The sequence below is a fragment of the Sphaerodactylus townsendi genome, linkage group LG05 (genome assembly GCF_021028975.2).
Source record: "Sphaerodactylus townsendi isolate TG3544 linkage group LG05, MPM_Stown_v2.3, whole genome shotgun sequence".
NCBI classification, from domain to species: Eukaryota; Metazoa; Chordata; class Lepidosauria; order Squamata; family Sphaerodactylidae; genus Sphaerodactylus; species Sphaerodactylus townsendi.
Window position 1 is genome coordinate 115228864 of NC_059429.1, and position 263755 is coordinate 115492618.

General features: G+C 44.2%; 2 protein-coding genes across 6 annotated transcripts; one reads left to right on the forward strand and one right to left on the reverse strand.

Annotated features, from left to right (window-relative positions):
- Nucleotides 1–4724: 4724 nt before the first annotated feature.
- Nucleotides 4725–83342, forward strand: PTPN1 (protein tyrosine phosphatase non-receptor type 1). 2 transcript variants are annotated; one of them, XM_048497156.1, is made up of 9 exons: nt 4725–5052; nt 58938–59028; nt 61498–61598; nt 64140–64238; nt 69445–69582; nt 70799–71008; nt 73012–73173; nt 74754–74974; nt 79079–83342. In XM_048497156.1, the coding sequence occupies exons 1-9, from the start codon at nt 4990–4992 to the stop codon at nt 79275–79277; spliced, it is 1284 nt and encodes a 427-aa protein (XP_048353113.1). In that variant the 5' UTR covers nt 4725–4989; the 3' UTR covers nt 79278–83342. The 2 variants fall into 2 exon arrangements, with proteins under 2 accessions (XP_048353113.1, XP_048353114.1); XM_048497157.1 differs by having other exon boundaries at nt 4748–5052; nt 74757–74974.
- Nucleotides 83343–83675: 333 nt separating this feature from the next.
- On the reverse strand, nt 83676–236778 carry RIPOR3 (RIPOR family member 3). 4 transcript variants are annotated; one of them, XM_048498871.1, is made up of 22 exons: nt 236574–236778; nt 165222–165349; nt 153623–153769; nt 145867–145945; nt 145080–145103; nt 144024–144077; nt 138119–138268; nt 134648–134711; nt 132258–132301; nt 128334–128459; nt 124511–124656; nt 109470–109599; nt 106811–107419; nt 105288–105427; nt 101291–101429; nt 100567–100702; nt 97136–97297; nt 95676–95834; nt 94398–94600; nt 91451–91534; nt 87654–87744; nt 83676–85192 (listed from the first exon to the last, which is right to left on the reverse strand). In XM_048498871.1, the coding sequence occupies exons 2-22, from the start codon at nt 165320–165322 to the stop codon at nt 85092–85094; spliced, it is 2889 nt and encodes a 962-aa protein (XP_048354828.1). In that variant the 5' UTR covers nt 165323–165349; nt 236574–236778; the 3' UTR covers nt 83676–85091. The 4 variants fall into 4 exon arrangements, with proteins under 4 accessions (XP_048354828.1, XP_048354829.1, XP_048354830.1 ...); XM_048498872.1 differs by lacking the exon at nt 236574–236778 and adding an exon at nt 174271–174330; XM_048498873.1 differs by lacking the exons at nt 165222–165349; nt 236574–236778 and adding exons at nt 157891–157932; nt 158370–158437.
- Nucleotides 236779–263755: the final 26977 nt, after the last annotated feature.

The following is a 263755-nucleotide window of genomic DNA, read 5'->3' on the forward strand; positions in this document are numbered from 1 at the left end:
TTTTTTAAAAAAGGACCTAAATCTGCTTCCAGATTTAAAATCATGTACATCTAGCCTTTAAGCGTGAAAAGTGGGAGGGAAAGTATAACAAGCTTCCTCAATTCTCAGATTGGATGATGGAAAGGAATCAAAGCAGTGCATAGTCTTCCAAGCCCACTGATTTGATGGACTTAGATCAGTGTAACTTTGCCCAGGACTGCCTTATAAGATACACATGATTTCATATTAACTGCTACTAGTTTCATGCTTGCTTTTCACTGTAAAACCCCTGAATCTCTCCTTCCTGCCCTAAGTATCAAGTGCTGTTGGTCTGTGCTTTTAAATGTCTTTTAGTTTTGGTTTTAATTGTTCACATGCGCTTTAACAATGTTTCTTTTAGCTGCCAGAAGGGGAAGGGACAAATGTTGCATGTATGTATGTATGTATGTATGTATGTATGTATGTATGTATGTATGTATGTATGTATGTATGTATGTATGTATGTATGTATGTATGTATGTATGTATGTATGTGTACGTACGTTCATACGTATGAATGAATGAATGAATGAATGAATGAATGAATGAATGAATGAATGAATAAATAAATAAATAAATAAATAACCCAGATCCAGGATCCCTTGGAACAGTAGTCTTAAATCTGTTCAGATCAAAGGCCTACTTTTAACTACAATCTGCAGCATAAGACCAGAGATTCTAAATCCTGCTTGAGTCTCTAGAAGTGCAATCCCAAGCAGAGGTAGGCCCCTGAGCAATTATATCCCATTGAATTAATGGATATAGAAAGCTGTTAACTCTACTTAGGATGGCACTGTAGGCTGGCCAGGTGACTGAGTAGAATGGCTCCTTAAAAGAGGAATGAATGGCTCTTTCAGAGTGGCCATAGCTCAGGGAAAGACCACAAGCCTTGAAAAGACAGGGTTCCTGCATTTTTCTTGGGGCTTTTGACAGGTATATACAACTTCTCATGCTGAGTGAGAAACACCTAATGACATTTTCTTTTCTATACAGCTGCTACAGGGACAGGAAACATCTCTTGCTTTGCTGTTTTTCGACTTGTGGCTTTCTCTTTTGCCCTGACCTGGAAAGCCCAAGCTAGCCTGATCTCGTCAGATCTCAGAACCTAAGCAGGGTTGGTCTTGGTCCATACTTGAATGTGAGACTACCAAGGGTTGCTATGCAGAGGCAGCCAATAGAAAACCACCTCTGACATCTCTTGGCTTAAAAATCCTATGAAGTCACCATAGATTGGCTGTGACTTGACAGCCCTTTCCAATGTTACCATCTTTCTCTTTAAAAATACTTAAAATAAATCTGTGGACACACAAATGCTGCAATTTCCCTTAAATCAGAGTGCATCTACCTGAAGTCCCCAACTGAACACATTAAATTAGAGAGTATTCTCCCCATTGTCGGACAGATCAAGTTTCCTCATATGAATTTGACCCACCCAAATGACATCAATGAAACAGGCCAATTGATTAGAAGTAGACTAGGAAGTGAAAAACCGGGAGCAAGTGAAGGTGAGTGGCCCCTGCTGTGCTATAAGCCAGTCCTGTAGCGCTGCTCAGCTCAGAGTGGTCAGCTATGACCCCAACCACTGTCTTATCCCCAGTGGTGGGATCCAAAAATTTTAGTAACAGGTTCCCTCGCCAGCCCCCCCTCACCAAAGGGGAAGAGGCATACCTAGGCAAAGCTGGGCTCCCTGGGCAAAACCTGAGTTGGATGCCCTTCCCCACCCCCCATGGGCAGCCACCCCACCACGACCCCCCAAAAATTTTTTGCACCAGGTCATTTCTAAATCATCATCACATTATAGAAAATGCCCCAATTCACAAATCTGAACACAGCAATGGTGAAACACACAGGTTCTTTGATAGAGACTGGTGAGATAAAAGGTACGAAAGGCTGAGAATCCATGAATTGCAGTACCTGAAAGGGATTAACCCAGTTCAGGGAGTTACAGTATTAGTCGCAATTGCTATATGGAACCTTCAAATTCAAAGGCAGTCTGCCTCTCAGGGAGGCGAAGGCGTGGAGATGGAAAAGCGGACCCAATTAGTAACCCCCTCTCGGCACACACAAATAATTAGTAACCCACTCTCGGGAACTGGTGAGAACCTGCTGGATCCCACCTCTGCTTATCCCCCCAAATTGGAATGTGTGGAGGACACAATTGGTCAGCTGACAGAAACTGCCATAGTTTATGAGAGGTTTGGGCCAAGCAGCCTCTGAGTTCCTGATGCTTGGCTCCACTTTCTGCTGGCCACCAGCAGCCCACTAGAGCAATGGCCCACCGAGAAATTTCCCTCTAAGTTAAATGGCCAGTCTACCCCACCAAGCACCACAAGAAACAAGACTAGTCAGTAGCAACAGTGCTTCCTTGTTTGAGGCCTCTGTTCTGCAGAATTCACTCTTCAGGTACACCTGCCCAGGAACGTTTTAGGAAACCAAGAATGTTTTATATGTTGCTGCTTTTCTAACCATCTGATTTTTAATCACGTTTTCTAGCTGTTTGCTTTTGATCAAGTTAAAAATGTACTTCACCATTTCAGACTTTTATGGTTGTAGCTATTACCAGCTAAATTACCTCAGAAGGCCTTTGCAGGCCAAAAGGTGGGATGTACATTTAAAAAGAAGGATGTGTTCGATACAAGGGCCCTCAAACCTGCATCATATCTTTGTACCCTGGTCTGGCTGGTTGGTATTTGGATGGGAGACCGCCAAGAGAGTCCAGGGTTATGACACAGAGGCAAACAATGGCAAACTACCTTTGAACCTCTTGTCTTGAAAACCCTGTGGGATCCACATAAGTCAGCTGACAGCCCTTTCCACCACCACCACCTGGGTGATGTTTTTCTTTGCCTTAAACAAGGTTTCCAGGTGTGCTACTTTTTAAAGGGCACCCCCTCCTCGGCACAGTGACTTCACAGTGGCACACAATCACTTCTTTTAGAGCACCCCTTTGTATGAAAAATGCACACATATACCACTGGTGGGTGTGATTATGAAGGGAGAGAAATAGTAATTTTTCTCTTAATATATGGACACAATTATTATCTTGCCAATATACAACCTGTTGTTTTCTGCTGTTCGTCAATCTGCTCCATTTTCAGGACTGATCTCACTACAAGGTAACACAAGCCAGCTGCTTTAGGTGGTACACGCTGGGTTGCTAAAGGACAGATTTATTTACAACTGGGTGCTACAACAGTCTGCTTTATTTACCACTAAGTTTCAAAAGTGTTTCCATACACATGCTCTTACGCTGTGTACTGTAAAACGTTAATAATTCCAAGTTGTAAAATTGATTTCCCTGCCCCTCCAAGCCAGCAGAACTCTTACACAGTACTGTACTTTGGATAGCACCTTTCAATTGATACCCATCTTTGGCACGACTTTAGTGATTTTAAAAAATCACTTGGCCAATTATGCCAGTTGTCCACTACGGAGATTCAGTCTGCATCATCTTCTCCCCATGCTAAAAAAAATCACTGCAAGAATAAAGAAGAGAAGAGTTTGGATTTATATCCCCCCTTTCTCTCCTGCAGGAGACTCAAAGGGGCTTGCAATCTCCTTGCCCTTCCTCCCTCACAACAAACACCCTGTGAGGTAGGTGGGGCTGAGAGAGCTCCGAGAAGCTGTGACTAGCCCAAGGTCACCCAGCTGGCGTGTGTGGGAGTGCACAGGCTAATCTGAATTCCCCAGATAAGCCTCCACAGCTCAGGCGGCAGAGCAGGGAATCAAACCCGGTTCCTCCAGATTAGATACACGAGCTCTTAACCTCCTACGCAACTGCTGCTCCAATACATGATGAGGGGTTTTTTTTCCAGTGTTTCTAACCTAATCTTTCAAGTGCTTTGCTAGTTTTCCATGTACAGGAATTTTTTTAAAAAAAATTTTCCTTCACCTGCGATCTGAAGCGAAACAGTTCATTGTATCACCAATGTACTGTTTGACTCCCTTATTCTGCTACTAGGCCTGTGTATGAAATTGACACTGCTCCCATTTTTAAAGAGGCTTTGGGTATCCCAAAGCAAAAGCACCATAGTACATTTTATTGGACGCAAGGACATTTTATTTATTTGCTTCATTTACATCTTGCCTTTCACTTCAGTGCAGACCCAAAGCGGGTTAAATCATTCTGCCCTCCTCTGTTTTATCTTCACAAAAACTCTGGTGGGTTAGGCCCAAGGTCTGTTGTGGGTTTTCCAGGCTCTGAAGATGCCAGCCATAGCAAAGACTACCAGAACGCAGCCACACAGCCCAGCAAACCCTCAACAGCCAGTTGATTCCAGCCATGAAAGCCTTCGACAAACTCTTCGCTATCTTCTCTGGCTGAAGGGGCATTCAAACCCGAATCTCCCAGATCTCTGTCCAGCACTAACCATTACACCACACTGCTGTACAAACCAAACTTTTTTGCCATTTGTCTTATATCCCTTTTAGCTGATCCTAATAGAAAATATAATGCGGCTTTTTTTTCTTGGACTCTGATTAATGAAACATGGCACGACTATTTCCTTCCCCGGCGCAAATGTGCTGGCATGATTACAAATTCCAAAATATAAAGCGAGGCTGCTGCTACGGGGGTGGGGGGAACTCAAGAAATACTCTGCACATGCTCAGAGACGCGACTGCACTCGTCATTTCGATGATGTCAAGCGGGCCTCCACACCCGACTCTCTCCTCATAGGAAACCAAGCGCCCATTTTTCCTCAGAGGAGACTTGCTCAGCCCGCGGGTCTCTCTCCGCAGAGGCCGGGCTTCCCTCCCCGCCTCAGCTCGGAGGCCGTCCCGGAAGGCGTGTGGGCCGGGCGGCCTGCGTCGCTTCCCGTGGGCTGGGGAAGGGGAAGGCGAAAGGCGAGGGGAGGCGCCGTCGGTGCTCAGAGCAGGCAGCCGGAGCCGCGGTGGCGAAGCGGCCAAGGAGGTGGCAGTGGCCGAGGCGAGGGACGGGGGCGGCCAGGCCCGGCCTTGGGCCCCCGTCGCCATGGAGATAGAACAGGAGTTCCACCGGCTCGACCAGGCCAGCAGCTGGGCCGCCATCTACCAGGTGAGCCGAGCCGAGGGGGCCGAGAAGGCGAGCCTTGCGGGCGGCCGTTCCCTCCATTGTCCAGCCTGGGGAAGAGACCCTTCCCTTTTGGAAGCGTCGCCCCCTCCCCCCCCCAAAAAAAACCGGGGTCTTAACACTGGTCTCCCTTTGTGCTTGTCCCTCCCCACCCGTGGGCCCTCCATCTCCAAAGCAGCTGCAGCCCGGGGTGGCTGCAAGGAGACCTCCCCTCGCTGCATGGTGCATTTCTTCCCCCCTCTCTTGTGTACAAAGCTGTGTGGCGTGCTGGCCTGCGCTTTCGGTTTGAGGAGGATGCATCGTGTCAAAAATAGCCGTGTGTGCGTGTATCTTTTCATCCAGGCAGGAAAGGTGTCCTGTGTTATGGGTTCTTTTTTGCAGGTCGCCTCTCGGCAGAGAGAAAGAGTCTCTTTGGAGTGTGCATCTGTTCGGAGGAAAGAGGGCACTTTGGAAATCAAGCTAGGGTGCAGCACCTGGAGAAACGGGTCCTTTCAGTCACACCTGCATCTAGTGTAGCTTCAGAATTGCCCAGGGTGCCTGCAAAGGAGAAAAGGACATCTGTACACTGTCCACGAGATTGTACACACGTTCGCTTTCGTGTACAGGGCTCCAGTTCTTTTTGCTTTATCCGCCCGCACTGGGTGAAATTCTACCTCAGTTCTCTCCAGACCTTGCCTTTCTACGGGAATCATAATAATAGCTGAGCCTTGGATAGCTCCCCCTCCCACCCGTGGGTGCAGTTTTGCTTGGGGTAACTGTGTGCTTCTGCTTCCCTAATTAACAGCCTTCTTCGCGGAGCCCTGGAGCTGGATTGTAATGATCAGTGTGCTTATCCCTTCACTCCTCTTAGGGAAGCAATAATCCTCCTAATATAATCCCTTTCTGGCTCTTTTTTACCCCCTGCTGATGATAGGCAAGAGACGCTCCTCATTTGGTCTTTTTCTGCGCGGTGCCTTTCTCCGGTGAATAAGATTTTCGGCGTCTTTTTTTTACAGCTGTCTCTCCGTCTTTTCTCAACTTGCTAAAAGATCTGTTGGGGATTGCTAGGTAGGGTTTCCAAGCACTTCCACTCCACTGGCATCTTTATGCCGTGTATCTTCCAACTTCTTTAAGGGGGTAGAAAATTTCATCTGACATCTAAGTAATCGTAATATTTTGAAAACTTATTTGTGATCGATGTGGGTGTAATTCTGTTATTGGATCTTCTTTTTCAGTAGGGATTCTGTCAATCATTATAATGTTGCCCTCTTTTTTTGAAGAGATTGTTTCTCTGAAGATGCTGGCGTTGGAGAAAAGTGCATTTTTTTGTATTTTTTAATAAGCTTCCTGGTCTGCATTGTCCTCAAAATAAGCTACCTACTCAGATTAGGTGGGTTGGTTCTGAGGTTTAGTTTTATATCGTTAAGCATTTATGTCGTTAACCATATTAACGTTCTGCTGCCTCAGGCTTTTTTGTGAATAGACACCATTATAGAGTGGGGGGCAGGGTTGGAACTTACCCCAATCCTCTAATGGTCTCTCTTTTGGCCTGGAGTTTCATAAGCTCTGTTTTAATGGATATTGATGGGGTTTTAGTTCATATGCTGCCAGGCTAAATCAATATTCGAGATTGGGCTTTGCTAGTATTCTCTCTGTAGGGAAGCTGAATGAATTCATCCCTTGCCACGGGGATTTTGGAGAATGGAAAAGTTGCAGAATCAATTTTTTCACCTTCAGTTGTGTTATGAAGGACTGAGAACAACCGTTTGCAAAACTTAAGCTGGTTCAATAGGGATGTGTTTGCCTGATTCAAATTAAGGCTGCAAAAAGCCTGAAACACTGTTTTCAGTGGGTTTGGTAGCCTAACTGTATAGGATTGGACTGCTGAATGGAGCAGGAATTGAGGATTTCAGAGGGATAGGGGAAGTTCAGCTCCTCTCACTCTTTTTTCTGGCTTTCACTTAACCTCAGAATTTGGTGTTAAGACATATTAGTGGAGAAGTGGTTTGTTTTGTGCTAATTCTTGAAACAGAGTATGCGGGCAAAAATACTCCGAATGTGACTTTGCATAATATACCCGGCTGGCATGTGGCTGAGCTGTATAGTAATGTTCAGATGGTGAATCAAGTCAGCGAAACTAAGGGAACAGGGAAAGGTCATCTGCTTTCCTTTTGATATTTTTATTCCTTGCCTTTGTGCAATATTGATCCTTCGTGCATTGTGTGAGGTCTTGCGTTATTAAAGGCGCAATAGGTGACTTTTAGGAACTTGGTGCAGGCCTTAAATTTTCTTTAAAACATATGTATTTTGTAACACTGCAGCCTCTGGTTTGACTGTGGACACACACGGATGTCTTTAACCCTTGAATGTTTGGGGTATTTTAGTACAACTTGGACCTGGAGACTATTTAAACGCCTACTATTGCCAGATGCAGAAGACAAAGTTTAGCTTCACCCTCCCTTTAGAATGGTCTAGTACTTAATTTTTAATCCAAGGTTAATCAACAAACATCAAAACTGATTTACCTAGCCCTTCAGTTGGGCAGTGAACAGATTATGCTCATTGTATTGTTTTTGGGGTGCATCGTGGTGTACTTGGGACAGTTGCCCCTGCCTGATTTCTCTTCCGTGTGCATTCTGTCGTAAAGTCAGTTTTCTTCTTCCCCTTCCTACAGCTCCTGAAGAAACTGCTTCATTTGCTAAGTGTTTTGTTGATCGCTCTAGCCTCCTTTTTTCTGTGTCCTGTCAAGCAGTAGGTCACCTCATACCTTTTTTTTCCTCATCAAGTCTCTATCAACCTTGTCCTGCCCATCTTACAGTGTTCCAAATGGATTTTTTGGCTTGTTCAGTTCTAATCCGTGTGAATTGCTGTGCTGCCCCCTGCTAGTTCAAACATGGCAGCATGAAGACTACCGTGACATGACGCCGTTCTCCGAACACAAAAATCCACTTCAGTTACTGCCTCTCTTTCCCTGTTCCTGGTACCAAAGCATGAACTGGCACTAGAGAGAAGCTGCCGTCTGGATAAGATTTTTATCCAACCTGTAAATGATCTTGACTGGAATCGTTTTGCTGTTGTTTTTTGTACATCTCCTACCATGCTGCTGGCACTAAATAAATATTAATAAGTAAAGGGGAGGGGGGGGGTTATAGCATCTTATATGATGACAGAGAGAGTGGCTTCATTACAGCTTTTTTGGCCATTGTCATAAAATTGGATTAAAGTAATATGTTTTGGGTCCTGTAGATGAGTTCTGTGCATGCTAAATAGTCTGTGCTGTGGAACATGTTTCCTTTTGCGCTCTGACTTTTCCTTGTGCAAGAGCCCCACTGGAAACCCTTGACCTTGCACGGGCAGCATGCTGCGCTACAGGCAACAGACGAAGAATAATTGGTTTTTATACCCTGCTTTTCTCTACCCTAAGGAGTCTCAAAGCGGCTTACAATCACAATCCCTCCCCACAATAGGCACCTTGTGAGGTAAGTGGATCTGAGAGAGTGAAAGAACTGTGACCAGCCCAAGGTCACCCAGCAGGCTTCATGTGGAGGATTGGGGAATGAAATCGGTTTATCCAAATCAGAATCTACTGCCCTTAACCATTACTCTACCCTAGAAGGTTATGAAAGGTTATCTAGTGCACGCAGAACATGTTCATAGGATGCAAGACACGTGACTTTAATCAATTGTCTCTCTACACAAAGACCTTGTTGCGCAAACATGACATCTATAGGGATGTGCACATTGTTTGCTCTTCCGTGCCGTATATTAGACACTGATGTTTTCTGGAGCATTTTTGTTGGAAATCATTACTGGTCTGACATGGGTTTCCATAGTCAAAGGCCACCAATTATAATTGTTCAGATGTATTATAAGCCTTACTCCCCTGCATATTTCACGTTGAGCTTTTCATGGTTAGCTAGTCAAGTCATTGGCGGTCCTTGAGTTGACGCATATATCCTTTGAAGGTCAAGCCAGGAGTTCTTAGACTTTCAAGCAAGTGTACAAAACTTTCAAGCCTCCACCAACCTTTAGTAGCTCACCTTCCCACACATTTGTCAGTGGTGTGTGACATATCAAAGGTTAGAAAAGAACAAGCTTGTCTCCCAGCTTACAGAAGCCTTTCTGCCTTGTTGCATGTTTGATGATTCTTATTTGGCATAGGATAGAAGATGAGCAGCTGCTCACAAGCGTGGCATAAAGTTTCCAACTGCTTTTAGTGAGGCCATCACGTTCCCATCATGCCTGGATCCAACGGAGCCTCCTCCTAGCTTTTAGCTGCCACTGATTTTGCCCATAGAAAGAAAATAAGCAGCACCCTTCTCATACACCTGAGTTCTGCTCAGCTGAGACTTTTCTCCCATGGAACACTTGTGTTTAATCTTAATGTCCTTTCTGTTCCCTTTTTTTTTCATTTTGGAGACCTGCTTTGACAACTTGTTTTGTTGCAAAGAGAGAATTTAAATACAAATAAGGGTAAGTTACAGCTGCCTGTGGTGGTGCCTTGGGGTCATTTCCATTGCCAATGGAGACAGCTAGTCTGTGACATCCAATTCTTACTTAGATTTGCGATTGGCAGAGATAGCACCAATATCTTATCATATTTTATTTTTTTTTATATCCCACCTTTCTCCATTTATACTCTGGAGCTGCTTGTGAAGAAGAGCTTCCGGTTTCAGCGTAGGTGAATTGCTCTCGACCGATAAGAGTAGTGATTTTGCAAAACAATGAAAACTTGAGTATTTTGATTGAACCATGCAAAGAACAAAAATGAACCGCCGATTTCTTTTTCTGAACAGGATAACATATTCATTTTGTGTTCCTATTACACAGTGTGACAGGAATGAATATGACATAGAGTTCTCAGTGGAAGTACTTTGGCATTTGGGTGCCAGATGGTTTGCCACAAATTCTCCAGGGCATCAGAGTTTGGGAAGGATGCCCAGGACAAAAGCAAAGAAGCCAATCTGTTTTGCAGCCTGTACCAGTGTCTTAGAAAATGCTCAAGTAGCATACCACTTTTCTTGAAGCAGATGGGGTCTTGTTCTTAGAAACTGCGGATTAGCTAGTAAACTTGTGTTTTACAGGAAAAGATGCATGGGATGAAATACTGCCCATGTGTTGGGCAGGGGGGGTGGGGGGGCTTATGGATTGCTGGCATGCCAGAATGAAGGCTAACCTAAGAACTTTCTCCCTGATATTTCATTTTGGGTGTGTAGCAATAAGGATAGTGCACAGATTAAGTGGGAACACTGGTACGTGATGCAAGCAGTGCTAATGGCGCATGCAGTTTAGACATTTAGAGTGGATGAATGACATATCCAGTGCATAAATATCTCTAGTATTTCATTAGGAATGAGGAGAATTCACTCAAGGTGGAAGGATATTGTGAAATAGCTGGCAGACAGGGGAAGCTGAAAATTTGGCCTGGCCTTTTATGTAGGTATTTAAATATGTTTGTCCTAGGAAAAAACTGGAAATAGGTCATGAAGACAGTTTCCAACCGTAGTAGCATATAGAGTGGTGAAATATTTCTGATGCTTATAAAAGGAAATATTGGGATATAATGTATAGAAGCAGGGAATGTGATCTGTGTGCAACCAACCAGGCTGCTAGAATCCCGAGCCATTGTTTTGTCTTTCAAGCATCACAAAGGCAAAGATAATTTTGAATTTATAAGTCCTATGAAATGTGCAGTTCAGTAATACTATTTAAAGTTGTAATCATCACCTAAAACACTTCTTTGAAAGAGCTAGTAGTGATCTTTACAGGGGTGTTATGTTGAAGTTCTCTGGTGTGAAAAGTGTGTCTGGCACCTTATAATGTTGGTAGCCTTGATTGCGGTTTTTAAATGCTGAAAGGCTGGTACTATGCTAACTTCTCCTCTTGATTCAGGTGTTGAAATATACCAAAAAACCCATTAAAGTTTACGGAAATAATAAAGTATACACAACGCTTTTCTCTTCTGGTGTAGATCTGACAGCAATTCTAACATGACTTAACCATACATACATCATAATAAGAGTAGGCCTTTCTGAAAATAAGAGTTTGGATTCGGTAGGAGATTAAAGGCACAAATTGTACTACTGTAATTTGGTTTCCCATGGCCACAATTTACTATTGGCCTACAGTGTTGGGACCTGGAATGGGTATATTTTTTCAGTTGCAAACTAGCATTTTACCGAATGTGTTTTTTGGAAACTTGTATTCCAAAAATCTTTGTGTGACTCTAGTGAAGGAGAGGGAGGTTTGGGACCCATTAATTTTGAAAGAAACCCTCTAATCTGCCTTTAACTTTTCCAGTGTGTTAATTTTAATGGGTTCTTATTTTTAAAATGAATTCATCATTTTTTACTCCAAGCTAGGGGTGATTCATTCTCTCCAAACTGAAATGCCACATGCAAATTTGCTCCTTAAAAATACAAAATGTTGAGAAGTATACTTAAGCCCAGTACTTTAGCCAAATCCTTCTAGGGCGACAGAAGCGCTTCCTGAATTGTGTCTCTCTGTGTATAAACAAACTCTCTTCCTTTTTGGCATCACTGAGACAAAGAAATATACATTTGCATTGTTTGTCTATTAAACATATTGCCTGACATGCTTGGGTTCTTTAATCAGTCCTGTAAAATCTGAGCTTTATATGTCCTTTGGGAGGCTAAGCAGGGTCAACCCTGGCCATTTTTTTGGGATGTGGATACTACCGAGGAATTCCAGGGTTGCTACACAGAGGCAGGCAGTGGCAAACCACTTCTGAATATCTCTTGCCTTGAAAATCCTATGGCAGTGGTGGCGAACCTATGGCACAGGTGCCAGAGGTGGCACTCAGAGTGCAAACAGTGTGCCCCCCCCCCACATCTAGGCTGGCCTGGGCCGTTGGGCTTGATTATTAGCATTAAACCTAAGACCTAGTTTTGGGGAAGCAGTGTAGCTAACCCTGTTAATCACTGTTAAACCCCACTGATTTTCATGCGAAGAACTAAAGCGTGATCCTTTACCTGGGAGTAAGCTCAGTTGCTGGCAATGGGTCTTGCTTCTGAGTAAATCCTTCTAGGGTCGTGATTCACCCATTGGAAGAGTTGCACGGTTGCTTCAAAGCAAAGCCACCGACTACCACCAAGGTTAGTCCTGAGTAACGCACGCCTCGGAGCCAACCATTTTTTTCTAAACTAAAACCTCAGTATTCAGGTTAAATTGCCATGTTGGCACTTGGCGATAAATAAGTGGGTTTTGGGTTGCAATTTGGGCACTCGGTCTCGAAAAGGTTCGCTATCACTGTCCTATGGGGTCCTACGAAGTATTCTGCAAGTTATTTGTGGTGTGGTGACTGACAACTGTGTAATTTAAGAAACGAAGAAAAGCCCTCCTGGATTGGAGCAAAAATCCATATAGTTCTGCAGGCTATCTCTGAGTGGATGTTTCTGGGAAGGGAAAAAAGCACCGCATGGAGGCTGTAGACTTCCCCTTTTGTCTGCCTCCAGGATCTGGAATGGCTCTGAATATCGATATCCCATTTTTAACTCTTGATAAATCCCTGAATTTTGTCTTCGTTTAAGTGGCTTTTTAAAATATTGTCGGTCATTGTTACAAGTTGATGTTACATTTGTGTGAAGAAGCTCTTTCTTTTTGACTGTCTTGAACACACAAATTGATTTCATTGAGTAATTCCGACTTCTAAGATGGAGAAAGGAAGGGAAAAAAATCTCTACTCGCTTTATTGATAATTTTAGTTTATTCTTCGGTAAAAATAGCAGTATCTCAAACAGCTTGGCCTTTTTCTCACAATGTTCCAATTCTTTGGTGTCTTCACTTGGTCTTATTCTGCACCTTTTCCAGAATTACATCTTTTTTTGAGGTGTGATGGTGGGAAAACATACCGAGTGTAGATTGCGACAGGTTTTTAAAATAACATTATTATCCTTTACATTTGAGTCCCTTTCCTATAATTTTTAAACACTATATTTGCTTGTTGCAGAGCTTTTGAAATAGTTAAGCTAGGGGAACATAGCTGGCTCAAACTCATCCAGTGATGCTTATTGACAAGTGGAATATGCTTAGCTTTGTTTCTTGCTCTTTGAAATTCTACTTTATTAAGTTCCTTTGGGCCCTTCGTACAGTATAACTTTTGTAAGTGTATTGATTTTATCCAGTGCTTACTGTAATTAGCACTGGGTAAGCCGAAGGTCGCTGTTTATTGTCAAGTAAATTCTGTGTTAGATTTCTGGGCATAGACACTGGGAGTTGGGTCTTTTTCCCTTTAAGTCTGGAAAAATACTGGTGGTGGGAAGCAGCGTTACTGTATTTTTTTTCTCAGTCTCTACACTGATCAGGGGAAGGTAAGAAAGTGTAGTTCTTGTTGGCAGATTGTATACATAACTGTAGAGATTAGTCAATCAAGTTCATTCATGCCGTGGTATTCCCTATTGCTATGTATGGATATGAAAGTTAAAGATGACAGGGAGAAAGTTGATTCATTCGAAATGTGTGAAGGAGAGGTTTATGAATACCGTGGACTACCAAAAAGACAAATATGTGGGTTCTAGACAAAATCAGGCCTGAACTAGACGCTCAAGTGACTAAATTGAGGCTGCCTTGTTTTTGGTAGCATTATGAGAAGACAAGAATCACTGAAAAAGACAATAATGCTAGGAAAAGTGGAAGGTAGCAAGAAAAGAGAAAGAACTAATGTGAGATGAATTGACTCAAAAAAGGAAGCCATGGCCTTCAGTTTGCAAGACTTGAGCAAGGCCGTTAATTATGCAGTGTTTTGGAGGCCATTGATTGTTAGGGTCACCATAAATTGGAAGCAACTTGATGGTGCAACACGTGGACAGAGTTTTATTTTGTTTATGTGAGTTTCATATTCTTCTGAGAGTCTACATTTGAATGATGACAGTCCATTGTCCTTTTGATTGAGGGGAGGTCTGTTCTTCGGTGCACTGGCTCTTTTTTCCACAGAAGATCTGAATGACAAAAAAAAGCAGCTTAATATCTGCAAAGCCCTGAAATATTTCAAAACAATATTAAATTACTTGCTTAGGATGTAGCCAGTTGTGATAATCTTGAACTTATCACGAATGGTATGGCAAAAAGTACATCTGGGTCTTAGGTAGAGGTCTTTCACACCACTTGCTACCTAACCCTTTTTAATGACGGTGTCAGGGATTAAATCTGGGACCTTCTGCATTCCAGGCAGCCTCAAGCCCCATGAATGGAGAAAGGTGGGATTGCATTCCACAATGTCTTCAGTTGGCTCAAAAATACATGTAGGGGTGCTGCCAACATTGACTCTTGGAAGAGGAATCCCACAATTCCAGGAGAAAGAGCTGAACAAGTCTTCTAAGGGTCTCAGTCTGATAACAGATCCTGTGGATTGCTGTTCACTGACCCTTCAATCTAGGGAGATTGATATGATGGTGGACATGATCTTTCAGGTAATCTATACTCAAGAGATCTAGACATTTAAATGTTCAAGCCAGCATCTTGTTCAAGCCAGCATCTAGGTTATAGTGCAGGACTGTGAGCATCTACATTTGTCACTAGTTGTAGATTCTGAGTGGCAGTTGTACATGAAGCATGTTCTACTAGTCTAGTCTGGATGTTACCAGGCTGGGTGTGACTGTGGCTAGGTCAGCTTTCGTGTAGACTGGAGTCAGTACCGACTGTGGTCCAGGATGTCCTGGATTTGAATCCTTAAAAGTGAAGGTAGCCCCCCTGTACAAGCACAAGGTCGTTACTGACCCATGGGGTGACATCGCATCACAGTGTTTACTAGGCAGACTGTGTTTTATGGGGTAGTTTGTCATTGCCTCTCTCAGTCATCTACACTTTACTCCCAACAAATGAGGCGCTCACTTTACCAATCTCGGAAGGATGTAAGACTGAGTCAGTCTTGATCCAGCTACCTGAAACCATCTTCCTTACATGGCTGCAAAATTCACTAGGTGACCTTGACCAAGTTATATAACCTTTCTGCATAACAAAACATGTGGGGTTTGTTAGAATAGCTTGGGATGAACCTGACTGCTCCTTGCAAGTAAGCAAAGGATGCAACTGAAATATAACAAAAGCAAAAGACATTAGTACAGTTGGATTAATGTGCCTGATCTAGACTCATTAGTATAACTGAGCTTTTCTTGGCATATATTTGTAATATCTAGGGTGATAACTTTTTTCCCCTAGCATACTATATATACAGCTTTGAGTGCATTTGCTCCGTTAATTATATTAAGTTGTGTGTCTTCCACCTGCCTTCTGTGTTGAAACAGTTGCCTGGGATTTGTAACTATGATTAAAATATACAGGCATTTATCCATCAGCTGTGGCATGTATACAATAGGTGCATTGTAGTGTATGTCAAAATATAGAAAAAGTTTTCTCCACCCCATCTAAAGATGAATGAAAGCCATAATGCTGCAAATGTTTAGGTTTTAAAGTTGGTAAGCATTAGAAGAGGACATTTGCACACTGCAAGGGACAGGAGAGAGCTACTTTTTTCTTTTTCTTTTTTAAAGCTGCTCTCACCATTTCAGCTGTTTATGAGGTCTCTCTTTTTTTGTTTGATGCACAAAGCTTAATCTGGAGAAGAAGAGACTGAGGGAGGACAGGATTGTTCTCTTTAAGTATTTGAAAGGCTGTCACTTAGAGGAGGGCAGGCAGCTGTACCTGTTGGCAGCAGAGACTCTGCAGTAATGGGTTTAAATTATGGGCAGAAAGTTTCCAACTGGATATCAGGAAAGAAAATTACAGTAAGAGTTGTGCAGAAGTGGAATCAGTTCTCCTTCACTGGCAGGTGGTGTGCTCCCACTCACTGACTGCCTTTAAACAGCAGCTGGACTAATGCTTCTCAGGGATACTCTAGGCCGATCCTGCCTTGAGCAGGGGGTTGGACTAGATGGCCTGTCTGGCCCCTTCCAACTCTATGATTCTGAGTCATATTTCTGCCTACCTAAGGTAGGCATCTCTTCTCCACACACATACACATGTCTTATCTGTGGGCTGGACAGGCTTTCATTATCCGTACAAAGACTCTCCATTTTTCTGCCAAAAAATGGCCAAGAATTGAATGGCCAAGAATTGCTTATGATTTTTAGCATTGTTTCCAAATTAAATAAACTCACTATTAAGGTAGCATTCTAACTTATTTGACCTTGGTCCCTACCTAAAAAACCTTGAGACAATTGACTCCTGCAAAAGAACCCCATAGTGAAATTGTACACAAGGAAATATGTCATTCTGTAAACATTTAGCGTGTGGTTAAATAAATGAGTGGTTGTACTCTGTGATGCTGTAGATGCCAGCCATAGAAAACAGCTTAGGTTAAAAAAAAACAGTTTTCAATGCATGTAGGAGTATTTCTTTAAATCAATTCCTCGGGGATAGGGCGGTATAAAAATCTAATAAATAAATAAATATTAGCATCACACTAAATTGGAATCAGTACTACACACACTTCCGACTGCTAGTCATATTAACAGCACTTGAATAGGTGATAACTTGTGCCATGAAAAAAGTTGCAGCTTTGTCCATTGAACAGAAAAGAGATTTTTAGGGCAGTTGGTGTACATGCAACTATAGTCATATAGTCTAATAATCCCTAAGAAATCTATGCTGAACAAGGAAAATAGTGCTTCAGTGACTAAGGAAAAAATTATGAAAGGTCTATTCAGAAGTCAGACTCATTTTATCTGATGAGGTTTGCTCCCAATAAAATGTTCTTTGGGTTCAGTCCCATGCAGTCTTCTGCAAAGCTACTCCAGACGTAACTGTATACGATTGCACTATATTAGTGTAAATAAACATAGGAAGATCTTGTATTTCATTTTCCCTTATTTAAAACATTAAATATATTTTCCTAGAGTTGCTGAGAAAATAATTAACTTGTTATAGTATGACTGTTGCTTTATTGTTTCTTGCTATACCCTTTTCCACAGAAATATGTAAATGCGGTCAGTGGTGCCGTGGAGGTGTGTGCTTCCACAGTAAAAAATAGTCCCAAAGGGTTATGAGCAGGCAGGTGAGTGGTGAGTTGGGGGGCAGGGCCCAGCTTTGGTGTTTGCTGCAGTTGGGGTAATGGGAAGGCTGTTGCTGGGCCTAGTGTAAGAGAGACAGCTTGCCGCCCCTGTCCGGCAGGCCTAGCTTGTTGTTTGAGCTGAGGGCAGGTGGACGGGCAGACAAATGGGGAGGATGTTGCCAGGACCAGAGGAAGAGCGACTTTCTGCTGCTATCCCACCAGGCCCAGCTTGGTGTTTGGGCCAGGGGAGGGGGGGGAATAGGGAGGATGTTGCCAGGCCTTGTGGAAGAGCAGCAGCTTGCTGCCACTGTCCAGCCAGCCGGGCTTGGTGTTTGGGCCTGTGGGAAGTTGGGTGGGGGAATGGGGAAGTGGTTGCCGGGCCTGGTGGGTCTGACCAGTCTGGTTTGGTGTTTGTGTTGAGGGAAAGGTGGGCGGAGAGAATGAGGAGGCTGTCCTCCCGCTGTCCCACTGGGCCTAGCTTGGTTTTGGGCCAGGTGGCACTAGGACCCAACAGGAGCATTCTACAAGGAAGGAGGTTCAGCAAGTAGTGGCAGATGAATGCACAATTCCACTCAAATCTTTTGGTGGAAAAGAGTATAGTGTGTTAAGCCAAATGCTGCGCTAAACTGGAAATGTATAGTATGCTGGGCTGGACATAACCATACTGAAGTTTTCTTTTAAGACTACGTACGGGATTCAATTTTACCAAAATATTTTCAGTGAATGAGATAACGAGAAGGCTGACTCTTGAATTTGTATAAACATTTTTGAGAATGGTTTAGCTGTGCAGCTTGAAACTGTTAAATATTGCAGTGCAAATATAGCTTCCAATATTTTTGTGTATCTGTGTGTATTATGCAACATGTGTATTTTTTGTGTTATCTGCACGCATTGTGCATCATTGCTATATTGTGATGTCCAGTTGTGCCTCTCTTGATGTACAAACAAGGTTAGTGGCTCCTCCGCCATCAGGACAGACAGGCCTCTGATGCCGAGAGGCTGAATATTTGCACAAAGCAAGCCAAGGAGTTTGTGGCTGGCCACAAGTTTGAACCCATCCCATATCCTGTCATTTTAGATAACACTGACTTTTCAGAATTTATTCTTTCTGTGACATTTTTCCTGACTGCTCAAAGCAGTTTACAGTAAAACAAGCAAACTGTACCTCCCCGCTTTCTGGTTTCAAACGTTAGTACCCCATTTGCAGACTGAATACTTTAGCCCCTCCATGCAGGACAAGAGCTCATAAATGTCCCGAGAGCCTGCAAGGAGGAGTCAGGTGCTTCTCTTTTGATGGTAAAATGGTAGAGGTAAAAAAGAAAGACGTAATTCCTGCTGGAACAATGACTAATTTGCTGGGTTGCAGTTGCTGACAAAAGGTTACTGAGAAGTCGACATGCCCAGTAGCTTAAGCTTCCCAGTACCACCTCCAAGCTGGTTCTCAAAACAGTGTTCTTACCTGGCTGTGTAGGTGTAAAACTTCAATTATTTTCCAAATCGCCGGCACAAGCTATTCATTATAACTGATGAGAAGTGCACTATACTGTCATCCTTCACTTACAGGAATTGAATGCTGAGTAATTACCCTACACATTTGCAGTTCTCTGAGGGGTGATGGGGAGGGGAGGGGAATCACTTATCGAGATTAGATGGTGAAACCAGTGCTGAATAAATCTATGCTTGCTTTTAAACACAAGAGAGGAAGTAATAGCCAATCACCCTAATGTGGGAAAGGGCAGCCGGCGCTGAGAGTTAAAGTGGCAGCGCATGCATGCGTTCTCACTGGCAAACATCTGTGGATCAGGGTCACATTTCCCTAGTCTTGAGGATAGCAGTAGCTTGTCTCACAAGGTGACTGTGAGGACAAATGGAATAATTTAATGTTAAGTACATTGGAATCAACCTGAGTTGGAGAGCCCAGGCTAGTCTGCTCTTGTCAGATCTCAAAAGCTAAGCAATGTCAACACTGGCAGAGTTTTAAATGGGAGACCTCCAAGGAATACCACGGTTGTGACATGGAGGCAGGCAATGGCAAGCTGCCTCTGAATGTCTCTTGCCTTGAAAACCCATCTGGGGTTGCCACAAGTCTAATATAATACTGTTCAGGTAAATAACTGTAACCTGAATGTGGCGTAGTGGTTAAGAGCAGGTGCACTGGGGAACCGGTTTTGATTCCCCGCTCTGCCACTTGAGCTGTGGAGGCTTATCTGGTGAACCAGTTTAGCTTGTGCACTCAAACACATGCCAGCCGGGTGACCTTGGGCTAGTCACTGTTCTTTGGAGCTCTCTCAGCCCCACCCACCCCACAGGGTGTTTTTTGTGGGGAGGGGGGGAAGGGAAAGGAGATTGTCAGCCCCTTTGAGTCTCCTTACAGGAGAGAAAGGGGGACATAAATCCAAACAATTCCCCCTCCTCCATCATTATCATAAAGATGGCTAGGACTGCCGTTTCCGGCTTGGGAAATTTCTGGCGATTTTTGGATGGTGGGGAGGAGAGAGGCTGCCTTCCAAAGCTGCCGTTTTCTCGTGTAGAGTGGATCTCAGTACTCACGAGATGAGTCATAATTCCTGCAATTCCAGACTCTGCCTGGAGATTGGTGACTCCCTTCACAGTCAAAACGAATATGTCAGTTTCAGTGATTTCATTGAACAAAATCAAATTAAGTGAGCAAATTGTAAGTTATTGTGTATTTTTTATCTTAACATAAGTGTTCTGGCAAAAAATAACTTCTATATGACATGCGCAACCACTTTAATTGTGTTGTATTTTTCCCCTTACCAAAGGTTCAGATAGTCGTGACCCTTTCAGCTCTCACAATATTTATACAACATATGGTATGAAGTTACTATGTGCATTTTTTAAAGCTTTCTTTGCTAGAATTAAGACTCATAAGTTGGTGAAACCCATCAGAGTCTATTTGTGCCATCTGAACATTTCCAGGAAATTTCTTCCAATTCATAACTATCTGAAAAAAAAAACCACCACATTACTGGTTGCTTGCCCACAGGTGTTCCACACTTGTTGCTTGCCCACAGGTGTTCCACACAGTGGCTTCTGTGAGTTGGTTTGGGCAGTCTGTTTGCCTGGAACAAATGACTTCCCTGGGTAGCTACCTAACTGCAAGGCTGGCTGGTGTGAAATGGGGTCAAGGAGTGACTTGCTTCTGTAAGTTTCCAAATAATTATTCTGCTGCAAAATTTAATTGACTGTTCCCTGCAGTTTACAAAGAAGCAAAAATCCTAATTAGCCCTTTCTGTTTGTAGTTCTACCTTCAGTTCAAATGCAAAATAGTGATTTGAGAAATTTAAAGAACTAGGGAACAAAGCGTTAAAGAAGAGGCTACTTTTAAATTGCTTGTTTGGGTCTGTCCCTCCCTTCTCCACCCCCCATGCATCTTGTCCATCAGGAGGGGCTTTGTACTTGGGGTGCTACATCCAGTATTCGACACTTAGCAGTGCAGCTGAAAGAGCTAAAGGCTTTTCACTCCTAGGTCGATAACGTAATTCCCTGACCAGAACTCCATTAAGCCCCATAAGTACAGATCCAAACTCCTCTTCTTCTATGTTGGCGGAGTCCCTGTTACTGAGGCTGTGGTACCTAAGCAGGCTAAATGCTTCCTTCTTTTATCAACCAGGCATTGTCTGTTCACAGTTGCTTCTTTTCAAAAAGAGAGCTGCATCACATGGCCGAGATTTTCAATCTTTCTGTGATCTGACTTTCGCCCTTTTTAACCCACGGTTTGAGGTTGTTGCTGTTGTGCTCTTCTGTCTGTTCCTTGTTGCTGCCGTGCTCTTCTGTCTGCGCCCCCCGCCCCCACGCACATTCATGCTCACACACAGGCAGCATGTTATCTTAGGAAGGTCTGTCGACTGGAAGCATGCTATTTGCAGCAGCTGTCTCTTTTCTTCTATATAACATGGGTGTTGCGCTGCTTCTATTCATGCAACTGCTGTCTCTCTGTCAGCCGACTCAGCTGTTCCTTCTGGGGTGTGCTGTCCTGTCACCAAGCATGAGACAAAGACAAATGCTGAAGTAGGCATGGAAAAGACATGTTTCTCCTTCCTGGAAAACGAGAGAGAATGACAAAATGGGTGAAACCATGGCTTTGTTTCCCCAGACAATCAGGCAGTAAATCTGCATCCTCGGCCACTTCAGACGGCCAAGTCTTTTGTTGCACATTTAGATCTGTGCCTGTTGGCTGTGGATTATTATTATTGCTGGCTCATCATACTCCGATTGCAAGCTTTGCTGTCAAATTATGTTTGTTATGCGTTTAGAGCTATGTTCGCTATGAGTTTAGAGCTGTCACACAGGTATGTATCTGAGCCTCTAACGTGTATCATATTTAGCATGTTTATCGTACCACAACTTGTTTTGTTTTCCAACAGAACACTTGCACAACCCCTTGAATCAAAGTTTGCTGTTTGAAGTCCAACAAGCCAGTGTGCTTTATGGATTACTTTGCTGAGCATAAACGTGAGAAAATAACAAGACATTTGAATTCATGGCGTTGGATTGAAAGATGCCAGCATAATATTACTGACACCAGTGCAGCAGCACTTACTTTATTTAAAATATTTGGTTTACGTAAAACATTTTGATGCTGCCTTTCTGTGCAGCTTAGGGTCCCCAAGGTTGGAAAAAGAACACATTGAAACAAACTTTACAATGCATAGCATAGAATCAGTTACAAACAACAATAAAACAAGTTACATACTCAGTTAAAGCTTTTTACACAGCAAAGAGAATCTATGGGGGAGGAGAATTTTTGCCAATTCCCCCAAACAATTCCAGATCCCTCTTTGCTCCCATTCTATTTTTGGGTATCTCCTACCCTCCAGAAGCTGAATTCTGGAGAGCTCAGCATGCAGGGACAGAGGGACAGGTCTTTCTCTGCTCACAGTATGTCAGAGGCAGAGCTGCCAGGGGTGCGTGTTGCACTGGGCGCATGCCTGCGGGACAGAAAATCCCCCCACGGCACCCCCACCCACCCCCACACAAGCTTACCTTCATGAAACAGCGCAGGCTGGAGAAGCAGCCTGTTCCCTTGAGGCTGAAAATGGCGTAGTGGGAACTACACTTCCCAGGAGACCTTGTGAGCCCCAGGGTCTCATGGGAAGTGTAGTTCCCACCAGGCCATTTTCAGCCTGAACGGAACAGGCTGCTTCTCCAGCCTGCGCTGTTTCATGAAGGTAAGTGTGTGGGGGGGTGGGGGCAGAAAACACAGAGTGCACAACGGGCACTGTCTGGCTTAGCTACGCCTCTTCAGTATGTTTCCATTTACAATTTTTTAAAAATAGCCAATATGTGAAGAAATACTGGCGTCTTCCAACAGGAGCAAATCCTCTCTTTTCAGTACATGTATTTGACTGAAAAGTTCCGCAAAGAGGCGTGACCTCTTAGTGTTAGGGGGTGGAAGATGAGCATTCTGTTTAAAAGAAGAAAGGGTTAGACTTGTTTTCTGGCCTTTCGCTGAAGGCCTTGACTCTACTGTTGTAGTCTAGAAAAAACCTGACTCCCGCAGAAGAGAGTTCAAAGCAGGAAGACATGCAAATCGGGAGGGAGAGACAAGAAACCTCAGAGGCAGCAATCAGAGGAGGAGGAGAATTTAGTGTGGAGAGAAACTACAGAACTGTCTTCAGGCCCGACAAAGCCCTTGTGGTGCCTTAAAGACTGTCATATATATTGTGGCATATTCTTTAGTTAAGCGGAGCCCATTTCATCAAGGACAAGCAGCCGCTTAAATTGTGTCACCGCTGTGTTGGTGCAAGTTGAGAAGGTCACTATAGAAGTTTTTAATGTTCTGTCTTCATGCCCAAACTTTAAGACCACAGTAGTATTTCTGATAGTTTTTGAAGTAGAGAGAGAGAGAGAGAGAGAGAGAGTGTGTGTGAGAGAGAGAGAGAGAGGGAGGGGGGAGGGGGAGGGAGGGGGAGAGGGAGGGAGAGAAAGAGAGAATTTCCTAGAAAAAATACTACACTTTGACTGGGTTTGGGGCCAAACCAGGGGTAGGGAACCTGCGGGTGCACCAATTGCCCATGGCCGGCTGGTCTGCGCCGTGGGCTTCCCCTCTCGCCTGCCCCGTTGAAGCAGGGCGGGCGCTTTCCCGGCGGCCGGCAAGGCTGAGCCGCCAGCTTCATCCTTGCGTGTCCTGCAGGCAGCAGGGCGGACGCATCCATGCACTTCTCAGAATGAGCGGAGTAAAAGGTAAAAGAACCCAATATATACAGTGTTATCTTTATTTTAAATGTCAAAAATTATTTGCGGTTCCAAGTGTTTTCTTTTCCCGTGGAAAACGGGTCCAAATGGCTCTTTGAGTGTTAAAGGTTCCCTACCCCTGGGCCAAACTGTCATTATATTTGAAAACTTGTATGACAGTTCAGTTAAAACGGGAGTGGATTTTGGACCCTCAGCCTGATAGTTGAGTGTCAGGCGTACAAATAAAGGATATCAAAAACCTCAACTAGTAGAAGTTACTAGAATCCCTTGGGAGATTCTGTCACATACTTGGCAAGAGTTTTTGCTCTGTGGAGGAGGGCATCTTGAGTCTGAGTTATTCCCACTGGTTGCTCAGGCAGGCAGCGCCAACTGTCATTTCCTGTCTCCCGCGTGGGAGGCTCTAGAACTCAGTTTGTTTCCTACCTAGATAGGGAATGCACAGAGAAAAAGCTCTCCTCAGCAGCTGTTCTTATTTTTCTCACTGATCTATACAATCCTTACCTCAGTCTAAATTTTTTCTGTAATAGCCTAAAAGATGTCTCCTCTCATAGCTTTTCAACGTCTGAAAGCGTTTTGCTTTTTCACACCTTTACTGTTACCCTTCCCACTCCCTCTTCATAGAAGACTTTGATACTCTGGCCTCCATTCCTTGGGTGTTCTACAAGGTAACACTAGTGGCTCTTGCCCAGAGGCAAAAAAAAAAATCCAAATTCATCCATACCTGGAGGACATTCACATTTGTTCCCCTCCCAGGGTATAGCCTCCCAGGGTCACAAACAGGTTCATGCAGATTTTGGAGACTCATGGCTATCTCCTGAACAGAGACAAAAGCAGTTTCATCCCAACTCAGAGACTGGAGCACCTAGGAGTCACCCAAAAGAACATGCTGTTTCTTCTGGAGAGAAAGGCCAGCGAAAGATCAAGCTTGGCCAAGGCCAAATCTGCGAAGCTAATGGCTCTGAGCTGACTACAGGAACTTATGCCTAACATGCATAAGATCAGTCCCTTGGGCCACTTCAGTGGTTCCTTCATCCTCATCAGTTAGCAATCTTACAAAAAAGGAACATGAGAAATCTGGAATTCTATCCCCTTAGCAGGTGAGCAGCATGAAAAGTTTTCCTCTGATTGCTATCAGATGCTGTTGCAAGTGAGCAAACGAGCTGTGTAATGTCTTGAATGTCTCCCTTCATCCCCAAATACCCCACCTCAAGTTCAGGAGATTGCAGTTGGAGGGATCAGGCTGTGACTCCCATTAAAAATCACCCCCATAAACGATACAGTGGCAGCAGGATAGAATTGACTGCTGGGCAGACATCTATGTAGGGCAAGACCTGACAGACAACTGAAGGGATTTTCCCTTCCAAATGCCATTTCAGCATGTTCTTGTGCTGCTTATGAACAGGAAAGGGAGGACCTTGTACTACAAGAGATGAAGGACTAAGTAATGGGTAAGTGATACGGCTGATTAAAGGTGGCAGGCTTGAAGTACAAGTGTTGTAAGAAGCAAACCCTTATTTCTGGCCATTGCAGGTCCTCAACGAGACTTATAAAAATCAGTACGATCCAAGCCTTTCAACAAAGATGAGCGAATGACTCTCTTCCCTCCTGTTTATGAAATGTGGTAGCAGTGGAAACGTCATTAGAGACTGACACTACAGAAAGTTTTGTAGGGTGGTGCCCATAGATCCGAAAAGGGTTATTGGTGACTTCTGGCAACGAGGAGGGAGCGGTGGATCATTAAGCTGTATAAATAGTAATATTAATATCTGTTTGAAGATAACCATCTGTGCAAGTTTCTCTGGCCTGAACGGCGGCGTCTGTGATGAACTTTGTAAGTGAATACTAACAGCAATTAAGACACAGTCTGTGTAGTACAGTGATTAGAATGTTGGGTAGACTGAGGGAAAACTAATTCCCACTTAGTTGCCAGGTATCCCTGGTGGCCTTGGGCTGGTTGTCCTCTCAGCCTAACCTACCTTACAGGATTAAAGCAGAAGTGCCATTGGTTCACAGGAGGAAAGGTTATGATCATGGCATCTGGCCATGATGGTCATGCTCAAGTCATGCCCAGTTCAGATTACTGTAATGCTCTGTATGCGATGCTGCCCTTGAATACTGCTCAGAAACCTCAGTTGGTCCAGAATGTGGAACCCATGGTATTGTTAGGGGCTGGATGTAGGGATTATATCATTCCTGGGTGGAAAGGTGTTTGTTGGCTGTTCATCTTTTTGAGCACCCTTCGTAGTACTGATAATGATTTTTAAGGCCCTAAATGACATGAGCTTGGGATACTTGAAAGACCACCTCCTCCCATACTGTGTAAACTGCCATTTAGGTTTTCCTCTCAAGCCCTGGTCTCTGTACTCCTGCCTACAGGTGGCAAACAGACACAGGGGTTTTTTTTGGTGGTGGTCCCATAACTTTGGAATCTACTCCCTGTTGAGGCCTGCGCTGCTTTCCTTTAGTCACCAAACCAAAACATTTTTCTGTGCCCAAGCTTTTGACTTAGGAGTTTGAGGACTGCTTTATTGGTGTAATTTAAAACTGCTCTTTTTATTGTGCTTTATTTAGTTAAGTAATTTCTGTGCTACCTTTACACCTGTATTTTTTGTGTGCCTTGCTTTAAGTGGTGGTGTTGGTATTTTGACTTGGATTGTTTTATTTATTTGTTTGTTTTTCTTGTGTTCTTTGTTTTTCTTGTGCTCTTGATTTACTTTATTGTTACAAGATGCCTCAGGTTGGCCTGGAGAGGCGGCATACAACTTCTCTTTTAAAAAAAGAAGTTAAAATGTGATTTATAGGTAGGTGGCCTTGTCTAAATTTAATCTCTTGAAAATCTTGTTATAAATTCAGTTTTGCAATTCCCCCAAAACAAGTTTTGGAGTTGGTAACCAAGTAGACATTCTGAGCTAATGTATTTTCATCCAACCATGCTTAGCTGTTAAATTGTTATATCTGGCGAAGATGCACTTCTTCTCAGTTCTTATTCTTATGCAGGACCCTGGGTAAGGAGCACCCATCACAGGTTCTTTGTCTGACAAGAATCTAACTGAAATATTCCTCAGATCAGATATCATCTTGGATACTCTCCTCTTCAACACAGACAGCTTCTTTTTCTTGTAGTGCAAAGCTTGTGTAAGCTCAGTTCCTTCCTAACCAAAAGTGAAATTTCTTAGAACTCTGCCTTTTACAGCCACAGCCTGTCACTCTGATGATAACGGCTACTGTGAGTGACTAATGGTAATGCTGAATTAATCACTAATGAGTTATAATTTATTGAAGTCCTGGTTCTTTTGCCAGCTGGTGTATTACTGCTTTTCTTTGAGATTATTGACGATGGGGTGCATCTGACCATCTGCAGGCACTGCAAAGTGGGACTTGCTTATTTCCTCCACCTGCTTGTAGTCCACTGAACCGCCCATGAAGGGGTGTTCCTGGGCGTCAGCAGAGCCTTAATATCTGGGTCAAATCTTGTGGTCTGCAGTGGGAGAGCAGTTTGGCAGAAATTACTTCCCCATCTTTTAGTGTCATTAAATTCTTCAGATTGTGTATTAGGATGTGTGCCACTAAATATATTATTTTGTCCCATTTATGTTGTTCCTTTTCTCTTTTACTGTTTTCCCCGTATAACTTTCTTCTTCTCCTTCCCCAACGATACTAGCATTGTGTCACTTCTCTCTTTGCCTCACCAGAGGACTCCATATGCACGTCTTAGCACCATTTGTTACTTTTAGACCTGAAATTGTTGGGATTGTTGGGAGGATAAAGTTCAGCATCACCTTTAAAACCATCCAAAGCGTTGGGCTTCATTGCTGACACAAACTTCTACAGGCTGGAGTTTAAATCATAGAATTGGAAGGAGCCATGCAGTCCAACTCCCTGGTCAGTTCAGAATCAGCCTAGAGCATGCCAGAAAAGTGTTTGTCCAGCTGCTACTTAAAGATCACACTCTTCCTAAGCTTCCAATTCCACAGCTGAACAACTCTTACTGTACAAAATTTCCCCCCTAATATTCATCCAGTACTTTTCTGCTAGTAATTTAAACACATTATTGTTGCCCTGTCCTCTGCTGCCAATAGGAACAGCTTCCCTCTAAGCGACAGTTCTTCAAATACTTAGAGAGCAATCACGTCCCGTCCCCCCTCCCAGCCTCCTCTTCTCTAGGTGATTCCCCGTGTCCCTTAGTTTTTGCTCTTAGGGTTTGGTCTCCAGGAAAGGCCGAGGGGAAAGCTTAGTCAGGTCCATTTTTTAAGATAGCTTCTACTGCTACCCCTTCTGTTTTATTTTTGGTCACGTTTGTTCGTATACTGTAATATTACATCACAGTGGCAAATCTTTGTTCAGAATCTAAATTACAGTGTGATCATATCAATTGAGCTAACTCCATGACTTTCGAGGCACTTCATTTTTCAGGGAACAATGGTTCTCTTTTTTTGAAGGGGGAGGGATGGATTTGGCATACTCCAAATCTTTTCAGCAACAGTCCTGGACTAGTTGCCCTTGGTTGATTAGGATCATCAGTTGATTCGTCCCATTTCAGAATGGTGATTTTCCGGGGGGGGGGGGGGGGGTTGACTTAATTTTAGTTAATATTTTTTGGAAGTCACTTTATTTTCTGTATCGCCAAACTGCCATTGTTCTTCAGTTTCTCTCAGCAATGAGAATTGAAGACAACACTGTTCATACTATACTGAATCTATGCATGTCTCAAAAGTTAATCATTTGCCGTAAGGCATAGAATCTTTTTGAGAGAAGCCAATTTTTCTGCATGATCCGATCGTTTTTTTCTTCACGGATGTCTCACTAAGCTTCATGAAAAATAATGCTACGTTTCATCTAATAATATTTGTGATAACAAGGCTTTGTTCCTGCTTGAAGAAAAATATTGATTTTTCTTAGAACCATTTTCTGCTGTTCTGTGTCAGTAAACATTTATTTAGAACTGCAAATGCATGCAATTCAATGTAGTTCTGAAAAATGCTTTACTCTGGTGTAAGGGAAGTGTCAGTGCCTGCTGTTGTACACATCTGCATATTTGTTAATGGCTTTCAACAGACTTATCTCTGTCAGCTCATCTTTCTGAAAGCTAATGTGATCTACATGGACATTTGGGCGAGAGGAAGAAGCATCCCTTGATTGCTAATCTCTCTGTCAATGCAGCTTACTTAAAAATCGGAACTTAACGATGTGAGAAAATACAATTTAGAACTGTAGGATAGGACAAGGAACAAACTAGTGAAGGTGTCCTGCTTAACGATGAATTAAGTTCCATAGAACTAGATGGAACAAGGTTGTGAGCCAAGAAATCTACAACCGAGGAAACGAAAATAAATAGCATCTGTAAGTCAACAGTCATTCTAATTTTGTAGGTAGAAATTCCTTTTGGATATGGTGAGATCTGGGTTGGGAAATTTGTTCATGGGAATTTTTGCTGTTAAACGTACACATTTATTTCAGTATTGTCCCTTGGACTGGATCCAGCCAGCTTCTTTTGCTGCACCTTCCCAGTTCCCTTCCTATCCTACCACATTATCCTCTGCATAGCCCTTTTCTTTTTTGACTGACAGAGGACCCCACCTCTTTTTCCAACAACAGAAAACCTGCTTGGATCCAAACCATGTTTACTCTCTTTTTCCCCCCCATTTCCTATGAAAACTGAGATTATAAGGGTCCAAAAACTATGATCTTTACATGTTTAATATAGTCTACAGATTACACCTGAGCCAGTGTGGTGTAGTGGCTAAGAGCAGGTGGATTCTAATCTGGAAAACTGGGTTTGATTCCCCATTCCTCCACCTGGTTGGCAGAGGCTTATCTGGTAAACTAGATGTGTTTCCGCACTCCTACATTCCTGCTGGGTGACCTTGGACTAGTCCCAGTTCAGAACTCTCTCAGCGCCACCTACCTCACAAGGTGTCTGTTGTGGGGAGAGGAAGGGAAAGGAGCTTGTAAGCCACCCTGAGGCTCCGTACAGGAGAGAAAAATGGGATAGAAATCCAAACTCCTCTTCTTCTTCTTCTACATATTTGTTTGGTTTAATTTATTTGTATCCTGCCTTTCTTGCTGGACTATTCAACAGTCTGTTATACCCAGCACTTTGATAGTCTGTGCAATTAACATGAGCTCTGAGCCTTATTCTGAGTCTTGCACTTTGAGCTTTGCCTCCTTGGACAAATGTGGGACCGTCTCTCTTCAGCTGCTCAACTGCAACCATGCTTGTGACCTGCAGCAAGACTCCGGAGCGTGCAACACCCTCCAGCTGCATAGAAACAGTCGGAGTGCAGTTACGAGAATATTTTGTTCTGCACATTTTGGTTGGGAAGTAGCTTTATGCAAAAAAATTATTCTGAATGCTTACAGGAAGGTAACTTCCTGTTCTTCGTTTTCACAACAGTAATGTGAACTAGGTCATTATTAATGACTTTGCCAAGACTGCCCAGCAAATACATGTAATCCAGGCCCAAATCCAGTATCAAAGAAAATCTGAAATTCTCAGAAACCCATTTCCTATCTGCATGGAACATTTCTAGGAAGGTGGGACACAGTCTGCCGGTGCTAAAGAAACAGCTTGTTTCTCATTCTCTTGAATGGTTAAATATTTAGAAGATTCTGGGTGGTGGTTGTTTTTTTTAAAAAAGCTTCACAGTATATAACAACTTGGCTTTAAGACTAAGATTGACAACCAATCCAGACAACTCTTTTGGCTAACTATCCACTTTTGCTCATCCCAAGTGGTTTATGGTCAGTAGCAGTCATCTTCTTATTAACAAAATATTACTAAATTGACTTTCAAGTATCTCTTATGATACCCTATTTCCCCGAAAATAAGCCCTAGCATGATTTTTAGGGATTTTTGGAGGGTGCTTGAAATATAAGCCCTACTTCAAAAATAAGCCCTAGTTACAGATTCCCCAGCACAGCTGATCTGGTCACCACACGTGTGTGTGTGCGTGTGCAAAATCATGGAAAAAATAAGACATCCCCTGAAAATATGCCCTAACAGATGTTTTGGAGCAAAAATTAATATAAGACCCTGTCTTATTTTTGGGGAAACCCAGTAGAAGAGTTGTTTCTTCTGTTTATCTTTTCATTAACAAAGAAACCTTAGGTCTAAAGGTTTGGGGGGTTTTTATTACTGTGTGAGCATCAGAGTTAAAGACATAATGTATTAAAGCAAGTTTGAAGTAGCAGCTTGGCAGAAGCCAGATTCTATGGATGCAAAGAGCGCTCAAGAACTTTGTCCTCATGCAACTAAAATGCATGAACCTGAAGGTAAACAAGGACTAACATCCTAAAGTGTGGTATAAATGTTTTAATGGACACACATTTGCACATTGTGTAGACTCCAAGCTTACATTCTACCAGTTGTACATAGGCAGAGATAAGCATGTTCATCCTCTCTCGAACTTATTTCTGCTACTGGTATGCCATTGCCTTCATCCAAAGCAATATTAACATGCCATAGAAGAAACACGATTACTTCCATTCTTCATTTTTAGATCTTTGTATAGGGTCACCAGAGAGCACTGTTTCCAGTAAAGAGAGATTATTTTTAGGTTCTTCTCCTGCCAAAAGGAGAAGTTTCAAAGGAAATGTATTTACTTCCAGTTCTGTTTTCCAAAGATCCTTTTATTTCCCTGCACTGGATTGAAGCCACCACCGTTGGAAAAATAATTATGTTTACCGTAACAGCAAGAATAAAAGTAAATCTGAATCTACAGCTCCTTTGTTCCCATAGATATTTATTTTAAACATGATTTTGAAAACATCATTGGTTTTTTAAAAAAATGCTGCTCTGTAAAAGAAGTCAATCACACAGTCCTTCAGTCTAGTGCCTAATAACCAGAAGAATCCATTCTGTAGTAGCCTGATACCTCAAATGGAACAGTGACATGCATGGTTCAGATCACAAAACAAAAGATGCTGGTAAGCAAACATCTGTTCATTTGGAGACTACAAACCTGACTCTTTAGCACTTTGCTTTCTGACTAGTTGAGGCTCACTAATCTCTCTGTTTGCCTTTTATATTTTGGCAACTAAAGCTAGTTGCCAAAATATCTAGCTCTTCAGCTTCTATTTTCTTTACCTTTAGACAACTCAAGTTTGCATTGGTATTGAAAACTGTGACGCATACCTCACTAAATGGAATATTTGTTGGCTTAAAGTCACACAGCCGTCCTTCATGTTCTCATACTGTTGAAGCTCTGCTATTTCTTTGTGCTCCCTACTGTGTAAGTCACCTCAAGAAATTCTCTGTCGATGGGGAAATGTGTAGTGGATGCAAAAATGGGGCAAAATCACAGACATTTTGTTTAATATCGCAGCTGCCAGTTCCTTTGGGTGGTTGTTTGTAGTAGTGCACTGCCGACCCAGCAGTGCCGTAGTAGAACGTTGGGACGCCAACGGACCTGCGGCCTTGCCGGTCGCATCGCACCCCCACTCCTCATCCCCCCATGAGTCACGGGTCATGAACTGTCTGGCTCAATCACCGGGCGCAGGGACAATGGTCTTGCTCCCCAGGTGAGGATTAGGCTCAGACGCGTACGCTCCTCTCCGCACGTAGCCAGATGAGATCATGCATCACATGATGATTCTCTCGGCCTCCCGCCTTCGCTGAACTCCCCAAAGCCAGTCCTCCCTCTCCTACACGCCCCAATAGAGTAACAATAAAAGGTGCCAGGAACCGCAGACGGAAGACTCGCAAGTAGGGAACACGGACCTCCGGTCTTCCGCTGCCATGGTTATCTCCACCAGATGTTATTATTCCGCTGTCTCGTCTCGTTCTTTTGATGCGCTTTGACCGCTGCGGTAATGACTTTTCACAGTTGTGCTGATGGCCTTGCATTACAATTCAAGCTTCCTCACCACCGAGGCTCCAGGACGCCAGGGGAAGTTCGTCAGCTAGCTAGTATTCGCTGCGCAGATCCCAGCAAGACTGCCTTATGAATCTGACAGATGTTGATTTTGTTAATTTGAAGATGTTTTAAGTGCTGCCCTAGTGTTTTCGGAATGGCGCCAATGGTGCTGATTACCACTGGAACAACCTTAGCTGGTTTGTGTCATAGTCGCTGAATCTCGATTTTCAAATCATGGTATTTTAGTGACCTTGTCACTAAATTGTCCTTGATCATTGTGATGTCCACTGTGTTATGTACCAACACTTGTTGGGATTCAAAAGTCCATAGAATCTTTACCTTCTCATTTTCTCTGGACAATGTTCCCACCAGTTTTTAGGTGCCTTATGTAATTCTTGCATAAATTCCAGTGGGTCATCTTGGCCGCTGAGTTGTACCTCTGTTTGTACTCAGTCTGGGTCAGGGGTCTGCAACCTGCGGCTCTCCAGATGTTCATGGACTACAAATCCCATCAGCCTCTGCCAGCATGGCCAATTGGCCATGCTGGCCAACAACTCAATTGGCCATGCTGGCAGGGGCTGATGGGAATTGTAGTCCATGAACATCTGGAGAGCCACAGGTTGCAGACCCCTGGTCTGGGTGATGTTTTTGCAGCAGCTGGGTATATGATCTACAGCTTTGTTGGCTTCCTTGCACAATCTGCACTTTGCATCATCTGAGGATTTTTCAATATTGGGCTTGATCATATTTGTCCTAATGGCCTGGTCTTGAGTGGCTAAAATCAGTTATTTAGTTTCCTTTTTCAGAGTTCCAGTTGTTAACCACAGCCAGATCTTTTAATTGTCCACCTTGTCCTTGACCTTCTCCAGAAATTGGCCACGCAATGCTTGGTTGTGCCAGCTTTCAGTCCTTGTTTTAATCACATTTTTTCCTGTATCCCTGTTTGGTTCTCTGGGCTTTCAGTAAATGCCTGTTCTTCACTTCAGTCAGTGCCTGTTCTTGACCTTCATTCACATAATTGGCCAGCTCATGTTTTTCCTCCTCCACTGTTTGCTTTACTTTCAGTAATCCTCTGCCACAAAATCTCTAGGGAAGGTATAGTCTAACAGTTTCACTATGTGGGTGTAAAGCATAGTACATTGTCATAAGCTTCCAAGTTTTTCTATCCAGTGCATCTAAATCAGCCCATGTCCAGTTTATTGTTCAGCAGTGTACCTGATGATGGGTATGGCCTAGGTCAGTGGTGGCAAATCTATGGCACTCCAGATGTTCATGGACTACAATTCCCATCAGCCCCTGCAAGCATGGCCAATTGCTGATGGGAATTGTAGTCCATGAACATCTGGAGTGCCATAGGTTCACCACCACGGGCCTAGGTGCTGATGGCTTTGATGATATTCCTGCCCTTTAATTTAGATTGTAAACATTTTCTGACCTTCTGTTGACCGCAGTCTTCACTTGCCTGTGCTTGATGTTATCCAGCTGCAAAATGGCCAGGTGTTTATAGGCTTCCTTTTGATTGCACTTGATTGGTTGACCATCAGGCATTTCTATGCCATCACTCTGAGTGATCTTGCCCCTCTTTATCACCACAGTGGCACACTTTTCCAGCCTACACTCCATCAAAATGTCTGTGCCGAATATTCGGACTGTGTTCACTAGTGACTGGATTTCTATGTCTCATTTCCTGTAGAGCTTCAAATCACCCATGTATAGCAAGTGTGAGATGTGTTTTTGTTTTTTTTTTGGTCATTTGATATCCCAACTTTGTTTTCTTTAAGATCACTATTAGTGGAACCAGGGCAATGATAAATAGTAAGGGCTGTAGTGAATCACATTGGAAAATTCCTCACTTGATATTGACTGTTCCATAGCTTTCCTTTCTGACTGTCATTTCAGTTCTCCACTGTCTCATCGCTTTTTCAGTGAATACTCATATGTTTTTCTGTTTCCAAGCATTTCAGGATCCAATTACGGGGCAGTGAGTCGGATGCCTTTCAGAATGGGGCCCAGGGTGCCGATTACCACTGGAACAACCTTAGCTGGTTTGTGCCATAGTCGCTGAATCTTGATTTTCAAATCATGGTGTTTCCAAGCATATGATCCAGGTCATATGCAAAATTGCTTTTTGAGTCTTGCAGTTCTCCATTATCATTTTGTCTATCAGGAGTTTGTGCCTGTGCTCCTCCTTTTGTTTCCTTTTCACTCTGCGGGATGTTATTTGATTCCAAGTAATTTATGATGTTATCCACTGTTATACCAGTGAGCAGTTTGAACATCGTAGGCAAGCATGTCATTGGCCTGTTGTTCCCAGGTGTTGTCCCTTTGGCCGGATCTTTCTGAATCAAATATGTCTTTCTAGTTGTTAGCCAACTAGAAAGTGCCCTGTTTATATCCCTCATTATGGGTGCCAGGTCTTTTTTGGGCACCGCCTGCAACGCTGGCAGTTGTATTTTCTCATTTGATTGTTCATGCTTGCTGATCTTTTCCCTCAGTAGTTCTCCTCCTTCAGTCAGTTCATCAGTTGTTTCCACAGTGACTTTCTCTGGTGGTTGCACTATTATTTCCTCTTCTGTATTGGCATTTTCATCCGGCAGTTCTACTATTACATTTCCTGATGTTTCTGGAGTATGTACTGTTCTTTCTTCTGGTGTTACAGTTTATTTCTTTTTGCAGTTTTTCTGAATTCCTTCCAATTCTATCTCTGTAAACACTTTCCTTTGTATGATGAACCTCCTTTGATCTGCCAGTCCTTGCTCAGTAATGTTCGAATACAGATATTATTGTTTCCACGGTTCATACATTCCCTTCAAGTATCTTTTTTTGGGGGGGGTTCTTGTAGTAACAGTTCATGATGGCATGATTTTCTTACGCACTGCACTTATGTCTTTTTGATGGTTGGTCCACTTGTAGCCCACTTGTAACCCCTAGGGACCTCAGCATGCAATGTGGCTCTTGTTAACCCACTCCACAGGGTCCTGGTCATTTCACACTAGCTGGAGTTTCCGGTGTAGACCCGAGGGAAGCTGTGCATAGAGCAAGTTGCATCAATCCAGTCTAGAGGTGACCACTGCATGAATCACTGTAGCCAACTCCATTTAGAACAGTTAAAGTGCCTGTAATCTCACCTGGTAGAAATGGTAAATGGTCAGGCGATCGATCATAAACAAAAAAAACCCCTATAGCCAGGCCACTATACAGTGCCAAAAAGTGAAAAAACGTAATACAGTAAGAAAAGTGTAAACTGCTTGGAGCAGGCTACAAAGGCCAGGCGAACAACCGGCATGACTTGAGCCTCCAACGCCAGGGAGGCATCAAGAGTCTCCCCTTGACTCTTGACAGATGGTGCCATGAACAGGTGTGCCCCATCAAGAGTTGGTAGCTGGCCCTCCCTATCTGATCTCCTATAGATACTAACCAGGGCTGAGCGCGCTTAGCTTCCGAGATCTGACGAGATCAGTCTAGCTTGAGCTATCCCACATGTCCCCAAGAACATTCGCGGCACGTTTTCAGGCCTGTGCTCTTAAATAGTTCAAAGATTGTTTGTGCTCTTAAGTTTTTACTTCCGATGTGTCCTCTGGGTCTGATCCACTCCCTGAATTCCTCAGGTTTTGACCTTGTGCCATATTCTCACGACTTGTACTGTACTGTTGCAACTAGATTCTCACTGTTGTTAAGCTTCTCTGATAAGAAACAAACAGAACGGGTGCATTCATACTGAGCCATACAGATTTCGAAATTCAGCCTTGTCCCTACAAACTACATTGTAATATAAGCTTGTGGCTGTGAAGCCCCAACAGGAAATAATGCATGGGTCGGAGCAGGAAGACACAGGCTGACACAGCTAACAAGAAGGACCTGGGGCGGGGGTGACCTTCAACAAACAAGTTTGTCTGAGCTCGGTCCAGATACCAAAGCCAAATTCCTGAGCTGAGCCCTTAGTGTGATGTGGCCCTAATTGTCAATAAAGAGTTGAAACTTACTGGTGTGCTGGAGGGAGAAAGCTCTTTGTGAGTAAGTGTGGGGAAAGGCAGTGGAGGGAATTGGGAGTGTGGGGGGTGTTTGGTTCGCTGCATTTTGTGCTAGCCAAATATGTGCTGAATTTCTAAAAAGCACAGTTCTCGGCCTCTGAGAGTAATTCTGTATGGATATTCCTAGAACATTAATTGTCAGTGTGGGTCGGGGGTGTGTGTGTGTATGTATGTATTTTAATTGTGCTTTGGTGCAGGAAGACTGTGAATAAGCTGCAGTAGTGAGGAAAAGACAGAAGTGGATTCTAGATCAAATCAAGCCTGAACTCTCCCTAGGACAGTGGCTTCGAACCTATGGCACTCCAGATGTTCTTGGACTACAATAGGTGCCATAGGTTCGCTACCACGGCCCTAGGAGTTAAAATGACTAAACTGAGGCTATCATACTTTGGTCACATTATAAGAATACAGGAGTCACTGGAAAAACTGTAACACTAGGAAAAGAGGAAGACCCAACTTGAGATGGATTGACTCAATCAAGGAAGTCACAGCCCTCAATTTGCAAGGCCTGAGCAAGGCTGTTAACGGTAGACCGTTTGGGAAGTCATTAATTCAAAGGTGGCCCATAAGTCAAAAGTGACTTGACAGCGCTAAATATTCACACAAGCATAGGCTGGGGAAAATATTCGCTTGCATGCTCAGAAGTACTCTTTCTCACATACTCTGCAACTGATTCCTGGGTTCATCTCTGGCAAGCACTAGTACAAATGAAACCCTTGGGGACAGGCACCATTTGCTTTGTAATCTGAGCTGGGCTTGTTCTTGTGCCTGTCCGAGTCTGTTGCAACCTTTGTAGTAGATCGCTAAAGAAAACTTAGGACTTGGAGAAAAGACAGTCATGGGGCCAGTGACACAGTGGACTGGAAAAGTGTATTTCCCATACAGCCTAGGCTAGGCACAAGATGAATTTTGCTGCACAGACAACAGTGTAGTTGAAAGGGGACACAAGGAAAAAAATGGATGGAGTGGATAGAGGTCAGCCATTTTGGAGAGTCATTTGAATGTGCCAGCCAGAAGTTTGGCTGCTGAATCACTATATAATTTTAATGTTGCATTTAAAAAAAGCAAAACTCTTGACATTTTTTACTAGTCTTTTCCTTTCCCTCCCCCCCCCACCCCCACACACACTTACTACTGTACTTTGGAGGTCAGTAACAATAGGCTTGGTACTACTGTGGAAGAGCTTCTGAGATTTTGTCCCTGTTTCTGTGGATAGCATTTATGTGGTACAAATTAGAGTCAAAGCCCCATATTTCATTACTTAATACAAACTGTCCAGACTCTAGGCTTCCTATTTAGTTTGGTTTTATTAAGTTCTTGAGTTGCTTCATAAAGTGTTTGTTCTTGCATAGGTTGAGCTTGAGTGAATTATCTGCAGATTTTGGCTCTTATGTGGTTAAAATGCTGTTGCGTACTTGTTGATTAAAAGCCAAGCCTTCTGTACTAAGGGAGAGGTAAAAGGATACACATACCACAAAAAAAGTTTCATTTTGCTATTTTCTGAACTCTGGGCTAATATTCCTATGTAGAAACATAAGCTTTTTGCTGAGCCTTGAAAAACAGTGGGATATATCCCGAGGAACCTGTCTGCCGTTACTTTATCTACTTCCAAGGCTGTATGCTTGAAATGAGTACATCGCAGGGCAGAAAACCAAGTAAGCATTGTGCATGGATTGGAATTCTTTTGAGGTTCGTTTTAAAAAAAAAAAAAAATGAAGCCCCTCTTTATCACGTGACTTATTTGAGGGTCTGTATACATCTGTCATTTGTTAAAAAATCATTGCAGTTCTTGTCAGTATTCTAATTTACTGGTGAACTGATTTGGTGGAAATATTCATCCTTGGAAGTGTCTGCACTTGGCATTCAGCAGAGGTCAAAAGTAGGGAAGGATTATGCCTGTTGTTCTGTTGGGAAGTTTTTTGATGTATGCACAACCAGCTTACCACATCCAAATCAGATGGGGGAAATGAAACTCCTGGCAGCCCTGCTTGGCCTAAGATCTTGCTCATTTTTCCAGTGTGGCTTTGACAGGCTCTAGCAGTTGGTCTGGCTCACAAGTTGGTTTTTCTTGGTTTTTTGAGCAGGCAACAGGGCAGTTTTGTATGCTCAGACTTTACAGACCTGAAGCAGCCCATCTATTCATCCTGCAACTGCTTCATCTCTGGGTATCGTGAGACCATCCAAAATCTTTTCATATATACAGAGAGTTTTTCTTCATATTATTGCGGAGGGGATTTAGTTGGGCTGATGCTCTCTTGTCATGACTTGAAGTGGGCATGATTGGGAATGAGGAAGCTGTTCTGCAATGGCTGTAGGTTTTGGCTCCCACAAGTGACCTCCCCTTGATCTCACAAGAAGTATTATAGTTCTGGTGTCAGGGTGACAAGAGGACAGGCACGAGAACCCATACAACACTGAAGAAGTAAGCAAAGGCCAGAGACAGCAACGTTGTCCCAAGCTGCAGGAGATGCAAGCAGCTGGGGAAGGTGACAACCTTGCCTTAGTCATACTGGATGTGTGCTCCATCTGACCCCCACTGGTACCTCTCAAGGACAGGTACCCTTCCTTTCAGGATTTAAAGGACTAGCAATGTTAAGTTGAGAGGAGTACCCGTGAGTTTCATCACTGGGCACTGGGCAGTAATGGTGGTGGCAAATTATGGACAGGATTGACCTCAGATGCCTCAGGAATGCATTCCAGAGGTGATGTCACATGATGAAAGATGTTGACATGGCAACATTCTACAACTCTTTTCCCTTGTGGGCCCCCGCCGACCCCCATGGGTCACTGCCCAAGTACCCTCCACCGCCATCCTGCCAAAGGTTTCCGGCGGGGGGGGGGGGGGAAGAGCGCGCAAAAAAGTGCTGAGTGGCCATTTTCTGGCGGTCCCGTTTGGCGGGAAAACAGGAGGGGAGGCTTACCGCACCACAAGGACACGAAGGACTAGACAGGAGGTAGAAAGTCAAATTAGTTTGAAGGGAAAAACAAGAAAAATAGACCGAAACAGCACAGAAAACAGCTAAATTCTTGGAGCCCCGTACAAGCACTGCTCTCCCTGCTAGGCAGGAACAATACTGGAAATCTAAGATGGAGTCCAACCATTCCACAGAAAGTGACATCGTTTAGTCCTGCCTCCCTGAGTATTGGTTGGAAATCACCCATCCAAGATGCCCTCATCGCCCCCCAGGAGAAGGCCCCTTCAGGATAAGTACCAATGGACCGTTTTCTGTCTCACAAGCTGAAGACTGGAATCACCCCAAATGGTAAAAAATATGCAAATACTAGGAGGCAAAGTTCTGTTATCTCCCAGTAGCAAGTCTGTAAACTTTCCCAAAAATTCAAAAATTCAATGACGCAGTAGGAGTAGCAACGGGCTGGAGAGCACATCACATGATTGGTTAAGTGAAAATGGTGAGGGTCTATTGTCTCTCTGTACCCCGTTGCCCTAGTGAGGTTAATGTTGGGAAGGCCAAAGCTCAGTCTGCAAACTGCACCCAGATTCTGTCGAAATTTCATACTATTTCTGTCCCTTCCATTCACAGTGAGAGTTTGCTCCAGAAGGCATTAGTAGGACCTAGAGGGGCATGGGAATTGGTTTCTGCCCAGGCCAGAAGAAGAGTGTTGCTCACATTCCATTTCTTTCCAAGCGGATGCCATTTCCTAAACAAAGTGAGAACAGTGTCCCGAAACATGTCATTTTGTATCTTATCAGAAGTGGCATTTTATACACTGTTTTTTTACCCGGCACCCCTTTTCCCTGGCAGAATCACAGGGCCCCCGATTGCCTTGCTCTTGGTTTGTATGCTCTGCTGCCTTGCAGCCTCCAGACATCTGTCCTTTAATACATATGTAGTACATGCAGTTTAAGAAGCTGGCAGCCCTCAGTCTAATGTAACAGGTTGAATTATTTGAAAGTCTTAAAGTATTTGAAATGTAATTATTTGAAAGTCTTAATGCTGCCTCACCAGGCATTGACCTCAGGGGCCTGCCAGCAGTCAGTTGTGTCAAGGAGAAAACCTTTCAGACTGTAAATTAGTTTGTCGTTGTTACCAGAGACTAAGCTGGAAGTGAAGCAAGTTTTCAAGACACTTCTATGCGAGCTTGAGCCTGGTGACTTAATTGGACTGTTGCTATAATAGGAAACATTTTGCAAAATCTGGTTCTTTCGTATGGGGAAATTTACCACTATGAACTGTGAATTGCTTCTTTTTTTGTTTTGTTTTTGTGAAGTTATTTGCCAGGGTTTTCTCAAGCAGGCACTTTCCTGCCACATAACAAACCTTGTTAAATTGACTGCTTGATGCACCGTAATCCTCGAAACGTAAACCGAACAGAAAGAGCTTATTTATGCTTATGCAGAAAAGGAGCGGCTTAATAGTTTGGATTCTATAGTAGCTGTTAACACTTAAAAGGCTGCTCTCTTGGAATGGAGAGAACACTCCAGCCAGAACCACTGATCTTGTACAAACATAGGTTTTAATGTTAGAGGACAACTGCTCAGCAGCAGAGGCTATCTACCGAGAAAGTAATCTGTTCACAGGACCCAAGCTCACATTTCTTATTTAAACTTCTTCAAGGCCTGTAGGATTTATGGCGATGTATAAAAAAGTGAAGGAAAAGCCACCCAACCACTGCATTATGCAAATACTGTTAGAAATTTGATCAAGCAGTTTCCAGTGGGCCTTGGCACAAACAGAAGTGCTGACAGAAAAGGAAGGGTGCTCAGTGGCAGAGGCAAAGGCCCAGAAGTCATCTGGGGCTGCATTTGTGGCCCAGAAGTGGGTAGAGGGAGCCCGATCCTGCCAGCTCCAAGCTGGTACAGCATGGCTCGAAGAAGAGGTGGGGTCCTGCAGCTCAAGGCAGCAACAGGCTTCCGTGGGCGAACCTGGGGAGATTGCACACCGTTTCAGGATGCCTTTTCCCCATGTGGAATCTCAAGACATGCTACCCCAGTTCTCCCCCAGCAGGTGGGCTGGGGGACTGAGTTATATTAGGTGGCAGGCAGTTCACCCAGCGCTGGCCCATTCCCATGCTGCAGCAGCACTCCTGTGGTTGTGCCCAGTAAGGCTCTGGCCAGATTATTTCCCAATCTGTGTATTGACGTTCTCCCCTGCCCTGCTGCTTCCATTGTCCCTGGGTCCACAAACAATCAGGCACACACAGGGCTAGTTGGTAGGATCCAAGCCGTAGACACAGTGTTTAAACTGCACAAAGAAACAGCATGTTGGACATGATTGTGAACAGCCTGCATGACTTGTCCCTGTACTAGCCTCTTCCTCCATCAGTCAGTCCCTAGATGCATAGATTGTGTCGACAGTGTAAAAACAGTGAGCGTGTTGTGTGCATTTCGCATTCAGGATAAAAATAATTGTACGTTTACAACTTCTCTGTGAACTTGACTATATTGTATTTATTGTACATTAGATCACTTGGCCACCTGTCATGCATTTCAGATAATTCAGAGACGATCCCAAGTTGTTAAAACAAATAGTGCATCATTATGCAACAGGATACTGCTCATATTCTGCTCGTTCCAGTCTTGCACATCAATATAAAAATAGTACCATCCCAGTCAGGTACATATTGCCATAGCATAACTGAAGTAGGGGGTCTGGCCTGGGATAGAATTTTTAGCTCTTTATATAGCTCTCCATTTGCTGGTAACAAATAAACTATTTTGACATAAACGGAGATAGAGTTCTCAGGGGAATGAAAGTTAATGTGAATATATTCCGAAGAAACGGCGTCCCTTTTTGCCGCTGAAGCAGAAGAGGGTCGTCCTGAGCCTCTTTACTGAGAAATGAGTTCCTCTGAAGTCAACAAGGCTTATTTCACATTTTGTTCAGGATTGATACTTGGGTGTCCATGCTTCACTCCTCAATTGAACTGTGAATGCCAATAAACTTTACGGCATCTCGCCATTTGGCAGCTGCTCGGAGCTTTTGCAGTGTTACCGTTTTGCGGAATAGCTGCTTGTGGGTGTCATGCTCTGTGGCTGCCATATTGTTTGGCTCTGAGCAGACAATTAAAATATTTTTTTTAATTGACTCAGGTGTCTTTATGCGTAAAATTGGAATAAAGTGAATTTCGTTTTTGATGGGGCTTGTTTCTTCCCCGCTGTTTTATTTGTTTTCATTTCATCCTGCCTTGGGTAGAGAGACAGCAGGGTGGAAAGATTAATTCTTTTCCTTCCTAAATATTTCTAGAGCCTGTCAGAGATTCGCCCCAAACACCCAGAGATTTGAGCCCACGAATTTTAATTCACCAAGTGGCTGGGAGCCTTAGCAAGGGCATTAGTTTCCCTTCCCAGGTTTTATCCAAACAGAACATTCTCCCAGATCACCTAGACTTTGTTCATTGTATCCTTCTCCATGAACTTCTCATGCTGAGTCCCCGTTGGGCAGAAAAGCGTTGTATTAATATCTAAGTAAATAGTAGGAGATGCTTGTTTCTTACCTTTAATTTCCTTTATCCCTTTATCTCCATTCTCCCTTAATCAGTCGGAGACAGATGAAATCTCTTCTTTTTATCAGCAGGATAGGAGTGCCGAGATAATGACTCCAAATTGGAGTGGATGTTGTAAAGCCTGCTGCCGCGCTCTTTCCTTGACTGTGCAGCCATAGGGAACTGTGCATAGAGCCCAGCCTCACCTAGTTTGATTTTCTGCACTTTGCCTGTAGAAGAGAAGAAGAAGAAGAGTTGGGATTTATATCTCCCCTTTCTCTCCTGTAAGGAGACTCAAAGGGGTTTACAAACTCCGTTCCCTTCACAACAAACACCCTGTGAGGTAGGTGGGGCTGAGAGAGCTCTGACTAGCCCAGTGACACCCAGCTGGCATGTGTTCAGTGGTGTAGTGCCAACAGGGGGGGCCAACGCTCCGGGCGGAGGCATAGAAGGGGCATTTTGGGACAGGGGCGGGCAGCGCTGTGGGCGGGGCGCAGGATACACGCATGCCCGGGCACAGTTTCCCCTCATTTCGCCTCTGCATGTTTTGGAGTGCACAAGCTAATCTAGTTCACCAGATAAGCCTCCGCAGCTCAAGTGGAAGAGCAGGGAATCAAACCCGGTTCCCTAGATTAGAGTGCACCTGCTCTTAACCACTATATCGCCCTGAAGGATTAAAGGTAGCAGTTCCAAGGGGAGTCTGTGGTTGCAGCAAAAGGGATCACTCGACTCCTGTTTACTTTTGTTCTCATGCTGCTGTCCATGCCCTCTGGCAGAGGATGCGGAAGATGTTCGGGGAGAACTGTACTTTTTCCTTACCCAGCTTTTGGAATCTAACCGATGGCAGGACTTCAAGTTAATTTACTTGTTACTTGCTTTCATCTCTCCAGTAAAGATATACCAAGTCGTATTGGCCTTGCTGCTGGGGCATTTCCTGTGCAGGAGTACAGGCATTTCTTGCACAAACCACTTAATGACTGCATCAGACTTGCTGCAGTCTGAAAATTAACATGAAATTTTTGACTGCTTGGAATTAACCAGATGAATCTACCTGACTTCCTTGTGTCTTCACTACACAAATGCGTCTGTTCTCCTGGATGGTGTAGGCCATCTTGTTTTGTAGTCTTTTTTCCTTGTAACTCTGTGTCTGTGGTCCCTGCCCTCCTTGTGTTTCCCTCTTCCCACCAAAAAAGCCTTCCCTACAGCAGCTATGGCGTCGGCACCATTTTCTCCTCACGAGGGATTCTGCCGCTCGGCAGCAGAGAACACGGTGGGCAGTGACCAGGTCTGCCAGTCAAGCCTCCTGCTCTCCCCCGCTCAGCTGTTTGGCTGAGAGGGAAGTGTGCACCGGCCAGTCCCAAGGCAGCCATGGGGCTAGCCAGCGAGCCTCTTCACTATCGTCCTCTCGGCGCGCAGGTTGGCGCGCACGCTCGACCAGCCCCTGTACAGGGTGCCAGGGAACGTCTGGGCGTGAGAGCCATGGCTGCAGCCGCAAAGAGGGGAGGCACCAAGAGGACGGCGTGTCATCTTCCCACCTTGATCACGTTTCCAATGCCAGTGTTCAAACTCTGCAGCCGATGGACGCCTCTGCGGCAGAGGCCTCCGATCTAGCTGGACTCTCCAGGCAAGAGGGAAAGAGGAGTGGGAGGGAAAGCAACATGGCAGATGCCATTCCCTTGGAGTGGAGCATCTTCTCCCATCACCGGCTGGTAGCCTTAATGCATTCCTCCATCAGGGAGGAGATCTCTAAGCAGCTGCAGCCATCCCCTGCCCTCCCTCCTTACTGGCAAAGGCCTCGCTCTAGATTCAGATCCCCCTTCCCCTGTAGGAGTGATAGGGACTGGCTGACGTCCGTGTATAACTCAGAGGGCAGTGACATACCCCCTCACAACTCAAGAAGGGATTGGTAATCTGTTTCTACTGTTCAGGAAGGACATTTCAGATATCAGTGTTGCAGGTTTCAGAAACCTCACGCTCAGTCCCCAACCAAAAAGGTCCAAACTGTCAAATGGGCTGATTCTGACCCAAAGCCAGTTGCTAAAACGCAGGAGGCCCAACCTGTCAGTGCAGCTAATATATTACAGGTCTCCATGGCTCAGGAAGGAATCAGTAAGATTTATGGAGCCTGTGACAGGGGCTGAGGTGACTCTGATAAACCCCCAGTTAGTAGCCATAATGAGGGCATTATCCGTCAAACCTAATCTGTGTACCTTTCATCCGGACAGAGCGGTACTGCGAACCGACCCAACCTTCAGTCCAAAGGTCAGCTCAGAGTTTCATCTGCGACAGGAAATTGTTTTGCCAACTTTTTGCCCGCGGCCGTCTCACCCAACTGAGCGCCTCTGGCATCACTGAGATGTAAGATGTGCAGTTAAAGCCTTCATCGTCCATACAGAAGTCATATGGCAATGTGACCATCTCTTCGTCAGTGTGGCACAGACGAATTTAGGTCGCAGAATGTCAGCATCAGCCATTTCTTCATCCCTCACGGCATGCATGATTGAAGCCTACAAGACCAGTAGATTACCAGTGCCAGAGAGCATCTCAGCACACTCTATCTGATGTGCGGCCACAAATGCAGCATTTAGAAACAGGGTGTCAGTAGAGGACATCTGTAAGGCTGCAATATGGTCTTCACAGTCATCCTTTGTTAGGCATTATAAGTTACATGCCTGGGCCGCCGCTGAGACAATGTTTGGTAGACCCCTAATGGGGTTACTGCTTTAGGAGACCCCAGCAAGATGGATTCCCCCTCCAGGAGAACGACCCATTGGATGCTCACCATGAAGGGGTCTTCTCCTGGGGGAACGGAATCCATCTTGGCCCTCCCTTCTGGTCTGTCCTCCACTTGTGCTCCATTACCCTTATGTTCAGATACTTGTTCAGGTTAAGATGATAATTACAGTTATATTGTTCGTTATAGTGCTGTTATAGTCTATTTCTGTGTATGTTGGGCACTTTTTTCGTTCCATATTATAACTCGGACAGTTGAATACTACCTAAAATGGAGTCTCACAGGAAGTAAGCTAAGCTAGAAAAAACTACATCCTGCCTCCCACAGATGGGGTAAGAAATAACCCAGATCCATGGCTTCTTCAGTAGTGGCAAGAAGAAATGCCTGGTTGAGGACCTGGATGGCAGATTTACATTCCAAGATGGTTGTAGCCGGCTACTCCTTCTATGGCGAGATGCTGTTCAGGAAGGAATTGGAGAGCATACTGATAGAGTCAAAAGGGTAGGTGAGGCCATGTCTTCTGCGGCCATTAGTTCCAACATTAGCGCATGCTTCATTGAGGCACACAAGGCCAGCCGTCTACCGGTTCCCAGTGGCATCACGGCCCACTCTACCTGGAGAGCCTTGGTCAAGCACGTGTCCCTAGTACAGATATGTAGGGCGGCCACTGGGGCCTCCCCCTCTTCTTTTGTGAGGCACTATAGGTTGACCTCTCTGGATGCTGTTCAGGCCTCCTTTGGAAGGAGAATCCTGGAGCACATTATCGGAGATTAACAGAACCCACCCTACGGGTCACTGCTTGGGGAGTACCCAAACAAGATGGCCTACACCATCCAGGAGAACGACCCATTGGATACTCACCGTGAAGGGGTCTTCTCCTGGGTGGCTGTAGGCCATCTTGGCCCTCCCTGTTCTCGTTCTTCTCTGGTAATTCGTTTCATATATAAAATTGCAATGTTAACATTCCAAGCTAGAGTTTCAGAGCCTGTGGGGATTCCTTTGAGCTTTGGTCCCTTCCAGAGTTGTTAGGTTAGGTTTGTTTTTTCAGCATGTTATTGTGTGTTTGGTTGTGGTTCCATTGTTCTTGTCTCATTGTGGTGAGTCCAATCCTCGGCTAGTCAGATACTCGGGCAAGATAGCTATGACCAGCCTACAGGAAGTGACCAAAGTATATTTCCTGCCTCCTTGATTGATGGTGGAGAATAACCCAGGAGAAGACCCCTTCACAGTGAGTCTCCAAAGGGTCGATCCCCGTACTAGAATGAGAGGATGAAGAGAAACTGGCTTCTCCATATTTATTTACTTACTGTATTTATGCACCCTGTTTTAGTCATACTTAGTCAACTCAGAAGATGGTTAACAATAAAAGTAAATTAAAATAATTTGCTTTATCATAAACTAAATAGGATGGGCATCAGGGAGTAGCAGCAGAAGTATGAACTGGTCAGCTTTCCCCTCCAGTCCTTCTGGCTGTTGCAGTGGAAAAAGAAATGTAGCATATGCTACTCCCCCCCCCCCCCCCCGCATAGCTATTCTGAAAAATTTTAAACAAATGCTAATCTGTGTAAATGATTCCTTCAGTCACATGAGAAATGGGTGGAGGCAGGGGAGGACTGTAAGCAATGATTCACAGTCTAAATTGATTACCGTCTTGATTTGTTTATGCATATGTCAGTGTAGCCAATTATGCCTTCATTTCACCCATAGTTATAGGAATAAATTACAAAACTATGGAAGTATTTAGCAAGCATTCACTTTTTGTCTGCCAGCCCCATGGTGCGGACAGGTAAGCTGCAGTGCTGCAGTCCAGGCTCTGTTCACAACCTGAGTTGGATCTCTACGGAAGTTGGTTTCAGGTCGCCAGCTCAGAATTGGCTCAGCTTTCTATTCTTCTGAAGTCGGTTCCTACTTCCTTGAATGCTCTTGCTTAAACAGCCAGAAGCAGCATCACGCAAATATGATTCCCCAAAATCAACCCCTTTTGCAATTGATAACCACCCAAAGTTGGTAAAATGCGCTTGCTAAGGGTAAAGCGCAGACAACTACAGAAGGCAGTGGCAAACCACTCCATAAAGGCAGTCTGCCTAGTTGCGATAGGATGTCACCCCATGGGTCAGTAGCATCCTGGTCCTTGCACAGGAGGACTTCCTTTTGCTTTTTTACCTTTTGTCTCCCTGGGTAAAAAAAAATGTGCTAGGTTCATTTTATCTGTGCAGTATTAACACTAAACATACCAGCTGTTTGTACGGTGCGTTGTAAAAATGTATTCTCACTTCTGAAAGAAAATGGTCTGTAAAAAAGAAAAGAGACAATTATCACTTCTCAGTTTACAGATGGCGTATGGTTTTCAGATCTGTTAATGGACTGTTACCGTTCAGGTGCCATGGCTCCCGTAGACAGAAGTGATCTCTGCTTGAACCATGTCTTATCCTGCCAAATGTGGCTGTCTGAAAAATTAGCACTGCCTTTGAATGCGCTTTGTGATGCTCCAAAATAGAGTTCGAAGTCAGGTGGCTGCATCTAGTGTTAATTGGCAATATGTCTTAAGAATGTTGTTCTACTCTTTAAGCCCCTATGAAACCCTAATGATGGTATTCAGGTGCCTTAAACTACAGGTTATAAACAGAGTGATTCCCGCATATACACATACAGCCTTCACCTCCCCCATCCCACACAAGTGTAACAAATACCAGAAGTCTTCATTATAACACACACACAAAAATCTTGTTTGAATGTCATAGCAAATTTGACTTGTTTTCAGTAAGTGCCACCATGGTGTATTGGTTAAGAGTGGTGGACTCTAAATCTGGAGAACTGGGTTTGGTTCCCCACTCCTCCACATGAGCGGTGGATATTTCCATGTCTCCTTGCTGCTGCAGCTCAATTAACCCCCAACATATTGTTGGGGGAGACAGCACAATCTTGAAAATAGCATAGAGGGTTTGTAGTGGACTTCCCTAGCTGACAGACAGCTCCATACAAACTGGAGGCAGCCCACCACGGCGCTGGTGTGGAGCTGCCCCACCGCTCTCAAAGAGGCTTTCCAGCAGCGTGGGGAGACTTGAAAAGTTCAAAAGTCTCCCCTTCCCCAATAAGTTTCTATGGGCCAGCATAACACAGTTCAGATTGTGGCCTGCCATCATAACACCATTAATGTTAGCTCCTCCCCCGGCCTGCCCCCACTATGTCAATAGCTCCAGAAGGAGGCTTGGGATGCTGGTGTGGCATTCAGCACCACGTTCCAGCACTGGAGGGGTGTGTGTGGCAGCCACATGCCCTTCCGCCTGAGTGAATGCCCCGGGGAAGGCAAATTTGTCGGCGCGGCAGTGCGCCACTCCCAGAAGTGGATACATGCACCTCCTTTGGATGGGGGTATTTACTGGGAAATGGTTGGAGGTCCTTGTTTCAGTAGGTCTATTTATTGTACTTAGAAAATCTTTATCTCTTTCCTCCATCTCCTTCTCTCTGTTTGCTCAGAAATAATGGGGGTAGGGGTATTAAACCTTATACTTGTGGATTTTATTGGAAACATCTCTGGCTGCTGCAGAGCGCCCTGCCACAATTATCAGTTAAAGACACTGTTGCATTTGGCTTTCTACTAGACTTCTTGGTTTGGCATTGTGCAGGGGTAAGACTATATTATAGGGAAAGTGACTATTCACAAATAGAGAATTATGAAATCACTGAGGATTTTCTTTCATACAGAAACTGGATAGCTGCTGTGACTATGATTACATAAATGAAATTGATTTAGCTGTGCTGTTGTTTTCTGCCTTTGGTCTATAATTGGCCCCAATCAATGATGCTGTTGAAACAGTTAATTTGTCTCTAAACATTTGTCTATTTTCTATGTCAAGTGCCATGTCTGTTAACCAAAATTTTATTGATCTAAATATTTGTATTCCACTTTTCGTTCCGAAGAAGAAGAAGCGTTTGGATTTATATCCCCCCTTTCTCTCCTGTAGGAGACTCAGAGAAGCTTACAATCTCCTTGCCCTTCCCCCCTCACAACAAACACCCTGTGAGGTGGGTGGGGCTGAGAGAGCTCTGAAAAACTCCCAAGAGATACATGGAAAAGCTCTCAAGAGATATATGGAGTAAACTGTGCTTAATTTTTGGAATTTCATTTCTTATTCGCTGGGACTATCTTGGAATAGTTAAAAAAGTAAACAAAAATGCTAGCATTTTTCTTAAGACTGTGCCAAAAAAGCAACCTGATAGCCCCAGCTTAGTCCAGTGTCACTAGAGTTTGGAAGATAGACAGGGTTGGCTTCCGTTATGACTTGGATGACAAATCACCAAGGGAAACTGGGTTTGAGAGATACACAATGGCATACTATCTTTGCTCATCTCTGGTCACAAACCCTACTGTCCTGGGGCTACTACTATTGAGGTTGTGATTCGATGGCATTATTATTAGCCAGTGTTGTGTAATGGTTAACAGCAGTTAACCATGAAGCCTGCTGCGTGACCTTGGGTTAGTCACAGTTCTTTCAGAACTCTCTCAGCCCCACCTACCTCACAAGATGTCTGTTTTGGGGAGGGGAAGGGAATAAGGTAGAGAAAAGTGGGGTATAAAACCAACAGAAGTATAATTATGCTAAAAGACAGCACACGGGAGAGATTCCCCCCATAACTGCTGGAGGATATATTATCTAAAAACTAAGAACCAAAACAGATAAGTTTTTCAGATGTGCACTAGATTTGAGCTGTTAACTGAAGTCCTAGAGCTGGGCAGGCATTTTCAGGCATAGCTCTGGACTTCATTAGTCTATCTGGATCTAAACGGCATAATTGCTTTTGTATTTATCTTGATACTAGAAAAAAGTTTTGACTTTTTGTTGGCAGAGCTTCCTGATTAATGTTGCAAATGCCAACACACAGTTTTCATTTACAAAATATTTAGTCCATTGTGTGACATTTGGTCATTTTAGTTGTTTTGGCTATTCATATCTTGTGTCCTCTCTTCCCATTCTACAATGTACTTTCTGACCTTCTGTTTGGAAGCACTGGAGAATGATTTTTTTAAAAAAGATATTCTGTATTACAATAAATTCTTTTAAAAAATGAATTCAAAATTTAGTGCACTGATGTTAAATAATACAGTTGAAATACAGGCCCATTGAGGGGCACCCCTTGAGGGCCTCGAGCAAGACAGGCACGGCCTCTGATCAAGGGGGGCCAGCAGGCGGCACCGGCCTGGGAGTTTGCCGGAGCCTGCTGGGCACCTCTTGACAGTCTTCCAACCCACCAGCAGCAACTGCCAGCCCCCCCCCCCAACATCCATCGGAGGCTGTGCCTGCCTTGCTCGAGGGCCTCGATTGAGGCAGTCACGGTCTCCGATCGAGGAGGAGCCTGGCAGGTGGCAGCAGCCACTGGCGGGCCAGGAGACTGCTGTGAGCCCTCCAGGCTCCCCTTGGCAGGCTCCTGGCCTGATGCCGGCTCCCGGGGGGCCCTCACCTCGATCAAAGGCCGCGCCTACCTCACTCGTGGACCTCAAGCGAGGCAGGTGCGGCCAATCGAGGGGTGTGGCAGGTTGCAGCAGCTGGCGCTGGGCCAGCAGCCTGCCACAGGCCTGCCAGGAACCCCTCGGCAGACTCCTGGCCCGGTGCCAGCTGCTGCCACATGCCAGCCCCCCCATCTCAATTGGAGGCTGCACGTACCAGAGGGACATGCAGGCTCCCAGCCCTTGACCATGGCTTGATCATGTGGAGGATTGCCATTTTGCACCCATCACATGATCAAATGGGTGGCGTCCGGGGACATGTGACCCCACTTGTCCCTCTGGCAGTTACGTCCCTGTACTAGCCTCTTCCTCCATCAGAATTCTGAATTTGTACCGCTGAGGGGGAAATCGCCTTAATTTGTGCCCTTGTGATCAAAAAGAAAAATCTCACCTGGACACATTGTTGGAACATTTGGGGTTCTAACAGTGCATTTGGGGTTTCATGGGACACTTGAACATATTTCACTTTAGTCAAATAAATGGCAGCTCTCATAAAATGACAGTTAGATAATTGCCATTCAGGCAAATGATACCTCAGGAGTATTGTGTGTTTTTCCATTGTATATCTAGAGAACAGTCTACCTTCTAGATCTTTGCAACTGGCAACTGCTATTTAGGTTTAATACTCAAGTGTTGTCTCTTCACCATGTTCAACTATGTAGTCATTTAAGAAGGAGGGTCCCTAATCCCGTCTCTGTAGGTAGTTGTATTTAGCATTGCCAGTTCCTCATTCTGCCCTGCCTGTCGCCTCTCAGTTCACATCTGACTTTTAGGCAACTGAGAGGAAATGGTAGGGTTATATTTTGGAAATTGGTTCACTTCTATTTCATCACCCCTGGGCCTTCTGGAATGTCCTAACAGTGTGTTTTGTCCTTGCCAGTTGAGAGATCCTTGTACTACTTGTTCTTTTAGGACAGGCCTGTGCTTTACCTTCTTATTTACTTTAAACTGAGAAGATCTTTGACACTAGTATTTCCATAAAATAACAGAAAAGCAACCCTCAGAATATGAGATTCAAACCATACTTAAATGAAGCGGAACCAGCCAAAATATGTATTTGCATTTAAATAAAGACTCTAACTGTGATTTCTGCTAGTACATGTAAAGAAGTATTTTAATAGTATACTCACCAAGATAATGTATACCTCAGAAAGGGGTATAGTTAAGGAATAATTTACATGTTTCAGTACATTTACCACAACTTTAATACCAAAATAGTTGTTCTATTGGGCTGTTCTTTCATAGTTCTAGCATTAGTTAAACAATTGGGCAAGGTGGCCTGTTGATTTGAGACTTTCTTTTTCTGTGTTTGAAGTCTAGTAATGAATTGAGTTTCTTACAGATATATAAACTACCATGGAAGCTATTTTTTCCTTTTCATTCTCTACCAACTTTGATTATAAACTTTTCTCCACATAAGTAAAATGTCCAGCAGAGGATATGGACATTGTGTAAATTTGATGAGCAGCACTTTTTTCTGTAATACATTTAACAGAGGCACATTAACAGGAAGGCTGACAATATTAATTTAATCTTGTAATGCCTAAGTAAAATCCAAGATTGTGCATCCCATACCACACAGTGCTCATGTTTCTTCCTGACTGGCACTGAAAAAGATCCTTGCTGCTTTTCCACTTTCCAGAACTAATTCTCTCAGCCACTCCAGCTTGGCTGCTCACACGGACTTCCATCTTGCCCATCAAGGCAGGCTGAAGGCATGCATTCATACTTATGTACATACATTTGGAAGCATACGTTTTTGGGCAATGAAAACCATTGTGCCTTTCTAAGCGTTGAGAAAGCTTGCCAACAGACACCTCCTGAGGAACTGCCACTGACAAACCGTTGTATCTCTGCATGGCATGAGGAACGTCTGCCTCACTGGAGGAAGTTGTGAGAAGCTGTTGGAAATTTCCTGTCAGAAAAGACTGGAAAAGTAATCATAAGCTCTTCCTTTCAAGTGTATTTAACAAGGTTCTTTGGCCATCATTGGTGAAGGATTCAGAAATGTCTGGAAATAATTTTCCCTGTGCTCCCCTCTCCCCCTCCCCAGCGAGGTTGCAATGTCATTCTACAGTCAAAGCTGGCAGGACTTTTGGGGGGGGGGATGGTTTTGTTATCTGATGTGACAGAAAGGATGTTCACTTATGGCTTCATAGACAGATTTTCTTGTGACTATCTATACTCAAACTAAGGAAAACATACTTTTTCCCATAGTAGTCATAGCTTCTGTGATTCTTTAATGTTACAACTATAAATTACAGTCTTTCCTGTATATTGGGTTCAAGTAGCCACTGGAATTTTCACCAGTTGTCACAGTTAAGGAGTTGCTTTAAAAAGTTGATTGAAACAGTTCTCCCAAAATGTCTTACCCAGCCCTGCTACCTGGAAATTATTTTAGCTGGGGCAGCTGGGATGGAACCTGGAAGTCTTATCTATGCAAAACACATACACAGCCCTGAGCTGTGACCCCCAGTTGTGATATTTGGATTGTCTCTGGTGCTTGTGAAGAATTTGGATTAGTGCAGACAGGTCGCTAACATATTAATGTGAAAACAGCCAATGAAGATAATACACTACAGGTAATTGAACTCTAGCATCGCTTCAGGAGCAGCAGGGGCATAGTGGTTAAGAGCAGGTGCATTCTAATCTGGAGGAACTGGGTTTGATTCCCCGCTCTGCCACCTGAGCTGTGGAGGTTTATCTGGGGAATTCAGATTAGCCTGTGCACTCCCACACACGCCAGCTGGGTGACCTTGGGCTAGTCACAGCTTTTCGGAGCTCTCTCAGCCCCACCCACCTCACAGGGTGTTTGTTGTGAGGGGGGAAGGGCAAGGAGATTGTCAACCGCTTTGAGTGTCCTACAGCAGAGAAAGTGGAGATATAAATCCAAACTCTTTTCTCTTTCTCCTCCTTCTCCTTCTCCTCCTCCTCCTCCTTCTCTTCCTCTTCCTCCTCCTCTGACCTCTGAAAGCCAGGCAAAATAAGGTTTCCAAGGCTTCCAGAAGATGCTTTGGAAAGTTGCCAGTGTTGGGGAGGGGGGCTACTTCACAGTTGAAGGGGCAGGTATCAACAACCCATCTGTGTGCCCTTGGAGTCCTGTCGTGAACAGTTGGTAGACTTCAACATGAATACTTCCCTCCCAAGTGTCTGGGGCTGGTAAGAGGGAGAGAATTTTTGCATAAGCCTTTGCTGAGTGCTGGCAGGATGTGACTGTTCTACCTAGTTTGCATACTGGCAGCTAGGTATTTCAGCACAGCTCTTGCCTGCTGACTAGTTCATGGAAGCGCTGCTTGGATTGCTTCACTTCAATTTGTGTCAAATTACTTCTGTAGGACTGAATCAGCAAGGGGCTTTCTAGGAAAGCTGTTCTGCAAGGGGACATTTATAGCAGCGAGATCACAATTGCTTATGTAATTCCTCTCCATATTAAGCAGCCAGGCTAAGCCACCAAGCTAATGATATGTAATCTGGTTTTTAAAAATCTTCCCGACCCAAAATGCTTGCTCTTCAACTTGCACGTCATTCAATCACAAGATGTGAGATACTATCTGTCCCCTTAAAACTTTTGCAGTTAAAAGGTTTTGTCTGATCACCAGTAGTGGTTGATAATGAACTACTATGGAAAATAAATGGTTGGTTGCTGTGTGCTAAATGGTGTTTTCACTCTTCATTTTGTTCACCTGTGCTCTGGCTATCAATCTTTACCTGGTAGTTCGTAGTTTGCAGTGCTGCCAGTTTTCATACAGTTTTCTTACAACTGTTGACTGCATGGATGCAGAAGATATTGCAGCTGCAGAACGCCAACCATCATAAAGCAGGTCTTCTTAATGAAGAGCTGTGCTACTGGTATTTAACTGATGTGAGTGGTGATAATGACTTTTTTTTTAACAAAGGAAGCAACATATTTCACAATGGTGTTGAACGAATTACTAAATCTGTGCAGGAAATATTTTTGATCATCTCCGAGCAGAAGATGTCAGTAACAGTGGTAGTTTGCTCCAAATATTGCTGTTTCTTCCTGCCTGTATATTTTGTCATTCTTTAGCTCCCTCCACAGGGTCCCTAGAACAGTGTCTGGGGATAATGAACATGAGAAGAACCATGATGCATCAGACCAAAGACCTTTCCAGTCCAGCAGTCTATTCAAACAGTGGCCAACAGCTGCGTCTCTTGGAAGTCCACAAGCGGGATGACTGCAACAGCATCCTCCAACCCCTGCCTCCCAGGATCGGGTATAAAGAGGAATACAGCCCCTAGTGCACAGGTGTCAAACTCATGGCCCTCCAGATGTTATGGACTACAGTTCCCATCATCACCTACCAGCATCATGCTGGCAGGGGATGATGGGAACTGTAGTCCATAACATCTGGAGGGCCACGACACCTATGCTGGTACTGGAGCGAATAGATATTCATCATGACTTATAGCCTTTGATAGTCTCCATGAATTCGTTCAACTACTTTTAAAGCCACCTGAGTGGGCAGTCATCATCACAGCCTGTGGCAGTCAGTTCCACAGTTTAACTTTGGGAGAGGGAGAAAAGTTTCTCCCTGTCCCCTCCCTGCCCCATGCAGAGGTTATGTCTCTCCATACTTCTTTTTCTTCTTAAAATAAACAGCCTTAAGCATTTTAACCAATCCGTATAGGACAGCTGCTCCAGCCCTCTGATGGTTTTGGTTGCTCTTGGAAGTATCTATGGCAGTATCTATCTATCTATCTAAATGCATACATATGAACATCAGGTGCCATGCTGTGTGCACCCTGATGCTTCCTGTGTTGTAGATGTAAAACAGCTACCGCGAATCAGCGCAGCCATCCATTGCCGGCCGGGAAGGGCACGGCTAAGAGGCCTCGCTGCGCCTGCCCGTAGAAGGGCGGAAGGCAGGCGGCGGCCATTCCCATTGTGGGCAGAGGTATCTTAATGTCAGTGCAGCATCATAATATCGTCAAGAGGGACGGCCAGGAGCCTTATAAGGCTTCGCCTGGCCTTTGGCCCCTCCTGCTGAGAAGAATGCTGGCGAATTTCCCACCCACCTCTCCCTTTTGGACAATGTTAGTGCATGTGTTTGCTGTCAAGGCCAAGCCGGCGGTAGGCACATGGGAACTGATGTGATGGTAGGGGGAGCTGGGGAGCTAACTCTCTTTAGCGGAACCTCCTTAAGAGGTTTAGGGTGGAGCAAGCCATGGGTCAGGATGCCCAGCCGGGAGGTACTGAGGCTTGCACCTCTTAGCGGTGAAATTGGATCTTCAGACAGGCATCTTGCCTACCTGAGTTCCACTACTGCTGCGCTGCGCAAAATGGATCCCCAGACGGGCCTGCCGCCCAACTGCGTCCCACGGTTGCTGCGCAAAGTTAATGATTTCCTCCAACAGTTGGGTTGGAGGAAGGTTTCACTGGGGGGCAGCACTCAGGCTGCCCAGGGTACAGATCAGATCCCATTCTGCGCCTCACGCTTCTTTACATCCTTTGCCAATAAAACGGTTTGGCTATGGCCAAAATCTTACCCCACAGATAAGAGTGTTGTGCCATTATTTTGGTTTGGACTCTGAGCAGCACCAGCCCCGCCCTCGGGTGACATATTTTGTGCATATTTTGAACCAAAATAGTGCATATTTTGAACCATGGTAGTGTATTGTCAAGTGAGTATTTTTCCAATGTATCTTTAATGAAAAAGAAATCCCCTCTTAGCTTTGAAACAAATGAAGGATAAACTTAATACAGAGGAAGTTCTCTGCAGATGTGTACTGCTGTGTGGGAGGATTATTTGGCAGTGTGAATTCTGGTTTATAAGCACATACCTCCATTCATGCACAAAATGTTGATGAGTGTCATGTTCAGTGGCTTAATGTTAAAGAATAAGGGAGGCACAATTGGCCACTCAGCCTCTACAGGATTTCACTTAAGTGCTGGAAGGACGAGCAATTTCTTAATTTGACAACTAATTTTAAGATGCTGCCTTGCTCTGACCAGATTTTATGCAAACAGTTCATCAAAATGTGGTGGACCGTTATGATGTATTGGTAGTATTTATAACTAGAAGTGCTGGCCTAACTAAGTAGGACCCAGTGAACGAACTTGTAATTTCAATCTAAAGATCCTTTGCATGAAATATTAAGCAGAATTCTTACAAAGGAAATGGGGCATGCACATCTAGATTTACTTATAAAGATTGGGGGGGGGGGTGATTTGTCTCTTCTAAGCTCCCATTTCCTCTCATTTCACAAGTTGTATTTGGTGCCGAATCTGTTTTTCTGAAATGATTCGAGCGCATGAGATGATTGCTGTCTTGTGACTCATGTTCAGAAGCCTGGAAATCTTGTATGGCTGGTGCTTGTTGTCATTCAGGTTTTCTGTTCCTTGATATAAAAGAGTTTAAAATGTCATCTTATTATATAAGGATGAGTTTTTCAAAACATTGGCCTGGGATTGAAATTCAAGAGTCTTCGGATTCTGGAGACCATGAACAAATGTTTCGGGAAACTCACTGTAGTTTTATGATGTTCTCTTTCTTGGCTACCCACCTGTGACAAGGTTATACTTGAATCCCCTTTTCAATGACTTAAGGAGGATGATAGAAGAGGAACACCAGTAGTTTCATCTTCTCCTAAGTGGTAGTTTGGATAGAACCAACAATGATGTGAAAGTAGGATGCTGTGGTTAGGGAAGGCTGAGGTGTGACTTCATAGGAGTTAACATGGCTACAGGATTTGAGAAGTAGATCTCCCCTCCTTGTATCAGATTGCGTGGTCTTTTCAGAGGCATTTCGTGTGCCTGTCCTTAGAGCCCTGTTTTTGATACTGGAGGTCTGACTCAATGATCTGTCAAGAGAACTTTAGAACGCACGCTGCAGTGTAAATTAAAACAGTTTGCTGGGCCATGTATTACTTTGGTTCTTGACAGGACTGTGTACAGTCGGCCACGGTGTGTTTTCCATGAAAATCGCCTCAACTGGGATTTGGCACTCAATCTCTATTATGTCTAAAGAGGCTGTGGAAAACAAAGCAGACTTGCGTGGCGCTTGTGTCAAGCTTTCTTATTTTTAGTAAAAATAAATAAAAAATGGCTTCAGTCCAGTCCTAGTGGAAAATGATGCATTTGGCCGAGCATCTTGTTTAATTGTCTTGGATGGCCTTTTAAAAGCTGAGCTTTACTGTTCATTTTGCACTTGCAAGATCCTTGTCCTGGGATTTCTTCAGTCTCCTTGCAACAGCTGGTTTTGGGTAGAGCCCGGAGCGACAACCCTGCAATGTCTTTCTTTTCGTTTCTCAGTCTGCACAAGGTTTTCCATATTTTCTTACGCTGTATACCTTTTGTTCCGTGCTCCTGTTGTATGTAATGAGGCTTTGGTTTATAATTTAAGGCAACCATTTTATTCCTTCCACTAAGCATTGAATGCTTTCCTATACGCAAGAGAGATCAGCGACAAACTGAAGTTGGAGAGCTGTTTGACAGCCAGATCTGAAATGGTGTTCCTGTCTTGATATCAAAAACACGCTGAGTACGAAGTGTGCTCTTTAAATCTGCAGTGCCAGTACAGCTTGGTGATGACTCAAGGAAAAATTTGGCTCCTTATCTCAACCAGACATGTGTTGCCTTTAGCTATTAATACTTATTTATGCAGTGGTGGTGCGTTGAATATTGATGAACAAATGTGTTGTTCCAGATATCCCTGTTTAACTGTCCTGCTTTCATCTAGTGAACTTTTTTGCAGTTAAAACATGCCGGTGTGAATCTAGTTTGTTTTGGCAGTGACAGAACGTTGAGGGCTGTGCCTCATGTCAGGGGATTCTGGCAAACAACATGGTCTCAGCCCGACTTCCTTGCTGTCCCAGCCTCTTTTGTGTGGATGGTATATCCACATCTTTAGCCAGTAATATTCACCTGCGTCATTCAAAGGCCCTGCTCAGTATGTTTAAGAATAAATAAATAAAATGTTTGCTCTTAATAATTACTAATTGCACGATCCGAAGAGAATCGGATTTGATAATAAGCCCAGCCACTTCCAGTGATTTTTACGAACTAGCACTGAACTCTGGCTCCTCCTTGTAAACAGAGGGCAGGTACTAATGTCTTCACTTTTCCTTTTTCTAGGACATAAGACATGAAGCCGGTGACTTTCCTTGTAAAGTGGCCAAACTTCCCAAAAATAAAACTCGCAATAGGTACAGAGATGTCAGCCCTTGTAAGTATAATTGATTTCTAATCGGATTTCTAATCTTTTATAAGTTATAAGTTTTCTCATCAAATAAGGTTTTTTAAAATGTAGCTTTTGTTACGTGTGTTAGCAGATGGGGAGGCTCACATCTTTTAACATGCCGTAGGACCGTGGTGGTGAACCTTTGGCACTCCAGATGTTATGGACTAAAATTCCCATCAGCCCCTGCCAGCATGGCCAATTGGCTGATGGGAATTGTAGTCCATAACATCTGGAGTGCCAAAGGTTCGCCACCACTGCTGTAGGAGGTCTCCACTGGGTGACAAGAGCTTGTTCTCCAGCAGTTTACGATGGCTTAGCCCAGTTTTAATCTGAGCTGTCATTACAAGAATTTGGCCAGTTAAATGAGGCATCAGTGTCTGCCTTCCCCCTCGCCAGTAATTTTCACTCAGCATCACTGATTTAACCAAACATTTAAAGGGATACAGTAGGTACATGGAGTTCCTCCATTGCATTGACTCGAACACTCTCAACCGTTGTCTAAAGCTACTTTTTAGAAGGTTGGAAGACTTTTTAAAGGTCTCAGTGACATCATTTCTGGAGATGCAGCTTGCAAAGAACAGTGCCCTTCTGTGTTCAAAGTTGTTGTGGGGTGGGAAAAGGATGATGCGTGGATAAGCTGCTATAAATGAGTTAAGCTTATCCAAAGTTGAAGAGCTTGCTGGAATGCCTACTGCTATCTCATTTAGCTATTTTATGACTGTTTTCCTGCCTCTGAATAATCCTATCAGGCGTTCCAAGGAAAAGAGGGCTCTAGTCCGTGAAAGTTTACGACACAAAAAAATCTGCTGTCTTCAAGGTGCCTCTAGATTCCTTTTTGTATATGTTGCAACATGCTACCATGGCTTCAACTTTGAAACTTGTTCTCAAAACAGAGGCAGTCCTTTTAGAAAGGGGGAAAAACCCTGTTAGAACAATTCCAAGATAGGTTGCTTGATAGATTTTGGTAGTTGCCTGAAATAACACAATTAGCTTATCAAGTAACAAACTTCTACAGTTGGGCATTTATACAGTGCAGAGACAAAATCATGTGGGGCCGACAAGCAAAGACAGTTGAGTCCAGTTAGTTGCAGATTTTCAATAAATCCATTACTCCTCCCTCTCCCCCCTTCTGATATATTCATTGCTCCCCTAATTTCATATGAATGCATCAATATGAGCTAAGATTCAAGACCAGAAAGCTCCCATTCACAGGTTTGAGCCATGGAACGTATGAAGTCGTAGCAATTATGACAAAGCACCTTTGAGCTTGTTCAGGATGTCTTTGTTTTACCACTGATTAAACTCTGCTTCTTTCCATATGTCGATAAAGTTTCCAGGCAGGGGTGAACTCTCCTTTTTAAAAAATAAAATCATCTGACTTTCTGATTGGTGCTTTTTTGATATTTCAATACATCACATTTGCACCCTGCCCCTTCTTCAGGGGGTGCAAGGTTGCATGCATCTCATTTTATCATCAGAACACCCCTGATAAGTAAGGCTTTGAGAAGGACCAGGAAGATGTGGCATCCAATCCCTGCTTCCCAAGTGCTCCTTCTCCTTTACACTCTGAAGCAAGTCATGAAGCAGGGTTTTTTTAAACAGCTTTCTCCTTTCCAGGTGCATTATAATCTCTCCCTCCATCTCACAAAAGGTTAAAAGAGGGAGGTTATTGTGTGTGCACAGCAGTCACGAGTCTCCAGTCCAAATTAAAACTGAAGATACAGTATCTTCACGTACTGGAAAACCTCTACAATCACTTAATAGGCTAAAAATCAGCTGAGTCTTCCAGGAAAACTCAATAGGAGCTGTAATGTTGCACATAATTTTGCTTACTGATCAGTTTTAGGGGTTCTTTTTGTGGTAACCACCATTGATTTTTGTTTGTTTTAGATGGTACGGCTTCCAGTCAATTTGGTTTTCCTGTAAAATGTGGGGATTCTTCTATATCTGGGCAGGCTAAATAGGGCAAACTTCAGATCTTTAAAAATATAGTGCAGTTATTGTCAGAGTAGTTTAGATACTGATGATAAATGTGTAGGTTTGGAAACACGTTAACTTGATAAAAGATATGACAGTGAAGAGATTAAATTTCAGGCAGTATTCTGATCTCTTCCCTGAAAAATGTTGCTTTTTAAAATTAAAGGGCACCATTCTTGAAATCCATATGCAGTTCTCATTTGACATAGAGGAGCCTTAAGACTTCCCAGAATGCAAATTAAATTGTGATTGTAACATCTGTCGGTAGCATGGTATTAAACTTCAGCTTCTCCAATGCCCACCGTTCCTTCAGAATAATTATTCCAGAATCATATTTAATAAATGCTGTTTTACACTTTGTTATTTGAAAATGAGATGTGTAGTAGCTGCAGTTCTTGAGTAAGTTGGTTTTTGGTATGAAATGAATTTCTTATCAGACAGGCGTTCAACAGTGTTTTCTAATTGTCCATCTTACAGTTGACCACAGTCGAATTAAGCTGCAGCAAGATGATAATGACTATATCAATGCTAGTTTGATAAAAATGAAAGAGGCACACAGGAGCTACATCCTTACACAGGTAATAGTGTGGTGGGATGGAAGATGAAGAAAAGATCAATTTACTTGCCTTTCTCTCCCCCCCACCCCAGTTTTGAAGTTGATTAGCCCATACTTTTAAAATAAATTGAGAAGGAGGGTATGATACACTTCTTTCTCCTGTTGTCCATTCTTTTGCTACTGTAAGAATGTCTTTATAGCTTCTTGCACTTGGTACCTTTTTTGAAGTATGAATCAGCTCAACCGATATTTCCTGGAAACACATAAATGAACATGCACACTTCCGGGAAACCTTGCCTAACTGAATGTTCCTTGTACTCCTGATTATGCAAAAGCATTGCTATCATACCCTAACGGTAGAACTAAGGTAGAATACATTGACCAAATTAAAGGAATGGGCTATACCGCCTATACCGCCCAGAGCCTCTCGGGGATGGGGCGGTATAAAAGTTTAAATAATAAATAAATAAATAATAAAATAAATAAAATCAGGAGTAAATATGGAACGACTGGGTAAATTAAGGATTGGTGGGGACTTGGTGTGCAAGGAGGGGCTAACATTGGACTGCAAGAGATACAGAACAGGAGGATTGGCAGAGGTCAGTGAAATAATAGGGGACATGGCCTGGGTGGTTTCTGATATGAAGTATGTATTTCAAATGGGGTGCTGTGTGGTTTCCGGGCTGTATGGCCATGTTCTAGCAGCATTCTCTCCTGATGTTTCGCCTGCATCTGTGGCTAGCATCTTCAGAGGATCTGATAGTAGGAAAGCAAGTGGAGTATATATACCTGTTGGAGTGTCCAGGGTGGGGGAAAGAACCATTGTCTGTTAAGAAGTAAAGGGTGCAGTTAGCTAGATTTACATGTGTTGAGTAGTATCCACCCATTATCATGTGAGTAACAATGAAGATAGCAAGGTCACTAGGTGAGGGCATCTGAATAGAAGTAGCCTGTCCTTTGTTCCCTTTGATTGTTTACTGCCTATAGTCATCCTGTATTTGGGTGGAGCTGCTAGAACACGGCCATACAGCCTGGAAACCACACAGCACCCCAGAGATTCCGGCCATGAAAGCCTTCGACAAAACATATGTATTTCAAAGTTTTGGAATATTTATATGCCACCAGTTGTACCTCCCATGTCTTTGAAGATCAAGTCTGCTTACTTTCAGTCAGCACTATCCAAGATGTTGTTCTGCCCCCACTTTCCAGTTGATGATAGTCCCTGTTTGGTCAGTTCAGCAACCATCTTCTTCCAAAGCCATTTCCTTTAACAATCCTTAGATATTGCGTAGCACCTCAGAAAACAACTTGTGATTATGGAATCCCTGGTTTAAATCTCATTCCTGTGAAAACATTTATTTTATACCATTTATATCCCACCTTTCTGCCTTTACAAGGGCTACCATGGTTGCTAACAAATTAAAACATGCATAATAAAAATCACATTTTAAACCAACCCCCCCCCATACAAGTCATTAAAACAATTAAAACTAGAGCTAAAATACAAAGATATAAGAACATCAATTAAAACTGCGATCAGGAAGGAGGGATTACTGAGGGAGCACCAGATGGAACAAAGGAAGTCTTCACGCACTTGTGGAAGATAGCAGCAGAAGGGGACAGACAAATCTCCCCGGGGAGAGAATTCCACAGTTTGGGTGTCACAACCTGATTTTCTGTATACCCTCCCAGTGTCAGAAGTGTTAGTTTAAGTTCAGCCTTGGCAGTTCAAGTCCCCCTGGCTCTGATTCCTGGCAAATAGCTATTCTGGATTATTTATTTTAACTGCTAGATGATAAGACATACATTCAGATGATGTTAAGCATCAGCTGTGGTCTAATGGAATTGACATTTCGACCACTCAGCAGTCCTCTGTGGGTTTTTTTCTCCCAAGGGTCAAGTCGCTGCACTTGCAAGCCTTGTGGGAACGACCCCATCTTTGGGTGATGTTTAAATCCTGGGTCGAAATTTTGTAGATACAATCCTGGGCCATATGGATTCCTCTGTGAGAGGATGGTGAGAAAGGAAGAACCTTTAACCTTAAAGAGAGGCTACTTTGAAAGGGGATAGGGTAAACATCTAGTAGGAATAGCACACTCTTCCTGACCTTCTATACCAGTGCAAAGCCAAGACTTTTCGTGAGATGCTAAGGATGACTAACTTCCTAGCAGTTCACTTTTATATCCCCCCTTCTTTGTAAATCCCAAGTCCCCATGGACCGGATAAACATCTTAAATTCATCCTGTAGAGCTGCATGCTCCTCATTTCTGCGTAGGTTTTTCTAGAATGTCTCTTTCTCTTTTTCCCTCTGGTAAAGACAGCTCCTTAAATATTTACATAGAAATTGTAAAAATTCACGTACGACAAAACATTCGTTTTTAGCAACGTCGCAGTAGAGGAAAAGAAACCACTTGAAGAAACTTATTTGCTTTTCAAATACTTGAAGACAGAAGGCACCAATTGTGTTTGAGTTTAGACCTAGATAACTGTTGCTCGGCTACTCGGTGAACTTGTGCACCACAGTAAGCGCTGCTTGTTCTTGAAGGTTCTGTGTCTTTTGCAGGGTCCTCTGCCAAATACTTGTGGTCACTTTTGGGAGATGGTTTGGGAACAGAAAAGCCGCGGTGTTGTCATGCTCAACAGAGTGATGGAAAAGGGATTAGTAAGTATTCTGAGTGTGTATGTGAGCGCACGCTCTGGGCTCTTAGGCGTGCATATACATTTTTAAAACTGGCAAATATAATCCTCAAGAAATGCATTTTAAAAAATTTTTATGCAGTAACGTGTCTGCCTAAGGCTAAGGGAAAAAAAATTGAATAGATTTTGGTTTAAGTCACATGGGAATAAGATGGAATACGCCAAGCTCTCAAAATCTTCAGTTTGTGCTGTGAGTATGGTATGACCACACTAACCCAGTTCAGGAAGATTATTTACTTAACTCCTCTGCTTTGTCAGCATTGGAGTATAGTTAGACCGAGCATATTTGTTTGGGCTTCATCCCACTCCATCTCGGTTTTTAGTTAGATCGTAGATGAGCAGTAAGGCATTAAAGCTGAAAAGGAGCTGACTGTTTTATGAACAGCTCTCCATCTCCAGCATTTCCGGGGAAGGGAGGAAGGGGCATTTTTGGAAACAAGTGAAATATGTGTACAGTAGTGAGCATTTCTGGAGGTTTCTTTTTAGCCAGACATTGATGCTCATCCACTTCGCTTCTTAAATTTAGATTTTTATACACCACAGAGCTACAGAAAGGCGTGTAAGCAATAAGGGCTAAAGATATCGTCAACGGCTCTCAAGGCCAGAATCAACTGGCTGTTGTGGGTTTTCGAGACTGTGTGGCTGTGGTCTGGTAGTTTTTGCTCCTAAAGTTTCGCCCACATTTACGGCTGGCATCTTCAGAGGCATGTACCATGGAGGGAAGCACATGTTATTGTAACGTGCCTCTGAAGATGCTAGGCACAGATGCGGGCAAAATGTTAGGAGCAAAAACTAACAGACCACAGCCACACAGCCCGGAAAACCCACAAGCCAGACATGTGCTTAGTTTGTACTCAGCACATAGTCAGTTCTAATGGGCTGCAATCAGAGGTCCAGTTGCGTTCATTGTTTGCTTCCAGATTGACTGAGATCGCTTAGGAAAGAAGTCATTTCCAGTTTTTAGTATGCTAATACTCTGGCTCCAGTTATTAAGAGTCAGTGGCTGTAAGGAGGCATAATGGACGGGGTGGGCCCTGTACCCTTCAGGCCTTTTAAAAAGGCATATTTTGACTCAAAACTCCACCTTTATGAAAACAAAAAGATCAATGCAGCACTAATAAGAGTCAACTACTAGTCACTAGAAATCCTTTTAGTGTTGTCTTTGGTGACCGGATGTTGAGCAAATACAGCTGTGACCTGTTTTTGATCCCTTCACAATTTCCTTTCAGAAGGCCCCTGTACCACAGTTTGCATGGCAAACATGCATGCAACATAAACAGAGTTGGGCTTACTTCTTCGGACAGTAAAAAGGGGTTTCGCTCAATTAGTCTTCTTACTGACCATCATCTAGGCTTTTTTGCCAACTTTAAAATTTTTTGCTTTGACCATCCCATCCCCGCCCATGCCTTCAAGAGTGGTGTGCATAGGATGCTATAGACTAGAACAGGAGTCTGCAACCTGTGGCTCTCCAGATATTCATGGACTACAAATCCATCAGCCCCTGCCAGCATGGCCATTTTGGCCATTTGACAGGGACTGATGGGATTTGAAGTCCATGAACATCTGGAAAGCCGCAGGTTGGTTGGTTGGTTTATTATTTATTTGTTTGTTTGTTATACTTGTATGCCGTCCTCCCCCGGAGGGCTCAGGGCAGTGAACGACAAAATATGCCAATAGAGCACAAAATAAAATCAATGAATACCAGAATTAAATAAATAAATAAATATGGCTCTATTCACAGGGTTGCAGACCCTGGACTAGAACTTTTTTCCCTGGGAATCTGCGGGGGAATCAGGAGACTACGTTTTGATGTGATGTTGCCTCCTGCTTCCCGGTGCCTCTGAAAAGCATCTATTCAGTGTCTATAAAGCAGTTGTGCCCAGAAGCACTAGTCATGATGTGGGGGAGTTTTGTACTAAAAAATCTTCTACATTTTACAATGGAAGTCAATCTGACACGCAGTGGGTTGTTTATCAGGCATTGATTTTCACAGCATTTGCTTTAAAAAGCAGGGGTGTGTGTGTGTTTTAATCACTTGGAGGTAGTGTGATCTGGTTGAAACTTGTATTGGGGCAGATTTTCAAAAACACTGCATCCGTTGTATCCTGAGATGCCCTTTTATCTGAACTCCCGGAGTGGGAAGGTCAGAAAAGGACAAACAGACTTGAAGAACAGCTTCCCTTCCATTCTTAATCCCTTCCCGTTAACAGCAGCCACAAAGCACAACAGAATGTCTGGTATGTTCTAGGTCTCACAAGGCCACAGTGAGGCCCAGCAAACGTGGCCAAGAACCCACATCATGGGTGCATCTGAACCAACTGCAGTGCATTGGGACTCTGGTGCAAGCATCCTGAGTTTCTCTGCAATGAACTGGGCCACGGGCTCCCTTAAACTGGAAAGCTTTTAAAGCCACTGGAGGCTTGGTTAGCTCGTGACTTTCTTTTGTAGTCCTGTACATGGACTTCCCTATTGTCTCTTACTTCTTTGAATCTTTTTTTTAGTCTTACTGCAGACTGCTGAGAAGGGAAGTGGTGGTGGAGTGCCCCTGTCAGGTCCTAGTTACAGCTATACACATAAGATGCTACAGCTACTTCCTGAAGGAAATCACCATCTGCATGAAGGGCAAATAGGTTACTCAAAACCTCAGCAATTACTGCAGATGCCACCTTGGGTGCCCTCACCATTTCAGTCTGGGCAATGGCTTCGGCCATAGCCACTCCAGACATGCTTTGACTAAGGGCATGGCCCACCAATTACCATGTGAAAACCATATTTTCAGGATATCCCTTTCAGGGAGACAAATTGTTTGGGGAACTCCAGAACAAAATCCTGGTAGAAGACAAGGTGAAAGTCTAGGCCCTGCCTTGGAATCCAAGATGCCAAGATTGACATTTTGACACAACTCTTCCTTTCCTTCCTGCCACATGCTTCTAAGAGCAAGAGCAGAGCAGGGGCAGCTGGAACTCTGTTTCGAAGGGGTCAATTTGAAAGGAAGTTTAATCCCAAAAATGACAAGAATGACTCGGGACAAATCCAAATAGGAAAAATGATCCAGAACTTTGTCCACTGGACATTCAGGCAATAGGATCCATGCCAGACTCCAAAAAAGGCAATGTACTCCTTACCATGCCCAAGGAAGTGGGGATTGAAGAGCTATTCTCTACCTAGCTGTGTCACCTCCACATGGAGACCTTGAGAACAATAGTCTATCCAACCAAACAGTAGATTTAACCAAAGCCTACTTCCATATCCCCATCTTCCTAGGACACAGGAAGCTTCTCCAATTTTGTGTAGGCCAGTACCACTACCAAGCGAGGGCTCTGCAATTCAAACTTTCTTTCACCTTCTTCAGACTGTTAGTAAATCTGGTGGTGAAACTCAGGTGGGAGGAACTTGTATTTGTATCCCTTCTTAGGCGAGCTTCTCATGAGATTGTGGTCCTTCCCAGACGGATGGTCTTGCTTTGTCTTCGACAACATAGATTTCTGGTAATATACCATGGAGGGAAGGCTTCCCTCCATCAGGAAGGCTATTCTGAATTAATCTCTGCCTTTCTGAATGGACGTTTTCAGTTTTACATTAATGCAAGTAGTGAAACAAGTCTAAAAAGAGAGAACTACAATAACCACACGCTCAGCCATCCCTCCTTCTCCCACCCACCCTCCTTCACCCTTTCTCCACTGCCAGTAAGCATGAACAAAGCAAAGAATTATTAGGATCCCCTGGGGCAGGCTGCAAATGCTTCTTGAAAAACTGCAAATCTTTATTTACCAAGCCAGTGGGTACAAATACTGGACACAGAGAAAATTGTTCATTACACAGCTGTAATTAAAAACAAGGTTTCGGGAAATTATAATTTCTTGTTGAACCCACGAGTCCCGCTGTTTGGAAGTTGAAGTCAGTGGTACCTCTGTAATAGGCTGGACTACATGGGACTCAGCCATTGTCTCTGCATAGAACGCTTTGAGGATAGCCTGTTGCCCGAAACTTGTGATTCATCTGTTTTCAGTGCTGTGAAAGATCTCCAGCATTATCATCTGATTAGTCTTTTGATAAGTAATTAAAGAGATGTCATAACAGTTGTTCTTGTTTCTGTTTTTTCTCCTGTTTGATAATAAGACACTGAAAAGGTTACATTACAAATAACATTTCCGTCTTTGTGCATCAGTGATATCCTGGCCAGAGAAATGGTATTGACTTCTGCAAAGGCGCAGTTCTCAACAGTTGTAGAATTTCCTCGTGCATATTATAAACTGCACAATTTTTCAGTTAGGTGTCTCCTCAAGCTCTGGATACCTACTTTGTACAGTTTGACTGACTCAAGTTTATACCATATAAGCATTCTAATGAGGCAAGGGCTGGATTTCCTAGGAAATTATTACTGAGAAAATTACTGTGATCAGTCAAGATCTTAGGTAATTGGAATGCTTGCTAGCTCCAATTTTCAGTAAGAATAAAACATCCTTTTAAGCTATCCCATATGGCTTCAGAATGATCTCATCAGGCTGAGATTTTTGGAGGAGGGGATTTGGTGAACTGGACAATTCAATTTCAGTTGTCTTTTGCTTCCAAATTAATGGGTTCAGCTTTGTTTGTGTTAAGTTTCCAGCAGTTCTCCCAATGAAATCCCGTCAATCATTAGGACTTGGGTGCTGTGTGGTTTCCGGGCTGTATGGCCGTGTTCTAGCAGCATTCTCTCCTGACGTTTCGCCTGCATCTGTGGCTGGCATCTTCAGAGGCAGATGCAGGCGAAACGTCAGGAGAGAATGCTGCTAGAACACGGCCATACAGCCCGGAAACCACACAGCACCCAAGTGATTCCGGCCGTGAAAGCCTTCGACAAATCATTAGGACTATTTTATTGGCTTTTTGCAGTGGCCGTTTTTGCCAAAATGGCCATGTTTTGCGATCTCAGAAGAGTTCCAGAAAGCTGGTGGCTAGCAACATATCCATGACACGGAAAGATTTTTTTTGTACTCAGGGCTGCTATTTTAGCGGGTAGTATTTTTCAACAATCACTTGTTGAATTTCTCTCAGAGACTGATTCTGTGTGTGTAAATTTCCTCTCCGCTCCCCACGGTAGTATTGTATCAATGTTCTATGTTTCTCCATAATGATAAATAAACAGCTTGTCAATAGGTCTATCCTCTGATTTATTTTTTAATCTGTAGATGAAATGTGCACAGTACTGGCCGCAAAAAGAAGAAAAAGAAATGCTCTTTGAAGACACAAACTTGAAGCTCACCTTGATATCAGAAGATATTAAATCCTACTATACAGTACGACAGTTACAGTTGGAAAACCTGACAGTAAGTGATGGGAAAACCAATGCCGTCAAGTGGAGTACTGTTTCCCTGTTTCTGTTTTGTATTTGGCAATTCCCTGGTCATTGCTTTAGTAGACCCAGGATGCTGATATCAAATTCTTTGGCCTTGATCTTGAAGTAAATTTTATACTTGCTGTTAGTGGACTGAATGAACCCCTGCCGTCATTCTCTGCTCATTTTCTACTGTGTCTGATATTGACGCAGTTAGAAATGTAAAATTACACAGCGTTCTCTCCGAAGAAACTTAATACTAATAAGATAAGACTTTGGTGCTTTAACCATAATTTGCAAATGGCAAGTTATGACATGAACATTTAAGGAACTGAATTGCAAGAATACCTCAAAGTTCAGCTCCTCTCCGTTCCAGTGACTTGGTTCCATTGGAGCGTTTCCACAGACAGAAGGTTCTCTGCCCACAGAGTATGCCTTTCTCAACTTGGCCTGTCATGGGAAAGAGGAGGCAAGAAAGTCATGCTCTGTGGGTGGAGATCCTTCCATCTGTAGAAGTGCTGTTTATTTTTTATTTACTTTATAAGGCCTCTCTTCTCAGACTCAAAGCGAATTACATGGTATAAAACACTGCAGTCATGAGATGCCTGATAAGCAATGCAGTAGGACCAGGATTACAAAATTAGAAATGGGACAGAGAGGGTGTTAGGCACGACATGTCAAACAGCGCAGAAAGTGGAATTTCAAAAGTAGGAACCCATGTAGTAAGAACAGCATAATACTTACAAGAGACAGACAGTACATACCACACACAGTGGCATAGGCTGCTTCCTTTTTAGAAGTGCTTTCCTGATTCATTCCATGACGCAATAACCCTGCTATTTTTAAGAAAATGCTGCGGTGAATCCAAGTTAGCAACTGTCCATCCCTGAAGTCATCCATGCTAATCTTTGTCTGAGTGGCCAGAGGTTCTGGTGTGAATGCCTTGTTTTGGTTAATATCTCCAAAATTCTGCTGTGGCACTAGAGTTTTATGCAACATTAATAGCCATAAATCTAGATTCTGAATAAGGCATGTCATCTATTGAATGGCATGTTTAGCAGTAATGGCTGTATTTTATTTAGTTAAGACAAATCTTGTCGGTGTAATATACTGCATGTAGGCAATTTTATCAAGGATTGTGAAAATATGGGGAATGTCAGCCTCCTGATTGGCAAGCATCTTAATAACCTCCCCAAAATATTTTGCAGACACACGAAACCAGAGAGATTCTGCACTTTCACTATACAACGTGGCCTGACTTTGGAGTCCCAGAATCCCCAGCTTCATTCCTCAACTTCCTGTTCAAAGTGAGAGAGTCAGGGTCGCTAAGCCCTGAATACGGCCCCATCGTAGTGCACTGCAGTGCAGGAATCGGGAGATCTGGAACATTCTGTTTGGTTGATACTTGCCTCGTCCTGGTAAGAACCATTTGCTCATCGTGAAATGCAAAGGAAATTTTGGAGGCCATCTGGTAAAACAACAAAGTGGCTCAGTTGAAGTGGACTTAGAACTGAACATTATTTTCAGAAATCTCAGTAAGCCATTTCTGTAGGGAGCGGTTTAGACTTCTGTCCTAATTCTGCTGTAATGCTATTCTGCTGTTCTGCTCAGTGCCTGCTGGGGTGGCAACAGTCTCTGTCAGTAGAGCGAACATATTCTCCTGGGTAGCATGGATGCTCCACATGGAGGCCACCCAGTTCTCATGGTTTTTCACCCTCATAAAAGAGAGGAGCAGCACCTAAAGGTGTAGCGAGTTCAAATCATATGCACAGATCTTCTGAGTGCTGTGGAGAATCCCATTTTCCCCTTGCACTTACACATTTCCACTTCGAATCCTTGAAGGAACCAAACTGTCAGTGAGGCTTGTGGTTTTTTAGTCAATCTTCCCACTCTGCCCCCAATCCGCCATCTGTCTTGTTTCAATAAATGTCACTTCTCTTGCCAGCGGAACTGTGAAAACGTAGAGTTCTGTCTTTTCACATCCAACTACTAGTTCCCCTCATTTTCGGGTTATTGCCATGACTTTGCACAGTTCCTCCTAACTTATAATTTCAATGCAGTCTTTTCTGCCACAGAGCTAGAGAGGTACAGAAGAATCCTGTTCCCGTCCCTCGTTCTTTCACCAACCCTAAGCACGCTTGCTTGGAAGGAAGTTGTAAATGCATTCAAGAAAATGTACCTGTCAGGTGCAGAGTGTTGGGTTAATCTCAGAAGGCTGTGTATTGACTGGCCCCCATATGGTTTTGACAGGTCTCTGTATATTACACCCTTCTGAGAATGTATTGCTCAAGGCAAGGAGTTGGATCCTATGCGCAACCAGCAAAAGGTGCTGGTTTGTTTTCCACATTCTCCCCAGCAACTGCTGTGAATGCCCAAAAGGTGATGTTGGGGTTTGGAAAACCTGTGTGGACAACAAGCCAAGCAAAGTGAGGGGCTGCAGAGAGGAGGTGGGAGCAGGCCAGATTGCTTCTTTATCTGTTTTGCTAGCCCAAATCTGCTGGCTGAACATTCTCCTCAGCCCCTGAGAGCAGCCAATTGTTTTGAGCCGTTCTCTGTCCACATAGGCCAGCGGTTCTCAACCTGGGGGTCGGGGACCGCTTTGGGGGTCGAATGACCTTTTCACAGGGGTCGCCTAAGACTCTGCATCAGTGTTCTCCATCTGTAAAATGGATAAACGTTAGGGTTGGGGGTCACCACAACATGAGGAACTGTATTAAAGGGTCGCGGCATTAAGAAGGTTGAGAACCACTGACATAGATCCACTCAGCTCCCAGTTTCTTCTTCCTTTTAGAGCTGTCGCAAGGAGGAGAAGGCAGGAAAGACTTGCCAGACTCTTCCGCTTGGGAGTGCAGGAGATTTCTGGAAACCTTTTTTAACCTTCCCCCTCCCCGCCCCAGTGTTTTTAGCCCTTCTCGCTATGTTGACCACATGATCTGATGCAACTGAAAAGCCAGTGGAAAGGTGAGCCAAGATCTGGAAAAAGAAAAGAGGTGTTCGGCAATTATTGTGCCTCTTCCTGTGACTATCACAGGGTTGTAGTTTGACCTTTTGCGTTGCATGACGTGGACTACCTTGAAGCAGTGGGGACAGTGACGGCACGGCAGAAAAAACGACAAATCAACTGATGTTCTAAAACACAGGTGTCAAACTCGCGGGCCTCCAGATGTTATAGACTACAGTTCCCATCATCCCCTGCCAGCATCATGCGGGCAGGGGATGATGGGAATGTAGTCCATAACATCTGGAGGCCTGCGACTTTGACACCTGTGTTCTAGAACCTTTGAAGTGATAGAAGTTAAAGTAATCCGCAACCATTTCAGATGGCTGAGGTGCCAGAATTCCGGCGTTTCTGCAAGGGAATAGTTGTGCTGTTGCTGCGGAAGTGGAGCCCAAGCTCAGTCTCTCACCTTTTTCCATTCAGATGGATGAAAGGAAAGACCCTTCTTCTGTCGACATCAAGCTGGTTCTCCTCGAAATGAGAAAATACAGAATGGGGCTCATACAGACCACAGACCAACTCCGCTTCTCTTACTTGGCAGTTGTAGAGGGGGCAAAATTTATTATGGGAGACTCTTCGGTGCAGGTGAGTGTACTTCGTGTCAAGCTGTCTTTAGAATGGCGTGTGGCCTGGCTTGAGTCTACGTTGGGGATTACGTGCAATCGTGAGATTAAAAGGATTCCAGAAACGATTAAAAAATCCCAGCTCTTTTCTCCTATGATAATATAGGTCTGTACAGTCAGCTACAACAAACAGACCGACATTTACTAAATTCCAGGGTGCCCCATGAAGGGTTTTCCAGATCGTGATTTCAAAATAGTTCACGCTAATTTACAACTCTGGGGCAGGGAGGTGTTCTGTCAGGATGCCAGCTGTTGCCCTGATTTTCTGAGGTCCAATCTAGACACCACCACCACCATCTGAAAGGGTGACTGGCCCTTTAAAACATCCACTGCTGTCCAGTGTTCAGATGGATGACTTGTCCTTCCACACCATCCCGATGTCTTTTCAAGTGCTGAAACTGCCCTCCCCTCGGCGCCTGAGGGGTAGGAAACGGACACACAAGAGCACCTCACCCTGTGGCACTGCAGCCTGATCAGGTATTTTTGAATGGCCAGCATAATTTATTTATTTATTTATTTATTTAGGCTTTTATACTGCCCCATCCCCAAAGGGCTCTGGGCGGTGTACAGCATATAAAACAACAATATAAAACAGTTAAACATTTAAAAGCAGCGATAAAACTAGAAATTTAGTTTACATGATCTCAGTGGATAGAGAGATAATTAATATGTGATAGGCGCCTTATGTTCCACATTTAGAATTCCCTCTCCCCTGGAAAGGGAGGCATGGCGAGTCTCGTTAGGTGGTATGTGGCCTAGGTGTCAGGGCCACAAGGAGGAGGGGGGCACTATTATTAGCGGCCGGCTTCTCCAAATAAGGCTGTAAAATGGTGGTGGTATCGCCAGGTCCAGTTCAAGGGATGCTGTCACATCTAGTTTGGCCTCGAGCAGCAGTTTTTCTGCTCAGAAGCGGTTCATTGTTTCAGCAGCATTTCATCCTAACCTGAGAGCCAGCGTAGCGAAGTGGTTCAGAGCAGGTGAACTCTAATCCTGAGAGCCAGGTTTGGTTCCCCACTCCTCCATACAAGCAGCGGACTCTTACCTGGTAAACTGGATTTGTTTCTCTGCTTTCCTACACATGAAGCCTGCTGGGTGACCTTGGGCTAGTCTCAGTTCTTCAGAGGACGGGGGAGAGGAAGAAAAAGGAGTTTGTAAGTCATTTTGAGATACCTTACAGGAGACAAAGGTGGGGTATAAATCTAAACTCTGCTACTGCTGCTGCTCTTCCACATTATGCCAGCTGGGAGACCTTGGGCCAGCCACAGTTCTCACAGAACTCTCTTAGACCCACCTACCTCATAGGATGCCTGTTGTGGGGAGAGGAAGGAATTGTGGTTGTAAGCTGCTGCTGCTGCTTCTTCCAAATATTTCTCAGGAGACAAACTGCAATAACACACACACACACACACACACCCCTTAATTTTAACAACCTGATGGACCTGAGTAAATTCCTAGTCACTCAGGGCATCTAAATTGTTGTTTGTTCGTAATGCTTGTCAGTTGGAGAATCTTAATAAGTGTTTTGATTTTAAAAAAATGTTGAAGGAACAATGGAAAGAGCTTTCCAATGAAGATTTGGACCCGCCGCCAGAGCATACTCCCCCACCACCGAGACCGCCCAAACGAGGTTCGGAAATGAATAACGGGAGGTTGCCTGAACCCGTGTTCCCCAAGCATCGGGTGATTGAAGAGGAGGAGGTCAAATGTACAGTCACCGTTGTTCAGGAGAAGGTGCCCGATGGGGAGCCGCTAGACGCAGACAGGTAACGTTGTCAAGGCATGTTTTGAAAACAGAGAGCAGATTGACTGTGAGTTTGATACCTTCGTTTGTTAGTATCCTGGGCTCAGATTAATGCTTCAAACACATTCTTTGCCATTGGGTTGAGTTGTTTGGCTAAATGAAGACATGAGGCTTCTTTAGGTGCCAGTGCACAAAGTAGAGAGGAGAAGGTTGAGAAGAAAGGGGTAAAGAAAGCCTTCTAAACTTCCTTTTGTGCAAGAACAAAAAAGCAGCTCCCCTGTTATTGAAGAGGGCATCCAGTAGCACCATAAAGACCAAGATTTCCAGGGGACAAATATTCAGGCTGTTGTTGGTTTTCTGGGCTGTAGCACAGTCTGGTAGATTTTGGTCCTAGTGCTTTGCCTATATCGATCTTCAGAGGCTTGTCATGGGTAAGATGTGTGCGTCTCAGAGAATGCTAGTGACCTGATCCCAGAGTGGGTACCCTTTAAGTTTTCCCGTGGGCACAAGGACTTCCACCCATGGGTCATGACTTCCTCTCGCAAAATGCTTGGAGGGCAGGGCTTCAATCTGCTACAGAAGCTGCAAGCTGTGTTTCATGGGCAGAAATCATTACACCCATGGAAAAAGTCTGGTGGCTGCAAGCCGAAGCTTTTATATCTGACATCAAATCTTACATGTGCTTTCTGATAACAGTTCAACTGACATATATCACAAGCAGTCTTCTTTATATTCCTGACCAGGTTATACATTTATAATTCTTAAAGAAGCCAAGAGTAGTTTTGAAAGCAGGTGATTGTTTATGTTTTCTATGCCTTCAGAATATCTTGAAACAGAAAATGCTGCAACATTTCTTGGAAACTAGGTCAGTTCACTAAATACGTGCTTTGAATGGCCGGTGCCTTGCAGTTCAAAAATACCCATTCCAAAAGCACCGTTTAAATCATAGTACTAGATGTCAACAAAACAGATCGCTCGTTTAGCAGTCTCCATTCCCCAGAGGAACTGAAACATTCTCAGGGGAACTGAAACATTCAAAAATGCTTCAAGGCAGTTGCAAAATATCAGAGAAGTTGTTTGGTTCTCTTTCAAGGGCAGTTTAGAGGTGGCAGGTTAGCGTGACCTCATCAGATCTTAGAAGCTAATAAGGAGGGTCAGCCTTGGTTGGTAACTTGGGTGGGAGGTCATGAAGGATGTTCAGGGTTGCTGAGAAGAGGTGGGCAATGGCAAACCACCTCCGTCCCTTGCGTTAAAAACCCTACAGGGTCAGCATAAGCCACAATCGGCAGCACTTTCCACCCCCACCAGAGATGGCAGAAGGTTTTTCCACATCACTAGAGGGACCTAGATGTCAAGGTGTTTGTTAAGCCTTGGCCTGAAGACTTCTTGTCTGTCAGTACAAGTGGCTGAGTGGAAAAGCTTAAGGAATGTGTAAAGCGCCATCAAGTAACAGCCTACTCCAGTGATGGCGAACCTTTGGCACTCCAGATGTTATGGACTACAATTCCCATCAGCCCCTACAATTGGCCATGCTGGCAGGGGCTGATGGGAATTGTAGTCCATAACATCTGGAGTGCCAGCGGTTCGCCACCACAGGCCTACTCATATGCCCACTCGTGGGATTTTCAAAGCAAGTGGCGTTGACAACCCTGGTGTTCCTTGGTGGTCTCACATCCACATACTGATCAGGGCTGATCCTGGTTTGTTTCCGAGATCTGATGAAATCAGACTAGCCTGGTCATCCAGGTCAGGGCATAGAAATATTTAACTTTCAAATGATCCAAAGAGAGAAGAAGCAGAACCGAGGGGCGTTTGTGAACACTAGAGGGCGCTGCTACTTCATTAGCGATAAGTGATTTTTCTCTGTCTTGGTTATGGGCAGTGAGATTTCTTCCTCAAATTTTATTTTTTAAAGGTACAGCCATTCATTCCTTTTATGCTCTTTTTCTCTTTCAAAAAGAAGGGTTTATCTTTGTAGTTATCTATCACACCTCTCAATACTCTTTTGTAACTTCAGGCCATGCAGAGCCCCCCCCCCCCCCTCCAAGTGTTACATACTGCAGGGTGCTCTAGCACAGTGGTTCTCAACCTGTGGGTCGCGACCCCTTTGGGGGGTCGAACAACCCTTTCACAGGGGTTGCCTAAGACTCTCTGCATCAGTGTTCTCCATCTTAGGGTTGGGGGTCACCACAGCATGAGGAACTGTATTAAAGGGTCGCGGCATTGGGAAGATTGAGAACCACTGCTCTAGCAGAAGGGTAGGAAGGTTTTGAAGAACATTGCCTGCCTCTGAGCATATGCATCGTGAAATCCTGAAATGCGGTAGAAGCTCTCTGTCTGCGGCTACTGTCTTTGAATTTCTCACCTGAACAGAACAGAATTACTTGAAACAGACTTCAGATTGGTTGTTGTAGGTTTTCTGGACTGTGTGGCCGCGGTCTGGTAGATCTTGTTCCTAACGTTTTGCCTGCATCTGTGGCTGTGCAGACGAAACGTTAGGAACAAGATCTACCAGACCAAGGCCACGCAGCCCGGAAAACCCACAACAACCAGTTGAATCCGGACGTGAAAGCCTTCAACAAGACTTCAGATTAAGAACATAAGATTCCACAGAATGGGGTGGGAACTGATTGATGGACCTCAGGGACAAACTGGGGGGAAAGGAATTAAGAGGACTACTCCCCCCCTCTTTGGCTCTATTCTGCATTTGTTTCAAACACTGCTGTTCCTTTGATGCCGTTTTCTTTACAAAATGTGTCTTCTGTTCCTAGCCAAGCTCTGTGAGCAGTTCACAATTAAGCGTAAGACGATAAAAGCAAGGAAAGGTGAGGGTATAGGCAACCTGCATCTCTCCAGATGTTCATGTACTACAATTCCCATCAGCCCCTGCCAGCATGGCCAATTGTAGTCCATGAACATCTGGAGAGCCGCAGGTTGCAGACCCCTGGGATAGGGGCTGCTAGGAAAAGGAGAACAGGAAAGGGAGGTTCCCCTCGGAAGTCCCCCTCCTTGCGGGTTCCCCACTGCACAACTTGGTTCAGAGTTTTCCCAGGGAGGACAAAGGTGAAGACAGGGGACGCTGGCTGCTGGGTGGGAAGGAGAGAAGGAAGCAGGAAAGGGAAAAGGCATATCAGGGAAGGGGAAGATTTAATAGCAAGGAAGGTTATTATATCATATTTTCTCCTCTCCTCCACAGTCCCCTGGTTGTAAATCCAGTTGAATAGATTTTTTGGGGGGGTGGGGGGGGGGGAGTTATTCTTGGACTATAAAGAAATAAGCCAGCTCCACCCATTGAGGTCAGAAGGCTTAAAGCAAGAATAGGAGAGCATCTTAAGTGGGGGGAATTAATGTAATAAGTGGGACCATTGTACTGCTAGGCAGGAATGTGACTTGGGTTTTCAGGCATCAGGATTTCCATCTCCCAATGCAAGACATGAAGAAATAGTTGTCTTCATCACACAAAGGCAAGCCAGGATGTTTGAAGACAGGTTGCAACTTCCTTTGGGCCATGCTGGTAGATAGTGGAGGAGGACTGATAGCTTGATCTTTTGAATCCCCTCTCCTTTTCCGCATTATGAGCAATATTTGGTGGTCAGTTTGGGCCAGATCTCAATTACCCAACTTTCAGTGGTCGAACTATCAGAGTAAACAGAAACTAAAATTCTACATCCTCTCTTGAAAGCTGGGTGATGCCTTTTGTATATTAGTAGTCCATTTTGTAAATGAAGCAACGCTTTCTATTCCTTTCTTCCACATTGCTCTTCTGCTTCGCATACCTGCAGTGGCTGTTTCCTTTCTCCCTTACCAGCTGCATTCCTCTCCACTCTAAAGACTTTTCCTGAATCACTGTACTATGTTTTGACTGTCTTTTACCAATAACTGTTCTCTACTACCCCTGTCATATTTTCCACCCTCCTTTTTGGCTTTCTCTCTGATTGATGAGACAGACCTGGGTTTTAAGCACTCTGGAGAAGGGCTATGTTGTTTTTGTGATCTGTACAGAGCCTAACTTGAAGTATAAACAAAAGGTACAATAAGGGTCTACCGTGCCCCGTATAGTAGCTCCTTCTTCCACAGTGATGAAGAATTCTGATCAGAATCTGTTTTTTTTTTTCTTGCCTCACAGCACTAGTCAAGACACTGAGCTTAGGAAGAGAACTGTTGATACTTCACCACATAGTGAAGAGCTGGTAAAGCCGGAAGAAGAAGAGGAGGAGGAGGAGGAGAACATGGTGGCCACTTGGAAACCGTTTCTGGTCAACATTTGCCTGTTCACCGTCCTCACAGCTGGAGCATACCTCTGTTACAGGGCCTGTTTTCATTGATGGACATACCAGCACCGGAACCAGAAATGCCAGTAATGTAACTGGTGCTTAACTTGTTTCTGTAAAAAGAAAGCTAAAGGGGGCATCCACGCCTTGCCCCAGTGGGAAGCGTATCTTAAGTTTGAGAAGCTGGAACTTTGGTTAGGGCTTAAAGCGAAAAATTGATGCACTAGGGTTTAATTTTTTAGCCCTGTGGTCCCAAGAATTTAATATTCTAATCTCAGGGCCTTTAAGATATTCAGGAGTAAGCAGAGAATATGCCAAATAAGTCTTGTGTTTTTATTATTATTTTTTTTCTTACTTTCAATGGAATAATAAGAGTTTACAACACATTGTTGTTCTTTTATTTTTTTAGTATTTTTAAAACAAGTTTTTTGTTTTGTTTTGGTCCAGAAAAGGAACCTTTAGGCACAGGTGAAAATTTGCTTCTCTTCTCCAAGTGTTTGCAACCAAATACATGAGATAGGTCTTTTTTTAAAAAAACAAAACACCACTACTCACACACACACCCAAGAATATACAAAAGTTTGCAAAGGGAGAGCTCTTTCCTTGATGCCTTTTAAAGTCTGGGGGGGCTTGAGTCTGTGAGGAACCATTTCTGCAGAAATGCTGCTAGTTAAAATTGGCGGGTGCTACTCAGGAGCCCCAGCCGAACGGACGGAGATTATACAGTAGCACCTCTGGGTGGGTCTAACCCTGCCGTTTCCCTCAGATGTGTTTTTGGCAGTGCAAGTCGCGAAAAGTATATTTTCTCTGGTAGTTTATCTGCTCTGGAAAAGGTTGTTGCTTTCCTTGGGTGTTTATTATAGTAGGCATTGGCAGCAGCTCAGGGCATCCCAGCAGGTCGAAGGTTACTTCTCTCCCTGCCTCCTCTTTGGAAATGATGAAATGTGCTTCCTCCCACAACTGCCCTTTTGGTTGCATCCAGTACATACCTGTTGCATTGTGGCATCATCTTTTTGTTCTCATTAAAACGGGGGGGGGGGGGGGGGAATCTGTCGCGAGAAAAGAAAAGAATTGCAACGACAGCGTTTCTACTGGCATTTACCAGTTGTTTCAGATAACTGTCTTCAAAAGAACTGAGTTGAAGGCCTGTTGTCATCAGCCCCAAACAATTTAGGAATGTAAAATGAAATTTCATGCTACATTTGTCCCACGAAGAATGCTTTGGGTTCCAGATAAAACCAGAGGAGGATTTTAGGTCAGAAGACAGGCCAGCTCCTCCGCATCAGAGAGATCCATTGGGAGTATTTCTCCATAAATTTCATGTAGCTGAGTTCAGGAGTTATTTTCTCCAGCCAGCAGAACCAGTTATCTTGCAAAATACAAGCAATTGGCTTAGTGGCTCTAATGTTTTTTTTTTAAAAAAAAAATAGAGATTTCAAGAGTGTTTTTCATTTGGCTCAGGGTGATACTTCTCAGTAGCCAGGCTTAAGTGTCTGAGAGTTTTCCTCATGGGGAAAAAGGAGTGGTCATTCCAACTCTGATGAGATTTGTGGCCCTATTTGTAGGTTGTTCCATTGGATGAGGATTTGGGGTGTTTTGTTGTGTAGGAACTGAGGTTAACTTGCTGTAGCTGCTAGAGAGCACCAGAAATTAGAAGTATGGGATTTTTTTCTCTCTTTTTTTTGTCTGTAGTTTTGGGGGGGATAAGTTGCCAGAACTCTGCCAAGCCCTCTTGCTGTTCTTTTTTTTTTTTTTTTTTTTTGGGGGGGGGGGGGACTAGAAATCAGAAAAAAATCTTTTTCTTGAGTGGTCAGGTTCATTCAATAACACATTCATTCAGTAACATTGTAGCTGGCTGTTGTGGATTTTTGGGCTATGTGGCCGTGGTCTGGTAGTTTTTGCTCACACCTCTGTGGCTGGCATCTTCAGAGGTATTTCTCACCGTGACATACCGCTGGAGATGCCACTCTAAGTGCAGGGGAAATGTTAGGAGCAAAACCTACCAGACCACAGCCACACAGCCTGAAAACCCACAAAAGCCAGTTGATTCCAGCCATGAAAGCCTTCGACAATAAAATTGTAGCTGTTTCAGAAAGAACCATGACAACTGATCGTGTGTCGCTAATCCCTCCTTTGAACAAAATTCCGTATTCTACTTACGTAGCACTTAGACATTGTTCTTTCTTTTTTTTAAAAAAAATGCATTATATATTTTTCACTCCATATTTATTTTTGTTCTCCGTATTCGTTTGAACTGGGGCTCTTTTTCTTTTTGTCCTTGAACCAATTAGGTATTAATTGAGGGTCTTTTGGGGAAAAAAGAGAGAATGGAGAGGTTGGTTTTTATTTTTAAAAAAGATGCTTACATCAAGGGCTTTGCAAAGGTACAATAATAAATCCTCAGGTAGTACTGGGAATCTCATTCTAAAAAAATTACCTGTGAGACTGTTGGTCAGACCAGAATTTGGGGAGGGAGGGGAAGGAATATTGTTAAACCATCAATATTTAGTAGTATTGGAAACATGAAAAATACTGAGTATAGAAAATGATATAATATATAATGGCTCATCTGTGTGATTTGCAATACGGTGATTGCTTTGTCCCTGTCACACTCTGTCACTTCGTAGGGTATTGTTCAAAAGCAGCATTTGTGTCCCCATTTCTATTCAAATGCATGCAGAGTCTCCTGAAGGTGTCCTGGTTTTTTAAAAACACACCCACACAAACCTGTGTGCTTGAAAGGTTGAAAAGAATCTTGTATTTCTGCTTCCTGATGTGCCCAGATTATATTTGCATGACCTGATCATTTTAAATGGCCGTGATTCCGAGGGTGTTGCTGAGATCGTCTTCATTCAGCCCAATAGGCTAGTTGGTGTTTTCTCTTTTTTAAAAAACAAAAACAGCAAAAAACAGAACCCTGTATCTTGCCTAATACTTGGCATGACTTTCTATTCAGTTTTTACGTATACCATGTTAACTCAGTTGTATACCACATATTTCAGCCAAGTAAGTATAGTACAGACATTCCAGAATGTATACAAAGCCATATTCACACCTCACACATACAGTGTGCATACACAAGTATTCTGCAGCAAAAGAGCTGAAACATGAGGTGCGTTGGGTTTGGCTTCGGACGTCCCAAACAAATGGCTTTTCTGCAAAGGCCTCCGGAAGCAAAGGGAGATTTTTTTTTCAAAGTATGTTCTTTGTTTCCGTAGACATCAAGCAATTTTAGCTGAAAGGAAAAAAAATCAGAACCCTTGAAAAAAGCAGCGGGTGCCGAATAGTTACATTCTTCCTCGTTGGGGGGAAGACTTGAATTCCAGAATGTGTCTCTGAGGCCCCTTCCGCACATGCAGAATAATGCACTTTCAATCCACTTTGCAGCTGGATTTTACTATGCAAAATAGCGAAATCCACTTGCAAACAATTGTGAAAGTGGATTGGAAGTGCATTATTCTGCATGTGCGGAAGGGTCCAGATTCTTAACAGTGACTTGATTGTAGTTTATTTGCAACCGGTCAGGAAGAATGAAAAGATCTCTCTGGCTACCTGTGCCCTCTTCTGCTAATGAGGGCCGCCGTTTGCCTTGTTACCTGTCTGAACTCAAGAGATATGTGCTGCAGTGAAAACAGACAGTAGAATGCCCTAGTAAAGCCTAGTGAGGTGTGTATAAGGTTTATAATGCTGAAAATGTAAGCATTTTGTTTTGATGTCCTGTATATGTATGTAGTAGTTTGGGTGTGTATATACAGTAGCGTTTCAAAGTGGATGTATTGGTTAACCTATTGGGGGAGGGGGGGAACGGAACAAAAAAGAATCCATGTTTAAACTCGTTAGAAAGTTAGTGAGCTGCTCTGCTATATGCCTTAAGCAAATATTTACTCATCAGGTCTTTCTTTTTTACAGATTGCCATAGAAGTCTTTTTTAAAATAAAAATGAAAATGAAAAAAACAAAGCTAAATGTTTTGGTATAATACATTTTCAGGTATATTGTCTTTTGTGTAAGGCACTGCGACGACCTCACAGTTTCAGTAAGACTGTACAGTTTTTCAATTTCTCATACAGACTTTCAGTTCTCTTATTAGCGGCAACAATAAAGTCCTTTTTGTAAAGAATGCACGTCTCCTCCTCTCCCTTTCTGTTTTTGTCAAAGCCGCGTCCAACCGCAGTGTGCTTTTTTTGGTGGGCAGCGGTAGTGAGGAACTTACATTGTGTCACTACCACTCAAAATGGCAATTGTGCTTCAGTTTAATAGTTAATGTATCATACACAACTTTATTTGGGTTAAATTGCCGCTTTCTTGGGGTTGTCTCAGTGAACCAAGCAAGAGGGTGCTGAACAGCCAAAGCCAAAGGGTTTGTGTGTGTGTCCCCTTCCAAAGTATCTTACATACAATACTTGAGTGTTTATATTTCATAGAGGTAGCAAAGTTTGAAGGAAGGCACCAGTTAGGTTGCAAATGGTTTAATAAACTTAAAAAAAAACAGAATATGTAAACCAACCCCAGCAATAAATACTGAAAAGTACAAAGCACAAAATACTGTATAAAATATATACTCTGACATCAAGGGCAGTGATTCGGTAAGGGGAGCCCGGGCATACCCTCGGAATTTCCCCATTCAGCCCCAGGGGAAAAAACCAACGGCAGCAAAGAACGCTCACCAGGGCTGCAGCCCTCTCTGGGCTACTGTTAGTCAAATGTCTTACTGAATGTAATTAGATTTAATTTGATCAGGATGCAGCCATGAACCCAAAAGCAATTCTCAGCAACATCTAGATTCTTAAACTCAGAATGACGGCCTCCAACAGAAACTATGGTGTATCATTCTTCCATATCACTTGCACTAGACACTGGCCGTCTACATTAAGGGTGTAGCATCTTTCAACCGATAGGACAGTTGATCACAAACCTCTCCGAGATTTTCTTTTGTCTCTTCAGGATTACAACATGCACATGTTAAGTTTTTCCTGTTATGCTGCAAGGATATCAAACAGTGACTTCAGATTAATTTGCCGTCCTGCCTTTAAAAATAGGAGACGGCCAGTTTATGGTCCACTGGGTTAAATGAAGACGAAATAGTTCCTCTCTTCTTTGCCTAAAGAAGGGTGCACATAGGTCTTGGTTTGCAGCTGCAGTAGATTTGTGGTGGAAAGTGCTGTCAAATTGCAGCCAACTTATAAGCGACCTTGCAGAGTTTTCATGGCAAGAGATGTTCAGAAGTGGTTTGCCATTGCCTGCCTCTGGGTTGCAACCCTTGACTTCCTTGGTGGTCTTCCATCCAGATGCTAACCAGGGCTGGCCTGGCTCCGCTTCTGAGATCAGGCCAACCTGGGCTATCCAGGTCAGGGAAGATCGGAAAATTGCCAGTAAGGAAACGTCTTCTCTCACATGGTTCTCCAGTTGTTTGTTTTTCTGCGCGTGTTTTCCTGCTTGAGCACCAGATACTGCTGAAAGAATTTGCAAGAAAACATTTCACGGTCATGACAGAAACTGCTTGAGTATCTTTTTCCTCACTCGGAAAAATCTCGTACAGGACTTCAGTGTATTTTTTTGCAAAGTATTTAAATTATTTTTATCCCACTTTTCTCCATATGGGCGCACGGGAGCTTATCTTATTAAGGCAGATATATTGCAGGCTTCACATCTGTGGTTATGTAGAAGAAGGGAAGAATGTGGCTACTTAATGGTACAGATATGAGACCCAGATTTTTTTCTTTAGGCCTGCCAGCACTGATAAAATCCTGAAACTCTGCTCTCTTTCTGGCATAAAAAGCTGAGCCGAGACAGCTGATGTGGTCTTCTGCATGTTGGAGCCTTTCACATCCAAGCAAAGGCAGTTTGTTTTCATTTAGGGAAATGCTGTTTAAAATACTGTTATTTCAATTTCAGCTTCTTGGTACATTGTATCCCTCAGCTCACAACAGATTTTGTCCATTTTCTCAAAAGCCAGCCGTCCTTTTTCACCTGTGTGGAAAGACACAGAAAATGGCAGGTAGGGTACCACACTTTGCAATGTAAACATCTTTCTCCTGCAAAACTCTTTCCTCATACAGCCGTATGAAAAGAATTCATAACAACTGGGAAACAGAAAAGACATTTCAATTGAGAGCCAGTGTGATACAGTGGTTAAGAGCAGGTGGACTCTAATCTGGTGAACCAGATTTGTTTCCACACTCCTCCACATGAAGCCTTCTGAGTGACCTTGGGCTAGTCACAGTTCTCTCAGAACTCTCTCAGCCCCACCTACCTCACAAAGTGTGGGGAGAGGAAGGGAAAGGGGTTTGTAAGCCCCTTTGAGTCTCCTTACAGGAGATATAAATTCAAACTCTTCTAAGTGCAAAATACAGCAATCAGGAAACCAACGGAGACGGGCTATAAGGATCACAACACCCCTGTGCAGAAAGCTCTGCATGAACCGTCTATCTATTGTCAGGAATTTTGAGTGGAGAAAGCGGTAGAAGGGGCTTTTCCTCCCTGTCCTGTAATAACTTGGGAACTCCCAATAAAGTTGTTGGGGAAATAGGTTCAGCACAAGGACATATTTCTTTGCTGGCGTTTACAGCCAGTTGGAAGTCTTGATCACCATTTTTTTGTCTTCAAATCACATCTGACTTGTGGTGACCACTGGTGGAGTTTTCAAGGCAAGAGGTGTTCAAAAGTGGTTTGCCAATGCCTGCCAGATAGCAATAAAAGAAGAAGAAAAAGAAGAGTTTGGATTTATATCCCCCCATTCTCTCCTGTAGGAGACTCAAAGGGGCTTACAATCTCCTTGCCCTTCCCCCCTCACAACAAACACCCTGTGAGGTGGGTGGGGCTGAGAGAGCTCTGAAGAACTGTGACTAGCCCAAGGTCACCCAGCTGGGGTGTGTGGGAGTGCACAGGCTAATCTGAATTCCCCAGATAAGCCTCCACAGCTCAAGTGACAGAGCAGGGAATCAAACCCGGCTCCTCCAGATCAGAGTACAGCTGCTCTTAACCACTATGCCAATGCTGCTTCATGGAGTAGAGGCCAATCAGTGGCTGCTAGCCATGGTGGCTAAAGAGAGCCTCTACATCCAAAAGCAGCAAACCTCTGAACACCAGTACTGGCAAGTAGCCACAGGGAGAGGGGGCTTAGCCTCGGTGCCCATGTGCTGGCCCTTCAGAGAAAGCAGTTGACCACGGTGTGAAAGGGGATGCTGGACTAAATGGACCATTGGTTGCTCTAGCGGGGCTCTTCCAGCATTCTTATGTACTTGTTATCTGCTGCTCCAGAAGGCAGGAGTAGTAGATCTAATAGGTTTAAGAAACAGGCTGATAATTTTCAGTGGGACATTAGCAGAAACTTCCTAAGGTTGAGTTCACCAGCTCACCAATGGGATCAGCTGCTTTTGAGTAAAGGCTAGACAGCCATCTGTCAGGAATGCTCCAATTCATTAAGAAGCAGGGGTTGGACTGGAAGGCCTATTATACTAGACCCCTTCCCACTCTGGGCTTCTAAGGTACTCAGCAGACAAAATGTCTCCATCTGAGAAATGTAAACCTTGTTTGTCATTCAGATTTCCATCTGCTTTCTATCCTGCCTCCAGTTATTTGCACAGTATGAAGTGGACTTGGAACATAGAGTTGAGTCAGGACCAAATTTTCCATCTGTGAAATGGAACTTCCATGCCTTCCCCTCCCAATACAGCCCACTGAACTCCATGAAATGAGGCTCCCGGGGGCGACAGGAGATGCTGAAGAATGGTATTGGGGAAGGGGAAATCAGTAGATGCCAACAGTTTAGTCTGGATTCAATCCATGCAGTTAATTTGTGCATTAGATTGGTGGCATAATTCTGGAGCAATATACCCTTCACCGTGCAGGCGTGTGTATAGTCAGGGAAGTCATAGGCTTAGACCCACTAGAGTTTTTCCTCTGGAGGGAAAACGCCCACCCACTGAGTTCACCTGCCCCATTTCCCCTTTTTGAAGTGGCTCAAAATGTCCCCTGAAATTCTGTTCCTGAGGGACAGGACTTCTAGATTTCCATAGAAGGAAGGGCAAGAAATTAGCATTCCACAAGTGGAAATCCTTCTACCTGATAGAAAACTGCAGTGACTAATGCATAATTTTGAATTTGCTATTCTGGCAAAACTCATCGCCTGTGGTTATAGACTACAAGCGGAGAGCTAGAATTTTACCCTTTATCCCTAGCTACAGTCCAAATTGACAATATTCAAAAATCTAGCAACGTGGGAATTTGTTCTCAGCAGGTCTTTGGATGTTCCATAGAAGCAAGGAACTCTTGTGCTGTATTAAGACTCAGAAGAAGAAACTGTGGATCTTTTGGCAGAACAGGTTGGCTCTCTGAGACATCAAAAGGAGAATATATTAAGTACTTACCATGTGAAGAACGTGCTATTCTACTATAACCAGAATAAGTGGAGAATTGTCAAAGTATTTACCGAATGAGAGAGTTGTGTCTCTGGCCGTGTTCCGTACTTCCTCTGTCTCGGACAGACACAAGCTGGCAATTTGTTCTATGCTTTCCACGCCCTGTTTTGCAGAACAGAAGAAAGGAGGGGGAACGGGGAGCAGAATAGTAACTGCGGTTTAATCACAGCAAATTATCTCATCACCCCAACATCACAACATGATGTCATTCGGTAACCAAAATGAAATAGGAGTCCAGCGGCGTCTTAAAGACAAACAGCATTTGTTCTGGCATGAGCAGTCGTGAGTCAGAGCTGACTCATGAAAGCTCATGGCAGAATAAATGGGGCCAGTCTGCAGGATGCCGCTGGACTCCTGTTTTATTTTGCTGCAGTGGACGAACACGGCTATCCCTCTGGAATTATACTGGAAAATCAACCAAGGTCATGGATGCCACAAGCAGCGGAGAGGAGCAGAAAACCCTGCATGCTGTCAGGCCTTGGACCAATAATCAATAAGCGGACTCTGGATGCAGGATCAGTAGTCTTTATTAAGTAGGCGACAAGTTCCCAAAATTCAGGAAGCCAGTTCTGCTCAATCTAGCTTCTGCATCCATTTTTATCTCTATTGGCACTCCCCTGAATCCCCCCTTCCAATTTCCCAGAGAATGTGTGAAAGTAAAGTGTGAACAAGATTGTTTTTGAAAGAAGGCATCCCAAGGCCAAGGCAGAGATAGTCAGATAGCCTCCTGCCGAGTTCTGTTCCTTCCTCCTACCCCCTCCCGGAGCCTCAGGAACGGTCAGCCGGGTCAGCCTAGTTATCTACATTTGTAAGCATACAGAAACAGATCAAACAGAAAGCAGGTCCATTAACATGTCATAGAGTCGGTTACACTGTGTAAAGCATACAGCGGAACCAGCACTCCCTCACCCAGGAGTTAATCCCGTCACCATGTGGCGCCCCAGGAAGGCGGGTGCAATTCCTGACACATGCTCAGCTTAGGCATCGAGCTTTACCTCTGTTCCAGTTTATGTAACTGGCACTGGACTGCCTGCTCCTCAACTCCAGATCAGAAGCAAAATCAGACCAATATACCAAGAGACTACGGGTTTTTCTGTATTCTCGTTTGCTTTGTTTGTGTGTTCCTGTTGCTTGCAAGAGTGGGGGAGATCTGTCCTGCATGTATTTTGCTCCCTCCAGTGGCCAATTCCATATTACATTGGTTTAAATATGGCATATCTCCTACAGGTTTAAACTGCAGGTTTTTAAGAAGCACATAAAGCAATGCATTATCTAATTGACCAGTGGACATGTGAAGAACAGACAAAAGAAACCCCTGAAGCAACAGGAACATACAAGAGAGGAAAATGAGAGTGCAGAAAAGCCCCACAACACAGTGAATATACTGAAAAGCTAGGACGGACAGCTAACTGCAGATGTCTTATACTGGTCTGAAAACTGTGATTGGCAGGAGATCAAAAGGAATTCTACTGTTGACCTAGAAGGAGTGGCAGTTGGGAGTGGCAGTTGGGAGTGGCAGTTGGTAAAGAAGGTGGGGGAAGTGTAGGAGGAGTGGGGTGTGGGATTCAGGAGGATCCTGAAAGAAGGAAGTGAAGCCAGCAATCCTTCCCTGCGGGAAATAGCTGTGTTGCCTGCTCCTGGTTCCACAGACTAGAAATTTTGTGTCCAACAAGCATATGCCTGTTTATCTAAGGAGTGACAGCCAAGCAATCTCTCTCCACAGCTACAAACACCTACTGATAAAACAAAACAGTTACATTCTTGTGACAAACTATTGCATAGAATTATAGGAAGTTTCCCCTATTCCTGTTGCCTTTTCACCTGCCAAGTTTAAAGCTGAAACCTCCCTGATGTGACCATTTCTCCACAAGACTGAAATAAAACAGTTTATGGCTTATGAATTAATATCAGCCTCTGGTGTGCCATCTTCAGACATATACCCATGAAGGACTTTTCAGTTTCTCAGTTCCTAGGCTGGGTCAGAATACATCTATATACATTAAAAAATTTCTGACAGGTGTGGGGAGAGACAGAGAAACCAAGAAGAAGGAAAAGGAGACTCCCAGTTAAGTGACAAAGGAACTGGGTAATTGTCATAAATGCTTACGTGAGCAGTGGTATGAGCCACTTGCCAAAAAGAGGGACCACCACTAGTTTCTCTGTCGCTGCGACATACCAATCAATCAATCAATCAATCAATCAATCAATCAATCAATCAATCAACACAAGCTGAAGCTAAATTCCCAGCTGGACAAATAATTTAATAGCGAATTAAAGAGGGTTACAGGAGAGATTGCAGAGGCGTAATCTTCCAACAATCCCCTCTAACAATAATGCCTTTATCGCAACATGATGCACCCTTTCTTTTAATGTGGCTTTTGTTTTGAGCATTCAGGATTCTATGCACATAAAGCTCCACGTGAACTTGAGAGAGACTAGAAACGTTTCCGCATATTATGCAATTATCCCTGTTAGGGGTGGGGAAAAGACCGATTTCTAAAGAGGAATTAAAAACTGCACTTTTAAAAAAAAAATCACACATATACACAGTAATGAATTACCACTAGGGCTGATTGGTAGTTAACAGTCCAGTCCTGGGGACCATTGTACAAGCATGACAGAGCTTGGCAGAGGATGCTAAGGCTTCCATGTGGCTAAAAAGCCAGACATCACAGTCTCATGCTGGCATTAGGATAGCCCAGCCGTAGCTACAAGAGAGGGTGTGGTGACAATTTTCACCCATGCCTGCCCCTCTCAGACACTGGTGCTTCCTGGTGCCCCCTTATTTATATACTCCATTTATACCCCAATTTTCTCACCTGAAGTGGCTTGCATATAAATCCATCACTCTCCATTTATCCACTTTATCCTCACAACAACTCTATAAATTAGATCAGGCTGAGAGTGTTTGACTGGTGCAAAGTCACCCAACAAGCTTCCATGACAGAGTCAGGATTTGAACCAGGGTCTCCCTGATGCTAATCTGGCACTCAAATCACCATACAGTGCTGGTTCTTGCCAGTGGATGAGTATTTGGCTCCACCTCACAGACTATAACAGAGACCCGTGGAGCCATGGGACGTCTAACCCCTGAAGAATACACTGCATGGGAGAAGGGGATGCTGACTGGCAGGCAGTTATGTCACTAGCTTCTACAAGACGCTAGGGCCATTGCCTCTGATTGCTTCCCAGAAACAAGGAGGGGCATCGGAAAGATCTGTTTGCCAATTTGCTGGTGTTCAAATGCCAGTTCCAGGTTTTTGTGGATCCTGGCAAAGAGTTCCCTTGGTCATGCCCTCCTTCCCTCCGACCCACCCACATGCATGCGCCTCACCTGTTTGTCCTTCGGCTGCCTGCCTACAAACCCCACCCCCCACGGCCTCTGCTCACAGCTGCCTGAACACCTGTAGAACTTTGCACAGTGACAATGGCAGAGTGAGCAGATGAGAGCACCTGTCACTAGTAACAGTTACAGAGTGGGTGAGCGAGTCGACAGCAGTGTGACTCGCCAGAAACCCTGGGCCCTCCCAGCTGCCCCGCTTCAGGCAAGGCTAACACGCTTCAGGCAAGGCTGATCTTGGCCCTTCCCATCAGCAACCAGCTACTTTCCATTCCCCTCAGCTCTCCCCACAATAATGAAAGCAAAAACAGGGATATGGCACTTAGCCTTGGAGGGTGCTTATTTTTTAATTTGTTTTTATATCCTCGCTCATTTTGTTGACTGTTGCCCCTCCCTACACCACTGGCCACCTACAAAACACAACCAACCATACACCAGCGCTTCCCTGAAAAACTTGCAAACACTTACTCTGAGGTTTTTGAGCGCCAGGCATGCAGCTTGCTGAAATTTCACGTTGTCATTACTTAAGACGTCTGTGTAAAAAAGAAGTGCCTGGAAAACACAATCAGATACCAGTCCATCATTAAGCATTTCCAAAAAAAGCCCCAGTGTCAAGGCCAGAACCGACTACCCTGTAGGACACAGCCAGACTCAAGTACCAGCAGTGGCGCAGGAGGTTAAGAGCTCGTGTATCTAATTTGGAGGAACCGGGTTTGATTCCCCGCTCTGCCGCCTGAGCTGTGGAGACTTATCTGGGGAATTCAGATTAGCCTGTGCACTCCCACACACGCCAACTGGGTGACCTTGGGCTAGTCACAGCTTCTCGGAACTCTCTCAGCCCCATCTACCTCACAGGGTGTTTGTTGTGAGGGGGGAAGGGCAAGGAGATTGTAAGCCCCTTTGAGTCTCCTGCAGGAGAGAAAGGGGGGATATAAATCCAAACTCCTACTCCTACTCCTCCTCTTCTTCTTCTTCTTCTTCTTCTTCTCCTACTACTACTACTACTACTACTACTACTACTACTACTACTACTACTACTACTACTACTACTACTACTACTACTACTACCTTTTACCACTTGCCTTCCATCACCAATGAAATTGCATTTCAGGCAGGTGGCAGGAGAGGCCAAAGCAGGATAGAAGTGGGAACTGTGGAGCGCAAGAACTAGATGGTTGGATTGGCAGACTACGATCTGGGAGACCCGGATTTGGATACCCACTCTGCCATGGAAGCTTGCTGGGTCAGTCATGCATACTCTCACTCTAACCTCCCTCACAGGGTTGTTGTGACGATAAAGTGTAAGAGGGGAAAACTACACTTCAAGCTGCTTTAAGCCATTATTGGAGAGAAAAGCAGGGTATATTTATCTAAATATCTTTTCAACCATCTGTGTTCAAAATCTGGCATGTTACCACCACTCCAGTTCCTCAGAATACTCCCTCGATCCAAGTACGTTCCACCTTAGCCAACCAGCTGCTGTTTCCTCGATGATTTACTCTTGAGGATTCTGTCAAGCAACCAGCATTTATCTATCTATACCAGGGGTAGGGAACCTGCAGCTCTCCAGGTGTTCAGGAACTACAATTCCCATCAGCCTCTGTCAGCATGGCCAATTGGCCATGCTGGTAGGGGCTGATGGGAATTGTAGTTCCTGAACATCTGGAGAGCCGCAGGTTCCCTACCCCTGATCTATACATATTTATCCCACCTTTTCTCCAAGAAGTTCAGGATGTCATAGTGATGTCTAAAATGCTGGGAAAAACTGGTCTCTTGCCAGGCCCTATTCTTGACCTGATAGATTCTACCTGGACTCCATCCCCAATCTAATAGTTCCTCCTTTGGTTTGGTCTGCTCTAGCCCTCCCTACATAGGCCTCATAAGAAGAGAACTGCTGAATCAGACGAGTGGCCCATCTAGTCCACCATCCTATCCAGTGGTGGGATTCAAATAATTTAACAACTGGTTGTTTACGAACACCATTTTAACAACTGGTTCTGCCGAAGTGGTGTGAACCTGCTGAATCCCACCACTGATCCTATCCAGTGGTGGGATCCAAAAATTTTAGTAACAGGTTCCCTTGGTGGTGGGATTCAAACTGTGGCGTAATGCCAATGGGGTTGGGCGGGGCACGACGGGGGCGTGGCTGGGCATTCTGGGGGCGGGGCATTCCTGGGCGGGACTGTGGCAAGGACGCAGCCGCTGCACCGGTCCTTGGGCGGGAAACAAATGCACGCAGGCGCAGGCTGCCACGCACACCGGTGCACCGCCTGCTAGACTGCTTCAAGTTCTGCGCGCTACTGCTGAGAGGAGGGGCGTAACTAAGGCAAAAATCACGTGGCAAAATCACCAATTAGTAATCCCCTCTCGGCACACACAAATAATTAGTAACCTACTCTCAGGAACCTGTGAGAACCTGCTGGATCCCACCTCTGATCCTATCCCTCATACAGTGGTCAACCAGCTCCCCTGGAGGTTGAGGAATTCCCCTGAGATTGAATCCCAGCACTGATACTCCAAGGTTTACTGCCTCTAAATGTGGCGGCTCCCCTTAGTCAGAATAGCTAGTAGCTACTGACAGATCTTTCCTCCACAAATTATGCCTTTTATTCACTAACTGTGAAAAGAAGTATTTCCTTTTGTTTGTCCCGAATCTGCTGTCCACAAGCTTCATTGGATGCCCTCAAGATCTGGTATTTTGGAAGAGGGAGAAAAGGTTTTCTCCTTCCACTTGGTCTATCCCACCCAAGAAACACTAATGTTTGTCATCAGCTATAGTTCTGGGTTTGGCCAAAGCTTCCTGTTCAGTATCCGACTTAGGTCTATGAAGTGGGGCTTACTCCCAGGAAGACGACCTTAGAATTGCACTGTAAGTGTCCCGAGGGTTTAAAATGATTAAATGACTATGAATTCCACCTGCCACTGCAAAAGACTCATCCCTGGTTTGAAGAACCTGGTTTGCTGAACAGCACACTGTTGCATTAATTCCTGATTGAAAAATGAAACGCTGCCTTTATTTTTATCCCACCCCTTCTTCCAAGGAGCTTAGGGCGACATACGTTGTTTATCCTTCTCTACATTTTATCCTCAAAACTTCCCTAGGTTAGGTTAAGTGAAAGTGTCCGGCCAGGTCATGCACTGAGCTTCTGTAGCCAAATGGGTTGTCACTCCCTACAGCAGCCGAGGTCTGCTGTTGAAACCAGGATCAGAGCCCAGGATCATGTCGGCATCTCCTCTGCTCCTCATTCCCAATTGGCTGTTGCTTTAGAGTTTGAATGTGGGACTCCTACATCCTAGTCTGCGACTCTAACCACTGTGCCACACTGATTCTTGCAGGGGTTAAAATGCCTTCATTTACCACATAGTCTCTTGGGGTTGCCTATAAAGAAGTCGCCAGCAGAACGGGGAAACATACCTTTTCTCTGAAATTCCTATTGGCTGCCGCACGTGAGAGGCATGATACAGCTGCTCTGCCAACACGATGGTTTTCATCCAGCTGAAGAAGTGCTAGTAGCCGCAGGGTCTGTGGCAGGGGCACCAACTGACCCAGTCGTTTCCCTTTCAGTTTCTTTATCTTCTTCACCCTTCCAGGATGCTTCAAGTCCTCAATTAACAGCACTGGAAGGAGAACAACCACGAATGTGTGAAAAGCGAATTTTGTTCACGTTTCTTCCCTTTGCTCCTCGGCCACTGAGACACGTCACCGAACAGTGCCTCTAAAGTGAATACAACTGCAGGTACATATGACTCGTTGAAGCTAACTTGGATTAGTCAAATGACCCAGGTCAGACATAACGCAAAGTAACGGCTTATTTAATCATACCAAGTTTAATCACTCCCTGACTTGGATGGCCCAGGTTAGCCCAATCTAGTCAAATCTCAGAAGCTAAGCAGGGTTTGTTTTGATTCGTACTTGGATGGATAGGAGACCACCAAGGAAATCCAGAGCTTCCGTGCAGAAGCAGGCAATGGCAAAACCTCCGTAAGAATATCTGTAAGAATATCTACCAATCTGTAAGAATATCTACCAATCCATGGCAGAGGCGGAGCTACAAGGGGACCAGGGGGTGCGCATTGTGTCAGGGGGTGCATGTTGAACCGGGCACGTGCCTGGGGGGAAGCAAAAATTTCAGGTTTTTTGTATTTTTAGTGTTTTCAGTTTTTGGCCTGCAGGGGGCAGAGTTTTTAGGCTAGCAGCACCAAAATTTTAGGGAGTTTTCGGGGGACTCTTTTGATGAGACCACCCAAGTTAGGTGAGGTTTGGTTCAGGGGGTTCAAAGTTATGGACACCTAAAAGGGGTGCCCCATTCCTCATTTTTTCCAATGGGAGCTAATAGGAGATGGGGGCTACACCTTTGAGAATCCATAACTTTGGATTCCCTGAACCAAACTTCACCAACCTGGCTGGTATCATCAGGATAGTCTCCTAAAGATACCCTGTAATTTTTGCTGCTGCTAGCTTAAAAACTGCGTTCCCTGCAGGCCAAAAACAGAAAAAACACTAAAAATACAAAAACACAAACGGAAATGGGGGGGGGGAGCAAAACTCAGATTTTGCACCAGGCTCCATTTTCCCTAGCTACGCCTCTGATCAATGGTTTCATCACAAATAACACTGTGCCTAGGAGGCACCCACACACTGTAACTGCCCCAGGATTCTCAACCAAACAATAATCTGGCCCCAACCACTAACCTTCTTTAGCAAATCTGGCCAAATATTTTTCCAGGTTGCTCACACGATGTTTCTCCAGGTAGCTGTAAAACTGGAATAATGTAACGGAATCATCTTGGAGAGTTGCTGAAGGAAATAACAGGCTCCCTCCAGCGATCTGCTCCAGGAACATCTGCAACACTGAAGGAGAATGCAGAGAAATCTCAATCTACCCCAAAGTTTTTCAACTCAAAGTTTGCATTTCGAAAATTTTCAGGACAATTGCAGAGATAAATGTAAGATACTACCCTTAGGCAGAAAAAACAAAATGCACAAATATAAGGGGACACCTGGCTTGACAGCCAGTGATGAGGGAAGGGGGGACTGCGCCCGGGGCATGAGCTGCCCCCTCCCACCCTGAAATGCCCCCACCCCAACACACCCTGCCCCCAAAACAGCTCTGCCCCAACACGTGACAGCAATGGCAGCGCCCGGGACAAGCCGCCCCGGATGTCCCCATTGCCGCTACGCATCAGTTGACAACAGTACATGTGAAAGGGATCTGGGAATCTTAGTAGACCACAAACTGAGCATGAGTCAGCAGTGTGATGTGGCAGCCAAGAAACCCAGTGCAATTCTGGGCTGCATCATCGGGTATAGAGTGTCTAGAACGAGAGATGTAATAGTACCACTCTATTCCGGATTGGTCAGACCTGACCTACAATAATGTGTTCAGTTCTGGGCACCACAATTCAAGCAGGACATTGACAAGCTGGAACAGGTTCAAAGGAGGGTGACCAACATGGCAAAAGGTCTGGATTGCATGCCCTATGAGGAGGGGCTTAAGGGATTAGAGACGTCTGGAGAAGAGAAGGTTAAGGGGGTGACATGATAGCCATGTTTAAATATTTGAAGGGATGTCCTGTTGGTGAGGGAGGAGGCTGGTTTTCTGCTACTCCAGAGACTGGGACAAGGAGTCATGGGTTCAAGGTGCAGGATAGATTTCACCTAAGCATTAAGAAGAACTTCCTAACGGAAAGGGCTGTTCGACAGTGGAATACACCGCCTTGGAGTGCAGTGGAGTCTCTTTCTTTAGAGGTTTTTAAACAGAGGCTGGAGGGCCATCCGTCAAGAGTGCTTTGGTTATGTATTCCTGCAGGGCAGGGGGTTAGACTTGGTGGCCCTTGTGGTCTCTTCCAGCTCTATGATTCTGTGACCTGTGATTGTAATGTCTAATAAGTACAGTAATCGCAAAAAGAAAATAAGCACCAACCGGTCCCTTGCCAGCAGATAGTTTAGGCATTTCACACCTTTGGATCTACTGAAGTCCAAAGCTGCTGCCAAAATACAGGAAATTCCTGCTGGTCTGAACTTCTGTTTTCTGAACAATTCTGTTATGTCTACAGCAAGTCCTACATTCGTTTTAAAAATAAACAGGGGATAATCTCAGTCCAATGTAATAATACCGTCACGTGCCTTTTGCACCAGGGGCAGACAAGTACCTTTCTCTAGGTGTCCTGGATATTTCTCCTTTGTTTTAAACATCAATATGTATTTCAGCGAATTCCAAAATCTCTCTACTGGACAGAGCAAGATGCTTCCCCGTTCAGTGCACTCACTCCAGATCTTCAGGCAATGCTTCTGCTTTTTAGCTTTGTGGATAACTGTGGAAGGTAGATTTGGAGGGGGGGGGTCAGCAAAGGAATAGGAACTTCTTGTCAGTGGAAAGTGAAACGCCAGATGGCATGGCTGAGATTGAGCCAATGCAATTCCGTATACATGTAACCCCACACCTATAGATGGGAACGTACAGTTGGCTGCCAAATTGTGCCACTTGCACATCACTACATTCCAAAACAGCTGGATCCAAAGCCTTATGCATCCTTGGATCTGCCTCTGCCTTCTTGCATGGCAGGAGTGCCAAATTACTTCAGGAAACAAAAGGGTACACAAGAAATCGATACACAGATTGTCCACTGTTTCCTTTCCATTTTGGTCCCAAGAGAGAGACAGGAGGCTATTGGAAGCGGTAGATCCGTTTTGTGGAGGCAGGTTTAGTCAAAGGTTATTTAGAATATCCTCACCAGCTAAATCCATTATAACTGCATACACGCTCTCTGTGTTACAACCCCAAGAAATATTAAGTGTTCTGGAGAGCATGAAATTATCCTCATGGTCCGTGCTCATGTATAGACATTTGCCCAATGAGCAGCCTTCTTCTTTACTCATTTAGATGCTTTTCCTATTGTTTGGCATCAGACAACGATGCAATGGCACATCAGCTAGGTCTTTGCTTGTCCCATGTGTAGACTAAAGATCTGGTATCTTTCTCTTAAGAAAATGGCTTGGCTTATTTGTCCAGCCATTTTGAATAGTCTCACCAGATGCTTACTAACTACGCATTTTGTTCCCCTTTTCTTCTGTTACTCTTTTGATAAATGGATCCACTCCACAGCCTGGATACATGGCCCACATCATGGTTTGAATAATGTCAGGTTTCTCCATGCAAGGGAAAAGGCTGAAGCAATAGCACCTTCCAGGGCCCTTCTCCCTCCCAGCTTCTCCTTCTTCCTCCAATCCAGGGACTAGGCCTTGTCAGGAGCTGGGTACACCCTGCTGGGTCTGAGTACACCCTGCTGCGCCGCACCAAGGGAGCTAGCTTCCAGCCTGCTCTGGCCTAGTGAGGCTGGGGCTGCCTGACCCTTTTTCCACCCCATCAGGTGCTCTCCCCTGGATCTGGCCTTCCTGGATCTCACTGGCTGGATCTCACTCAGCCTCCTTTGTTGTTGCCACACCCCTTCCCCTCCCTCCCCTCCCCTCCCTCCCTCCCTCCCTCCCTCCCCTTCCCTTGCATGCCACCCCTCCCCCTCCCTCCGCTAGGGTTGGTGGGCAATGTCCAGATGTCAAGCCCCTTCCCTCCCCTCCCCCTCCCTCCCCTCCCTCCGCTAGGGTGGGTGGGCCATGTCCAGATGCCGGGCCCCCTCCCTTACATGTATCATACCATGCGAGCAGATTTGCCCTTCCTGGGGCAGAGGTGGAACGAGGGGAAACTGAGCCTGGGGTGCACACGCGCCCTGTGACCCTGCTGCAGTGTTGCTCACCCCGCCCCAGAAAGCCCCCGAATGCCCCGCCCTCTCGATGGCCTGGCCACATCTCCGCACTACTCCGCCCGGGGCGTCACATGCCCCCCCCCCCACCCCATGGGTGTTACGAATATGTTATGAATAAGGCCCTAGGACCTATGGCACTCCAGATGTTCAAGGACTACAATTCCCATCAGCCCCTACCAGCATAGCCAATTGGCCATGCTGGCAGGGGCTGATGGGAATTGTAGTTCTTGAACATCTGGAGAACCATAGGTTCGCCACCACTGCCCTAGCGTGTTGCTGGGCTGCTCTCTTGGCTGGGGAACTCCCAATCCTTGCTCTCTCCAACTCTTCTGGTGGCTTCCCTGCTACACTGTGCTTCAGCCTCCTTGGCTGCATCAGGCTCTGCTTGCTATAGCTGACCCTGGGTCACCTCTGACCAAGTTGGAAAATGGGGGTTGGAGGCACTACCTCTGGACAGATAAATGGACCACTCCATGTCTTCACCTAGAGGCGTAGATGGGCCAAACTGCGCCCGGTTGGCAATGTGCTTTTTCCGCCCCCCCCCAATGGACCACCCACGGCACCCCCCACCCCACTTCACACACTTACCTACGTTCCTTTTCTTTTTTTAGCACTTTTTGAGGCTGAAAAAAGCAGCCTCTTCACAGTTCAGGGGAAAAACTGCTTGACGAACTATACTTCCCAGGAGACCTTGTAGGTCTCCTGGGAACTGTAGTTCCTCAGGCAGTTTTTAGCCTGAACTGTAAATAGGCTGCTTTTTTGCGTGGCCTGGGACCTCTGTACCTGCGGGACCGTCTTACCCCATATGTCCCAAATAGGTCTCTGCGTTCGGCAGAGGCCAACTTACTGGTGATCCCTAGCCCCTCGATGATACGGCTGGCCTCCACCCGGGCCAGAGCCTTCACAGCTCTGGCCCCTGCCTGGTGGAACGCTCTTCCATCAGCTGTCCGGGCCCTGCGGGATCTTGCTGAGTTCCGCAGGGCCTGCAAGACCGAGCTGTTCCACCGGGCCTTTGGGGAGACCAGCCGTTGATAAGGGGCCCTCCTTTTCCTCTCCCTCCTTTATAACACCTTGGAGATCCTGCCATCCCTTTCCTTTTTGGGGTTTATGGGAATTGATAGCAGGCGCCATCCTGAATTAATTAATGCTGCATTTTAGTTGGGGTAGGCTTTATTTTATTAGAGCTGTTTTAATCCATATTTATTGTATTGTATTTGATGTTGTGCTCTATCTGTGTTGTTCACCGCCCTGAGCCCTTTGGGGGCGGGAGGTTTATAAACCCAAGTAATAAATAATAAATAAAAAGAAAAAAAGAAAAGGAAAGTAGGTAAGTGTGTGAAGGGGGGCGTGTGTGTGCCACGGGGGTGGGGCGCCGCGGGGGGCCCTGCGGGGGGCGTGGGGAAAAGCGGGAGGGGCCGGGGGCGATTTTCCGGCCCCCAGGCGTGAGCCCGGTGCATGACGCACCCCCCGTCCCCTTGGCGCTCCGCCACTGTCTGCACCAATGGACATGGATTGATGGGTAAAGGAGTACAAGAATGCCAAGGAAGGGTGGCCAGAGATAGTTCTACATAGAGTTGCCAGATCTGGGTAGGGAAATACCTGGAGATTTAGAGGTGGAGTCTGGGAGGGCAGGATTTGTAAAGGGGAGGGACCTCAGCAGGGTACAATTCCACAGAGTCTGCCTCCCGAAGCAGCCATTTTCGCCAGGACAACTAATCTTTTTAGTCTGGGGATGAATGACAATTCTGGCAGATCCCCAGGCCCCACCTAGAGGATGACAACCCTCGTTCCCCATCTCTGATATTATGCAGTTCATGACTTACTCTCTTCAACAGAAGTCAAGTTCCGCGGCACAGGAGCAATTATAGCAGAGATGATCTCCAGCACATGTTTCTGTCGTGACACCTCCTCCATGAGGCTGTTCTGGACAATTGGAGCTAAGTTCGGTGCAACAAGTTTCTGGAGGCAGGGGAAGAAAAATTATATTTCTGTTTAGTATCTAAGAACTTGCCACATTTGGCTGGACATGATCCAAAGATTCCCCAGGGCCAGCAGCGAGAACACCTGCCTCTCGTCTCTCTGATGAAACGCACATCGTCAACTGCAACCCAACAGATGTGAGGTAATTACATTTTGGCGACCTCTGGTTATGAATAAAACTACTTCCTTCCTTTTGAAATTACTACATGCTGATAACTGGTTGCCAAAATTACAGACACAGAGAAATGTACAACGATAATATAACACGGCTGTTCTTGCACTGCACACTGGAGGCCAATTCAAATATTATGTTCCCAGCGCAAGCACTATCGAAAAAAGGATCGCACGTAGCAGCAACTTACGTGGAAGTTACAAACATCCAACTATGCAACTCTGGTTCTTCCTCACAGTTTTACAGTTCTCAGTAATCCACGTGCAAACCATGCACACATTTATGCCGGGGCTGTATAACAAGTGTGCAAGGTGTTCCACTATATATTTCATATCAACATGGCTGCAAGGCCTAATTCTGTTCGAAGAAAGCTCATTGAAACATGGTTTCCCCACCTGTAGAAGAGCTTTGCAGAGCTGCAGATGAACGTCTAGAAGTGTGTCTAGGTCGTCACTGCCTGTGGTTAACTCCTCATTTTCTGCCTTAGTATCATAGCCCAGGGAATGAAATGTGCCATCATTGTAGGTGCTGGTGCTAGGAAAGAAAATGTATACTTTAGAGTATGGTAAGCAGATCAATAGAAAATATGGGATTGGATCCCATGAACAAGATATGCATGCACTAGACAGCCTGCTTCTTCTTCCACTTGTACGTCTGTTGTAGAAGGACTTATTGAAACCACAGATTTTGTGAAAATGGAAGGGACAGTGGAAGAGGGTGGCAGCTTTGAAGCAATCTGGGGCAAATCAAACTTGTTTATGGGATCCAAGCCTGTAAACAAGTCATTGTTATATCTTCCTTTACATTATGACAGGCCATAATGGGCAGTAACTACATTCAGCTATCATGGACAAATTCCAATTTATTTGCAATAAAAACCAGTTTGGTTTATTTGGGAACTCCTTATTCACTCCCCAAGCTCTCACACATGGATCCACTTAATAGTTTCCTAGTTTTCAGTTCTACAATTCAACTGCAATTGGTTGTGACATCCAAATACTGACGGTCTAACAAATTGCCATTTTCTGATAAATACAAGACCATCTAAATGGAAATTAAATCCTGTTTTAAAGTTCTGCTGTGGTGGGGGGGGGGGGGAGGGAGAAATGACAAACTTCTTAATGCATCCAGTCATGGCAACAAATGTACAAATGCTATACAACACTGAAAGATGCTTATCGGTCTTTACCACGAGCAGCTGTAGGCCATTCTGATCATTGCATGATTCACCTTGTACCTGCTTACAAACAAAGATTTAAAGCCACAAAACCAATAATTAAATCAGTGAGAACTTGGACTGAAGAGGCAAAGTTAAAGCTGCAGGCTTGCCTTGACTGTACAGACTGGAATATTTTTAAAGACACCTCTGCAGATTTAGATGAACTCACAGATACTGTAACATCATATGTCAGCTTCTGTGAAGATCTTTGTATACCAACCAGGAACTTGCGTATATACAGTAACAACAAACCTTGGTTCACAGCTAAACTTAAGCAGTTACGTCGTTCCAAAGAAGAGGCCTACAGAAAGGGTGATAGAATGCTGTACAATCAGGCCAGAAATGTATTAACAAAGGAGATCAGAGCAGCAAAAAGAAACTACTCTGAAAAGCTAAAAAATCAGTTTTCACCAAACGAAACAGCAAACATGTGGAAAACTCTCAAAAATATCACCGGTTACAGCAAACCACCTTCCCAAGCTGAAGGAAATCAGCAATTGGCAGACAACCTGAATGTGTTCTACTGTAGGTTTGAAAACAATCTACAGTCACCTTTCTCCACAACCTCTATCTCAGATGCACCAACAATAGCCAAACTTCCTACAACTGGACCCATTTTATTGGGTTTACAACCCCTGGTGATCTCAGAAAAGGAAGTGCAAGATCTATTTCACAGACAGAAGCCTGGAAAAGCACCAGGCCCAGACAAGATAACACCTTCTTGCTTAAAAGTCTGTGCTGTCCAATTGGCTCCCATCTTCACCCAAATCTTCAACAAATCACTAGAGATGTGCTATGTTCCTTCCAGCTTCAAACACTCCACTATCGTCCCAGTGCCGAAGAAGCCTTCCATCAAGGAACTGAATGACTACAGACCAGTTGCTCTAACATCTGTAGTTATGAAAACTTTTGAAAGGCTAGTGATGTACCATTTGAAAACCATCACGGATCCACTGTTGGACCCCTTGCAATTTGCATACCGAGCAAATAGATCGACAGATGATGCTGTTAATATGGCTTTGCACTATATCCTACAGCATCTTGAATCGCCAAAGACCTATGCAAGGGTCCTCTTTGTTGACTTTAGTTCAGCATTCAATACTATCAGACCGGACATTCTTCTAACCAAACTAAATCAGCTAGCAGTACCTGAGCATATTTGTAAGTGGATTACAAGCTTCCTAACAGATAGGAAACAGCAGGTGAAGCTAGGAAAAATTACATCAGACACCTGTAAAATGAGCACAGGGCCCCCCCCAAGGCTGTGTACTTTCACCACTTCTCTTCTCTCTGTATACCAATGACTGCATCTCAAACGATCCATCTGTTAAAATACTGAAATTTGCAGATGATACAACAGTGATTGGTCTCATTCGAGACAACGATGAAACCGCATACAGACGGGAGGTTGAACAACTAGCCTCGTGGTGCCACTGGAACAATCTAGAACTGAACACACTTAAAACCGTAGAAATGGTGGTAGATTTCAGGAGAAACCCTCCCATCCTACCTCCTCTCACAATACTAGACAACACAGTATCAGCAGTAGAGACCTTTAAATTTCTAGGCTCCATCATATCTCATGACCTAAAATGGTCACCTAATATCAAGAATGTCATCAAAAAAGCACAACAAAGAATGTTTTTTCTGCGCCAACTCAGGAAGCTCAAACTGCCCAAGGAGCTGCTGATACAGTTCTACAGAGGAATCATTGAGTCTGTCATCTGCACCTCTATAACTGTGTGGTTTGGTTCTGCAACCCAACAAGATCGACACAGACTGCAGAGAATAATCAGAACTGCAGAAAAAACAATTGCTGCTAACCTGCCTTCCATTGAGGACCTGTATACTGCACGGGTCAAAAAAAGGGCTGCGAAAATATTTACTGACCCCTCGCATCCTGGACATAAACTGTTTCAACTCTTACCCTCTAAACGTCGCTACAGAGCACTGCACACCAAGACAACTAGACATAAGAACAGTTTTTTCCCGAATGCCATCACTCTGTTAAACAAATAATTCCCTCGATAATGTCAAACTATTTATTATATATTTTTATATAATTACTGCACTACTTTTTTCATCATTCCTATTGTCCATCTCCTCCCACTTATGACTGTATGACTATAGCCTGTGCTGACATTCATTTTATTATATGATTTTACATTTAATGTTTTCATTACTATTGATTGTTTCCTGATTGCTTACTAGACCTATATGACAATCATTAAGTGCTGTACCTTATGATTCTTGACAAATGTATTTTTCTTTTATGTACACTGAGAGCATATGCACCGGAGACAAATTCCTTGTGTGTCCAATCACACTTGGCCAATAAAGATTCTATTCTATTCTATTCTATTCTATTCTATTCTATTCTATTCTAAATTGCACTTTCTTTACGCAGAATGAGACCCTAAAATAGTTCAGATCTACAAAGAAAGTCTACTAGCTGCAAACAGAATCCTTTGCGGAATCTAGTTTGGCCTGCATACGAAACAGGGTCTTTTCTGTTGTAGCCCCTGTGTTTTGTTGCACCCTCCAATGAAAGGTGCATGTGGACCCCTCTTTGCTATTCTTCTGGAAACAAGTTACAAAGCTACATTTTCAAAAAGTGTTTGCCGACTGGAGCTAGTCTTCTTACCTTTCTATTTGCATCATGCTATTAGTTAATATTGCATTTGTATTGAGTAGCCAGTATTAACATTGTGAACGCAAAGGTAGCAGCAACTAATAACGCAGCGTAGACAGAAAGGTTTTTTAAAAGGTTGGGGGGAAAAGACCCAGCAAGCAAAAGCTTGAATGTTATACTCTTTGAAGTTCTTCTCCTCAAGTGTGATCTAGTAGTTAAGAAAAGGAGACTCTAATCTGAAGAATGTGGCTTGATTCCCCATTCGTCCACATCAGCAGTAGATTCTTATCTGGTGAACAAGGTTTGCTTCCCCACTCCTGCACATGAAGCCTGTTGGGCAACCTTGGGCTAGTCACAATTCTCTCAGAACTCTTTGAGCTCCACCTACCTCACAAGGTGTCTGTTGTGGGGAGAGGAAAAGGAGGAGTTTATAAGCCGCTTTGAGACTCCTTACAGTTGAGAAAAGAGGGATCTAAATCCAAACTCTTCTTCTTCTTTTCAAAATTAGCATTTATCTCTTGCATCTCGAGAAAGAACCTACCTGATACTGCGGGTCCTTACACTTCCCAAGGATGACAACTCGTCGGCACTGCAGTCAGCGTTGAGGAAATCAAAACTTTCCAGAACAGTCTCAACCATCAAGCTCTCCACTGAGGAATGTTTCAGCTGGTACTTTTTTGGCTGTTGGTAAACACAAAGTAAGCCAGGATTTCCCTTGCAGACAGAAACAAATTTTATCCAAATGGCTGCCGTGCCATCAAATGCACTTAGAACATTAGATGTCCAGACACTTCAAAACTAAACTTTTTTTTCTCCCTTGGTTATTTTTATATTCAAAATTAGAATATAAGGGAGGATTCCTATACTACGCTTTATATTGGGCCACTGCAATGATAGCTGTTTCATTAATGGAAATTATCCTTTACAGTGTAAGCCAAACCAGAGCTTTTCTATTTAGGACTGCACTGTAAAAAATGCAGTCAAAGCTTTAAGAAGGTGTAATCTAGATAATTTTAAAATGCAATCATTATGCTTCTTGATCTGGGAGACCTACTTATCCTAAAAAGTATCTTTACCAACAAACAACTGCCCAAATATTGAAGTCATTTTATTGGACCCTGCTACATATTCCCTTTACACAACATAGCAAGCGAATGTATTTTTTTTAACACAGGAAGTAAACGTATATATGGCAAAGAACACAGTTTTTGCACTTGACAGAATTACCTGCCTCAAGAGATGTGCCTGGTTACAAACTTTTCTCCTGGCCTTTAGGTGGCAGTGAAAAGCCTAGCATAAACATTTTCTTGCTACTGGATTAGTAGCAGCCTGGGATGGTTTTATTTCACTGTATGGGGAATTTATTACGGAACAGTAGTCCATTGACTATGGCAAATTTAGGAGTAACTATTTTAATAATGTTCCTATGCCTCCAAAAAGGTCAAAGGGGAGAAAGAATTCTGAGGCTGAGAAAGAAAGTATCACACAAAGGACTCCTAGGGAGCCACATCACTTAAGAAGCGTAGCAAGTGCTATCTCAGGCCCTTTCCCCACTCACCTTTGTCCGAGGGTTGCTGTGTGCAATTCCCAGCGCGCCCTGGCTTCCCCACGACCCCGCGGTCATCAAAAGGCGCCATTTCAAAAGGCGCCAGGAATTAAGCGTGCTGAGGGGGCGCAAGAGAGGCAGAGTTGGGGCGGCTGCATTCTTGCCGCCCCTGAAGTGTGGAGTGCAGCTGGACCCCGCACTACTTGAGAGTAGCGCAGGGCTTAAGGTAAGTGGGGAAAGGGCCTCATTACCTACAGCAGAAGCTCTGAACCTCTTTGAGCTTGTGGGACCCTTTGGAACTCAAGTATGGCAGGAACAGCCCCAAAATGGCCGCCACAGGAGGCACAGGCAGCCATAATATTGCAGCTTACCTTTGGTCATACCATGTTGTGGTGGCAGCTTCTGTCAAAGCAATGTTTCTAAAATAAACCTACACAGCCAGTCAAAGAACCATCTCAGAGAAAAGAAGATGAGGAAACAACGAATAGTAAGAACAAAACATGACATCAAAAACCTACCTTTAATTTGTCCTGGATACAGAAAACCTGGTATTCTAATTCATCAAGTTGGGAGGGGCCCGGGTGCCTTGACTTGAGCAAATGCAATACTGCCTGAACAGTTGTCGCGATTGATCTGATGCCTCCATCTGGGTTGGCACCAATATCATCTTTTGAACCTCTTTGACCAGTAGACAGGACTTGTCCTTGTTGTGCTGATGGGGGGCTCCAACTGAGGGTGAAAGTTTGGCTCTCGCCTCTATGCTGATCCAGGGGACATGATGGAATAGTCAGAGCAGAATCAGCGTGGGGTGTTTCCTGTAGGATGTCTAGAGTCCTACGGTGAAAAGGCTGGCTCAGCAGAACATCCCGTGGTTCTCTTTCTGCACAAGTGTCTCTTAGGAAAGCCAATGACAAAGTCCTTTGACTTGAAGGTGGAGTTAAGTTTCTGCTTTCTGAGCTTTTCTGATCTTCGGAGCTGAACGAACTATCTTCAGTGGTCTCAGTGAAGCTGTGACTTGTGTTCCTCAAACGCATGTTAAAATCACAGTCAGCCAAGTAGCTCAGGATACAAGGATCTTGGATCTCATCTACAATGTCTACCTGTTTTTTCCCTTGCTGTAAAACAGACTGGGACAAATATAAGCAGGCAGAAAGGTAAATATTCACATTATTCCTTTGCCCAATGGGTTTTACACCATATAAACTCAATCCATAAACTATATACTACTGTATCCTTTGATACATGTTCCATTTTAGGTACACACCTTTCTGGTTTTTTGCCTCTTCCCTCTGATGTTTAAAATCCATTTCATTATGGTATGTCTTTAGTTTTACCCAGTAAAATTATTATTTAAATTTATTGCATTTATACGCTGCCTTTTCCTGACCGTGGCATCTATTTGAAGTCAGGAAATTCAACTACTGTATTATAGGGATGACATTTTATTTATTTATTTATTTATTATTCTACTTTTATACCGCCCTCCCCCGGAGGGCTCAGGGCAGTTCACAACAGTAATAAGACAATAAATATGTTAAACATTAGAACAGTTTAAAAGCAGCATTCAATTTCTATATCAGTTAAAATAAAGATGGCATCCAGCTATTAAAACTCCTACAAAAGGGAACAGCGGGATTTTGAGGAAGAAAGTAACATGTGGCAAAGAAGAAAACATATGTTATTGGAAAAAAGGTTACGTGCGACATTATTTTAATGATTCATTCCTTATTTATGATTATTAGTCAAGAATACAACCATTTTCTTACTGGCAGTCTTCAAGCACAGAATGGATGGACATCTATCAGAAATGCTCAAATTCTAAATTTCTCAGACTGAGCAGAGGGTTGTAAGCCTTCTTCCAAGTTCATGACAGGTTATGTTTCATAAACTTGTTGAAGATTACTACTGCCATTCAGCAGGTGATAACTCCATGCAGTGACTCAAATCCAGGATAGAGAATGGAAACAGTCATAAACACAATATCTCATGACTCTCATGGGCATGCATATTATATGTATCGGATGCCTACTCCAACATGGATGCATATCCAACCTGCAATCACCATAATGCATCATTTCTAATCCAGTGTTAAAAATGTTGCACATGGCTCCAAATGGTAGATGTGGGCAGGAAAAGAACTACTAGCACATTATGGGTTGGATCCTGCAATCCATTAGGTCAAGGATCACAGAATCTTCCCTGACCTCCCCCTCCCAGAGCCATTTCTAATTCCGAGGAAGTTTATTCCCAGGGTTGAGGGACTTGTATGGACTAATGACTACAATGCTCAAGATGGTTGTAGTGGAGAGGGAGAAGGGGGGAGAATTTGCTGTTTACTTTCTTGTCCATAAGTAGAGCTCCACTCAAGCACAAAGGATGATCCTTCCCACTGTAGCTACTCAACAGAGCTATCAGCATTACTGATAGATGTCCATCCAGTCTGTGCTTGAAGACCACCAGTAAGAAAATGGTTGTATTCTTAACTAATAATCATAAATAAGGAATGAAAATGTTCCCCAGATCTGAAATCACCTAGAAAATGCATATGATTACACACTGAGATTCTGAAGTGGACCCATGGGTCCAAGGGGTTGGATCTTCACTCTTCGATAATGTGCCCTCTGCTCAACATTGGATATACCAGATACAATGTATGGATATCTTTCACTTTTTTTGAAACTGTAGTCCAGCAATATTTCACTACTATGACCTACCGATGCACTTCAGACATTTCATTAGGTTTGTTCCCATCCATTCCATAACAGACCATACAAGGAGATACAGTTCAAGGCAGGAGTGTCAAACACGTGGTCTGGTGGCCAGATTGGGTCACTTGAGAGGTCTTATCAGGTCCATGAGCCAGCTAAGGCACCTACCCACCCCTCACTCCCAATGTGCCCTGGCAAGCCTACAGTGGGCTCACCAGTCCAAACACCTACCCACTGCCCACTGAAGGCTAGCCAGTTCAGAAACATACAGGCCCACTCCCGATCTGGCCTGGTGAGCCACCCCCTCCCCTGTCATCCTGGGCTCCCCTGTAATCCTGCTGCAGGTTCACCAACTATAGCAGCCTAATCAAGTCACACTTATGTGGTACTCAGCCCTCATAACAAATGAATTCGACATCCTGGTTTCAGACTTCAGCAGAGAAGCCGTTCCTTCCTCAACCCAACTTACAAGGTAGTATTTCTCTCGGAAGCTGGGAGTGTTTGGTGGCGTCCAGCTGTATGTGGAGTTCTTTCTACTCCCCACAGAAAACTTGGCAGTGGATCCAGGAGACAAAATTAGGTTCTCTGCATCAAAAGGACTGCGGATAAGAAACAAAATTTGCTTAGAATCCAGGATGGTTAAAAGGCCATCTTTGAGTTTATCAGTGGGACAAAGCATTAATGCAGTTCTATACAGAGCATTCCCCAAGGGTTCTGTGTTGTGACTCCCACTGTATGGAATGACCTGCATGCGGAGACTGGGAGGTCATTCCTTAGGATGTGTAAAACTGGATTGGCCAGGAGAATATTTTTTACAAAGGTTGTCATAAATGGAATTGGTCAGAAAAGCAGTTTTATAAAGGGAATGTTACTGTCATTTGTTGTCTTGTTTGTACCGTATTTTTTCTAATTTTTGTAATCCAACACTTGCATTATCTTACAGTGTTTTTATACTTAAACAGTATACACTGTTTTATACTGTTATGCGTATGTAGTATGCCTTATTTTGTTTTTCTTTATTGCATTTTTTCCTTCTAATTTTACACAATGGACCTTTCAAGCCCATTTTAGTCAGTGAGCTTTGACTAGGATAACTTTGCAAAGGGTTGTGTTGCCTGGTGTTCAGATCTAGCATTTCCAGATAATGTTCCCCACTGTGGTAAACGTATAATTGCTTCTCCTGTGTTTAGAGGATCTGAACGCTTTATTGCTTCAGGTACAGAGGTATTACAGTTTTCCAAATAGGAAAAAAAAACAGTATTTTGTCCTTGGGGAAATATTACTTTTCCCACTAAATACAAAAAATCCAGTGCAATAGTGAATACAATATGATGTGATTGTCATCAGCACCTATTGGGCAGAACTCATGCCATCACTAAAAATGAAAGACCCCATGCCACCTATGGGCATAAGACATTGCAAACTTTATTCTATTTTTCATTATTTAGATCTGAGGGCTCCTGTAAAATACCGCTAATATACAAGAGTGTTCATATAGAACAGCTGGCTTTAAAACTTCCTGTCTGGAGAAAATCTTTTCCACGTATATTTGTCAGGCAAGGAATCCCGTAGTTCTCCACTGCAGAGGATTCTGGGATATGTTCCAGGATTCACAATCAGTTGATGTAGACCAGTGACCAGACCTGCTTGTTTTACTATTGTTATTAAAATATTTATACCCAGACTTTCCTGTTGGCACAAGGTGGCTGTTGCTCTGCCTGAAGTGAAAATACGATGAAGGTACTCTACTCACTCCCATTTGACCATGTGTTACACAGCAGATAAGTAGTAGAAAAGGAGCCTAGAGCTCACTTGTCAAGAAACTGAAATACTACCTGGCATGCTGAATGTTATTCCCTGACAAAAAAAACAGGGTTTAAAACTGACCCACAAGCCCTGGTTAAAAGGGAGCTCTGTTGGCATTGTTTGTGATTCGATAAAAATCTGTCCCAGGGTTTCATGTGCAGCTTTCATCGACGGGGATCTATCTACAGAGGGCTCTCCTGCTAGCATGGCAAGTCTCATTGATTCCCTGATGCTGGTGGTGCGGGCCTTGAGATTGCCCATATACCTGGTAGACGAGCCTACATTGTAGGCAAGAGGTCGGTCGGCAACTTTATTATAGAATGAAAAGGGGATGGGAAGTCATCATGCACCCAATTCTCTGGCTTTCAACATTTTGTACCTCCATCGGGAACTATTCAATTATAACCTTTTAATGCTTCTTTTCCTCCCAATTAGGATCCCCAAGGTTGTGAACTTAAAAAACATTTTAACATTTGAATAATTAAAATGCAGTTAAAATTATAAAATAATTCATAAGCAACACTAGACAGAGGGCCAATAACCATTTTTTTCTGGTATCCCAGACAAAAGAAAAAGGCTTCAACTGCTGCCAAAAGACACTGACAGAGATGGACGAATCTCCCTGGGGAGGAAGTTCCAAAGTTTTGGTGCCATGAATGAGATCGCCCTTCCTCTGGTGACCGCTATATACTGTTAGATGGAGGAGACAGGGCTGCTGAGATTGACTGAAGTGAACAGGCAGTCCACATGGGAAAAGGCAGTCCTTAAGGTGTGTTGATCCCAAGCTGTTCAGGGCTTTAAAACTCAATACCAGCACTTTGAATTGAGCCTGGAAGCAAACTGGGAACCAGTGTCTGTGGAATGGAAATGTAGCAAAATGGTCCCTATGACCCATTACAGTCAAGACTCTGGCTGCTGTATCATGCACTAACTGTAGATTCTGAACATTCTTCAAGGGAAATCCCACATATAGTAATCTAATCTAATGCACCACTGTGGCAAGATCTTTTAAGCCCAGGAAGGGCTGCAGCCACAAACCAGCCAAAGTTGTGGAAAGATGGCCACTGCTGCCATCTGTGTATTCAACAAGAGACTTGGGTTCATCAGACTGCACCACTTCAAAATGATAATCCCTCCCGGAGAGATCAGGGACACTGCTTTGGTAGGTCCCAAGTGAGATGTCCTCCGCTCCAGGAGAAGTTGTTTCAGGACCCCACCCCCTAGATCAGGGGTAGGGAACCTGCGGCTCTCCAGATGTTCAGGAACTACAATTCCCATCAGCCTCTATCATGGCCAGATTGTTGACGAGTAGGAGGGGGCTTGATAAGTGAATTCTAATTATCAGAAACATGAATTCCCCCTAGATGCTGAAGAGGAAGATTTAAGCAAGAAAACTGCACCAAAGCCTAACAGGTGACCTTGGGCCGGTCCCAGTTATCTCAGAACGCTCTCAGCCCCGTCTACCTCACAAAGAGCCTGCTGTGGGGAGGGGAAAGAAAGGTAATTGTAAGCTGCTTTGAGACTCCTTATGGTAGAGAAAAGTGGAGTATAAAAACAAACTCTTCTAAATTTTAATACTCTTTATCCAGGGGTTGAGCTCACCCCCCCTTTTTTTTTGTTAGAAGATCAGTCTCATAAAGGGGCTACAGCAGCCTGGCAGTCCGTGGCTGAGACCATCAACTTAAATGCCAGTTTTAGCAAATGTTTCTAAAAATGTTTGTTTTGTGGAAATGTTCAAAATTAAGGTAACTAGCTGCTGGAGTTCTGCAGAACGGACGTTTGCCCTAGAAAAAAACTAATCAATTATTCTTTGAGACATTCAATTATTCTTTGAGACATTCTGATGAACATTGCTGTGGATCAAGCCTAAACTTATTTACCTGGGAGTCAGGATTCCTGAACACTGTACTACTCTTGAGCAGACATAGATGGGCTCATGCTGCTGTCTCCCTGACAAGAACCTTAAAACAGAATATCAAGACAGCGATAGAAAGAGCCATCAAGCCAGTGGCGGAGCTACAAGGGGACAGGGGGTGCACCGTGTACCAGGCGCACGCCTGGAAGCAGAAAATCGCCCCCAGGTCCCTCCCCCTTCCCCCGCAGTGCTCCCCCCCCCCCCTTCCTGATACTCTTACCTTTTAGTTTTCTTTTCCTTTTCCTGAGAATTTAGCAGGCTGAAAAGGCCTGTTCACGGTACAGGCTTTAAAACAGCCTGAGGAACTACAGTTCCCAGGAGACCTTGGGGCTCACAAGGTCTCCGGGGAAGTATAGTTCCCATCAGGCCGTTTTTAAGCCTGAACTGTGAATGGGCCTTTTTTTCAGCCTGAAAAAGTTATAGAAAAGGAAAGGAACTAAGGTACCGTATATACTCGTGTATAAGTCGACCCGCATATAAGTCGAGGCACCTAATTTTATCACAAAAAAACTTTGGGAGAAAACTTATTTGACTCGGGATTATAGAGCTCGAGGGTGGGAAATGCAGCATCGAAGATTGCCAGGGCATCAGTAGGTTAAATGTTTTTTGGCAGATATTTATTTCAAAGAAAAACAGCGAAGAACCTGGCTCTGTAAGTGGACAAGAGGGTCAACAAGAACAATATGAGTATCAACAATAACTTTAAAAGTACAATAAAAACCTTAGCTCAACCAGCAAACCAAGCTAAACACACAAGAGTTAAAAAAATCCTTCAAACTGGATTCTTCATCATCATCTGTATGTATCCAAATGTAACCCAACTTAGTAGCCGTTTTAAGAGAGGGATATTATCAGAAATGAGAAAATCTACTATTAGCTTCCGTACTTGTAAAGCAATGGGAATGGGGCATCCCCTTTGGGGGTCAATAACTTTGGATCCCCTGACCCGAACTTCACCAAACCTGGCTGGTATCATAAAGAGACTCTCCTGATGAGACCAGCCAGGTTTGGTGAAGTTTGGTTCAGAGGGTCCAAAGATATGGACCCTCAAAAGGGCAGCCCCATCTACTAATAGCTCCCATTGAAAACAATGGGGAATGGGGGCACCTCATTTGGGGGTCCATAACTTTGGACCCCCTTAACCAAACTTTACCAAACTTGGCTGGTATCATCAGGAGAGTCTTCTGAGAGTACCCTGAAATTTTGGTGTTGCTAGCATAAAAACTGCACCCCCTGCTGGCCGGCAAAGTAAAAACACACAATGACCCGCATATAAGTCGAGGGGAGCTTTTTCAGCATTAAAAATGTGCTGAAAAATTCGACTTATACATGAGTATATACGGTAAGTGTGGGAAGGAAGAAGGGGCACTGAGGGGGGAAGGGGGCAGAAAATATAGACTGCACACCGGGTGCAATTTGGCCCAGCTACGCCTCTGCATCAAGCTGCAGCCGGCTTACAGTGACCCCACAGGGTTTTCAAGGCACAACTGATTTCCCATTGCCTGCCTCTGCGTAGCTGCCCTCAACTTCCTTGGAGGCCTCACTGATGAGTTTTCCTGTTTTCCCCTCCCTCTGCTGGGGTCCTGCTTATTGTAAACTGAATAATATGGAACACATGCATTAATTGGTATGAGAATTAATTGAAGCTCTTTCTGATACATTTTAGATTTACCAGACATTTTATATTTGTGGCTTTAGAGTATTTATTGTTGTATAGCATACTGCTTTATTGATTGTTGTAAACCACACTGGGCCTTCCAGGGAACGGCAGTGAACAAATCAAATAAATAATTATAATAAAGATCTGATGACATCAGGCTAGCCCAGGATATCCACGTCAGGGCATCTCAAAATACAAGTATTTAAGCATAACAACAAAAGTCACCTCAGACATCGATAAAGAAAGAATCTTTACACACACACCCCTTCTAAACAGTGATACAATCTATAATTTAGAACTAGGATAAGGAAATTGGATGACTTGTCCTAAGATCACAAACCTTACTGGACAAGGCTTACAGACAGCTATAAAAGATGTTTTAATCAACATCTTCAAGTTTTTAAAGGCACGACTCGTACATCTTAAGTCCTCGCCTATTGACGTCAAAACAATTACAATCCAAACTTGAGGAGGAATCAGTTTAATTAAAGGAAAAGGGAATTTTCCCAAGTCGGGCTTCCCCTTCATGTAAGTGCCACTGGTTTCTGTTGACCTACTCAGAAGTATGTACGCTTGGAGGCTTCTACCTTAAGTCAGAGAAACAGTCAAGACAGTCTAAACAGACAAGTCCCAGGAGGGTTGTTCCTGGCGAGAGCTCTGCTGTCAGACTGCCACAGAGCTAATGATCTCCCAGGTCGGTTGGATGCAGGTTAACTGAATCGAGCAGACAGCAGCGTCACACAGCTGGGGTTTGTCAAAAATGAGCCAGTGCCACGCAGGAAGTTTATCAAACCGTCTGCTTCTTCTCACTTGGCAGCAAGTTAACATGAGATTTCCCAAAGACAGAAGTTTCCAAATGAAACAGGCGTGGATGTAGAGCTGCCAACCTCCAGGTGGGTCTGGAGACCTCCCAAAATGACAACAGCTCTCCAGATGATAGAGCTCCATTCCACCGGAGGAAACGCTGCTTTGGAAGGTAGGTTCTCTGGTACTGTACCCTACTATGATCCCGCCCCCCCCCAGCTCCACCCACAAATCTCCCAACTCACAGTTAGCATCTGCACGCAGACGTTACTTACAAACCCTTGGCCTCCGAAAAAATCACAGCATACTCAAGTTTTACATTGTATTTTGCTTCCATTTTTAGTGTAAAATGTACAAGTTGTTTTTACTGCTCAGTTCAAGCCCTAAAACAAACCTTGGTTTATTTTAACTATGGTTGGTTTGTGGAACCAGAAAACACAATCACACAAACCCTGGTTTGTCTTGGCAGATTCTGATTTTATTACCTTCCCTCTAGTCAGACATTTCTGTATCTAGCCATGGCTCAAGGATGTCACCAGGGAACAGAGCTGGTATGGCATCCTCCAGGTAGTGCCTGGAGATCTCTGATCTCCAGGCGACAGAGATCACTTTACCAGGAAAAAAATAGCTGCTTTGGAAGATTGACTCTATGACATTATACCCCACTGAAATACCTCTCCTCCCCAAACCCCATCCTTTTCAGGCTCCACCCTAAAATCTTCAAGTATTTCTTAACCTGGAGCTGGCAACCCTAATGTAGGTGTGAAACTAACAAGCAAAAAACCCTAACCCTAATGTAGGTCCATACACTATGTGAAACCTTAGTAACATTCACTGCATAAACCAGCTTCAAACCATGGTTTCAAAAACTCAGTCTGACAGAACTGAATCATCCATAGTTTGGAGAGCGGCTGCATCCAGATCTTTGCATGATCCATAGCTCCAAAAGGTCTAAGATGAGTTTAAGGGAGCAACCCTAAGCCAGTCAGCTCAGAATCCTACTCAGACCTATTCAGTAAGTGTTCCTAGGATTGAACTGTCAGAGTGTAGACTGCAGTTCTGCTCTGTGTCATGTATAAGCAAGAGCCAACGTGGTGTAATGGTTAAGAGCAGGTGGATTCTAATCTGGAGAACCAGGTTTGATTCCCCACTCCTCCACCTGAGTGGCAGAGTTTATCTGTGAACCAGATGTGTTTCCACACTCCTACATTCCTGCTGGGTAACCTTGGACTACTCACAGTTCTTCGGAATTCTCTCACCCCCACCTAGCTCACAAGGTGTCTGTTGTTGGGAGAGGAAGGGAAAGGAGCTTTCAGCCACCTTGAGTCTCCTTATAGGACAGAAAGGTGGGATATAAATCCAAACTCTTCTTTTCTTCTCGTGTTGACCTTAGCACAGTTCCACCCTCCTGAAATTGCATCTGCTGAGCAAAAATCCTTCCATCCGCAAAATGTCTTGTTGGGATCTAGAATTGTGGGTTTGGGGGTCTAGAAATGCAAAAGTTCAACCAGTTCTACCTGTAAATTAATTAATTAATTAATTAATTAATTAATTAATTTTATTATCATATTTATATACCGCCCCATCCCCTGAGGGCTCTGGGCGGTGAACAACAAAATAATATAACAGAAACAATAATAGCAGCAAATAATATAAATATAAATAGCATCATTAAAACATAAAATTACAGTGTTCCACGTAAACCGCTTGGCGTCCAGCATTAAAACCATCAGTAAAAACCCTCCCAAAGAGGGAGATGGTAAAGCTAGATGTCACAGGCTCCCAGCATGTTAAAAAAGGGAGAGACAAAGAGGGCACATTGGCCTATCAGAGGTGGCTGTGTGGCCTCCCAAAGGCACCAAAGTGGAACAACTCTCCTCGGTCTTACAGGCCCCATGCTCTTGAACTCACCAGGCAGAGGGGCCAGGGCCGCAGTCGCTCATGTAGTAGCCTGGGTGGAGGCCAGCCGTGTCATTGCGGGGCTGGGAACCACCAGTAAATTGGCCTCTGCCAAACGCAGAGGCCGTGTAGGGACATATGGGGTAAGGCGGTCCTGAAGTTTGCAGTTTCCAAATGTGTGAAGCTAGTTGATTGGGGGTGGGGGAGACTACTGATCCACTCATCCTAATACAGTCTTCTCATCAAGCAACAGCCCTCCTCAGTTTCAGGCTCAGAATTTTTCCACAGCTGGAATTGGAATTAATTGGAGATGAACTTTCTGCGTGCAAAAGCTTGCAATCCAATGCTGATCTATGGCCCTTAATCTTTGGAGTCAATGAATGAATGAGATGGAATGAAAATTTTATTTATACCCCGCCTTTCCCAGGTGAACTGGGCTCAAGGTGGCCTACATCACAGTTTATAATACATAATGATATAAATATATACAACTACATTTAAAACCACAGATTACTGTAAAACCTCACTAAAATACATAGTTCTTAAAACTTGGTGTGCATTCCAAAATCCTGTTCAGAGGGTGGTCTAAACTTGCAACCATACAATAACGAGACCGAGAGGGATCCAGTCACACTCTCTAGTGGGAGAAGAAAAGCGGGGAGAGAAGGGAGGCCACCTTGAGATCCTCCAATTGTTGATGTCCTCAATCATATGCCTGGCATAACATCTCTGTCTTACAGGCCCTGCAGAACTGAGCTAGATCCCGCAGGGCTTTGGATTCACTAGACAGAGAGTTCCACTACATTGGAGCCAGGGCCGAGAAAGCCCTGGTTCTGGTTGAGGACAACCAGGTATGTTTTGGGCCAGAGATCACTAACAGGTTGGCATAAGATGAGCATAACATTCCTTGAGGAGTATGTAGGGAGAGGTGGTACTGAAGATACAGTGGTCCCAGACCGTTTAGGACTTAAAGGTTAAAATCAATACTTTGAACCTGATCTGAAACTCAATCAGGAGCTAATGCAGCTGGCAGAGAACCAGTGTTATATGGGCTCTTTGAGAGTAATCTGGAAAGATCTCCATTGTCCTGGATTTCCCATTTGTGTGCCTGTGTCCTGTGAAAACCCACAGAGAATGGGTTTTCTGGAATATTCTGGAATATTCGTTTACCTCTCTCTTGAGAGATAATTTCTCTGTTCAGTTAGGAGTTTTTGGTGGTGTTATTTTTTTTTTTAAACTAAGGACACTAATATTGGAAGGTACCTGCTGAAAATATACAAGACTGTCCCATCACAGAGCTGTGTATTAGAGGAAGTCAGCCGTCTACCAGGAAATGAAGACACTGATTCTGTGCACAAGCCCCCCTTGAGAATCCATTTGGCAACCAAGGGACTTATTGAGCAAAACTCAGAACAGTGCAAAAATGTTTCCAGGTTTCCCACCAAAGGATAAGCTCATAAAAAAAACCAGAACATGCCAACAATTAAAGGGATTCTCAGAAAACTTGTTTTGGCCTTAGAACATTTCTTTTCGGGAGAAAGATAAACAACATCCCCACCCCCCCGCCCCATACACACACACACAACCGTTTGTGTTATTTACCACCATAACTGACATACAGGACATCGCCTGTGGGTATTCTCATTTAGAACAGATTTTGGGCTGGAAGAAACGATGCGGGAGAGCCATGATTATATCTCATCGCTTTCTCTCTGACACATACACATTTGAAAACAGATGGGAACAAGCTCCAGTTTTTACTGGAAAAGTGACTCTGGGTGAAAGAATAAAATTTAACTCTGCTCTCCTAACACATAACTCCATTTTTCCTCAGCAACAGGAGCTGGTTGGGGGTATTTTTGCTTAAACTGAGGAAAAAATTAAATCCTTTGCATTCCCGTTCCCCAAAGCTACTGCTCAAAACTAGGGAGATCCTGGGTCTCCTTTTTAAAAAATGGTCAAGAATCTTATCACAGACGACATCTATTGCAGCACTTTATATTAAATATATTTTACAGATAACATACAAATTTACCTGGACCAGTAGGTAAGGTGACAGGTTTATATCTACACCGAACACACACACTTCAAAGAATCCTTAGTGCTCCTTGGTGGGAAAAGCCAAACCTGTAGACTCAATTTAGTAGCAACATCGATTTGTAACAGACCTATTACCCAATGTAATTGTTTAAAGGATACAGAATGATCTCCAGGCAACTGATGCAGTTCAGCTACTGAAGAGGATGGGTCATTTGGACACCATTAGACAAGCTATTCTGTTTTGAGGAAAATCTGAAATAAAACTAGCAAACACTAGCAGGATGCTGTGTAAAAATGGGGCCATATAGCAAGACCGTCCACAGCCCATTTTTCATGTTCCCAGCTAGGTTAAAGGCACCTCTCTGCCAAGTTGCCATGTTTGGGAGTGGTGAATTCTCTGGGAGCGCTTTCGCTTTTGCAGATGCTTAATTATCTCCTAGTTCTGTTGTTGGGGTTTGCGGCTGGGAAGAGCCTCCAGGCTGGACACTACTAACTCTGTTGTTCCCATGTGTGGGTGAGGATCGTGCTATCCATATTATCAACTGTTCCAGCTCGCTTTTGCCAGAACTGACTTTTTCCTGTTCCTGACTTGCCTTCAATAAAATCCTTTGAACCTCACAAGCTTTTTATTGCCTGAGTGGGGGATTGACACTCTCCCATTACAGTGTTCTTCCTCAAAGGATTTTTAAAATTGCACAGTCACAGAAATCTAACCACTCAACTCCCCTCTGCCCTGATAACAGCTTCTTTGTTTTTTTAGTAAGCCAAGTCTTTAATTTTGTTTGTGAAGCTGGATTCAGAAAAGGAAGAGGTACTACAGACCATACTGCAAATTTTCATTAGTTACTGGAGCATAGAAGAGAATTTCAGAAGAAAATCAGCTTGGTGTCATAGACTACAGCAAAGCTTTTGACTGTGTGGATCATGAAAAGCTACGGTTGATTTTAAAATAAATGAGCACGCCTCGATATCTGATTGTTTTGACACACAACCTGTATTCCAGACAACAGACGACTGTTAGGAGAGAATATGGAGAAACAGAATTGTTTCCAACCTGCAAAAGTGTCAGACAATGAAGTATTTCATCTCCCTACCTCTTCAACATACACACAGAACATAATATTAAGGAAAACTGGGCAAAGGTACAGTGAAAATTGGTGGAAAGAGCTTTAACACTCTGAGGTATGCAAATGACACCACATTATTGGCACAAAATACTGAAGACTTGAACTGACTCCTGATGAAAGTTACAGCAGAAACTGTGAACATCAAAAAGACAAAAGTAAAGAATGCTGGGGAATTACACAACTTTAAAACTGAACATGAATAAATTGATATTGTTAAAAATTTTTATTCCTTGGCATCATCATTAACCAAAAGAGAGACTGGAACCAAGAAATCAGAAGGAGAGACTGGAAAGGGCAGCCATGAAGGAGCTACAAAGGATTCTTATGGGTAAGTTCAAGATCATTCATACCATGGTATTCCCCATTGCTATGAATGTGTATGATAGTTAGGCCTTTTCGTCACATGCAGAATAATGCACTTTCAATCCACTTTAAAGCTGTGCAGAATAGCAAAATCCACTTGCAAACAATTGTGAAAGTGGACTGAAAGTGCATTATTCTGCATGTGCTGAAGGGGCCTTAGAGAAGAAGGTGAACAGGAAAGAAGTTGATTACTCTGACATGTGGTCTTGGAGGAGAGTTTTATGGATACCATGGATTACCCAAAATACTAATTAGTGGTTTCTAGATCAAATCAAGACAGAACTCTTCCTAAAAACTAAAATGATTAAACAGAGTCCATTGTACTTTGGTCACGATATGATAAGAATCACTGGAAAACACAATTACGCCAGGAAAAGTCAAAGGCAACAGGAAAAGAGGAAGATCCAACATGAGATGGACTAACTCAATAAAGGAAACCAAGGCCTTCAATTTCCAAGACCTGAGCATGGTCATTAGGACATTTTGAGGTTGTTAATTCAGTGGATGTTTCTGCACAGCCAGTGAGCAGGAGTACATCAGCATAAATTATGCCGATGCACCCCCCGGGGTCCGTTCGCACAGACGGTCCCGGTAGGGGTGCAGGGGAAGGTGCAGCCTTCACACAGGCTGTGCCTTCTGCAACTGGCTTAACTGCACCTGCTCACTTCCGTCACATTGTGGAGGCCAGGGGACACACACCCCTGGTCAGAGTGACGGCTCTGGAGATGGAGGCCAGGGGGGCGTGTCCCCTGGCCTCCACAACACGACGGAAGCCAGCAGGCGAAGGTAAGCCGGCTGGGGAAGGTGGGAGGGAAATGACGCCTTCCAGCTGCTGCTGTTTGCACGGCAGCGGCTGGAAGGTGCCACTTTTGAAAAACCTTGCTCGTGATGCCGTCCCTGGGGCGCTGTATTCCGCCAGTGCGGAAGTAGCCATAGTGTTGCTGTTAAGTTGCAAGTGACTTGATGGCACTTAACACCCACAGTTTGTCAAAAAGTTCAGCTACTGCTCCAACCCCTCCAAATTCACAAACCGAAGAACAGACAGCAGATCAGAGGCTACAATATAGTTCAGAACAAAATCAAAACCAGTTTAGCCATGATCTACACAGAAAACATCTGAAAATCTGTTTTGGGGGTTCCCTGAAGCCACTGGCTTCTGCTGTTCACACCACTTTTTGCTCTGTACCAAGAAGCCCCCCCCCCCCCTTTACTACTGCTAACAAAAAAGAGGAATCTTTTGGGGAAAAGGTTCTATCTCTGGTAAAGGGATTCCAGCAGCCCCTTTTCTCCCCCTCAGCTGTCTGGCAGACCATCCACTCTTGCTAGTGCTGGCAAAGCCTTTCAAGAGATGGACAGACTCACAGACAGCAGGGGCATTATGAAAGAGACAATAAATATGGGTTAGTTTTCCCCTGTTCTCAGTGCTGTTTCTGACAGTATACTGGCGTCAGGAACTGGCTTCCAAATACACATAATTTGCACTGATCGCCAAAGTTGTCCTGAGACATCCCTGCTTAAATTTAGAGTCAAAACATTTACTTCAAGTGCAGAAAAAGAATTCACCCCTTAGGGAATCTGGAGCACACTCACACTTCTGGATTTGTGCAGTCAGCGACGGAGAAGGGCTGGCAAGCATCAGGTGAACTAGGAGTGGCTACAAAATGCCTGGAAAGTTTTGGCACAGATCAGGAGACACTGACTCAGTTACACCTTCTCTGCGCTTGGCTATGCATGTTGGCTTTCTTTACATTGTCTGCTAGCAGCAAGTAAGACATTTGTCTGCACTACAGTTTTTACAGTATAGTGCAGAACAAAGCCAAAGGCGATTTAGCCAACAGGCAAAACCAAAACTGAAAAATATCTAAGAGCCTCTTTTAAGGGTTCCCCCAAGCAACATATGCACTGCACTGAATATAGGTTAGTGCCAAGTAAATCATCGTAAAGGTAAGGAAGTGGGAACATCCAAGTAGAGTCTAAAGGGTCAAGACAGACATGATGAATAATGAAGATCTCTCCTAGTCTAGGGAAAACAACAACGGCTCTTGCATGCAAGATCAGGGCCACAGACGAAGAGAAGAATGGGTTTGTTAAAATGCAGGGCTTGAAGGGCTTGTCAGAACTGGGGTCCTTGTAAAATGGAGGAAAGACATGTTCTTTTTTTAAAGAACGCTAAAAAACAGCTGTATGGGGAATCTGGTTTCAATTAGAGTGAGGATTAAAGGGTTAAATCCCCTCTTTCCTTCTCACACATCCCTGATCTGAATAGTGGCTGGGCATACAATTTACCTTCTGGCCCAGAATCAATTGCAGTGCCTACAGGCAGAAGACACAAGCTTGGACCTACCAAAGCATTTCAATGGACAGAATGATACCAGCCCATGGAGCATGACACCTCCCCATCCTGTTGCAACCTTAAAATTTGGGTGGGAGGGGGCTACAGTCATGGGGGGGCGGGGGCAAGAAAATCACCCTCTGGAGGCAGAAGCCCTTGCAACTGCAGAAACATCCAGGAGGATCCAAGCCGCAGAATAAAGAGACATGGCAGAAAAGACAATAAAACATCTCAGAGAACTATTTCTCTGCATAGCAGATTTTAAAAAGTAAAATTGAATGCTGCCTTTCTTCTTAAGGAATCTTTTTTCCCCTCCACTACGGAGAAATAAACCATTGCAGGGACCATAAACATATCATTGGTATTCAAGTCTGTCTTTAATAGAAAACCGTTTACTACAAAAGATGGCCTTTAAAATGGTTAAAAAGGAAACTCTGCAGAGTCTAGAGGTGAACTTGTGAAGTGGAATCAAAGTGATTGTACTGGAGTGGTGAAGGAGCTGCACAAATCATTGGTGTTATGAGTCAGTACTGAAAAGCTGATGAACATATAAAAACAACTGGATTCAGCTGACGTTCTTCCCTTTCCCATATTTCAGGCAAATATTTATGGTCCTGTCTCAAAAGCTTTCATTTCCACCTCTGTTTCACTGTCAGAGCCGATTCCTCATAGCTGAATAGACACGCCCACAGAGCACTGGTAATGAAGATCAGTTCCACCTACAGCAGTTTTTAAAAATGGAGGCCAGACTTGGCCTCAAGTAGAGTCAACCAATAAAGAGGTGAATCCGAGTTTTTTAAAAAAGACAACTTGGTTTACATTTGCAGTTAGCCCCCAATGTATGTTCCTTGAGAAGGGGCGTTTTTAAGCTGAAGAACGTTGGTGGTGAGGTAGGGAACCACTACCTAAGCCGAGCTTGGTCTGTAGATAAGGAGAAAGGGCTTTTGGTTTGAAGACCATACATTTTATACACTTCTACCCTCAGAACAAGTTACCATACCAAAGAGTACGATTTCAGGATAGCAGACGTGTGGTTAGAAGTTTTTACTTATTTATTTATACCCTGCTTTTCTCCCCAATGGGGAATCAAAGTGTGTTACAACATTGATCACCCCTCATCCATTTTATCTTTATGATGACTGTGAGTTAAGTTGGGCTGAAAATGTGTGACTGGCCCAAGGTCACCCAGCAAGCTTCCAAGGCACAAGTGGGGATTTGAACCTGGGTCACCAAGATCCTGATCCAGAACTCTAAATACTTCAAGTGCACATTGTAGTACAAACCACTGATGCGCCGACCCACCCCTCATGAATGCCGTAATAAAACCAGCTCCAGCTCCCAGTAAAATGCTTTACATTTATGGGAACAATGCATTCAGACATGCTGGAGCATTACATTATTAATACGTGGATTCCACCTTACAAATTTATCATTCTTCCCCTTATGAGACCACAGACTTCGGATCATACACTTGGGTTTAGATTTGATAGTATGACCATGGATCCTGCACCACATCTTGCTAGGTGACCTATTTCAGAAGTGACCATTGACACTGTATACTTACTTCCAAAGGACCTCCAGTTGGAGCTTGATGGTCCCTAGTTCAGTGACATCCACAATGATGGTCTGAGGCCTAGTCATGAAGAAGTCTATGCTGTCACATTTCACTGTGCCCACCAACAGGCTACTCAGTCCTCGAAGTTCAGTGACCTGCAAAAGTGGGTGATTCAACAGCTTAGAAAGATGACCAATATTTATTTATGTATTTATTTATATTTATAACCCGCCCTTCCCCGGAGGCTCAGGGCAGCGTACACAACACGATAAAACCCCATATAAATATATGCCTGTCTCAGCAAGAACATAGAACACAGTAAGATATGTGAGTGCGTGAGTGAGTGCGTGAGTGAGTGCGTGAGTGAGTAAGTGTGTGTGTGTGTGTGTGTGTGTGTGTGTGTGTGTGTGAGAGAGAGAGAGAGAGAGAGAGAGAGAGAGAGAGAGAGAGAGAGAGAGAGAGAGAGAGAGAGAGAGTTTCTGACTGCCTGCCTGAGAGAGAGATTACATGAACGAGACTTTTTAGAGTACAGAAGTGAGCTCTAGAAGATGAGCAACAGCAGAGCCCCTAATTCCCACAGGAAAATAGCAAGGGGACAGAATGACCCTTTGTCTCCCCTGAATGAGTGTGCATGCAGGCTTCTCTTACACCCTTGGAGATTATCCTTACTGGCAGCGTGTAGAATATAAGTACTAGTTTACAGCTCAGAAGGAGCAGAGGAGCTACATTAGCAACATGCCCTGTTCCCTCTATGTAAAAGCAACAATGAAAGGTAAGATATACTGAGGTAGTTAAACACCTTCCACATCTGCCTTTGTTGGATTCATAATATGCATGTACAAAGGACTTATGCACACCATCACAATTTTTCTCTCTCTCACCAACTTGCCTTTTTTGAGCTGCCAGTTATTTGCTATCAAAGTATCCCTCAATCTACTTGGAGTAAAATGGTTTATATTTGCATATGAACATTTCCATCTATTCCTCAGTCTGCTTGAATTAATTAAAAAATGGGTTACATTAATTTAAAAATGAACCTTTCCGCCAACCTTTAAAATGCAGGTAGTCCAATTTTTTGATTATGCAAAACTAGAAATTGGAAGGAGAAAGTTGAAGCCCTCTCTCCTGGTCCCTTCCACGGATGCCTTTACATGCAAGCTAGAGCTGCACAACTGATCTATTTGCATTTTATGAACAGAGATCTCAAGATCTTAATCCTGGCCTGTTTTTGCCTGTAGGTGCAAGGGTGTAAGAGGGCACGGAATCACCACAAATATTTGGATATTTGACGTACTTGGGAATTTTCTGAGAGACTAATTTGAGTTACACATGTGGGACTTCTTTCTTATGAGCATGAGTAAAAGCACCAATTTTAATTTTATCACCTTATACAAAACCCTTTTTTAGTTTACGAATGCGGTCTTGGGATAGTTCCATAGGAACAGAAATCATTTGAATCATACTAACACACAACTTATAACTTTACCTTTTAACTTTAGCACGCAACAAGAATCAAACAAAAATTGTATTTCTGGCAATATGAAATCTCGATTCCCAATGGCCATTTCACACTTTCAAATTGTCACTTGACAGGACAGTCATCAGGGAACAAAAAAGCACATTTAAATTTACACCAGCTCATCCAGCCCACGTTTATCCCGCTCTTACTCGAGGAAGCTCAGGGTGATATTTGTGCCTCTCCTGTCCTATGTTTTATTCTCATAACCCCCCTAGCAAGCTTCACAATAGAGTGAGGACTTGAACCCAGATCCCCCAGATCCTGGTATGAGATTCTAATCACAACACCACAGTGTGATAGTTAAAATCTCATGCACTGAAGGGGAAAGCAAAATGTGCAGGCATAAAGGATTTAGCATAGCCAAAATGAAAAACAAACATGTGCTTGACTTTGGAAGAGGTGATTCATCTTGATTTCACAATGCAAGACTTTGCATGCTTTCTCACAATATTTGCACAATGGATCTCAATTGACCTCTCTGCATGTCCAGACGTGGGTGAGGAAAGGGAACTTTTTAAACACAGTTCCCGAAGCTCTGCTGGAGAGGGATCAGGAATTCCTGGATCCCTCCCACCGCCTATCGCCAGAGAGAAGAGCATTGCAGCATTTTCTTCCTTGTTGGGCTGGAAAACCCTGGGGGAAGGAAAGGAATTTCCAGCTGAGGAAATGGCACCGGAGAAAGAGAATTTAACTGGCCCTGTTCCAAGAGGAATGAGAAATTGTGGGGAGATGGCTGCCAGCTTGTGAGATTCAGGCAGAGTGTTTGTCTCGTCTCTTGCAAGGTACTTGTTCCGGGGCATTGGCCAGGGCTGGCCAAAAGGCTGTGCTTGCGACCCACAACCTGAATTATGCCATAATAGAGCTGGAGAAAGATCCCCTGGCAAAGAAAGATAGCCTTCCCCTGGCCTTTCTTCGGTTTGGTTAATTTTTCTGCACTGTTATAATACGTGTTGTGGGCCACTCTGGGTCACGACTGGGAAGAAAGAAGAAAGCCAAGCGAATGAACGACCCATGCACATACACAGTACTACTTTTTGCAATTCGACATCTGCTTGTCTAAACAAAGCTCTTTAGTTTTACAGATGGTTTGGTCCCTCCAGCCATGAAATCTACCCGGCCGTGACCTTCGGACATGCAGCCTAAACGACCTGACAGAGCCACTCACTATTGGGAAGACAAAATGGGGAGACCATCCACACAGACTTAAGCTCTTCAGAGGAAGGGCAGACTAGAACGTACAGTTTGAATCAGGTACAGAATTAATTTTCGCCCAGGCTAAAAGAGTAAAAATTGTTAGCTTGGCTGTTTGAAAGGGAGCAAACTATATTCATTTGTTTTTGTTTTTTTTAACAGGATGCTTCCTGGGAACCTCATTTGTTACCTGCAGCAAACTGAAGTGATGCCTTTAATTAAGGCTCCACTTTCATTTTTTGCAAGGAGATGAACATTTCATAAATGAAATGCTTACATCCATCTTAATGCTCTTCAACATGGACAGAAGGGGTGTTTTCTTGCAAGCAATACCTGCTCTTGGTGCGTGTATCCCACACAAACAACAACATAAGAACACAGCAAAGGGGGAGGAAAAACTTGCTCCTCATTGTCTTGGGGGGGCGGGGGGAATTGCTGGAGAAAACAAAGTCTAACCATAAGATTGTCTAGCCTGCAAATGTGCAGCTCACACCACAGGTTCTGTTATGGAAAACAAAAGACGGAATCCTCAAAAAGCTCAGCCCCCACAGTGTTAAAAATGTGTTTCCAGACTTTATGGTTACCCAGTTCTTAGAAAATCGGCCACACTCTCTCAGTGGCCTTACCTCTGCCAAAGTTTCTACCCAGAAAAGCTGCGCAAATGATGCCAATTAAGCAGTTCCCAAAATTTGGGAACTCATCTTAGGCTTCTTAGATTTTAAGAGAAGAGTTGGTTTTTTTTAATAACCCACTTTTCCCTATGATAAAGAGTCTCCAAGGGGCTTACAATTATCATCCCTTTCCCTCCCTCCCCCACCCCCCAATAGGGCACCTTGTGAGATAGGTTGTGCTGAGAGAACTGTGACCCAGTAGGCTGCATCTGGAAGAGTGGGGAAGCAAACGCAGTCCTCCAGATTAGAATCTGTTGCTCTTAACCATTATACCATGCTGCCCTCTGGAGGAAAAAAAATCAAGCACCAAGGAAAAGTAAGCAGTAAAATCAAAGGCTGAGTCAACAAACTAACCATAAAGGCTATTCGCAAGTTCCTGTGAGCTATAGAGGAAACCTTCCAAACAGCTTCGCTAACAGAGGCCTCTACTCCAGCCAGTGTAAATTACTACCTTGATTTCAAACTTCTCATGGAGATTGGGAATAAAAATCTTCTCTTCCTCATCCCATGTCTGACTGTCATCCGTCTCGATCTTCCCTTTAAGTTTCCACTTCTGTCGTCCCAGCCGTATGAACACCTGAAGAGACACACATAAGACACAGTGATTTCAGAGCTAATGTACCTCCAACCACAGGAGGATTTCCACGGATGGAGACATTTCCACCAAAAGAATAGGAGTTCTTGCCTCACCCCCACAAACACAAAATGTCCCCTAATAATGCAACTTCTGGGACAGAGTGGGCCATTTTGCTCCTCCATCTCAGGAGTAGAATTTGGGGCAGACACTTTGGGCTACATTAGAACCAGGGATGCAAGAAAGTTGAGGTTTGCAGGCAGAAATCCTGCCTGTAGTGGTTAACAGCAAGTGTACTCTAATCTGGAGGAACCGAATTTGATTCCTCGTTCTGCTCCAGCAGGCTGTGGAGGCTTATCTGGGGAATTCAGAATAGCCTGAACACTCCAACACATGCCAGCTGGGTGACCTTGGGCGAGTCACAGCTCTACGGAGCTCTCTTAGCCCCACCTACCTCACAGAGTGTTTGTTGTATGGGGGGAAGGGAGAGGAGTTTGTCAGCCCCTTTGAGTCTCCTTACAGGAGAGAAAAGGGAGATCTCTATCCAACTCTTAACCTTCCTCCTGAAAAGTGATCTCTGGGTTGGCTTTATAGTTTGGTCTTCCAATAAATAATAGTAGCCAACATAGAAGGCTTTCGACATATTTGAAAACATATCTTGGCCTTCTGCAGTACAATAAAATAAGATCCTATGACCCAATGAATTAAAAAGCTGTTAAGTACCACGAAACAGGAAGTTATTAAGCAGGTCAAACATTTTTGTTTTTTCTCTTACAGCTAATGCACTCTTCCTTATGAAAGAATGCTCCATGGGCCTTTGTCACCACGTCCGATGACCCTGTTGGCAGGCTGCCTCATCTTTCTTTCTCAAGGCTTCCAACATCATACCAGAACTATGCCAGTCCACAGACAGTACATTCATCCTAAAACTGCAGAGTTCCCTTACACAATTGTTGCTTCACTACCACATGAGGAGTCAGCTAAAGATGTACAACTATCCTGTGTTTCTTTTTTAAAAATGCATTTATAATTTTGTCAGTTGTTCTGTTTCTCTTCCTCTTCCCTTACTAGGTGCTGTTCATATGCTATTTTTCCCCTTTTTAAATGGCTTTGTAATTCTATGTGCACTTTGTATGCCTGTTATATATGCTGGTTCCAAATGTGTACAGCAAACAGTAAGAAAGTTACAACATATGCAAAAAAAAAAGTTTAGAAATGCTCATTTTTGATGGAAAACATTCAGCATGTAGCAAGCACAAAGGCCAGGGCCTTTTAGGCCATTTATGCACTTAAATAGGTCTGTCCCAAGCAGTGAAATGCATATTCCCCTTTCAAGGTCAGAGCCTTGGTTGTGCACACGTTTTCCCCCCTCCTGAACTCACTTCACCGCAGATCAGAGAAGTCCTGTGGCTTCCAGAACCTCCCAAAGTGCAACTTTCCCTTTCTCTTCACTGTGAAAGTGAAGATCATTTGTGTGTTAAACTCTCTTTGGCTTTGCTCACCCTTCTTGACTTCCCCTGCCCACCCAGAAGCACTCTCACTCTCAACCCAAAGAGCAGCCTGAAGGGGATTTTTGCTTGTTTTCAAAGGGAAAAAAGCAGCTGGGAAAGGAAGTGGCAAGCAAGGAAAATGGCAGCTGAGGAAGCTTTGCAACACAAGAATCCCAGGGTTGAGCTGAAAACTGAAGGAAACACCCACTGTGAAGAAAAGAGCCACGGGGTAAGCACTGCATGCATAATAGGCCATAGTCTTCATCACAGTTAGTTCCTGCCTTGCAACAAAGCAGAACAAACACTGGTATTCAGTACTAGATCACAATCAAGGAGAAATTCAGACTCATTGCTTTTGAAATGCCCTCCCCATTGAGGTCTACCTGGTGTTGGGCATTTTGGGTGGCAGATTAAACTCTGAGTTCCCCACCTGCAGGCAGGTCAAGGCTTATTCGGCAGCATTCTGCCACCACAGTCCCCTGCAGATGCGAACCAGGATTCAGCTTGCTGAGGGAGCTTAACATGACTGAAGTCCAAGGTACCAGCCACAACCAAGATGTGTATAATCCTTGGTAAAGTGATTAGAGTATGGGACGAAATCTGGGAGAGCCAGTCTCAGATCCCTCTGCTGCCATGCGAGCTTGCTAGGTGACCTTGGGTCAGTCACATAATCTCAGGCAGATTCCGCATGGGCCAAAAACAGCAGAGTGAAAATGGTCCTCCCTTCTTGACTTTTTGATTTCTTAAAGTATGGAAAATGCATATAGTGAAGTCAGTAAGAGAAGTCAGGGTTCATGATAAGGTGATTTCCAAAGTTTCTCAGTTTCACTTTTTGTACATATATTTGTGTTCATAATTAAAATGTAGTCTTGCAAGATTTTTTCAAGATATGTCTGTCCACTATTGTGCATATTTGTGATACATAAACTCAGTATTAATCACCATGGACTCATTATTAATAATTATTAATAGAACCCAATATCTAGGAATGGTGTTCAGAGCAGCCCGTTATTCATCCAGTATGACTGGCTTGCGTCAACAGCATTTCCTAGCACATTTATTGACACACTGTCTTTCCACCTGTGCAGTACAGTTGAAGCACAGTTAACCCTCTTTATAGGGTTAAGAAGAGGAAGAAGAAGAGGAAGAGGAAGAAGAGGAAGAGGAAGAGGAAGAAGAAGAAGAGAAAAGAAGAAGAAGAAGAAGAAGAAGAAGAAGAAGAAGAAGAAGAAGAAGAAGAAGAAGAAGAAGAAGAAGAAGAAGAAGAAGAAGAAGAAGAAGAAGAAGAAGAAGAAGAAGAAGAAGAAGAAGAAGAAGAAGAGGAGGACGAGGACGAGGAGGACGAGGAGGACGAGGAGGACGAGGACGAGGACGAGGACGAGGACAAGGAGGAGTTTGAATTTATATCCCCCCTTTCTCTCCTGCAGGAGACTCAAAGGGGCTTGCAATCTCCTTGCCCTTCCCCCCTCACAACAAACACCCTGTGAGGTAGGTGGGGCTGAGAGAGCTCCGAGAAGCTGTGACTAGCCCAAGGTCACCCAGCTGGCGTGTGTGGGAGTGCACAGGCTAATCTGAATTCCCCAGATAAGCCTCCACAGCTCAGGCGGCAGAGCAGGGAATCAAACCCGGTTCCTCCAGATTAGATACACGAGCTTTTAACCTCCTACGCCACTGCTGAGGATAAAATGGAGGAGAATAATATAAGCTGCTTTGGGGAGAAAGACTGGGCACAAATGAAGCACATAAACAAACCTATTCAGCTTTGGATGGCTACCTCATTTACTTGTCTGGTTGAGTTCACTCTGTCAGCATCAAGCTGCCTTATACTGAATCAACTGTCAAAATCATTTACTCTGGCGGGCAGTGGCTCTGTAGGGTCTCAATCAGAGGTCTTTCACATTACATAATATCTTGGGGGTTTTTTTTAATTGGAGATGTCGGGGATTGAACCTGGGGCATTATGCCTGCAGTGCAGATGATCTACAGCCCCTAGCTGAAACACAGAAAAGATTCTTAATCATTATATTCCAGCGGGGAGCAAACTGGGTCTCTAGAGCTTATTTAGCACAGAGCATAATTCAGTCCAGAATACGTGGTTACATTTGATCGTTCTCAAATTGGGTCTGCAGAAGGGATGAATTTCCCAGCCATGTAATATGCTAGCTGTTATACTCAAATAAGCCTCAGCCACGGTCCCACCCTTAAGAGGCACAGAAAGCTCGTTCATTATTCCGAAAGCTAACCCTGTTTTCATAGTAATCCCGCGTTTGCATTTTGCAAGATGAAGAACCAGGACTGCGACATACCGTACCTCGTATTGATCTCCTGGGCAGAGACGCGCATAACCCACCAGCCCTGGGAACAATACAAAACAAAAGAGGAATTTGTAACATTCCTGGGCTCCAGGAAAGGAAACCATTAACATAAATAGTTGGAGGTCTCAGAAGAAAGAGTTATGTTTACCATCCTGGCAAGCAAGCTCCATACAACAGATTTAGAGCCAAACGACACCCTTGTGTTGGGGAGGGGTTGGAGGGGGCTGGGTTCCCTGCGGCCACATAACAACTGGGGAACTGCTATTAAAAAAAAATAAAGCAGTGCCCATTTGGGGCAGAATACTTTCATAGGGGGAGGAAGGGATCCAGCTTCTCTCCAGCTGTGTTCTGAGCTAAAACAGAACTGGAAGAGGGGAGTTATTTCCTTGATTTTATTATTCCACGTAGAGTATTCTTTACCCCTGGAGGAGCAAAAGCAGGAAAATCACCACCACCACCTGAGTGCTGTTCTCACATGGGAAAATGGCTTGCAGCAGGATTCCTTCCTCTCCACAGTTTTATTTTTTAAATGACCATCCCTCACAGAAGCTGTGATGTTAGGGGTGCCAACTTCCAGGGGGCAGCTGGAGATCCCTTGGGATTACAATGACCTTCAAGCAACAGAGATGAGTTCACCTGAAGAAAATAGCTGCTTTGGACTCTACAGTATGCCAATGATGTCCCTCCACTCCCCAAACTCTGCTCTCGTTTGCTCTACCCCAAAATCTACAGGTGTGTCCCAACCCACAGCTGGGAACCCTATGTCAGGGTTGTCCAACTCTGGCGCTTCAGATGTTCATGGACTACAATTCCCATCAGCCCCTACTGGCATGGCCAACTGGTTGCGTTCAATTAGGGGAGGAGGGCAGGTCAAGAATGCCAAACCCTTCCCTTGCCATTGCTCTTCTCAAAATCATCTCCCAAATCTGTTTTTCTCCTTTCCACTATAACTGCTTTGCTCATCTCATCTCAGCTAAGCCTTCTGAAGGTACCACCCTGCAAAAAAGTTCAGGTCAACAGAAGCCCATGCAGCAGAGAGTGTGGCCCCCACCACAACAGAGAGTGTGGCCCCCACCAGGTAGAACAGCCAGCCTGATGAGGTCATGAAGGCTTCCATGCTACTATCAATGCCACAGAATGTCAAAACAGAACCGTTCAGGAGGGTATATTTTATGCAGGGTTGCAGTTTTGACATCTGTGGACTGGTTTCTGTGGTATTATCACGTTTCAATTTTTGTTATCCACCTTGCGTCTCTGAAAAAGATAGAGATACAAGTGACGTACCTGTGTACATAAAGGGGAAAAATATATGAGGGCTCTTATTTTTTCCCTTTGCATAATAAAAGAGCAACTGGGGCAATGTTGAAATGAAAAACAGCTGGCACAGGAAGTCATTAGCACCTCCACCAGCCTTCTCTTTTCCTGTTTTGAGCCTCCAGAAGCACCTACTTTTTAAAAATGAAAAGTTGGAACGTTGCATGCATTGGTATTCCATGCATAGCTTCACTCTCATTTGGTGGCCTCAGGCAAGACACACCCCTGGCCTGCAATATACATAAACAGTGAATGTTATTACGTGAGAGACAGCTGGAACCACCAAAGAAGAGGACACCTCTGACCAGGTGTAGTTTTCATGTTCTATTAATTCTGGGTTATTGTAATGGTGTGTTAGGATATTTCGGAGTTTCAAAGTACCCCAAGAGATGCAGTAATAGCCTCACAGTTTGAGAGGTGTGTGTGTGTTGCCATCCAAAATCACTTATAGATTCATACCACTGAGGCGAACAAGAAACAGGGAAGATGCACCATAACATGTAGAAAGGGAGAAAAGAGGAATATGAAAATCACTATGCTCTATTCCATATAAAGATATTAGTACTGCCGGTTGAGGTGCAGCGGTTGAGAAAACTATATGTTTCCACATTAGAATATAGCCCCGAACGAATATGAGAATTATCATTCATTTTTATGTGCTGCCTTTGTCAAAACCATTATTCTGTGAATGACTGAACATGGTACTTTGATTCCATTTATAGTTCATTGAATGAAATATATTTTTCCTTTCAAACTGATGGGCAGAGTGGGGGGGAGCAGGATTAGGTAGGCACTAGGATCCTGGCGGTGCACTCTACACCAAAGAAGATCTGGCATATTTTGTCCTGTGGCGGAGGAATATAGAATCTACTAACATCCTTATGTGGAATAGAGTATACCATTCATCAGCTGTGATCTCATCAGCCAAAGTTGTTATAGATCACTTTCACAACCCTCTTTTACGTGCTTTGCGAACACAACAGCCCTGTGCTCTTGGAGCCAACATTTCCAGCACATTCTTTACAACCATCCTTCCACACTTCCAATTTTCTTAAGAAAAAGCTCCATTTACCTTTCATCTTTAAATGAAATTCTCCCAAGTGTACTTCAAGTGTCCCCTCAATCAGACACATATCCTAAAAGAAAAATATGCAGGACTGACATGGAGCATGCTGGGGTATAAAGTGTCCAGCATGCACTGGTGGATTCCCTATGAACATAAGCCACCAGTACGCAGTTCACTGGGGATGGCGCAACAGTATGGTATAGCCTGAGCTTGCCATATCTTGGCACGCAAGCAGGGTTGGTACTTGGAAGGGGGACCACCAAGGAACACCACAGAGGAAAGCAATGGCAAACTACCACAGCTTCTCACTTGTCTTGAAACCCCTTACTGGGGGGGGGGTCACCATAAGTCAGTTGTAAGCTCTGTAATTAGCAATTCATAATGCTGTAAACATGGAAGAGGAAAATGCAGGCAGAATACAGGTGTCCAACATGTGGATCACCAGTCAGATCCAGCGAGGTGTGGCCCGCCTGAGATTTTTAGCAAAAAAAAAAAAATTGGAGCTGTTTGGGTTCAATTCCACTACAATGACATCATTAAACTCGGGCATTATAAAGAATTACTGGCAAGCATCCGCCTTAACAGCATGTATCTGTTTCAAGACTGAGCTGAAAGCAAACTGTGCTTGCCAAGATGATACACAATTCATGGTCAGTAGCACCTTTTACAGACCAACAAAATTTCACTTTCATGAGTCAAAGCTGCCCCTGTCAGATCCAAATAGGAAGAAAGCTCCATCCTCCCTCATATCCAGGCCAGTTTTGTTTTTCTGACTCACAAAAGTTTATAACCTGGAAAGTTCTGTTGGTCTGTAAGATGCTACTGGACTCTAATTTTGTTCTGCTACTGGACAAGCACCCCAATCCAAAGGGGTGAGCGAATGGGTCAGTGGAGCCTGTAAAAGCTCATACCGGTGCGTTTGCCCACCCCACTGGTGCATCTGGCAAATGCACCAGTGTGGCGGGCAAACTGCAAGACAGGTGGGTGGACCTTATCAAGCGGACCTTGATAAATTAGGTGAGTGGGCTCAGAAATGGCAAATGCAGTTCAATGTAGCAAAATGTAAAGTGATGCACATAGGGGCAAAAAATCCAAACTTCACATACACGCTACAGGGGTCAGTGCTATCAGTCACAGACCAGGAAAGGGATTTAGGTGTCTTAGTTGATAGTTCCATGGGAATGTCAAATCAATGCATGGCAGCTGTGAAAAAGGCAAACTCTATGCTGGGGATCATTAGAAAAGGAATTGATAATAAAACTGCAAAGATTGTCATGCCCTTATATAAAGCAGTGGTGCGACCGCACTTGGAGTACTGTGTCCAGTTCTGGTCGCCGCATCTCAAAAAGGATATTGAGGAGATAGAAAAAGTGCAGAGAAGGGCAACAAGGATGATTGAGGGACTGGAGCACCTTCCCTATGAGGAGAGGCTGCAGCGTTTGGGACTCTTTAGTTTGGAGAGGAGACGTCTGAGGGGGGATTTGATTGAAGTCTATAAAATTATGCATGGGGTAGAAAATGTTGACAGAGAGAAATTTTTCTCTCTGTCTCACAATACTAGAACCAGGGGGCATTCATTGAAAATGCTGGGGGGGGAAGAATTAGGACTAATAAAAGGAAACACTTCTTCACGCAACGTGTGATTGGTGTTTGGAATATACCACCGAGGGGGGGATGGTGATGGTACTATTGGATAGCTTTAAAAGGGGCTTGGACAGATTTATGGAGGAGAAGTCGATTTATGGCTACCAATCTTGATCCTCTTTGATCTGAGATTGCAAATGCCTTAACAGACCAGGTGATCGGGAGCAACAGCCGCAGAAGGCCATTGCGTTCACATCCTACATGTGAGCTCCCAAAGGCACCTGGTGGGCCACTGCGAGTAGCAGAGAGCTGGACTAGATGGACTTTGGTCTGATCCAGTTGGCTTGTTCTTATGTTCTTATGTTCTTATGGGTGCCACGGACCTTGGTAGCACCCAACCTGGAAGGGAGGCTGTAATTCCAAGCTGTATCAATATCCAGGAGGATGCCAGTGCTTTGGGGTGTTCCAGGGGCGTTCCTGGGGGCCGAGTCAATGTTAGATTCCACTCGGGCCTTGCTGCCAGGAATGTGGTACCCAGGGCCTTGGAGTTTCGCCACCCTTTTGGTGGCGTAACTCCATTTAGCCCTATGGAGGGCTGTTTGGCAACAGAGCTTTTTTCATTTTCCCAGCCTCTCCACACCAATGGAAACCCCTGTAGAGGTGGTAGAGCTGCGTGTCCCCGGCTGCCTCACGCTTTGGATGGGCTGCCCCATAGCTACCCACATGTTTCTTCAAGAGGACCCTTGGTATTTTAGAGATGAATATATTATGTATATCCTGAAATTTCTGGCTATGCAGCCAAACACTGGGAAATGTTTGGGTCCACCTGGCTCTGTCAAATACACTCTCTTTTATGAAACTGCTAAACTTGCATTTGGGGTCAAAACTGAGACGTGCCCTGACAGACTATACCCCACAGTCCTCAAGAAGATTTCTGCCTTTTAGATAGCAACATTCTAATTGGCTTGATCAAAGCTGATCCGTGACTAAGAATAACATTTGACTAAACTGTTTTTGGACTGCTTGTTATTTTACTACAAGAAAACCCATATTTTTACATAGCTGACAGGCTATAAACTTCACTTTTGTTGTCAATCAAAAATTCATGCAGCCAGCAAATTCAAGCAAGCACAGAATACTGATAAGGTGGCTTGCTGTTGAAAAAAACTTGGACACCCCTGATCCTCAGTATGTGAGGACACTCATTTTTCTGGAAGTAGTAAAGGAATTTCAAATCCTTCTGCAGGAAACCAGTGCAAGTGAAATATGCATACATTTCATATCACTGTATTATTCAAAGCCAGGAATGAATTTAATATTTATCCAGCAAGCAGATTCCCCAGAAGTTTCAGGGGCAGCCATGTTTGACTGCAGCAGAACAGCTAGAGTGGAGCTGGCAGCTAGATTGGAGTCAAAGCTTAGACTCTCAAAGAAGATCAAGACAAAGAACAGTTTGGATTTATACCCCCCCCCCTTTCTCTCCTGTAGGAGACTCAAAGAGGTTTACATTCTCCTTTCCCTCCCCCCCCCCCTTCCCACAAACACCCTGTGAGATGGGCAGGGCTGAGAGAGCTCTGTAGAGCTGTGACTCGGCTAAGGTCATCCAGCTGGCGTGTATTGGAGCGCACAAGCTAATTTGGTTCACCAAATAAGCCTCCACAGCTCAAGTGGCAGAGCAGGGAAGTAAACCCGGTTCTCCTGATTAGAGTGCACCTGCTCTTAACCACTACACCACACTGGCTCAAAAGCTCACACCCTGAAAATCTTGTTGGGTCTCTTTGGTGCTACTGGACTTGAATCTAGCAGATCCCACAGGGGCATCTGCTATCAGCCAATTCTAAGCTAATACAATATTTTTCATTGAAAAGTCTTCAATGGCAAAAGCAATCCTACCTCTGTACATTCCTGGAGGTTCTTGTAGAGTTCTACTAGGCTTTCCCTGGATGCTTTAGTGGAAGGGGACAAGGAAAAAGCATGTTTCATATTCAAAGCACCATCTCGTAGTCTGCACTGGATGCTGTAAGCTTCATACAGTTCTTCTACCTTAAATGAACAGAGAAAACAGGTAAAAGAAGAAGAGCTTGGATTAATACCCCACTTTTCTCAACAGTAAGGCGTCTCAAAGTAGATTACAGTCTTCCCACAAGAGGCACCTTGTGAAGTAGAGGCAGGGCTGAGAGAGTTCTGAAGAACTGTGAGTAGCCCAAGGTCAGCCAGCAGGCTTCATGTGTATCTGAAGAACTGTGAGTAGCCCAAGGTCAGCCAGCAGGCTTCATGTGTATGAGAAGGGAAACAACTTCAGCCCACTGCTCCTGTAGAGAAGTGGTGAATCAAACCAGATTGGAGTCCCCCTGCTCTTAACCACACCACCATGCTGGTACAACAACAGTACTCATTCGAGGCAAATCCCATGGATACCCAATGACATACTTAAGCACGTTCTTAGTTCTACACCACTATAATTGCATAGTAGCTTATCGTTCATTATAACATTGATTGCATAACCTTTCAGTATTCTCTTACAGTAGTTAATGGATTCCAATTCATATTAGATTTAAATTTTCTGAAAATGTCAACAGGTCCAGCTTTTTCACACCGTTTCCCTTCCTTACTACAGCTCCTGCTCCAAGCAGCTTTTGTACCAGTAGGACCAATGATCCCCAGCACAGCTTTTTGAGGTGCTCTGTTCTGGCCCTTCCTTCTTTTTTTCCCCTGAGGAAAATCTGGCTGGATCCTATCCATGCACCACAACACCAGCATCAATGGTCGAGTTAGGCACTTACTAACCAATGGGACTGTGAAGTACTTATTTGGTTGGATTACATCTATTTACACTAGATGAAGAAGCCAAAAAAAATCTATTTCTTTTGAACCAAATCTATAAAGCCACTCACATGAAACACACACTTCTCTTAGGGCAGCACCACAAGTTATGATTGCCACACAGAACACCAGCAGTGTTATCTGAAGCAAAATTTGTCAAATATGGTTATAATCCATCTGGGAAATTGATTAAGGTAGTGAGCCTCAAACCATAAACCTCGTTGATACAGAACATTTATTGCGAACCAAAGCCAACATGCATATAGGATCATATGAAGCTTGATTACATCAAATCAGACTCTTGGGGCCTTCTAGCTCAAAGTTGTCTATACCAGTGGTCTTCAGCGGCGAAGCTCCCAGGGGGAGGGGGGGCACGACACACCAGGTGCACGAATTTGGGTCATGTGGAAGGCCTGTTCTCCAGTCTGCTCGGTTTCCTAAAGGGAGTGGGAGTGGAAGCCACCGGTGGTGACATATTAAAAGCTTTGTGAGATGGCGCACCGGGTGCACTCTGGCCCAGCTACGTCTCTGGTGGTCTTAACCAGAGGTGGGATCCAGCAGGTTCTCACCAGTTCCCAAGAGTGGGTTACTAATTGGGTCTGCTTTTCCGTTAGAAATTCCATTAGGTCCAAAAATCATAAAGTCCTGTTGTTTCCTATGTGGCTGATTAGCGAAGGTAGAAAACGGGATAATTCTTCCTGTTGGGCTGTTTAAAACATGTTTTAGAAATATGGTAAAGTTCCTTGTTTAAGGAAAGTATCCTTCTTTTGATTTCTAGAAACAAAATTAACTATTTGAAAGTATTAAGTATTTGACAGGCAGTCAGTTAGAAGAGAAGTAGTTGTTTCTGTTGGCAGTAGACAATAGGACTTGCTATAATTAGTTTAAATTATGGACAGAAAGATACCAGCTGGAAATTAGGAACTTTTATTTACAGTAAGAGTTTTTTACAGTAACAGAGAAATTATTAATGCCCTGCCCCCGGAATGCCCGCCCTCGCTATGAGTTGCCCCGCCCAAACTGCTATCAATACGCCACGCTTCACCGCCTAGTTTGAATCCCACCACCATGGGAACCTGTTACTAAAATGTTTGGATCCCACCACTGGTGTTCACCACATACATCAGGATACTTGGATGGGTTTTGAGACATTTTTGTTATTGACTTTCAGAAGAACCAGCTGTTTAGAAAACAATGGCATCACCCGCTTGCCTTTCTTTGCATGTACACTGAAAGGAACAATATATCTGTCCCATGTCATGATTTCTCACTATGGTGGTTTCCTATGCCCTGATCTTCTAGATTTCTGCACATGGGCCTTAGATTCAACACTGGTGAGATCATAACTCTAACTCCCTGCTTCCTATCACATGATTCTGATGTCATGTGACTTCATGTCACTTAGTTACAGTTGAGTGGGTCCCAGATCTGGAAAGATTGAGAACCATTGGTCTACACCAATATGAACACGCCTTCAAGGTTTTAATCAGAAGTCTCACTTTGTTCTCTGGACCAAAATCATTTTAAATGGAGGTGTTACACATGGAAAATTGGATGGTACGCATGCAAAACACTCACTCTGAGCTACAACTCTCAACCATGTGTCCACCCCATTTTTATGGTGGTGTCAGGCCTGACAGTTGGGGATAGCGGACATTTGCAAAGGGAACTGTGTAGCTTTCTTCTCTGCAGGTGTCCGGTTATCACACTCTCCTTTGCCTGCGGCCTTGGGAGCCCAGAAAAGCTGTTCTTATCATGTGTGAAATGTTCCCAGCCCTGTAGCGCTTTGTAGTAGGAAAAGAGTGAACTGTTTGGTGACAAGGGGCCGGGAAGTTCAGGGGGATATAGGCTAGTACAGGGGTTGGGAAACCGCGGCTCTTCCACCACTGTTCTGCGGCTCCATGAGCCGAGCCGCCGGCCGGATCCTTGTCCGCCCTGCAGGCAGCAGGGGCCTGGAGCAAGATCCCCTACGCACAGGCAGGCTAAGGGCTGGGTCGTGGACTTTTTTTTTTTTTTTTTTTTTTTTTTTTAGCCCTCGCCTCACCCCCTGGCTGGTTGCAGGGCTGGCGCCTCTCTCAGGGCGGCCGGCCAAGCCGAGCCGGGCCGACCCCATCTTCGCCAGCAGCCTGCTGGGGACAAGCTTGGTGAGCGGGCGGGGCAGAGTGAAATGCGAGCGAGGGGTTGAGGAGGGGGTGAGCCAAATGGCTCTTTGAGGGGAAAAGGTTCTCGACCCCTGGGCTAGTAGTTTGTGGGGTTTCCCCAGAATCGTCTTTGCTGATGTTTACCTTTCGCTTCAAAATAAAGACTTCAGAGCAAATCTACAGTTTCTATTATTTTTGGACAGGTGGGACATTTCCACATGATTCACTTGATAACTTCCAAATCAACAGGGAAGACACGCAACCTAGAGTTTGCTTCTGTATCCTGCCAGAATGAGAGCCTAAAGAACAACAGGAACCAGCCCTGAATCACACAAGAACCCTTTGAATGGTTGGGTGGGTGGGTGGATGCAAAGACAATATTTTGCCTAAGCATTGTAATAGATTGCCTACACCTAGAGCCTGCACCATATGCAAAGTCCAGTTTCTCTTGCAGAGAGGTGGCCGTGCTAAGGAGGGGTTACATGGAAGTTGTGTTCACTGTAAAATTTTATATATATATATAAGACCATCATTAGCAACGCTGCCAGCAAGAAACAACTGTACCATTGTAACACGCAGCCTTTTAACACAGTTTGCCCTGGTCTTAAAGCCAAGAAAATTCGTACACTGTTAATGAAAGCTTGCTCCCAATTCATGCCAACAAAAACTGCTTCCTTTCCTATATGTTGTTCTGGAAAACAAACATACCCATACTTTGGTTGCTATGAAAGTCATATTTTCAAGCTCCAATTAGTATGCTGGGTCCCATCTAGAAAAGAGTTCAGCACTTCTGAGCTTCACTGATTTCAGGCACAGAACTGCTTTGGCCCCGTGGGGTTCTAAGCAGAAATCCATTTATAAGTGTGTCTAGCCTCTGCTGTGCAGAATGGGACACAGAAAAGGACAGAAACCCACCTCTATAGAAAAAGCACCTTTGTGCTATTTTAATAGGCACTTTCTCAGAGCAACAATGCAGCTTGTACAGCCCAAAACATTCATTGTTAGAACAGTTTTGCTGATATTTTGTCATTTTTATTTGTGTAACTCACTTCTTGCGCAGCCTATATATTTTTAAATGAAATAGCCATGTTTTCTATAGGTTCATCAAGCTAAAGGTGACAACCAGTCAGAGAGTGGAAACATGGTATGGGAGGCAGCACTGATATGTCCTGATTGTACCCGGAAGTAACAATGAGTAGCTCTAGGAATGACAAAGAACCCATAGAGTTTCTGGCGATTTCTAGAGCTACCCATTTGTCCCTTCCAGACAGCACCCAGAAGCTAAGTCCCCCTTCTTGTGATGCCCATGGAGGTTTTTTAATTTTTAATTTAGCCCCTACCACCACTCCAAGCAGTGGTAGGCAACAGGAATTTGGATCAGGTGATCCCTCAACTGGGCGTTCAGCAGTTGTGGATTTTTAAGAAACCACAACTCATATCCAGCATTCAATAAAGACTGGCTGCCCCATCCACAGGGCCAGGCCTCACACTGCAGCTGTGCCCTTCCCATCGAGGCTTCTCAGTGGCGTAGGAGTAGCAATGGCATAGGAGGTCAAGAGCTCGTGTATCTAATCTGAAGGAACCGGGTTTGATTCCCAGCTCTGCCGCCTGAGCTGTGGAGGCTTCTCTGGGGAATTCAGATTAGCCTGTCCACTCCCACGCACGCCAGCTGGGTGACCTTGGGCTAGTCACAGCTTCTCGGAGCTCTCTCAGCCCCACCTACCTCACAGGGTGTTTGTTGTGAGGGGGGAAGGGCAAGGAGATTGTAAGCCCCTTTGAGTCTCCTACAGGAGAGAAAGGGGGGATATAAATCTAAACTCTTCTCTTCTTCTTCTTCCTCTCAGCACTGTGGGGAGACTTAAAAAGCAAAAATGCCTCTCTGCTGGTGAGAAGCCTCTCCTAGAATTAATGGACTTACGCTGCCTTTTAAAGTTGCATACATTCAAATACCCAGTTGCCAGCACAATGAGGTGAACAGCAGGAGGAAGCCGTTGGCTCCTCCCGTGGTCACGCCCCCTAGCCTGCCCCTGCTACACTGGCAGTGGCGTCAGGAGCACTGGGACACTGATGCCACGTTCCAGTGCTGGGGAGGGCCACAGCAGCCGCACACCAGTGGATCAGCCTTCCACTGAGTAAGTGCCCTAGGGAGGGCGAATCCACTGGTGCTACTGCATGCCGCTCTCCTGTGCAGATTCAGGGGGCCCTCTTTGGATGGGGCTCTGAGTCTACTGTTACATATCATCATCCTCTACGCCTCAGTATCAAGAAAGGGCTGTTGGTTCATCTCAAATTAGCCTTTTTTTCATGACAATCTTGGTTCAATAGTTAAGGTCTTCGACGAGAATCCATACCTTCTCAGCCTAACACAAGATTTTGTGAAGGTAAAATGAAGGGAGACCAACATAGGCTGCCTTAAACAATGTAGAAGAAGGGCAGGATAAAACTGTAGTCAATAAATAAAGTCAGATCCAGAAATTTATTTCCGTGACCCTGAACCTTCATGCACAACAACAATTGTAGGCAGGAGAGCTGCAGCAGTTTTTCACCTTCCTCCGAACCAAATGCCGAGGCCATTTTCTCCCTTTCTCCTCCACTTCTAGCAGCTCTATCCCAAATATGCTGGCGAGGCAAAAAAGCTGGTTCTGCAGGTTGAACTTGGGCTGCACTCAATAATCCTTCTGAATGGAGGCATTGAAAAAAAAGACTCCTCCTTCTGCAAAGAAAGTGATTGTGGCTTTCTGAAAGCACCCAAGTGCCATTTCCCTGCAAACACATGACCGTGAAAAATGCTGCCTTCAGATTTACTTAGCATAAAGCTCCCATGTAGAACATACCTTGCTTATGTGAAATTCCAGTTTTCTGAGGTACCTTTCGACAGAGCGGATTTGCTTTATGAGGGAGAGAAAGAAAAAGAGAGATGGGGTGTGCATTGGTTACACAGGTTTCAAAGTTTGCATTTCTTGGCCTTCATATTATGCAGTTGTTTTAAAAGGACGCATGGAGACATTGACGAACCTGTGTTAATGCATCTATGACTAGGTAGTCATGTTAAAGCTTTGGTTCAGCTGTTACAGATTTCTGAAATCCAAACCTCTAGCGTTTGTTGTCGGTCCCATTCCTATTTAATTTGTCTCCCACAGGATAATCCACCTTGAGTCTCAGTGAGAAAGGTGAACAATAAATGACATAAATAAATACAAGTCCATTGAAGTCAATGAGCTTAGAAGGGTGTGACTCTGCTTCGGATAGTGCTAGGTCAGGTTAAATTGCTATGTTAATTGTAGGGAGTAAGGTTATTGTAGGTGGGTTGTGGGGGAAATCGTATTTTGAATATTGTTATGTTATTTGCAGTTATTCTTGCATTTGTAATTTATTGTAATGTTATGCTATGGTGTAATGTTCTGTTATTGTTGCTATGTAATTTATTTATTTATTTATTTATTTATTTGACTTATATACCGCCCGATCCCCGAAGGGCTCCAGGCGGTGAACAACATTATACAAACATCAAACAGGATTTATCATGTTGTTATGCGATGCTATGTGAAATGTTAGGTTATTGTGATTTTGTGATTATCATATTGCTGCTGTTATGAAATGTTACATTTAATGTTGGTGTTATTATATGTTGATTTACTTGCTATGACTTGTTAACCTGATTACATTATTGTCTGAATTGTTGGGCTGGGAGACTATTGAATGTGGGTGCTAGCCTTATGATTTTGTATTATTATGTTATTGCGTATTATTATGTATTATTTTGCTGTTGTGCACCACCCTGAGCCCTCCGGGGGAGGGCGGTATATAAATTAAATATCACATCACACATCACATCACATCGTGGCATGACTATTGTTCTGTTCATCAACTTGGTGTTACTAGCTTCTTACCTTATCCAAATCATAGTAGAAAGCCTGAAACAACAACAAATTAGTATACGTGAGAACTCATTCATTTTATTAAATACAGTCACAGACTAGCAAAAAGACTAAAATACAAGCACAGCAATAGTGTTAACGAACAATTAACGAGCAATTCTCCTCTGCATTTTATCCTCACCACAGCGCTGTGAGGTCGGTAGGTAAACTAAAAGAGTGTGACAGACCCAAGGTCACCCATCAGACATCCTTGGCAGAAGTCGGGATTCGACCCTGCATCTCCCAGATCCTAATCCTACAGAACACCACACAGGCTTTTGGACTCGATTATTTCCAAACCTTCCTTTGCAGATATCCAGTTTAGCACCTTGTGGGTAGTGAGGATAGGTATCTGTCGCATTTTTATCCCACCCCTTCTCTGAGGCACTCAGGGTGGCCAATATGGTTCTCTCTTCCACTTTGCCTTACAACAATTCCATGATGAAGTCTAAGTTCGGGTCACTCTGGATTAATATAAACCTTTGGCTTCACTCAAATATTGAACTACAGGAACATTAGCAGAGGTTACTGGCCTGAAATCAGTGGGTGTCAGGCCAAGATTGTGGGAAATGTTTTCAGTAAACAATGGGAGGACCTCTATTCACCAGGCAGGTTCCATGAGTATGATTAACTTGCCTGTTGATAAATTCTGTGGCATTTATAAACATATTTAACATTGAAATGTGCTCTTGATTCTCAGATTCCACCAGCTACACATCAAGATGAGTTGGAGGGGGGAATAAATGAAAAAGCTTCTTACCAGCCTGGAGTTCCTTCTTGTGTCTTTGTGGCATCCTGACAGATAATCCAATTCTGCCTGGTGCATTTCCAGATATTCACTAAAGGAAGAGATGAACCCAATGAAGAACTCAGAAGGTATCTCAGAACAATTCGCCCAGCAATCAAAAGCCAAATATTGTTACCTGGTTTACATGATGGTACTTTCAAATAAGTAAAACCAACTTTACAGTTATTTGATTACAGAAAACAGGGAACAGAACTGTAATCCTGAGCACAGAAATATCAGAGCATCTAGTTAACATTGGTTAAGACAGGGGTGGGGGTGGGGTTAAATCACTTCAAGCTAAGGGCAAAACTAGATGTGGTGCTGTTGAAAGAGCTGAGAACAGGTTCCTGGGACCCCACTCACTTTTCACCAAATACAGACCAAAAAATCACATGACGCACGTGTGCTGCACAGTGGCTTGTGTATATTACAATTATTTTTACAGTGTATAAACATACATAAAATGCAATTGCTATTAATAATCTCTACTCTCATTACAACTATCTCCAATGGGAGAACTTCAGTAACACCAATGCAGCCAAACAACCTCCTTCAATGTTATCAGCACAACTCCTGGGTCTCCTGGAAAATGTAGTTCCCACCAGAACAGGGGGCAAAACTAGATGTGATGCTGTTGAAAGAGCTGAGAACAGGTTTCTGGGACCCCACTCACTTTCCCAGCAGCCACAAAGCAGCTGAGGGGAATGTCATTTTAAAAATCAGCAGGAGCCAATTCGGATCAGAACTGCTACAAGCAGAGAAGAGGGCATTTTGCAAAAAGGAAATGGCACCCAGAGAGGAGATATTTCCCCTTTAATAACTCCTATCCTGGCCGTTTTGGCTCTGGCAAACGGCGTGGCCAGAAGGCAGAATTCCTCCTCCCTCCACCCACACCACAATTTCAAGCCAATTCACCTCCCACTGATTTTTAACATGACATGCCCTGCAGCAACTCTATGTTAGCAGAGAAAGTGAGCCAGGTCCCAAAAAACCTGGACACAATGCTTTTTAAAGCATTGTCTAGTTTGGGCCACAGTTCTAGCTCCTAGTAGGTTTGGAGCAGAGCACACACCTGCCTTGAAGGGTTAAATGACACACTATTCCTTCCCAAACACTGGTTCCTAAAAACTTGTTTGTGAAGACACTAACAATACAAGGGGCAGGACATTTGTAGAGATCATATACACAAGTAGGAAGTGGTAACTTTTACTGGGTCCAATATTTCCCACAAATTTAGCTCCTTCAATGGTATTTCAGCTACATTGACCTGTTTCAAAGGTCAATTCAAAATTCTGTGTACGACTACCAAAGCCCTTCACAGACCCACATATCTACAGAAGGGGCTGTGGCTCAGTGGAAGAGCTTCCGCTTTGCATACAGAAGGTTCAGTCCCCAGCAGCTCCACTTCAAAAGGACCAGGCAGAAGGGGATCTGAAACCCTGAAGAGCTGCTTCCAAACTGAACAGATAATACTGACATAGATGGATAGGTGGTTTGATTCAGTCTAATGGACAAGGTATAGTATGCAACAAGGTAAAAAACAAAAATAGAAACAATCTTACACCAAGGTTACACAACATGCTGAACGTGCCGATTTAATACAAAAAAGTGCACAAGCTCATCCCATTTTGGGACTTTCGGACTATTCCTGATTGCACACTTTTGATGCTTTAATTTCATGGTAATACTTTGGCTTCCCTTGTGGTCTTATTTACTTTCATATGCCCTAGTTTGTGCACTTTTTGCATTAATTCTGCACTTTCAGCAATTTATATACCCTTGATATAATATTGTTTCTATCTTTGTTGTTTCCTTGATTCAGTATAAGGCAACTTTGTGTACTTGGGTGCTGTGTAGGAGAGAATGCTGCTAGAACACAGCCATACAGCCCGGAAACCACACAGCACCCAAGTGATTCCGGCCATGAAAGCCTTCGACAAAACTTTGTGTACGTTCATATGGAAAGGACTATCACCTCCCATACGTGCCAAATACCGTCACTGAGTTGTCACCAAGTAGCTGCTCATCCTCTCAAGGTAGCTCATCTGGGATCAAGTACAACTTGCACTTTTTCTACAAGTAATTTGCAACCAGCGGAACGGGCCTCCCTGAGGAAAACACTGTTCCAAAAAGTTTTTAAGTGTCTCTGCACGGCCATCTTATTTGCCCAGACATTTTGGGGTGTGTCGGTAACGTTGCCAATTCCAGGCTGGGAAATTCCTGGAGATCTGGGGGTGTGCAGCTAGGGGAAAGGGGAGTTTGGGGAATGGAAGGACTTCAGCAAAGTCCATCATCCACAGCAGCCATTTGCTCTACAGAAACTGATCTCTGACTTCCAGCCAATCCCATGAGCATAGGAATGTGAACCCAGGACTCCCAAATGTCTGTATAAAAGGATGAGCTAATGACACCACCTGTCTACCCTCACCCTGCCCCAGCCAAGACAGACTTATTTGCAATCTTAATGACTAGTTGAGCAAGAAAGGGAGTCTTTGATTATGGGTTCTTGCATTGCAGGGGATTTGACTTGATGGCCCTTGTGGTCTCTTCCAACGCTATGATTCTAAAATAGAGTAAACATAGCCTTGAATGAGCCTCTCAGTTCTCTCCTACAAACCCCTCCAGATCCATGTTTAACCATAAACATGCAAGAAAGGGGAGGGAGGGAAAGGGGACCATCATCTGGACATGGCCCACCCAACCTAGCGGAGGGAGGGGAGGGAGTGGGAGGGGTGGCATGCAAGGGAAGGGGAGAAGGAGGGGCCGTTTAGGAGGAGGAGCCATTACAGTAATGCTCTGTATGAGCTCGATGATGCAAGATTATGTTGCTTTCCTTTCACTCTATCCTTGGGGATGGAAAGGACGTAGTATGCAGAGGAGGGTAAGTCAGGTCCTACCAGCTTTCTACAGATGCAAGCCAGGGTTGGAGGCAACCTCACTGCTCTCCATTATCACTGCATCCACCATCACCCAGCATTCCTGGTTTGTTGTCCATAAGTCCCCCAATCACTAGTACAGCTGACTTTATTTTGGGAGGAGGGGAAGAGATGTTGTCAGAGGAGGAAATGGTGAGGAGAGAACTATCCACTTCCACCAGCAGAAAATTGGTAAGATCCAAAATGCTTTGGCCAGATTATTCATTCCATATCCTCTTGAAGATGCCAAAGTCGTCAGGGTAATTTGAATCTGATGTATAAAGAAACTCCAATCACTGTTTACTTGCCATGGTGACTAAAGGGCAGCAAATCTCTGAATACCAACACCAGAAGGCAACACCACAGGGAGGTCACAGCCTCTGTGCCCTATTGTTGGCCCTTCAGAGAAACTGGGTGACCATTCTGTGAGACAGGATATGTTACTAGATGGGCCTCTGGTCTGATTCAGTGGAAATCTTTTGACATTTCTTCTAGTAATCACAAGCATGTCAGGTGTCCCTCATACCTAATGCTGCTTAAGGAAATGCAGGTTTATCCCCCCCTTTCCTCAATTTTATACACCTTTTATAAACCCAACAAAAACGCCTTCAATCATTTCCACTCAGCTTCCCAACAGCAGTGCCACAGGGTGATCCAGATAAACAAGGAGGACAGCAGAGGAAAAGTTATCTCCTTCCATTCAGCATCAGATCCTGAAAAAGGAATGGTGGAGTCCGGCAACCATGCCTCAGCCTTTGCCCAGCAAGCCACCTCTGGTTGGAGCCACAACAGTGCTAATGCACGCCGTCCAACTCATGCTGTTGCTCGAGATTTGCTGGCCTCTCGATCATCACTATGCTGCTGCCCAAGTTATTGCCGCACTGAGCATATTTGTATCCAAGAATACAAATGGTTTCATGCAGAGGTCCTTGTGCATATATCAGACTTGATCCTGCACATCTGGTGACACTACGGAGAGCCAGTTTAAACAATCAACAAAATGGAGTCGAAAAGCTTTTCCATGGTAGAGCTTTAGACAGAGGTGTTATGGGGGCGGGTATTGCACGTTTTATTGCTTCATCCTAATTGGGGGGGATGGTCTTCCCACCAAACAAAGCCTAGCAAGCCCAAGAGAAGACTTCTGGCTAGCTTTTGTCCATCAATGAGATCATGGACTCTCTTTTTTTCTAACCTTATGGAAGTTGCATCCAATAAATAATACATTAAGTGTAATCTTGGCTTCAGCACACTGACATGATGTCACCTTATAATAACAGTCCTCAAAGCCGAGAAAACTGAGGACCCATTTTTCAATTTTTAGAATTTTTGCAGACCCCCGAGTTTTCCCCTACCAGTATCTGTCAAGCACCCGAGAGCCCCTTTTCATAAATAAACAGGACAAGAAAACCTAATGCCCTGGCTTTTCAAAAAAAAGTGTGTGAGATTTCAGATGCTATGGGACATTGAAAAGAACAACAGCTGCTGCACCCCAGAAAACTAGCATTCTGGATGCTTCTAAACGTAAAGATCCTTTTATGCAATTGGCAGAATTGGGGAATTCTGAGTAGGCCACTTCCGGGTTCATCTGCACATAAAAATGTGCCCCCCCCCTCAAAAAAAACCCTTTAACAAATTCCTCTGCAAAGTGAACAAAGTTTTTGTATATGCTAGTTAGGGATGCCAACCTCCAGGTAGGATTTGGGGATCCCCCGGAATTACAGCTCATCTCCAGACTACAGAGATCAGTCCCCCTGGAGAAAATGGGTGGACTCTATGGTGGACTCTATGGTGTTGTACCCCACTCTATGGTAGACTCTACGGTGGGTGGACTCTATGGTGTTGTACCCCGCTGAGGGTGGACTCTGTGGTGTACTCCATGGTGGACTCTATGGTGTTGTACCCCACTCTATGGCAGACTCTACAGTGGGTGGACTCTATGGTGTTGTACCCCACTGAGGGTGGACTCTATGGTGGATTCTATGGTGGACTCTATGGTGTTGTACCCCACTCTATGGCAGACTCTACGGTGGGTGGACTCTATGGTGTTGTACCCCACTGAGGGTGGACTCTATGGTGTACTCTATGGTGGACTCTATGGTGTTGTACCCCACTCTATGGTAGACTCTATGGTGGGTGGACTCTATGGTGTTGTACCCCACTGAAGCCCCATATGGGCCACTGCCATGAAGACACTAATTCTCAACAGATGTTGTTGCATTTTCTGCAGTATTTGCAGGGGCCAGTGGAAGTCTTAAAAAGGTATTACTAATCTTGAATGGAGGGATGAGAAGAGACAACAGAAAATGTCTCCACTAAAAGCTCACGCTGAGGACTCTGGGTTCTAAACGAACCAGAGGGTGGCAGGGAATCCACCCCATGTCTCCTTAGCAAAGGTGCCTTGCCTTCCAAGGTTGCTAGAGGGTCCAGTGGGACCAAATAAATACACACAACAGTTGCAAGCTCCATGTTAGTTCCCAGAAGGCAAACCTCCGAACCTCACATTCCTTCTAACTTTGTGAGTTAATGCAGAACAGACATGAATAACTCAATTTTCTCCTCTGTATTTACAAAGGATGTAGGCGGTGAGGCTTTACAAGATGCAGAGCCTCCACAGGTCAATGTGTTTATGTTACATAGGCAGTACTTTTGCAAAAGTAACGAGGGGGGCTGCTTTTGTTTCCTAACTGTTACAAAGACAGCTTTCCCCTACCAGTATCTGTCAAGCACCCAAGAGCCCCTTTTCATAAATAAACAGGACAAGAAAACCTGTGTACTCCTGGAATCCTGCTTCACCAAAACTCACCCATCTGCTCATCTCCCAGTGACATGACACAGTCATTTTTAGGTGACAGTAGAAAGCACCCTGCAGACTTATTGGAGGTTTGATGAAATTATTTTTATAAAATCCAAGCTAAATAAAAATAATTCAAAACAAGTAGTTATTTGCATTCAGAGGCTTTTCTGGCCCAAAATGCAATTCAAAAGTCTAACCTGAAGGTTTACCAGCAATTTATTTAGGATTGCACAAGGTCTCTGCATGGGGGAAGGGGTTGTCAATATTGCTGAGTTAAATGAAAAATACCTGGGTGAACATGGCATTTCTTAAATGCAGTCCACAGTTGCTTTGAAGATCTACTACAAGAATGAAATTTATAAGGACAGTAAGAATAATGCATTTATTAGAACTAACCCGCACTGATAGTGCAGTATGAAGGGTTTCAAGTTACACTGAACATTTTATTAGTCTGGACACTAATGAAGTTTTAGGGGGTTGTCTGTTTTAGTATCTGTCTTCATGTGGGAATGAGCACTGGGGACTTGACACTTTTTGCTTTCGAAATATCTGTTTATGGGGGGAGCATGACCAGACCCAGTCTTCAATGCAGCCTACGAGCACTCAAAAGAAAATCACGTGTTTTCAGAACTGACCCCTCATCCCCAAGTCAGCAGCAAAACTCACATTTTTGCTTGCTTTGTTGACTATGACTACAGACTGTTGGGAGGTAACTCAGCAGCTCACTGGTAGAGCACGGAAAATGTCCTGGGTTCAGTCCCTGCCATCTCCACTTTTGGGAGGCCAAGTAGGAAGTATTGACAAAGACCCTTGTCTGAGATTCTAGAGCAGGGATCTGCAACCTGCGGCTCTCCAGATGTTCATGGACTACAAATCCCATCAGCCCCTGCCAGCATTTGCAATTGGGGTTGCAGACCCCTGTTCTAGAGAGTTGCTGGTCACTCAAAACGGATGACGCTGAGACAAATGGAACAATAGCCAGGCTCATTATAAGGCAGCTTCCTATGTTCATCTCTGGCTCCCACTTATGTTATGCAACCAATAGCTAATGAAGTTGATTTTACCCCATCGTCACACACCTCCAGCCTAACAAGTTTGACTCCAGCTTAAGTGGCTTTTCTGTTGAAGGGTAACCAAAATTGTAAAAAGGTCTGGAATCCATGCTCTATAGTGATAAGACTTAGGGAGCTGGGTATGTTTAGTCTGGAGAAGAGAAGGTTAAGGGGGGACATGATGGTCACAAGTAACTATTTGAAGAAATGTCATGCTGAAGGGGGAGCAAGCTTGTTTTCCGCTGCTCCACAGACAAGGACACCAAATAATGCATTCAAACTACAAGAAAAGAGACTCCATCTAACCATCAGGAAGAACTTCTGAATGGTAAGGGCTATTTGACAGTGGAACACACTGCCTTGGAGAATGGTGGAGTCTCCTCCTTGGGAGGTTTTTAAACAGAGGCTGGATGCCCATTGGTTGTGAGGGCTTTGATTGTGTGTTCCTGAATGGCAGGGGGTTGGACTGGATGGCCCTTACAGTCCCTCCCAACTCTATGATTCTTTTATTTAAGTTGGAGGAAAACACCTTGGAGGATGACACCTCACTAGCTATGAATGACTATTTAAGGGCTCACAGCTACAGAGCATGCAGAAGGCCCCAAGTTCAATACCAGTTAAAAATTCAAACATGAATGAAAGACCTCCATCCTTGGAGAATTGCAGCTAGTCAGAGTACTGAACTTAATAGACAAATGGTCTGCATTAGGGTAAAGCAGCTTTACTTACTGAGAAAACATATTTAGCCATTAGCTAATTGAAAACCTGGAGGTGGGGGGGGGGATAAAATCACTTTACTTGAGGGCCATGATTGTCCACGTAGACCCTCAGAGAACAGATAAGTCACACTGTTTCCTTATACCAAGATTGAACACCTATGGTGCTGAATAAATGAAGGTAAAAAGCAGCATGAACATGCGCAAATTCAAACAAATTAAAGTTTCAGTACGAAAATAAGAGATCCTCACTTTAGTCCTTTCTTTAATGCCTCGAAGACTTTCTTTACTTGGTCTGGCTTGGGATCCCAGATGACTGCCCCTTTCTGAAGAGAAGGATACATCTTGGCCGATCTTACAGACATTTTGGATCTTGTTGAACTTTTGCCAAGAGACTTCCTGTAGAAGAGACAACAAAAAAGGGCGATGATAAAGCTGACTATGAGAATTTAATAACTTTTGCTTGGTCAACCTTGGATGTAACAGAAGTTATAAAAAATACAGGTCAGATTCCAAAAACTCTTATAGATTGCTCTTATTCACAACTACCTGGAAAGACTCTCTCCTCAGTTCAGTGCAGTTAAAAGGGCACAGAGTTACAGTCCAAAAATGGAATTACTTGTTATCTTATTGATTTCTTTATTTACTTCATTTATCTCCCACCTTTATCCCCAGTGAAGAGATATAGCAACTTACATTGTTCACCTGCCTGCTGTTTTATCCTCACAACTACTCTGGAAAATTAGTTAGTATAAGACTAGTTCAAGGTCACCCAGTTCAAGGTCACCCAGTCTCCCAGACTCTAGCCTGCCATTGTAACCATTACATCATGCCTGACCAGAGCCAGATGCAATGTTTTTTCACCTGCTCTCTTGCAAGGTCGGTTTGAGAAGCAGCCCCTAACACACAGAGTATGTCCATTCTGTCTCACCATAGTCGAAACATTGGAACACATTTTATACTATTGTCCAAAATACAACGCACAGAGAGAAGCCCTATTACCATCGATAAGGGGTAAAAAACCGTCCAAAATATCAATGGTAAAATTACTAAATAGTAATGATCCTGATATGCTTGGGAGATTAGCCAGCTACTTGTTAAAGGTCATGTACCTAAGAGATGTGTAACTGTATGAATGGAACTTTTTGCATTGAAATTCAAAATGATAATCTTTCAGCCAAAGATACTGAACGCAAAGTTGAATGAAATCAGTTATCATGCAAATATAAACTATATATAAATGAGTAATAGTCTTCAGCCATGGCACCTCGGGTTATTATAAAATGCATATGTAAAGGCTCAATGTTATTTATTTACTTATTTTAATATTAGGAAAATTTAATTATCCTGTTGTTTTAATTAGTAATTCTCCAGAGCCTGAGGAGTGGATATATCCTTTTAGCAAATAGAACTAAATCAGGAAGTGCCAGATATTTCCTGGCGTTGGATCTTAAATATAGTCAAATGGTATCTGTTTTACAAATTTGTCTTTGAATTGAATGGTTAAACCCTTTTAATCCATTTTATATTTTTACTAATGAACTGTCATTACATCACGCTGGCTGTCTTGCCAAATGAGTCTTTTTCCAAACAGAAGTGCCAACATCAACCTCCATCATCCAATTATCCCCTTATCCACTACAAAGTCACAGATAGGACAGCATCAGATGGGCAGAGATAAATAACCTTTCAAGCCCTTCCTCATACCATTTTGCCAATTAAAGATGGCTTTCAGGGAGCGCCAGTCATCCCACTTTGAAACTGTATGTGTACCCCAATACTCTGGTACACAGACAGGTTCACAGTAGGGCAATAGTGTTCCCCCCACCCCCAACATCTTTGCCCAGAAGGCTATTTCTGATTGATAAAATGTCCTAGGGTGGAAGGCTTAAATGGTCCTTTCCATCACAATCCAATTCAGGTCTCTGTGTACCTATTAAGGAGACTCAAAGGGGCTTACTATCTCCTTGCCCTTCCCCCCTCACAACAAACACCCTGTTAGGTAGGTGGGACTGAGAGAGCTCAGAAGAACTGTGACTAGCCCAAGGTCACCCAGCCGGCGTGTGTGGGAGTGCACAGGCTAATCTGAATTCCCCAGATAAGCCTCCACAGCTCAAGCGGCAGAGCGGGGAATCAAACCTGGTTCCTCCAGATTAGAATGTACCTGCTCTTAACCACTATGCCACTGCTGCTCCTAACTTAAGCAAATTTTTAAAATGCTGGGTGCTCCACATATGTCATTCCCAGCATTCTATATAGTTGGACACTGTATTGTGCTATTCTGATCCTAAGTAGGAGGGGGCTTTTGTCTACCTCTGTACTTGCTCACAATAGGCACTATTTCACAGTAAAAGAAGCCAGATGACATCTAGAGATCCACCTCTGCATGTATATTCTGCCTTTCTTCTGTCATGGAACTTAGTGGTATCTTTATAGCTCCCAAGAGTTCTCTTACCCAGGCACAGACCTGCTGAGTTTCAGCAAGACTGCTGAATCACAACGATTAGAAAACCTTTAACGCGTTCATAAAATCAAGGGCATAACTAAACACCACAACAAAATAAAATAGCTGTCCAAGAGTCCCGAAAAAGGTCAAGGAGATGGTAATAGCTTTCTGTAACTCCAGGGGATTAGAAAAGGACAACAAAAACAGGCAATTAGCATTAATTTTCGAGTCCTTGGCTTTACCACAGTTTGTTAGGGGGTCATGTTGTTTTTAATTCCTTTGAGAAAAGATAAGCAGAATGCTATTTGATTTCTTCAGTCTTTCTGCGGAATGTATTGTTTAGCAGAACGTTTGGCGTCAAGGAATCTGAACCTAAACATATACTTACTGTGCAATCATAAACATGTATACTCAGAAGTAAATCACAATTTACTTCGACAATACAAATCACAATTTGTTAATAAGCCATTTGCATGGTTACAATTGTAGCTTTACAGTGCAATCCTAAGCAGGCCCCAAACCAATTCAAGGAGGCATGCTCCCAGTAAACATTGTACTATACAAAAAAGCTGCAATCAGATGCATGTTTACTTGGAAGTAAGCCCCATTGGGCACTGTGGGATTCACATTCAGGTAAAGACAGTATTTGGTGGGAAGTACCATCAAGTCGCAGCTGACTTACAGTGACGTCATAGGGTAGGGGTGGCCAATGGCAGCTAAATTCAATAGGACTGTCCCAAATCTTGGAGATGCAGCCACAAGCTACGTTTGAATTCAGTATCCCTTATTTTCAGTCATAACTGTTACAGCACTCATGAACGTGACCCAAATATTCTTACTTAGACAGACATCCCAACACAATCATTGTTATTTGCTCCCTTGTAAATATGTTTGGGGCTGCAGCCTTGAGTACACAAAAAGATTTGTAATTTCTACAACAACCCTACAAAGCGAACCATTAGTGGAGCCTATTACACAGACTCGAAAGAGAGACTGAAAGAGAATTGACTCAATCATCTTCCATGATTAAGGTTTATCAGACACGTCAGACAAGTTAGTATTTTTCCTATACTAACCTATGAAGCTTACCCACAAAATCACATTTAATTGTTTACACTTGTGTACAAGTAAGTGCATTCTTGACTTCAGTTACACAAACCTAGGGTAGGTACTAAAGCAACGTGCATTAGCCTGGGAGTAAGAAGAAGTGGTTTTTATACCTCGCTTTTCTCTACCAAAAGGGAGGGAGGGAGGGAGGGAGGGAGGGGAGGGAGGGAGGAGGAGGAATTATATCCCACCGTTCTCTCCTGTAAGGAGACTCAAGGTGGCTTACAAGTTCCTTTCCCTTCCTCTCCCCACAACATATACCTTAAGAGGCAGGTGAGGCTCAGAGAGTTCTTGAGAGAAATGTGACTAGCCCAAGGTCACCCAGCAGGAATGTACGAGTGCGAAAACACATCTGGTTCACCAGATAAGCCTCTGCCACTCATGTGGAGGAGTGGGGAATCAAACCCAGTTCTCCAGATTAGAATCCACGTGCTCTTAACTACTACACCACTCCTTCCCTTCATCTCCCCACAACAGACACTTTATGAGGTAGGTGGGACTGAGAGAGTTCTGAGAAAACTGTAACTAGCCCAAAGTCACCCAGCAGGCTTCATGTGTAGGAGCAGGAAAACAACCCAGTTCACCAGATTAGAGTCCCCCATTCTTAACCACTATGCTACACTGAAGAAGAAGAAGAGTTGGATTTATATCCCCCCTTTCTCTCCTGTAAGGAGACTCAAAGGGGCTGACAATCTCCTTTCCCTCCCCCCCCTCCTCCACAACTAACACCCTGTGAGGTAGGTGGGGCTGAGAGAGCTCAGAAGAACTGTGACTAGCCCAAGGCAGTCCACACCATGCTGGCACATGAGGCCTGTTTCCAAGTAATATGACCAGGTTCAGGCTACAGGAAAGTGATCTGTGAACCAAGAAGTCCCTGGTTTCCAGTCTCACCTCCACCACGACCACTTAAGGAAGCTGCTGTCTTAATGTCTTAACTACTTATTAAGATAAGTAGTATTTAACCTACCTTAGAGGGCTGCTGTAAAGATTATGAAGATATTGTGAAGCACTGTGAATAATCAAGAAACATATTATGCATACTTACTCTGGAAGAAGCCCAATAAATCAATGAAACTTACACCCATCAATAGAATCACACCACACTGTATTGGGGGGGGGGGGGATATAAACTAGACATTTTCTTCATAAGCTATATAAAACTTGCTGGACAGACATTTCAAACATTTAAGGGAAAAAAACTCTATTGCTTTCCTTGTCTCAACTTCTCTCTAAAAGCTTAGTCATTTTCTGTCTTTAGGAGATCAGAAAGCTCTTTAAACTTTTGCCCTCCTTTCTAATCCTGCCTCTTCATTTTATCTCTTTAAATACAAGACAGAACAGGTTGCATTAATTTAAAACCCATTCAAACCTTTGCTAAGTATCCTTTACAACACAGCACTCCCTGTGCATACACGAAGAACAATTGCTCTACTGAGTATTGCTCACCTTCCAGATTAGTAAAGACAACCAGCAGAAACCTTTGAAAAACCCATTGAAAGTTGCCTCTTTCTGACAGCCACCCAGCAGTCTGTTCCCCTCCCCCTTACGGTTCCTGAGATACTTGATTAATTGTACCTGGCTTTCGTACACTCCCCTTTTAACCATCTGTTTTCTTTTCAGTCTTCCCTTCTTAAAGGCTCTTTTCTTTTCTAGCCTAGTAGCAAAGTGGATTTCCAGCAAACTGACAATCAGAAAACAATGCACGTAGTAGTCAAGGTTGGCACCAGCTATGGATACATCTGGGACAGTCTGTGAACTGTTGTGAAGATGGTGGCCCAGTCACAACCCCCATTACTTATTTGTTTTTATTCACTTGATTAGAGCCTGCCTTTCTTGCTGTAATTGCTCGAGGCAGGTTGCACAGTGTAAGACAATGCAAACAAATGTGTGAAACATCCAGCAAACAATGCAATAGGATTATAGTCCCTTTTTTTTTAACTCAGTGGTCCCACTGGTTTCAATATGAGTGCCTTGAAGACTGTATGGTGCACTTGAAGGGTACTGTCTCCAATACCAAATAAAAAGGAGGTGATTTTCAGTGCAATGCTGAACATAGATTCTCAGAAGTAACTGTGTATGATTAATTTAGGACTTACTTCCTAGTAAGCGTGCACTTACCTGGGAGAAAGCTCTTCTAAACATCCAAGTAGGCATGAATAGGATTCCACTGACAGAGACTATAGGGGTTCTAATAATTAATGGTGCAATCTTGCAAGCGCTTACCTAGGAATCTCATTAAATACAGGAATGGCTTTAGCCAGTGGACAACCAGGACAACTGCCAAGGGCCCCACATTGGATGGGGGGTCCCAAAGCAGTTACAACCCTGCTCCCATGACAGACAGCAGGCCCTCTGCAGCTCAGGAATCCAGCTTACAACAACAGTGGTGTCTCCTGCTAGCTTTGCATGGAGTGAATAGCACACCTTGATGGTCCCAGGGATGGTGGTGGGAGTGATGCAAGGTAGTGATTCTGGGGCCCAAGCTTGAACTTTTGCCCAGGGCTGCAGAATCACTAAGACTGCCGATAATTAAACACAGTAAGACTCCTAAGAGGGAACATAATTTGATTACACTGCAACTCAGCAGTGTAGATTTGAGTGCCAGATGTACTAAAATAAGCGGGATTTGCTCTTGAATATGTATGCATAGGATTGCTCTGCACAGCTACACACACTTCATTGGCTGTAATGAAGTGTCTGGGTTTAGCTCAGTCCACAGCTCCAAACCCAAAAAGTTGCCCTCAGCCATGTCCACACATTTTTTGAGTAGGGCCGGAATTCCCTTTGATTGCTACATTTGTATTTATTCCCCTTTGATTGCCACATTTGTATGCATTCAAAACATTTAGACATATCATTCCAAAGCTCTTGCCAACACTAAATAAGCAATGTCTACAATTAAATGCAAGACTTGAAATGCACGCGTGCAGGATTCCAGCAGGGCAGCCGGTCTATTATAGCAAAAAACAACAACAACAGTCCAGTGGCACGTTAAAAACTAACAACATTTACTCCAGTATGAATTTTGGTGAGACAGTGCTCACTTCTTCAGATACAATGAGATGAAAGAAATTCATTTACAACTTTCATGTAGAAAGGTACAGAAGGGAAGGGGGCAGGAGGAAGGAGTGAGCACAGAGAAGCCTTACATAACAAGGGGAAATTCTCAAGCCTGATGGAGGCAGCAGAGCACAATTCTTTTGTTTCTTTATAGCCATCCCATCCCACTGGAAATGGAAAATTGTCCAAGCACTTCCAGTGGATGTGGGGCAAGGTCCCTTTGACCACTTATGTAGGTACTATTTATCCTGAGGCTGACTGCTTCACGGGGGAAGGGGGGTGTCTTCCTGTGATGTTTTGTTTACATAGGGGTTCTCCCCGCGTAAAACATCCCTAGCCAAGCCAAGCTACCATTTTGCCTGCCCCCCCCCCCCCCCCCACTGCCTCAGTGTTTCTGTGCAACCTCCATTTGGGATTCCTTTGCCATCCTTGCTCCAGCACCGGTCTAGCAAACTATGTCAATTTCTTGTCAATTTCACTGGGTCTATTGCAGTGGTGGTGAACCTTTGGCACTCCAGATGTTATGGACTACAATTGGCCATGCTGGCAGGGGCTGATGGGAATTGCAGCCCATAACATCTGGAGTGCCAAAGGTTCGCCAACACGGGTCTACCCGTGCTTCCCCGAATATAAGACAGTGTCTTATATTAAATTTTGCTCCCAAAGATGCTCTATGTCTTATTTTCAGGGGATGTCTTATTTTTCTGTGTTCTGTTCGTCGGGCATGCTTCCAAACAAAAACTTTGCTACGTCTTACTTTCGGGGGATGCCTTATATTGTGCACTTCAGCAAAACCTCTACTATGTCTTATTTTTGGGGGATGTCTTATATTCGGGGAAACAGGGTATTGATTCAGTGTGGAAAAAAGAGGAAAGAAAGCTCTTCTGATCCATCTGAAATGAAGGCTTGAAGAGCGAGAGGAGCTGCTGTGGTGCAGAAGAAGAAAGGAAAGGGAGGAGCAAGAAAGGAAAGCTAAATGCATACTGATGACTTTATTTTTCCCTGCAAAGGAAGAGGAAAAGTCACACTTTCAGACCTTTCAGAAATGACAGGGATTCTCTGACCTGAAGGCGGGATGACTGCTGAAGAGGAGGAAACATGTGGGTAACTAAGAATCAAACCTAAAGGACACAACGTACACTCAATGCAAAAAAGGCCACAAGTGAGTAAATGGCCTTTAACAGGTTGCAGGTCTTGGCAATGCTGGCCATGATTCCAAACCTGCATATCCATACATCAATAAACTGGATGGCTACAAGGCTCCCATCCCCCACAGTGGCCAGCGGGACCTGGCAACCCTATGATAAGTTCTTACATTCTTACATTCTCCTCCTAGGTAAAACTTGAATAAGAGCCAGTGTACCATTGGAGAACAATTGGATTTGAGAAGTAATAGTGAAATCTTAAATAGAGATACATACTCTCATTGAAGTCACCAGTGTAACAGTGTTTAGGATTGCACTGGAAAAATCCTACCCGCCTTCTTCCCCAACAAAAATAGACTGTGGCCGTAATCCAACATAGTACTAGGCAAATTAAAGCCAACTGACTGTCTTGGTTTAAACATGAATAAACCTGTGACTGACTAATACCTCTTGCCACAGGTTCAAACTCAAAATGCATTCAGTTTGACATTCTGGCAATAAACATAACCCAGGAAGTGTAAATAACGACCACATCTGTTTTCTCAAAGAAATGGTGCTTGATTCACATGCAAAGCAAGGTTGCTTTAACGGCACACAAATTTTGCAATCTCCCCGTCCCCAGAAAAGTACATAAAGGCCCGATTGTTGTTGTGTTTTTAAATGCTTTACAGCTGAAAGTAACTGAATAACCTCCAGGGAAATGTAAACGCGCTTCTTTAGAGCATTCTTACCCTGCTGGAGGTGCTTTAGTCCTGGAAAACAGCTGTTTTTGACTTCTTCTCCTTGTTGCATTTTTCCCTTGCAAGAACTCCCACTACGTACTTCAGGCTATGTTCTGTTTATTCAATTTATTGTGTGATTTGGTGGGGGGAGGGTCTTTCAGGGCTTCATTTACCAGTGTGTCTTTTCAGTGTTTTGCTGGTCGTTGGACACCTTAGCACTGTTCAAAGTGTTTGGAGAGAGGGAAAAGCCTGGGTCTATTCTCTCTTCTCTCAAAAAGGAAATCGAAGAGGTAGAAAAAGTGCAGAGAGGGGCAATGAGGACGAGGGATTGGAGCACCTTCCTTATGAGGAGAGGCTGCAGCATTTGGGACTCTTTAGTTTGGAGAGGAGACGTCTGAGGGGGGATATGATTGAAGTCTATAAAATTATGCATGGGGTAGAAAATATCCACAGAAAGAATTTTTTTCTCTCTTTTTCACAATACTAGAACAAGGGGCCGGGGGGGGGCGGAAATTAGGACTAATAAAAGGAAACATTTCTTTATGTAATGCATGATTGTGTTTGGAATATGCTGCCACAGGAAGTGGTGATGGCCAGTAACCTGGATAGCTTTAAAAGGGGCTTGGACAGATCGATAGAAGAGAAGTCGATCTATGGCTACCAATCTTGATTCTCCTTAGCAGACCAGATGCTCGGGAGCAGCAGCAGCAGCAGAAGGTTACTGCTTTCACATCCTGCATGTGAGCTCCCAAAGGCACCTGGTGGGCCACTGTGAGTAGCAGAGTGCTGGACTAGATGGACTCTGGTCTGATCCAGCAAGGCTCTATCTTATGTTCTTATGTTCATTCCTGACATATAGCAGTTCAAATTACTCTGAATACTCATATATATCTCACATGCTATTCAAAGACCACGCACAGGACCAAATTATACCTTCCATCACCGGAAATCCAGGTATGTAATTAGTTGAAAAAATAACTGGGTGCCCTAAGCTGGATCAGGGAACTAGAGAAAGGGGGCAGGTTCCCAAAATTATTTCAAACATATTGTCAAAGGCTTTCATGGCCGGAATCGACTGTTGTGGGATTTTGGGGCTATGTGGCCATGGTCTGGTAGCGTTTCGCCCACAACTATGGTTGGCATCTTCAGAGATATGTCACAGGACATACTTCTGAAGATGCCACACAGATTCAGGCAAAATGTTAGAAGCAAAACCTACCAGACCACAGAGAAACAGCCCAGAAAACCCACAACAGACAATAATATCAACCCCACCCCTGCACCACCATTGCCTTGAACACACGGAACTGCCTTGGGCATGCCAACTTCCAGACAGGGCCTGAAGATCTCCCAGGATTAAAACTGATCTCCAATGACACAGATAAGTTGGAGAAAATGGCTACTTTGAAAGGTGGAATTGTCCTCCACTGAAGCCCCACCCGGCCTCAATTTCCCTAAATTCCAATACTTTTGCAATCCTGAGCTGCCACTTTACATGTTTTCTCAAACATTGGTCTCAAAAGATCAGTATGGTCTCCTCTGACATCCCGGGCAGAGGGCTTTCATATCACCTACTACCTGATCATTTAATTGGTGGTGCAAATGATTGAATCTGGGACCTCCTCCAGGCAAAGACTCTACCATCGAACCCCTTGTATTGTCCACCCTGCCCCAGACTTAAACTTACTGTGAAGCAGGAGCCGTTTTCAATCAGGGACACAGAATGAAGATTTGATTTCCCCAGGTCAAGCCCAACCCTCTATCCATCACACCACACTAGCTGTCATTCACCTCAGTAAATCCTGTTGAACGTAATGGGACTCTGGCCATTCCCCACTTTAAAAAATGACGTCGGCTTCATCCGGCGTGGACCTTTTCAGCGCAGGGGTTGTGTTCCCCGGCTTCCCCACTCCCCCGCACTCTGCGAGGGGTCATCAAAAGGCGCCGTTTTTAGCAGCGCCAGAAATGATGTGCGCTGAGGGGGCGCAAGAGCAGCAGAGTCGGGGCGGCTGCATTGTCGCCGCCCCTGTAGTGGGGAGTGCCGCTGGACGCCGCGCTACTTGGCAAGAGTAGCGTGCAGCAAACGGTGAGTAGGGAAAGCACCTCTGTAGGACTTGACTGTTCTGCATGTTTAACAGCCCAATGGAAAGTGGGGTATATCCACAGTAGCCTGGCATGGTGCCACTGCGCCGCTTCCAAAGAGGCACTCAGGGGCACAGCCGCCAAGAAAAGAAAGAGAAAAACCCACCAGTCATTAAAAAAAACCCATTGAGGGCAATGGCTTACATCACCCTTTTTGGTGGCATAAGTCTCTACCAGGAGAACAGGGGGTTCCCAGGTTGAAGGGGCACTCTCTGCCCCGGGAATGCCCCTGGAACACCCCTATCCACACTGGCACAAGCTCCTGCATTGGAGGAACACCAGTCTTGAGCCTTCTGCAGCACCAGGGCATTGAGCTGCTGCACAGTCCCACAGCACCAACTTAAGGGTCCCTGATTCGGCATCTGTGCCCATTTGAACAACACAAGGACACCGACACGGGCGTAGGGTTCATGCCACTTTCAGTGCGGCTTTGCTCCCACCCCTTTTGGATTGCACTGTAAAAACTGATTCTGTTTAAAAAGAGAGACAGATCCTTTTAACAGCTGCTCCAGAAAGGGAGATGATCATCCCCTTCCCAAATTGTACCCTGTACAGTAATGTTGATTCTACAGTTAATGTATTCAGCAATATCCTGAAGAGCAATTCTGAAATTTAAATAGTAGAGACAGATTAAGGGGTTGACCTGCATGTCATGCCATACAACAGGAACAATAAGTAGCAAAGGAATTGTGGGAGTAAAGGAACTAGCTAGTACAGTGGAACCTCGGTTTTCATCTGAAAAGAATCGATGAAAACTGAAACCGATGAAAACTGAGGCAAACTTTTCCATAGCGATCAATGTAAATCCAATTAATCTGTTCTAGGCACTCCAAAAAACATACCAAAAACACATTTTTTGGTGAATAAACATAGTGTTTAATGCTGAAAACAGTAACAAACAATAACACTAGGACCAGCTTCAGAGCCAGTGGACCAATGTCGCACCCGAAAGCTGTCCCAAGAGGTCTGTTTCTGACGCCTCTTTAAGATTTGTTTGAAATGGGGCAAGACATTGTCATTAAACAAGTTGCAGACACGGCCTGTAACAGCTTTGCCCGGGTGATTTTTCTCCACAAACCCCTGCACCTTACTGCAAATCGATGAAAACTGAGGCAAATCGATGAAAACTGAGACAAATTTTTCACTGAAAAAATCGATGAAAACCGAAACCAATGAAAACCGAAGGCAATGAAAACCCAGGTTCCACTGTACTAGTAACTGCGACTTACGATAATTTTCGGCTATGCGCAGCACTGAATCCAGCAAATGAGCAGCTCCGGCCAATTCTTCCTCCATCAGCGGGAGAAACAAAAGTTAGCTTCACAGACATGATTCTAGTTTAGTGGGCCTCTCGAGTCTAGAAATAAAAGGAAAACAGGCATGTCAAAGGATTAGAAAGCACTTGGGAATAAAGAATAATAATATACAAATAAATAGGGTCTATCAGTGACTCTACGAAGTTCCACAATCAATACATCTCATTCCACTGTCTATTCCTACCAGCTGCAGCTCTCTGGGGTTGGAACAAGGATTGACTCTGGAACCCCTCACAACAGCATTTCAGGGGACATCTGGGGATGCAACAGGTGTGGGAGGCAAGAAAGCTGCATTTCATAGACAGAAATCCTGTCACTTATTGAATCACTCCACTGTTGGATCTAAACTGATATCTGCCCATGGGCCCTCAAGCAGATGCATTTTTAAAGAACTCAACAGCTCAGTTCCTATGTTGTGTGAGCTAAGTCAAGCTGTACATGTGGTGATTTTTTTGCATCCCATCCCTCTCTGTCCTCCCTCCAAACTGTTCCCTCCCAGACCACTGGGCTCCCACGATGGGGTTAAAGGGGGTGCGGGACTGCACTGAGATGGCAGAATGTGCAAAGACTGCCCTCCTCGCTTTTTAGAAGCAAAAGAGCCTCCAGGAGTTTAACATTCAGGCCAACACATTGTACTTTGGAAAACGCATCTCCAGACACTTCAGTTGTTGACATTGTGAAGAACTGGGCTGTAAAAGTGTCACGGGTTCCTAGTAAATATATTCGTGATTATATTCGTGAGCAGTGGCCCACACACAGGCATACATCCTGGTACCAGCATCATTCTGAAAGCATTCCAAATATTTTTTCCCCTTTTGATTCACTTACAGCTCCATCCAAGAGGTCAGTCTGCCATGCCACTCCGATAGATGCTTTTCGGCAGCATGGGGAGGCTTGAAAAGTGAAGAAGCCTCCCCAACTCTGAGAAGCCCCCACTGGGCTTCATAGACTTATGCCACCTGTTTAGGTGCCATATGTCTGAATTCCCGGCTGCCAGCATAAGGCGACTAATGTCGGCTACTCCCCCAGCCAGCCCCTGATATGCTGGCAGCAGCAAGATTGCTGGGATGCCAGTGTCACATCCCTGTGCTGGGGAGGGCTGCAGCATTCACAAACTGGTGGCGTCACCTCTCCGCCGGGGGCAAGCAACCTAGGGTGGGTACATCCACCTACGTGGCCGTGTGCCACTCCCAGAGGCAGATGCGCGCCCTTTTGGGTGGGGCTCTTAATCTGGCACTCTTCCTTGAAGTATATCTCTAGTGCATGTTTGCATCTAACCATATGTTTAATTTATTTATTGTTTTAACTGAAATTATTTGTTGTATTCAAATGTTGATTGTTTTGTGAACCACCCTGAGCCCTTCAGGAGTAGGGCGGTCTATTTAATAATAATAATAATAATAATAATAATAATAATAATAATAATAATAATAATAATAATAATAATAATAATAATAATGATAATGATAATGATAATGATAATGATAATGAAGAAGAAGAAGAAGAAGAAGAAGAAGAAGAAGAAGAAGAAGAAGAAGAAGAAGAAGAAGAAGAAGAAGAAGAAGAAGAAGAAGAAGAAGAAGAAGAAGAAGAAGAAAGGACGCTTCATCTTCCAGAGTCCCTAAAATTTTATTCACAAGTGGTCTGACTTCTTTGAAGGTTTGTCTAAATAAGTAGCAAAATAATTACCCCTACGGAAAAACTATCCCATCTCCTCACAGACTACACGTGGATACGATATTATGCTATTGTCATTAAAAAGGTCTCTCTGGGAGTATTGTGCAAAGGTTGGGTTATACTTTGACTTGTGTGTCAATTGCATTTCCTTTTTTTTGTGGGGGAGTTTAGCTATAGAAGAAGAAAAAAATCTGTCTGTTAAATACATTGTCTCCATCACCAGTGTCTCCGGAACAAACAGCCCACTTAGACATCCTACATCCGATCGGTAGTTGCGTCTGACTGATGCATTTTGCAAGATGTAACTCCACTGTTCCTACTCTACCCAAAACAAATGCAGTTCTTCATGCACGCATCTAATTAATTCAAATTGTCATGATCTGAAGGGCCCACAGAGTAACTGCACTGAAACTCCGCCTGGGCTGCTTCCACACCAAGGTAATCTTCCACAGCAGTCTGGATGCTAAAGCAATTCTGTGTGAAATTACCCTCATAATGGGGATTCTAGTCAAGGGTAATCTATTGGCTCTCCATTTTTAGCAGGGGTTTCCTTTTCACACCTGATATGCACTGAAGCCCTACCTGCTATGAGATCACGTGACCCTCAGAATTCTCTGCCCACCCTGTTTTTTCTTTATTTTGAGGACGGTGAAGCATTGTATAGAATTAACACAGTATTTACAAAAAATTAAATCCCCTTCATATATTTGCAGATGTTTCCAACAATCCCGTCCCTCACCCTAACCTGAGGATTCAGCTGTGGTGATTCTCTTCTGTTTTTAAAAAAAATAATTCAGTGATGCTAGATAGGAATAACACAATACCTTTAGCAACCTTTTTAAAAATCTCATATTTGCAAAGCCTCTGACAATCTCCTTCCCAACATCAAAAAAGTCAGGCAGTTCTCTTCTGCTATGCTAACTGTCGTCAGGGGCTGGCCCTTTGCATCATTATCAGAGGAAAATCTCTTCACAGAAATACTGCAATTGCGCTGTTTCCCCTTCAGACATAAGAAACTGCCTGTGCTGATGGCATCCTGCCCAAGGAATACCTTTTTACAGGTTCAAAATAAAGAAGAGTCTTTGCTTTGTGTGTGTGTATACAGAAAGAATAGTCTGTGTAGAAATAAAGGATGATATTGTGAAGAAACATGAAAAAACCCACACTAATTGGTTGGTTGAAACATGGGAAATCCTTGATGCGGAAGCAGTCCTGGAGTGACTTTTTTAAAATACCTGAAATAATAAGGGCCCAAGACAGCAACATCTGTTGCCTTCATTGATATCACTCTACCGATTAGCTTCCCTGACTCACAAAAGCTCTCCAGGGTCTTAGGCAGAGAAACAGCATTCCCAGCTACTGCTACCGGAAATCCTTTTCGTTGAAGATGCCAGTGACTGAATCTGGGTCTAAAGAATTTGTTCTGCTTCTTATTTCTTTACTTACTTACTTCATTTATACACATCCTTTCTCCCAATGGGGATTTAAAGTAGTTTATATGGTTTTTCCTCTCTTCCATTTTATCTTCACAATGACCCTGTGAGGGAGGTTAGACTGAGAGAGTGTGATTGGTCCAAAGTCACCCAGCAAGCTTCCATGCCATGATTATGGATTTGAGCTTGAATCCCCCAGATCCTAATCTGATACTCTAAATACTATGCCTCTCTGTACTTCCCAAAATGTGCTCTTTCTAACCATGCTATATTTGTACTGAATCAGCCCATTGGCTTTTCTAACTCTGAATTATCTTCTCTGACTGGCAACAGCTCTCCAGGGTGTCAGGCAGAGAAAAGGTTCTCCTGATTCTTGCTACCTGAGATCAACACGAGTCAGCAGTGAGATGCGGCGGCCAAGAAAGCCAATGCGATTCTGGGCGGTATCAATAGGAATATAGTGTCTAGATCGAGGGATGTAATTGTACCTCTCTATTCTACATTGCTTAGACCTCACCTGGAATATTGTGTGCAGTTCTTGGCACCGCAATTCAGGAAGGATATTGACAAGGTGGAACGGGTCCAGAGGAGGGCAACCAAAATGGTCAAAGGTCTGGAATCCATGTCATACAAGGAGAGACTTAGGGAGATGGGCTTGTTAAGTTTGGTGAAGAGAAGATTAAGAGGTGACATGATAGCCATGTTTAGATATTTGAAGGGATGTCATGCTGGTGAGGGAGCAAGCTTGTTGTCTGCTGCTCCAGAGACTAGGACCAGGAGTAATGGATTCAAGGTGAAGGAAAAGAATTCCACCTAAACATCAGAAAAAAAAACTTCCTGACAGTAAGAGCTGTTTGGCAGTGGAATGCACTACCTCAGAATGTAGTGGAGTCTCCTTCTTTGGAGGTTTTTTTAACAGAGGCTGGATGGCCATCTATCAGGAGTGCTTTGATTATGTGTTCCTGCTTTGTAGGGGGTTGGACCTGATGGCCCTTGGGGTCTCTTCCAACTCTATGATTCTATGATCCTTTAACTACAGACAGCAGGGACTACAGTTGGGACCTTCCACATATAAAAAGCAGATGTTCTACCATTGAGCCATAGACCAAATACTGATGCAGCTCTAATGTCTGTGGTTACGGCTTTCTGTGAAGGATTCAGAGAGCAGCAATAAAGGCAAGGGCTTAGAAGGCAAACTCTGTGACAAGAAGAAACTATAAATGCTTAGGTTTAAAATATAAAAGATGGCAGAAAGAATATGTGGAAGTTTTACGCCACCGTATCATAGCTGCTGCTCCTCACAGCAGCCATAATCTGCAGAGAGAATGACTAAATTGACTGCTTACATTGGGTGAAGAATTTCCATTCCAAGAATATTCTCCATTTTTAGAGAGGAGGGGGCCCCAAACCAAACAATGAGTTGCTTAGTGCCAGCAGTAGTCATACTGCAGTTCATGAGCCACATGTGGCTCTTTCACATGCCACTGGACGTCTTTCTTCTTTTGTCATGTTCTGAGGGTTTGCTCCATACCTCCAACAACACGCCCAGAACTAGACACATGCATGCAGGGAGTGATAAAATACCACCAACAAGCAAAAGTTAAAATCACTGAGAAAGAACCTACAGAGGATCATAGGGAACCAGGCCAAGGTGGTGAAAACTGGGAAAAAGAGGGAAGGGAGGAGACATATATCATCATATATATTTTTGTTATATTTGTTGTAAATGAAGAGCTTTGTGCTGTCTCTGGCAGGGACTCTTCCACTAAGCTACATCTCTTCCTCCCCTACCAATTTTGCTCTATGTTTGCTTGTAATAACACTATGATACCATCACCACTGCCACTATTACTTCAAACTGAATGGGGAGAAAAAAAACCCTAACCATGGCGTGAGTTTCATTTTTGGACAATTGTTCAGCTGCTCCAAGCAAGTATCCCTAGCAAGACAGAAGGGCTTGGTTTCCTTACAATTTTCAGTCAATAGCCCAGCTATCCAGGAAAGAAAGAGATGATGAAGTCAGACTATTCATCCCTACAGCCAGCCCATCAGTTTGGCATTATTTTGCATAGTCTTGTAACTAGACCCAAGCACTGACTTGCACATACTGCCACTATAGATGCACAAAACACTTATTTTTCCCCCAAAGCTGCTCAATGTAGCTTTATCAGATCAGGATCCAGATCTTGGTTGCTCACAGCATTTTGCTCCCAAACCACCCATCTCTCATTCATGAATTTAGCTTGGGTCATGCTGGTATCAGCCAACAAGACCAGTTTCCTTTGGCTGCTTCTATTTCCCAACATTACTCAAACCTTTTTTTCCTTGGGGGAACTGAATTCCCTCTGTTCCATGTGCACACAGTTTAGACCACAGGGCTGCTATCTCATAAAACACAACAGGCATGGAAATTCAGTCCAAGTGGCAAAGAGAAGGCAACCTCACTGCCATAAAATAAAGACTAGTGCAGCTTCCACATTGTAATCCTTATTCACATGGAATGTAGGAATCCTCTAGTTTAAATGGGAGCACCTCCGTGACACTGCCCTGATTTTGAGCATGACTTGTACAATCCACAACGATTTCCACTTTGATCTGGCTCAAAGGAGGAACTGCAGGGTAATTGAGCTAGCAGGGTCCGTGAGGACTTTCCACCCACAGTCAATAACAGGGATGGCAGCAAAGTTAAGCTCTGCCTTTAAAATGATATACCACATTTCCTCTCCTTTTGGTTCTTTCAAGGACTTCTGTCTTTTTTTCCCCCTAGAAGCTGCCTGTTAGCTTTAGACCGGAGGAAAGGGAGTGAAAGGGGATCTGTAAAAGGCATCTGGGAAGAATGTTTTGTGTGTGCGTGTTCACCATACATTATTAAAGAAAAGGACATAGACTTCAGAAAGATCAGAAATATGCATTAAATTTCTGTGATGACTTTAGAAACTTTCTAAATTTTTAGAAACTTTTAAATTTTCTGTGATGGCTTTAGAAACTTTCCAGGAACAGTGGCGTACTGCTAATGGGGATATGGGGTATCCCATGTCACCAGGCGCATGCCATTTTGTCATGTGGGGGGGTGCCAGGAGGCCATTTCGTCACGGGCGGACACAGGGAGGCGATCATGCCCCCAGGTGCCATTTAGGACCAGTATGCCCCTGTCCAGGAAGCAGAATATCTATGCCTTGTATTGTCCCTCGCCATATAAACTCACAATCCTTGCAAACCTATTTATATTATCAAAGGCCGTTTCCGCACGGCCTCCCTGTCGCCTCCACGCCGGCGAGAATTCCGCCGGCGTGGAGGCGAAGGCCGTTCGCATGCACGCATGCGAGCGGCCGCAGCAGAGGCTGGCAAACGGCAGGCGGCTCTGCACGGAGCCGCCTCTTCTCCCTGGCCCGTCCCACTTACCTTGTCCCCGTCGTCGCCTGCTGGCCGTCGAAGCCCCGCCCACGCTGACCTCCGACCTCCAGGGGTCGGAGGACAGCGTGGGCGGGGTTTCGACGGCCAGCAGGCGACGACGGGGACAAGGTGAGTGGGACGGGCCAGGGAGACAGTGTGTTCTTGGTGGCGCGGTTCACACCGCGCCGCCGGGAAGACGCTTTCCCCCCAACAACAACCCTTTAAAGGGTTGTTGTTTAGGGCGGCCTGACGCCGCCCTTGTGGGGGGGGAAGAGCAGTCAGGTCGGCGCTGCTGCGTTGCAGCAGCGCTGCCTGTGCGAACAGCGGCCTGGGGGCGGCGTTTTTACCGCCCCCAGGCCGTCGTTTTTGGCCCATGCGGAAAGGGCCAAAGGCTTTTAGGGCCGGAATAAACTGGTTCTGATTAGTTTTCTGAGCTGTGTGGCCGTGAACTGGTGGTTTTAACTCCTAACATTTTGCCTGCATATGTGGCTGGCAACTTCAGAGCATGTCACGGTAAGATGTGTCACACATGGCCGAAACATCAGGACCTGTAGCATCTAAAAACCTGATTATCCAATTGCTACAAAATGTACACATTTGTACCCCACAAGGGCTTTCTTGTCTTACAGGAAGTAATCTTTTCAGTTATTAGATAAACAGGAGGCATTCCATGAATACACAAACCATCAAAATAGATCTTCTGTTAAGAATTTTGCCTTAAATTGCCTTTAAAACTTGGATCGTTTCCCTAATCTGCCAGAATTTGGAAGTAAGAACCCCTTGGCTCAGGATTACAGTTCCTGAACATGTAATCCAAAGTGGATGAAAGACAAAACAAATAAAAATACAACTGGAACAAAATGAAAGAATGCAATGATAAATAAAAACAAACCCATAAATTTAGAATTAAAAAAATGAAAAGAGGGAGAAACATTGCACAGTTCTGGAATTTCCAAGCAAATTGTAGATTTCCAAGTAAAGGGGAATGCCACAAGGGTGTCAGAAGTGGCTTTGGCTCATTCCACACATGCAAAATAATGCACTTTCAAACTGCTTTCAGTGCTCTTTGAAGCTGTGCGGAATAGCAAAATCCACTTGCAAACAGTTGTGAAAGTGGTTTGAAAACGCATTATTTTGCGTGTGCGGAAGGGGCCTTTGTTAGTTCTTTGAGTCATCATGAGTGTATAAGAGGATTCCAGATTATACTTGTTATTTAATAAAAGAGCATTTCATGCCTCCATAATATTTACCTTTGTGGGGAATTTAGGGGCGAACTGGTGACAGTGAGAGCAGAAATTAAAACTGTACCTAGCAGACACAAAGGCTGAAAGAGATTCAGAAGTTTATATACTTGTAGTCTTGATACATTGCATAGAAGAAAAAGCCTTTCAGATTTATAATATGCAAAAGATATTTGCACATCCTAACAATAAAATTTTCACAGAGGTTCTTAAAGCCTCCCAAGCTTTCTGTGAACCCCGGAAAAATCATGAGTTTTGAGAGATGCTGGCAACTACAACATTAATGAGGTTGCTGGAATAGATGACTTTGTCACCAAGCTAAGAGAAACAGCCCAGTCTGGCGTGTTCAGCCCAATTCAAGAACTTATGGTAGGACAGTGGTGGCCCTGAGGGGCCAATTGACCATGCTGGCAGGGGCTGATGGGAATTGTAATCCATAACATCTGGAGTGCCAAAGGTTCGCCACCACAGCGGTAGGAGATAAGACAGTGTTCAGCTTACCAGTGCCCAGGCTAGAGCTATGTGTACAGTTCTGGGCACCGCAATTAAAGAAGGATATTGACGAGCTGGACTGAGTCCAGAGAAGGATAACCAAAATAGTAAAAGGAATCCATGCTCTATGACAGTGGTGGCAAACCTCTGGCACTCAGAGCCCTCTCTGTGGGCATGCGTGCACAGAGTTCGTCATGTAGGGGGAGTGGAAAATCATCACCACCCTCATACACACATATATCTAGGCTGGCCTTGCTTCTGAGTAAACCCTCCTAGGGTCATGATTCACCCATTCGAAGCGTTGCACGGTTGCTTCACCAAGCTTACTCCCGAGTAACGCATGCCTTGGAGCCAACCGTTTTTTCTAAACTAAAACCTCAGTATTCAGGTTAAATTGCCATGTTGGCACTTTGTGATAAATAAGTGTGTTTTGGGTTGCAATTTGGGCACTCGGTCTCGAAAAGGTTCACCATCACTGCACTATGAGGAGAGACTTAGGGAGCTTAGGTATGTTTAGTTTGGTGAAGAGAAGGTTAAGAGGTGACATGATAGCCATGTTTAGATATCTGAAGGGATGTCATGTTGATGAGGGAGCAAGCTTGTTTTCTGCTGCTCCAGAGACTAGGACCAGGAGTAATGGGTTCAAGGTAAAGGAAAAGAGATTCCACTTAAACATCAGGAAAAATATCCTCACAGTAAGGGCTGTTTGACAGTGGAATGCACTACCTCGGAGTGTGGTGGAGTCTCCTTCTTTGGAGATTTTCAAAGAGAGGCTGGATGACCGTCTGTCAGGAGTGTTTTGATTGTGTCTTCGTGCATTGCAGGGGGTTGGCCTGGATGGCCCCTGGGGTCTCTTCCAACTCTATGATTCTATGTCTGCAAAGGCAACATGGCATGTAGTTCAGCCAAAGCAAATCTACCCCAGTTCCTCCACAGGGAAGGCAAACCCCCAGAAAAGTTCCCAGTGCAAGCAACTGTGCCAGCAAGAATAAATAAGATTTGCAATAAATGTGAAACTGCACTCCACCTCAGGCACATCCAACTTTCATAGCAATTTTTTATAACTGTCTCAGGAAAAAAAATAATTTCGTGAAAGCATGAAGACTAAAAGAATATAATACAAATCTAGAAAAAAGAATGAGCAAGTTATTTATGGGTCCCATGTCCAACCAACAGCTTCTAATGCATGCTACAGCCCATTCGCTGTAATAGGCCTTCCTGTCTCTTTTAAATTGGACAGTGAAGCAGAAGCAAACACCATCCCAGTTGCAATAGCCAAAACCCTGAGGGGCCAAATGTGCCACAACAAATGTGCCATAAGCAACACAGGTTGCTTTGGGAGGTGAAAATTCTGGCACATTGCACAGCAGACCCTAGAGCAGGGGTAGGGAACCTGCGGCTCTCCAGATGTTCAGGAACTACAATTCCCATCAGCCCCTACCAGCATGGCCAATTGGCCATGCTGACAGAGGCTGATGGGAATTGTAGTTCCTGAACATCTGGAGAGCCGCAGGTTCCCTACCCCTGCCCTAGAGAAGCTGGAGTGAGCTTATATATAATTGAAATTATGATCCTCCATTATTTGGAAGACATCCATACATCACTCAAGATGTACTTTGGTGAGTCCAGAAAGTGCCTCCCACAGAACCTGGGCTGAGAGATGCAGCTTTCAAGCTCCATGAAGATGTTTTTTAAGGACTCGGGTCTACTTCCTGGCACTCACCATGTTTATTTGAACACAACAATACCCAATTGTCTATGGATGCAGGAAGATTCCCTCCTCTATGCTAGAAAAATTAAATGCCACAGGTCAACAAGTGGAAGCTCAGGGTGTCACTACAAAGGTGACTAAGCCCACTCCTTGGGTAAACAGCCTAGTAATTACACAAACAAAAAGATCTCTATGGATTTTCCTTTGTCAAAGAATGTTCCCACCAACCAAAGAATGTTCCCACCAAGCCCTGTTTTGTTTTAGCTCTCCAACTACATCTAGGCCATCAGCAGCTGTCTCAAGCTCTCCAACCTGAGATGCTCTGCTCTCCTGAGTCCACCCAACTCTTACCGGTAGAGGCTTTTTCTCATGCTTCGCCTTTGGTATGCTGCCACCAGCTGGTCAATTTTAGGAATTCTCACCCAGAGGGTCAGCACTCCTAACTTCCTTTCCACACTGCTTCTTAAAGTCTCTGCCCAGTGCTCGCATCTCCTGCCACCCAGTGACTGGTTACCACAAAGACAGCAGTAGTGGCGTAGTGGCTAAGAGCAGTGGCTAAGAGCAGGTGCACTCTGATCTGGAGGAACCAGGTTTGATTCCCAGCTCTGCCGCTTGAGTTGTGGAGGCTTATCTGGGGAATTCAGATTAGCCTGTGCACTCCCACACAAGCCAGCTGGGTGACCTTGGGCTAGTCACAGCTTTGTGGAGCTCTCGCAGCCCCACCCACCTCAGAGGGTGTTTGTTGTGAGGGGGGAAGGGCAAGGAGATTGTAAGCCCCTTTGAGTCTCCTACAGGAGAGAAGGGGGGATATAAATCCAAACTCTTCTTCTTCTTCTTCTTTACCACACAAGACCATGTGGCAAAATAGAGATCTAGCAAGCAACTGCCTTCCTTCCCATGGTGCCTATTCTAGATAGCGTGTTCAAAGAGCTGAGGTCTTTGGTATGGAGAACAATTATTACCATTGAAAATATAAAAGGGCTTATTGAAAGTCCAAGCACATACTCTCCACAGCAACTGATTGATTAAAGAATACAAATAAAAAGGGGCAAACATGCAGTTCTCTGTCCCTGAGCCCTACACACGCCCTAGCTGGTCTTCTTCTAAGACAGGCTCTTTAAACATGGAAGCTTCCTATTATCTTGAAGTCCTTGTCTGGACTCCCTGCCTTTGTCTTCTCTATGTGTCCATGGTCAAGATGGAGCCTGACATTAGAGCTCCTTCCTGCAAGCTATCCCCAAATAGAATCCACCCAAATACCGTAGATAGAATCCACGACTCCACTGGCTCCACCTCCAAAATCTCTAGGTATTTCTCAACCCGAAGTTGGCTAACCATGTTCCCACTTATAGTAGAGATGCCTCTTGGCTCAATTTGCCAACTCTGGGTTGAAAAATTTCTGGTGATCTAGGGGTGGAGCCAGTGGCGTAGCACCAAGGGGACGGGGGGGTGCGACACACCAGGTGCGCGCCAGTGTGAGGGTGTGGCGGGGTGTTCCAGGGGTGGGGTGTGGCAGGGGCGTTCTGGGGGTGGGGCATGGTGGGGGCGTGGCAGGGGCGCAGAGGGACCACCACAGTATATAGTCCTTTAAAGTCCACCTCCAATGCAGCCATTTTCTTCAGGAAAACTGATATGTGCAGTCAGGAGATCAGTTGTAATTCTGGGAGATCTCCAGCCCCAACCTAGAGGTTGGCAACTGCATCCTGGGCCATGGGGCAAGGCTGCTTGGCGACTTCACGGCAGAAGTTGAATTTGAGCCTGCTAATTCCCCCACTTCCCTCCTGCTACCCACCTATAACTCCTTCCCTACTCACACCCCACCCAAGACTAAGAGGTTAGCCAGTTCTCTGTTCTCTCACGCATCTATTTCCACACCAAAGAAAAGCAGAGCAGGAAGCTGGAGACATTTAATAGCTTCAGCTGCCAAAAAGAAGGTGTGGCAACAGGACACCACGGACTTTGGTTGCACTAGGAAAAGGGAAGCTTTAGTTTTTTCCATCAGCTATCTCGGGGGCTTAAAGAAAGTGCATTTCTAAAGGGCAATTTTGTGGAGCAGAAATCAAGAAAGGGGAGAGGGGATTTCAAAATGTTTTGTGCTTGTCCTTAGTTGCATTGGGTAGAAATAAGGGAAGAACAGAACAGTGGTGTGACTTCAGCCCTCCCCCCCTTTCCTCTCCCTGCTGTTTTATTCCCCCAATTTGCTTGCTTTAAAATTGTTTCCTTGTAGGTATATGTACTTGAAGGGGTGTTAACGGTATTTTAATCCTTTCCCCTAGCGAACAATTTGGTTGGGGGGAAAATATGTTTTTAATTCACACTGGAATGAAGGAGAGGAACAGTTTAATTTTTTCCAGGGCTAAGTTCTAGAATCAGGATTTAATCAGGAGATGAGTCTGGGGCTACATGAACTAACAACATATAAAAGGAAAATAAAACACAGGTCCAATGGCACCTTAAGGTTGCCAGACATGCTAATCACCCTGAGGAGACACAGAGGTAGTGGCATCCTCACATTTGGTGTGGCACTGACACCATGAGGTCACTTCAGGTGTGATCCCAGAGCTGATATCATAATGTTGGAATGATGCTTCAGGATTCACTGGTAATATCACAGTGTTGGGACGAATCCTAGAGTGTCACTCCCAATATGGCGGCATCATTTCCAGGTTCAAGCTGGAAGTGACCTCACAATGTTAATGGACACTGATCCTTTTTGCTGGAGGGGAAATGGCCCACCAAAATGGAAGACCTGGAAATGCTACACCTTAAATGCTAACAAAATATATTCCAGCAAAAGGATTCATGGGTTAGAGCTCACTTCATGAAATGCACTGAAATATACAGCCATGAGGTTGATATTTTCATGTTAACAAAGAAAGACCAGTTTAAAGGAAAATCCAACAGAGTGATAAGTTCACTCAGAGTGGGTGAAGACGACCCCGTAAATGTTATTAGATAGGAAACATAGGATTAACATCAAATCTAATGCAAGATATGCACATGCTGTAGGGAGTTACAGAAATAGAGCTGAACTAATTAACATCTGGAAGGGATGGGATTTATAAGACGCTACCACATAGTGAGTAAGAAATCTGTAAAGACTTGGTAAGCAAAATAGTTATGACTCATCAATTGTTTTTGTCCAGATTTTACAGCTATGAGAATGGATTGCTGAAACGTGGGAAAAAATCCCTTTTAAAATGGTTAAATAGCAAAGTTAGACCTCTGCCAGGATTTAAACAATATGAATTTTATTGTTTTGCCATGATGTAAGGTGGGTTCCAATGAAGAAGACTGCTTGCCAAATACTCATGTGTAAGATGCGGGTTGTGAGTCTATCATTATGGTCCAACGGCATTCATGTATTCCTCCTAAGCACAGGTGTCGAACTCGCAGCCCTCCAGATGTTATGGACTACAGCTCCCATCATCCCCTGCCAGCATGATGCTGGCAGGGGATGATGGGAACTGTAGTCCATAACATCTGGAGGGGCACGAGTTTGACACCTATGCTCCAAAGGAAAGATCAGACCTAATATATAATTTTAAACCTTCTATCAACTAGCAGTAGTAGCTTCTATAGCGCCTATAGTTTCCCTAGTTCTTGCTGACTATGTCAGGCCAGACCCGGATGGGCCAGGCTACCCAATCTCATCAGATCTCGGAAGCTAAGCAAGGCTGACCCAGGTTAGTACTTGGATGGGAAATTACTAAGCAACCTGCAATCTTCACTATCTGTAGTTAACAGATAATAAGTGATGTGAAATATCTCTACCTGAGATCCTTGAGAGCTGTTACCAGTCAGGGTACACAGTTCCAACCTTGACAGACCAATGGTTTTGACTCGGCAGTAGGCAATTCCATAACTCCATAACACAATACAGCAGTGGTGGCGAACCTATGGCACGGGTGCCAGAGGTGGCACTCAGATCCTTCTCTGTGGGCACTCACACAGAGAGTTCACCCTCCCCCCACACACACACACATCTAGGCTGGCCTGGGCATGATCCTTTACCTGGGAGTAAGCTCAGTTGCTGGCAATGGGACTTGCTTCTGAGTAAACCCTCCTAGGATCGTGATTCACCTATTTGAAGCGTTGCACAGTTGCTTCACCAAGCTTACTCCTGAGTAACGCATGCCTCGGAGCCAACCATTTTTTCTAAACTTAAACCTCAGTATTCGGGTTAAATTGCCGTGTTGGCACTTTGCGATAAATAAGTGGGTTTGGGGTTGCAATTTGGGCACTCGGTCTCAAAAAGGTTCGCCATCACTGCAATACAGGGACTCTAGATAGTCACCGTCATTATTACTTCATTCGTTTGAAGAGAGCCTTTTTATTAAATCTCTGTTTAGTACAGTGCTTCGCACAGAATTAAAAAGCACAGCTCTGTTCCTGAAGGCTGAACAATTGAAAGGTAAACAAATCACAACAGAGAAAAGGATTGAAGAAGAGAAGAGTTTGGATTTATACCCTGCTTTTCTCAACCCTAAGGAGTCTGAAAGCAGCTTACAAGCTCCTTCCCTTCCCCTCCCCATAACAGAAACCTTGTGGAGTAGATGAGGCTGAGGGAGTTCTGAGATAACTGTGAGTGGCCCAAGGTCACCCAGAAAACTTAATGCGGAAGAGTGGACAAACAAACCTGGTTCACCAGATTAGAATCTGCCGTTCAGGTGGCGGAGTGGGAAATCAAAACCAGTTCTTCAGATTAAGAGTCCACCTGCTCTCCACGCTGCTATACCGAGCATCTGCTTTATATAGCTAAGGTCCCAGGTTCAATCCCAGCTATCTCCGGTTTACAAAATCAGGTTGCAGGCACCTGGACTGCGGTTGCTTTGTAAAAATAGACAACACTGGTCTGACTCAGCAGAAAGGACCTGAGTCAAGGAGTCAATGAAATGACAGAAGTAAAAGCCAGCACAGGAAACAGCAGAGCGGCTGTGCAGAGACAAACTGCCCTTCAAGTTTCTAATCTAAGGCTAAACCAGTGGAATGATAGGCCAAAGCCTCCTGCTTCTCACACAGCCAGACACATGTGGCTTCTGAAGCGCAGCCACTGATGTTGTCCAGATTCTAGGCTCCTCCTTCCTCCAGAGAGAACAAACCGATGAGCTGCAGGTGGACTCCAGGGCACGTTTCCCCCCTGGTACTCATATTCCAAAACTTTTGCTTTAGCATCAAAACAGGAAACTGGGAATGCATGAGACTCTTTTGAGAATGCAAGCGGTCAGCTATACTTTTATATCCAGATGTATCCTACAATGTCCAAACAAGCTTGTTTTGTTTTTTTAACAAAAGCAGTCATGAGTGTTGAGCGGCCACTGGAGCTGCCAACTTCCAGGTGGGGTCCGTTGATCTCCTGGAATTGAGGTCATCTCTAGACTACAGAGATCATTTTCTGGAGAAAATGGCTGCTATGGTGGGTGGACTTCATGACACTAAACTGCACTGAGATACCTCCAGGGACGGAGTGAGGGGGAAAAGCACCCGGCGCACTGGCGCATCCTCCACCCCTGCCACACCAACATCCGCCCCCATCCCACCCCACGCCAGAACACCCCCGCCACGCCCCCGGAGGGGCACGCACCCAGTGTGTCGCGTTGCCACCCCACCACCTTGGAGCTACGCCTCTGGATACCTCCCCAAATCCTACCTTCTCCAATCTGCAACCCAAATCTCCAGGAATTTCCCAACCTGGAGTTGGCAACCCTGAGTTGCCATCTCCCAGGTGAGGTCTATCATTTTCCTAGAATTACCACTAATTTTCAGATTACAGAGATCAGTTTCTCTGGGGGTGGGGAATGCAGTTTTCAAGGGTAGATTCTGTGCATTCGATTTCTACTGAGCTCCCTCCTCTCTTCAAACTCTACCCTCTCAAGTTTCTGCCTCTAAATCTCTAGGAATTTCTCAGTGCAGTTGGCATCCCTATGGCCACGTATTTGACAAAGCATAGAGGCAAGGGAGTAACTTAATCCTTTCCCCTGCTAATCATATCCCAATCAAAACTGCCACTTCTTAGCTGCATTCACAGGGGCAAAATGTGCTTTGGAAGTGATGGTTTTTGTCAGAATATATCTGGCAGGCGAAGAATTACCCTATATACCTGCGTATAAGTCTACTTTTTCAGCACATTTTTTGTGCGAAAAAAAGACTGGGAGCTGAGGGTATTTTTCTGCACCTGCTCCCTGCTACGTGGACACAAAAGCAGCTCCCAGGTAAGCCTTGGGATGTTGCTTTGCTGCACAACAGGTGGCCAGTAGCTTCATTCACGGTGAATATTCACTGAATAGGTGTGAATATTAAATATTAAATTTATATGTTACAGAATTTTTGTTCAGGTCGGGAAGCTCCATGAATGCTAGGGAAACTCACTGGGAAATCCGCACCATTGAAGCCCATGGTGGCAGGAGTCTCCCCCCTCACACAGGGTGCCCTGGGGTGCAGCCACTGCCAGCACCTTTCTCGGCCCCCACCCAGTGTTTTTGGAAAGCAGGTGGGACTGGCTTTGGGGCAGCGGCTGCCATCACCACGCAAGCATCTTCACTGTGTCATGATAAGGCCCAGTGGTGGCAAACCTTTGGCACTCCAGATGTTATGGACTACAATTCCCACCAGCCCTTGCCAGCACAGCCAATTAGCCATGCTGGCAGGGGCTGATGGGAATTGTAGTCCATAACATCTGGAGTGCCAAAGGTTTGCCACCACGGTGATAAGCTATCCATGTTGAAGGAGAACCTGCAGGGACTTTTTAAAAGGGGGATCTTGTTGAGCATCTTCCCTATGAAACTCTGAAGAGATACTGCCTGTGAGAGTTATATATTCCACTTCAGAACTTTTAAAGTTATTGTTGATACCATACTGTTTTTCTTTGAAATAAATATGTAAAAACATTTTATTGGTATCTATTTTTATTTTTGAAATTTACCAGTAGCTACTGCATTTCCCACCCTAGACTTATACATGAGTCAATAAGTTTTCCCAGTTTTTTTGTGGTGAAATTAGGTGCCTTGACTCATCTGCGGGTTGACTTATACACGAGTATATACGGGTAAGTATCCCTGTGCCTCTGCTCCAATCACATGCAGCCTCCCCATACAGGTTTTCATTAGAAAACACACATGTGTGCATAATGTTGTTTGGTCATGGCAATCCTTAGGTGTTTTTTCACTATTACAAAAGGAGGGGGGAAATGGTCATAATTTCCAAAACACAGTACGACCTTTTGCCATGGGTGCCCCACAGGTCAGCCCCTGCGCACAGGATGTTCCCACAAGCTTCACAAAAGTAGCTTTCTACAACACTGTGAAAAATCGTTCTAACACTCTGTTCATGGGAGCTGAGGTAAACAAATCACTTAATAAGGAGGTCATTGCATGACAAGCAATTAAAAGGAGACACAAAAGTCTTTGGCCTTGTGGTTATTGCTCCCATTACTGAGAATGTGTAGGGAACAGATGAACTCCTGGGGACTTAATTCGAGATAGAAATTTGCCATGTTCTGACCGTCAACCCCAGGGGAAGAGAAAGGAGGGCATTGCCCCTTTGCTGATGCTCGAAGAGTGCTTGCAGGCAACTTTTGACACAGGGCATAATTATCTCACAGGAGTATCAAACACTACTTGTTCCATGTTCTGGCACTAAATCAGACTTGGAACTCTAGCAGCAAATAGAAAGGGAGGGTTCCTTTCGGACATTCTGTGAGGCTTGAGAGAAGGCACAAATTTTGTGGAGAGTTGAAGGTGGCTTAGAACAGGGTTCACAGCTTGCAGAGTGTATCCTTTTCCCTGTGGAGAACAGGCTTTGCAAGGTTTTTTTTTTAAAAAAAAAAAAACGAAGCACAAAACGTGCCAAACCTATTTGACCTAAGGAAAAGAAGACTATGGAAAGTGATGCTTCTCTCAGACCATTTTCAATTCTCCTTTTAAAAAAAACAAAACTGGAAGAAACTCATTTTCTGCATATTGTTTTCCTGCCAAAAGAAGACTTTGCAGATTCTTGAAAAATATAAACCTTGTCATCTACCATGGGTGACGAATGCCACATTCATTGCGTGTTCCAATTTTATGTGCAGTTACCCACTCCGTCGGCCTTACTAGCATGTGTGCCTTTGCCCATATGTTCCGTTTAGGATGGGCGTGTTGAAATGGTGGAAGAAACTAGGTCAGGAGAAAAATGACCTGTCCCTTTAAAGTGGCTTAATGCGTAGAAATTGTATCTGAATGGCACTTACAGGATACGGAAGCACTGCTGCAGGTCAAACTGATACTAAAAGGACAGCTAGAGAGACCAGTTAAAAGCTGGAAACCCCAAAAGGGGCCGCAGACGATCCTAAAAGGGACGGCAGAGGCTGGATCTTCCATTTTGTTTCCTCAGATTGGCAGCAGATCTCCATGCCTCAAAGGCTTGTATTTCACGGCAAACGCTCTGCCAGCAATCTGCTTAGGTGGCTGTCAGGGATGGATCACAACATATTCTGAAATTCCAGGAACCCCTCCCAGGTGGAACCAGTTTTGGGCCAGGAGAAAACTATCTTGTCATTTTAATAGAGGCTTATCTGCCGCCTGAGCTGTGGAGGCTTATCTGGGGAATTCAGATTAGCCTGTACACTCCCACACACGCCAGCTGGGTGACCTGGGGCTAGTCACAGCTTCTCGGAGCTCTCTCAGCCCCACCTACCTCGCAGGGTGTTTGTTGTGAGGGGGGAAGGGCAAGGAGATTGTAAGCCCCTTTGAGTCTCCTGCAGGAGAGAAAGGGGGGATATAAATCCAAACTCTTATTATTATTATCATCATCATCATCATCATCATCATTATCATTATCATTATCATTATCATTATTATTATATAGAAATGGGCAACTAAAGCTTTTCATGGCATGGACGTCCATAACATCAGCTGCTAAATAACATCTCATTACACTTCTGTTAAAGGAAGAAGACTTTCTCTCTCTCAGGGCATTTGGCAATCCTATCTCCAGCTCATGGGGGATGAAAGTCTCTGAATGCTTCCTTTGCTATAAGCTTAGCACAAAACACAGGCAAAGGAAGGCACAGGAAATAGATACTACAGCCCAGAGGCATAGCTGGGCCATACTGCGCCCGGTGCGCACTCTGTGTTTTCCGCCCCACCCCACCCACACTTACGCCCCACCCCACCCACACTTATTTGCTGCTAGAGTTCCAAACAGTGCAGTGGAGAATTGGCCTGTTCCCTTCAGGCTGAAAACAGCCCGGTGGGAACTACACTTCCCATGAGACCCTGGGGCTTGCAAGGTCTCCTGGGAAGTAAAGTTTCCATCAGGCCATTTTCAGCCTGAAGGGAACAGGTCGCTTCTCCAGCCTGCACTGTTTCGCTAAGGTAAGTGTGGGAGGGCACCGCGAGGGGGGGCGGGGTTAGGGTTAGGGTGATTGGCTTCTCTGCCTCTCCATTCCCTGCCTGGCTCCCATCTCTTTGTGCAAGCACAGAACATTTATGCTTGTGGAAGGGATGAAACACTAGAACTGTTTCTGGGCATTAACTGAGGAACTCGGGGCCCACTTAAAATAAAAACATTCAACAATCGCAACTGCTCCTAATTATATAAGAGTCTGGCCTCCATTCAAATTAATTTCTCTCCCTTTCCCAAGTTGGAGATCAGCAGAAGACCTCCAAAGATGTATTGTAGAACTCCATCTGCAAAGTTAATTGGGCCTGGTTAGGTTAAACTCAGGCTGCAATGGAATTTTTATCTCTTCAATTCATCATTGCCCTCTTCCTTCATTTTCTGTTGTGGATTTTACTTTGCAGAATGGCCTGTCTGAGTAGGTCTTCCTACATTTCTGTCATTCTCCAAACTCTGTAAAACAGAATAGTTCAGGAGGGTATTTTATAAAGGGAATAAGGCACTATTATAATAGAATCAAGGAAACTTTTATAAAGGGAACCCAATTTTAGTCTACTGCACTGCTTATTAAATATATCAGTGATGGCGAACCTTTTAGAGACTGAGTGCCAGGGACGGAGCAAGGGGAAACTCTGGCCAGGGCATGCGTGTGCTCTGCCCCCCTGCCATGCCCCTGCCCTGCCCTGGAACATCCCCAAAATGCTCCGAAACACCCTGTCACACCCCCTGGAATGCCCTTGCCATGCCCCCGCAGGGGCGCATGCCCAGTGCATCACGACCCCTCACCCCCTTGGTGCTATGCCACTGCCAAGTGGCCAAACTGGGGCGACAGCGTGCTTGCCCACAAAGAGGGCTCTGAGTGCCACCTCTGGCACGCATGCCATAGGTTCGCCACCACTGGTATATATTATCTGGCTCTCAATGCATTGCTTTATACTTTTGTAATTCGATTCTTTTTTGCATTCATTACAACACATCATGTATGATCACTTTTTCATTGTTTCTAATTTTTGCTTACTCTAGTTCTATTGCATTGTTTGCTGAGTGCTGTTTGACTGCATTGTTTTATGCCGCACAATCTGTCTTCAGTCTCAGCAAGGAAGAAGAAGAAGAAGAAGAAGAAGAAGAAGAAGAAGAAGAAGAAGAAGAAGAAGAAGAAGAAGAAGAAGAAGAAGAAGAAGAAGAAGAAGAAGAAGAAGAAGAAGAAGAAGAAGAAGAAGAAGAAGAAGAAGAAGAGAGAAGAAGAAGAAGAAGAAAGAAGAAAGAGAAGAGAAGAGAAGAAATGTATGTAGAGATTGGTGAGAACCACAAAGGATTCTGAGAAAGAGCTCCAAGCGGACCTTGATAAGAATTAGGTGAGTGGGCTCCAGAAATGGCAAATGCAGTTCAATGTAGCAAAATGTAAAGTGATGCAATATAGGGGCAAAATCCAAACTTCACATTAATATCAGCTACAAGGGTCGAAAGTGCTATCAGTCACAGACCAGGAAAGGGATTTAGGCGTCTTAGTTGATAGTTCCATGGGAATGTCAACTCAATGCATGGCAGCTGTAAAAAAAGGCAAACTCTATGCTGGGGATCATTAGGAAAGGAATTGATCATAAAACTGCAAAGATTGTCATGCCCTTATATAAAGCAGTGGTGCGACCGCACTTGGAGTACTGTGTCCAGTTCTGGTCGCCGCATCTCAAAAAGGATATTGAGGAGATAGAAAAAGTGCAGAGAAGGGCAACAAGGATGATTGAGGGACTGGAACACCTTCCCTATGAGGAGAGGCTGCAGCGTTTGGGACTCCTTTAGTTTGGGAGAGGAGGCGACTGAGGGGATATGATTGAAGTCTACAAAATTCATGCATGGGGTAGAAAATGTTGACAGAGAGAAATTTTTTCTCTCTTTCTCACAATACTAAGGAAACCAGGGGGAACCACAAAGAGTTGCGAAGAGCTCAGGACCTTGATAAATTAGGTGAAGTGGGCTCCAGAAATGGCAAATACAGTTCAATGTAGCAAAATGTAAAGTGATGCACATAGGGGCAAAAAATCCAAGAGAAACTTCACATACAATACAAGGGTCGAAAGTGCTATCCCACAGACCAGGAAAGGGATTTAAGCGTCTTAGTTGATAGTTCCATAAGAATGTCAACTCAATGCATGGCAGCTGTGAAAAAGACAAACTCTATGCTGGGGATCATTAGGAAAGGAATTGATCATAAAACTGCAAAGATTGTCATGCCCTTATATAAAACAGTGGTCGCGACCGCGCTTGGAATTACTGTGTCCAGTTCTGGTGGCCGCATCTCAAAAAGGATATTGAGGAGGAAATGCAGAAAAAGAAGTGCAGAGAAGGGCAACAAGGATGATTAGAGGGACTGGAGCACCTTCCCTATGAGGAGAAGGCTTTCTGGCGTTTAGGACTCTTTAGTTTTGAGAGGAGGCTGACTGAGGGGGGATATGATTGAAGTCTACAAAATTATGCATGGGGTAGAAAATGTTGACAGAGAGAAATTTTTCTCTCTTTCTCACAATACTAGAACCAGGGGGCATTCATTGAAAATGCTGGGGGGAAGAATGGGACTAATACCACGCGGAAAACACTTCTTCACGCAACGTGTGATTGGTGTTTGGAATATGCTGCCACAGGAGGTGGTGATGGCCACTAACCTGGATAGCTTTAAAAGGGGCTTGGACAGATTTATGGAGGAGAAGTCGATTTATGGCTACCAATCTTGATCCTCCTTGATCTCAGATTGCAAATGTCTTAACAGACCAGGTGATCGGGAGCAACAGCTGCAGAAGGCCATTGCGTTCACATCCTACATGTGAGCTCCCAAAGGCACCTGGTGGGCCACTGCAAGTAGCAGAGAGCTGGACTAGATGGACTTTGGTCTGATCCAGCTGGCTTGTTCTTATGTTCTTATGTTCTTAAGAAGAAGAGGAGGAGGAGTTTGGATTTATATCCCTCCTTTCTCTCCTGCAGGAGACTCAAAGGGGCTTACAATCAAGGAGGTGTGTAAACAAAAAGAATATTTTAAAAAACATTCTTAAGGGAAGAGGACACAGAGGAGGAGAGATGACCGTCGATTAGGGCTGCTGACCCCCAGGTGGGGTCTGGGGATCTCTGAGAACTACAACTAATTTCTAGAGTACAAGAGTCAGTTGCCCTGGAGAAAATGGATGCTTTGGAGGGTGGAGCCTGGGGCATTATTCCATGACTTGAGGTCCCTGACTCCACCCCCAAAACTGCAGGAATTCTCCAACGCAGTGTTGGCAACTCTACAGGGAATAATATTACTGGTAATCGATACGGAAGATAAAACATCATTGGAACAAGTCTGAAAAATCTGATGGACAACTAGAGTTTGAACCAACCCGCCCCACAGGCAGAGCATAATCACTGTCGATCTGAATTGAGGGGACAGGTGTTGGATTATTTTTAAGAAATTAAAACTCCATGCCAGATGCTACATGCTATGTTAAATCCTTGCATACGTGATTCTAGGAGCCAGACAGTGTTGATTTACCAGGCCTTCAAGTGCACAGGCAAGAGGATATGAAGTAACCATTGTTTTAGCACCTGCGCAAAAAGAGCCAATGGGATGTAATGGTTAAAGGATTAGGGCTGGAGAGCTGTTAGTTCAAATCCTCACTAAGTCCAGAAGCAAACTGGAAGACCTCGCACCACCTGTAGAGTTGTTGTAAAAATAAACTGGACAAGGGGGTGACTATCATGGCCGACACGGCAGAAGCCACTCAGCTTGGCCCAGGAGCAAGTCAAGCGGAACAATAACTGCAGTTCTGCAAGCCTGCGGGGGTCTCTCAATGCAAATCTGGTCAACAGCACCAGCAATCAGTACTGACTCGCCCCTGCTTCATGTGTCAGTTCAGGAGAAGACAACTGAAAAGCCAACACCCTTTATTGTTGCTTCTGAAGGTCCTGAGTCATGTGATTCCTACCAGGCTGGTGGAAGTGCCATGGCTTAGCTTGGCTTGTTTTTGGCTTCCAATGACACATGCTCCTGACACCCATATGCCAATTGAAGAGTCCACAACACAGAGTTCCTGATCACACAGAGTGCCCCCCTTGGTATATACAACTGCATATGAATGTAGCCCAGGTAAAGCTTCGAATCAAAGCACGGAGACCGGTACTGAAATTCTAAGTTTCAGTGTCAGATCCTACCTGCATAACAGAGAGTTAATGTATTAATGAGTAGGGTTGGTCAATGAGCCCTAAACTGAGATTCTCTTTTCCCTTCCAGAGGCAGAAACAAACCCTCCAGTGTCCCAGCTCTAGCTGAGGCAAATGTAGAAGTTTGATCATTCCTCTCTCAGCTTCTGAACTATGCCGAAAAAAAAGATGACTTTGCCAAGTCTCAAACATATTCCACAAGTGGGTCTTTATGACCTTATTTCCAGAAGAAACATGGGCAAGAATTCTGCTCAGATTGCATAATTGTAGGCTGTAAGAAATTGTCTGGAGGATTCTAAGCAACCATTTGGAAAGCCCAACGTGGCTTGCAGAAACCCAGCTGAACTTTGACGTACAACCAACATAAACAATGATGATCTGGACAGTTACGCTGTAGCCATGAGGAAAAGGCTCAGTGGAGAACTTGGCCCTTAGCCCCGCTAAAGTTTGATGCGGCTGCTCTAACCACTACTCTGTTTCTTACACACACAGACATGATTTGCCTACTGCTAACTGTTTGTATATTTATGTCTGTATTTTTCCAACACTAGTGCTATAATTAGTTATTTCTGTGTTCCACCAGTTTCAAGAATTTTATAAGGAAAAAATGATTCATTCGCCTCTTTTTCTTTTTTCAAAATGTTTGTGCTGATGTTTTCTTTTTGTTATGGTCTCCCATAATACGGTATTTACTTAAGCTTTACTATACCTCTGTGCTGGGGGGGGGAAAGCATTATCATATCCTCAAAAGGGGCTAAGAAAGTTCGATGTCACATACAATAGAACAGAATAGCAACCACCTTTTCCAGGGTAGAAGATCAGACTGCTCAGAGATCGGAGGTAGAAGACCAGATCATGGTTTTATATGTTTATTTTACAGAGACCAAAATGCTTATAACTCTTCCCTTGATTATGTGTGTGTGTGCGTGCACACCATCAAATCACAGCTGACTTATGGTGACTCCATAGGGCTTTTGAGGCAAGAGACATTCAGAAGTGGTTTGCCATTGCTGGCCACTGTGGGGCCACTGTGGACTGACAGAGTTCTGAGAGAACTGTGACGGGCCTAAGGTCACCCAGCAGCCTTCATGTGGAGGAGTGGGGAGTAAAACCTGGCACTCCAGATTAAAGTCCACCACTCTTAACCGCTACACCTCACTGGCTCCCTTGATTATAGCTGCAGCATACCCTTTCACCTCAAGTGCCCTGACATTTTTCCCTCCTAAACTATAACAGCCTGTTGCTTCAGAAACGAAGCAGCCCTTTCCAAATGGCTATTTATTAAAATGTAGCATGCAAGCAATATTGATTTAAAATCTAACGGTTTTCCCATCTTTTAAACCAAAAATAAATATACAATAAAGTAGACTTTTTATACTCAGATTCCGAGGCCCCACCCAGAAAGCAGAAGAGCGTTGCTCTCTTTCCACCTTCTTTTCCTTGTCAGAAAACTGGCACCAGAGGCTTTTTAAAGGTTTTGAAAGGTGAAGTCTTCCTTCGTTCTGTATTCAAAGACTTTGCCCTGGTGCCCTGTGACCCATCCTCCTCTGTCAAGGGGGAAGCAAGGAGGCTGGGGTATGCTTGCTCCATCTACAGTAACTGTCTCATAATGTAACGTAGCTAGATTCATGTTTCATTTGATTTTCTTAGATCTGTGTCTCAGTCTTTAGTAATAAAGTTTCTTCCCTGTTTAAGAAAGCAGACTGTATCTCAAATCCTACCTCCACGCTGAAGACACTAAAGATATGCTCAAGAGGAGCTAAAGAAGTTGGATGTTCTGCCCTTTGCAGGTGCTCAGAGGCAGCCTTACAAAGCATTGGTTACTTGAGAGACTGGGTTTTATATTTTGCGGTGGTGACAATGAAGAGGAAACATTCTTTTGCAAGAAGACAAATACACCACATGCATGTGAGAACACACAGACGCAAGGCAGGATTGTGACATCCTCAAGTCAGAGAATTAAGTAGGCGCTTCAAAATTAAGCAGAAGCTCCAACTTCCCATGTGCGCCTGATCGGACAGGACCTTGGAGATAGGGAAATGGAGCAATAAAGATCACTGTCCCCTCCACAACAAGTACCCACCTCCCACTACCTCCTGGCAACCCTACCAAAGGAGAATGGGCTCCTTGGAGGAAAATCCAATTAATAAGTGAATTGCGCCCTTTGGTTTTCACAGTAGCCTGGTAAGAGTTAAATCACACTGCTTTCATACAGAAACTGGGTTCCAGTTATGATCAAAGTGCCTAATACCCCAGCTAATTATGTTTCCATTCTGAGCTTTTGCTGCAGTGTTAAATCTACTGGGAAAATAAACTCTATTTAACCTCTGCTCCTCGACATTCTTTAGCAAGACCATTGGCCCCAGTAGCAATGTCATCCTAACAAGATATTTTACAACACAAACATTCCAAAACTATGCCACAGCAGTAAGACTACTCATGTTCAAATTAAATTACATCTACTTAATTGTTTTCAGAAATAGTCACTTTTTTTTTCAAAATGACACTGAAGAGGTTTTTTTAATGGTAGGATTTCAAAAATTCTGAGGAACAAAAATGATACATGCAAGTATATTTCTAACGTTTGTTATTGTCAAAATGACTAACAAATTTAATATTGACAATTCCGTGTTATTTTTATAAATGCCTGAAAAGAGATACACATTTTGTCACTTTGGGGAGAAGGAGAAGGAGAAGAAGGAGGAGGAGGAGGAGGAGTAGTTTGGATTTATATCCCCCCTTTCTCTCCTGCAGGAGACTCAAAGGGGCTTACAATCTCCTTGCCCTTCACATACAAGTGAATACTGACAATGCTGTGCTTAGATGACTATCAACCAGTGAATTCCTATAATTATTGACAGGTGCAAAATGTGTTGTTATTGTGCTGCTATCAAAAATACAGTTCCTCTGTGCAAAAACAGAGACTTGGATCCACCAGAATTTTTCCACAGATGCAAGTATTTTTGCCTGCACAACAGCCTGAAATGTCCTTCAAAATCCTGTGCCGGGGAAGAAGAGACCCCTAGGTACAGGATTTCAGGGAGCATTTTGGGTTGCTGCTTAGAAGGGGTGCACGCTTGTCTGGTGGAAATTCTTGCACCAGTGGGAGAAAAGGTGGATCCAAGCCAGTTTGGGTGACAGGATTGTGTAAACAATCATTTAATCTATCTGGATATTGATCACAAAAAAGACATACCTGTTACCATACAGGTACACGCGTAGGGCCCATAACTGGGGTTAAACATATCCCTAGGTCGACTGGAGAATTCTTCACTACCCACCATCTGTTCTGCCCTTTCCCAGGGTTAACAACTTCAAGGTGGGGTATGGAGTTCCCCCAGAATTACAGTTGATCCTCAGACTTCAGAGATCAACTCCTCTGGAGGGAACAACAGCTTCACTGTGCAAGACTCTATAGCATCGCCTCCCCTCTGAGTTCCCTCACTCCTCAAAGTCCACCCTCCCAAAGTACTGGTGGAAACTGCTATCAAGGGACTCAAGGCAAGAGACGAACAAAGGTAGTTTGCCATTGCCTGCCTCTGTGCAGTCCCATCCAAGTACCAACCAGGCTTAATCCTGCTTAGTTTCCAAGAACTGGCCTGATCAGGCTAACTTAAGAACATAAGAACTAGCCTGCTGGATCAGACCAGAGTCCATCTAGTCCAGCACTCTGCTACTCACAGAGGCCCACCTGGTGCCTTTGGGAGCTCACATGCAGGATGTGAAAGCAATGGCCTGCTGCTGCTGCTGCTCCTGAGCACCTGATCTGCTAAGGCATTTGCAATCTGGGATCAAGGAGGATCAAGATTGGTAGCCATAGATCGACTTCTCCTCCATAAATCTGTCCAAGCCCTTTTTAAAGCTTAAAGGTTAGTGGCCATCACCACCTTCTGTGACAGCATATTCCAAACACCAATCACACGTTGCGTGAAGAAGTGTTTCCTTTTATTAGTCCTAATTCTTCCCCCCAGCATTTTCAATGAATGCCCCCTGGTTTTAGTATTGTGAGAAAGAGAGAAAAATTTCTCTCTGTCAACATTTTCTACCCCATGCATAATTTTATAGACGTCAATCATATCCCCCCTCAGACGTCTCCTCTCCAAACTAAAGTGTCCCAAACTTAGACCATTCATGCCAAGACCCTCTTCAAGGATCTTCTCCCTTCCTCTCAACAAACTCCAGGAATTTCCCAATCTTCACTTACCAACCTTACGCCTCATATCTTCTGGAAACAGGCAAAAATAGGATCAGGCCTTATTTCCAACGGTATGAATGAGCATTTTTCATGCACCCGTCACTGGGCAGATGGAAGGAGAAAATAGCAGGTTACTCGTGCCTCACAGCATGTTCTGACAAACAGAGAGGCGGGAATGCAGGCAGGCCGAACCTAGCCAGCCACTACTTGGCTAAGATTACAGGCAGGCCCATGATCAATCCTTTATTTACACAGGATCATTATGCTTCTATGTGGAAATAACGTGGGATGACAACTCTTCAAACAGCTCCTATCAAGATAAACAATACAAGGGAGCAGCTGCATCATATGCCCTTGCTTTACGGTTTTCACATTTCAAACTTTATCAGAGCAGTGTGGGACATAAACACCCAGAACTGGCAGCCCCCTCCCCTAATATAAGAGCTATCCCTCAAGCAGAGTGACACTGAGTCAGTCACTTTCTCTCAGCCTAATTTAACTCACTGGTTTGAGAGGCAACTGGAAGAAGGAACAGCCTCCTTGGAGTAAGGGAGGGATAAAAACGTGATAGCTTTCCAGCTAGACAAACTGACAGACACACAGATAGGAAGTGAAGGTATGGCAGCAGAATGGGTTTCTAAAGGCTACACATGACACAAGAAAAAACAGCTTTTATTAACATTTCTACCCTGTTTGCATATAACAGCAGGGTGTTCACAGCTGAACCTTGCCTTGCTTTTTCCCACTATTATTCCTTTTCCTTCATTATTCCAAATACTTCCCTCCTAGCACAGTTCTACCAAAATGGAACCGGATTCGGCTCAAAGGGTTTGAAAACCTAGAGCCTGGGGAAGCAATATGAGGGAGGGAAACAGGTCAGTTCCTCTCACTTGTGTACTCAGTTTAATATAAAAAGTACACTCTGCCTCATTATTCATAAATTCATAAGCAAAAATGGCCAACTCCTTCACTTGAGCCTGTAACATAGTTCATCCGCTGAGTTATGGGACATAGCTGTCAGACAAGTCCTGAAGGAGTGAAAATACTTCGTCAATTATCTTTTTTGTAAAAGTGGGAATGAATCACTATCCAAAGTTTGCGCAATGTTCATTTTTAAAAATTATTTTGCCTTATTGGGTTCATTCTTCTTCTTTCAATCAGTGACTGACATGTGCTAGAATGGGATTTTCCAAAGTATTGTGTGCCAGTATCAGTGCTGACATTTTCGGAAAATCCCATGCATAATCCTTTCCTTAAACTTTCTACAGCCAGCCAACACTAGGGCCTTTCTTTTCTTTAAAGGCTCAGCATTTAAAATTGTGAACATCTGTGGGTTTGTCTGTATATATTTTTAAAAAAGAATAAGGTAAAGTAATCAGAGGAAATATACATCTTACTAGTGGTCACTCCAAATATATACATCCCATATATAAGAAGAAAGATGGGTCTTTTTGATTCTTTTATGTACATGACTTTACCATGCCCTTGATTTGCAATTTGCACACAAAACTAAAAATGCTAAAAGCAGTACTTGAGAACAGAAGGACCATCATCATGCACAGGGTTGTTCATTTAAAGAAACAGACACTAATGTACAAATGACTGTTCTGAACACCTGGACTGGGAGTCACAATACATTCTGGTCAATTACTTCATAACAGGACAACAAGCTACATTCAATTGAATCGGACGACTGGTTGATCAATCTTGGTCGAATCCCCACTACCGTTTTATCCAGGTTTCAGAACACAAACTAACCAGGTTTGAGGGACGACCTCCACATTACTTGCGTGGCAGATTCCTTTTCTGGCGCTCGTTCTCCCTGTTAATCTGCGTTCCGGCAGGACCTGGTAGCAAGTGGTATAGACTCCATTAACATGGTTCAAAGCTGATCCGAGGGGAGGGATGAGGGTTGAAACCCTGACTCGTTTCCCACCCTGGAGTGTGACGCGGAATTCAGGCAACCAATCAGCGCTGCGATGCACGCACAGCCTTTCCTTGGTTTCGTTTTGCGATCGGCCAGCAGAAGGGGACGCAAACGTTAAACCAGGGGTCCCCAAACTATGGCCCGGGGGCCAAATGTGGCCCCCTGAAGGCATTTGTCCGGCCCGCCAGGCATGGTGGCGATGGCTCCATTCATGTGAGGTGGGGGCTCGAGGGAGAGGAGGAACCGGCCCCAATGGCTGTTGATTGCAGTTACATGATGGCACCCCCAAATCTCCATGAATTTTCTGACCCAGAGTTGGAAACCTTACATGTGGCAACGCCTGCTCCGCCCTTCCCTCTCGGCTACTCCATGTGTTGCTCTCAGGCTTTCTGTTCCGCCTCACTCCCATTGGCATCAGCCAGGCTGGGGAATCGCTCGCTGGCTGCTAGGGAGGAAAGAACTCAGGAAGATACCTGATGCTGGGTTAGATGGAATGTTTCATTGGGAAAGTTCTGCTTTTTTTTTTTACAGGGGAAGGTATTCCACAGCCTCCCCAACAATATTTGGAGCCCACCCTGTACTTGACCATACTTTGGTCACTGTTCTAAAAATAGACCATGACAGAAAGGCTGAAAGGTGAAATCAAACATTTTACAATAATTTGTGCATAGGAATTTGTTCATAGTTGTTTTTAATCCGGCCCTCCAACAGTCTGAGGGACAGTGAACTGGCCCCCTGTTTAAAAAGTTTGGGGACCCCTGCGTTAAACAGTCAAATGTGTAACTTTGAATCGTTAATGGTTTACACAGGTAACGATTAACTGTTTGCACAGTTAAACATTAAACTTTTACACGCTGGTTTTTTTTATCATGCCCCTACAATGTACGTTTCTGCAGTGGGAAAAGGTCCCGCCTCATCAAGGCACGCCAGCCAATCAGGGGAGACTGGCAAAGTGAGCTCGCCTGGTAGTGGGGATTGCTAAGAGTTCTGCAACCGGGTGTGTCTGCTGTGTGCTCGCTGCGGTGGGGAGGGAGAAACTCCGATGAAGAGGACACGGTTTCACAACGAACAGGTTTGGATCTACGTGCATATTTCTAATGGGGATTCAATCCTTAGTACTACCTACTGTACTCTACTGTAAAAGACAATGGCTTTCCGTGGTCTTAGGGTTTCTTCACATTAGCTTTTTAACTTCTACATTAACTTCTACATTAGCTTTTTAATTGCAGACCTGGCATCAGAGGTAGATGATATGCATTCATACTTACAACTGCAATAGCAATTGCATTTGCAGCTGCATTGCTACTGCAGTTGCAGGTGGAAATGCTAACACAAACACAGTTGTGAATGTAATTGCAAATGCAACAGCAAACGCAACTATAAATGAGCTCCACTCAGACACCTGTGAATGTCCCTCATTCCCCTGTGAGGTGGACAAAATATGCACCCCACCATACAGTCACTCCACACTGTGCCACAGAGATAAATACATCTGAAGATGCCAGCCACAGATGTGAGTGAAACGTTAGCAACAAAAACTACCAGACCACGGCCCTGAAAAACCACAAGAGCTGGTTGATTCCAGACATGAAAGCCTTTGGCAATATATTATACAGGCTATATTCTTGAGGAAAGTCTATCGACTATCTTCACCATCCCATACCCTCAATTCATCTTGTGTGAACAGGATATTACTTGGGGACTGGTGTTAATGGTATGAACATTCTCTTTCTTGTATTTCTTTGGAATCAAGAATGGGTCTATATCAAGAATGGCACACATTTCTTTTTTCTTTTCTTTCTTGCACTGTCAAGTCAAAGTTGATACTGGAACCCCAGGGCTTCCAAGGAAAGAGATGTTCAGAGGTTGTTTCTCATTGCCTTCTTCTGTGTAACAACCCTGGTATTGTTGGTGGTCATCCATCCCAATATTAACCAGGGCCGACCCTGCTTAGCTTCTGAGATTTTGAAAAATCAGACTAGTCTGGGGCTATTTCAGGATGAATCCCAAGCAGAGTGAGCATAAGGCATGGAGATGGATCTTTTCCAAACTTCCCTTTCCTTCACTACCCCTATAAGATGCTGCCAAAAGTCAATTCTATGAGCTAGGGAGAGCTTTGTGGACAAAAAACCCACAAGGGATACAGTGATGAATGGAAAGAAAACAAATTGTCCCCAACATCATCTTCTGATGATGGAGGAACGGTAGCAATCATGGACTTTTTTGGTGCTTTCTTACTTAGCTTCTGAGATTTGACAAGATTGGTTAGCCTGGGCCGCACACAAAATATGCGCAGTTGGTATCTTTCTTCCAGGCTTACCAGCTCATCCCCTGAACACGTTAGACAACTTCCCCAGGTTTTTGTTTCTTTTTAAAGCTGGAGAAGGGTGGTGCCATCATTGCACAAAGAAAAGGAAACAGAGTAAACAATAGGAAAAGTAAACAAAACAGAGCAAACAATAGAAAAAGTAAACAAAAACTGATTAACAAAAGCATACATAGCTGAAAAATACACACAAACTGAAAGTTGGTGCTTTGCCCACAAAATTCAATTAAAGCACCAGCCAGCTCCCTACATCCAAAACAGCTAGTAAGCTACCTACAGAGTTCTCTCCACTTGCAATTCTGTAATGTAGGCAGTCTAAATTTGTAAGCATACATTACTATTATTACTATATTATTTCACAAGAAAGTCTGGGTGCATTCAGGCTTGGTAACGGTCACGTTTGCTTCATGTACAGTCCAATTCAGAGGACTGCGGCAGCAAGGGATGTTGCCGCTGCTGCGCCACCTCCGGAGGGGATCCAGGCTGTGCAGAAAGACAGCAAAAATAAGGGGAAAAACCCAGCTGCCAAAGAATCCCCCATAGCTCAAATCAGACTGATGCCACACTTCCAGGTGGCGTATGTCAGACGTCTGCATCAGCACTGTTCCCAGGTCAAAAGCCCGGTGGAAGTCAACTAACGTTTCACCCACAAATTGTGACTGAAAATGGAGTATGAATAACATAGGCCCCTTCCGCACACGCAAAATAATGCGTTTCAAACCACTTTCACAACTGTTTGCAAGTGGATTTTGCCATTCCGCACAGCTTCAAAGAGCACTGAAAGCAGTTTGAAAGTGCATTTTTCTGCATGTGCGGAATGAGCCATGAATTAATATTGATTTCCTAGGTTTACAGTTGTGGGCAGGATGGCTCAATGGCAAATCATCTGCTTTGCATGCAGAAAGTCCAAGGTTCCACCTGGACATCTCCAGTTAAAAGGTTGTCAAAGCCAGTATTTCTTCAATCCATTTTTGGTTCATGTACAGATTTCCAGATAATTAACAAGTATCAAGTCCTTTAGACAGAGCGATCCACTTCTTAGCCACATCTACACTGAAGAACCGTGCTCTTAAGTCTGAATACAGGCTCCAATAGCATATTTAATGGAAACGACACTAAACTTCCAATTAACAATATAAAAACGAAAGAAGAACCCTACTAGATCAGACCTAACTTGGCCATTATGTTGTTTCACATGGTAGCCAAACAGATGCACACATAAGACCTACGAGAGGGTATGGGATGGATGCCACAGCCTTGTTTTGTTTCCCCCTCCCAGTAGTTGTTTATCAGGGATACCCTTTCTTTGAACATGGAGATTCTGTTGTGGTCATCATGGCTCATAGTTACTGAGGTACCCTGTCTGCTACCCTGTTTCCCCGAATATAAGACATCCCCTGAAAATAAGCTGTAGTAGAGGTTTTGCTGAAGTGCGAAATATAAGGCATCCCCTGAAAGTAAGACACAGCAAAGTTTTTGTTTGGAAGCATGCCCAATGAACAGAACACAGAAAAATAAGACATCCCCTGAAAATAAGACATAGCGCATCTTTGGGAGCAAAAATTAATAAAAGACACTGTCTTATTTTCGGGGGGACACGGTATGAAACTGTCCAATTCCACTGTTCTTTGCAAAACTGATTCCCTACTCACAGCATGCTTGTGCATCCAACAAGATAACCCATGCACTGCAATTTGCAATGACTGTTCATGCTCTCCAGAGGCGTAGCTCCAAGGGGACGGGGGGTATGACACACTGGGCACATGCCCCTGTGGGGGCATGGCGGGGGCGTTCCGGGGCGAGGGCGGAGGATGCGCCAGTGCACCGGGCGCTTTTCCTCCTTGCTGCACCTCTGATGCTCTCCCAGTGCTGCACTCTGGCATGAGCAGTCCCCAGTCTTCAGAAGGCACTGCTCAGAGGCTCTGAACCATGCCGCAAAATTCTCTTTCCACTCAGTAGAAAAGCCCAGGACAAGCCACTCCACTGCAGTGTGACTTACGAGCCCAGAGGGGCCCTCTGGTTTCCATTTCAAACGGATGACAAACTCAAATGCTTGAAATACGGATTCTGGAATGCTCGACATGTAGTCTGCTCAGTCTTGGCAGGAGCAGAAATCGGGACACCGCTTGGCTGAATTCTAAGAAGTCCTTTGAAACCAAAGGCATCGCTTTAGGAAAAGACTGAGGACCTGGTTAAGGACGGGCAGTTTATAACCTGTCAATTGCTTGAACCTCCTGAAACATTCTTGTTATAGACTTCGAAGGGCAATTTACACAGCCAAAGAATGTACTGAATGGTACTACCGTCAGAATAGATTCATAACTGCAATTCAGACATAGCTCCAGGTTTTTGAAGGTGATGACCAAGTTGCTGGCCCATGGTTCCCCACAACCAAAGCATGCTGTCCACACTTGTGAGGAGCAATGAATGACTCTTTCACACTATGTCAAGCCCCATTCATGCAGGCAGGACTGAACCCTCCAAGGCGATCTCTTGGTGAAAGTAGATACTCCAAGCATTTCTGAAAAGCCTCCTGCCAGAACAAGAGTTTTGACAAATGCTTAATCATGTAAACCCTTCACATTGTCCCAGCAGCATGTATTGGAATAAACAGATGGACAATTGAGCACGTGCTAAATTCTTTCTAGTCTGATTAATCATTGCAGCTTTTCTCTTCGTGGAATGGCCTTGCATGAGTTCAAGACAGCATACCGCCTGCAGCAGTGGCATAGTCGTTAAGAGCAGGTGCACTCTAATCTGGAGAACTGGGTTTAATTCCCCGCTCTGCCACTTGAGCTGTGGAGGCTTATCTGGGGGACTAGATTAGCCTGTGTACTCCAACACATGTCAGCTGGGTGACCTTGGGCTAGTCACAGCTTTTCGGTGCTCTCTCAGCCCCACCGACCTCATAGGATGTTTCTTGTGGAGGGGGTGGGGGGTAAGGGAAAGGAAATTGTAAGCCCCTTTGAGTCTCCTTACAGGAGAGAAAGGGGTGTATAAATCCAAACTCCCACACCTACTCTTCCTCTTTTTTTTCCTCTTCAACCACAGATTTATCATTGAAACTTACTGTCAGTCTACCTAATGTGCATCCAGAGCTTGGCAAGTGTCAAGATAAAAGATGGGGTGAGGGTGGAAATGTGAGATGTGATGAATAGGATGTCCAAGCCTGCACTCATAAGGAAGTGCCCCTATTGCCTTGGCAAAGTGCCAAGGGGACGGGGGCATAATGTACCAGTGTGCACTGGTGTAGGAGCATTCCAGGGATGTTCCAGGGGCGTTCTGGGGTGGACGTGGGTATGGCAGGGGCGCATGCGTGCCCCGGGCACAGTTCCCCCTCACTCTGGCCCAACCTTACATACCATATACACTGGGTCAAGTCCTTGAGCATTGCACCTGGCAGTGCAGTGACAGCATCAGCAATTTCATTCTACACACACACACACACACACACACACACACACACACACACACACACAAAATTTTCTCCTGTTGCTCACTAGATCAAGCACAGGCAACAGAAAGGGTAAGCCAGTTAAGCATGAAACAACCCTAAGTCCTATTAATCAAGAAAAGACAAAAAGCAAGACTCCTGGTCTGCAACCACATGTTGTTGAATATGCACTCCAGCAGTCATTCACAACAGGACATTTCTGTGTTGACAAGCCAATTCAGTTGCAACTAATTGCTACAGTGCCACCATGTGCAATATCCAATGATGAATGCACACTTGGTATTTTCTCCTGGCTTGGCCAACACAGAGGCCTCTTACTGTCCACCTAACTTCAGAGTCTTTGTTCCCTGCTAAGCCTCAATGAAAACGCATCATTTATACTCCCAAAGCATCATCTAGCTAGATTCTAGATAGCCTTACAACAACATGGCACTATAACAGAGAAAATGAAAAGAGTTCAGATTCAGCTGTCACACTTCTAAGCCTACATTATGAAGATTTTCTAGCTCATATTTTTCACACTCAAGGATAATCATTTCAAACTATGACATACATTCCAAAAAACTTTACTTTCACATTCACTGTGATAATTTAATATGCAAATTACACCATGCTACAAAAATTCTTTGTGGTTTGATTGCTACATAGTCCACAGTACCAATCTTATTATTATTATTATTAACCCTCGTGTTGAAACATTCTGGCTTCATCCACGATTTAACATTCAGGTAGCAGCAGGGTGCTCGGTGCTAGAGTTGAAAACTTTAATTTATTAGTCACTGGGAAATCAGCCATAACATTTTAACAGTGGTCACAATGGATACGCCATCTGCTCTTTCCCCGACATTGCAATTTGTCTTACATATGTACAGCAACCTCAAAGTGGGGAATGGAGTTCTCCTGGAATTACAACTTCAGACTACAAAGATCAGTTTCTCTGGAGGAAATAGCACCTTTAAGCAAGAGAAGAAAAGGGCTTGGAGGGCTGGTACTCTAGGACTTTTATTTTTTTATGGTAAACCATAGAAACTAAGAGGAAATGACTGTCACCTGTGAAGACACTAAAGGCCAATGGCTGGTTGGGATTGGAAGCAGAGTGGGACCGCTATTGGCTGGCATCTCCTATAGGCCATTGTCTCCTTAACACTGAGAAAAACCTGAAGAGACTTTTTAGGCCAAGAGAGCATAACTGGCTCATAGCCAGTTATACCAGCATAAATATTTAGGATCAAAGGGTTAGTATGACACATTCATGAAAAAACTACAAGTGACTTAAGATGAGAGGAAAATGCAGGGTGAAATGATAAAGGCTGAGAAATTAAGGTTATAAGTTGAATTCAGAGGGAATTGACCTCTTAGGACCTCTTAGACATCCTCCCTGCTCAACCCCTTCCCAAACTCCACCCTCAATAGGCACTATCTTGAAAGGCACAGAATTTTTAAAGCCATGCCAGTAACCTGACAGCCTTGTCCTCATGCTTATTGCACCTTGTTTTAAGAAATATTGTAGACATAAACATGTATGGGTATGGGTGTGCGTGTGTGTGCGGTAAAACTGCTGCAGGGTGGGCTTTTGGGGAGGGTGTTTGTAATGTCATAAGTGCTAGTCAATATATAGTATTTGCAGCTGGCCAGGGGTCTGCAACCTGCAGCTCTTCCATAGTCTGTTTGTATGCTAAACCAGGGGTCTCTGGTCTAGCAACCTCTTGAGGAGCTCATGTCTGCAGGATGTTCATGAATCTACATTTAATGCCATCAGCCCCTTGCCAGCATGGTAGCCAATTGGACGTGGTAGGTCCATGAACATCTGAGAGCTGTGAGGCTGGTGACCCCTGCATGCTGGCGAAGTGATGAATTTATGATCCATGAACATCTGGGCTGCTAGTGGGCTCTAAACGCTTCCAGTGAGGATACCTTCAAAGTAGTACCATTTGATAGCACAATATTAGGTTTGTTTTCATCAACAGTAGCATTTGTTCCACATTTGCAGGTATCCCTTTTTTACAAGGATGCTTCAAAGAGAAGGAGTATGGGAAATATATATTAACCTTCCGAACTGCTCTTTCTAGGGTACTCTGTAAAATAAACAGGAGCTGCAGAAACAGCTAATTCATGTCACTTCCACAGGCTTCCTTTTCAGCTTGATCGGAACCTGCAACATGTTTGAAATTGTGTTCCACAATCAGCAGCCCTGAAAAGCCAAGTCAGTCACTACCTTAAAAACAGTACAGTGATTCCTAGCAGGACCATTCTTCTCACATTCACAGAAATTGCAGAATGATTTATATTCACCCCAGTGGTTTTGTGTGAATAAAACCTTAGGTGCCTACTGGTTTTCCCTGATAACGGTGTGGCTATTTACAGTAATTGCAGAATGGGTTGTGTTCATCCCAGCAGAACCCAGTTTTGTGTAAATAAAACCTAAGGTACCTGTTGTGACTATCACAGAAAAGGTGGATTGGCTTACGTTCATCCCAGTGGAGCCCAGTTTTGTGTGAATAAAACTTTAGGTACCTGTTGGTTTTCCCTGACAATGGTGTGGCTAGCATAGTAATAAGGAAAAGTTTCTGGCAACAGTCCCACTGGGAGCTTTGCCACAGCTTTGGAGGAGGGGGGAGAAAAAATACTGTAATCAGGATTTGGCTAGAAAGATGGAAAAATGCATTAGTTACGGCCTTCTATAGGAAAGATGCATCAAGATTTTTCCTACTTCCAAGGTTTCTTTTGGAAAAAAAATCTATACTGAGCCATTCTCTGCTACTCCCGCAGCCTGGAATTGTGGTGAGAAATACCATCTGTCCCCTTATAGCAACAAGCGAATCCAGTATCAACTCTCTTTTAAAAACAAGTCAGATTGGATTATCAGCTTTTACTTCTCAATTTATTTCCCAAAGCTGGTGCATAGGTAATTCTTCCCTTCTTCTCACCACAGCACTTGTGGCAAATATTCAAAAACGAGCAAAGATGTACGCCATTTAGTGGGATGCATGAGTAGACACGGCCAAAATCTAAAATTGGCAAGTCCCCCTGCTGGCAACCTTCCAACCTTTTAAAAAAAGTTTCATTGTGTACACCACAACACCATAGAGTTTCTGTTGATTCCTAGAGATACCCAACATTACTTCTGTGTTTTTCCAGTAGTGATCTCACAGCAAATGATGTTGCATGCCTCCCACATCCCTGGCAACCATACCAAATACTGTAGCCAAGTACCATCAGTCTTCATTTCCTGTCCTTGGGGCTTTGCCTTCTATTTCTTTTATTTGGGCTCTGTTTCTAGCATTTCTGCTCTTTTAGGCTGTACCAACACTACTGTTGCATTCTCACAGTCATTCCCAACTGGATTTTTCCACGTGGATAAGACAATTCAGTTGTCAGTGACTGCTACAGAGCAACAATAGTGCAACTGTCAACTATGTTCAAATGCTACCAGTGTGGTGCAACTGTTAACAGCATCTGACTAGAGATTTGATACAGTGTTGTGTTTAGACTGTTTGACTCAGATCTAGCAGATCCAGGTTCGAATCCCCTCTCTGCCATGGAAGCTTATCCTAGTAACTATCTCAACCTAACCAATCTCACAAGGCTGTTATTGGAAGGATAATAAAACACAGGACAGGGGAATGATGTAAGTCACTTTGAGGCCCCTTTGAAGAGAAAAGCAGGACATAAATAAACAAATAAATCTGTGACTTCTTGTATTGTCGAAGGCTTTTACAGCCAGAATCAACTAGCTGTTGTGGGTTTTCCAGGCTGTGCAGCTGTGGACTGGTAGTTTTTACTCCTAACGTTTCGTCACGATCTACGGTTGGCATCATATGTATGCAGCTTATCTCTGAAGGTGGCAGTCATAGATGCAGGTGAAACATTAGGCGAAAAGACCACCAGATCATAGCCACGCAGCCAGAGGTGGGATCCAACCAGTTCTCACCACTTCTCTAGAAGTGGTTACTAATTTTTTCTGAGTGCCAAGAAGGGGTTACTAAAGCAACCTCCCTGTCCAATAGGGACTGGAGAGGCGTGTGTGCAGCGCGCCACTGTTTGAATCCCACCACCATCGGAACCTGTTATTAAAATGTTTGGATCCCACCACTGCACACAGCCCAGAAAGCCCATGACAGGCATCTTCAACTCCTTGCTTCTTCTACTCTTCCTTTCCCTCACCTGTGCCTCAATTATTTGCTTTCCTACAGACCTCTCCACCACCATCCCTCCCTGCTTTCTCTCCATTTCCTAGTCTGTCCAAGCTGGTCATAGTTCATCTTCCCTTGCTTGATCTCCATTTCCTCCATGCCTCCTTTCTGATGCCACCTGCTTTGCTTGATAAATTCCCTGTTTGCTTTGGGGGTATAAAAAGGGTTTCTATTCCAAAAGGTTTGGTAACAATGTCTTAAAATATCTCTCCTAATAACACTCTAACTGCATTTTTTTTTCATAGTGCAGAACTGGTCTTGATCTTCAGCAGATGTGAGCGGGTTAAACTAAGAGTGTAGGATTGAAATCACACAGGCATTGTAAAGCGCAGGAAGGCTGGAATGCAGCTGTAAATCACCATTCCAGCACGCTAGCAAGATTTATTCCAGCATATGTGTTTGTGATGCATCTGAAGAAGTGAGCACTGGGTTGGAAAAAAAACTGAATAAATATGAAAGGGGCTGCTGGGCTCCTGTTTAATTTCCCTACAACAGGCTGGGAGTGCAATCCAAAGACGGGGGCTGAATGGAGCCGTGCAGGTTTGTGCCAATGCAGGTGCCCACTCTGCCAACATAAGGGGCAAATACACCAGTGGAGGGGCTAATACCGATGGTGGAGAACAGTCTGGGGTGGATGGGGATGGTCGGGAAGCATTCCTGAAGGTGGAGTCAATTTTAGTCAGATCTATCTATCTATCTATCTATCTATCTATCTATCTATCTATCTATCTATCTATCTATCTATCTATCTATCTATCTATCATTATCATTATCATTATCATTATCATTATCATTATCATTATTATTATTATTATTATTATTATTATTATTATTATTAGATTTTTATACCGCCCTATCCCCGAGGGGCTCCGGGCGGTGTACAACAATAAACATAATATAACATAAAATGGCTAACTCTTTAAAAGCAGCGATAAAACAGTAAAAGCTAGATCTCATAAATACAATATAAAAATACTAGCATAAAAATAAAGGGCGTCCAGCAGCTCCATATTCAAAATCCTCTTCCCAAGAGGGAGGAATGGCAGGTCCCGTTGAATGACAAATGGCCCAGATGTAGAGGGCCATGAAAGGGGGGGGAAGGGGGCACCATCAGCGGCCGGTTCCTCCAAAGGCCCGGTGGAACAGCTCCGTCTTACAGGCCCTGCGGAACTCACCAAGGTCCCACAGGGCCTGGACAGTTGGAGGAAGAGTGTTCCACCAGGCCGGGGCTAGAGCCGTAAAGGCCCTGGCCCGGGTGGAGGCCAGCCGCATCACCGAGGGGCCAGGGACCACTAGTAGGTTGGCCTCAACTGATCAAAGAGGCCGTACAGGGACATATGGGGTGACGCGGTCTCGAAGATACGATTTATTAGACTTATAGGCCGCCTCATCCCCGAAGGGCTTGATTCCACAAGGCATTCAGCCATGGAATGTCCTCTACACCACCCTGAGACATTTTAGTGTGGCACAGCCCTTTGGGTGGCATCAGGGATTAATGCAAAGCGACAAGATCGGCCAAGACCCAATTACTCGTCCAACAACAAGGGAAGATGTATAATCTTATTATTATTAGAGTGAAAATCTATGTAAACATAATGAAATAAAGTGCATCAACCATACATCAATGGAATAATTCATTCACAAACTAAAGTGCATTAAGCATACATCAATAGGAATAGTCCATTCATAAATGTATAAAGTTCTACATTAGCGATAATTCTATGCAGGTAAGTATAGTCCGAGGATGTGATGGTTCCGCTATCGCTTCAAAATCATACAAACAAGTAAATCTTCAGGACTACACCACGTAATGAGCAAAACACAAGCATTTGCATTGTTCTTGCTTATGCCTCGCCTGTTGCTTGCTTTTGGCAGTAGGGATTCTCAGAATTGCCAGGGAGGGGTATTTTTGTTTTTCAAACTCGCCACACCACTGTCCCTGGCCACTGTGGATCTACCCCCTCCTTGATGTGGAGGGGGTAGCTACCCCTGTGTCATTCCTGCATGATCATCAACCTGTCAATTCAGCTGACTTGTCTGTGTCTACTGGAAATCAAAAACTGAAATCATGCTAATAGGGATGAGACGATGCATTAGCAGGCAATGAGTCAAAGGCAGAGGTGGGATCCAACCAGTTCTCACCACTACTCTAGAAGTGGTTACTAATTTTTCCTCAGTGCCGAGAAGGGGTTACTAAAGCAGCCTCCCTGCCCAATAGGGACTGGAGGTGCATGTGTGCGGCGGCGCCACTGTTTGAATCCCACCACCATCGGAACCTGTTATTAAAATTTTTGGATCCCACCACTGGTCAAAGGCTCTTCGTACCCAGCAGATCTACATTTTTCTCCCTGTAAGCCACCTTGAGTCTCCTTACAGGAGAGAAAGGCAAAGGATAAATCCAAACTCCTCTTCTTTTATCTGTAGAGGATACAGACTTTGGGGAAAGGATTTCCTGGAAAGATAGGTCATGGCAGAGGCGTTCCTTCCATTGGGCAAAGTGGGCAGTTGCCCAGGGCGCAGCCTTGTGGGGGGGGCGTAGGTTCATTTGTGGGATTTTTTTTGTATTTTCAGTGTGTGTTTTTTTCATTTTTGGCCTGTAGGGAGCGCAGTTTTTAGGCTAGCAGCACCAAAATTTCAGGGATTCTTCGGAAGACTCTCCTGATGATATCACCCAGGTTTGGTGAGGTTTGGCTTAGGGAGTCCAAAGTTATGGTCTCCCAAAGGGAGTGCCCCATCCCCCATTGTTTCCAATGGGAGCTAATAGGAGATGGGGGCTACACCTTTGAGGGTCCATAACTTTGGACCCCCTGAACCAAACTTCACCAAACCTGGGTGGTATCATCAGTAGGGTCTCAACTAAAGATACTCTGAAATTTTGGTGCTGCTACCTTAATAATTGCACCCCTGACAGCAGGCACCCCTTAAATTTCCCCAGATTCTCCTTTAAAATCAATCCCCTTCCTGCCAATGCTTGTTTTCTTTCTTTCTTTTATTCCCTCTCAATGCCTAATAGCCTGTTGCGGGGTTGTTGTTGCTGAGTTTGTTGTTGCGGGGTTGTTGTTGCTGAGTTTGTTGTTGCGGGGTTGTTGTTGCTGAGTTTGTTGTTGTCGGGGTTGTTGTTGTTGTTGTTGTTGTTGTTGTTGTTGTTGTTGTTGTTGTTGTTGTTGTTGTTGTTAAATCCATCCCCTTTGGCATGGATTTAAAGGGAGAATCTGATGTCCTCGGTTTAAACATTGAAAGTGATGCTGTTTCTTAGGGTGGGGAGAATCCACCCCCAAACAGCATCATTTTCAATGGTGTTTAAACTGGGGACCCCAGATTCTCCCTTTAAGGTGGATTAAAAAGGAGAATCTGGGCTCCCTAGTTTAAACACGATTGAAAAGTTAGCATGCTGTTTGGGGGGTGGATTCCAGCATCACTTGTTTAAACTAGAGAGCCCAGATTCTCCTTTTAAATCCATCTTAAAGGGAGAATCTGGGGTCCCTTATTTAAATAACATTGAAAGTGATGCTGTTTTCCCCAATTGGGGGGATTGGATACAACACCATAAAATGTTTTCATAGCAGTAATAAAACATTTCGAAAGCATTTTGAAAATGTTTTCAAAAAAATATTTCTGCTGTGTTCAGATTTGTGAGTTGGGGCATGTTCTATAATGTGATGGTGACTTTGAAACAACCTGGTGGAAAAAATCATTGTTTGGTTACGGTGGGAGAGGTTGGCCGCCCATTGGGGGGGGGGCATCAAACTCAGATTTTGCCCAGGGCTCCGGTTTGCCTAGGTACGCCCCTGGGTCATGGGGTGGGGCGGGGGAGACTAAACCTCTTCCCAGCTACTTTCTTTGCCTGTTGACCTCCCTTGCTTTGAATCTGTCCTGCTTGGGTCAGAAGTAAGGTGGAGATAATCAAATTAATCCATTTGAAACTTTTATATACCACTTTTCCTGCCAGACCAAAACAGTTTACCATTATGACTATTAAGAAAAAAAATCAGTTAAAAAAACAGCTTTAGAAAATATAGAGGAGCCATACAATTCTAACAATACTACAACCAACAATAGTGCAACAAAACAATGTATTGCATATAAATTTTTTAAATAATGAACGTCCTACTTAGGACCAGCTTCCATCAGACAAAAGCCCCTCACACAAAAAGACTGTCTTCCAAGCTGTATAAAAGGTCATTTGAGTTGGTCCCTTAATAACAATCTCTGAAGGGCCATTCCATAACACTGGGCCTTGGACTGAAAATGTCTGAGAGCACAGAGAAGCCAAACATTCCACCCAAGAAGCACACACTAGATAATGTATGTCTCATTACACAAGTCCATTCACTTCCTTGGAGCAATTTATACTGGAATCCTGCACATTTGTTTGGAAGGATAGGAAGTAGATGTCAGTAGCCTTGTAAACATTCATGGTTTCTGTTTCACCTCCTCCCAGAGTGCCAACTGGGCCAGAGTCAAGACTTGGAGAAACCTGGCAGGATCTCAGTTCAGATGAGTGCAGCACGGAGCCAACCAGCAATGCCCTGCATCCTACCGCTCTGTTCAGAAGACTTTGAAGTAGAGTTGCCAATTTTGAGATTTTGGGGGTGGAGCATGAGAAGGGCAGGGTTTGGAGAGGGGAAGGACTTCAATGGCATAAGGTTCACCTTCCAAAGCAGTCACTGTCTCCAGGTGAACTGATCTCTGTCGCCATACTTTGAAGCCTTCCTCCAGCTGACACTGTTTTAGTGAAGAACCACTTAAGTTGGAGGAAAGCTCCTCTAGGCCAGAGGTGGTACACTCCTGTCCACCAGTGGTTGGCCCAAACCAACCAAGGCCCTGCACAGCATCCATGTTCTCCTTAATATACCATCAGAGAGAACCAGCTTGGTTCTTATTTGTTGTGCATAACATCCAACTGAAGTAGAGTTCCAATAAAAGCTGGGTCACCACGCTGTGATGCTACAGTAGCTCTAATAAAGGTATTGGGATGGATCATACCCCTTATCCTTCCACTCCACTGAGCGATTCTTCCACCTTTCATTTTGGCATAGGGTTGCCAGGTCTCATGAATTGCTTTACTATCTTCACTATTTCAGATCACATATTTAGGCCTTTTAAATTTGTTATATATTTTAAAGCTGTTTTAGATTCCCTGTTTTCCTTTAAAAAATCAGGAATAGGGGTTTTTTCCTTATTAATTTTGTTATGAAGAAAATGTGAGAAATGGACCCTTTGCAACAGATTAGGAAAGAAACCAATGGAATACATTAGTCATTTAAAATTCAAACAGTCCATTTAAAATGTTGGAAATGTGCAAAATTCCTTAAAGAGGACAAGTGCATCTAGGAAGAAAAGTCCGTCATCGCTGAGCTGGCTGGGTTGCTGGGAAAAGACACTTCATTTCCATAAAAATCACTTTGGAAAATGGACAAAGCAGCAGCAACCAAACATAGTGCTAAATGGATGATGAGAACAGGATTCAATTTCATAAGATCTTTTCCTTCTCCAGAAAAAGTAGAGAAGTGCTTGGAAACGATGGAGACAATAACCATTTATTCTAGTTAACACTTCAACTGTTTTTGAAATACTGGCAGGAGTGTGCTGCGGAAATTATTAAGAAATTTCACAGAAGTGCTGCACTTTTCTTATCATTTGTCAGTACGATTCATAGGCAACATCTTTTTTTAAAGCATCTAAATATATGAGTTGGCTACGAAAACAGAAGAAAAGAATGTAACCCTGCGCAGCACACAAAACCATCCTCTTAAGAGAAAAGGGACATTGTTTTAAAAACTTAACATGCATGCTATTTGACTGGATTTTTTTGTTTTGTTGGTGCATGGACCATAAGATAGACGCCATGGTACAAAATTCTAAAGTACCAGAATGCCTGACACAGATGTGGCTCTACAGATGTGGCTGCCAACAAGCCTGCAGAAAAATATCCTGCTCCTGCAACAGAGAGTTAACAACATGTTATTTACCAGGTGACTCCATTTATTTCCATGGCATGAAAAGCTTCAGCTTCTTATATCGACACATTCAGTCTCTTTTAAAGGGGCAGAACCTTTTTCTCCAGGTCTGTTGGCAACACATTCTACAGATGATCAGGTAAACAACACACAAGTACCTGCAATTTCTGGATACAGATTGTAGAAGAAGGGAGCCAGGTCATAATGGGGCTTACTGCTGATTGGCTGGCTGCCCACATTTTAGCACCTCAGTGCCTTTGTTCTCCCATGTGACTGAAATACTCCAAGACAGACAGCAGAGAGAATAGAAGTAGTATTAACACATAGGTTTGGGTGTGTGTTTCAAGTGGGAATGGATCCAGGTCAGGCTGCCTGAGCTTCAAGGAAACAATAAATGAGAAAACTTGGGAGTTTTCTTTTTAAAAAAAACAAAACAGAGGGAAAACTTGTGAAATAAAATGGGGATAGGAAGAGTAGGGATGAGCTATGTAGAAAGCAAACTTGGGGATTCATTAGAGGAAAAACAGGGTGTGCAGTTAATTCAGGGGAATGAAAGAGGGAAATGAATGTTTGGGAGAAATTAATAAAATGTGAAATTATTTCGTCTCTGGCACTTAAGGCCACTGCCTTGTACTTGGTTTCCGGCTTTGGGCAAGTAACCTGTTAAATTCTAGAAAGGAATTCTGCTTCTAAGTAGAGCCAGCAATTCTCTAAGAAATTTACAGGAAGAAGGCAACAGCCCTCTTTTCTTGCTTATCCCCAGCAGTTCCTGTTTAGAAATACACTGCTCCTGAACACAGAGGTTCCAATTGGCCATCGTAGTTAATAGGGGAGTCTTCCATGAACAAAATTACAATGAAAAAGGAATGAGAAGAGTACTTTGATGAGAAGGTGCCTACATCTGGAGCTAGATAGGGGCCCCAACACCAGAACAAAGGCATGGCCGCAGCCCCTCAGTGGGTCAAGAGAAGAACACAAAGCTTACTTACAGGTGCAGAGGCAAAGCTGATGGTCAGCGCAGCTGCAGGACGCAGCTTTCTCGGGACAGCAGAAGACACAGTGAGCTGGCAACTCTGTAGCTTTAAACCCTAGCAGGCCAGAATCCACCACCGTGCTTCCACAGCCCAATGGTGGCTTGATGGGGTCAAATTAGGGAAGAGTTGGCCTGCTAGATTGGCCACAAGGAGGCACAGACCAATCCTAAGCCCTTTCCAAGAATGGAAGGCACATCTAGGATTGGCTAGCTCCCTCCAACCTGCCACTCTCCTCTGGTGTAAGCTCCTCCAGCCATGAAGGATATTAATTCAGCAAGAAGAGTAAGGGAATGAAGGGAGAGTCCTGATGGGAGTTGGGGTGAAGATTGAACCCCCTCACCATCTCAGGCTTCTGTAAGGATGGAAGATGAACTCAGTGTTTCTTCTGGCAGCCACTTCTTTGAGGAGGCAGAGGCGTTAACACTTTTGCGCAATGGCCACCACCCACGGACCATTGGAGGCCTTCCCTTTGCACCACTAATATTGGCCAACCTTCTCACTGAAAGGGACCCCTGCTTTGTTGTAAGTGCCTGTCACAACTGCTTTGGAATGACTTACTCACTTTGTTTTACAGCTGCACGCTATTTAGCTTTCCTTCACCAGTCACCACTATTTAAAGTGCACCTCTGCTATGAAGTTCTGCCAGCCCTGTTGTGCACAAAAATATGCAAATATGTATGGATAAGTTCCACTGGAAGAAGTTACTTGCACCATAAACAATTACTCTTAAACACCTGTCAGGCCTTTGAATGCTTCTGTGGGCCAAAGCTCTTGCAGCAGCAGAGCAGCAGTGGCGTAGGAGGTTAAGAACTCGTGTATCTAATCTGGAGGAACCAAGTTTGATTCTCCGCTCTGCCGCCTGAGCTGTGGAGGCCTATCTGGGGAATTCAGATTAGCCTGTCCACTCCCACACATGCCAGCTGGGTGACCTTGGGCTAGTCACAGCTTCTCGGAGCTCTCTCAGCCCCACCTACCTCACAGGGTGTTTGTTGTGAGGGGGGAAGGGAAAGGAGATTGTAAGCCCCTTTGAGTCTCCTACAGGAGAGAAAGGGGGGATATAAATCCAAACTAATACTACTACTATTACTCCTCCTCTTTTTCTTCTTCTTTTTCTTCTTCTTCTTCTTCTTCTTGCCATAAGCTCCCATTCAAGTTTGGAAAATTTCTGGAGCTTTTCGGGTGGAGTCTGCAGAAGCCAGGGTTTGGGAAGGGGACAGATTTTAGGGCATAAAGCCCAAGCATACACCCTCCAAAACAGCCATTTTCTCTAGAGGAACTGACCTCGGTCTCCTGGAGATCAGTTGTAATACCAGGAGACCTCTGGGATGTACCTAAAAGTTGACAACAATGTCACCAAGTAAGTGGGGAAAAGCTGAATGAACAGAGTTGACCGTGGGTTTTTTTGGCCTTGTCCTCTGTGGGGCAGAGGTTCTTCAACTAGCTAGCCAAATCTCTCACACACACCTCATGCGTAAGTCCCTATAAGAACGACAATCTCAACAATCCTTCTGCCAAGGACAACAGATAAATGCACATTTCCCTGCCTGCCACAAATATTTCAGCACATGTGTAGGCATGAGACAGGCTTAGTTTGGTGGGCACGGCAGAAACCCAACCTGCCTGGCATTTGTGCTGGCTGCAGTTCTGTTCTTCAGATGATCTAAACCTCCATAAGTGATCAGATACCTTAAAATCACTGTCTTCCTCATATGGAAAGCCCTTATGGATAGAATGTCAAGGGCAGTTTTGGAAGGGACCTTGCAGTTCACCAAACATAATTGCTGAGCTAGCTGGGCATATTACTGTGCTATCTCTTAACTTGTCTCTTGTCATGTCATCCTCTAGGTGGTCTTAGGAAAGTCTCAAACCGCATCTGCAATATAAGAGCAGTAATACTCATTTACTTCATTTGCTTCATTTATACCACACTTTTCTCCCCAATGGAGACCCAAAGTGGTTTATGTCATTCTCCTCCATTTTATCCTCACAACAACCCTGTGATGCACGTGGGTCATCTGCCCCCTCTTACCCCCTTACATCTACCATTGCTTCAGAGTGCAACTTACTTGCCTCCCTGCTTCTACTGCAGTTCCAATTTCCCCACCCCAAAATTCAAAGTTCATCTTCTTCAAGTTTATTAAGAGGACTGTGGCTGAACAACTCCCCTCTTTCCTGGATGAGGCAAATTCTTTAGATGCTTTCCAATCTGGGTTTAGCCCTGGTTATGGGACTGAAACAATCTTGGTTGCCCCATTGGATGACTTATGCCTGGAAATGCACAGAGGATGTGCAACTCTGTTGATTCTCCTAGACCTCTTGGTGGCTTTTTATTTCATTGGTTGTAGTATTCAGGTTCACCTATCTGGGTTGGGATTGAAAAACGGAAGTGATTCCAGTCCTACTTGGAAGGTAGATGTCAAAAGGAAGTGCTGCAGGACAGCTGCTCAGCTTCTTGACCTTTGGAGTCCTGCAGGATTCTTATCCCCTGTGCTCTTTAACATCTAAATGAAATCAGCTGAGTGAGATCATCCACTCCATCTCCTATCTGATCCCAAGGAGGCTGCAGAAACCCAGAACCAGTGCCTGGAGGCAGTTTTAGAGCTTAATCCTGAAAAGATGGAAGTGCTACTGATGGGTGGAATTTAAGACGTCACCCATTCTAGATGGGGATGCTCTTGGATCCAGGCCTACTACTAGATAAGCAGGTGGCAGCTGTGGCCAGAAGTGCTTTTTACCAGCTTTGACTAGTTAGCCAGGTGCGGACTTTCCTGGACAGAAAAGATCTGTCCACTATGGAGTATGTGCTGGTTACATCTAGATTAAATTACTACCATGCACTCTATGTGTGGGTGCCCTAAACAAGTGTTCGGACACTTTAGTTGGTACAGAATTCTGCAGCCAGGATATTGACTGGAGTGGGTCACAGAGGCTCTCTCCTCAGGGAAATCTGTCTATCCTCTTCTGTTGTCATTTTCTGCCAGTGGGCAAAGACTTTTTTGGTTCTTTTGGCCCTCCATCAGTGATCCCCCCTCCTGACCAGTATCTTTGTAGGTATTGTAACTTAGTTTTTAATTTGTTTTAATTATGGCGGGGGGTTGTTTTCAGTGGCTTTAAAATGTGATTTTACCATGTATGTTTTAAATAATTAGTCACCTTTTATTGTCGAAGGCTTTCACGGCCGGAATCACTGGGGTGCTGTGTGGTTTCCGGGCTGTATGGCCGTGTTCTAGCAGCATTCTCTCCTGATGTTTCGCCTGCATCTGTGGCTGGCATCTTCAGAGGATCTGATGTTGGGAAAGCAAGTGGAGTATATATATCTGTTGGAGTGTCCAGGGTGGGTGAAGAAACATTGTCTGTGAGTAACAAAGAAGGCAACCAGGTCAATAGTTGAGGGCATCTGAATAGAAGTATGAGTAACAATGAAGTCTATAGCTTGGGAGTAACAATGGAGATAGCAAGGTCCCTGGTGGGAGCATTTGATACTTTTATTCAGATGCTCCCACCAGGGACCTTACTATCTCCATTGTTACTCCCAAGCTATAGACTTCATTGTTACTCATACTTCTATTCAGATGCCCTCAACTATTGACCTGGTTGCCTTCTTTGTTACTCACAGACAATGTTTCTTCACTAAGGTGACCATTAGTCCCGCTTTTCGCGGGACCCTCCCGCTTTTAAAGAACTTGTCCCGCGTCCCGCGGCGATTTTAAAAAGTCCCGATTTTTGCCAGTTGGAAGGGCATGTGAATGAGGGAGCCACGAGATTTTTTTTGCCTCGTTACGCCCCTCCTCCTCAGCAGCAGTGCGGTTGCGTGCCGGCCTGGCGCGTTAAAAGTTTCCCACCAAACGACCAGCGCGGCGGCGGCGGCGCCACCCACTTCCCTGTGAAACTAACTGGCGCGTGTGTGAAACGTGGCCGGCCGGGGCGAAGAGGCGAAGCCGACTGCAGCTGCGTGTGGCTCGCAGGCAGGCAGGCAGTTGCGGGGGGAAGGAGGAACTCCGGGTGCGGGTGGAAGTCACCGGGTGGCGTGACCGCGACCAACCGGCAACCCTGCAAGCCCTGCTGCGGAATCTGACTGGCTGGCAAGCAAGGTAAACCGAGCTCCGTCTCTGGTTGCCCCCATTCTTTCAGAGGGGGGAAAAACAGCAAAAATGTGGGAACTGGGAAGGGCTAGGGTAACTTTCTTTTCTTCCAGTCTTGCAATGCGTGGAACTCTTCAAAAAACAACAACCCTACTCATTGGTTTGTTCGGCAGGTGCAGGGGAGAGAGAGGAGGAACTCCGGGTGCGGCTGGTGGTCACCGGGCGGCTTGGGATCACTTTTCTTCCAGCCTTGCAGATCTTGCAATGCGTGGAAATCTTGATCCCCCCCCAGCTCATTGGTTTGTTCCTCCCCCCCAATCGGAGGCCAATAGGCTTTTTAAACGAAGGTCTTGGGAGGGGGCCATTCCCTAGAGAGGAGGAAGGGAGCCGGCAGGTTGCTGGCTTGGGGCATTGAGTGAAATTAGAATCCTTTATTTTTTTCCCAGCCTGCATCAGCCAAGTAAGTCCTGCATGTTCACTTGGAGTGTAGGGTAGGTCAAAAGAACTTGCAAGAAATTATCTAGGTTGTTTTGGAAAAGGGAAATTTCTGTTGTGGCTGACAAATATGTTCTGGGGTGGGGAAGAGGAGGCAGACAGTCATGTTCTCATACACTGTTTCTTGGTGGGCCTCTGTAAAGGAGGGACTAGTTCTTGCAATGCATATTTGATATGTGTTTGAATGGATTCTTACATTGCAGCTTGTATGGATCATCACAAATACAACCTTGAGCATCATTTTTGGTGGGGGAGGGAGTCACAGATTGAATTGGTTTGGACTGTTAGTGGATGACACAAACAAAAAACTTTCCTTGTTTTAAAAACTGTCAAGTAAAAAGTTAGCGTGTCATTGATTTTTTTAAATTGATTTAAAAAATTTTTATTAAATCAGATTTTAAAAATGAAATGCTTTTTAATGGAAACATCTACCTATAGATAATTTGAATAGTTTTCTGTTCAAGAGACATTATAGTCTGATGGTTATTTATCATGAAATAAGGATTAGTTTTTAATTTATGTAGAATGAGACTGTATATTCATGCAATGCTTAAAAATTGTGTAGATGAATTCCATTAACCCATTCACAATGTTATGCTCTTCCAGAGATTTCTGTAACATTATTTTGGGCAGTTTTTCCATGCAGAAGATATTATTACAGACAGTTCTCAAAACTGTGAATTTGTGTCTACAGAGATAACATGCCTCTTCTTCACTGGAAAAATATTATAAAATAAGCATTGAGTTGAGAAAAAGACCTTAATCCCATTGTTCTGTTTGAAGAACAATTCTGGATCCATACACTGCCTTTCTCTCCTGTAAAGTGGCCCAAGGCGGCATACAAACCCCTTTCCCTACCTCTCCCCATAACAGACATGTTGTACGGTCTGTGGGACTGAGAGAGACTGGCCCAAGGTCACCCAGCAGGAATGTAGGAGTGGAGAAACAAATTTGGTTCACCAGATAAGAGTCTGTTACTCATGGAGGAGTAAGAAATCTAACCTGCTTCTTAATCTGCTCTTAACCACTACACCATGCTGGTTTTGCAAATCTGTGTACACAGAATCTACCCCTCGTCTCTTAGTAAACAGAATCTACCCCTTACCTCTTAAGTGTTAAGTTTCAAGAAGTTCATTTAATAGAAGACTGTTTGGAGTGGAACAGATGTGCACAAGAAGCTAAGGCCCCTTCCGCACACGCAAAATAATGCGTTTTCAAACCACTTTCACAACTGTTGCAAGTGGATTTTGCTATTCCGCACAGCTTCAAAGAGCACTGAAAGCAGTTTGAAAGTGCATTATTCTGCATGTGCGGAATGAGCCTAAGTGTGAGGAGATGGGGGAAGGCAGTAAAAATGTCCATGAAACCTTTTGGACAGAATAAGGCAAAGGTTTTGGGATATTTATTTGTGTAGCCAGAGATTCGTCATATTATTCTATCTCTGGAAGAGCAGAATCTGTAACCACACTCCATTTTGACCCCTAACTCATCAATCACAAAAAAATATTACAATGTTGGTCAGGGAGTTGATGACAAAGCTCTGCTGTAAATGGGGAGGGGACTGCACTGCAGGGTTATGTAATGGCAGTGCATCCAAGAAATGGCAGAGTGTCAACAGTGACACCACCAGCACTACCATTCCATTCCATTCCAAATCACAAAAAGGAACACAAGCCATGTGTCTAAGAAAGAATAGGAAGAGGCCTATTAGAATGACACCTGAATGCCATCGTTTGGTCAAGAGTGTATTGATAGCTTCCAAGATCTGGCAAAATCAGGCTATGCCATAGCATTCCACGGCCAGCCAGATCTACCCTTTAGAGATGTTAAAAAGTCCCACTTATCATGCATCACACTTCTTGATGCATGATCACACACTTGAGCATATGTTAATTCTGCTCTGCCTTTCAATGCACCATGCAAGCAGTTTTCACCCACACTAAAATAAATCCATTTCTTTTTGAGTTGCCATTGCAAACCAGCCTCTCTTTCTACAAGTTCATCTGAACAACACGGCTGAGATGAGTCATGTCAGGGGTCTGGAACACATTTAAGGGTCACACTATTAGTACAGAGACACACCTTTAAAAACTTTTTCCAAGTGCTGGGTCACTCTGTGTGGTTCTAAGATTCACAGTGCAATCCAAAACGGAGCGATTCCAGTCTGGAGCAGCAGTGGCATAGTGTTTATGAGCAGGTACGCTCTAATTTGGAGAACTGGTTTTGATTTCCTGCTCTGCCACTTGAGCTGTGGAGATTTCCTGCTCTGCCACTTGAGCTGTGGAGGCTTATCTGGGGAACTAGATTAGTCTGTGCACTCCAAGACATGCCAGCTGGGTGACCTTGAGCTAGTTACAGTTCTTCTGAGCTCTCTCAGCCCCACCCATCTCACAAGGGGTTTGGTGTGAGGGGTGGAAGGAGATTGTAAACCCTTTGAGTCTCTTTACAGGAGAGAAAGGGGGGATATAAATCCAAACTCTTCTTCTTCTTTTTCTAACCCCACTGACTTCAATGGCTTTAGACTGGAGCACCTCTGTTTTGGATTGCACTGTTGGGGTGGTAATCTTCAGTAGGGTTCAGAGGAATTCTGTGTGATCTGTGGACTTCAGTGGAGTTCTCCAGTTCTGAAATGAGGATATCTGTTATGGTCTTGCATTTGACAAAGGCTGCACTAGGGTATGGAAATGTTCAAACTTCCAAGGGGAATTTTAGTGCCCAATAAGTTGTTTAATCTGTGATTCAACATATAGACCAAATTTTTAATCAAGAAAACTAGGTTTGTTGGCACCCAGTGAGAAATGGATAGTGGATAGTGGATAGTTAAATGGATAGTGAGGTACACAGGGGTGCCATTGTCACATTGCATCACTTCTGAGAGAACAAGAAGCAAGAACCATAGACAACAATTCCTAGAGTGACATCTGGGTTTTCACTGGAAGTGATGTCACGTTATACGTTTTGGCAGTGATTTTTTTCCCCTGGAGGCTAAAAGAGCAGTAGTGGAAAATGAGGGTTGCTAGTGGGAGACCTGACAACCCTACACTTTGGTATTTCTTAAATGTTTTTAACTACTGGTACTCCCCTTTCTTTTCTAAAGCTAATACCAGGATCAATTGACAGATTCAGCCTTTCTGAGAGCACTCGACTTGGAATTCTGTGGAAGTAAGTCCATTTTCTGAAACAGGGGGTAGGATTTTCCCCCTACCTCAGATTTGTCTCCAGCTACTGCACTCTGGGATACACTGGCAGGTTTTATTCCAGTTATGTCCCTATTATAACCTGTTCACATTTCACCATAAAGCTGAGTAACTCCCAAGGCCATCAACAGGATGCATGAATTACAGTCCATCTGAACAGAATTCTTCCCATATAAGCATGAAAGGTATACTCGGCTGCCTCATTTATGTTTTTGAATTTTTTTTCGACAACACAAGCTACAATGCCAGCAGCTGTTGTATTTAGCAGAAAACGGGACAATGTCTGTTTCTTTGACAGCCCTCGAATCATTACATTTCTCTTACAACTGAGAGCAGAATCCGTGGAACTGAGAATTAGGAGTTGCTTGTTAGACACCACAACATAAATGTCTACATTTTTCAGAAATCAAATACCTTATTCAAAATGGACTTCCGGGAGGACAATTTCCCCACGTCCTGAACACCAATTTAGAGGGAGGAGTTGCCTAGATGATCGGAAAATAATCCCTAACGCTCCCATCGAGAGTACTAGACTGCTGATGTTTTCCAGTCAAGCCGCCCACTTTAGGAGCCATTTGAAATCAAAGCTGAGGATGGAACATAAATTAGAAGAATAGAGAAATCTTGGATGATTCCAAGAGGAACCGTAGCTCACTGGTAGAGCATTTGCTTTGCATGCACAGTTCCAGGTTTAGTCCTCAATACCTCCAGATAAAAGGACCAGGAAGTAAAGGACATGAAAGACAACCTATACCCAAGACTTTTCAAGTGCCAGGATCGCACTGCAGTATTTGGACTCACTATAAGGATACCAGACCACTGACTGGCTCCCTGGGAGGATTAGAGGGCCAAGAACATCATGCCAGCACACAATGTCATTTCCATTGGAAAACCAAAAGTGACATCATGGCATCGGGGGCATTCTAGAACTTGCGAAAACTTTATGGCTAACAATAGAGTTTTGGGCAAATCGTAGACTGTTGCCCTGATATAATAACATCACTTCTGATTTTCACCAGAAGTGACATCACATCAGCTCGATGCTAGCGCACACGTGCACACACACACAACATTTTCCTCTTACTTTATTCCGACCGGACTTTAAACTGTAGAGGGCAATGGAGGGAATTCCCGGGAGGTCTCCCACCACAGCAGGAGATTAAGAGAGCATATGATGAAATGAGGTGCAACTCACAAAAGTGTTTGCTACAGCATAATTCAATTATTTTTAAGGTGCCACAAGATGCCTATTTATTTTTTACAGTAACAGACTAATATCTATTTAGGAGATTTCTATACCTCCACTGCAGAGTCTTGATTGAAGCAGCTTAATATTTTTTTTTTACGTATCAGTATAAAAATAACAAACCATTACAACAAACCATCAAAATCAGCCCAGGAATGTAAAATCAGAATAAAACTGATCATAAAGTAGACCTCATGGTTATCCTTTTGAAATTATTACCATTTATACAGTGTCCCTGGGTCCGAAGAGCTTTATATATTAGTCACACAGGTGTCAAACTCGCGGCCCTCCAGATGTTATGGACTACAGTTCCCATCATCCCCTGCCACCGATGCTGGAAGGGGTGATGGGAACTGTAGTCCATAACATCTGGAGGGCCACGAGTTTGACACCTATGCATTAGTATAATGACTGTCTCTGGGCCTGCTATTGCGAGCAATCAGTTAAATTCAAGGTGTCCTCTTGATGTGTTCTTCAGGGGTTATGATGAAGTTACCTGTTAGTTATGAGCAGGTTGGTTGGACAGAAGGGAGCAGAAAAGGGAGAGAGGTTACGAGGGCTTTCAGGGCAGAGAAAATGAGATGCCCCGACTGCAAATCCTTGCAAGAGCCCTGCCTTTCCCCGCTATTTTTCCCCCCTGTGCAATATGCAGCACAAGGAATTTCTTCTGATGATATTTCAAAACCAAATTAAACGAAGTCATGTGAACCATCTGTTGTACATTCCATAGATTTATATACACATTGTTCTTTCATTAAAAATTATTCTAACGTGGTACATTTTGCTGCAGCCATCACCCGGCTGCTTGTGCAAGTGGAAATAAGATAAGTACATTTTCCTTTCCTCTGCCAGTTCACTGGATCCAACTCAGTGCCTTGGAGGCTCACAAGTCTAGTCAGCAAAATGAAGCCATTTGCTAGGCACAGGCTGGGCTCATTTTATACCTTCCTGTCTGGAGATGGTTCTGTCCATTAGATGAAGTCGCTGTCTCAGGTCCTGCTTTGCCTGATCTCACTAGCTGAGGTTCGCCGAGGCCCCTTCTGCACATGCAGAATAATGCACTTTCAATCCACTTTCACAATTGTTTGCAACTCGGTTTTGCTATTCCGCACAGTAAAATCCAGCTGCAAAGTGGATTGAAAGTGGATTATTCTGCATGTGCGGATGGGGCCCAAGCTGCTACAACAGTGATGGCGAACCTTTTCGAGACCAAGTGCCCAAATTACAACCCAAAACCCACTTATTTATCGCAAAGTGCCAACGCGGCAATTTAACCTGAATAACTCCCTCGAGCAGGGGCCAGCCTGCTGTAGCCTCCAGCAAGTCCCACATGCGCCGCTCTGCGCCTCTCTAGCATCTCTGCCGCCTCTGCCTCTGAGGTGCACGCACATCAAGTCCAGCAGCCCAGGCCAGCCTAGATGTGCGGGGGGAGGCGATTCCCCCCCACATGACAAACTCTGTGCGAATGTGCCCACAGAGAGGGCTCTGAGTGCCACTTCTAGCACCCGTGCCATAGGTTCGCCACCACTGTGCTACAAGAACCAGGGCCTTTTCAGGTAGCACTCCAGAAGTGGAATGCTTACCTATTTAGCAGGCACTGGGGATTAAAAACTCATTTATTTGCTCAGGTGTCTTACTGATTTGTTGCTTGTTTGTAAGTTATTGTTTTAATAGTAATAATTAATTGTGTCTGACAAAGAGAGCCTTGACTCTCAATAGGTTGCTCCCTGAAATGCTTGTGGGTCTCCAAGGAGCTACTGGACTCAAAAATAACTGGTAATAATTAATAGTTTTTGCTCTCATCTCACAATGTTCTGCTGTTTTATAAAATAACTATCATGAGGTACAGGGACAGTCTCAGCTACAGACCAAGCTAGAGGGAGCCAGGAGCTGCTTTAGTGATCCTGTGGCCTTGAATATGGATCGAGGATTGGCCAAAGGATCACTCTGGCAGCACCAGGGGGAGGCAATCAGCTGTACAGCATTAAGGAACCTTCATCAGCTACAGCTGATTCCACACATACCTGGGTTATACGCAGCACAGGTAACAGCAGCAACCCTGAAGTAGCGGGGCAGATGCCTGCAGGGTGGTGGGGTCTCCCAGCCTGGCCTCCCAGTGTAACCTAGTGATGGTTTCCTAGATGCCCTACAGTAAGACTGCCTTTGCCTAAGGCGTATTTACCAGTTCTCTCCTGCATTTGAATGATCTTAACATAATACTTCACATGGCCTTTTGTTATCCCAATCTCTATTAAGGAAAAGCAATCCTGCTCCATCTCTGCCCTGAGGAGATAGAGAGGAGGCGAGTCAGTGACAATTAATCATGCAGAGATACAGCAGGCAGCCTCTGCGGGAGTTACTTTGGCCTGAGAAGAGCCTTTGTTGATAGAAAGCATTCATTCTATTGACAGATTAGCACAGACTTCAATCCTACGTAGCATTTGCAGAACATTTACTGTATTATCCTAAACACAGTTACTCCCTTCTAAACCCACTGGCTTAAAAGAATATAGAAGGATGTAACTCAGATAAGATACCATTCTAAGAACACCATCCAAGAGGGGAGGGGATCCACCTGTGGGAGCAGCACGATGCTGCCCTGCTAGATTCGCCTTGTCCAGGGCATTTACTGCAGCAGAAGGACGATTTTGCCAGCATAAGGCCACTGCTGACTTCCCCCATGCAGGGACGCTGCACAGGACACCACGCCAGCATCCCAGCGCCCCTGCTGGGGCAGTGGGTGTGGCCAGGGGAGGAGCTGGGGCAGTGGGTGTAGCTGGGGCAGTGGATGTGGCCAGGGGAAGAAGAAGAGTTTGGATTTATATCCCCCCTTTCTCTCCTGCAGGAGACTCAAAGGGGCTTACAATCTCCTTGCCCTTCCCCCCTCACAACAAACACCCTGTGAGGTAGGTGGGGCTGAGAGAGCTCCGAGAAGCTGTGACTAGCCCAAGGTCACCCAGCTGGCGTGTGTGGGAGTGCACAGGCTAATCTGAAATCCCCAGGTAAGCCTCCACAGCTCAGGTGGCAGAGCGGAGAATCAAACCTGGTTCCTCCAGATTAGATACACGAGCTCTTAACCTCCTACGCCACTGCTGCTCCTCTGAGCTGAGGTTAGTCAGCTTCCTCCTAGCCATTAGCCCCAAGGCTTTAGACTAGCACCACCAAAAAGGTGGGATAAGTCTGTTAAGCCCAATGGGGGCTCTTTGGTGGCGGGAAGGCTTTTTTCTGCTTTTCAAGCCTCCCCACACTGCCGGAAACCCTCTGTGGGAGCCACAGTGCTGGAGCCAGGTCCTTGGCCCCTTGGATGGGGCTGCCCCAGTGCCATCCTAAGCAGAATAATACCCTTCTGAACTTACTGAGGTCAACCAGCTAAGAAAGGTGAAACTCTGCTTAAGATTGCAGTTATACTCTGTCTCAGAGAAAGAAGCTAGTTCAGTCAGTTGAGGTGCAGCCATCAAGAAAATTGTATGCTTCCACGTTAGAATATAGTCCTGAACAAATAGGAGGATTTATTTTTACACGCTGCCTTTGTCAAAAAACATTGTTTTGTGCGTTATTGAACATGGTACTTTGATTCACGAGCTGTCATGACCCTCTAGTGTCTTGGCCTGGATCCTGCCATATTTCTGTCTACTGAATGTTTACTGTCATATCTCTGTCTAGTGAAAGCTTACTGCTGAAGCAGGCCTGGGAATGTCCCCCTGTACCAGTCTGCCCTTATCTCTGCAGCTGCAGAAGGGGGTGGTAGAAGCTGCAGTATTTTCATCCCAGTTGTCACCGCCTGAGGAACATGTGTGAGTGTGAGCATGTGTGTGTGAAACACTACCTTCCCATTTCAAAGGAGGTTGTGTGCCTGACATAACTGTGTCAGGGAATATAATGCTTTTCCTGTTTTAATGTACTCAGTTCTGACAATGTAAGTCACCAGCTTTCCTATGTTTGCCATCAATAAATGAGAATTCTACTTTCAAAGTATTGATTCCTTCCTTGATCGTCTGATGTTGTGTCAAGAGCATTTATACCCTGTTTCCCCAAATATAAGACATCCCCTGAAAATAAGATGTAGTAGAGGTTTTGCTGAAGTGCGAAATATAAGGCATCCCGCAAAAGTAAGACGTAGCAAAGTTTTTGTTTGGAAGCATGCCTGATGAACAGAATACAGAAATATAAGACATCCCCTGAAAATAAGACATAGCGCATCTTTGGGAGCAAAAATTAATATAAGACACTGTCTTATATTCGGGGAAACACGGTAGTTTATATTTATACTTTCAAATGGATGGGGAGGAGCAGGGCTATGTAGGCGCTAGGACCCAAACAGAGCATTCTACGACAAAGAAGGTCCAGCATGCTGAGTCCTGTGGAAGAGGAATATACAGTCTACTAATATCTTTTTCTGAGACAGGGCATAGTAATCTAACTATAATTTCATTTCCAAGCTCTGCACAAATAGAATCACTTGTACCAAGGCTACTCCTCATACAAGCATTCTTTCTGCATGGTAATTGCCACTTCTACTTGTGAAATATCTGGTGCGTGTGGAAAAAGTCACAGGATTCAAAATCCATCTGGTTCTTGTGGGACACTGAGAATGAAAATCCACTTGTGCAGCGGTAAAAGACCAAACAGAACAATGCTATTAAGATCCAAGCCACAGACTGGAAATATCTGAGTTAAACAAATATCTTTTTCCAATGGATCACTTTTACCAAAGTGTTCTAACATGCTAGCGTTTGCCAGAATCAGAATCCATCCCAGATCCATGTCATCAGATATGGTTTCTTACTTTCATAGAAACAATTTTTATCTGCCGTTGCCATTAAGCTTGCTGTGAGTGGGCTGCAATAAATCAGCTCTTAAGAAATGCACAACTCTGTAGGAAAAAAAAAGTTTCACAAACTTATTCAGGATTTAATAAAACTGTCTCTGAGGCACATAAATCATGTCCCTAATACAGTATATTTCAATTTCCAATCCTGTATGAAGAAACTTAAAATGTTAACAGATGTAGGAAAGTACACGCCTTCTCCACCCACTCTCCCTCTTTCAGATACACACATACACACATTTTAGGAGACACTGAAATATGAAGGCAACATTTTCATTCGCCATTATTAAGCCAAAAAACAACAACCACCCTTCCATTGTTTCTGTAGCAACACATCTGGTTGTGTAATTCTGGGCCAAAATGCTAACCCTCTAGGAAGATGGGGTTAAAAAAAGTTTTGTTGTTGCTATTAGTTAAGAAGCATGTTATAATTACAGATGAATCTGATCACACAGAATTCCCCCTGCGCTCCCAACCATATGGAATATCTGCTTTTGATTCTCTCACAGATTATATACAAAACAAAGCCCCACACAAAAAAGATCCCCTCCTTATCTTGGTCCTTTTTAAAACTTAATTGTTTTTTTAATTTTAATATATTAAAATAAAGTTAGGTGCTACCAATTGCATTTGGCCGTGAAATAATAGCCAAAATGTGATGGTCAAGAGATTCTGGATCTTTTCCTGGTCACATGACATGTTAGCAAAAAAAAAAAAACCCGAGAAATCACATTTGCCTTTCTAAAAAGTCTGCATAAATATTTATACTGCAAACATAGTATGTAGTCAGTCTGTTTTATTGCTAAGTGCAGCTGGTGCTAATACGCACTAGAAGGGAAGGGGCCGCCAATATGCTCTCTATGGCCCACCTCCCCCATGAAAAAGCCAATAAAAGACCTTCCATAAGGGGTATTCCTACACAGTTTGTTTATTATGCAACCAAATTCCATTAGCTTCTCATTGATCATGCAGCTCCACCCATTTTCCACTGGTGTCAAATGGATATTACACTTTCCACAGTATTCAAATGGGGCTATCAAACTGCAGGTGGGATGGAACTGACCCCCAAACTGTAGAGGTCAATTCCCGTGGAAAAAAATGGCTGCTTTGGAGGGCAAAATGTACAGCGTCACATCGCTGTGAGGTCCTTTCTTGCCCCAAGCTCTGCTGCCTCCAAATCTCTTGGAGCAGACACAGTGTGTAACAGACTTCTCTCTGTGATGCACCTCTGAAGATGCCAGCCACAGATGCAGGCGAAATGTTCACCTCTGAAGATGCCAGCCACAGATGCAGGCGAAACAAGATCTACCAGACCACGGCCACACAGTCCGGAAAACCCACCACAATCTCTTGGAACAGAGTTGGCAGCTGTATACATCAGGCTTCCACCCATATTTTGCCAGGCTAGGGTCAAGCCCTGCCTGCTGTCATCACTATACTGCTACAGACCACCGAGATGCTCATGCCCCCAACAGACCTTCCTCCTCTGATAACTCAGTCTGAGGGAAACCACCAAGACACTGGCTGGGGTTCCCAGCAGCTGCCGCTGGAATGACTGTAGGATTCTGTATATGATGGAGAGGACATGGAAGCTGACTAGGAACTAGGACACCGGAGTTCAAATCCATATGTAAAACTCACTTGAAAACCTTGAGCCACTCTCCATCTCTGTGCCTCTCCGACCTTGCAGGGTTGTTGTATGACTAAAACAATGCAGGAAGAGTCATGTATACCAAACAGGGCAAAGGCAAGTCAAAAGCGTAATAAATACCGGCAACCTTAATCTCTTGGAATGAACGGGACTCATTCATACCAGGCAGGAACAAAAATAGCACATTCTTCATTTCTGATATATTTTTAAATATCTAAAATATTCATTCCTTATCTTTGTTTTTAACTACAAGAGGGGAGGAGGAGGGAGGAAAAATATATAACGTGTTCCCTGTCACACTCTCCTGAAATCTGTGGGATTTTTCCAGCAGAGGTGGCAACAGCTAATTTATCTGTGGTTTGTAACCACCACTAAATTCGGCCTCAACAGCTGACAGAGCCAGAAGTCCAGCTCCACCCTGTCTTGTTGCCATAGAAATTGTGACTGGAGGCCTTCTGTCTCTGAAGCCACACTGAGAATTTCCAAAACAGAAAACTCTGCTTCTGGAGGATTACTTGGCAAGAGAAATGGATTGGGGGGGGGAGCAGAAATTGATTTGCCTGTCACAGTCCTACTGAAGACTGTAAACCCAGTCCAGCCCTTCTGAAACAAATGGGAGATCTCGGCAATTTCCATCTCTCCAGTTCCATGAGGCATGGCCAGAGAAACAGCCGATGAACGGTGGCCAGAAATGGAGAGGTTAGAAAGCAAAATCCTCATGCCCAGTGTGCACAAACTTGAGTGATATGCATTACAAGAAGTTGTTGGTTGTGGAGGATTTGGCTCTCTCTTTCTCATTCCCGAATTCAGTACAGGCCAAATTACATCTTGATTAATTAGAGCCTGCCAACTCACTTCCTCTTAGGGTAAAGTCACGTTTATAATACATTAAATAGATAGCTAAAGCACACTGTGCCTATTCTGCTCTACACAGCTCTTCTTCTGCCCTGCTTCCCCAACAAAAACACATGATTAATCACTTTCTAGGGTGATTTTTCCCCTATCCTTGATTCTTTGCCTGTTACCAATCTCTGAATAACTGTCAAAGCTAGGATTCCCCAAGGAAGCAAATTATGAGCATACTAGAAGAGGATTTAGAAATGAGACGATGTCTGAAACTCACATCTCAGAGTCTACTTCCATTTCCATCTATCAAATTCTTCTAAAAATGAATGTTCTCTGGTAATCCCTGTCTCCCAGACCCATCACCGAGAAGGCTATCAGTTTTCCTCTGCTGGGAACCAGATTTTCACTGAGCTAGAAAATCAGTTTTCAGCACTGATGAGTATTTCAGTATCAGAAACACTGGAATGTTTCTCTTCTCAGAAGGACCGAGCTCAAAATAGCACACATACGTATTTCCGGATGCTACTTGTCGCCTCTAAGGCCAAATAAACTTGTTAATGTTGCTTCAAATATTATAGTTTTTGCTAAAATTCAAGGTTCATCATCAACACTTGAAGTGGTTCACCCAAAGATGTGGTGGTGATAGAAAATGGCATCATGTCACAGCTGACTTATGGCAAATCCCCCTTGGGATTTTCAAGGCAAGAGATGTTAAGAGATGGTTGACCATTGCCTGTCTCTGTGTGCGCAGAGAGACTTCTAAGAGAACTGTGACTGGTCCAAGATCACCCAGCAGGTTTCTTGAGGAGAAGTGGGGAACTGAAGTTCTGAACCCGGTTCTCCAGATTAGAACCCACCACTCTTAAGCGCTGCACCACCCTTTAAAAAGACATGAGAATTTAGACACAATTTAGAGCTCCACCATAAAAAAAATCAACAGCTTTAGATTCTGAAGAAGAAGAAGAAGAAGAAGAAGAAGAAGAAGAAGAAGAAGAGGAAGAAGAGGAAGAGGAGGAGGAAGAGGAGGAGGAAGAGGAGGAGGAGGAGTTTGGATTTATATCCCCCCTTTCTCTCCTGTAGGAGACTCAATCTCCTAGCCCTCCCCCACACAACAAACACCCTGTGAGGTGGGGCTGAGAGAGCTCCGAGAAGCTGTGACTAGCCCAAGGTCACCCAGCTGGCGTGTGTGGGAGTGTACAGGCTAATCTGAATTCCCCAGATAAGCCTCCACAGCTCAGGCGGCAGAGCTGGGAATCAAACCCGGTTCCTCCAGATTAGATACAGATTAGATACATAAAATATTCACATGGGAGAAAAAAATGGTAATTTTCACATACATATATTTAAAAGTTTTGTCCTTGACAAAGAGCATATTAATTTGTGGTTGTGCTCAAGAAAAAGCAAAGTTCAAGTGAGCGGCGCTCCCTAGGTGTGTGTTAAGTGCTGTAAGGTCGCTTTTGATTTATGGAGATCCTATGAATCAATGTCCTTCAAAACGCCCTATCGTTGACAGCCTGACTCAGATCTTTCAAAGTGAGGGTGTGGCTTCCCTCAATCCATCTCATGTTGGGTCTTCGTCTTTTCCTGCTGCCTTCAACCTTTCCTAGCACTATTGTCTTCTCCAGTGAGACTTGTCCTCATGCTATTATGAACAAAGTACAACAGTTTCAGTTTAGCTTCTAGGGACATTTCTCTCTCTCTCTCTCTCTGTCTCTCTGTCTCTCTCACACACACACACACACCACACCCCCGAATAAGGGAATCTAAATGAAGAGACCCATCCTAAACAGTTCTACTCAGACCTCTTCAGATCTATTCCATGGAGCCTATTCCCGTGAAAATGTTCTTAGGGTCACGCTGTAATTTCATCAGCTTTAATTAATTAATAATTTCCGCACATTTTTAACAAAGTCTTTGTTTTCATATGATGCACACATTTATCACGGCAAGTATAGTCTTAGAATTCATTTGTTTTGATATTTGTAACCCATATGAGTCCTCAGTGGGGCCCATGGTGGCTTAAATCCTTTTTATCTGTGCAACAAGTCAGGCTTAAAGAAGGTGATCAGCCCAAGATCTTCATATGAATATCATGTCATGGGTCCAGGTTTAGCCAGTGAGGAATCCTTGAGCGAAGAGAAGAATTGGCAGAATGACCCAGCTACATCAGAGCCCTGGATGGTTGAGCTCCAGGAGCAACCTGAAGTCTCACAGAAAGAAGGTGATGCAGACCCACAGACAGACTGACAGCAGGTGCACAAAGTGCTGACAGATCAATTCCAGCTACAAATGCCACAGCAGGTAGCCCACCCAGCTCACCGGAATTGGTTAGACAACTCAGAGTCCTTGACCCTCAGGAATCACAAGCTAAAAGACACAGTGCAAGGCTGGAGGCTTAGAGACACCCTGGGGAATGGTCTAAGTTCTCTCAGGAGCCAGACTGAGCAGAGGAAAAGACTCATAAAACTAGAATAAAAGGATCTGATGTTGCAGGAGCAACTTCGTTGAAAGCTTGTGCATTTACTTAACCTATTCAATTAGTGGTTTAGTATTAATAATACAGTCCTAAATTGTGAAGCAGTTTTTTATGCATCTGTTGAGGATATTTTAGTATTTGAAGCAATATGCATGCTTGATATTATCATAGCTGTATAAATATATGTTTCTTACTTAGGCATAGACAATGCTATATGAACTCTGAGTCTAGCCAGGGAATTATGGGTCCGTTTACACAGGTTACGTGTCAAACATAAATACAGTACAGACCACACACAGTAGAAAGATAAAACAAAAAAGTATAACGAACCACAAGCTCACAAGTGTACCTGCCCAATGCAAAGAAAAACCTACAGTGTATACAATAACCTTCTCCTCAGTGTTCAGTCAACCGGCTCTTTTGGGAAAGCACCTTTGGATCAAATGACATCAAACAGTTTCCCACGGGTTGGGTCCGGATTCCCAGACCTGACTTTCAGCCAATAGCATGTCAGCAGAGAGCTCCCTGTTGGAACTCAACTTCCAAGTCAACGGAGGCCAAACTCAGATCAGGATCATGGTGTGCAGGGAGATGAGGCTTCTGTCTTCCCCTACCCTAAACCATGTTCCTGTCATGGGCCAGCCTGGACTCAGAGGACTCAGATACTACTAATGCCGGGCACTCAGAAGTGGCTCCTCACGAGGAAGAAGAAGCTGCCCACACTGTTCAGCCAGAGCAGGCTGCTCATGAGGAAGTTCAGGCAGCAGAGTCAGCTACCAGCCCTTCCTCACCTGATATCACGCAGCTGAGAGAAGCTGCACAGTTCTCCATCGAGCCCTGTGATGAGCCAGCTGTGCAAAGGAGGCAGAGACAGCAGCAGCTGCTGCAGAGCTGAAGGAAGAGTGCTTGTTTCTCTGCCAGGTATGGCCCAATAGCAGAGCCTGCATCAGAGGAAGACTAACTCCTCGCAGGATCTCTGCTGCAGCAATCAAGCCTCTCCATATAAGCCCTGCTTTGAGCTTGGCTCTGTCTGGGGGCAATAAGAGCACTTCCTGCTGGATCTTCAGTGCTTGCTATAGCTCCCAGCCTGCCTGCCTGCTTGGGACCTAGGGCTGTCTGACCACCCCTGCATAGCTGACAACCTGCCTGCAGCACAGTTCCAGAGCAGAAATGGCCCAAGAGCAATTTTTGCCCCATTGGGGGAAGGGGGTTGCATGGGTACCAAGGGGTTACTTGTGCAACCTCCAAACAGGGCAAACAGCTGGGTAATTACCCACCCATGAAGCTATACTGAATCACGCCATTGGTTCATCAAGGTCAGTATTGTCTATTCAGACTGTCATCAGCTGCCCAGAGTCTCAGGCAGAGGTCTTTCCCATCACCCACAACCTGATCTTTAACTGGAGATGGCAGGGATTGAACCTGGGATCTTCTGCCATATCAAGCAGATGCTCTTACACAGGTGTCAAACTCGCGACCCTCCATGTGTAATGGACTACAGTTCCCATCATCCCCTGCCAGCATGATGATGGCAGGGGATAATGGGAACTGTAGTCCATAACATCTGGAGGGCCACGAGTTTGACACCTATGCACAGGTGGAACTCAACTTCCCACGGACCATCCCACGGACCATCCCACCAGCAACAACCCACGGACCATCCCACCAGCAACAACAAGATACACATGGGCCTAGCACCAGAACACTTGAGTACCCTTAATCATTGTGAGAATGCCTTTCCTGTCCCACAACCAGCAACAAAACATCTGGAATTAAGAGGAACAATTGGATTTCAGACCTGGGACCTTTGCAGAAATGATGCATTGTCTGTTACAGTCCTGAACATGATGTCTGATCTAAGAAACCCTTCTGACAAAACACCACACTATTTTACAGATTAGAAGATTGTACCTCCTCAGAGTACTGCACAACTAAGACAGTGGAACAAAAACCATCAGCATAGAAGCAAGCTTTTAAAAACAAGGCAAATAAAAACAAGCCAAAGGTACAGAAAAAAGTATTAAGCAACATGGAGCCAATTTGCAATACAGTCCTCAAGCTACAAGCAGATCATAAAAGCAAGTAAAAAAAAGACTGAGTTAAAAAGAAATGCTTTACCCTGGTGCCCAAACACCAGAAGAGCCTCAAAGGGAAAGACATTACAAACTAAACACTGCCCGCTGGAGAAACCTGGTCTCCGTTCACAAACCTCCCCTCAGGACTTGGGAAGGGGATGTTAACTGGCAGCTGGGCCATTTGGGAGGAGGTGGTCCCCCACATAACCAAATTTCAAGCTTTTTAGGTAAGATAGGATCTTAAAGATAAGAACCAGAAACAAACAAGAGGGCAGTGCAAACTTTTCAGCAGAGGAATGATACAAACCATAGGTATCCAAACCTCGACAGTAGCTTGGCTCCCACATTTGGCATCCAATGGAGTTTCTGGACAGTCCTCAAAGTTGGCCCCACTCAGAACGCACTGCAGTAATCTAACCTGGGTATGATCAGAGCATGGATCACTGAGGCTGTGTCATGCTTTTTGATGATAAGACGGTGCTCTGTGCTACAGAGGACACCTGAACCTCGAACCATAGGCTCCAGCAGCACCTCATAACCTGCTAAACTATTTCTTCTGAGGGAGCAGCTGCCTCCAGGACTGACTGACTCCTTTGTCCTGGGCTGGATTCGTCCCTGACAGAGGTGTAGCAAGGGCGGAAAGCGCCCAATGCACTGGTGCGTCCTCTGCCCCTGCCACGGCAACGTCCACCCCAGTCCTGGAACACCCCTAACCCTGAACACCACACCCCTGAATACCCCCGCTACGCCCCCACAGGGGCGCACGCCCAGTGCATTGTGCGCACCCCACCCCCTTGGAGCTACACCTCTGGTCCCTGACTAGTAGCATCTCAGTCTGTTAGGAAGAAGAATCCCATGCTTATGCATAAGTTCTGGATATAAGACGTTAGACACCTATAGGAGCATCGCGTTCTCTAACATAGGACCACCAGCATGCATTGTTTGCATGTAACGTCCCTACAGCTAATGTTTCTCAATGTTTTCAAACACAGTCCTCCTCAGTTTACTTCAGTTTCCAAGACACAGTCTGTTGTGAGCCGTGCCTTCAGAAGACATCTGTATAAAATTCTTGCACACTTCTGCAGACATGGAGCTCATTACCCCATGTAAAATGCTGTGTGAATTGTGACACTTGGCCAAGCGCATTAAGACATTTAGGACTCCTGAAAACCAGTCAGTTTCCCTGCAGCATCCACAGTTAGCACAAGAACAGTCAGCTGCTTAGAGGACAATAAGTTAACCTCTGCCTGCTGTAGGATCATCTCCTTCTCTGGAAGTCTCCAGGTATCTTGTGACACCGATCTACTGGAACTACCATAGTTTGAAAGCTACACCTCTAGGATCATTGTCGCACAGTGACATCCGCTGATACGCAGTTCTTCGCTTTCCCACGTTTCCTGTACTTTTCAATCAAATGGGTTGTATTTGTTTTAACAAGTCCATCTGAAGCTTCTGTCATCCTTCGGAGGTTGATAAAATGAGTACCCAGCTTGCTGGAGGAAAAGTGTAGACGAAACTCCCAGCCAGCTCAGGGTCCATACATCAGCTCTCACCAGCATGGCCAATTGGCCATGCTGGTAGGGGCTGATGGGAATTGTAGTTCCTGAACATCTGGAGAGCCGCAGGTTCCCTACCCCTGGTGTAGACGACTGAGGAAGGCAATAGTGAAGTACCCTCTAAACATAGTCTGCCTAGTAAGCATTGTGATATGGCATCACCTCATGGGTCAGTAATGGCTCATGGCTCAACTTTTACCTTTCATAAAGCTTCTGTATCTCCAAAGTCCCCGTTCATCATTTAAAAGCTAGCAACGCAGGGGTCAGCAACTACCCTGTTTCCCCGAATATAAGACATCCCCTGAAAATAAGACGTAGTAGAGGTTTTGCTGAAGTGCGAAATATAAGGCAACCCCCGAAAGTAAGACGTAGCAAAGTTTTTGTTTGGGAGCATGCCCGACGAACAGAACACAGAAAAATAAGACATCCCCTGAAAATAAGACATAGCGCATCTTTGGGAGCAAAAATTAATATAAGACACTGTCTTATTTTCGGGGAAACACGGTATTATAACTTAAACAGCCACACTACATCAAAATTCAGAGGAGAGGGAGAGCCACAGAGAGACACCATTTAAGGAAAACTGAAAATGTATAACTTACATTGTATAACTGACAGTTAACATTGTTGATTACTAATCAATCCCGTTTATGCAGCCCAAACATTAGCTGCTGAGAGTCTCTTATTAGGAACGGCACAAATCTACGTAACAAATATACCAAGGAGCACCCAGTGCGATTGTTTCAGCGCACCAGCATAAATCTGTGTATCGTTTGCACTTGGATTGCAGCCATGCACCGCTAGCCTTTCCTTTTCTGTAAAGCACTTCTAAGGAGCCCTGCAGCCCCATAATATCTTTGACTGTCATTCCCTTCACCTATTGGTTATTCTAGCATCTCACTTAGCTCAGTAACATACCTAAAGGTTTTTTCTTTTTTAAAGAGCCACATTTGATCTGAACTGAGCCCCATTTGACTATAGGTCAGTGATGGCGAACCTTTTTGAGACTTAGTGCCCAAATTGCAACCCAAAGCCCACTTATTTATCGCAAAGTGCCAACACTCCAATTTAATCTGAATACTGAGGTTTTAGTTTAGAAAAAACAGTTGGCTCCGAGGCGCATGTTACTCGGGAGAAAGCTTAGTGAAGCAACAATGAAACGCTTCGAATGGGTGAATCACGACCCTAGGAGGGTGTACTCAGAAGCAAGCCCCATTGCCAGGAACCGAGCTTACTCCCAGGTAAAGGATCATGCCCAGGCCAGTCTAGGGGTGTGGGGGGGTGATTTCCCCCCCCCACATGATTAACTCTGTGCACGTGTGCCCACAGAAAGGGCTCTGAGTGCCACCTCTGGCACCCGTGCCACAGGTTTGCCACCGCTGCTGTAGGTCAATGACCCCAATCTAAAGTTGGGCAATTCCAAAGAGCTTGCCTTGCACACCAGTTAAGAGCCAGTTATGTGTGGAGGATGATCTTAGAAAACTCTGCCTTATAGCAGGGGGCTAAACTACAAACTGGCTTCTCAAAACATCCTTCGCTTTCTGGTACCTTGGTCAGTCCAATCAGGTAAAGTATGGTGGATTGACTGAAATACATATCATTGGGCAACTCAGAGATCTCTCAGCCTCCTTCTAGCTATTTACTAAACTCACAGGCTGCAGCGATCAACTTTATGATTCCTTGAATCCGGCAAATTCTATATAGCTCTTTGAACTCGTTCACACCTCTGTGTCTGGACAGTGTCTGTCCAATGCTGCAGCCTTAAGGATCTCTGAAAATGTATAACTTACATTGTATAACGGATAGTTAACATGTTGAGGAATAATCCATCCAGTTTATGCAGCCCAAACATTAGCTGCTGAGAACAGGAACAGTAAGTCTCACTTTCAACGAATCTCACTCCCAAGTAACTGTGTAAGGATTCGAGTTTAAGTGATAAAAAAAAAAAGACCGGACGTTTCTATCAGACCAGTTGCAAACTTTCGAGTTACACGGGACTCTTCGTCAGGCAGAAAGCAGCCTAGACGCCCTTCAAAGTCAGCCGAGGTTCCTTTGCAACATTTGCTCTAAACGCGGGTCTACCTGCGCCCCTAGGTCTGCCGGTTGCACCTTGATAGGGGAGGGGAAGAGTCGGGAGGGTCTCCAACCCCGTTAGCCCCCCCTCCCTTCGCTCTCTCGTCCCCCCAGCTGCCCCTCGGTCACCCCACCGACCTGGGCTACATCCTCCTCCAGAAGTGGCCCCACCTGGGCTCTCCTCCTCCTCCGGCCGGCTCCGTCTCTCCGCTTGGGCAGCAGCGCCGTCGAGGCTCCGGTCCGCCTCCCGTCCCGGCCGGAGGGCGCCGCCGAGCTCTCCACGCCTCCCGCCCGCCTCCCGCGGCTCCCCTCGCGCGGCTTGGGCGCTATCACCGCCTGCTGCAGCGTCCTGATAGAGGCCACCTTATCGCCGCGTGTCACCCGAGCCTCTTCCAGGAAAGGCTCCGCACCCCACCGACCCACCCCCGGCCTGCAGCGCCTGCCCAAATCGCCGATCCCTGCTGCTGCCGCCTCCCTCTCTCCCGTTTGCACCGCGACCCCCTCCGTGCAGCAAGGGGGGGCTTGGGGAATGGCAGCCAGGCTGCAAAACATGTCACTGGCCCAGAGTTTGGCTATTATGCACAGAGGAGCCTCTCTGGGTCTTGTAGGGGGAGCTGAGGCTAAAGGGGGGGGGGCATTCTGGAAAAGGTGGGCTGGGGAAAGGAGTCGAAATCCAGGAGGGTCCCATTTTTGCCTGCGGAGATGATTCACACGTGCACAGTGTGACCCATTGGGTTGGGCCTTACTGAACGATTTTGAGGTGAACTGGAGAACTGGAAGTGATCTGGGTTGGGTGTCCCGGCCTGCCCTTTCTCAAAGATGCTCAGGGCAGCAGGTTTTCCTTGGGACAACCCTGTGATCTAAGTGAGAAGAAGTCCCATTTACACCCCACTTTTCTCAACCACAAGAAGTCTCATAGCAGCTTCCAAACTCCTTCCTTCCTCTACCTGCAACAGACACCTTGTGAGGTAGGTGGGGCTGAGAGAGTTCTCAGAGAACTGTGACTAGTCCGAGATCACCTAGCAGGCTTCGTGTGGAGGAACGGGGAAACAAACCCACTTCGCTAGGTTAGAGTCCACCACTCATGTGTAGAAGTGGGGAGTCAAATCCAGTTCTCCAGATTAGCGTCCACCACTTCTAACCACTACACCACACTCACTGGCTCTCAGAGGCTGAGAGTTATGTCACCCAGTCAGAATCGCACAGCAAGCTTCAGGGCAGATCTAGCTCCATGCCTCCTGGGCCCTGTAACTGCTACAAAACACTCTTTCCAATTTTGTGCGTTTGATCTGGTTGGGGAGGGACTGCGTCTCATCTGGTTTGCATGAGGAAGATCGCAGATTCACTCCTTGGCATTCACATGTTTGTGCCCTCAAGTCATGACTGACTTATAGAGACCCCAGCAAAGGGCTTTCAAGGCAAATGAGCAGAGGTGGTTTACTCCCTGGCATACCTGGGGAAGGCGGGAGAGGATCTAATTCCTCTGTGACCAAAAAGGCCTTTCCTTCACCTTTCTGCCTTCGGTACTCTCCAAGCAAAAGGGAAGTTTAATCAAAGTGGACAATCCATCCTAAGTTTCATTCCGTAATTTTGAACATTTACCAAATATTCATAGCAACAATAATTTAGGATCCTCTGTTCTGTAGTCTCTGCACTTTGGATCTTTGCTGCAGTGTTCTGAATCAAGGACAGGGTGGTACTTAACCCCAGTTTTGAAATCAGAATAAAATATTATTTTATGGATCAAGATAAATACTTCAAGTAATACAATTTTGAAAGGCAGAACTATCAAATGTCCACTCTTTCGGGTGTGAAGTTCAGCACCTCTATGTGGCTGCCTTAACAAGAATGGATTTTCCGGTCTTTTTTTGTTTTTCCACAAGCTTCTTTCCTGATGGAACATTCTCTTACAATGCCTCCCGCTCTCTCCCATCTTTTTAAAAGGCCATCTGAATCTCTTTAAATTTTTAATCTCATTTTTTAAAAAGGAGTTCATTCCCAGCCAGTCACACCATCCAGCTTTATGACATGGCTCAGCAAGACCCGCTACTGCCACCAGTTGGCAGCAATAAGTATTTTTATTAGTCCTGGAATAATAAAATTACCTGTGTTTGGGGGATCCCAAACTCACAAGGAATTGTTTTTGTTGTTGGTTTTATATGCTGCCCCTCCCCCACAGGGCTCAGGGCAGCTTCCAACACACATAATTCACAATACAATTAAAATCAATATAATAACATGCAATTCAGTTTAAGGCCCATTAGCAATTAACAATTAGCCAATTTAAACCAATTAACAAATGAGTATAAACGATATACAATTCAGTTTAAATCAATTAACAACATATTTCAAGATGGCAAACATGTACTGTTTGAGGGGGGAAAGGAGTAGGTAAAAAGGAAAGGAAGGGGAGGGGGAAAGAGGAAGGATGAGGCCAGGATGAAACCCGTAGCTGCCTCAACCTTGGAACAGCTCTGTCTATAATAAGTCCCACCGTGCCCTGGTCTCTCTCAACATAGTGTTCCATCAGATGGGGGCCAGAGCCGAGAAGGCCCTGGCTCTGGTTGAGGTCAGCCAAACCTCTCTAGGGCCAGGCCATAGAGACCATAGCATATCTCAAGGGGACATACCAGGAGAGATGGTCTCATAGGCATGATAGCTCCAGACCATTTAGGGCTTTGTGAGTTAGCACCAAAACTTTGAACATGATCCTGGAGCCAGTGCAGCTGGTGTAATATCAGTTGAATAAATGCATGCCACAGGGTCTCAGTAAAGATCCTTGCTGCCATGTTTGGGACCAATTGGAATTTCCAAAGCAGCCCCAAGGCTAGCCCTGTGTAAAGCAAGTGGCAGAAGTCTAGTCTAGAGATGACCGTTGCATGTTAATTTTCAGTTATATCTCCTCTTTTTCCTGATCAGGAACTTAAAGTGGCTTTTCACATCATTCTCCTCTCCTCCACGAAGTCCCCCAACAACAACTTTGTGAAGGTAGGTTAAACTGAGAGATTGTGTGGAGCCCAGGATCAACTGGTAGACTTCCATAGTTGAGTGGGGACTCAAACCTGGTCAACCCAGACTCAAGTCTGACACCATAATCAACACACTACACCAGTCCACCTGCTTTTGAGTTACACAAGACTCTTCCCATGGCCAGATGTTACATTTAAAAATATAATTTGTTTACATCATTTATATCCCCAAAGCAGCTTATACCATTCTTCTCTCTTCCATTTATGAGGTAGGGTAATCAGTCCAAGGTTACCCACCAAGCTTTCCTGGCAAAACAGGGACTCAAACTTGAGTCTCCCAGGCCCTAGTTAAACAATCTATCCACCACACTACACTGGATTTCAAAAATATGCTTCTTAAGCTGTATTTTCCGGGTTTTGAAGGTGTTGCATTATTACTGTCAATATTGTATTGTTATGTATGCTGTTGTATGCTGCCCCAAGCCCAAAAGGGGATGGGCAGCCTATAAAATCTAATAAATAATAATGATGATAATAATCTTTAAGACATGCCCAAAGGCTAATAAAGTTTGGCCTATGTAGGGCCCAACATAAATGTTATTTTGCTCAAAGGCATTCTGAGGAACAGCAGCAATGAGGGCTTCCCCTTCAAACATTTTTTTTTGTCAAGAGCACTTATCTAAACTTGTCTGTAGCACAAACGAGGTCTAATCTAATTCCTCTGCAGAAAGCTACTTCCTGCTGAGAACCTGACAATTTTTATTCTCACAGCAAACCATTAGGATCTAAGAGTGAAGAATGTTGTCAGTTTTAATTTGGGGAAAATATTGTGTGTCATCTAAAAGCAGTTTGGGAAACTCCTGGAAAACCTTATTTTTTTTAATTACTGTTAGTTTCTTGAGGACTATACCTTTGGTACCTATAGCTTGTGGGCCTCACGTTTTTCTGTCAGTTCTTAAAAAGTGAGAGTGATTAATTGTACATTCCACAGGATCTGTCTAGTTCTTGCACAGATTGTACAGATACAGAAAATGCCTGTTCCTTTTGTGAAACTGGTCTTGAACAGCGCTGTGGAACTCATCATCACTACATATCTTTTTATGATGTACTTCTGGAGCTGTATCATCCTTTGGCAAGAGTGTGATGCCTGTTATTGGTTTTCATTATTTTAATGGGCCTCTCTGCGTTATTAGTTGCGGGGCGGGGGGAGGGGGTATCCATGTGCCTGCCCCATCTCTTCTTCTCAGACTTTAATAACACAATCAGCTATAAATCTTCCAGACTCAGTACTGGTGTTCAGATCAGTTAATTAAATACTCAGAAGGCATTCCAGAAGAATTCCACGATCCAGTGAATACTTTGGGAAAGAAAGGCCATGAGGCTGCAATTTATTGTTCCTGGCTCATTTTGCATACTTTGGAATCCACTTTTTAAAAGCTGCATATGTTTAGTTTTCTTGGGTTATGAACAAGCATTGTACACTTCATTACTGGGATCGTCATGACTCTGACATTGAAAATAAATATCTTAATCCTGATGTATCTCAGGGTTCACTTACACTCTCTGAAGCGCAAGATTAAATATTCATATTCTCATCCAAGTTTTTTTTTCAAAAGAACCTAATTGACATTGAATAACCTTTGCAAGAAACCATGAGTCACCAATCAATTATAGGCTGTAATCCAGCAAGTGAATTCCATATATGCATGAAGGACGCATGTGTTCTGTGACCGACATTGAAGCACATAGAAGCAGGTAAACTCACCGAGCAGGCAATTGTGTGGCTGCTCTGTGTGCCTATTTGGATTGAAATCCTAAGGGCTGAATACAACATTCTGCCATCATGTGAAAGCTTTTCATTCTCCCTCTTCCAGTGATGCTCCCTTAAAAGTGCATCCTAAAATCAGAGCACTGGATCCATTAATGTGTGAATAAAAGGAAGATCATAGAATCAGTTGGAAGAAACCACAAAGGCCATCCAGTCCAACCCCTTGCCATGCACAGACACACAATTAAAGCACTCCCAATAGATGGCCATCCAACCCTCTGCTTAAAAACCTCCAGAGACTCCACCATCCACCATCCACCACCACCACCACCACGAGATGTACCCAATGCAGTACTGCTTGGCGGCTGCCCCCCCCCATAACATCGGCGGATCCTGCCGCCCCCTCCCCCCCTCTTTTAGGGGATTTGATAGTAGATCGCCATCTGTTATGTTTGGTATTTAGAAGCTGCATTTTAATGGGGTTGGTTTTTAATGTGTATAGAGCCATAATTATTTATTTAACTAACTCTGGAATTTATTGATTTATTTTGTGCTCTATTCGTATATCTTGTTGTTCACCGCCCTGAGCACTCCAGGGGAGGGTGGTATACAAGTATAATTAACAACAACAACAACAACAACAACAAAATAACAATGTGCTTATTAGGGCTGCAACTTTGGGTTGTGGAATTCCTGGAAATGTTGGAGTGTAGACTGGGAAAGGTAGGGTTTGGGGAGGGGAGGGACCTCAGCAGGGTAAAATGCTACAGAGTCTATTCTCCAAAGCAGTCCATTTCTCCAGAGGAACTGATCTTTGTCATCTGGAAATCAATTGTAATAGTGGGATATCTCCAGGTGCCACCTGGAGGTTGGCAACCCTGGAGAGATTTCATTAGGGTATAATTCCATGCAGTCTATCCTCCAAACTATTTTATCCACGGGAGCGATTTATGTAGTCTGGGTATTCTGGGTAAGGGTTGCCAACCTGCAGGTTTTCATTTATGTATTTCATTCATTCATTCATTCATTCATTCATTCATTCATTCATTCATTCATTCATTTATTCATTCATTCATTCATTTATTTATTTATTTTATTGTTTGTTTTTATATACCGCCCTATCCCCGAAGGGCTCTGGGCGGTGTACAACAAAATTAAATCATAATACAACTAAACAACAAATCAAAACTAAACAATTAAATTTCAATACAAATAAATTACTAAATCCCTTTTAAAAACAGCACTTAGTACAAAATTTAAAATCAAAGTCAAAGGCGCCCAGCAAAACCCATTTTTAAAACCCTCCCCAGACGGGAAGACTGCTGGCTCTGTCAATAAAGAAATATAAAACAGAGGCGAGAACAGAAGGGGACACCATTCAGCGGCTGGTTACTCCAAAGGCCCAGTGGAACAGCTCAGTCTTACAGGCCCTGTGGAATTCACCAAGGTCCTGCAGGGCCCGGACAACTGGAGGAAGAGTGTTCCACCAGGCTGGGGCGGTCCGCGTGGAGGCCAGCCGTATCATTGAGGGGCCGGGGACCACCAGCAGATTGGCCTCTGCTGAGCGCAGAGGCCGAGTAGGGACATATGGAGTAATATGGTCCCGAAAGTACAAAGGTCCCAGGCCGCGTAAGGCCTTAAAGGTCAGAACCCATACCTTGAAGATGATTCTGAACTCGACTGGGAGCCAATGGAAGCGGCATAGCACAGCCTGGATGTGATCTCGGAAGGCACCGCCTGCGAGCAGTCGAGCCGCTGCATTTTGGACCAGTTGTAACTTCTGGGAGACTGGAGACACAAAGTGGCTTACATAATTCTTAACAACAACCCTGTGAGGTAGGTCAGGCTGAGAATGCATGCCTGAGGACACATCACCCAGCAAGTTTCTGTGACAGAGTGGGAGATTTGAACCTGGTCCCCGATGGGAACCTGGAATTCTTCCGGAATTATAGCTGACTTCCAAACTAAAGAGATAGTTTCCCTAGAGAAAATTGCTGCTTTAGAGGGTGGGCACTATGGCATTACACCTGCTAAAGTCCCTTCTCTCCCAAGCCCCACCTTTCTCAGGCTACATCCCAAAAGCTCTAAGAATGTCTTATTCTGGAGCTGATAATTCTGCAAGGTCTCCAGGTCCCACCAGGAGGTTGGCCTCCTGAGTGCTTAGGGTCACATGATTTCATTTGTTTTGAAATTGTATTAGAAGATATCTGCATATTTTATCTTGTGCGTGCAGAAAAGACAGTTTCGCTTTCACTAGACATAAGCAGACATCAAAGAGCAAGTTAATTTTTTTACTTACGTAAGTTTAGAATCATAGTTAGAAGAGACCCCAAGGGCCATCAAGTCCAACCCCCTCAGGAACACACAATCAAAGCACTCCTGTCAGATGGCCATTGAGTCTCACTTTAAAAACCTCCAAAGAAGGAGACTCCATCGCACTCCGAGGTAGTGCATTCCACTGTAGAACAGCCCTTACTGTCAGGAAGTTTTTCCTGATGTTTAGGTGGAATCTCTTTTCCTTCACCTTGAACCTATTACTCCTGGTCCTAGTCTCTGGAGCAGCAGAAAACAAGCTTGCTCCCTCACCAACATGGCACCCTTCAAATATCTAAACATGGCTATCATGTCACCTCTTAACCTTCTCTTCACCAAACTAAACATCCCCAGCTCCCTAAGTCTCTCCTGGTAGGGGCATGGATTCCAGACCTTTGACCATTTTGGTTGCCCTCCTCTGGACCTGTTCCAGTTTGTCAATATCCTTCTTGAATTGTGGTGCCCAGAACTGCACACAACATTCCGGGTGAGGTCTAACCAATGCAGACTAGAGAGGTACAATTACATCCCTCAATCTTGACACGTTACTTCTATTGATACAGCCCAGAATCGCATTGGCTTTCTTGGCCACCACATCACACTGCTGACTCATGTTCAGTTTGTGGTCTACTAAGACTCCCACTTTTCTCCCCAACAGGGACCCAAAGTGGTTTACAACATTCTTGCCCTTCTCCATTTTATCCTTGCAAGGACCCTGTGGGGACAAGGAAGGTTAGGCTAAGTGTGTGTACCTGGGCCAGGGAGAAGCAGCAAGTTTCCCTGGCAGGGTGGGGATTTGAACCTGAGTCTCCCAGATCCCAGTCCAACATTCTAACTACTGCAGCACAGTGGAATTTTAGTGCTTCCGCTTGCGCAAGATCCCCTTCCCAAAAGAAAACCTTCCATGCGATCCAACCCAAAGGGTCCTTCAAAGTGGCATTCCAAGAAAGATAAGGAGTTGCTACAGGACAATGAAAGGGATGCCTTCCGAGCATGCACAGAAGCACTTTGCGTGCATCTCAAGCTCAGTTTTCATTAGGCGGGAGTGAGCAGTCCTTCTGCTTCTTGTATATTACCTTCCCTTGCCAAACAGGAAACTGTATTGAGAGCGAGCTAAAACAGGGATGTGTGGATTTTTTAAAAAATGACCCATTTACTGAATTTTACAGCTGGAAAGGCCTGAAAGTTGCCAACAGAGAAAAAAAAAGTTGGGGTTTATACCCAACATTAACTGTTTTACTTGTATATTGTTGGTGTACATACAAAACTCCATTCAAATTTTTAACTGACCCTGTCCTTCCATGACTTTTTCCCAATGCTGACAAGAACTATGTGGCTGCCCTGTATAAATCCTTTGCAACTGGTAAGGCTGTGTGAAGGATGCTGTCTTTCAAAAGAATATTTTACAACAGAAATGCTTAAACTGTGCTCTGTGCCACAGATAGACAATATTCCTTTGAGCATTGTCACATACAGAAGAGGCTGACCACTGCATCTCTGTATGATGTGCTGTTATACCATGGACTCCCTCCAATCAGTTTCAGCAGCTATTGGGTAATTCTGCTACAATTTTACACTGGGTATGACAGGAATACTCTGTTCACTCTAGATATTTTGCCAAATTATTCAACCTTGGAGCAGATTGTGACTGCATGCAACCTTAAGAACACTTTCTCTGGAAAGTCAATCCAGCACAGCACAGTAAAATAAAACAGCTGAAAAGGACAATTATCAACATTTCAGTCAGCATATGCCATTCCTTTGTTCACCTTTAAATGAAAGTTAGCGAGTGTTTAAATTCCATTCTGGTTTTATTAGCGTAACAAGTAGACTAGAAACTGGCCCTTTTTTGTTGACGTAAATCAATCTGAAAACGTGATGGTGATTATTGTTATTATTTAGGATAAAATGGACTCAGAATTTGACTAAACTAGGATAGCAACTAAAATTTAAAGTTTAATCATTGTTGTTACAGCTATGATGTGTTACAGCTATGATGTGTAAATAGTGGAAGTCTCTCGCTAGAAGCAGGTGGGTGTGACCTACTGCTGTCTCTTTATGAAATATAAGCTACAGTATATTTTGTGGAGGTCCGTGGATATGGAGAAGGGGCAAGGACCTGCTGGGCCTGTCGAAGTTGAGTGGGGGCTGGTGGCAGAGGTCTCCCACCCGCTGCAGGCCGGGCTCAGCTAAGTGGAGAAACCGCCCTGGATCCGGCAATGGAGGCCTGCAGATACAGGGAGGGGCGAGGACTTGTGGTTGTTGCTGGACCTGCTGGGTCCGCTGAAGTGGAGTGGTGGCAGAGGTCCTGCACCCACCAGAATGTACCAAAACATGACCAACACACTCAAAGCCCACTGACCATCTATGGGAGCAGTGGTTCCCCACCAGCGCAAGAGTGGAGACGGGACACGCTTACTCACGCCTACACCATCGGCATAGCCTGGAAGCAACAACCCAGCAGAGGGGGCTGGTGGCAGAGGCCTTCCAATTATAACTATTGGCTGGGATTCTCATAGGATTGCGGGGGTTGGTGGCAGCAACCCCCAAACAGCAACAGTGCCTGCCTGGGCAATCTTGAGCAGTCGAGCCTGGAGACATTATAGAGCAACAGGAGCCCTGACACATCAGCAGTGAGAGAGCCAATGGGCTTGAAACATTAGACCACTGGCCATCGATCCAGCAGTGGAGGCATCTGGGCGATTTAGTTAGTTAGTGGTATTAGTGTTAAGTTTGTAGTTTCCTCCTGGTAGGTTAGCTGAGTTAGAGTTTTGTGGGCATTGTTGTATTAGTGGGTACCTGTTTGTATTATTGTTAGATAGTTTGGCAAGTATTAGGTATGGTTATTGTCTAACTTAGCCTAGGTAGTAGGCTAGTTGATGTTAGTGGTTAGGCTAGTTTGGATTTTTCTTTGTACTAGAACTATTAGTGGTTAGATTAGTCCTGGGTTTCTGTAAGGGGAATATCATTGCCTGATCCCCCTCCCAGGCGGGGCGTTCTATGTGAGGATGTGTTTTACGATTGCCATCTGTGTAGTATTATATTTTTGGAATGTTTATTTTAATCTGTTCTAGTCATTGATGTTTAACTAGTATTACTAGATTGACTCTTGCAGCAGTTATAGTTTAGTGTGAAGTAGTTTTAGTCCTATCAGAGTAGTGTTAATGTATTAATACATTGTTGAACATACTGTTTTAAATGTATTGATTTATTGTAAATGTATTGACTGTTCATGTATTGATTTCTCACATGCTAATATATTGTTATTGTATTGTTAATATATTGGTTTATTGATGTATGAGCAGGATACTCATGTTTCGCTACGCATACTTCATCACAGCCTCTCTATGAGCAGTTGCGTAGTGGCTAAGAGCAGGTGCACTCTGATCTGGAGGAACCGGGTTTGATTCCCAGCTCTGCCGCTTGAGTTGTGAAGGCTTATCTGGGGAATTCAGATTAGCCTGTACACTCCCACACACGCCAGCTGGGTGACCTTGGGCTAGTCACAGCTTCTCGGAGCTCTCTCAGCCCCACCTACCTCACAAGGTGTTTGTTGTGAGGGGGGAAGGGCAAGGAGATTGTAAGCCCCTTTGAGTCTCCTGCAGGAGAGAAAGGGGGGATATAAATCCAAACTCTTCTTCTTCTTCTTCTTAAGGTGACATTCAGCATACTTCTTTTCAGCCTGTTTGTGAACTTTGAGGTGACATGCAGCATATTTCCTCACAGCCTGTCTGTGGACTGACGGGTTGGTTTTCACATATTTTGCAGCAGCTTCCTGTAGTTGTCTTTTTCAATGCAATGTATAAATCACTTTCTGCATTTAATTCCTCTTCTCCCTTTAGCAGTTTCAGCAGAAGGAACAGGTTTATATGCGTTGAGGAGGGCGGTGTTAGAATGCAGTTGGTGCACCATTGGATCGATTGTGCTTGTTGTTTGGTGGGCATTAGCAGAACTTGTTGATGCGACAAATGGAGTTAGAGCTTCAAAGTGCCCTTCATTAAAATGTCCTGTGAAACGAAGCTATATATAAACACGAAATACCACTCACTGACTGACTGACTGACTGACTGACTGACTGACTGACTGACTGACTGACTGACTGACTGACTGACTGACTGATTCATCAAAAGAACTCAAAAGCCACCGAAAATACCATGTTGAAGGACATGAAACTCGTGGTTTTTAACTGTCACCCTTAAAATGTTTGTGCAGATGGCCAGAGTTGAACAGAGTTGAATCTAATAAGTTGAGTGGAAGTGAATATTTTGGAAAATCCTTTCTTAGCGAGCAACCGAAGCACATAACGAACCGGTGTGCCAAATTTCAACTTTGTAGTTTCTGTGGTTTTTGAGTTCTTTTGATGAGTCAGTCAGCCAGTCAGTGAGTGGTATTTCGCATTTATATATAGAGATTGCTATGATAGGGATTTCATATTGATGCATTGTTCTAGTGCTGCTGTTACTGTTGTTTAAGTTGCCATTTGAGTATTTTGATCCTCAATTCTAGGTCTTAATGTATTTATTATTGTTATTATTGTTTATTCTATTATAATATCTATTGTTTTATTATGTTGTTAGCCGCTCCAAGCCCTTTGGGGATAGGGCGGGGTATAAATTAAAATTGAAATGAAATGAAGTCCTGGATTTGCATTGTGAAAGTATAACTCATGTCATTATTTTTCAAAAACTAGAAAATTGTATTACTTTCAGATTTAAGCAATGACGGCATCACTGAGTCCCAGAGAAGACATTAGGAATTAGTGACTGTACTGACCAATTTGTATGTTTCGTGTAGACAAGTGCTATTACCCCAGAGGAAGTGAACAGCATTCAGTGCCTGACATAATAAATGCCCACATAACCCAGAAGTTCATACTGAATGTTTTATTTGAATGATTTCATCCTAATAAACCTAAATCACAGAGGACTGTCAGAAAAATGCATACTGCCCTCTGGTGGATTTGGGATTCAATTTTCTACGTTGTTTCAGCGCAAAGGCTTATTGGAGGTGCCACGGTTAAATAAACGCCTGCCAAATTTCATCAAGGGGTGGGAGGAAGGTTGGAGAGGGGGGCCTCCCAGCTCTGCATTGGCTTTCCAGGTAGTTTTTGAAACAGAGCTGTTCTTTCCAGAAAGTTTTGGCTGCGTCTCTCGTAGGCATTTAAAATCACAAGCCTGTGGCTGACACGAGACAGAACGCATTCCATTCTTAATCGCCTGTAGAAGCTCGCACATCAAATGTACACCGTAACAGCACGGGCACAGAAGAGTTCAATTAAGGAGACAGAGCCACATTTTGATCTTGGCTGCTTTGCTGTGACCGGAGTAAACACACTGACAGAAAGGGCAGCAGGTGAGTCTCGGATCTGTTCTGAGCTGGTTGCAGCACTTAAACAATAAGATGGCTCGTTAACAATGCATAAAAGCTCTAAAAGGTTTCCTTAACATCCCTCACTCCCTCCAAAAGAGCTCAAGGCTGCCTACATGGGTCTTTTCTGCCCATTTTATCTCACATGATTAGGCTGCGAAGGAGTCTGTTCCAAGATCACCCAGGGCGCTGGATGTCTGGAACTCCCTCCCAAGATTTCTACAGAGACATTCTCAGCAGAGTTATGCCCTCCCAAGACTTTTGAAATCTCTGAGCTTGGAAAGGTGCTAGCACTAAGGATGCATTGCTAATCCAACTCAAAGCTCTGATCAACTACACATTAACAGCACCAGATCTGAAAAATCCTTCCGACCACCCTTGCAACACAAAGGCCAGTTCAGTTGGGAATGTGATCCATTTATAGTCCTGCATATAACCATGGTTAGCCTGATCTTGTCAGAGATTGGATGCCAAGCAGGGTCAGCCCTGGTTAGTACCCTGTTTCCCCGAATATAAGACATCCCCTGAAAATAAGACGGAGTAGAGATTTTGCTGAAGTGCGAAATATAAGGCATCCCCCGAAATTAAGACGTAGCAAAGTTTTTGTTTGGAAGCATGCCTGACGAACAGAACACAGAAAAATAAAACATCCCCTGAAAATAAGACATAGTGCATCTTTGGGAGCAAAAATTAATATAAGACACTCTTATTTTAGGAGAAACACGGTATTTGGAGAGGAGAGCACTAAGGAAAGCTAGGGTCATGACACAAAGACAAACTATCTCTGAACATCTCTTGCCTTAAAATCCTAAAGTGTTGCCATAAATCGGCTGTAATTTGACAGCACTTTCTACCACCATATAACCAGGGCTCTTCTTGGGGGCAGTTAATCATACACAATAGCTAGGGCGTAGCAGAATCAACTTCCAGCACATGCTGGGTGTATACTGACATGCCAAAAGTTGAGTCTTACTTGAGGTCAGTGCACCTATAACTGACCGGTTGGCCTGTGAAGAAGTTTTCAAATGCATTGGTCTGGTAGTTTTTGCTCCTAACATTTCACCCATATGGCTGGCATTGGAAAGAAATACATCTTACCATGACACACCTCTGGAGATTCCAGCAATAGGTGCAGACAAAATGTTAGGAGCAAAAACTACCAGACCATGGCCACACAGCCCTGAAACCCCCCAAAAGCCAAATTCTCAAATATCTTCCTGCAGCTTTTTTCATAAGGACTGTTTGAATCGGCATTCAAAAGTCAAGCCATGCCACCCAATTGCTGTGTAGCAACCATTAGAGTTTTGTGCAGTGTTTGTCATGCTCTGAACGCAATTGGTGTTTGGCACAGGTCCACCTTCCAGCTCCACCCCTTCTTAATGCACAACTTCTGCAAATCTGCCACAAGTGGGGTGCAGGGTTGTGTGATCAACGTGGGCTGAGTTGTGTGCAGGCTGCATGCTGAAACAATCAAATTATCTCATCACCATGTGTCAGACTCTGCCTGCATCCACTCCACATACAGCTTAGCCATAAAGAGCCATTTGCAGCGCTGCGTCTTGATTCCATCTCCCTCGGAATGAGACGTAATAAAAAACGGTGACCTACAGCAGAGCTGCATTCCTACAGATGGACAGCAAGGTGAAAAAGAGCTTACACATGAATAGCTCTAAAGTTAGTGCTTCTTTAATGAGCAAGGTGATAATATCTGCCAGGTTTAATAGAACAATAGCTGGAAAGCTGTTTGAAGGTAGAAAGTGTTAAAAACGGGTACTCTGGTTCATAATCGTGCTCGGATGAGCCCTTCAAGCTATATGTGAGCAATAACATGCTATGCCTAGCAAAGATAAGGCCAGCAATGAGACATAAACAATGGCTGCAAGGGGCGGAGGTGTGATAAGTGAGGGTGTTTGGTAATCTGCCTGCCTCAGTTTTTTAAACCCATTTAGAGCAGGCCCATAGGGGTGGGGCCAAAGTCCAGTGGGGAAGGGGAATGTTCTAAAAAGCTCAACCTATAATATTTAGTAGCAAGACACTCTGCCATTTGCTAAGAGAGAAAATGGGAACGCCCCTTCCAGTCTAAGCCAGGGGTTCATAGATAACGGGTTAGGACAGGGGTCAGCAACCTTTAACCCCCCAAGCCATTTGGACAGTTTTCCAAGGAAAAGAAAACACTTGGAGCCGCAAATACTTTTTGACATCTAAAAGGAAGATAACACTGTATATATTCTCATGCAGGGAGAAGTTCCCTTCTTCGGGGCCCATTTTTACCCATCAAAGCAAAAAAAGGGGGGTGGGTAAAAAAGCCTGTTGTGTTGTACATGATTCAAATGACCAGCAATAGAACCCCCGTTTCACACATTTCTCTTTTCTTGTATTGAAAGACACTGATTATGGCCCCCCAAAAGAACCCTCTCAAATTCCACTTGGATGGTGGATCAAAATTGGTGCCTTTAATGGGGTTGTCAACTTCTGGGGGGGAGCTGAACCACACACACACACACACACCCGCCCCGAGAAAATGTCTGCCATGGAGGGTGGACTCAACAGCCATATTCCTCACTGAGCATGGCCCCCGCCCTGGTCCCAAAAGCCACAGCTTCTGAGAATCTACCCCCAAATGTCCTGGGATTTGCCCACCGGGAGTTGGCAACCAGAGACAACAATGGCTGAAGATGATCCCGGCCTTCTTCCCTTCCACGATCTAAAAGCTTACCCTCCACTGGCTTACTCTGAAAAAACCTTCCAAGATCCACGTGCAAGGCTTTCCCCATGCGCTCCTGCCCTCCTTGGCAATGCAGAAGCAAACAATTCCCACCCACTCCCGCTTCCCCATCAAACAACCCTGACGAGTGCAACCTTGAAGGGCTGCGGGTAATAACTTCTTTAAAACCTGACATCATATTTCTCACCTGGACTCAGCCAGGCTGCCATCTGCCAGGAAAGCCCCTGGAGCTCAGTGGGGCTGCTGGGGGGGGGGGGGGGCTGCAACCCAAGGTGGCACTGCTGGGGTCCCCCATGTGGTCCCTCCCCCAAAGAAGGACCCAGGGGAGGAGGAAATGAGGCCACCCAAAGCAGTGTCGGCCCCTGACCCCCCCAATCAAGGGTGGGTGAACTGAGATTAGGATTGCGCTGAAAATCTGCGCTTCTGCAACTCCTTCCTATTTCCCACCCTTCACTGCTCACTTGTTCAAGAGGATCCACCAGTGGTGCTCCCAGCCCGCACCGTCATCACTGGCATCAGCCAACCAGGCAGCTGGGACAGTGAAGCCGGAAGTGGCTTGGGATAGCCATCTTGAGCTGTGCCTCTCTAGGAATGGGGACTCTTTCCCATTAACCCTTAGGGCGACTCTCTGAGGGAGGCTGAGAGGATCCAAGCCACTCAGAGCCGCAGTGCAAGGATGAAAGAGCCACATGCGGCTACAGAGCCGCAGGTTGCAGACCCCTGGGTTAGGAGGAACCCACGGGGGAGAATTCCAGAGAGCTCTTGAGGCAGGATCTATGTCTGTTCTTCCAGAACAAGAAGAAATACAAACACATAGGGGGAAAACAAAATGTCTTTTATTCAGATGATACCCAACTGTTTGCTGAACCAGGGTTGGAGGAACTGACAAGTTTTTAAAATTACACATAATTCATCAGAGGCCGTAACTGAAGATTTATTGGAGAACAAAGTTGTAATAGAACTCAGCCAAGGCAGGAAGCAGCCTTTTGGGCAGGGCACCCCTTTTTCATGTTAAACAAATATAATATACTATGAGCTAAGATTCCCAAATATGTATTTTTAAAGTCACAAAATAATTGTAAAACATTTTCACGCAAACAGGGTCCAAAAACAGTGAATATTAAAACATTAAAGCAGAATTTAAAAAATAAAAATAAAATGTTTAAACCATTCAATAAAAAATAGACATACAAACACACACAATGCCACAAGCAGGGAGGAAGGGCAAAGAGTTCCTGGGGGCATGCCAAACAAAACAAAAAGTCTTCATTCACTAATGGAAGACAATGATAGAGGAAGACAGATGAATCTCCCTGTGGAGCAAGTTCCAACATTTTGGTGCCACAACTAAGAAGACTCTTTCTTGGGTGGCCACACTTCTGGCTTCCCATGGTGGGGGCACCTAAAGCAGCGCCTCTGAAGATGAGTGGAGAGGGCAGGTAGGTTCATACAGGAGAAGGCATTCCTTCGGGTATGCTGGCCCCAAGCCATATAGCAAAGAGAAATAATAACTTACACTCTTTTTGGAAAAACCAGTGCAAGACCAATACATTCCCACACTTGGGCGAGGCATGTCAGGAATTTTATCTGAGTGATCAAATATTTTCTTACCTATTTTGTACCATTGGCCTTGACCTTATTTTTTTTAATCTCCCAAGCCATATTTCCCAAGTGCCCTCCCTTTCTTCATAACATCGGTGGACCCTGCTGTTCCCCTCTCAGGAAGGTTTTTAGCTGTTGGATGCCATCTGGTGTATACTGAAATTTGGTACACTGTTTTTAATGGGGTTTAGTATTTTAATGTCAATAGAGCCTATATTATTTATGGTTGTTTTAAACTGTGCTCTATCTGTTATTTTTGTGTGCACCGCCCTGAGCCCTCCAGGGAAGGGCTGTATATAAAAGTAATAATAATAATAATAATAATAATAATAATAATAATAATAATGATGATGATGATGATGATGATGATGATGATGATGATGATGATGATGATGATGATGATTGCAGATTGTGCAAAGAAGCTGATGAAACTGTAGATCATGTCCTCAGCTGCTGCAAAAAGATTGCCCAGACTGAGGACAGACAGAGACACAACTCAGTGGCCAAGATGATCCACTGGAATTTATGCAAGAATTACAACATAAGAACAGCTAAGAACTGGTGGGAACATTGTCCAGAGAAAGTAATGAAAAATGAGAAGGTCAAGATCCTGTGGGACTTTCGAATCCAAACGGACAAAGTGTTGAAACACAATGCACCAGACATCACCGTGATCGAAGACAAGAAAGTGACCATCATTGACATAGTAGTCCCCGGTGACAGCAGGGTCATTGAAAAAGAACACGAGAAGGTCACTAGATACCGCGATTTGAAAATCGAGCTTCAGCGTCTATGGCACAAACCAGCTGAGGTCATCCCAGTGGTAATCGGCATGCTGGGTGCCATCCCAAAAACACTAGGGCAGCACTTGAAACATCTTCGAATTGACAAAATTAACATCTGTCAAATTCAGAAGGCAGCCCTGCTGAGATCTGCACAAATACTACGCCGATACATTACAACTTCCTAGGCTTCTGGATGAGGCTTGAATTGTAATGAAGGCCAACAACCAGCTAAAGATCTGGCAGCTGTGAAATCTATAATAATAATAATAATAATAATAATAATAATAATAATAATAATAATAATAATAATAATAATAATACCTGGCAAGGTCAGAAGGAGGAAGAGGACTGCTCCAGGTCAAGCAATCAGTAGAGGAAGAGAAAAGAGGCCTGAAAGAATACATCCAAGAAAGTCAAGAGCCAGCATTGAAAGAAGTCCACAAGGCTGAGATGCTGAAAGCCAAAGAATCAAAAGAAGAGTATAGAGCCCAACAGTTTAAAACACGAAAGGAGCAGTGGCTAAACAAGCCACTCCATGGGCAGTACTTTAAGAACATTGAAGGGAAGGTTGACAGCAAGCAAACATGGGAGTGGCTCAGAAGGGGAACTCTAAAGAAAGAAACTGAAGGCCTGATTTTTGCTGCCCAGGAGCAAGCATTACGGACAAATGCAATAAAGACATGAATCGAAAAGTCCTACAATGACCCAAAGTGCCGTCTCTGCAAAGAGTGTGATGAAACCGTGGAGCACATCATCTGCTGCTGTAAGAAAATAGCCCAAACTGACTATCTCAAACGTCACAATAGGCTAGCAGCAATGGTGCACTGGAACTTTTGCCAAAAGTATGGCCTGCCCTGTAGCAGGTATGGACACAAGCCAGAGAAGACCACAGAAAATGAAGAAGCAAAAATACTCTGGGACTTTAGAATACAGACAGACAGACACCTGGCACACAACACCCCAGACATAACAGTGATAGAGAAGAAACATGTTTGGATCATCGATGTTGCTGTGCCAGTTGACAGCAGGGTAGAGGACAAAGAGCTGGAAAAGATCACAAAATACAAGGACCTACAAATTGAAGTTGAACGATTGTGGCAAAAAAGAACAACAGTAATCCCACTAGTAGTCGGTGCTCTAGGAGGAATCCCAAGAAATCTTGAAAAACATCTGGAAAGCCTAAACTTGGACAGAACATCAGTCCACATGCTGCAGAAAGCAGCACTTCTAGGAACTGCACATATTCTACGCAAATACCTCTAATATCCTAGGTCCTTGGGAAGGACTCGATATTCAGAGATGAATTCCAGACACTTGTGCTGTGTTGTTATGTGTAATAATAATAATAATAATAATAATAATAATAATAATAATAATAATAATAATAATAATAATAATAATATAGAGCATTTGAATTGAACCTGGAAGCAAACTAGGAGCCAGCATAGCTAGAACAAGCCTGGAGTGATATGAACCCTATAATCCACTCCAGTCAACATTCTACCGACAGCATTCTCTATCAACTATAGCAGGGGTCCCCAAACTACGGCCCGGGGGCCAAATGTGGCCCCCTGAAGGCATTTATCCGGCCCGCCAGGCATGGCGGCGATGGCTCCATTCATGTGCAGTGGGGGCTCGAGGGAGAGGAGGAACCGGCCCCAACGGCTGTTGATTGCAATTACATGATGGCACCCCCAAATCTCCATGAATTTTCTGACCCAGAGTTGGAAACCTTACACGTGGCAACTCCTGCTCTGCCCTTCCCTCTCGGCTACCCCATGTGTTGCTCTCAGGCTTTCTGTTCTGCCTCACTCCCATTGGCATCAGCCAGGCTGGTGAATCGCTCGCTGGCTGCTAGGGAGGAAGAACCCAGGAAGATACCTAATCCTGGGTTAGATGGAATGCTTCATTGGGAAAGTTCTGCTTTTTTTTACAGGGGAAGGTATTCCACAGCCTCCCCAACAATATTTGGAGCCCACCCTGTACTTGACATACTTTGGTCACTGTTCTAAAAATAGACCATGACAGAAAGGCTGAAAGGTGAAATGAAACATTTTACAATCATTTGTGCATAGGAATTTGTTCATAGTTTTTTTTAGTCCGGCCCTCCAACAGTCTGAGGGACAGTGAACTGGCCCCCTGTTTAAAAAGTTTGGGGACCCCTGAACTATAGCTTCCAGACAGTCTTCAAGGGCAGTCTTCAAGCACAGTGCAGTAATCTCTAAGTTTTAACAGGTCGTGCACTATTGGGGCAGGATATTTCCAGCCCAGGAATTATCACAGCTGGCTCATCAGCCGAAGCCAGTGAAAGACACCTGTGACCACCACTGCCACCTGATTATCCAAGAGGATGCCCAGTCCAGAAATATCCCCAAGCTATAAACTCGCTTCTTCAGGGAAATTCCAACCGCATCAGAAAAAGGAGGTACCCCAGCTCCTGGGTCAAACTTGTCCACATGAAACACCTTCATTTAGCTCAGATGAAGGTTCAGCTTTCCAGAACTGCCTCCAGGTTCCTTTTCATGGTATCTATGCCCCCTGTGATCTGCCCAAAGCATGAGATAGAGCTAAGTTTTAGACACACATTGGTGGAAACTCAGCCCGAATCTGCAAAGTACCTGAAATAATTAATCCAGGGCTGCATCTGCTTGGTAGTAGTTGCTGTTTAAAAAAACCCCACTTCTTATATTCATGTTCTGCTGCTGCTAGAATCTCCCAGTGGTCTCAGCCAGATTTATAAATTAGGTAATCAATGTCAGTATTACTACAGCATATGAAGTTCTCAGATCATTCAAGTAGGCCCTTTACTCACATGGATGTCTTAAGAGACAGTTTAGATTGGGAGTCCAAATCAAACTTGACCTGAGTGACAAAAGTATTGTTGGAGAGTTTTTGGTTTTTCAAGTGTAGGAATGGCCTCCCACTACAGCTAGAACCAAAGGATCAGAATCTAAAAACTTTTCATATCCCATGGATCTGTTCTAATCAAGTTCTCAACAAACCTTTATCCCCCGGTGTTCCATGGAACAAACAGGCTTCTAATGTAGAGAAGGAAAGTGTTGTTATTGTAACTGCAGATTTCAAACCACCAAAGAATTAGATATAATTGGCACAATTTGTGCAAGAAAATCCTCTGCTGGCATGCAGTGCTGGACAGAATCCAAGGAGTTGCGGACTTGGCTTTGAACTTGTATTGAAGGTAGTTTCTAGAACCGAGTTCCCTCCCTCCCATGCATCATGTCAGACTGCCTTTGAAATGGGTGTTTCAAAGGCAGTTTGTGTTCTGGCACTGCGATCGGCTGTTTGAGGAGAAAACACTTTTTAAAAGTCCTTCTAGGCTCATGTTAAACTCTGGTTATGTCTGAGGAGTTCTACAGAACTTGGCTGCCAATCTACCCAAACCTGAGGGATGCCAATTATTTCCTAGGATTCAAGGCTTGCCTCAAAAACCCTAAATAAGTCAGCTGTGACTTGCCATATGTCAGCTGTGACTTGACTACATACACACACAAGGTGGATTACACATAGTGAGACAGTACAATCAACAAAATGGGACATCCAGTAACTAATACATTAGGATATAACAATCTAGAACCGCTAGAAAGAAACAGTAGTATAACATAATTACTAACATGATGTATCAAGTAGTACAGAAATTATATAATAGGATCCTACTTACAATACATGGAATGCAACAGTAAAGACCACAAGTCCCAATTACTTATCCAAGTAAGTGCAGTCTTGCTTTCTGCACTGAAAAGCTCACTTGAATAGTTCCGTTTTGCATAGTTTGTGGAAGGCCAGGAGAGTGGGGGCTTTCCTGACCTCCTTGGGTGGGCCATTCCACAAGGCAGGAGCAACAGTGGAGAAAGCACATGTACAGGCAGTTGTTGATATCCCCTTTTGCATGTTGCCACCTCCAGAAATCCCTGCTGACATGAACAGAATTGTCAGGCGGGGCTTAGGGGAGAGAGGCAGTCACGTAAATAAGAGGGGCCAAGATTGTGAAGGGCTTTATTTAGGCCAACATCCTAAGTTGTGATTGGTAACAAATCAGTGCAGAATCTGCAGAATGGAAATAATATGCATCATCATCATCATCATCATCATCATCAAAACTGGTGGGAACATTGTCCAGAAAAGGTCACAGAAAATGAGAAGGTCAAGGTCTTGTGGGACTTTTGAATCCAAATCGACAAAGTGTTGGCACGTAATACACTGGACATCACTGTGATCGAGGACAAAAAAGTGACCATTGTTGATAGCAATACCTGGTGACAACAGGGTCACTGAAAAAGAATATGAGAAGGTCGCTAAATAACACCATTTGAAAATTGAGATTCAGCAACTATGGCACAAACCAGCTGAGGTCATCCCAGTGGTAACTGGCACTCTGGGCGCCATTCCGAAAACACTAAAGCGGCACTTGAGACATCTTCACATTGATAAAATCAACATCTGTCAGATTCAGAAGGCAGACCTGCTGGGATCCGCACTACTACTACACCAATACATTACAATGTCCTAGGTCTCTGAATTGGGCTCAAATTGTAATGAAAGGCCAACAACCAGCTAAAGAACTGGCAGCTGTGACATTAAATAAAATTAAAAATAATAATACTAGCTTGCACTAATAGTCAAGCTGTGACATTCTGGCCAGTTGGAGTGTCTGAGCTGATTTTGAGGGGAGATCAGTGTGCAGTGAATTACAGTAGTCTAGTCTCGATGTTACTGTAGTGTGGATCCAGGTGAGCAGTATCAAGGAAAAGGGGCAGTATGAAAATTCCGTACTTGAAAGAGAAGTACTTGGCCTCTTAAAGAAATATTAAAAGTGTGGGATAGGGTAGAAGTGTCAAAGGTGAAGCAATTTTGGCAGGCTATGCAAATTTCTTTCTATCAGCACTTTTAATATGGTTGAAAGTAATGGATGAGACAGGTAAGGACTAACAGAGGACAGTGAGAATGCCTAGGTGTGTCTGGTGAGGAGAGATAAAGGTGTTCAGGGAAACTTGAAACTGGAAACAAAATAAAGTTCTTCTGGAACAAATCCTTTAAGGCTGCCAATGCTGAATCTGCTTCTCTGTGAATGAATTTCAATGGTGTGCTGGTAAATTCCTCTGGACTTCAGCCTAAACACCCAAAATGTATAGATCTTCACAATGAAATGTCAGCAGCGTCACTGCAAAGGAATGAAGAGTATTCATGTGGTTATGTCGGAGACAACATTTTTCACATTACTGAGCATTGCATGTTGCAATAGAACAAACCTGCTTTTCTGTCATAACACTGATATATGAATCACATGTTCTCTGAGGAGGTTTGTAAAACCCCACAATTTGCTAAAGGGCTGTAATTTTGATTGCTCTGTAGGAACGGTGCACCATTTGTACAAGAACAAAAAGCAACATAGCAAAAGACTGGTTGAACTGAAATATGAACTGGTTGCTGCACATTCTAAAATATACTAAAATTCCAGTAGCATTTTACTATTTAAGTAAGTTTGAAACCCAGCAGTAAGATGAGAAACCTTTTAATTAATTACATTAATACCCTTGGCCTTTTCCTCAATGGAGAGCAACTTACATCGTTCTCCTGTTCTTCATTTTATTTTCTCAGCAACCCTGTGAGGTATCTTTGACTGAGAATATTTTACTAGCCAAGATCATCCCTTGGGTCTCCCAGATCCTAGTCTGACACACTAGCTGGTGTACTACACTGGTTCCTTTTTAAATGTGCACCATTGAAGTCATTTGTTAACATTCGTTGCTTGGGTTGCCAACCTCCAGGTAGAGCCTGGAGTTCCGTTTCTCAGGAGAGAATGGCTGCTTTGGAGGGTAGACTCTATGGCATTGTACCCTAATGAGGCCTCTATCCTCCTCAAATTCTGCCCTCAACAGGTTTCACCCTCCAAGAAAAACCTTTAGGTATTCCCCATTCCAGAGCTGGCAACCCTGCGATTGAAGCCCATCATTCTTCCATCATGGAAGCCGAGAGGGCATACAAAGGATTCCCATCCAGATGAAAATCAGACCCAGTATCAAGTCTGAAGTCATAGGATAAAGTAGCCTTACTGAAGTTACTTTGTGGGAAGCAAGGGTGTATCTACTAAAGATAGAGCCCAGGGTAAGGACTGCCCAGGTTGAGCTGCACACACTCCCTCAACTCCATGTGAGGTTCGGGGGCCCAGTTCAAGACTAGGCTAGGCCTGCTCCAGCTTCAAACTGTGGGCTGCACCTCCAAAGCCTGCAGTGTAAAACTGAACCCATGGAGGCCGAGCCCAGACTTGAACTGCGGGCTCTGCTCTGATGGGACCATCTTTATACTACTAGTGTCACCTCCAAAGCTCCCCCTCCAGAGTCACATGGACTTTGAAGGTGGAGCTGGCAGTATAAAGCTGGACCCAGCCAGGCTGAGCCTGAAATTCATGGTTGGGTCCAGTTTAAAGCTAGATCTGGCCAAGCCCAGCCTTGAACTGCAACCCCCCCACCCTCAACCTCCATGTGGAGTTTGGGGGGGGGGGGCAAACAGATGAATGCTGGACCCAGGCCCAACCTTGAACTAGAGTTCAGGGGCAGGGCGCATATTTGAATTCTGGGTCCAGGTCCAGCCCTAAACTGCACACCCTGCCCCCAAACACCATGTGGAGTTTGAGGGTGGGGGATAGAGTTTCTGGGTCGAGGGCTCTGGGACTCCCTGGTGCCCCCATTCAAGTGGTGTGTGATGCATGAGCCCTGGCTTGCCCAACTGAAAGAAGAAACACATTAACCTCTATAGGCTTCTTAGGATTATAGGGGTTTTCCCTCCTATTTTTACATTCTGGGATGTTCGAATTTCTGATTAAACCCCATTTTGACTTTTCAGTGTATATAAAAAAGACACTATTTTTGATCTTTCTGCGAATGGGTAAGCATTCTTTCTTACATGGGTAAGCAGTCTTTCAAAGGGAGACTTCAGTGCGAAAACACGGAATTAGAATTAATCAAGAAGTCTGATAAAATCTCCTAAAGCCTTAACTGTCATTACAGGGTTTAACCACTTCAACAAAATTAGGGTGATTGTGTTATCTGCAATTACTTTTATCATGAATGGTTCTCCCTGATAGTGTTTGAATTGTACATAATTATGTTTCACCTGTACTTTTCGCATTTCATGGCCTTACAACCTTGCGGTTTATTGCTTTATTTTCCCCTTTGTAACCATGGTTAGCACTGACCTGCATAGCCCAGGCTAGCCCAATCTCATCAGATCTTGGTAGCAAAGCAGAACAGGCCCTGGTTAATATTTGGAAGAGAGACGTCCAAGGTTATTATGCAGAGGCAGACAATGGCAAAACTACCATCTGAATTTCTCTTGCCTTAAAAACCCTACAGAGTCACCATGTCAGCTATGAAGGTGGGGAAAAAACCCTCCATACCCCTTTGTGTATGTGTGTGTTGCAGTATATGTCTATATAGTAATATCTCACTCCATGCATCTGACAAAGTGGCTTCTACACCCACCCCAAAATATGCTAATATTAAAAATTGTTAGTTTTTAAGATAGTATAAACCGGGGGTGGTGTATGTGATAAGGCATAATCTAACTGAAAGTCAATAATTTTAAATCCCACTATGGTAATTTCAATGAGAGACTTGGTAGAACCATCCTAAGAACTTTTTCCTGAGAAGAACTCCTATTCAGTAAAATGGGACTTACTTCCGTTTAAAGATGTTTAAGATTGCACCTTTAAGCTGTAATAGCAATGAAACGTACTTGTAAGATGAATTGTGCCCGATTTTATTTTTATTCAATAAAATACATTAGAAAGAACCCCTTCTATATAGTTCCTTAAGTATGTTCAAGTACATGAAAATAACTACCTATGCTTGCTTTTTTAATTTTCAAAATCTGAAGCTAGATTTCTAGGGCTTGATTCAAGTCCAGATAACTGACGCTTGGACTCTCAAAAGCTTATCTGGGAATCTTGTTGGTCTTTAAGGAGCTACTGGTCTTGAATCTTGCCCTTCTATTGCTGACCAACATACTGATCGTGTGAAATTGCTTTTAGGACTATTTTACAAGACCTGTCAGTTCATTTCCATCTGTTGAAAATTTCAGTGCTTGTCAGAAAAGGAGTCTACAAACATTTTAAATACATTTTGATGTAAAATCTTAGTGTTTGATTGTTAGTGTTTGATTCAATCCTTAAATGTATTATTTCAGAAAGGATAGCATTTCAAAGTTTCCCCTCTCAGAAATTTCAAGCTGCGTTAGTCTTAGCAAACTAACTTCCCAGGTCAAACGAGTCAGAATGAAGTGGCAAATCTGACATTAGAAGAATAAAAGAATCCTCCTTATTAAGCTCTATGTATGTTGGTAGAAATAGAACATTCATTTCTTTGGGGGCCATGAAAAGAAAAACTTCTGAGCAAAGTCTGACTCATGGGTTTTCCTGAACTTGTGACTAAAATAGCTCTCTAATCTTGTGCTTTCTCCAGGAGCAAAAGACGTGCCCCATTTTTTCACCATTATCTGAACTGTTCCTTGCATTTGTTCTTTGCCCAGCTACCTAGTCACTTGTGTGACGCAAGCCAGTTAGTGATTAATGTTTTTTATTAGGTTGGTTCCAGTGACTTGACATGACGAATATACCTTGCTGTCTTCAAGAAACTCTTTCAGCCACACCTTGCTTTTATGGAATGCCAACAACTTCAGGAATGCAAGAAGAGAAATAAACTTTCTCCCTACAAACCTAATAAATCTGCGATAAAACCAGCCACATGATAGTTGTAAGCACCCAGAGCTCAGCTGCCCAGCTTTTCGTCTCAGAAGGTCAATTCGATTGACACACAAATCCTACCCAAAGGGTTTCTGATCTCCTCTGTTTTCTATTTTCCTTTGTGCTGTTCGGTAGAAATTATGGCGGCAAGGGACAAGAGGGAAAAAAAACCAGCTTTTGTTTTTCATATTCTGTAAATCCAAAAATGATAGGAAACAGATCTGATTCCCTGTTCACTGCAGTCTCCAACAAGTGACAGACTGAAAATGAAGGCATTGTGGCTTGCTTGAAGCTGATCACAACCCTCCCCCCCGCCCACAATTACCAACACAAAAGCCAATTAAGCCAACATACTTAGATTTCAATTTAATTTCAAAACATGTAGATGTTAAGATACTTTAAGAAAAAAGTTGGATCCATAATGAACAAACTAAGAGGTTATTGTACAAATGGGCTGGCAGTTTGGTATAGTTAAAGAGTATTAAAGTTTCCCAGATCCATTGAACAACTGGACTGAGACTGTTGCCTTGAACAATGTGTGTTCATTGGTCCACTTTGCCTGAGTAATGCCCACCCTGGCTGGCAATGGCTCTCCAGTGTCTCAGGTGGATAAATAGCTTACCGTACTCATCACCTGTTAACTCAGATCTTTTTGGAAGGGGATTGAATCTACATGCAAGGCATGGACTTTTCCAGTAATGGGGCATGGGTATTCTAATTATAACCAGTGATATTCCACAATGTTCCTAGCACAACTTGGTACACTATCTTCCTAACAGTAGGGATTTACAGTGTATCCCCCAATCACAGAGAGGTGGTTTGCCATTGCTTGCCTCTGCCTCACAACCCTGGTATTCCTTGGAGATCTCCTATCCAAATACTTCCCAGGATCAAAGCTGAGAGTGTGTGAACTTGTCTATGGTCACCCAGCAAGTTTCCATGGCAGAGTTAGGGATTTGAACCTGGGTTTCCCAGTTTGACACTTTAACCAGTATACTACACTGGATCATTAGACCTCAGGATTTTCAACTCA

Coding starts and splice junctions, on each gene's coding strand:
- PTPN1 (XM_048497156.1), top strand. CDS start 4,990: ATGGAGATAGAACAGGAGTTCCACCGGCTCGACCAGGCCAGCAGCTGG. Junction 73,174..74,753: donor TGGGAGACTCTTCGGTGCAG/GTGAGTGTACTT, acceptor AAAAAAATGTTG/AAGGAACAATGGAAAGAGCT. Junction 74,975..79,078: donor GAGCCGCTAGACGCAGACAG/GTAACGTTGTCA, acceptor CTTGCCTCACAG/CACTAGTCAAGACACTGAGC.
- RIPOR3 (XM_048498871.1), bottom strand. CDS start 165,322: ATGTCTGTGAAGCTAACTTTTGTTTCTCCCGCTGATGGAGGAAGAATT. Junction 138,269..144,023: donor TGGAATTTCACATAAGCAAG/GTATGTTCTACA, acceptor TGTTCATTTAAG/GTAGAAGAACTGTATGAAGC. Junction 132,302..134,647: donor ATTTCATTTAAAGATGAAAG/GTAAATGGAGCT, acceptor TATTGTTCCCAG/GGCTGGTGGGTTATGCGCGT.